Source organism: Peromyscus californicus, unplaced genomic scaffold (assembly GCF_007827085.1).
Source record: "Peromyscus californicus insignis strain IS unplaced genomic scaffold, ASM782708v3 Scaffold_17__1_contigs__length_78620276, whole genome shotgun sequence".
In the NCBI taxonomy this organism is placed as follows: Eukaryota; Metazoa; Chordata; class Mammalia; order Rodentia; family Cricetidae; genus Peromyscus; species Peromyscus californicus.
The window spans coordinates 52,940,983-53,204,608 of NW_026294469.1; the positions used below are offsets into that span (position 1 = coordinate 52,940,983).

At 44.3% G+C, this 263,626-nt stretch overlaps 3 protein-coding genes and 1 long non-coding RNA gene across 6 annotated transcripts; 1 reads left to right on the plus strand and 3 right to left on the minus strand.

The window, feature by feature from the left end:
- Nucleotides 1-41,954: 41,954 nt before the first annotated feature.
- Fech (ferrochelatase) lies at nucleotides 41,955-75,527 on the minus strand. Its single transcript, XM_052742317.1, has 11 exons — nucleotides 75,361-75,527; nucleotides 70,034-70,154; nucleotides 64,025-64,144; nucleotides 60,700-60,848; nucleotides 56,274-56,408; nucleotides 53,088-53,194; nucleotides 49,191-49,289; nucleotides 47,091-47,198; nucleotides 46,488-46,652; nucleotides 43,370-43,429; nucleotides 41,955-42,930 (listed from the first exon to the last, which is right to left on the minus strand). The coding sequence occupies exons 1-11, from the start codon at nucleotides 75,425-75,427 to the stop codon at nucleotides 42,796-42,798; spliced, it is 1,266 nt and encodes a 421-aa protein (XP_052598277.1). The 5' UTR covers nucleotides 75,428-75,527; the 3' UTR covers nucleotides 41,955-42,795.
- A 9,475-nt stretch (nucleotides 75,528-85,002) lies between these two features.
- Nars1 (asparaginyl-tRNA synthetase 1) lies at nucleotides 85,003-102,010 on the minus strand. 2 transcript variants are annotated; one of them, XM_052742319.1, is made up of 15 exons: nucleotides 101,877-102,010; nucleotides 100,776-100,858; nucleotides 97,654-97,719; nucleotides 97,452-97,544; nucleotides 97,275-97,364; nucleotides 95,917-95,995; nucleotides 94,853-94,923; nucleotides 93,570-93,656; nucleotides 91,378-91,599; nucleotides 91,078-91,277; nucleotides 90,535-90,670; nucleotides 89,524-89,637; nucleotides 87,492-87,623; nucleotides 87,031-87,162; nucleotides 85,003-86,080 (listed from the first exon to the last, which is right to left on the minus strand). In XM_052742319.1, exons 1-15 carry the CDS (start codon nucleotides 101,917-101,919, stop codon nucleotides 85,949-85,951), a joined length of 1,680 nt encoding a protein of 559 aa, XP_052598279.1. In that variant the 5' UTR covers nucleotides 101,920-102,010; the 3' UTR covers nucleotides 85,003-85,948. The 2 variants fall into 2 exon arrangements, with proteins under 2 accessions (XP_052598279.1, XP_052598280.1); XM_052742320.1 differs by having other exon boundaries at nucleotides 100,776-100,855; nucleotides 101,877-102,004.
- Nucleotides 102,011-102,118: 108 nt separating this feature from the next.
- LOC128112902 (uncharacterized) lies at nucleotides 102,119-111,467 on the plus strand. 2 transcript variants are annotated; one of them, XR_008219224.1, is made up of 4 exons: nucleotides 102,119-105,027; nucleotides 105,118-105,209; nucleotides 106,230-106,999; nucleotides 108,297-111,467. It is a non-coding gene; the product is annotated as an uncharacterized LOC128112902 (long non-coding RNA). The 2 variants fall into 2 exon arrangements; XR_008219223.1 differs by having other exon boundaries at nucleotides 102,119-105,209.
- On the minus strand, nucleotides 111,295-242,201 carry Atp8b1 (ATPase phospholipid transporting 8B1). Its single transcript, XM_052742318.1, has 28 exons — nucleotides 241,157-242,201; nucleotides 183,118-183,320; nucleotides 161,968-162,065; nucleotides 160,047-160,160; nucleotides 157,875-157,973; nucleotides 157,699-157,760; nucleotides 153,561-153,633; nucleotides 153,370-153,440; nucleotides 152,004-152,086; nucleotides 151,729-151,887; nucleotides 151,361-151,449; nucleotides 147,584-147,774; nucleotides 143,941-144,149; nucleotides 142,380-142,423; nucleotides 141,156-141,312; nucleotides 136,145-136,333; nucleotides 134,428-134,540; nucleotides 133,436-133,600; nucleotides 132,258-132,369; nucleotides 130,955-131,030; nucleotides 127,209-127,341; nucleotides 126,525-126,813; nucleotides 122,308-122,531; nucleotides 121,308-121,391; nucleotides 120,303-120,548; nucleotides 119,893-120,031; nucleotides 115,912-116,042; nucleotides 111,295-113,715 (listed from the first exon to the last, which is right to left on the minus strand). Exons 2-28 carry the CDS (start codon nucleotides 183,296-183,298, stop codon nucleotides 113,491-113,493), a joined length of 3,756 nt encoding a protein of 1,251 aa, XP_052598278.1. The 5' UTR covers nucleotides 183,299-183,320; nucleotides 241,157-242,201; the 3' UTR covers nucleotides 111,295-113,490.
- Between the last annotated feature and the right edge of the window lie 21,425 nt (nucleotides 242,202-263,626).

Sequence of the window (263,626 nt, forward strand, 5' to 3'; positions counted from 1 at the left end):
TTTTTTTCATTCTGTCTCTCCCCAGTCAGGTCCAAGTCCCTGCAGACATGCATGGATGCAGCACTGGAGTTTATCTTTTCAACTAATAAAACTGTCCTCTTGGAATAAATATTGGCTTTGCTTGACTTTTAAACCTTTTAGTTCCTTAATTGGTAGAGAAGACAATCCTGTTCCTAGACTGTATCACACACAATTAAACACAACTGTGCTCACTTTGACGAGATTGTCACTCTCTCCTCGTTCTGTGTGTGCCTTCGGCACAGAGGTCTCCATGTGAAGCCTTCACATGGGAAGGGACCATCCTTCTTCTTGCCCACCATTCAGACTATGTTTCCCCATGTTTTCAGGATCTTTAGCTTGAATTTTTCAGATCTTCACAGCACTGTAATTCTACCCTGAGAGGGAAAGCCTATTTTCAGTGAGCAGGAGATGCTCTGCTTCCTTCTGGCACCTAGGAGCTTGCAAGCTTGACCAAGGGAGCAAGACCCTTTGTCTTGGGGAAAAGTGACCTGGCTCTCTTACAACAGAGTCCGAATCCTTAAATCTGCTTTCATCCTCAAAGAGAAAAAAACATAGTTATCAGGTCAATATTGTTCATGTACGTACACACACACACACACACACACACACACACACACACACACACACACAAAGTGTGATCTAGAGCACGAGCTCAGCAAAACTCTCAAGCAGGAAAAGTTCATTACTAAAACCCTCTCGCTTGCCCCTTCAGACTGTCCCCTATGGTCCCCAGACCAACACTGAAGATGTCTTCTGTCCCTCCTGAGCATGGAAACAATCACAGCTAATTAGCAGCTGGGGTAGCCAACTGTGACCAAGACAGGAAGTGTAAATGTAGATGCCAGCCTCTCTCCAGAGGGAGAAAGAAGCTAGGGAGTGTATGTTAGTAACGGCAGTAATTGCTCATCATCTACTTACCTGTTATTTCCTGAGGACTTTGAAAGCTTCCTACCCCTCTGCCTTCACCCTATAGAAAAGGCAGCTATCATTGAACAGCGAAAAATTGATTCTGCCTCTAGGTGTTCGCACTTAGCCAGGGGATCCAGGGGCAGCATTAGATTTGCATTTCTATCGCTCCCTCTCCAGAGCTGATTACAGTACGCAGGACTTCCCAATTGCCCCATTAGTTTTCATAACCACCTCTGGCTTCTTGTGGTCCTAATCAAACTCCATTTTGGAAATGCTAGTCATTGCTTGTGACTTGTGAAAGTTTTTGCTTTCTCCCTGTGAGAAGTTTTAGAAAATGGTTTATTTTCCCCTCTAGGCTTATTTTACTTAGCTGAAGTCACTGGAGACAGCATAAACTTTGCATTTTCATCAGACCGCTTTCAAATGTGCTGGTACTGCAGTTGAATTTCAATGATTCGTTCGATGATTGCAGTAGAGAGTATCAAAACGCCCACTCCCAGAGCTATCCTGTTGGTAGAAGTCCAGACAGCGCGGCACTCACTACCTACTTATCTTCAAGACATGCACTGACTCCTTTTTTCTTTCACAATTACGAGGACTCTCATTTGGGTTCAGCATCTATGTCTGCAACCAAAATCAAACAAACTATTTCAGAGGGGCTAGGGCTAGGGCTAGGGCTCTGCAGGTAAAGTTTGAGTTGTGAATGGTCGTGAACATCTGAAGTCCCAGCACTAGGGATGGAGACAGGGGCTTGCTGGCCAGCCAGTCTAGCTGAAATGATGAGCTCCAGGTTCACAGGAAGACCATGTCTCACAAAAATAAGGTGGAAAAACAATTGAGGAAGACATATTGATATGAACCTCTGACTTCCACATGGGTAAGCACACCTGCCCACATGCATCCAACACACACACACACACACACACACACACACACACACACACACACACACACACACACACAAAGCACACAAAGCACACACGCACGCACGCATACATACACGCATGCATGCACACACACATGCACACACACATACAAATATTTAAGAGAAGAAGTTGATAATCCAACTGGGACTTGAGGAAAACATATATTGTGGTTAAGTAACACTACAAAATAATCATACCCAGCTATGATGCCTATGAAACACAACAATGACCAGCATAGCACCATAACTCTAAGGGTGTTGTGGTAGCATGCACACCTAGGCAGTAACCAACTGCTGTGGATATCGCTCTGTATGCTGTGAATGTGTTGCTCTGATTGGTTAATAAATAAAGTGCTGATTGGCCAGTAGCCAGGTAGGAAGTATAGGCGGGACAAAGAGAGGAGAATTCTGGGAAGTGGAAGGCTGAGTCAGGAGACGCTGCCAGCCACTGCCACCATGAGAAGCAAGATATAAGATACCAGTAAGCCACAAGCCATGCAGCCACTTATAGATTAATAGAAATGGGTTAATTTAAGATATAAGAACTAGATAACAAGAAGCCTGCCATGGCCATACAGTTTATAAGTAATATAAGTCTTTGTGTGTTTATTTGGGTCTGAGTGACTGCAGGCCCCCTGGCAGGACTAGAGAAAACTCCAGTTACAACCAACAGCTCTCTAATTGAAATTAAGACCCACTAGACAAGTGGGAAACCATGTTTGGTTCTAGAAACCTAGCTAGTAAAGTCATGGATTGTGGAGAACCAATAAGCATTACTTTCCTAAACTATCATAACCCCTAACTACATTTGAAATATTTATCCTTAGACCCACAGATAAGTACAGGTCTCACCCCTCATTCAAGACATACCTCCTTGTAACTGACAGAGATCACTACAGAAAAATACAATCAATCAAAATTCAGAGAACCAGTGAATGACCATGTGGTACCTAGCCCCAGTTGATATATCTACAAAATAACTCCTGTACCTAAAGCTCAAGGATCATAACAAAACATGGGGCAGAAAAATTATAAGAGTCAGAGGATCAGGGAGTTTGCTGTGAGATTTTGTTTCCTATCAATGTCAGAGAAGCTACATCCACAAAGGCTCATTAATATGGCTGCCTATTTGGATCTCAACAAGGACAACAACAGCAAACGTGCTAACATGAAAGGGGAAAATCTCATGGGTCCTCAACCCTAGACACAGAGCTACAGGCAACTAAGAAATGCTAAGAGTGGGAGAAATGGTCTCCCCAGGGAAAAGCCTTCAAACGGGTTATCCAATACCAAGTGGTCAGCTCTGAAATCATGCATATACAAGTAGCATTATGTGGACTGAGCAGGTTCTATTTATATAATTGGGAGATATACACAGTGTGTGTGTGTATGTGTGTGTGTGTGTGTGTGTGTGTGTGTGTAACAACAATTAAAAATTTAAAAAAAGAGGCTGTGAATTTGAGAGAGAACAGGAAGGAGGGTGCATGGGAAGGGTTGGAGGAAGGAAAGAGAAAGGAGAAAATGATGTAATTATATTTTCATTTTAAAAATATTTTTGAAGTAATGTAACTGTGTCTTAAGCAAACTCTCCAGGATTTCCATGTCCACTCCCAGCAATGTGGCTTGTGGATCTTCAGGACTAACTCCTGTGCTGGTCAACAGTCACAGAGGAAAGGAACCAACTTCTCCTTGGGTGCCCTAGTTTGGCTCTGTGGTGGATTTTAATTGTTGCAGTTTCCTGCTTTATAGCCCATCTTCTTCAGATTTGACTGGAAATTATCTCACACTGGAATCGAAATGCTTGTCTGTTCTTCGGGATGTTTTGCCTCTTTCTTCTGTTTTCCTTATTTGCCAGTCTCCGGCCATCTGGATTTCTACCCAGCCTAGAACAACGAGCTTACCTCCTTGTGACAGCGTTGCTAAGATCTCCAATCCCCCTGCTTCTGCTGCCTTCCATTCACACACCTCACACCCCCAGCCTGCAGCTCCTTGTAGCATGAATCCTAATTGGTCTTAATAATAGAAACCTGGAGCCAGATATCGGGGTAAATGCTGAAAGATCACAGAAGCAGAGCAGCCGTCCACTGGTTCTTACCTCTATGAAATCCTCAGCTAAAAGGGGTCTGAGCTCCTGTTTCCACACATCTTATATATTTCTCTCTCTGCCCAGCCATATCACTTCCTGTCTCCACCTCCCTAGTGCTGGGATCAAAGGTGTGTGCCACTGCTGCCTGGCTGCGTTTCTGTTTTAGACTGGATCAATCTTGTGTAGCCCAGGGTGGCCTTGAAATTCTGATCTTCCTGCCTCCTCCTCCCAAGTACTGGGATTAAAGGTGTGAGCCACCACTGCCTGGCCTCTATGGTTAACTAGTGGCCAGCTCCACCCTCTGATCCCCAGGCAAGATTTATTTGTTAAAGCACAAACAAAATATCACCACAGTTCCTCTCATTTTTGTCCTCTTCTGACGCACACAAGAGTCCTTGGGCTCAAGCGGAAAGCACACACGTCAGAGTAGTATGTACCAACACTGATTCAGGGGCTCCCAAATCAGCATTCTGCACAGGGGCACAGCGCATTGGTTATTAGCAACTAACTATGCACTCGTTGTGAAGACATACTCAACAGAAAACTTCTTAGAGGAGGAAGGTTTTATTTGTCTCCCAATGGGAGGTCAATCATGGCAGCGAGAGTGTGGTAATGGGTGGCTCTGCAGCATCTGGAACATGTGGTAGGAGTATGCTTTCCCGCTTTCATATTTCCACAGACCCGGATGGTTGCTACAGCCTGCCTCTTGGTGACTCACTTCCTCCAGATATACCATGCTTCCTAAAGGTCCCAAAGTCTCCCCAAATAGCTCCTCCAGCTGAGGACCAAGTGTTCCAAGACATAAGCCTTTGAGAGACATTTCACAGTCAAACCATAGCACAAGGCACGTCTCTTTGTTTGTTATCAGATCCACCTGCTCCCGGCTCCTCAAGCACGCTTGCTCTCCTTGCACCTTGCTTGCTACTCTTACCACATCTGCCCTCACTCTCCACTACACCCCATGCTGGGAGATCTCCCGCCCCACACCTTGTCAGGGTTTATCGTAACCCTTCCAAGATGGCCTCAAACTCACTATGATGTTGGACTTCCTGATCCCCCTGCCTCTCCCTCCCAAGTACCTAAATTACAGGCCCGCCCGACGATGCCCAGTTTATGGGATGCTGTAGGTTGAACCCAGGGCTTTGGGCTTGCTTAGTAAGAACTCTATCCAGCTCTGCTTCTTATTATACTCCACGAATCATCTAAACCAGGAGCTGTGTTTGCTAGTCCTTTCTCATTCGGTGCTGCCTCCATCTTTACAAGTCTGTGCTGTGGGATGTTCTGTATGTTAAATGTGTTGCTCTGATTGGTTAATAAATAAAACACTGATTGGCCAGTAGCCAGGCAGGAAGTATAGGCGGGACAGAGAGAGAGAGAGAGAGAGAGAGAGAGAGAGAGAAAGGAGAATTCTGGGAAGTGGAAGGCTGAGGCAGAGAGATGCTGCCAGCCACTGCCATGAAAAGATGTTAAGATACTGGTAAGCCACAAGCCACGTAGCAACTTATAGATTAATAGAAAGTGAGTTGATTTAAGGTATAAGAACAGTTAGCAAGGGGAGCTGGAGAGATGGCTCAGAGGTTAAGAGCACTGGCTGTTCTTCCAGAGGTCCTGAGTTCAATTCCCAGCAACCACATGGTGGCTCACAGCCATCTATAATGAGATCTGGTGCCCTCTTCTGGCATGCAAGCATACTTGGAGGCAGAATGTTGTATACATAATAAATAAATCTTTAAAAAAAAAAAAAAAAGAACAGTTAGCAAGAAGCCTGCCATGGCCATACAGTTTATAAGTAATATAAGTCTCTGTGTGTTTACTTGGTTGGGTTGGAGCAGCTGCCCAGGACTGGCGGGTGAGAGAGATTTGTACTGACCATGGGCCAGGCAGGAAAACTCTAGCTACAAGTCTGTTTCTATTCTCCTTGTCCTGGATCTCCCCCCTGGCATCAGTATAGCAGGATATGTGTTTTTCTCTGTGTATGAAGGTATTTGAAGCATCAGTTTACTCTTACATCATCACTGCCTGACCCCTCATTCCTCCGTTATCACACTGCATTCCATCAGGATCAGCATCCTCAGAACATCCCCGGAAAGAAGTCCGAATGCCTCTCCCTCCTAGAATAACTGAGCAGCTCTCTTCCATGATGATCATTGCTCGTTATGTGATCCTTGTCACACTACCCTTCCTTCCTCTCTTAAACACCATCCTTTCCCATGACACCTGCATCTCTGACCATGGTTACTCTGTCTTTCCCAGTGCTCATCTTCCTGGAAACAGCCAGAGGGGACCTCCAGTGCAGTCTCACCAAAGGATCATCCACATACTAATAACTCATCAATCTTCATATCTTCTGGGATTCATATAAATATATCTATTTGTCTGTGGATACCTAAGCCACACTTAAAACTCAACTTATCGCTTTCTCCAAAAGTGGCTCTAATTCCTCTTTATAATGAATAGCACTAGGACATAGTACCATCTAATACAAAACCACAAACTTGGAGTCACATGTTTTTCATTGCTTTGTTTCTTAGGATTCTTTATTTTGCTTTGTTTTTGTGAGGTGGTTTTCACCCAGGTCAGGCTGGTCCCAAACTCACCATGTATCCAATGATGGTTTTGAACTTCTGACCCTTCTGCCTCCAACTCCCAAATGATGGAAGCAGAAAAAGTGTATCACCACCCTCATCTGAGACTCATCTTTGACTTTTCTTTTATCTCATTACTAATTGATAACATTTCACTTATATAATGTATCTCAAATCTTCTTATTTTTTCCCATCACTTCTGACTTAGCTCAAGGCTCCATATCCATCATTTCATTATTGAAAATTTAAAACAAAGCCATTTCTTATTTATTTTTTACTTATGTGTGTGTATCTATATGTGCAAGTATGTCTGCTCATAGAGGCCAGAAGACACCAGATCTCCTGGAGTCACGGGTGTTTGTGAGCTGTCCAACATGGATTCTGGGGTTTGAATTCCAGTTCTCATGATAGGGCAGCAAGTGCTCTAACTGCTGAGCATCTCTCTAGATGCCTCACTACCAAATCTTTAAGAAAAAGGTCTCAACTGGGCTTTCTAGTACAACACAGGCGAGTTGACTTCTTAAAGTCCTAAAGAGATGGCTTGTGTAAGGAGGAGGCTACCAGCTTTCATTCAAGGCGAAACTGAAAGTTGACATTACTCACTGAGTGATGATTTGGTAGTAGCCTCCACAGTCGGAAGTTTTGAAGTGGATGGAGAGGAAAGGAAGAGTGTTGTGGAACAATCTTTTTGTACACTGTGAAGATGTGTTGCTCTTACTGGTTTAATAAAGAGCTAAATGGACAATAGTTATGTGGCAACATGTAGATTGATAAAAATAAGTTAAATTAAGGTGTAAGAGCTAGTTAGTAACAAGCCTAAGCTATCAGCTGAGCTTTAAAAGAAGTCTTCGTGTGGTTATTTGGGAGCTGGCTGGTGGGACAGACTATTCTGCCTACAGAAGGGCAGAGAGGTAAGGGGTCTAACTGATCTTACCTCTAAAACTGTCTAGAACTCTCCAGCCCATCACCTACATTGTAGCCAGTTCACTTCTTTTAAATCACTAGTCTATTTCTGTTACTTCTTTACTTAATGAGGTTTGTGGTTCTCCAGTGTTTTTAGGATAAAGTCCGAAGTCTATCATGTCTCTCAAGAAGGCTTTTCTTCATCAAGGATTTGTTTAACTCTCCAGTCTCGCTTCTCACCAGCCTCTCATTATGCAGCCAATCAGAATGGAAGAAGTCCTGCAGGCTCCATCGACGTTTTTGCCTATAGCTCTTCATACATAATCTTCTTTCTGGAATTTCTTGGTCTGAGAAATCCTTGATGACTCACTGGACTGGAAGTCTCTTACATGCCCATCCATGCTGTCCTCTGTTTCTACCTGCCTGAAATCTACTCACTGACTCCCTCCCTCTACCAGGAACTGCTTAGAAGCAAATATTGAATTGTACCCCTTTTTATGTCTCCAGACTCTAGCATGTTTTCTAATATATGGTTAGTTCTCAAAAGTATTTGTTGAATTAAATAAAAGATTAGATGATGCTGAAGACATTTAAAGGGGAATCACAGCCAGTACTTACGGAGAATTTACTACATGTCAGGCTCTACCCTAAACCCTTTAAATGGAGTATCTCATTGAATTATTACCAAAGACCTGCAAGAGAAGGACTATTGTTATCTCCCATCTTACAGATGGCACCCAGGCACTCTGCTAACCTGCCCGATGTCCCACTGGGCTGCAGTCATTAGAAAGATGATTCTGAGAGAGCCCCCAACACAGATTTGCTCCCTATGAAGAGAGCACCATTGTGGAATTATTGGTTACAGATGATGTCACGCTGCTTGCAGCCCCTGTCATCAAGTCCAAACAGCCCCTGAAGAGCACTGAAGGTGCCATCTGAAATTATTTTGCTGAATGACCTCTCTAAGGACCCAGATTTGAGAGAAGCAAAAGCCAGGAAAGCTGGGAATTCGATCAGGGTAATTCTTTCTAAGGTCAAGGGGAGTCGGCCCCAGTTCTAAGCCCCAGTTCATGACAACTAACTTTCCGATTGATTTTTGCTTTTTCCTATCTGAGCTTGGAAATTACTTCCATCACAGAACACTAAATTCACTTTTCTCAGGCTTCACTACCCAAGGGGAAAAAAAATTCTACTTCCAAATTAAAAAGAAGAAAAAAAAATCTTTGTCGCTATGACAGAAACCTCTATGCTCTCCCAAGAGAGTGGGGGTCCTTGCTCTCCCTGCACCCCCCCTCCATGGCTGCTTTGATATTTATAGCCCCAGAGCTTGAATGAGCTAATTTTTCTGTCTATTTGAGGTTCCAGGGTGATTTGATTACAGGTAATTCTGTAAGCTCTCCCTGTTGTTTTTGTGTAGGTATTAGGACTCAGCAGCCACCTCGAACTCACGTCTGATACTCAGTAAGAAATTTTCTGGAAGCCAGGAAGTAATCCTGTTCCCTCCTCTAAGACTTTTTCCTGCCTCTGCTCACTGACCCATTTCTTTCCCTTGCTTACCATCAAATACTAGGAAATACTCTCCCCACAAGTCTCACTCTTTACTCATCTTCTCTCCATTTCCCTAAGTCATCTCCATGTAGAGTCTTGAGGCTATGAACTATTCCTTGGAGCCCTTGACTGTGACCCTTTCCTGCTCTCCAGAGTTCTTGTATTTTGAACCTGGTGTTCAAGGCACGATCTCACCCAGATCCTCTCATGGTGGGTTTTGTTATTTTATGTGTTAATTTTAAATTCTTAATTTTTTTTATAATTTCAATGTATTATTTATTTTTATTATATATCTATATATTATATGGTTTATAATTTTTAAATTTTATTTATGATTATTATTGCACTGTGCATGTGTAGATGCATGTGCACATACGTGTGTGTGTGTGTGTGTGTGTGTGTGTGTGTGCAGTTTCACATGCTACAGTGTGCATGTGGAGGTCAGAGGATGACTTTGCGGAGTCAGTTCTCTTTGTGATACTCAGAGATCAAACTCAGCTCATCAGAATAGAGGGGCTAGCACTTTTGCCTCCCAGGCCATCTTGCCATGTTTTTGTTTTTTTAATGCTTCTGTCCTGCTGGGAAGTCAAACCCACAGCCTTGGGCATGCTAGGATAAATGCTGAGGTGAACGATACCCTCAGTCCTCCGAACCTCTCTATGTGCCTTCTCAATGCCATGTGTTTGCTCATTGCGCTCACTGCTTTGCCTGCCACTGTGATGAAACGCCTGGCGGAAGCAAACTAAGGGAGGAAGAGTTTGTCTGAGCTCACAGTTTCGGGGGCTTTGTCTATCACGGCCAGCTGCACTGTTTCTAGGCTCAGCTTGAGGCTGAACACCATGGCGATGGGAGAAGCAGGTGGAGGGGAGGAGGATACTCGTCTCATGGAGGAAGCAGACAGATGGGAAAGGAACAGGGGAGACAGACAGCCTCCCGTGACAGACCAACTTCTCCCGACGAGGCCCCACCTTCTGTAATTCCACTGTATCCCAGTAGCCTACTCAGATTTCAAATCTGTCAATGAATTAAACCATTCCTTAGGTCAGAACCCTTACGATCTAATTGCTTCTGTCTCCATGTGCCTTAGCAATTTCCTAGGCATCTCTTAGTCTAATTGGGTTGACAACCAAGATTGGTCACCACGGTCCCGATTTTGTCCACTGCCTGGAATACCCTTCAGAACTCATTTACTAAGTAAGGTCTACCAACAGAGGCAGAGCAAGCAGTTCAGATGAATCTTTCTTCAGGAAATGATTAGAAACATGGATGAAATGCAAAACCGGCGTATTAAAAGCATGTCAAAGCCCTGAAGACGTGGTGAGGAACAGCTACCTAAACAAGGCAGCGGGGAGCAGATTGCTTGCTATGGCTTCCGCCCTGCATCTTTTGCTGGTGTGGAAGAGACTGCTACATTGCTGGTCTGTGATTCTGGAAATCTTTCAAAAGCTGAAAGGACCAAAGACAGACAAGTGGGACCCCACTAGTCAATGACAAGCTGGGGACTACAGGACAGTCAGTCAGAGAGCCGATAGCAAACCAGTCCTCAAATGGTCATCTCTCTGTTCAGCCAAGGAAATGGGAAGCCCTGAATTTGCCTTAAGGTTGTTTACCCAGAATACAAGCATTTCCAAGGAGTAGAGCAGAAACCGGCAAACCAACATCCCAGGAAGAAGATAAAATCATGTGAGGTCAATATGTATTTATATAAGCGATTGTTCAAGTCCAACGATCTACATATAACCAAAGAGACAGACTCGCTTTTCAGGATCCAGGAGTCAGCCTTTGACTTTGATAACTCAAGAGTTCATGGTGGATATCAAGAGAAGCCTCTCGTGAATCGAAAAGTATGTAGACCCCCTAACAATAAGGTAGAAAAATGGGGTAATAGTAATCAACTCAAAAGTAGGCTTTAAGACAAATAATGGGAGTGAAGCAGAGGCACAAATTCAAGCTGTTTGCCTTTGAAAGAGATGCTTGGATGTCCCCTTAACAATTAATTTTCTCCCTGTGTGTGCTCATGTTTTATTAAGATTTCTACTGTAATGTGTGTATGCGCACACGCACGTGTGTGTGAACACATACTTGCACGCACCTGTTTGAAAGACTTGCAGATTGGCAAGAGCCTGATGTTGAGAAGTGGGCCCTGCACCTGCAGTTGGAGCTGTGGAGAACTGCTTACCACTGGAGCACACTTTTCTACACCCAAGGCAAAGCCTGATGTCAGTGGTAAGGCAAACCTAGGAGACAGTTTAGTCCCCTGGGATATCCATTTGGTTTGGGCTATGCACATACCCACCTCTTAATAATGCACTCCACAGCCTAGCTCCTTCACCAGTACATACTATGCACATACATCCCTCCCCAAACAATGCATCTAGCAACCTCAGAATCCCTCAAACTCCTGTGTGCACTGGACTACACGTACTCTCATCTCTGAGCAATCATGTGTTTCCCAACCCTTGGTGACATTAAAATTTAGATAGAGTCGGTTCAAGTGTGTTCCCAGTGTATCTAGGCATGAAGACTAGAAAGGCCAATCTAGTCTGAACTGGTTTAAGACTTGCAGGAAGGAAAAACTGTATCCTCTAGTAACCTTTGGAGGAGCATCTTATTCTTTTATGTCCATGTTTAACTGGGCATGTGAATGTTTAAAAACAAATGCACTGTAGGAAACGAAATGTACAGAGGGATAAATAAATGGATATGCAAAAAGAGAACATGGATTTGAGAAAGAGTAAGAGGGGGGTACGTGGAAGGGTTGGAGGGAGGGAAGAGAAGGGAAATGATATGTTATATTATCAAAAACCAAAATATTGTTTAAATTAAAAAGCAGAAGAAAAAAGAGCACACACATTTTGAGATGCAGATGTCAACTTGACTGGCTAGTAAAGGGTCATTTCTGGGTTCTTCTGTGAGGTTGTTTCTGGGAGAGACTGGCATTTGAGTCAGTGGACTCAATGGGGAAGAGCTACCCTCAGTGTGAATGGGAACTGTCTAATTATCTAGAGTCCTGGGAAGAACGAAAAGCCTAGAAAAAGGGGGGATTACTGTCTCTCCTGGAGCTGGGACATCCTTCTCCAGCCTTGAAACAGCACTGCTCCAAGGTCTCCAACCATTGGTCTCCCGGGCTCTTACCAATGCTCTGTTTATCCCTGGATGTACAAGAGCCAACTCTGATAAATCCTGTCTCAAAAAAAAAAAAAAAAGAGAATGTATGACCTAATCTATGAATCCAAGTAGAGTCACCCAAACTCTGCTCCATAGTAACCAGACCCTCCTTCCTTTAGGTCCCATAAAAAGAGCCCAGGCTATCCTCTGGGGCCTCTGAGTGCTCTCATTCATGAGGCCCGCTGCCACCCTTGGCAGTGTATGCTACTATCACGTTGTTCTAAATAACAGTATCTTGATACTTTCACCAATCTGTGTAGATAAGAAACTGGAAACACCATGGCCAGGTCCCAAGCCCCAGTAACATGGGGCATCAGTGACAAGAGCTTCACTTCTCATGGAAAAGCTCTGAGGAGCACCTAGACACTGGGTCCTCTATGGAACTATGCCTCTGAGATTAGAAAGACCACAAACCAAGCGGGGGGGAAAAATAGATTGACTGAGGCAGAGGCGTAGGACCAGAGGCACAAGCCCTGGGCAGTCTAGAGAGCCCTTGATTCCTTCCCCATTCCTAAGGAAATGCAGAGAGTTGCTGTGAGTTTCTCCATTAAGATTTTAAAAGTACCAGTGAAATTTTGCTTCCTCTTGGAGTCCATCTCTTTGACATATATATGTACACACACACACACACACACACACACACACACACACACACACACACACATACACACACACACACACCAGCTCTAACAAGAAGAGTCGCTCTTTCATATAAGCTCCTGTCTCTCTCCATACCATCCCCTGCGAATGTTGATACAATATTTATTAAGGCTTAAATAGCACTGTTAAGTGCACACGCTGATTTAGAATGATGGATTGTGTCATTCGAAGAACAGGAACTCAGCCGCAGGGAAGGGATCCCCAAAGGATAAGTAGATACATCATTAGCTAAAGACTCAAGCTAGCAGATGCCACCAGCAGAAAAGAACTATTTTTTAATTAGCCCTTTCTTTATAGCTATTGTTAACACCGAGTTTTCACAAATATATTTCCAAAAATTTAGATATAAAGTGATATACACAAAGCTAAGACATTCAAATTGTGTAGGCTGCTGTTAAAGGAGCTGTCTGTCCCCACCCAATTCCATATTTCAGAGAGTGTCCTCATAATCTTTTGATTTTAATTGTTCTGTGACGTAACCATCATAATTCTTTTGTTCAGATCAGGTCTGTAGCCCAGGCTGGCCTTGAACCTGAGACCCTCCTGCCTCAGATAACTAGTACACTTCACTATACTAAGCTACCACCATCATTTTGTATAACATGTTGAGATCCCAATTCCTTGACTCACTGACAATAGGTAATATCAAGAAACTTCCATTCTACTGACAGAATTCAGTTTACTTACAGTCACAACCACCTCTGCCTGTTCTTAGTTTTGGTAATTGTATCAACTGTGCTTAATATTTTGAGTAGTTGTCACTATCCTCTCAAGTAAAATACATACCTCTGTACTTTTAAATTATACATACACAACCCTTTGTCTTGATTCCACGGTTTTGTTTTTTTGTTTTGTTTTGTTTTGGTTTTGGTTTTTCAAGACAGGGTTTCTCTGTGTAGCTTTGCGCCTTTCCTGAATCTCGCTCTGTAGACCAAGCTGGCCTCGAACTCACAAAGATCCGCCTGCCTCTACCTCCTGAGTGCTGGGATTAAAGGCGTGCGCCACCACCGCCCGGCACTGATTCCACTGTTTTTACACCCTATCTCTTCTCTCATCTGAAAGTAAAAGGAAGGTTGGCAAGAAGGCTCAACACTCGAGGTGCCTGCTGCCAAGCCTGGAAACCTTCGTTCAGTTCCCTCCTGGGACCCATGGTAGAAGAAGAAAACTAACTCCTAAAACTAAAATGAAGAAAGTTATACCAGAGTTGTTGCCTTCCCCTGTTTCTGTTCACAACTTGCATTCTACCAGTTGGAGCATCTCTCTCTCTCTCTCTCTCTCTCTCTCTCTCTCTCACACACACACACACACACACACACACACACACACACACACACACAAACATATGTACACATATAAATGTAAAAAAAAAATTAAAAGTTAATCTCCATCATGAAGAATTAAAGTGCGTGATCAAGAAGGACCCTTAAAGGGGGATTGAAGGGTTTTTTGTTTGTTTGTTCATTTCACGTATGTGGGTGTTTTGCTGGCATGTATGTCTGTGCACCACATGGGTGCTTGGTGCCCATGAAGGTCAGAAGACGGGTGGAGGTCCCTGAACTGGAGTTACAGATGACTGTGAGCCACCATGTGGGTGCTGGGAATTAAACTCTGGTCCTCTGGAAGAGCAACCAGTGTTCTTAACCACTGAGCCATCTTTCCTGTCCCTTTCTAAGGTTTTTGGTCACCTTTCTGACTCTGGGGTGTGTCTGTTAAACAGAAGCTCACTCTGTCATGCTGTATGATGTCTTTCCTGCTGTGGAACTCTACTGAGAGACTGCACTTTTAAGAAAGTCTCATCACATGCAGCCCCTAGACATTGGACATCTCAGCCCTCAGAACTATGAAAAATAAACTTATCATCTTTTTAAGACACCCAGTCTGTGGCACTCAATTATAGCAACAGAAAATGGGCTTGCACTCTGATCCTACACAAGTACTTCCTGGAAATCGGGACTCAGAAAGGAGTGCTTGGCAGGTCATATCCACGTGTTCAGTCCCTAGGCTGCTCTTGTATTCCAGACTACCAAGGCCTCTGGGTCCATTCCTGGGTCTGAGTTCCCACCTGGCAAGAGAACACATGCCTGCATTGCACTAAAGCCCCAAAGTGCCCAGCATACTCCAGGCCCAAGCCATCTCCAAGGGGCCCTAGGGTCCAGCCGGAGAAGGAGAATGGCAGGAAGCCATAATATATTAAAACGGCGGATTAAAACAAACAAGAGCATTTTGGATCACATTACACATCACTTTCCTCGTGTGTGACAACAGGGGAAAAAAAATCAAAGGCGGCAAAAGACAATTGCTGACCATAATGGTCTAATAACTTGGTGATAAAAGTGCTTGTGGGAGCATCGTGGGAGGAGGCTGCTCCTGGCTCGGGAATCAAAGCTCTGTCCGATCCACAGCAGCGTGCTCAGAGGCATTACTGCTTAAGTGCTCGTTGAGGACTTCCTCAAAACACAGCATGACCGCTGGAGAGTCATAATTAGCCTCAATTGTGGGCCATATTCACACATTGCGCATCATCCTTAAAGATGACAGGGGAAAAAAAAATCACTCAGGGCTAGGGAATGGGTCTTAGCCCTTTCACCACTGGAAAAAAAAATTTTAAAAAGCCCACTTAATAATCTCCTGTCTGAAGACATAGCCTTCTGAATACCTAGTGATATGACTGTTTTGTTTCAAAACAGAAGAAACAAAGTCAGGACAATGGGAAGGCTGTGAACACAAGAAGCCAGGGATTTGCATTACCTCTGCAGACGTAGGGAGAGCCATGGGCAAAGAGAAACAAGGTGTTTTTCTATCCAGGTGAAGCAAAGTCCCAGGGAAGTGGCAGGTGAAGTTAGAGAGACAACACAGAGCTAGCAGACTGTCCAGCTGGGTGTCCACGGTGAGCCCTCTTTTCTGTCTCCCGGAAAGATCGCACGTTCATCGTTCTGTCTTCCCCTTCCCCTCATCTGGCCCTTGGTGGTTGCCCGCTGTGGTCCTTGGCTCACAGGCCTTCCTCCTGGGCACAGTCCTTACGTGAGCCACTGCCTCAGCAGAACCTCCCCAAGCCACAGTTCAGTCCATTCCGATGTTGCACAGCACTGTCTCTCGTCTGGAGACAACCCGTAAGCAGAGACCGAAACTTCTAGGTAAGGCCTCAATTTTTAATTCCTGTTCACTGTTTTTGTTACCATTTGCCTTATACATACACCCAGTCCTGGTAAAAGAAACCAGTTCCTTCCCCATGTTTAGAAGACTTGGGAGAGGTGGGGGAACAGCCTGTGATGTGTGTAGGAGCAGAGACACAGTTATGAAATAGGAAGGTAAACAGAAAGACTTGCGACGCTCCCATTAGTTCAGAACCAAGGTGATCAACCCCAACCGCATCCTCATTCATATTTTCTTAAAGAAAATGATTGTTGTATTTTAAAAACAGTGGTAAGGAGTCACACCATACAACAGGGCCCACATGGGAAGTTTACTGAGGGGAGGGGAGAGAAGGGGGCAGAGACTGGTCCCTGGGGACAAGAGCGAAGAAAGAGAAAGAGAGGGGGCAGAGGGAGAGAGGGGGGGAGTCCTTTCTTAAAGGGAACAGGAACATAGGATGACATCAGGACACTGAGTGGGCGGGGTATTATCTTCTTATTGGCCAGGATTCCAAGAAGTGGGTCTGAATGCCAACAATAATCACCTTGGTGTTCATTTTCTCTTTTCCTTCTCTTGTTAGCCACCAAAGCTCTTGTTGGGTGTTCCAGAGTTTGACACAGGTTCACATAGATATGAAGTCAATCACATTCTATTTTAGTGAGAATGCTAGGTAGTCAGCAAGAGGTGGTTATTCCTATCTTTCAGATTCTAAAGTAAGCACCAGTCATGAAGGAGGCTTCATCTGTCAGTGAGGAGGAGTCATTTGACTGTGCATCTTCTGGTGGTGGGAAATACCTAAGTCCTCATTTCATATCGTAAGACAAAATAAACTCCAAGCATATCGAAATCAGAATACCTTAAATGGGAGAAAATGATCAGAAAATGCAGCTAAATATTTATCTGACCCATGTGTTGAAAGCATAAAACAACACAGGAAGTCACAGAGCAGACTAGCAGATCATCCAAAGATTTTAAACATCTAGATGTAAAAGAATAAAAGCAAACAAAGACTGAAAAAAATATTAGCCACACACCTGACAGGCAAAAGGTTAATATTCTTACTATGTAAGGCCTCTCTACAAATCAATAAGTGACAGAAATAGAAAAAAAAATGGGTGAGGGCTATGAATGGATAATTTACAAAACAGGAAATATGCGTGTATGACCGAGCACATCTAAGAAGCTGTTTAGTCGCAAAAATAACCAAAGAAATGAATCATAAATTCACCAGGTACAGCTTCCTGCTTATCAAACCAGTAAAAAAGAAAAAGAGAAATATCGATAGCAGGAGAGAGCACCGAGGTGAATCGAGAGGGGAATGTGAACATGAGTCCTTCCCCGAGGCAGCCCAGCTGTACTGTACAGCCTGAGTCCTTCCCGGCACAGGCAGCCCGCCTGGCTGGACCGCACAACCTGGAAAAGCACTCACTGCCTGATCTGCTGATTCTTCGTTAAGGACTTTATCCTAGAAAACAATCAGAAATACAGTCTGAGATGTTTGTAAGAGATCTCAGAGAGCAGGTTAGATCAGCACAATATGGAGACAGGGTCAACCAAGAGAGTGGTGTAGACTGTGCTGGATTGCCAGCACCGACTATCAGAAAGACAGAGTAAAGTAATTTTAGTGGCAAGGAGAAACACCTGCTAGGACAGTGTTAAATAAAACCCGCTGGCTGCAAAATTGTGTATAGTATAAGATCTCAGGATCTCAAATGTATGAGCATATGCTTAGGAGAAAAACTGGTAAAGTTAGGTGGTCATCAATGAATAAAATAATAATATATTTTTATTTCTAATTTTGTACAAGAAGCACTGTTTTATAATAAGAAAGAATTTCAGGCAAATCTGTTTTTTTTAATATTAACATCACATTTATTTTAATTTTTAATTTCAAATGTTTAATTGATAAGCCTGGATAGATGGTTCAGCAGATGGAGGCCTTGTGGGCAGGCTTAATGGCTTAAATTTTTGTTTGTTTGTTTGTTTATTCTTTGTGTCTTCCACATCATGCATCTCCATCCCATACATTTCTCTGTCCCTTAGTATCTACCCTCTGCCCTTGCAACCTCCCCTCCAAAATAAGAGAAAATAAAATTTTAGAAAGAAGAAAAAAATCAATCTCGTCATGGAAGCTGCAGTGTGACACAGTGAGTCACACAGTGTACCCTTTTATCCATATATCTTTTCTTACAAGTGTTCACTGCAGAGAGTCATTGGTCTGGTTTGAGGCCTCTGGTTTCTGCTACACTATTGATGCAGGGCCCTCACTGGGACTCCTCTTGGTCATCCTGCTGTTGCCCAGTCTGATAGCTTAAATTTGATCCCAGATCCCACAAGGTGGCAGAAGAGAAAACGATTCTCAAGAGTGGACCTCCACAAACACGCTGGGGCAGGCAAATGCCCCTTCTCCCGCATACATGCGCACAGCAAATAAATAAACAAAAGCTTAAACATAGATTCAATTGACAGTAAAGATTAAACATATCGGATGTGTATAACGTGACATTTCTCTACACACTGCAAATGATTACCACAATCAAAGCAATTGACACAGTCCATCAGCACCGTGCTCGAATCCCAAGACTTACTCATTTCAGAGCTGGAAAGCATGAGCCCTTTCAAGCAGCATCTCCCCCTTCCCTTAGCCTACCCCAGCCCTGCTACCCCTGCTCTGCCTTCTCAGACGCTGCAGAAAAGTAGAAGCCCACAGTATTCGTCAGATTTCTTTCAGGGAGCATAATATCCTCCGGGCTCATCCATGGGGTCTCAAATAAACATTCATACTTTTAATGAAAAAAAAAAAAAAAACCTAGAAAAGTAAGTTACCATGGAATTCAACCTACAGTCCAGTGATTTTCTAACTGCTCCCCGCCCCCACCACCTTCATTACACTTTTTCCTCTCACAGGAGGAAAAACAAAAATAACCCAAACAATTACAAAGTCTGAAAGAATCTAAAATCACTTCTGAATTGGTCAATATATATAATTACGATTACAAGATTATTAGTTAAGAGCCCCAGTTAGTGCTTTGTTCTGCCTTTTCTGCTTAATGTATTTAATATTTAAATCCCCAGGTGTCACTATAACCGACACGCACATCATGTGAGTACTGTGTCAATCTATCCCTGCTGGACATTCTCCAGACTGTTCCCTCTTCATCTTAGACGGACAGTGAAACTCATTTCCCAGGCTCCTTTGCAGTCAGGTGTGACCAAGGACTAGCTTCTTGCTCTGACAATGTAGGTAGAAACACCCTTGCCTCCAGATTTGCGGTTCTGGTTCTGGAAAATGACCTTGCAATTTCCTGCTCTCCCTCTCCTTCCCCAGTCACTGTCAGACGCAGAAGGGAAATGATGGAGCCTCCCAGATGTAGAAACATGGATCCCCGAATGACAGGGGGGAAGAAAGAATCCCTTTCCCCAAGGTCTCACGTTGAACTGTGAAGTGGGCAAGGAATAAACTATCAAATGATGCAAAGCAAAGTCTGAGGCTGTTGAAGCAGTTCTGCTCCAATTGAGACCAAAGCCTTAAGCACCATCTCATCAGACCATACTCTGCTTAATAACAACTTTCCTGTCTCAGATAGTCTTGTTGTTTCTAAATAATTCCATAATCATCGCTGAGCTAGTTACATGTTTTCATTGGCTCCTCCGGCTTAGGCTCACAGAACACATTCCCCAAGGATAATTACCGGGAGGCGGGGGCGGGGAGGATTACCAAAGCATTATCTGGGGAGGATGGACTGTTTCATAGCTCTTGTTTCCCTATGGGCAGACTGCTCTCCAGGAACATGGGACCAATGAGTACAACCTCAGCAGTATCTGCAGGGCCTCCGTCCCCAGCAACAATGAGCTCACTTCTTTTTAGTTTGTTAATGCTATGGCACCCATTAGAAATGCTTTTAAGGAGATTTCACTGAGGGCATTCATACTGCAGTGCTTGGCGGGAGTTCCTCCACTACAAAGTGCATGGCAGATAGTATTTTGACCCCACCAACCCCTCCCTCCTTCACCCTTAGGCAGCTGCAGGGATATTCATACTTCCTGCTTTAAGGAAGTGATGACATCGCAAAATGCAATAAAAAGAATCAAGTTTTCCCTTCTACATTACAAAACAGGGTTCTGGAAGCCCAGCAGAGACAGGGTGTAAAGAGGAGGAGAAGGTCTCGTTGCTTCATAGCCTGGCATTTGAGCACAAGAAGCCTCAGGGCTGGAGGACTCAGGGCAAACAGCTTAGGCATTAATAATAGATTTGGAAGAATACTTGATCGGTCTGAGTCAGGCCACTCTGCCTCAGGCTAGATAAAGTTGCTCTGGACTGAGGCTGTGGAGAATCAGAGGAGGAAATAGCGCTCTAAAGCAGGGGATGCAATAGGAGATGAGAAGGGCGGACAGAAGCCGTGTTCCCTACGCTTTCACACAACCCTAAAGAGGGCTGTGCACGACTCATCTATCTTAAGATTCTAAGACTATGTGGTGAGCACTCTGGATACAGCAGTAACTAGAAAAGTCCTAGGCGGGGCTCCTGTGGAATAGCATGGTGTTGGGGAAACAGAATCAAACAGATAAATGTGCAGTCAGCTCCCTGAATCCCAGTGGGTGCTCTCTGGACTCGGATCCACACCTTCTCCCATGTTTGTCCCCTCACTGCATCCATCTTAAGGCCACTGGAATGCCCCACATCTGTGAAACTGACCACCTAACCAACTAATCAGGAATCAAAAACATTGTGTGTTGATGGACGGGGAGCTCATTTAGATTGAGTATGCGCAGAATTTTACTTACCATTATTACCTACGTACTATAGCCTCACAGGTATTTACAAAGCATTAACATTGTATTATTAGGTGCTAGATGTGACCTAGAAATGAGCTAAGCTGTATGGGAGGTTGTGCACAGATTGTGTGCACGTACAAGACTATTTTACGTGAGACTTGAGCATCTGGGGATTTGCATGTCTGTACAAGATCCTGGAATCACACTTAAATGTGTATATGTGTGGGTGTGTGTCTGTCTGTCTGTCTGTGTGTTTGTGTGTGTGTGCACATGCATGCATTCATACAGACATATATAACATCAGTGGTGGCAAGTGCTTAGAAGACAAATTAAACAGGACAAATGAGGGATGGCAGTGTTTCTTTAAATAATGTCAGGGAAGGCCTTTCTGGACACTGACAGGTGATGTGGGAAAGGAGCCAGGAGCATATTTCAGCAGAGAGCATTTCAGGAAGTGAGAGCAGCAAGCACAAAGGCCTGGAGGAAGCCAGGTGGCTTGGAATATAAGCTCGGTAAGGAGGCCAGTGTGATAGCACCTATGAAAAGGAGAGAAGAGAGCAGGGTACCAGGGAGCAGGCTGTCTGGGCAGAAAGGATGGAGGCAGCCATCACTAATACTGATCTTTCTTTAGGTTTTCATCGAAGTCCCACAGGACTCTGGAGAGCCAAGGAATGAGAGTAGGGTGTCCAGTCCGGGAGAGTGTCAGAGCTGACTTCATAGGAACCTAGCTGCTAGGTCTCCAGTTCTCTGTGGTTGTTAGCCAGCTCCCTTTTCTCTGCTGACCTCTGAGCACTAGCACACAGCCAGCAGTAGCCTTCTCTGGATCCTGTGGGGGTTGCCTACAGGATGCAAAGAAAATCTCAGAGGAGAAGCTGATCTTTGGACCCTTTTACTCCTTTTGGGCCAGGATAGTAGGATGTGGGGAAAGAAACAAGGCGTCAAGACTAACATATACAAGTAACCAATGCCAGAGGAAGAAAGGAACACCCCTTAGGCCCCCAATACAGGCTACATGTGACAAAACAGAGCATGTGCAAAAAGTCCTGTGATCTCCAAACACCAGAAAACAGTGCTGGGTAGGTGACTCGGATACTCGCCGGGCGGTGGTGGTGCACGCCTTTAATCCCAGCACTTGGGAGGCAGAGGCAGGTGGATCTCTGTGAGTTCGAGGCCAGCCTGGGCTGCCAAGTGAGTTCCAGGATAGGCGCAAAGCTACACAGAGAAACCCTGTCTCAAAAAACCAAAAAAAAAAAAAAAAAAAAAAAAAAAAAAAAAAAAAAAAAAAAACCAAAAGGTCATGATACTCTTGAGCTTTATACCTGCACCAGCTCTCTAGTCCAGTTCTATTCTTGGGAGTTCCTTTCTCCTTAATAAATTGTCTCTGTTTCTATCACTCCCCATGTGAAATCCCTGAGAATCCCAGTAGGTGCTCTCATTCACACCTATAATACCTTCTCCCATGTCTGTCCCCTCACTGCAACCTAAGACCACTGGATGGATATGAGCTGAGCTTAGCTAGCTCCCACCCCTTCCTGGAGCTCAAGAAGTGAGAGCAAAGGACCATTGTGCAAAATGACATCTACACTCATTTTAAAGGAACTCTCTGCAGATGTCAGTCGTGGACTAACCTCAACAAGTCTCTACCTGATGAATGGAGCAGAGATTTTCCTTTGTGGCAGCCTCTTACTTGCTTTTGCTCTCTGGCAGGTGAGCACACATACATCTCACTTCCACTCCCGACCCCCAAGAAACACAGGGATCAAGAATCTGGCACCAGCCATAGACAGATGGCTGTTCCAGTTCTAAATGAACTATGGCTTCCAGCCTCCTTTTCATCTCCAAGGCCGTTTGGCATAACCCCATTCATCTGCAGAGACTGTCAACTTCTTTCTCCTGGACTTCTCGTGTGACCTTCATTTTATTCTCTGCTCGTGCCCGAGTGTGGTGGCTGAACTGGATTGATTAAAGTTTTAGCCCTGTCTTGTTTTAATTCAAGAAAGAGTTAAACAGAGCATTTAAATGAACTCGTACCAGCACAGACTGTCAGGATTCTGGACTCTGGTCCCACATTCTTCCCTTAGAAATCTCACTCCCCATTACTGCTGCTGCTCTATCTCCAGACTGGCTTCTGGGTGAAGCTTACCGTTGGTTAAAAATGACATCATCGAGCCAGTGAGAGTAGATTAATGTTCACCTCCATCCATCCATCCATCACTGGAGATCCTGGGTTCATTACGTGTGTGCCAAGCACGATTTCCCTCCATGTCCCATAATTCATCTGTAGGTCTAATGAACCAGTATTGAGTTTGTCAATTTCCCCTAGTTTTTACTAGAAGGGACAGTTCTTTGTTACTCAGTCTTTTTACACTAGAGAGACAGTGTGAACGTGTAGAAAAGAGGAAAGAAAGTCCTGGCCTGGTGACAGAAATGTCAAAGCATTCCCATTCATCATTTCTATTTACAAACACTGTGAAGGGCTCTCACAAAAGCAGGGATGTGGAGCTCACACATTCTGTCTTGAGTCTTCAATCTGATTGCTATTTTTTAGGGAGTCATCTGGGTCTCCTTTCTATTGTTCTACTGTAACTGTTCATGGTTCTTTTATAACAGAGAAGGAGTGTGGGATGAGGCACAGGCATCCAACACCCAGAGTTGAGTCAAAGGCATAAGATCATACCTTTCCCCTACTAAATTCTCAAAGATCCATCCATCCGTCCATCCATCTATGCACACATTCAATCACCCACTTATCTCCTCCATCACTTATTTAATTTAGTAAATATTTATCACTTGCCTTGTATGTGGTAGGTTCTGTGTCAGGTGTTGGGGTTTTTGTTTGATTGTTTGTTGCTTCGGTTTGGTTTGGTTTTAAATAAACCTGGAATTTTGCTCACATTCAGGTAGAGTGTGGCCAAAAAATTAGGACATAACCACTGAAACGCTAGTCCAGGGGCTAAGAATGTGCCCCAGTTGTTAAGAAGAGTGCTTGCCTAACTTTCGTGCATGAGGCCCTGGGTTTGATTTCTAACACTGTAGACAGAAACTGAGTGTGATGTCACACATCTGTAATTCCAGCTCTCAAGAGGTAGAAGCTGGAGGATAAGATGAAGTTCAAGGTCATCCTTGGCTCTACAGCAAATCCAAGGTCAGCCTGACATACATGAGACCATGTCAAAACAGAAAAAAGAAGAGTGTGTGTGTGTGTGTGCTAGTTCATCGTTTATAGCTACCAAGAGAAGGAGCCACACTGAGCCACACCAGGGTGATTCTGGAGGTTGGAGAAGGAAGGGAAAAGCCAGAGCAGAAACCTTTGCTATGGGGACTCACAAGGAAAGATGTATGAGGCAGTGTTGTCGCTGAGCATGTTTGGGAATAGATAATTTGAAGAATTTTCGTGAACTCTGGCTTAAAGGAGTGATCTAGCTGCCCAGAAGCATCTTCTCTAGGTGATTTGGGGCTGGAGGATGTTATCAGAGCTACTTGAACTGGATGAAAGGGTGGTGGATGAGGGTGGAGATGGGCTAGTTTGCATATCAAAGGAGTTCTTGCAAATAAACTGCTTGGTATCTCAAGCATATGCTAAGCCTGGCAGCGACTATTCCTCCCAGGGTCCCAACATGTCAAAGCATCATAAAGTATAGAAAACAAGAGACTAGATTAATACGTAGTGTTTCAGAAAAATGATCATCTATATTTTTAAAGAGCTCACAGACCTCAAAACAAACAATTAGTAGGGTCTGATATCGTGATGACAGGAGGAATTATTCCAGTCACCTTTGGCAATGTCTGCCAAACACACAATCATCTCACTCTTGAGAAATATCCCGCAAATACAAAGGGCTAGGCTTTTCAATAGCCAGATTAGTCATTCATGCTTCTGCTACCCCAAAGGTGGACACCTGGTACTCAGTTCAGCCAGTCAGATGTCCCATTCAGTTAATTAGGGGCTGAGATTCAGAGACCACCCGAATCAAGTGACAGCCTGCCTTTACCATGCAGGCCTATGACCCCAAGTCTGCTCCACAGTCCAGCCATTGAGGAGTTTTTAAGTCAGGGTTCCAATTCAGGCACCTTTCATTAGAGTCTGCTGGTGACATAAGAGGTTTGCTAAGACTGCCTCAACGTTCTTACACCTCAAAACTGAATTGTTTTGGGCTGGTCCCATCTCCCCTCCCCTAACACAACCTCTGAACTGTCTTATTTTGATGTGTACAAGTGATGGTGATGAAATTATTATAGATGGTCTATACATTCACAGACGCATGGAACATGGCATTGTGGGGGTTGGGGGGACATTTTTAATCAATGTTCTCCAACTAAACTTCTAATAAAATGAATGTCCATCAAAAGAAGATGAGCAATGCACCCAAGAAGTCAATACATCGATTAAGCAAGAAATATTTTTAGTGAAGGAGATGAATGGGAGGATAGTGTTTCTAATTTAGCTGAGAGGGGGTTTGGATGTGGCTGTAGGTATATCTAAATATATAAATGTGTATGCACAGTGCGTGCTCTTTGGTTAAGAAGAAGAGGAAGTCTAGCAAGATATGCCAGATGAATGGCACTCTACAGGATCCAAAGAGAAGGCCCTTTTGAGCTAGATTGGTCCAGGAAGACTTTCTGGAGATGGCAAGATTAACCCCATCTTTCAAAGATAAATGAGTTCAAATGAGTGGAGAAAGGAGGCAGGCTATCACAGACCCTTGGATGGACAATCCAATTCTTTGGATTTATGAAGGAGAAGAGAATCTTTCATTGGCTGTGAACAGCTTCTCTTCTAGGAACTCTGCCTCTCCACCCCTATAAATGTTTTCCCTTCATTTCTCCCCCACAAGGCATTGGGATGCTGACAGCTTTCTCACGTGGAGAGACCCTGTCTTGGGGCTCACCCTCAGTTTTCCTCATGAAGATGAGAAAACAAAAGACCTAAATGACCACCAGCTCAAATCCAAACAAACACAAAAACTCAGGAAGGATCCCTGATCCGCTTAGGGACAAGACAGGAAGGTGATTAAGGACATTAGGAGGCTTTGGGCGCATCTCTGCCGCAATGTCACCGTTCCACAGGTACATCAACCCTCAGGCAACCCATATGCCACCTGCCGCCGCCGCGCCAACCCCCGCCCTTTAAAGTAGGCAACAACCTTTGCACATGTTCGCAGACCTTCTCGGGACCTAGTTCTGAATGCCGAGGACTTACACTGTATAAAACCCAGCGATCCTGAAGAACGAGTCCTTCCTTAGTTCTAGCCCTACACACGGGCTAACCTCTCCCTGGCTTGAGAAGTACCAGCTACCTTCCTCTGAGTCTGACTCCTTCACCTCCCCATCCCTTCTTCTATCCCTACCCAGACTCCCTTATTCTCCGGATGCCGTCGACCCTCAAGTGTTTTCTCTAGTAGACCCTGCTCAGGCCTTCAAGCCACAGCTTTGGGTCTAAGCTTCCAGTGACGAGGATCCGCTTTCCTTGGGGATGTTCCGATCTCTACCTATGGGCTTCACTTTTAGATGTGTCCTTTCCTGGAGCTGTGGAGAACGGCTCAGCTGCCAAGTCCACCTGCTCCTTATCCTTTCAGAAGACCTGAGCTTGATTCTCAGTGTTCGTGTCCATTGGCTTACAACCGCCTATAATTCCAGCTCCAGAGGACCCCATACCCTCTTCTGGCCTTCTGTAGGCACTGGCAAACATGTGGTACACACACACACACACACACACACACACACACACACACACACACACACACACACATGAAATACATATTTAAAAAAATATGCCTTTTCCTTCCACTTGAATCAGTTATGAGACTAGCATCTGGGGATAGATGTGTCCAAGTCACCCTACACGGGACTCTGTTTCCCTCTGTGCAATCCACAGTGGACTCTGATTTCTCTCCAAGGCTAGCCCTCCTCGACATTGGGTCCTGTTTATGGACTTAATTTTTTTTTTCCACGCCACAGTTTATCTGTAGCTGAAGGCTTTCAGCCTGGCTTGCCTTCTCTCGCTTCTGCTGCCACGGGCCATTTTCCATGCCACCAGGGAGAGCAATTGTCCTCACAATGCACTTTTGAAAGACCTTGGGAACCTCTGCATAAATCAGTGGAAGTTCATTTACGGTTTGGGAATATTCTGGATCGTTTCTTTGGTGTGAAGGATCCAAAGTCCGTGGCTTCACCGCTCTACCTCACTCAGTTCTTGCAAGGCTTGGCTGCATTTCCTCCACCCCGTTTGCTTGGCTTGGCCCTGTAGTGAGAACCAGGCACAGGAGACTTTTATCATTATTCAAAATAGATCTCTCCTTTCTAATGACATGCTCTTTGGAGGTTTGACTCACAGCCAGCACTTCTTCCCCTTAAAAAAAAAAAAAAAAGCACAAAAGCAGCAAATATAGAGCTCTCCCAAGCCACGGTGGCCGCGGCTCTCAGGTTTCAGCTTTGCTCTGTTGTCCTTCCTGTGAGCCTGAACCCTAAGGTGGCCACACACACAGACCCTCCTTGCAGCCTCTGCCGTCTTAGTGCTGCTCACTGCACCAGATAGGAAAATGAACCTGCTTACGGCGACACAGTAAAACGAGGCCTCACAGACTGTGGCTTTGCAGACTGAGCTTTGCTGGACATTTTTATCCAACATGGCCATACAAAGAAAGACGCAACCAACGTATTCAGCAATCCACCCAGGGTCTAGTCCCAGAGGCTCTTCTGCTTCCCTCTGTATAGAAATTGAGATGAAGATGTGCTAATTCTGGCTTCCTGGCCGCTTGAATTGCCTCTATGCTGCGTCACGTGACCAAGCCTTAAACTCCTGTCCTCTGAGGACCATCAGAATGACACCTTTAGTGTTTGCGCCTTGTTTTATAGCCTCCTGATCTTGTGCCCTTTGGAGTTCAAAGGTCACATCAGGCAGCAGGCCTGGAGGTTTTTGATGTAACCTCTGAACCCCAGCAAACAAAAGAACAGAGGCCCACAGAGACAATCCATCTCAAAATGATCCTATAAAGAATGCAACTCAATCAGCACACAGCATGCAAATCACCTAACATTTTTATGGTGCACCCGGCTAAATCCAAACCTATAGCCATGAGATGGAACACAAACCCCAGGAGCCCAATACATAAATCAAAGCTTGAGAAAAGCAGAGAAATTAGTTTGCAACTGGCTCCGAATGGAAGGGTTTGCAAGAAGTGATTTATAAGTTGTCTTTCCTCCCCTTCTTTGCCCCCTGTACACACTAGCACGTGTGTACACACTACTGATATCACACCACCACCAGGAAATGAGGCTTGTTGGAAGGTTTGCCTGGTAGCTAAGCTTTTTGTGGATAGGTACAGGAGGCTTTTGGATGACCACATGTTTTTTCCTTGGCCACCGGGGCCTTCAGTGATAGGCTGAAAAGCAGAGGCTCTAGGAAGCCATAAGAAAAAGGAGGATTTGGGGATGTAGCTCAGTTGGTGGGATGCTTACGCAGCAATCATGAAGCCTTGGATTTGACATTTCGGACTATATAGACCGGGTGTGTCAGAACATCCCTGTAATCTCAGCACGCTGGGGGTGGAGGCAGGAGGATCAGAACTTCAAGGTTATCTCAGCTACATAGAGTTTGAAGTCAGCCTTAGGTATGTGAGTCTCAAAAGAAAAGGAGGAGGAGGAGGAGGAGGAGGAGGAGGAGGAGGAGGAGGAGGAGGAGGAGGAGATCTTGCTATATATGTGGAAGGGAGGCTCCGAAAATCTCATTCTGCTGAACAGATGTCCCTTCCAGTACTACACAGATTATCCCTCAATTGTCCTTAATACCTAGCACACATGCTCCCAGGGCAAAGGTCAGCCTAACTTCTGAATTGATGAGCCATACTCTTCGAATAGCTGGAGAGCTGAACAGGGCAAACTCCTCTCTTTCACGACAATGCCAATCTGTTTTTGTTTCGTGTCTTAAAAGAAATACTTTAGAGTGTGTATCTAGATCCTTAGGGGAGATGCTGATGACAGGAAATGGGTCTTGAGAATTTTGTCCAATAGTCTGTGTAAGAAAAAGTTCTTCATGGAGACTGAGTATGCAAACAAAATACATGCTGTTGTCTATGACGAACCAGAAGAGTATGTCTGAGACCTAAACCCGAATTGAAGGTGTTACGTTGAGAAAAATTAGCAATTACAAGTACTGACTGCTCTTCCAGAGGACCTGGGTTCAATCCCAAGCACTCACATGGTGGCTCACAACCATCTGTAACTCCAGTTACAGAGGACCAGACACACTCTTCTGGCTTCTGTGGGGACCAGGTAAGCATGTGGTGAACAGACATAAATACAACAAAACACTCACATGCACAAAATAATATTTTTTTAAAAGGTACCATGATTAGTGGGGTACCAGAGTAGTATTAAAAATAGTAAAAATCTTAAAGACTCTTCAGCATCCAAAGCTTGGCTCTGAGTGACCTTAGAAAAAAAAGTCACTTTCTCTTTTGGAAATTTCCTGCCTTCATTCATGCATTCATTTGCACTTGGTTTGGGGGGCAGAGGCTCCTCTGTGCAGGTGCTGTCCAGGTTCCAGGACACACCACTTCCTGTAAGACTTGGTAATCTGTCATATCTGTGTTTCAGGAACACGACGTTTAGACACAAGAGAATGGGTTAAAGGGTTCCTCTCTACCCCTGTCTGTTCACTTGGAGACTCTATTCATCTGTCTCATTCTCAGAGATTGAAAGCCATCTCCTGGAAGAAGCATGTGTTTTTCAGTGATACCCAGGAAACACACCCAAGTTTTTGCAAGTCTTGAAGGTTTTTCTGTGCTGTTTTGGAAGCCTGGTCTCAGGAACACATACGAATTGTGCTACTGCTGATGCAAAGGAAGAGGCTCTGCCCGGTGAAGGCATAGGCCAGTGTGGCTGGAAGGCTGAGAAACTGTTCTGTTTCTTGAAGAAGAAACAAGAAATTGTTGCTTCTTCATATTACAGAAGGGCAGATGTTCAGAAGGGCAGAGGCCAGAGGTGGGGGTGGTAATTTGAATGTAATTGGCCCCCATAAGCTCATAGGGAGTGATACTGTTAGGAGGTGTGGCCTTGTTGAAGTAGGTGTGGCCTTGTTGAAGGAAGTGTGTCACTGTAGGAGGTAGGCTTAGAGGTCTCTTTTGCTTAGGCTTCTCTCAGTGTCACAGTCCACTTCCTGTTGCCTTCTGATCAAGATGTAGTCAGCACCATGTCTGCCTGCATGCCACCATGCTCCCCGCCATGATGATAATGGACTGAACCTCTGAAACTGTAAGCTGCCACCTCAATTAAATGTTTTCCTTTATAAGAGCTGCTGTGGTCATGGTGTCTCTTCACAGCAATTGAAACTCTAAGACAGAGGGGAAGAGAAGGTGAGGGAGTGATGGAGAGATGGCTCAGCCATTAAAGGCTAGGCTCACAATAAAACATATAGGAGAGGTGAGGGGAATGACTCTGGTTAGGACCAACCCATCAGGACCAAAGCCCAGGTTCCTCCTTCTCCAACTCAGGTACCTACATTAAATTCACTATACAACTCCTCTGGCCTTTCCCAGGATCATCCCCACACTTTTCTCAGGCTCTGGAAGGCTCCCATCCCTTGCCCAGGAGGAACCAAGGGATGTGTAGTGTGTGGAAATGGGTCTTGGAAGTAGGCTTAGCAGTAACCAGCACAGGCCTGCAGTACACAGAACCTAGAAACCAGGCTCAACTCCTCACAATTCAGCTGCAATTAGGACAAGTCAGCATAGCTTTCAGAGTTCCGACTCCCCGTCTCTGAACTACAGAGAATGGTATCTATCCACATCTTATAACTCAAAACCCAGGGATGAGACCTATCAGATTTCACAAAGGATTCTGCTACAAAGTCATACTGGATTGTGTAGGTGGGACCAAAATCCAGCAGCAAGTGTTCTTATGCAAAATTAACAGTCATAACACAAACCAGAGGTGGCCATGTAGAGATAAAAGGAGAAGCCAGAGTGATGTAGCTACAAGGTCAAGAACACCTGGAACTACCAGAGTTGTCAGAGGCAAGGAAGATGTGGCGGTTTGAATGGGAATGTCCCCCATAGGCTCAGATGTTTGAATACATGGTCCCCAGTTGGTGGCACTGTTTGGGTAGATTTAGGAGATATGGCCTTGATGGAGGAACTATGTCACTGGACACACTCTGGAGAGTTTAAAGCCACACATCATTTCTAGTTTGCTCTCTCTTCCTGCTTGAAATTCAAGATACAAGCCCTCAGCTACTGCTCCAGCCTGCTGCTTGCGGAAATGCTTTCCAACCATGACAGACTTTTATCTCTCTGGAACCATACATACAAATAAAAACCTCCTTTCTATAAGTTATCTTGGTCATGATGTTTTATCACAGCAACAAAACGTAATGAATACGGTATTTTTACCTAGAGCCTTGGAGAGGAACATGACCCCGCTGACCCCTTCATTTAGATTTTCAGCCCCCAAAACTGTGTGGAACAAACACATGCTGGTTTAAACCATGAACTTTATGGTTCTTTATCACAGCTGTGCTCGGGAACAAAGAGGTGGGAAGTGGGTCTGCCTTCAGAATGGTCAAGTGCATATTTAGGTGTGGGTCTAGATACAACTGATCCCATCTGCAGCTTCATCATAGCCATTCCTGTCAGGTCTGAGGAGTTAGTTTCCTTAACTTCTAGAACCACAAATCTTCCACCACTCCCAGTAAGAGGAACTGAAAGGCCACCTCATAAATTGGCACCAGCTCCAGCTGGAGCCCATATCTTCCATGTTCTTCACCATTAACAGAGCTTCTGGGAATAGAAGGGCCTTGCCTTGTGGAACCCACTTTCTTAAGATGAGTACCCCCAAAGCCTCTTGTACTGATGACTTGGCGTTATTGGAGGAAGTCCTGGAAATGAGAAGGTGAGGTCTACTCAGCCTCTTCCTGTCTCTCTCTTTTGACATCTGACTGCCATGAGGTAAACAACCTCCTCTTCACCATGGCGTTCTGCTTTGTCTCAAACTCATAGTGATGGAGCCAGCCCCCTCTGCAACTCTGAACTGAAATAATCTCTCCTCTTGTGAGCTGATTCTTTCAGGTCTTTGACACAGAAATGAAAAGTCAGACATATACAGCGAGTATGAGCTTGGCAATTATTCTATGACATTCTAGTTTGAGACTAAAATCTCAATGTACTTGGTAAGTGAAGAGCGTGTTGGAGAAAAGTTCTTTGTGTGTCTCTGTGTTTGTGCATGTTTGTGTAGGGGTGTGTGTGTGTGTGTGTGTGTGTGTGTGTGTGTGTGTGTGTGTACAAGCCTGAAATCAACCTTAGATGCCGTTCCTCGGTTTTGGAGACAAGGTCTCTCACTGGGATCTGGACCTAGAGTGGTGAGCCAACAAACTCCAGGAATCTACCTATTCCTGCTTCCCCAACACTGGGCTTACAAGCAAACACCACCACACCCAGCTTTTGACGTGGGTTCTTGGCATCACAGAGGTCCTTATGCTTACGTAGCAACTACTTTACTGAACGAACTATCTTCCCAGAGAAAGCCCAGCCCAAGGAAAGATTTGTTACTTTAGTAAAGTTTTCCTAAAAATCCCTCCTCCTCCCAAGCCTAAGTCCATGTAATAAGAGTGATAAAGCTTCTATTTCCATGGACATTTTTAGGAGCACACTTTGACACAGATGCATATTTGCTCCTGATGAGCCCTTAGACTACGAGACAAAAGTGAACTTCCCCAAAGAGACCCTGCTGGCTCCAAAAAAGAGCATCAACAGGCAGATGGGAGATAAGAATGTCTCTGCACTTCACACCGATGGACTAAACTAGGGTTCCCTGGTTCATTTGATACTGGAAGCCCAGCCTAGGAATGTGGATGGTGGTGTCTACCCATAGCTTCCCTGTACAGATGAGCCAAGATGACAGGTAATCAGGCAACACTCTGAAGAGAAGCACTTACTGCCTTGAGTGACATTGGCATCCACTCATTAGCTATGAACTGGGGGAAAAGATTGTTGTGGGATATTTTTTTTTTTTTTTGGTTTTTCGAGACAGGGTTTCTCTGTGTAGCTTTGCGCCTTTCCTGGAACTCACTTGGTAGCCCAGGCTGGCCTCGAACTCACAGAGATCCGCCTGGCTCTGCCTCCCGAGTGCTGGGATTATAGGCGTGCGCCACCACCGCCCGGCGTTTTTTTTTTTTTTTTTTTTTTTTGGTTTGTTGTGGGATATTTGATCACAGTGTGTGAAGATGTGTCTCTGTTTTTACCTCATCTACCTAAGGCACCTTCTGATTGGTTTAATAAAGAGCTGAACGGCCAATAGCTAGGCAGGGACTTCTGGGCAGAGATCGGAACTCTGGAAAGGAATCTGAGAGGCAGAGATTTGCCAGTGAGGTTCAGAGGAAATAGGACATATGGTATGGAGGAGAGGCTAACAAGCCATGAGACAGATCGTAGATTAATATAAACAGGTTAGTTTAAGTTTTAAGAGCTTGTTGAGAACAAGCCTAAGATAAGGCCAAGCTTTCATACTGATAAGAAGTCTCCATGTCATTATTCAGGAGCTGGCAGTCAAAAAAAGGACCTGATACTTGTTAATATCCTTTACCTGTTATCCCAGTATTCCCAAAATTTTCCAGGCTGAATGTGGGTTACATCCTACTTTGAGATGCTGTAGTTCTGAGTGGCCAGAGATGACCCAGCTTGGAGCTCAGGGGACATTATGCCATTCCTCACAGTCCCGAGGGCTGAAGGCAACCAAGAAGCTCTCAAGTTACTGGGAATTCTACTCAAGTGCAGAGTCAGAAGCTCTGCCTAATGTCATGGGCTTTTCTTCTATCTATTTGATACCTAGTAAGCCCCAAATTTTAAAAAACATAATGGACCTTTGAGCTGTGGAACGAAACCTGGAAAGACAGGAATTCATCAACTGCCTCCAATACTGACAAGAGACAATAGAGGTTTTTAAACATAAAAATGCACAGCCAGATGTGATGTATATCTGGAGTCTCAGTACTCATCAGGCTAAGGCAGGAGAATCACAAGTTTGAGGCTAGCCTTGGTTCTATAACAAAACCAAACACACACACACACACACACACACACACACACACACACACACACACAGAGAGAGAGAGAGAGAGAGAGAGAGAGAGAGAGAGAGAGAGAGAGAGAGAGAGACCAATAATAGAAACTTTGCTAAGAATTTTGATAAATGAAGTCATGATCGTATAAAATTCTCTGGCACACTGCTTCCTCCTATGAACATTACTCCTTGATTACTGAAAACTCCATTGGGATTTTAAAATAAATGCTACCATTTCTTCTACTTTGAGAATGAAGATATCTTTACTCTGCCCTCCATCACAACCCCACCACCTTCGGGTACACACACACACACACACACACACACACACACACAAGCACAATGAACCTGGGAAGGAAGGAAAGATCAGTAATGAGAGAGCCCACTAATGGATTGGCTTAAGCATAGAACAACAGCCCATCACGCTTCTAGAAAATAATCAATCAAGCACTTAATTTTAAACATAAAAGTAAGCTGCCAGGAGACCGTTAATAGATAACCAAATAAATTAACAGTTGTAGGTGGGATTGGAAACCAGGTCAGACTCTACACCCAGCTCTGAGCCCCATGCATATAAAGGGCCTCTTCAGCATGGCACTCGATCTCACACTGTTTCAAAGTGGGAAATCTCCTTTTAGCCAATATCCCTTCTCAGCGGGCTCGTCACTTCAGGGAATTGTCCTTTGTGCGTCTTCCATAAATTTTATAACACCACTGCTTTAAAATATTGATGGGCATCTTGGCCTTCGCCCAGGCCCGCTGTGGATTAGCATGGACATGAAAACCTTCAGGAGGGTAGAAACAGGAAGGAACATGTTCCCTGCTGACCTTCTGTAAGGGGACAATTGTGTTAATACAGTGGTTACCTGAGCCAAGGCATGCCTGGCTGTGATGGACGGCTCAGAGCCCCATGGGGGCAGAAGGGCATTAGGGACACACACAGGCAATGCTTGGGGACCTGCAGATCTGTAAAGGGTAAGTGAAATCAACGCGCAATTTCCCCAAATTTTCCAACCTGAATTTCCAATTTCTCCCAGCATTCAAAATCTTCACAAATTTACTGATGACTGAAGACTGCCAGCATTAGAGTCTTTTATTTCTGCCCACGACACAGCCAGGGCAAGTGAGCAAAGTAAGTGGCAATAAGGAACAGAAAGGGCAAGACAAAAGAATTGATCTCTAGGTTGCTGGAAGCTCTGCCTGTGCACGCAACTTACAGTGTCCTGATTCCAGGCTCCTCATGAATGTTCTTAAAAACCAAAGAAGTCCACCTTCTAGAATAGTCGTCTCTGGAAACTATAGCACTCCACTAGCCAAATTAATAAAAGAAGTCATTAGACTTGTTTTTTAATTGGTCTATTACCATGGACACACGAGCACACAAGTACAGAAGGATGCACACACAGAGACACACACAGACACACATTTCAAACACTGTACAGTTCATCCTTCTGCAAAAAAATCTGCAAGTATACCCTTTGATCCAGAAAACTCACCTTTAGGAATTTTCTTCTGGAAATCATTTGAGGATATACCTAAATTTTTTATTTTTTTTAAATAAAGATGTTTATTGAACCACTGCTTAGTAATAAGTGAAAATGAAAATAATAAGCAGTCTCAGTAACTGAGTCATATTCATGTAATATTGCTGTAGCCATTGAAAAGTGTATTGTAAATATAATGACAAGTGAATTATTATGTCTAGGAGGTATTAGTCAGTGAAATAGGCCTTTGAAGAACAAGAACAATATGAGCATTTTTATAAGTTTAAAGTGTGTATAAAATATATATAAACTCAGGTTTATATATTTTTAAATTATGACGGGAACATATTCAAATATTCATGGGTACAGTGTGTATAAAGTATGTAAAGCATGTACAAAGTATGTATAAAATTAGACTCATATTTTTACATTATGACCAGGAATGTGTTCAAATATTCATGGGTACAGAGAACTTGATAACAGCCCCATTGCACACACAAAGCCCATTCTAGTCTGAACTGTGGTTTTATACACATCGTCTCAGACGATTTTTCACATCAACCTTTTCAGGAGGTGGGCAGGACAGTTATTTTATAACTCTAAGAAATTTCAAACACACACAAAAAATTGAAGGGAATCGTACAAAGAATGCAGCTCCCCCCTCCCCAAACACACACACGAAGGCCCATAACAACCAGCACCCAGGCCTTTCTGAGGAGGGCTGCCCTGGGTCACCAGCTACAGAAAGGCTGCTCTAAGCTCTCTTGTCACAAGAAAGGATAGAGCTGAACGTTTCCAAAAGCAGCTTCCCTTACTCCTTCTCTAGCTCCCTACCACCCCCAGTAATCTATAGGTTCTCAAGGTTCTGCTCTGTTTAGGAAAGCCAGGCAGTGAAATGGTGGAACATTCAAGAACACATACAAAGAAGGGCCTCTGGTGAGGAACTGAGTCAGTGGGGTGAAGTTAGCTTGGGCTGGCTCATAAAGCCAATATGGCATCTCATCCCAACTCTGTCTGGTGACCTAGAGTAGCTCTAGTGGGGGTATTTACATGATGGAAATCAGTACACACTACAGATCAGGGTGGGTTTTTTTTCTCCCAGAAGGAGTGAGCCAGTTGTTTAACATTTGCTAGGATCCCACTGGAGATCTCAGAAAGGAAAGTCTACACACTGAAACAAAGGCCAACCTACCCAGACTCCTGAGGTACGCAGGAGAAAGCGGACTACGAACATGAGTTAAAATGTGACATCTTATTTAAAAAACTGGTACCTCTGCAGTCTTAGACTGTCAAGTACACCTAGGTTATATCCAAACTTGATGGCTCCAAGGCCACGGTCAAAGTGAGTTCTGGGTACCAGAGGCAGGTGCCTATGTCTGTGTCAGACCACCTCCAGCCTTGTGACCAGGTGAGGCTGCTCAAGTGTAGACCTTGGAGGCTTGTTTGCTCCCATCCTGAAGCTGCCCAGTCCTGGGAGCCCTCCCTCCTGGACAAACATCTCTAGATTTTTCTGGACTTGAGGATGACGTAGCTGGGAGTCCAACATGATGGAGAGACGGTTTGGTTCAGATGGTGTGAATGTGGCTGTGTGTGTGTCCTTAGTCTGGGTGGTGGAGGGAACCCACCGAAGTATTTCAAAAAGAGATTGTACCTCATGCTCCCCAGCTGCTACAAAATGTCTGATCAAGCTCCTGAAGAGACATTTGGCTCTCGGGCAGGTGATGCCAGGTTAACTTTTTCTGCTGGACACCATAATGGCTCAAGCTTGGTACTTGGCCTTGATGGACTATGGAAGAGATCAGGCATAAAACCCTGGAGATATTCCCTAGCTCCAGAGGATCAAGGGATTGCGGTGAAGGACAATGCTGGTTCATGAAACAAAAGAAAGCATCTCAGAAATGCAGGAGTTTCATCTCCTGCAGCAAAGCTGAGAAGTGTGAGGAGGCTGCAGAGTTCTCTAGTTTGGCCATGTTATGGGGGAGGTAAACAGGCTGCTGTCCGGTGCCCTCCACACACGGGCAGTTGAAGCCGGGGACTCATGCCTGAACACCCTGAGCCACACCTCAGCATGTGTGATAGATACAATTCTTTCTCTTCTGTCACGTCACAGGCACGAGGAAGATATAGTAAAATAAACAAGAAGTGATGGGATCTGAATGCTACCTTTTCTCTTACTATTGTTCAACTGGAGGTCATGGGAGAATGCGGCAGCCGGCTATAAGCCAGCGTGAGGGCGTCACTTTCACTCCTTACACCAATGCTTTCAAATAAAGAAAATGAAAAAAAAAATACTTGATATATATCATGAGTTCTCGGGGTGAAATCTATGAAAGCCTCTTCCTCTTGTTCATTTTCTTCAGTGTTGGGGATGGAGTCCAGGGCCTTCCTGGTACCCACCAGGCTCCACTCTACGGCTGAGTTACACTCCAGCCCTCTTGTCGTCACATGATGGGAAGGTGGACATTAGATCACAAGGGAGACTGGAGGGGACAGTCTGAACTGTATGTAGGGAGAAGCAGCCCACTGAGGGTGAATGTCTGGAAACAGGACATCAGAGTGGTAAGTCGCAAGACACAGAAATGGGACCTAAATCCCTGCCCATGGGCTTATAATAAAGGCTCAAACCAAGCTTTATTACAAAACTAACTCTCTCTGTCTCTGTCTCTCTCTCGTGCGTGTGTGTGTGTGTGTGTGTGTGTGTGTGTGTGTGTGTGTGAGTTACACACGTTGTGTCGAAGCACTCATCCATGTGGCCCTGAGGTTGACAACAAGATACCATCCACAACCCTCCACCCTTGGGATTCGTCTGTTTCTGTCCTGTGCCCAGTGTAGCCATATCAGCACACACAGCCATACCTGATTCTGCTATGGGAGTTGGGAATCTGAACCCAGGTTCTCGTGCTTGAGCAGCAAGTGCTGATCAACTGAGCCATCACCCCAGCTCCACCACACAGGTTTTTAATTCCAACATCCAGGGCTGGAGAAATGGCTCAGTGGCCAAAAGTATGTATTATTCTTCTAGAAGACCCAAGTTTGATTCCAAGAACCCATGTCAGGCTGCTTACTGTAACTACAGCTCCGAGCAATCAAACACCTTTGGCCTCTGTGGGAATGCACACACACACACACACACACACACACACACACACACACACACACGCACACACACACTTAAAAATTACAAAAATAAATTCTTAAAAAATAGTTCCAACATTCAATCATAATCGCCTACTATAGACTATGTACTAAAAATGGAGGCTAATAACTCAGCTAAAAACAACCACAAAGTACTATTAAAGAAAAGTGTACAAAACTGATTATCTCAGTATACAATCATTATCTTCAACTTTTCCCTGTGGAAAGGCTTCCACATCAAAGGGAAAAAAAGCATCCCTTCTTCTCCTGGGACCCCAAAATGTTACACCTGTGTTCTCAAGAGGCAAATGCCTCCCAGAATCTCTCTTCACAAGATGCACCACAAGTGGCAGCCACAGCAAGTTCTTATCAAGGGCGTCCAGTTCTCAGCCTAGTGCCATGTAACTTCCCAGTTTCCTAATTTCCCAAAGAAATGCATTTTGAGAAGAGGCACACAGGTGAGCAGCTGGAGGGAACCCCTCAAAGCATCAGAACTTGCCAGGTACCACGGTCTGAGCCAACTGCAGGCATGTTAAAGTAGGCACAAAAAGCTTCAACATAACTGGGGGACACCACTGCCATTTTACCTGGCAGTGATTTGCTTCTTGAGCCAAATCAACTTCTGTTTTAATCTGCTCGGCATACGTACTCAGAAACCTTGTGATCCTGGCCTCTATAAACGGAACTTGGCTATCACTGAAAACCTCCTGGCCTGGGAGGAGTTACAAAGATGAGCCGAGCTCCCAGGGAATCTCAGTGACACCTGGAAGGAGGGCCCTATGAATAACAGTCACAAAGCTATTCTAGGACAGACCCTTAGACAAGTGAAAGCAATGTTCGTGAGTGCCGTACTCTGAGAAATGTCTCCCCCTCTCTTCGTTCAACTGAAAAACAGAAGGACTGTGAGGAAAGACACCCCTACAGTGTCCGCTCTATCTTGTTAATGAACTTCTCCTGCCCTCCAGACTGGGCTGTGCCAGTCTGTGCTGTCTTCAGGATTTGGACAGAGACCTGACAACGAGGCCAGACATGTTTGCACCCATGCACACAGACGCACACTTGTGTTGGTTTCGTTGTGTTGCTATGACAAAATACCATGACAAAGGCAACTCTGTCGAGAAAAGGTTTTATTGGCTTTCAATTGCAGGTCACAGTGCATGATTGAGTGGAAGCCAAGGCAGGGATCACATCCATGGTCGAGAGCAAAGAGTGAATTCTCTCTCTCTCTCTCTCTCTCTCTCTCTCTCTCTCTCTCTCTCTCTCTCTCTCTCTCTCTAATGGCTGCCAGCTTCATAGTTGGCCCTCCAGATGAAGCAACCCAAGTTCAGTCCCTAGGACAGGGGAGCAAACAGTACAGCCTCGGACTGCAGGTGCCACCTGGCCACCCTCACCCTAGCAGGCTGGGGGTCTCTCTGATGGCCCTACTGGGCACTTGGCACAGGATGCCCCTTCGCCCCTCATGGTGTGACAACATAGTTTAGATAAATCTACTCACACCAAGCAAGCACGTACTTTAACTATGGCTTCTTGAATCATAGGCCAAAGTCTGAGAACAGGTTAAAGGGAGAAGCCAAATGCAGGGACTGTATTCTAGATGATCTACTCTACCACGTCAAGAAGAATGGGAAATGCATTTTCAAGATCAGCTGAAAATATAAAAGTTCTACTATTACCTTAGAGCTGTTGACAGGCTTAGCCTGGGCATCTTGGGATGGAAAAACTCACTTTTTCTTCATAAGTGATGGTTGCTGATTTCAGGCATAATGAAAATAGCAAGAGTCCCACGGAAACATTACACTCTGCTCATGGGGTGATGTGAGCAGGCATATGCACTTGGAGGAAGCATTGGGATCAAAAGGCATTGATTTCTACCATCAACACTAACTCAGCCCTGATGTGAGGTTGAAGTTAACAGTGAGTTCACTTCTGAGGCAGACTCCTTCACACAGGTCTGTGGGAGAGCATCCTCCTGGCTTCTAGCAATTCCACCATCGGACTGAACCTTCTCGGCACCCACCGATCTTCTGGATCAGTTGAGAGCCAGGTCTGTACAGATAGCAGCTCAAGACAGCGCCAGCCGTTCATCGCCAATTACCAGGGTGAACATTTGTACTCCAAAGCTGACAAACAGGATAAGAGCTCTCAAAGACTCATCAGTTCTAAAAAGATTTCCATTCTGCCAAACGCTGCCCTGGTATGTGACCCTCACCTATGTATGGTGAACAGTCAAAGGAAACACTTAGGGCTGAAGGTGCCACAGGCAGTGATCCCCAGAACTGCCTCTCAAAGGGCAGTCTGCTCCCAAGTCAGGGCCAGTGATACAATTCCAGACAACTCATTCAAAGTTGGCTTTGGAAACGAGGGGGGGGGGGGGGCGCTTCAGACACCCTAGCAGGGACTTCTGAACTGGTACTTCCAGCCATATCTCCATGCCAACGTGTTTTCATCTGAAAAACTGCTGAAGAGCCAAGACTGATGACAAGCAGGTTCCCTGAAGCGGGGATAATGGCTGTGAGCCTAAGTGCCTGCCTGCCAACAGGGGCCACTAACCCTGAGACGTCCGTCCGTCCATTCACTGCGGGACTCACAGTCGGCTCTAGACCTAATCCCAGGAAGGTGATGAAATGGACACGGGGACATTCCAAAGTACTTTGATCTTTCTCTATCAACTGCCTACTAATGAAGATAAAGCCAAATTAGAAACAAAAAGTAGACGTTACTCCAATTTGAAAGCCACAGTCAGTGTCAGAACAGTCTTAGAGCGAGCAGAAAGCGTGTTTCTTTGCTGGATTATGAAGTAAACCCCCATGTTTAGTCATTTTGAATCAGCTTTAGGAGAGAGCACAAATCAAACAGACTAAAGCCATAGTGTTTATTAATAGTAAATCCTCAGTATAGAATATCTATGTATCCTCCTAATTACTTCCACTTTATGGACTGTTTTTCTATTAAAAAAAAAAAAGCTCAAAGAAATATTCTTTTTGAAGAACAAAGTCTCCAAGAAAGTGATTCTTACAAATCTTTCAAGGATCCCAGCAACTTTGAAATCCATTAAAATCCAAATACAGACTATCAGATTCTGCTCTGACATAATTTTTACACTTTTAGAACAACTTTTCATTACCCATTCAGGCAGCAACAAATGAGGAGGGAAAGTAAGACGAGATGATGGACTATGTTGAAATTCTCAAAGAATCAATATATACAATATCCACAGGAAAAGGCTGGAATAAAATGATAATTATTACATTAGAGTGGTTATTTCTCTTCTCTGTGTTTTACAAATGACCTATTCTATGACTACATCATGTTGTAATAAAAACTTACTAATGAAGAAAATTCAAGGTTATTAGACATAGTCGACTTTATAAAACAATTTTCAAACAAGTGAGCAGAAAATAGGGCACTCAACCAAGGACAGCGCGATGCTACGAGGCTCCTTGGTCCCGTCGAGACCAAATCCATCAGCTGCATTTCCTGGTGGCATGGTCCTTGGAGACGGGAAGCAGACGGAGCCCCACCTTCCCTGAGGCACCATGAACTCAAACTAAGGCACGTACAGCAAAGACTGAATTTCCACACGTTTATTAGGCTTCGTGCCTGGGGAATCTCAGAGCACTTTGAAATGCACACTTGTTTCGGTTTCAGGGGAGGAAAGCGAGACTCTCCCACAGACACCACAGTGGCAATGACTGGCAGGTGCACCGGCAATAGAGGCCATGTTAGTGACCGCACCAACTCACCAGCATTCCGGTACTCGCGGACTTGGGGAAAGAGTAGGGAACATCGTATCTACATGCAGTGCAGGGGATCAAACTGGGAGCCCCATGCATGCTAGGCAGGCATGCAGTCACTAAGCTATGCGCCCTCAGCCCAATTCTTCAACAAATTCTGTTTCACACATTAACTATCTTCACTTCAGCTACATCCATGAGGCTGTAGACATCTCAGTCACCACGGGTAGCACATAGAGGGGACTCGCCATACTATTTTAGGAGGCTGTTTGGGGCAGTAAGTGCAGAATCTGTGTGAGTCTCATAAGATAAAAACTTATAGCTCATTCCTGGAATGTCACAGTAGACACTCCACTCGAGTCAACTGACCCCAGAAAGGGTTGTGAGTGTTCATGGTAAGTGTGTATGAAAACAGAAACCTCAGTAAGAACTTTAGAGTCTGTTCCCCAAGAAACACAACTTTGCCTGTCTGTGATCCTAGCTAGCATTCAGGGAATGAGAGCGGGAGGCCAGCGTGGACTACGTGGGGAAGCAAAAACTAAACTAAACTAAAACAAGGCAAGAAAGAAATCATGGTCTGTGCCCAAAGGCTGTGCACAGGCTGACGTGGCTTCCATCCCCACTGGAGGTGTCTGGAGGTTGTGCATCTGCAAATCCCACGGGTCCTCAGGCAGGGTCACAGCTGCTGGCTGCTGAAGAAGGACTTAGTCTCCCTGCAGACAGGATTTACACAGAGGGGACAGCTCAGAGTCAACTGCGTGGAGCACAGCTTGTTTGACCGGATGTGTGAGTGTACCAGGTCAGCCAAGGCCTGCAAGACACAGAGTAGAGCCATCTGAGGGGAGAAGTCTGCTGGCCCTGAGCGCAAGTCCTCCGCGCATCCCGGGAAAACTGCTCTGGTTGCGGTTTCTTTTCAACGGAGTGGACCAGAACTGGAAAACACAGTCCGTCCTGGAGCAACGTCAGCTCAGGCAGAGTCAAAATGGAGACTTTAGGAAATGGATCTTCCTACCCCACCCACCGCACCTCCTCACTGTAAAGCAGATTTAAAACCAGGCAGCTGTAGGTGGGCAAAATAAGGAGAGTTGGGGCTACCTAAAGGACAAAGGAGGAGAAGGAATTCGCTCTTAGTTTTGTAATTAATTGGAACTCCAAATGTACTAATATGTGAGAAAACCAATATTGCACAGGAGTTTCTCAGAGGACTACTCTGCGCTGTGTTCTACTAAAACGGTTGTAACACTGCGTACCTTAGAGAACAATGGATTTCCATTAAGAGACTCCGCTCTTCTGATGTTTTCCGCTCCACACTGAATCAAAGGAGAAGGGGAAGAAAACACAGACTCGTTTTAGTCTCCTTTCCTCTCCCTCTTCTTCTTCTTCTTCTTTTTTTAAGACACCGAGTGTTACAAAAGAATCAACACGCACACAGCTCATGTCTGACCTCGAGTGGTAGCAGACGGCTCGTGAAGGTCGGTCATGGGGTGGATGGGCAGGCTGACCAGGTTACCGGAAGCCACGCCTCTGTTCCTGTGTTACCCCCACCCCAGCAACCTCGCACAGGTGACAGACATGCTTCCGCACCATGCTTGCAGCCGTACTGGATGGAATTCTCACCGCTGATTCAAGTCCACTTACCACTCTTGCTCTTATTCTGCCTCTCTAAGGCAAGCCTTACAGACTCCATCTAGTCAATGTGGCTGTAATTAAGTAAATTTCCTACTTGCTTTGATCTCAAGTAAGTGCCAAAATGAAGGAAATTCATTTATGGACTCTAAGTCATATTGACTCTAAACTGAATCCAGTGCAGAACTGGGTTTTAAAATAAACTCTTAGAGAGAAAAATCTAAGAAAAAAATCTGGGTATTGTTCAGTACCATTCTTTTCCCATCTTAAATAACAAAACAAACAGCAAGAGATACAGCTACTTATTCTCAGATAATGGAGAACTATGTATGATTTATTCCATAGCCAGGATCTTCTCTTTCCCATCCATGCTGAGACATGGTCAGGATCTATCTTTCACATTGGCATTTAAAGGAGGCGCCCACATAGGAAGCACATTGGTGTTCAGCAAACACCTAGACCTCAACATGGAGGAGGTTCTACTTTAAAAAAAAAAAAATCACAAACCATCCATGGCAGCAGAATAAGCAGCATTAGTAATCAGCGGGGTGTGGGCTAGGAAGACGCAGCAACAATGAATCGTCCACAGAACATTATTGGAAAAGTGAAAGCATTTATAGTCACTTAGCATATGATAGTAAAAATTAAAAAAAAAAGACAACTCAAATGACTATTAATCAAGGATTTGCTAAAAATGGCTATAGGCATTTAATTATACTTACTCACTTATATCCAAAATACGTACTTAAGAAAAGAAAATGGGGATTTAAAAAATATGGATAGAATATCATTTCGCTAAATGCGGAAAAGCCTATTTTAGGGTCAGAGTATGAGCAAGCCCCATTCCTGACCCAGCACCTTCTCAGCACCATCTGAGAACTTTATTATTTTTATCAGCAAAAAGCAAAAAAGCCGTTTCTATTGTGGAAAACATTTTTAACCTTTAAAGTTAGTTGTTTTAAGCATGTTATATTTTCATATCAAAATAATGATAACTACGTGGTTTCTTTTATTTCCTACCGGGATTATTGATCACTAATAATCATCTTGGTTACTAGCTATTAACAGCCTCTGCTTGTAATACGATGAATAGAAACTATCACTCAACACAGATAAAAACTTATGTTCAAATACCCTGTCCTAGGTAAGGCTTATTTTGACCGAGGTCTTTCTAGAATGTATAGAGGTAGGCAAAGTCATGGTAGGGATACAGAGGCATCAATAAATGAAACCCACAGGCAACAATGAAGCCTCATCTTTGCCAATTACAACTTGCCCATAAATTACTAGTGATAAGAACACCGGCTTTCCTTAATTCACCCATGTTTGACTGATGGCCAGCATAGACACACAAATAACAGGAGTTGACAGTGGTCTCCAGTTCTGCCCCTACTCACCCTCCACTCTGCCCCTCACCACCACCCAGTCCCAGAAGGTGTGCAGTGTTCTGTGGAGTCAGATTTCCTTCAGTCACACATGGGGAGGCCATGAGTTCTCATCCAAGATTGGAGGGAGAAAAGGGCTTCCTGAGTCCCCACGTTTCCAACTTCCCACAGAAACACAGCAATAAGTCACTGAAGGGTTCGGGCTAGCCCTCAGAAGCTACAAGATAGGTAAGCAACAGTTTTTCTCCACCCTGCGGGACACGCCACATCCATCTTATGCCAACAGTGGTATTTGTTATTTCAATAGTCAAATTGATCGCAACTTGTTAGCAAACAGCTAATTAAGTGAGTGCATAGACGAGGTCAGTGACATCATAACACACCCCGCTGCTGTTTGCTCTCTGCTTCTCTCTGAAATGTCAGACTCATATGCCCCAAACCCAACCAGAAACAGTATAACAACCCAAGAACCACGGCTGTGGTAAGTGCAGGGAATGAATTATAGACTAATAAACATTTCCGCTCAGAATTGGTGAGATACTCAATTCCTTTTCTTCTAAGAGTTCACCTTCACACAGTACAGTAACTCACACCGAACCAAGTATTAGTTTCAGAGATACTGGGCAACATGACTTGATAAAGGTATAAATGTCCTCTTCTACTGCTAATGTGGAATTAATTTATGAAGTATTACTCAAAATGGTGAGGACTGAGTACATACAAACACACCAAAAGTATTCTTCCTTTCTTTCTCTATGTAGCCCTGGTTGGCTGGAACTCACTAAATACAATACTGGCCTTGAACTCAAAGAAACTGAGATCTGTTTGCCTCTGTCTTCCAGAGCTGGGACTAAAGGAGTGTGCTGTGGATATTGTTCTGTATAAATAAAACACTGATTGGCCAGTGGCCAGGCAGGAAGTATAGGTGGGACAAGGAGAGAGGAGAATTCTGGGAAGCGCAAGGCTGAGGGAGACACTGCCAGCCGCCGCCATGACAAACAGCATGTGAAGATGCCGGTAAGCCACGAGCCATGTGGCAAGGTATAGATTTATAGAAATGAATTAATTTAAGATATAAGAACAGTTAGCAAGAAGCCTGGTACTGCCATACAGTTTGTAAGCAATATAAGTCTCTGTGTTTACTTGGTCGGGTCTGAGCGGCTGTGGGACTGGCGGGTGAGAGAGATTTGTCCTGACTGTGGGCCAGGCAGGAAAACTCTAGCTACAGTAGTGTTCCAACATACCTAGTCCCATAAACAGTAATTTTTTTCAATAGTATAGTTTGATAATTGCAGAAAAAAAATTTCCTGTTAAAACAAGTCATGATGGGACTAAGAAGCCATATGGGCACACTTACCTTCTCCGCTAATACTTGGGAGTATTCAATATCCAGTTCATACAGTGTCTCAATGTGGTCACTGGTAAATGCTATTGGAACCAAAAGGATATTCTTCCGCCCCCTCGCACAAAGCCCTTTGATGGCCTCATCTGTTTGAGGACCCAGCCAGGGTACTGGGCCAACCTAGGAGAAAGGAAGACCAGCGCAGAGATGGAACATTTCTCCTGACAGGTCACTAACATTGCTATCGCCACGCCCCCGCCCCCAACACACATGCAGCACACACATCTGTCCATCCTGGTGAGAGCCCCCCTCACACCTCCTTGAATGGGTTTGAGGATTTTCACACGGAAGCTTGAGTCCTTCCGGAGGCTGGCCCAATAATACAAATAATAGTTTCTTCCATTAAAGCTAAAAGTCAGATAGTAACTGACGGAACTCCACCAGTTGCTCAATTTCCTCTTCTATCTACTGTTTTTGCAGAGTTCTTTCGGCCCACAGCGAGCAGCTGACTTACAGAATAACTTGCTGGCATGGAAGCACCCAAATTCCCATTTACAAATAAGCGATAAAGTAGATTTTCACGAGACGATGGCCTGAAAATGTATGAAAGGTACCTACCTTGGACTGCCAAACCAGTCGGTAGGGGTTGGGGTAACCTAGCTCTTCCATGACTTTGTGGACAGTGGCACCTACTTCTTGGGGATAGGGGTCCCCTCTGTTGACAACCTGCAGTAGTGACAAAGTGATACACAGTCACCAACACTGTGAAGGGTACCAAGAGCCATTGGCTATGCAGCGACAGGATGAACATGAGTCACACCCCTCCCTGGCTGTCCCCTGAACTAATGACATTCGGATCGGAGCGCTGTTAGGAAAGTCCCTTGGTTCCAGTCATTCACTGGCCAGGGACCACTGTATCAGTCAGCTACAAGATCCCAAGGAAGATGCTGTTGGTGGAAGATGGGCAAGGTCTACCCACAGAGATGGTTCTCTTTCCCTCCAGGATGGACAGAGTGCAGAATGGCTGAGCTGATGGTAAACACGGGGAAAAGGCAGAAGGATGCAGTTCCTGGTTCAGAGCACCAGCTCCTCCCACCCGAGGTGATCGATGCCTCCTCCTCCTTCTCTCTCCACCCTTCCCCAACAAGTGACAGCAGACAATTTGTGAACAGTAAGGCGCGTGCTCCCAACAAGAAAGCTAAATACGAACCTTTGAAGATATTCAGCCAACATTTTTATTTTAATTGTTTTCATCTTTTGTGGTGTATTGACTCCCTAACTCCATCACCCTCCATTATGGTGTTTATTACCTCCTGACCCACCGTGCTATTTTCCTTCATATTATGTTAACTGTCTTTTCCTGGTATTGTACAAGGACAAAGGTTTTTGTCTATTCACTTCATCCCCACATCTGATGTGTATAACAGGTGCCCAATAAATACTGTATTGATGAAATGAAATACTAAGAAAATATATTATAACATGACTAGTGACCAAATAATCATTAGAAACACAAATGTAGAAGGGATAAAAGAGATACAAAGTTGCCTTTGGCACTGTATAACAATAACTGCTACAGGCAGGACATCCACTGTAAGGCAGCTCCTTCGATGTTCCAGCATAAACATTCATCTGCCCTCTCTGGAGATTCACTCTGGCACCTTGGGTCTCATCACACCTAGAATGGATCCTTGGAAGGATTTGCACGACACTAGAAAGGAGATGTGATCTCACTGAAATGAAACAGACAGGCTTCCAACGGGAGAAATTCATCTCCAAAGCCATCTATTACTAATGTAGAGGCTGCATGTTCCAGGTGAGTGGCACCTTGACTCTGGTGACCATCAAGGAGCAACATGGTACCCTCCACCTGAGGCTGGTTGGCTCCATTAATCATGTGGTTCAGACTGATCACATGTAAGAAAATGTAATCTCCCACCTCTATGTCTTGGAAAACAGTGTTCATGGGACAGGATTTTAGTTCCGAGCAGATAAAACTGGTACTGAGTCCAAGATCTTTCAAATACCATACGGCACATTAGCATGGTATTGCCATGTTTCCCGAAGTGCAACAGCCATGGTATACGAGATGGCATTTCAGTGACCAACCCAATACAATATGATGAACCAAGGGTCATAAGCTGTATATTCTCTGGTCACACTGTGGTCCCTAGTTTTAGCAAATTTGAGTCCCAGAATGCACAGGTTCCCGCTAAGTCTTGAAGACAGAATTCGGCTTAGTGTGAACGGAGCTGGCTGCACAGCTCAGTATATGGGAACTGCACACTGCCCTCCTTCCATAGAGCAGGCAAAAGCACACTTCTTTTAGCTGATACACTTGTTGGAAATTCTTTTTTTTTTTTTTTCCGGAGCTGAGGATCAAACCCAGGGCCTTGCACTTGCTAGGCAAGCACTCTACCACTGAGCTAAATCCCCAACCCCACAACCCCATTGTTGGAAATTCTTATATCTGAATGAACCTTCCAGTTATCATTTTAAAGAAGGCCATTAATAAGATCTATTTGTAATATTGGGCATTGAATTAACTGCTGGGAGGTTTCAGAAAGTGAGTCTTTGAGCAAGCTAAGGCTGGGATTTTAGAATTCATTCTTGCACTACGCTGGGGACAGAATGGAGCCAGGTACATTTTACACATTTAGAAAGTGAAACAACCCAATCCTTTACCACTAGGTCACCGAACGAAATGTTCTTACTTACAGACATTGGCAGGGAGTGGGCAGAAAACAGAATGACCACCTCGCTTCTCTTCTCCCGTGGAAAATGATCCAGTTCTTTCAGAATGTGGTCTGCAAAGCACTGTGGGAACCCCAAGAATAGGGGAGAAGGTAGTGAGAAGAAAGCAAGAAGGGAAGGAAGGGTCTCAGAAATGAGAGCTATACCAAAAATTTCAGAGTAATCTTCCAAATCTGGAACTCTATCTCTTTTTTAAAAAATGCAAACAGTACAGTCTCTTTGATTTGGTACAGCTTCAGAATGGATGGCAATGGTTTCAGGGGCCTAGGGAATTTGATGGGAAACTTCTAAAGCTCACTAATGGCTCTCTGCAAATGAACGCTGAGGATCTGCTTCCCCTCGGGAAGAGCAGGGCACACTTCCAGATGGAAAGGAAACACAGATGGGAAGGAGAAGTTGTTTTAAGACTCACATTTGCGCTGTTAGCAGGAAAACAGCTTACAGGGTCTTTCTAAATCTCCCTTACTTTGGCTCTCAGGCACATCACATTAAAATACATTAGCCAGAAATAGGAGAGAAATAAGAAAATACTCGTCTATTTTTATGACATCTTTCTTAGGAGTCCAGGATCTGTAGCAAAGCAATCCTCCTCACAAGCTTCATGATGACAGATGACAGGCTGTACAACCCCCATTAAACACGCAGAGGGGGAAAAGATGTGGGGATGGGAGGACTGGCGAGCCATATGTGTGAATGTGGACTAGAATTCAGGTCCTGCTGCCTTCAAACCTCTGTCCACCAGACCAGCTCCTTCTCGGTTCTAGTTGGCACTTGCCGATTCTCGTGGGTAGGTGCTGAAACACCAGATCTAAAGAGACTTTCTTTCATCTTACACTTGAATCATTCCTGGCCATTTGGTTTATAAGGAAAATGTAGCAAAAGACAGAAGTCGGTCAACTGGTAAAGCTGGAATGTGACCGGAAATTAGACAGGACTGGAACATCGGGGTCAAAATAAACTGCTGTGGAATTTTTGCACTGTAGTTATCTTAACAGAACAGTCCTGATCTTAAGGGGTGTGTGTGTGTGTGTGTGTGTGTGTGTGTGTGTGTGTGTGTGCGCGCATGTGTACGTGTTTATCTGCTCTCAGGTAGTTCAGAAAAAAATATCTGCAGACATATACATACATACACATAGAGAGAACATGTAAATGACAGATCAAGTAAAACATGTTAACACGTGAATACAGGTAAAGCATAGACGGCAGTTCATTATGCCATTTTCTAAGATATTCATTTTATGTGTATGGGTGTTTCACCTGCATGTATGTCTATGCACCATGTGCATACTTGGTGCACACAGAAGCCAGAGGAGGCCGTCAGATCTCCTGGGACTGGAGGTACTAATGGTTGTGAGCTGCCACGTGGGTATTGAACTCAAACTGAGGGTCCTCTGGAAGAGCAGGCAGAGCTCTAAACCACTGAGCCATCTCTCCAGCCCTTATTTCTCTTTTAATTACATATATTTGTGTAAGGCGGGGGGCAATAGTGTACAAGTGGGTGAAGGTACCCACAGAATCCAGAAGAGAGAGTCAGGTCCCCTGGAGCTGGAGCTGCAGCCGTTGCGAGCCTGAGGTGGTTGCTGGGAACTGAACTGGGGTAGCGGTATACGCTCTTAGCCAATGAGCCTTCTCCCCAATCACATCATCCTTGTAACTATTTTTGCATGTCCAAATAAAAAATTTAAAGAACAACTTAACAGAAATCATACCAACTTGGAGTTGATGTCTTTGGATATACATCAGTGTTCAGTTATTATTGTAAGTTCCAAACTAGTCCCTAAGAACACTAAGATATTTATCATTCCAGAACTCACAAATTTTGGTAAGTAAATACCTTATTGAACAAAATGGTACCCAGAAAAGATACCTAGAATTTTGTTCGCCTCTCCTTCTTCTCCCTCTCATCTCCATATTGTAAGTGTGATAATATGTGATAAAAACAAAAGCTCTATTTTTATAGTGCTCATGATGTTTAGACAGCAAGACTTCTCAGAAAGGATTATTTGTAGAGAGCAGCCATTGTACATAAAGAAGCCAGTGCAAAGTTTATGTAGGAGCCCGGAACATACATTTACTGCAACTACTCCAACAGCTCGATAAATAGCAGTATTAGAGAATTGGTAATAAAAGGACTATTTTGAGTAACTAGTACTGATAACATGCAGAAATGCGGACTTAAGGCTATATTTTTGTTGAGTTTAGACTAGATTTTTAGGGTTTTGCCCCCCTTCCTTTCATTTCCTCAGCTTGTAAAATTGCAAGGAAGAACACAATTCCTTGGGGCTTGCAAGAGTCACTAAGCCATCTTCAAAACTCAAGCAGCCTGGGCAAATAAGAAGTGCTACTTAACTCACCTAAGCCCATCTGCAGGATTTTCTGTGCACAGACAGCCCCTGTGCAAAATGAAAGCAGCAAGGCCTCTCAGAGCCTTCAATCACACCATCCAGGAGGGCAGATAAATGCCTCTAAAATTCCCTTTCATTTTATGAACAGAGACTTCCTCGGCTAAGAGACCTTGCCATCTTTCTGCTTCCTCCTTTTCAAAGGGCTGAATTTTAATGCAAATCTAATTACTCCCTCGATCAGGGCAGGCAGATGCTGTGCAGACCCCTCTTCCTGTGCCACATGTCAGGGCAGACCTGCAACACCCCTCCTTCCCAGGCACAGCAGCAGCCGCGGCCTTAGGCACTCCAGCTACCCCGGACTGGACCCGGGAGAACAGTGACCGCTGGACACACACACACAGCCCACAGACACCCATCCCCTAGGGGACCTCTTTCCAGTTTTCACTCCAGCACAAGTGTTAACCCTTTCTCTACCCACCCACAGGAAACGGCTCTGGGGAAAGCCAGCCTGATTTTAATGCCGTCTAGCACCATCTAGTGGTCACAGGTTTTAAGTGCTGCCAATCTTTTCAGGTATTTTTGCCAGCGATCACAGAATGATCAAAGAATATAAAATAAATCGAACGATAGTCCGAATCACTTCATATTTCCCTACCTAAATAACTCAAAAGCAGAAACTTCTACAGACTCAAAAACCTATCTTAATGACTCAGGACTTTTTTTTTAAACACCTCCACTCTCATGGTTTTTTAAAAAAAGAATAAAAGCCGGGCAGTGGTGGCGCATGCCTTTAATCCCAGCACTCGGGAGGCAGAGCCAGGCGGATCTCTGTGAGTTCGAGGCCAGCCTGGGCTACCAAGTGAGTTCCAGGAAAGGCGCAAAGCTACACAGGGAAACCCTGTCTCGAAAAACCAAAAAAAAAAAAAAAAGAAGAAAATAATACCAACTCAAAGCTTTTGGTTTTAGAGTCGTAATTTTACCTGATTCTTCTAAATTAAAGTGTTTACTGACAGAATATTACAAAGATAAATGTACAGGAGAAAAGAGAATTTTCCTTTGAGCTATGAGACTTCCCCCATTGAAATGTTTACTTTCATGTGTCCTACTATGTATCTATACAATCTTTACTGTTTAATCCTTTGATATTTTAAAGGATTTAGAAAATGGAGGATGTAAGTTATTTGTTGGTCATCCAATCTAGGTATATAAGTTAAAGGAAATACTATGTATCCATATAATCTTTAATAGTCTTTTGGTCTCTGAAAAATACAAATACCAATGTAAATCTGTAGAAAGAAGAGCCTCACCATCCTACCCTGACGTTTACTGTCACTTTTCATGGTAAGTAAGACATCCAATGGTGTGACTTTCATTCCCAGCATGTAACGTGAGCAAGGACCAGCAAGCTCGGAAAGCATCTCAGACAGAGCAGGCTCACTCGTACCAGACCTGCGGGGACGGAGGCTGCTGGCCGGCGGGCAGGCGGGCGGACGGGCGGGTGGGCGGGCATACACACCTGGATGAGGAGGGGATGTGTGGGCCACCTGTCAATTGTGCTCCACTTCATGGTGGGCTTCCGTCCCACCTCGTTATAGTATCTGTAAATGGCATTTAAGCTGCTGCCTAAAATACAAGGGAGTCATTTAGTAGACACACTCGATTGTGGAGAAAATACAGCACAGACTGGTAAAGGGCAATAATTGTAAGTTCAGGGTAGGCAGCTGTTTCTATACAGAGACCGGGTCTAATTACGATCTTTTCAATACTCTAAAATGCATATAGATTTAACTACCCTGCAAATGAAGATCACTAAAGAGCAATCAATTTCAACAGACCTTCAAAGATTATTGAGGCCATTTCTCCTGAGAGACGTGAGGGCTGCGAGTTTATGAAATATAGGCTATTGTGAATTTGCAGGGACCAAGTCTTAAAATTGAGAGCATGTGAAGAAAAGCTCTCCCATTATGACCGGAATCAGCCCTATTACAGGCAGTGTAGGGGGTGAGAGAGAAAGCCAGAAGTGGGCTGTTATCCCAGCATGCTGATGCTGCTTTGTGTCCTTCTAACACTGCTGTTTTCTGGTATTTTCCTTTAGAGCGGCTTCATTTTCCAAGGTTTTCATGGTGGAATATGCATCATTCTATATCTAGAGCATTTTTGGACATTTTCAGTCAATATTACAAGTTAAATATTTCTCACATTCAAATGAAAGCTGTAAAGCCATCCTTTCTAAAGGTGCAATCAGAGGGTAAGCAGCCTGTCAAGGCGTCTAAAAGCCCTGCATTTAATCAATTCTTACAAAATGTGTCATTCCCCGGAATAAAGTAAACAAACGCTGCCCTCTGGCAGGTAACCTAACAAACGTTGTGTTTCCAAGTGAAAGGGGATTTGATGACAACCCGAAGTCCAGGAGAGGAGCAGCAGGAGGAAGCCAGGAAGCTGACACTGGGGTCAAATCCTGAAGCCCATAAAACCACCCCTAACGGGGCCTCTTACTCAGTCTCACACATAGCAAGTTCCAACATGTCTGTGTGCTACCTGTCACCAGTTTCCTGGGTTCCTTACCATAGGGATCATAGTTAAGTTGCCAGTTTAAAAAGCTTACTCAGGACAGAGCCACAGTTTAACTCATATTGTTTGCTCAGGCTAAGATTCATCTTGCATTAAAAAGAAAAATCAATGGACTCAATTCCAATGAGTAGAAACAGTGATGTAAGAGAATCTAAATTTGAGGGACAAAATAATCTCCATAGAAATCAAAGTATCACATCATATTCACACTGCAGGTCTCACTGCACATTTGGGCATCATTTTCTGGGAGTCACTTTAGCTCCCTTGTGTCACTGGACAACAGTCAATATACTACCGGAAGAAGTAATTAAGAAGGGGGTTATTATAAGTGAGAAAGATGCCACGAGAAATACAGACCACACGGTGTATGTTCAAAAGACACAGTAGCGAAAGGAGACCATTGGCCTCAAAGAATAAATGTGTTTCCTAAAACATTCATAGCTTAGAAGTACAGATGCTTGGTCCTTACACATGCGGTGCACTGGAGAAAAGCCACGTGTGCCCTGAGCCCTGCCCACACAGCTAGACCCATCTGGGAGGGAAGGAGTGCATCTTTTGTATGCCACACCAATAACAACTGTAACTAATCAACTATGGAGAGCAGACATCTGCAAGTCAAGGGACATTTTGCAAAGCAAGATAAAAATACGCCTTGACAATTCTAAGATCTGACTCATTCTCCAATAATATATTAGCAGATATTTTAAACTGTAGATTGCCAAAGTAAATCACAATTCAAACTTCTGGGTGTATGTGAAAGATTGGGCATTTTAACAGGTGCGCGCTCTCTCTCTCTCTCTCTCTCTCTCTCTCTCTCTCTCTCTCTCTCACACACACACACACACACACACACACACACACACACTTGTGTGCCTCAGTATTTAAGGCACACAACACTTGGAATGTTTCCTCCGTAGCCTTTAGTTCCTCCCTATAGGTATAATAACATTAATATTCAAAGGCAAACTGGGAATACAAATGCACTGGCCTAAATCCTTTAGAGAATGCAAATATATTTGTGGGTAATAATAAAGCTTTACCTATAATTAAGAATAGCTTTAATCCCAGCACTCGGGAGGCAGAGCCAGGCGGATCTCTGTGAGTTCAAGGCCAGCCTGGACTACCAAGTGAGTTCCAGTAAAGGCGCAAAGCTACACAGAGAAACCCTATCTCGAAAAAACAAAAAAAAAAACAAACAAACAAACAAACAAAAAAAAAAAGAATAGCAGGGCATGGCAGTACATGCCTTTGATCTCAGCACTCAGAAGGCAGAGGCAGGTGGATCTCTGTGAGTTCAAGGCCAGCCTGGTCTACAGAGTGGGACCTGGCTCAAAAAAAAAAAAAAAAAAGCAAAAAGCAAACAAACAAAAAAGAATATACAGTTTCCCAAGCTTACATTTCATCTTCAGTCAAATGTCCAGAGATCAGCAAGGAGTAACGCATTCCAAAACCCAAGAACACAGCAGTTTATAAAATGTTCATTTGAGTCCCCACGTTGGGTTTTTCTTGGTTTGTTTTGGTTTTGTTTTTTGTTTTGTTTTTTGAGATAGGCTCTTACCATATAACCTTGGCTGGCCTGGAACTCACTCTATGAATCAGGCTGGTCTCAAATACATAGAGAACAGGCCTGCCTCTGCCTGGGATGAGCGGTGTGAGCCACCACACCTGGACAGGATAGATTTTAAATTAACCAGTAACTAACCCATAACTGAAGACAGACACAAAAATGAAATAGCAGTATTTTCCGAATTTCCATATGAATACTTCTGCTTTCAAAATGGAAACAGTCATCCACTTATTCCTTTAATAAGAATTTCAGGGTAGACATAAAAATAAGGTTATGAAACAAACCTAGAAAATGATTAAGGTTCATCGCTGGCCTTTTAACCAACTGTATTAGAGTAGCAACCAAGCGCAGTCACCACCCTCCACAAACCGTTTATAACACTCAGCTGGCAGACCAATCATTCCAGAAGCACACGAAGCATGCGAGTTCAAAGCGACTGACCTGAGCTCTGAAGTGTCAAGAAGACACTTGACCAGATCTGCCATTCAAATTGCAAATTTCTTCAATGGTCAGATTCCTGGGCTAATTCTGCCAGGGCTCTAGCCACCTCAGAGATGTCCTTACCCGTGGTGGAGCAGCTATACTGTGGATACTGTGTGAAAGCAATGGCCCTTTCTAGGCCATCTCTCTCCATCTCTTCAATTGCTTCTTCTGTCAGAGGATGGACGTACCGAAATCCAATATAGTATTTGTGAGGTGCTATTAGGAAACACAAGTGGGAAGGAGAAGGTATTAATCTTTATATGGATTCCTCAGGGTCACCAAACGTAATGTAATGGCCAGAACAATGAACGACTAACCTAATTTTCTACAATGCTGATACGGTGAGCAAGTGAGGATATTCCTGGCATCTTGTCCATCTTTTGGCAGGCACAGGGGCACTTGGTTATTCTCAGAGATCAACAATCCTACCCGCCTACCTTTTATTAATATGATCATCTTTAAAATGCAAGCTTTTATTCTTAATTATCTGCTCTCATCAGACATAAGGAGACTGCAGAAAAGGGAGGGGAAAAAACAACTAGTATCTAGTTGGATGAGGTGGCACAGCCTTTAACCCCAGCCCTCAGGAGGCAGATCTCTGTGAGTCTGAGGCCAGCCTGGTCTATATAGCAAGTTCCAGGCCAGCCAGGGCTACATAGTGAGACCCTGTCTCAAATTTCTTTTTAAAATTTAGTACTCATTCATGACATGTACTGTCTTAATTGAGCAAAGTGGCATATGCATGTTATCCCCAACACTTGGGAAGCAAGAGCAGGAGGCCAAGTTAAGGACCGCTGGGGCTACACAGCAAGTTCAAGGCCAGCCTGAGTTACATAGCTAGACTGTGTCTCAAAACAAACACACAAACGAGGGCTGGAGGATAATTGTAGAACATGATCGTGATCACAGTACACAGGAGCCTTAGGCAGGAAAACTGAGTCAGCCTGATATACAGCACATTCAAGGCCAGTACAAAATATAAAGTGAGACCCTGACTCAGAAAAAAAGAAAGAGAAACAGCCAAGACTTCTGAGAATCACCTTCAGTTAGCCCCGTAGCCCGGAGGAAGCAGGGAAGCACAGAAATGCCTAGAAGGAACAGACAGAGACCAGCTGAGCTGCCTGGAAGAAGCTCAGGCCAGCTGGTGAAGATGTTCTCCAGCCGTTAAGATGTCTGCTATCTGTGCACTGAGCTCCCCAACTTTTGCGAGCTGTCACTCATGATATGGTGGGCTTTAGTGATGTAGCTGTCTTTGGGACATTTCTGTTCCTGTAAGTAACTCTTACCCATTCCTGTAAATAACCAGACTGAAATTCACTGGGTTACCACCTTGGACTTTGGTGATAGCCATACTTTGGTCTGCCATCAATTCCCTATCTGGGGTAAGTAGATGCTTGTTCCTGTCTCCCAAAGTGTCGTGTCACACAAGCGGGTAGTGATTTGTCAAAGGATCATGAGTATCAAGGCCCACTAAGGGCTGGGAACTCAAGTAGAGCTTCTGAGATCCAGAGAAACAAAAGGTAGCTCCCAAGAGAAGTGACTGATGCCTGAGTGACAGTCACACAAGTCAGCTCCAATGGGGGGGTATGTGCAGCTAGCCCATAGTCTTCCTGTATGTATCCATCACGTGCTCAGTGCACACACAGACCTGGAGGTTGGATGGATGAATGAAGGACACACAGGTATAGGAATCGATGGGTAAAAGTGTAGGTGAATATGCAGGCAAATGAACAGAGCAAACAGGAGAAAAGACAATTTTATGCCACATTGAGTGAATTAATGACTTGTTAGGCAAGCCACTGAGCTTAGACCCAAAGTTGTGATGAATGAGTACTGGATATTTTAAAAATAAATCTCCCAAGGACAGAATGCTTAATGCTTAACTAATTAAAAAATCACCTTCCCAACAACTTCAAGTATGAAGTCAGTGTCTGATGCTTTGACAGCTTACAAAAGCAGAGAATTAATATCAGAACCCGCCACGTGTAAATTCCTGTCTTTGCATTATATGGACATACAATAAAATGAAAAGACATTTGACAGTAGGTGGGAAAATGCTCTGGGACTCTGTCCAACCAATCTCAGAGACTGAAGCCATAGAAAGTCTGGGCATTCAATAGCCTTTCCATAGTGACCAGAGAAGGAGAAAGTGGAAAGATGGGAAGAATGCATTCCTATCTGTTTTTGTTATTGTTTGTTTGTTTGAGACAGGGTCTCTCTATGTAGTCCTGGAACTCACTATGTAGGCCAGGCTGGCCTCAAACTCACAGAGATCTGCTTGCCTCTGCTCCCAAGTGCTAGGATTAAAGCTGTGCACCGCCTCGAACTCACAAAGATCCGCCTGTCTCTGCCTCCCGAGTGCTGGGATTAAAGGCGTGCGCCACCACAGAGGCCAGCCCGGTCTCCAAAGCGAGATCCATGAAAGGTGCAAAGCTACACAGAGAAACCCTGTCTTGAAAAACCAAAAAAAAAAAAAAAAAAAAAAAAAAAAAAAGGTGTGCACCACTACTCCAGGCTTTCCTGTCGGTTTTCTTTCTCCAGTCTGACATCTGATCGGGCTCTTCATGGGGATGGATGCTATGCTTCATGAGGATAGATGCTACGCTAACATAAAAATCCAAAAGGCTGGCGCCCTTCTAATTCTTCTTTCCATTAAATAATTTGCACATTGGATTCATTACCATGACAAACTGACAACAATCAGAGCATTTATTCTCTACCAAGGAGGAGTGGGTAGAGACAGCTAAGTTGTTCTGCCATGTTTAAAGAGATGCATTGTGGCCTATATAGATGAACTGTACATGAAAAGCCCTGGAGCCACAGCCATGCACACCTGACCATCAGAAGTACAGCTGAACGATTTTCTAAGTGAGATGGTCTCATGAGGGAGTGGGCTCCTTTGTGCAGTGGGACTGGGAGATTCTGAGAACATTTCAAGCTGATGCTCAGCGATGTTTTCTCAGAGAGAACTCTTATGGTCCTGCCTAATAGGCTGTTCTCTTTGAGGGCCCCAGGATCACACTCTTGTCCTGAGTCTGAAGCCATAGAAAGCATTTACAATGAACATATTTTCATACATCCTAACTTGAACTTCTTCTAATTTTAACACTTCTCATTATGCTGGTTGATGTTGTCTCATTGACACAAACTAGAGTCACCTGGGAAGAGGGACCCTCATTTGAGGAACTGCTTGCATTAGACTGGTTTGTGGGAATGTCTGTGGGGCCTTTCCTTGACTGATGATTGATATGGGAGAGCCAAGCTGACGATTGGCGAGCCACCCCTGGGCAGGAGGTCCTGGATGGCATCCCAAAGCAGGTTGAGCAAGCCATGGAAATGAACAGGGCAGCAGCACTCCTCCATGGTCTCTGCTTCCGTGCCTGCCTGCAGGTTCCTGCCTGAGTTCTTGCCTTGGCTTCCCTCAGGGGTGGACTGTTACAGGGAAATATAAAATGAAATAAACCCTTCCCTCCCCAAGCTGCTTCTGGTCAGTACGGTGTCACAGGAATAGAAGGCAAACTGGGACTCTCATACTGGCCCATGCTTTAGTATTACCTGAAACTATGTGTCCTACAGTCACGTGCACCTTGGATGGGAATAAATGCAGCACCTGTAGCTCATTCCTGCATTTAGTGTCTCAGTCTATGCAGAGGTTCTCACAAGTTACCAGATGTGTGCTGTTGAGAGTCAGGCCAACGTGGCAACTCTCTGCCTCACAGTGGTGATGCTGTTGAGTTGAAAGCATGACTGAAGATTGCTCAAGTGACTTACACTCTGAGTTACAGCTAGCTACTCCTCTAAATGCTCATCTAACAGCTGCCCAGCTAGAAGGAACGGCCACGGCAACCGCCTAGCCCATCTTCTGTGGACGGACGGTGTATTGCCTCCTCTTTACAACCCAGCTCAAGGTAACTTTAAACTCCCTTTTGAAACACTGCCCAACTTTTCAGCGTATTTGTGACACTGGAAGTAATTTTAAAAGGGTCTACTACAGTCAGAGGAGAATGTCTGGAGAACTCAGTCAAGCGAGCAGGTATTATATATTATAGATACTCACAAATCAATAGTTGCTGGTACCTGGACCAGGGAAACAGATCAGTAGAAAAAGTGCTGGCAGCACACGCATGAAGACTAGTTCAGAGCCCTGGTATCCACATCAAAAGCTGGGCAAGTCAGGTGGCCAGTTGTAATCCCAGCACATAGGAGGCAGAGGTAAGAGATCCCGGGGCAAGCTGGCTAGCTTAGACTAACTGGATTGGTGAGCTCCGGGTTAAACTGAAAGACCTGCCTCAGTATATAAAGTGGAGAAAAATCGAGGAAGACACAAAACATGTTAACTTTGGGCCTCCACATGCACACGAGCGCACACGCGCACACACACATTACTCATGCAGAGAATCGTCCTGCCTCTGCCTCCTGCGTGCTGGGATTATAGGACTGCACCACCATGCCTGACTCTGACTATCTACTTTAGCAAACCTAGCACTGTAGTAAGAAGAATACACACCTGTGTCAGGTGACAGCTCATCCAGCAGCTTCACCATGCCTTCTCCCTGCTTGGAAGTCCACATCTTGATGGGGGATCCACCTCCGATCCTGCGATACTGCTCTTGAATTTTGGGGGTTCGGCGTTTGGCGATGAATGGCGCCAGCTTACTAAATCATTAAACGTATAAGTAAGAAGGATTTTATTCCACTTTTGTAATCTGAGATACACTTTCTACTAATAAAGAAGACATGAGTAAAAGTTAAGAAGAGCCTAACACGATCAGCTGTTAGGAATACTGCCATGACGTCCCTAACAAGTCAGCATGGACTTGAGAGTTCACCTCTGCACTCCACAGTGCTTGAGGAACACATCCTGAACACTCTGGATACCCGCCCCTGACCTGGATGCTGCTAGATACCAACCTACATGCTGCTTCTGCACCGAACAAGAACTAGGGGGGAAAGTACAGGGAGCATACATTGGTTTCCTGATGCTGGGGACTGAATCTGGGTCCTCATCCATTCAAGGCAAGGACTCTACCATTGAGCTGAAGCTCCAGGACCATCCTGATTTGTTTTTAATTTTGGGACAGACTCTCACCAAGCTACGTCGACCACCCTTGAACTCTCAATGTTGCAGAGCCTGGCCCGGGTACCTACTTCTCCTGCTTCGAGCATCACCAAGCCTCACACAGGGCCCTTTGAAAAGCAATTTTTGTTATGTTTACGATTTGGGGTGTGTGTGTGTATGTGTGTGTGTGTGCAAATGCACATGTGTGTACGCACACTGGCACAAATGTGAAGGTCAGAGGACAACTGGCAGGAGTTGAGTTGGTTCTCTCCTTCTATCATGTGGGTCCCTCCATGGCATGTACACACCCACACATACACTAAATAAACAAAATGTAAAAAGAAAAGTATTGTTTCACGTTATGAAAGGAGTTTCAGTGGAGAAACGTGAAGCTTAAGTTTCAAACAGTTTCTGACACATCTATCAAATATTGGGTACAATCTTAAGTACGTTCTTTAGAAAATAATACGTGGCTCTTACCATATTTTCTTTTCTAAAACAACTACAAATGCTATCATTTATTACAAAAACCATCTCTCAACAGTGACAGAACTGAAGAGATTAGAAAGCAGGGAATCAAACAGGTCTCAGGGATTAAACTCTAAAACTCTTGGGCATCAAAACCTCACTATTGGATGGGAAAGATGGCTTAGCAGTTATGACCATGTACTGTTCTAGCAGAGGACTCGAGTTCTGTTCCCAACACCCATGTTGGGCAGCTCACAACCCACTGTAACTTCCATTCCAAGGGATCTGACACCCTCTTCTGGATTCCTCAGGACTTGTTTCCACACATGCACAGACACACACTTACACACATAACTTAAAATCTTTTTTTTTTTTTTTTTTTTTTTTTGTCTGAGACAGGGTTTCTTCTGTGTAGCCCTGGCTGTCCTGGAACTCATTCTGTAGAGCAGGCTGGACCCAAACTCACAAAGATCTGCCTGACTTTGGTTCCTGAGTGCTGGGATTAAAGGCGTACACCACCACCATCCAGTTTGAAATAAAATCTTAGGGAAAAAAAAAGCCTCTCACTATTGCACAGAAAAATGTAGTTACATGAGTATCCGGTACATTCTGTGCCAAGGCTAAGATAAGTTTATGTATAACTGGACCCAAGACAGTGCCTTCCTACTCTCAAGTGCCCTCAGAACACTTTGTAACCTGCCATTTGCTCTATTTAACCCAAGCTGAGGTGACTGTGACGCTGTGGTTGGGATGGTTTGGAAGGACTCAGAAAAGGTACTCACTCCACACAGTCACCTTCCTAAGACACAAAACAGCTCACCAGCGTCAGCGGCCTTCTGGCACATCACCAAACAGTAAGAAAAAAATGGACAATATAGATTATTTGAAAATAAACGTTTCAATCGTTTCTCAGCTGGCAAGCGAGTTGATAATATTCTAAGACAACAGAGTTTGGGACAAAGGGAGGGAATTCCTGTGACCTGACTTAGCAAGCCAACCAACAAAATGAGTCCATGAATCGGAAGCTGAAATCACTCTTCGCATAATTTATTCTTTACCACAGCTACAATTGCAGTGTCAAACATTGTACTTAATACATATGTATGTATGTATGCCCTTAAGTGTGTGTGCTTGTGTTTGGGAGGCACATGTGTATTTAGGTGCAGATGTGCATGTGTGTGTGTGTGTGTGTGTGTGCATGCGCACACATGTGCTTGATGATGTGTGTATGTAGACCGCAGAATGACCTTGAGCATCGTTCCTCCGCCAACCACCTTTTTAAGTCAGGGACTCTCCCTGGTCTGGGACTCACTGAGCAAGTAGACTAGCTGGTCAGTTTGCCCCAGGGATCTGTGTGTTTCTACTCCCTCAGTGCTGGGGTTACAGCTGCCTTTTAAAACAAACAAACAAACAAACAAACAAACAAACAAACAAGACAGGGGTTCTAGGGATTGAACTCTGAGGCGTCTCCACAGTCCAGCTTGCTCTTAATGTAACAAAATGAAGGTTGATCCTATACGGCTGCATATGTGGGCAGTGAGGTACACAAAACAGAGTTTACTGCCGCACTGTAAACAGTGTCTACCAATGAAGTACAAATTAATATAATCATACAATGCAATTCTAAATGGTCACGAAGAAAATGAGGTAGATCTATATAATATGTTATGAAACAAAATACTTGAACAAAAATCACTAAGTGCCAAATAAGGTGCATTAGTCCGTTCACATCTGTATACTGAAGTGGGGAAGAACATGTACAGGTGCATACACACTCACATGCATGCATTGTTTCCAGCACTTACATCTGGCTAACTGATGCTGGAATTCAAGGTGGTGGGGACGTTTGCTTTTTGGTGTAAATACGTTATTTCCATTTTAGTCATATACATGTATTAATTTTTCATTGCAAAACGTCTTTTGAAAGAAGACTAGAGCAAAGGGGTAGGGAAATAAGAATGAAAGGAAGAGGCGAGAAGCCATAACCCACCCTCAAGGGCAAGGTAGTGACAGGCGTTGCTTCCCGAACGTTAATCAGCAGGTAAGCGCCGAGCACCAACACATCTTTAAAAATCTTGAAAACCTTAAAGTTACCTCAGCTGTGCTGAGACAGCTGTAATTGCCGGGGTTCTGGGAAGGAGAGGGCTCGAGGAGAGAGTTCGCTGACTGTCTCTCCTGCTGCAAGTCTTCCCATACCACTTCCTTCTCCTTTCCAACAGAAGACACGAGTGTTGTCATGACCGACCAGAGCCACACAGAGGACAAATGCACCATGCGTTCGTTCTATTTACACAGTATATCTTACTTTTGAATGGGAAGTGTCATGAGGTCTCGGTCCAAGAAGAGTCTTTGAAGGAAGTCTTGAACTTCTCCGAGGGTTTCGGGGCCCCCCATGTTTAACATTAATATGCCGGTTTTGGGCTTCCTACATAAGGAAAAACAGTTCGTTGGCCACACTTTCATTTGCTCCAGGGCAGATATTTCTTCAGCTGATAAGAACCCACAGGCCCTTTGGTGACATCACAGGGCTGGCTAGCTGCTTGGAGACACAGAGGGCCTCCACTTCTTCACTGACCTGCCTCGGACTCTGACCCTTGCCTCGAGGCTCCAGCCCTGATGTTGGCATTAACTGAACTCAAAACTTCCCTATTATCCTGTCAGTCTTGAACAAAGAGCCAATTCTTCAGGGACAGAGACACAGAAACCTAAAATGATTCAGAGGGCAAAGGATCTGCAAGTGCCGGTGCTTTATGAGTACACAAGGTCAGGCTTTCCACAGATTAAGGTTTCTTTGTATGCTAAAATTAAAGTCCAGTGTTCTTCCTTAAAACACTGTTTGGGGCACCCAGTGCATAAAGCATATACTCAACATAATCTACCACCAAGTAAATTCCGTCACCCGGAGAGTGTTCCCCTTTCAACACTCCAGTGAGTCTACCATTCACTCATCTGCACCCCGTCTCTTCAGTCACACAGGAAGCCATTCTTAACCTAAGCTAAATTATGTCTTAGTACTCTGCTTTCTTTCCCAGCATATGCCACCAGCCCATCTTCAGTGCCCTATCTTAGTGACCCTCCCCCCGACATCTCTTTCATACATGTATTTAATGTGCTTTACTCCCTCACACTCCCACTGAACCTCCTTTTTCTTCCTAAGAAGTCCTGACTTACCGTCATGGGGTTTTAGTTTGTTTGTGACCTACAGAATTCAATCTGGATTCTTTGCATGAGCATGGGTGGGCTATTCACTAGAGATTCAGCACCTCGCTCACCCCTGGCTACACTACTGAAGAAAATGACTCCCTCTGCCCTAGGAACCACTAACTTTAATGGCCAATTACTTTCAGGGAGGGGTGGGCCTCAGGAACCCCTTTACCAACTGTGCTAGAATATTGATGAGCGCAATTTTGAGCTGGTCAATTTGTGTGGATAGGCAATGTGGATGTGAGCTCATGAGTGGAATGGTCATGTCATGCCTGGACAGTCTCACAACATACTTCTCCCTCCTCTCTCATTAACATTATTTCCACCTCCTCCTTCCATTCACTCTTAATAATAATAATAATAAAAAGGCTGAGAAATAACCAGCCCGAAGTTCACCTCAAATACTACTAGGAATGCTTACACCCCCTGCATCAAACCATTTCTTACTAGAGTGACTGATGCTGTACTTGGAGCCCAAAGTAAAGATAAAGTAGGACCACTTTTCACTGTCTTAGGCCAGTGTTTCTCAGCCTCAGCACCACTGGCATTCTGGGTGGAATAATCCTTTACTATAGAGGACTCTCCTACACAATGTAGGGTGTTTGTTAATAGCCCTAGCCTCCACCTACTGGGTGCAGTATTACCTGTTCTGGTTAGGGGTTTTGTTGTTGTTGTTGTTGTTGTTGTTTTGTCAACTTGACCACAAACTAGAGTCACTTGGGAAGAGGGAACCTCACGAGGGAAATTGCCTCTATCACACTGGTCTGTGGGCATGTCTGTGAGACATTTTCTTGATTAATTATTGACGTGGAGTAGTGTGACCACAGGGCAGGTGGTCTCGGAGTATGTAAGTAAGGTAAGCAAACCATGGGGAGCAAGCCAGTAAGCAGCACTCCTCCACGGTCTCTGCTTCAGTTCCTGCCTTGAATTCCTGTCTTGGATTCCCTCGATGTCGGACTGCAACCTGCAAGCCAAATAAACCCTTTCCTCCCCAAGCTGTTTTTGGTCAATGCTTTGTCACAGCGACAGAAACCGAACCAGCATAATTCCTCACCTCAGCTGTGATGACCAAAGATGCCTCCACACCTTAGAGAAAGAAGGTCTAATCCATTTTTACTAAGAGGATTACATCAAGCAATTATACTTAAGATGTTGCAGAACTTTGTGTGTGGATATTCGGTACCTGTGTATGTACACATATGGGGGGTGCATAGACCCAGCAGTGCACGTGGAGAGGCCCGGAGGCTCATGTCTGGTGTCTTCCTCTATTGTTTTCTATTTTATTTTTTGAGACAAGGTCTCTCACTGACCTGGAGCTTATGAATTTAGCTAGACTGGCCGGATAGTGAGCCCTTAGGATTCTCCTGCCCCTGCCCCACCCCCAGCCTTGGGATTACAGACACACAGAGTTGTGTCCAGATTTTATGTGGGTGTAGGGACTTCAACTCATGATTGCTCAGCAGGCCCTTAGCCCAGAACCATCTCCCCAGCCCCTGCAAAACTTTTTCACATAAAAATGCTATAATGACACTAACAGGCCTGTTGACTTTTCGTGCTACCTAAACATGCCAGAGGCAGCACCTGGTGAAACTGCTGTCTCCCTTAATCTCCCTGCTGAGACCACCCATCTTCCCCCAAGTTCTTGTCTTTCGTCCTCAAAAATCTGTGACTCCTAATAAATTAAGTGCATTTTCCCGTGGATTGCTGCCAGTTAGCAGATTACTGGTTAACGAAGCCTAGGCTAAAAGACTTACCTAAGCCACAAAGGGTATCAGTGTGCAAACGGGATTTAGAACTATGCTTTCCATCTATAACACCTGAGCTCAGAACAAGAGTGGCTTTAAAGCGGATGTCACTCGGCCCTGCTCACGTTTTGCAGACCCGTGTTGATTTTATACATGAAAGAGTCGCATATGATTTGAAAATGCCCCAACACACGTTAACGCTTAATTCCAAACTGTGTTGTGCATGATGAGTGCTGCATTAGTCTGCCTCTGCTGTGTTCCCAGTACAAAGTGCGGAGCTTTAATCAAGGGTCTCTGTCTCTCTTCCCCTTCAGACAGACCACACCTGAGACCAAGGTCTCACTGGCCAAGCCTCTCTTTGTTTGAACATCAAAGTAGGCACAGCAACATGTATTTTAAAACCTACTTGGAAAAGTTTAAACACTTTGCATTTGTTATATTCTGGGACTTTTAAAGCACAAAGCTTTTCCTTTGAAATGTGCATAATAGGAACTAAAACTCATCAGTTAGCAAACAGTCACTTTATTCTGTGGCATCTAGACAGCGCTGATGAAAAGAAATAAAAATCTCAGTTCTTCATTAAACCTACAAGATATCAGTGACCCAAAGATCTATGCTACTTCTAGAACAAAAGACAGTAAAAAACAGAATCTGCACCAAATTTACACACACATACACACAAATACACAAACACACACACACACACACACACACACACACACACACACACACACACACACACACAACAGACACAGTCGGAACACAGCTCCACTCTTGGGTTTGTCTTATCTATGGCTGCCTTGACATTGCAGCAGCAAAGGTAAAGAGCAGCAAAGGAGATGTTGTGGCCTAAGAAAACTAAAACTAAAATAAACTAAGAAGCAAACTCCTGAAAAAAGCCTGTGGACTCCTAAGCTAGCCTAGCAGCTGGCCTAGCACTGTAGCCTAGCTCAAGCCAAGCACTACGCCACACCACGTCTTTCAAGACCTTGGCATCAGAATGGTCCCCCAGGATGCTCCTTACTTTAGCATCTCAAATATCCCAAACTAGACCTAACCGATGCCTGGAATGTAGGCTTAGATAAATAAATTGTGATTTACTAAACTACTCTTAAACTCTTTGAGATTGACTGTCAACTTGATAGTCCATAAAATCAGCCAGTAGGCAAACCTTTAGTACGCCTGTGAGGGGATTTTTGGGCTGAGTTAAGTGAGGTGCAAAGATCCACCTTAACTATGGGGGCACCATTCCACGCATCCCAGAGTGAATGAAAAGGAGAAAGTAAAGTGAGCATCAGCATTTATCTCTCTCTGCTTCCAGAGTGCAGATTAAAATGTGACCAGTCACCTCACACTCCTGCCACCATGATGGACTGTACCCTCAAACTATGTGCAAAAATAAAACCTTCTTTATGTTGATTTTATAAGGTATTTTGTCACAGCAACAAGAAAAACAACTAAAACAACATAGAAAATATTTATAAATACATGGTGACAGTAGAAAAATGTAAAATAATATGCATTGTACTGTTTACATGTCAGTAAGTACATACGAGTGGATAATAAAATACTAGATGCTACGATTACTATGACTTTTAAATCCTTCCACCTGAATGTTCTAGTGTTTTATATAAATATTATATAAAGTTACTTAATAGAACCTAAGACATACTTTTATTTAATTGTTAACAATTAATGTAATATTAAGGGCATTTATATTATTGACTTTTGTCACCGCAAAATATAGGAATTGTGGTGGTTTGAAAGAAAATGTCAGCTAAAGGGAGTGGCACTATTAGGAGGTGTGGTTTAGTTGGAGTAGGTGTGGTCTTGTTGAAGGAAGTGCATCACTGGAGGGGTGTCATATATGTTCAAGCCATGCCCAGTGTCTCAGACCACTTCCTGTTGCCTGCAAGCCAAGATGCAGGACACTCAGCTACTTCTCCAGCACCATGTCTGCCTGCACGCCACCTTGTTGCACCATGATGATAATGGACTAAACCACTGAAAATGTAAGCCACCTCAATTAGATGTTTTTCCTTTATAAGAGTTGCTGTGGTCATGGTGTCTTTTTATCACAATAGAGACCCTAAGACAGCAATGAAATATTTTTTCTTCCAGGTTCCTCAGTTCTTCCGCTCACATTAATACTTTTTCCAAGTCTTAAGGAACCACAGAGTACATAAGGTCCCATGTCCTACCTGACATGCCACCAGCTCGAGATGCCTGTGCTTCCTAGCCTAACCACTAACTACGTCTTCAAGGAAGACAGAGCTGAGAGGAAGGGATTTGGAACCCATCCTTAATGCCATATCCTAAATCAACCTCCGTTTCTTAGCCTTCAATCAATAAAATATCACAATCACAATGAAAAATATCAAACACAAAATGAAAACATATCATTTACATGGTGACTGTTCATGGTGGTTTGAGAATGCCCCCCATAATCTGGGGCATTTGAATACGTGGTCCCTAAGTGGTGGCACTGTTTGAATAGGTTTAGCAGGTGTGGCTTTGCTGGAGGAAGTGTGTCACTGGAGTTGGGCTTCAAGGTTCAAAGACTCACACCACTCCCAGTCTGTTCTCTCTACTTCCTGCTTGTAGTTTCAGGTGTGAGCTCTCTGATGCTGCTCCAGCTGCCATGCCTTTGCGACCCTCTGGAACTGTAAGCCCAAGCAAACTCATCTTTGTGTTGTGTTTTATCACAGCAATAGGAAAGTCACTAACACACTGTACAACTCTAGAATGCTGTCTTGTCTGGCAGGAAAGTCATGATGTCACTTAGTCACAGCTACTTTCCTGTATAAAACCTGTTCCTCTGTATGCCCTGAGGGAGTCTGTGGCTTCTGTTGCTGAAGAGAACACTCAGTTACACAATGGCTACCGCCTCTACCCATAAATACCAAGAGTGAAGTACACTCTGTTTCCTTAATAAAGTATAAACCATAGCACGTCATTGGTAATGGTGTTCTTTATGTTAAAAACTAAAAGTAATAATGGTAGAATCTCCCAGAGAAGTTCTTGGTAGGTTAACTACTTTTTATCCTATACAAGGTACACATTTTACAGGTGTAAATATGTCCAGTTCATACACAGATTTTTAGTATGCACACACTTGATTTCATATATGACATATACTAGGGCCACATCCCTTCACGACAGAAGACTATATTTAACTATATGTCCTTTGTTGGTCCTTAAAACCTATTATTTCATAGCTGTTAAAAGGAAATCAAGAAAATAACATCCCTTTGCTAATAAATACATTACATTTTTCCGGTCCCTCTCCCCCTAGGTTGCTTGAACCCACTTGTATTTATCACAACAGAAAACGAGAAGAAAGCCTTATTTGAGCCTAGAGTTACCTCCTTTCTGGTTGAGCTTGAGGTGTTGCAGTTTTGACTTGACGCGCTTTCTCTGTGGTGGCTGCCGCTGCACCCGACTGGCACCTCCATGGCTGACAGACCCTCGAGCCGCCATGCACCACTGTGACAAAATTAAAGTGCTGGCATGAAATCTAGCTGGAAAGTAATTTCTTTTCAAGAGGTCCTCAGGGCATAATTCCTGGCTTTAAATTTTAAAAAGGTGCAATGGCAGGGGTGATTTTCCCAGCATCTCTGCAGGCAGGTAGAAGCACCGAGCACTCCTTTCTCTAGTGGGCCGGGGTGCAGGTTCCCTCCTCCAGGGTAGCTTTATCTTTTCAGAAGCCACACACACCTTCTCACTCTGCCCTGGCTGCAAATTTTGCTCAGATCTCATCCCTAGAACCTCTGCACACTCAGAATATTTCCAACCATGGGGCAGTGCTCAGGAGAGGTGAGGGCATCATAGGGAAGGTGAAGAACTAATTTAGGGTCATTTAGAGTGGAAACTGAGCCAGTCCCCAACTGTGGATCTAATTTCTGGTCTGCAAGTCTTCTGGGTAAAGCATCAGTGACGGGAATCCCAGAATTGTCCTGTGCTCTGACAATGAGAAGGGGGCACACTCTCTTCTGCAGGAATGCACCCACGAGGTGTAGAGTCCCTCAGAGTCCAGTACTCCACATGACAGACCAGGTTCCCAGGGCCCAGAGCTCAAGAATTCCCTCTCCTGTAAGCTAATCCCAGAGTCTATATAGGCTCCTTCCCTGCATCTATCCTCTGGAGGGCAGATGTTGCCATCCATATAAGCAGTTCGTGACCTTCAGGGTGGTCAAGGGGTAGTAGGAAAGAGCTGGTGGGAAGAGAAGCAAGAAAGCTTACGGGTCAACATTCTCCAGGCCTCTTTCCTGCAGGGGTTTAAGAGTTCAAGACTCCATCCTTCCCACAGTAAAATTAAATTGAAACCACATGTTAGTACTGAGGAAGATAATAAGGAACAGTGGTAGCTCCTGTGTGGCCTCCTTCTCCTAATACCAGGTTAGAAACTCATCTGGGACCAATCCTCTTCTGCCTGTATTCTCTTCTAAGTGGCCGGACGAGGGCAAAGTTCAGGCTGGATCACCTACGTGGGACCGAGGGCAAAGTTCAGGCTGGATCACCTACGTCGGACCCATTTCAGCTCTCCACTTCTCACAGTGTGACCTGGGGACCTGGGGTCAGACTACAACCTCATAGAGCCTCAGTTCCCCTCTGTAATATGACGAGTCCTTGCTGGTCAACTCAGAGGGTTGAAACATCAAGAGAAGCCCTCTGCAGCATCTGCCATGTGACAGGGGCTAATATAATGTCAGTATAATAGTTTCATTTGTAAGTTTCTAGAGAAAGCAACTACATCTGCTCTAACTTTCTTTAAATCACCCAAATGGGAACAAAAGAAAAGAGAATGGCATCCCCAGGTCGCCTAGATTTCTTTCTATCCAGATTGTACACACTGGTGCATGTCTGTGACCACAGCACTCAGAGCTGAGGCAGGAGGATCTTTAGTTTGAGACCAGCTGGGGTTTGAGCCAGACCTCGCCTCAAAACCAATAAATAAAAGCAGACCTCGAACTTCCCCAGCAGAGCCCACTCCATGAGCTTACGCTGGGGAAGCCTTACTAAATCAAGGCAGAGTGGAAAGATTGATGTAATAAGTTCAATTTCACTCAAATGAAGTCTCAAAACAACACACACCCCCTTGTTTCACACAAGTTTAATTATGAGCTACATGATGAGATTTAACCAGGTATTCAATCATGTGCAATGTCTCCAAGTCCCTGTACGAATGAGATTCCACCAGATCCTATGGGATATGACTATAGAATTCTAGCTGATGGTCATAAATAAGATTCCTTTCTGTGAACCTAACAAAAGGAAGAAGGGGTAGGACCAGATCCCCCAGCTAGTACATTACGGTTTCCTAGTACAATTTCCAAGCTTCCTGGCTTTTGTCGTGCCCTGGCTTACAAAATTCTTGTCTCCTGTTGAACCAAATTTTGGTCCTGAAGAGGGATCCTTCCTACTGTGACTTAGGATTAACATACCCATCAAGGACATCTCTAAAACGTCCCTCTCTGGCTACTGGGCTATTAGAGATATGGAAGGGCAGGAGGGGCAGGTGGCCAGAGAAGATATCAGGGGAGGTGAGTATGCTCAAAGTGTGATACGCTTGTATGAACATGTCACAGAACAACCCACACAAACTGTACAAATGACATATACTAACTAGAATTAAATAGGTCCTGCACTACCTTAGACACAGGGACTGTGGGAATATGGGGACTTGCTTCCCAGATTTGGCCTGTTATTCTGATTTCTGTTGTTCCAAAAAATTCTAACAAGGAATAGGAAAAGGACTGACACCATCCATCATCCAACACTGTCCTGTAAGTCCACGTCAGGAGAACTTACAAAACCAATGTAATTTCTGAACCATTAAAAATGACAAGATATTGGGGCTGGAGAACTCAGGGTTTAAGAGCACTGGCTGCCCTTGCAGAGGACCCAAGTTCAGTTCCCAGCACCTACATCTGGTATCTTAAGAACACCCGTACCCCAGTTCCAGATTTCACGCCTGGGGTACCTGCATTCACATGCACATATTCCCATAGAGACTCACACAAACATACACACATTTTTTTTTTAATCTTAAAAAAAAATAGAAATTTTACTTTGAGGATATCATGAAAAAAATTTCCATGCATCAAATTAATGCAAGGCTGCTGTTACATATATTGCATAAGAGAAGCAGAAGACATTATGGATTTGTATCTGTATCTTAAACACACAGAAAAAAAATTAAAGATGGGGAGTTGGAGAGATGGCTCAGTGGTTGGCACACTTGCCGCTCTTGCACTCATTAGGTAGTTTGGTTCCTAGCACTTATTAGGTAGCTCATAAACAACTGTACTTCAGCTCCAAGGGGATCTGACCCCTCTGGACTCTGCAGGAATATGTAGTCATATTCACATACCCACACACAGACACATTATTAAAAATAAAAATAATTTTTTAAAAAGATGGAATAGAACAGAAAAGCACTGAATACATAACTATAATTCTACATATTGCAAAATATACAAGGCAAAATAAAAAGTGATTACATGAAAGATAAAAGTTTAACTTCTGCATAAAATCTTAAAAACACAAATTACAAAACCAAAAAAGAAAGTGTGCATAGACATAATAGAATTCTTGAATAAGAAAATACAGAACTGTGTGTGTGTGTGTGTGTGTGTGTGTGTGTGTGTGTGTGTGTGTTGCAGTATATGACATATTAGAGGAAGCATCTTACTACTTCTAAATGAGTAAAAAAAAAAAAAAATATAAAACAGCTTTTTCCAGTTTAATTTCCAGAATTCAACTGCAGAAAATACTCAGTTTTCTCTTAGCTAATAATATTAATCTTTCCCTGTCCACCCAAACGATAAAAGTACTATATAATACCACCTTAAAAACTGGAGTGTGAGAAACTCATCACTAGTCAAAGCGCCAAGACTGAAGTGCTCAGCCACAAACGGTCATATCACAGCCCCTGTCCACAAGAGGCTGAGGGAACACAGCCGAAGAGGAAGCAGGAAGACTGGAAGAGCCAGACACTGTGGAGGACCAGAGCGGAACATTGTATTCTGGACGTACAAGACTTGCACAAGATCAAGTCAGTCAATGTCCCCTCATGCCGTGGGGAGGGGCTCCTGAGCCCTCAGCCCTAGCTAAGGAGCTATTATCAATTGAGGGCTTCTGGAGAGGGAAGAGTTAGGTTCTTTTTAAAGGCATGGCCCCTGATAGGTTGACCATGCTCTAGGGCATTGGTCACAACCCCCTGGGGGGTCAAAAGGCCCTTACACGGGGGTCACTTAAGATCATTGGAAAACACAGATATTTACATTGCAATTCATAACAGTAGCAAAATTACAGTTATAAAGTAGCAATAAAAATAATTTTATGGTTGGGGGTCACCACCACAACATGAGGAACTGTATTAAAGGGTCTCAGCATTAGGAAGGTTGAGAACTACTACTCTAGTGGGTGACTCCATACCCATGGGTGTATGGGCAGCATAAATTAGATTTACCAGTTAAGAGAGAGAGAAGAGAGAAGAGAGAAGAGAGAAGAGAGAAGAGAGAAGAGAGAAGAAGAGAGAGAGAGAGAGAGAGAGAGAGAGAGAGACAGAGACAGAGAGACAGAGAGACAGAGAGAAGAGGAGCAGGAAGCTGAGAGGGGGTGAGTAGTGGGCATGAATCTGGAAGGAGTTAGGGAAAAGAGTTGAGGGTGAATATGATCAAAATACACTGTATGCATATATGAAATTCTCAAGGGATAAAAAAAGTACTTTTTCAAAGCATTGGAGCCTGTAACATAGTTGGAATTGAGATATATTGTGGCTTCTGAATCCTTTCACTTAGTTACTTCTGACTTACACAGAAAATAATTTCAGTTCTCATACTGTTTCATGACCTCCAATCTTGGGTCTGTTAGACTTTATTTGCCACTGGAAAGGATGGTGAAAGAAAAGATGAATAGGTACTTCCTTTACTGGCACTGTCCTTATCTTTAAAGATAACACCTTTTGTTTCCCAGTGTCTTTCGGGAGCTGATCTTCAGTGTACCGTATTTGTCTTGTAACAAAGGCACTCGCAATATCCACCCGAAGTAGGTGCCACACTGACAGATTAGGAAACTCCTTTGAAATAGGTCAGGTCTAGTCACCATTCAAATTCATGAGCGCCTCATTTGGGGTAGTCTACTACATCTGTAACTGAGAGGCTCTACGATGCCTACTTCACCTGCGTCCTAATCTTCACAGCAAATATTAGCGAGTTTGGTGAGGTTGGGACCCTGGCTCAAAGTGTCCTTGCTCAATTCGGTCCAACCAGGTGTGTCCTACCCAGGGCCCCAACAGCTCATCTAGCGGGCACACCCTACATTAATGAGGTGTATCAGCAACACTTGAGATCTCGTTCGTTCCCTAAATATCCCACGAAAACTCTAATCCGGGCCTCCCCAGGGTGGGTCCTTCTACCCAGAAGCCATGGCATTGGCCTGGGCGGAGCAGCAGTGGGCACCGTGATCGCCACCAGCAAGAGAGTAAACTGCAAGGCAGACAGATGCCAGCAGTGATGGTGACAACGACACCCGAGTCTCTAGGTGTCGGGTCCTTCAGAGACCTTCCCTCCCGTAATCACTAAGTCTAGCTACTGCTCGAGCCCCCCCCAGCTGGCCCCTTGAGACTCGAACCCGCGGCCTCCCGGCCGCTCCAAGCGCTCGAGATCGCAGACGCAACCCCACTTACGCGGCTCGCGGAGCAGCGCGCCCGCAGCCCGCAGGGCCGCAGCCATGTTGGCGCCGGCCGAGAGCATTTCCGGGACGGCCAGGGATCCTCTGCGGCGGCGCGACAGCCAGGCCGGGGAGCGCCCACGAGGCAGCGCTCCGCACCCGCGCCCCGCGCATTCCCCGGCCGGCGGGGGCGGGGCCGGCGGGAGGCCCGCCCTGGGGGTGTGGTCGGGGGCGGGGCCTGTAGGCCCGAGTGGCCAGATGCTGCTGGCTGGACCGGCCGAGATAAGGCCAGTGACTGGGAGATCGGCTCCTGCCACCACGGGTCAGCGCACCTGAGGCCCGCTAGGTCTGCGGCGCTGGAGGGCCCTCCGGTCGGATCTGACAACCTGGTCGAAACTGGAACGACAGCCCATGACTCAGCAAAAGACTTTCTGGACGTGTCCATACTGTCCTTAGATGTGCCCATGGTTCCCAGTTTGGTTGCTTTACGACAGTGCAGACCCTTTCCGACTTGTTCCAGAGCAAAAAGAGGGTGTGGGCGTGGGCGTGTGTGTAGCACCTCTTTGTAGCAGATGAAGACAAAGAAGCTATATGTAGCACGAATCTTAAAAGGTTTTATTAATAAAAACAAACCCAGGGCCAGGTATTGGGGTGAACGCTGAAAGATCAGAGAAGCAGAACAAGCCACAGCTACCTCGCCTTGCCAGTTCCTCAGCTGATTCTGTTTTCTCAAACTGGAAGCCTCTGAGTCCTCATCCAAATGGGTCTCAGCTGAACTGCTGCTCAAAAGCCTAAAAGCTTAACCAGCTCTAGTTCCCGGTCCTCACGCCTTATACACCTTTCTGCTTTCTGCCACCACTTCCTGGGATTAAAGGCATGAGTCACCATGCCTGGCTGTTTCCAGTGTGGCTTTGAACTCACAGAGATCCAGATGGATCTCTGCCTCACAAGTGATAGGATTAAAGGCGTGTGTGCCACCATTTTCTGGCCTCTATGTTTGTCTAGTGGCTGTTCTGTTCTCTGACCCCAGATAAGTTTATTAGGCTGTATAATATATTGGGGGACACAATATATCACCATAGCTATAGAGCAATATTGCTGGTGTGAGGGCATTAGGAAGGGGGGAGGTCAGGAAGGCAGATGCAGGTGTGAGGGCTTTAGGAACGGGGGAGGTCAGGAAGGCAGATGCAGACTGGATTAAGAAGGGGCTGAAAATAAGCAGAACAGAGCATTTTGAAAGACTCAGCGTGCACTAAGAAGAGAGAACGGTAGGGTAAGGCTGATGGAAGAAGTCCTCCTGGAGGCTTGGGGTCAGGATGGGAGGGAGGGAAGGAGGAAGGCAGGAGTCCAGATAAACCTGACTTCTAGTTTTCTGTGGCTAAAATCCGAGTTCTTGGCTTTATTAGTTTATTGTGTTTACGAGACAGATGTAAAATGTACATGTATAACAATTCATGTAACTGACAGGGACTTCAAACTCAAGCATGCTCCCTGAGAAAAGAATAGTAAAACTTGTTCTAAACCACCTCCCTGTCCATTCCCCACCCCCACCCGAACCCCCCCAACCCCCACCCCACGCTGAGGACTGAGGACTGAGCCCAGGGTCTCACACATGAGCATGTGGCCTGCCTCTTTTTACATCTCATTTTGAGGCAGGGCTTTATAAGTTGCCAGGGCAGGCCTTGAACTTGCCATCCTCCTGCCTCAGCCTCCCCAGTGGCTGAGATTGCGACACTGAGCCATCAGGCCAAGTCATCTGCCAATTCTTGACTTCGATCTTGACTTCGACGTCAACATGGTATTAGAAACTGCCCTGCAGAGAGACTGGGAGAAACTTAGGGGATAGAAGCAGATAAAGCAGAGACTGGTTTCTCGTGGGGGCTACCTCCTTTCTCGTGAGAAGGTGGAGGTGAGGGAAAATGCCTGAGCAGGGACAAACATCTGGACAAAATGATAACAGAGATGGGAGGACCCAGGACTCTTATAAAATGCCTGCATCGATCCTAACCCCAGACTACCCATTACAAGATGACTTTTATGGATAGCAGTGCTGCCCATCTAAAGCTGGAACTTCTCTAAAGTTCATTTAGAAAATGAACTACAGAGGCTCCACAACACACTTAGAAATGCTGTGCTAGATGATGTAGAGATGGGGTCACAGGTCTACAATGTCTTTTCTGTCACCTCTGGGAAGCCAGCCTGGGTGCTGAGCACTCCTGCTAAGTGGAGATAACAGGGGTTGCTTGGCCTCTCCCAGAAACATGGTGATGATTAGTGATGAGGCAAAATTCCGCCAATCCTCATCAAATCTGCAGCTGAGACAGGCTAAACATATGTGTGACCAGAAAGCAGAAAAGAACAAACAAAATGCTTTATTCTAGACAATGTCATTTCAAAAATTGAATGAGCATCATTCCTTTCATTTTGTTTACAAACTCTGAAAAAACTCACTCAAAATTCTCTGTGTATAAAGCTCCTTGATGCACATACTGTGGATTCATGGGTTTAAAAAAGAAGGCAAAACTTGGGCTGGTGAGAAGCTAGTTCAGCAGGTCCGGTGCTTCCTATGCAAGCCCAACCACCTCCAGTTTCTGGAATCCATGACAGAAGGGAAGCACCAATTCATGAAAGCTGTCCTCTGACCTCCACACATGTACCATAGCAGGAATGAGTGGGAACACACACACACACACACACACACACACACACACACACACACTAAAATTAGAAAACAAGCAACACTTTGTGGTTTTGAGTTGTTCTTCTAATTTGTGTCTAGGCAGGCCCTGAACTCTCGAACCTGTCACCTTCCTGCCTCAGCATCCCTGGTAGCTGGAATTATAGGACTGAGTCACCAGGCTAAGCCCTTTTGCTAATTCTTGACTCTGATAACAAACATATTATTTGAGGTTGCCCTTACATCAAATACAACAGCTTTCCAATGAGTGTTTATTATTATGAAATAAAAACAGATAAAATGTACTTCATGTGAACTCTATTTAAAATCGTGTGGTGGTGGCGCATGCCTTTAATCCCAGCACTGGAAAGGCAGAGGTAGGTGGACCTCTGAGTTCAAGGTCAGTCTGGTCCACAGAGCAATTTCCAGGACAGCTAGAGCTGATAGAAAAAAAAAAAAATAGGTGTATTTTGCTTTTTTATTATCTTGAGACTGTCTCCTGCAGCCCACAATGGCTCTGAGCTTACTATGTAGCTGAGATAATCCTGAATTCATTGATCCTCCTGCCTCCACCATTTAAGCACTGGCATATACCACCATACCTGGCTTCAAAAAGTTCCTCCTGAGCATCGTGCACATGCCTTTAATCCCAGCACTCAGAGACAGACAGATCTTTGTGAGTTTAAGGCCAGCCAGGTATACATAGTGATTCCAGGACAGCCAGGGCTATATAGAGAGATCCTGTCTCCAGAAACTAAAAACAAACAAAAAATATAGTTCTTAGATCAGAAGTTGTGAACTCTGAATTCAGGGTTAAAGAAAATTTAAAAAAGCACTCGAAAGGTTAAAGAAATAGGAGATTTACATATATTTGCATATATACATAAATGCTTCTCCTTTCCCATGAGATTTACATATATTTACCTGTTTTTGTGTGTGTGTGTGTGTGTGTGTGTGTGTGTGTGTGTGTGTGTATGCGTATATGCTTCCCCTCTCCCCCAGCTTGTTTTAAGCAAAATTCTATACCAATTCCATTAGCAAACAGAAGGCTGAAAGACACAGGCTTCGTGTTGACCGAGATAAGCAGCACTCGCCACAAGGGAGAAGATTTGTCTGAGCCCCTGCGACTTAATTAGTGGATAAAGCACTTGCCTGTCACAGACAACACTCTGGAGTTCAGCCTGTAGTTCTAAATAAAATGAATTTGTTGGTTTCAGCCCAGCGCTTCAGGGAAGGGGAGACTACCCTAATTCATTATTTGCAGTGATTGGCACCTCTGAGCTACACAAACTAAATTTAGATTACTCGACTTGGTCTCTTTAATCGGAAGAAGACTGGGGGAAGGGATTCCGTGCAAGAGAAACAGTGGTTCCCACGTGACAAATGGCAAGCTCAGCATCATCACTCAGGGAAATCTGAGCCGTTGTCCTCACAATTAAGACCGAAGCCACCGAACCCAGACCCAAACACAGCACGCTTTGACTAAACCGTCTTTACAAGACCACAAGGAGTCTGGAGCCCACTAGTGAGTGCTCACACTTGCTGAGTGTGTCCACAGTGAGAACAGTGCTGCCCCAGGTAATGTGGAGGGAGGATAAAAGTGTGAAAAAGTTCTAAAGGAACTTGTACTTGCATGTAGCTCAATTTATGAGACAAGCATGAAGGCAGGGCGAGAGTCAGACACCGTACATAATCGGTACCCATATGGAACGTTCTAGAAGGTCACTTGGGCAACTGTCTACAACAAAGACAAAGTTATACAACATGAAGCCAGGTGTGGCTAGGGGCCAGGGAGGAAAGCAGAGAAGGCAGAACGCAGAGGTGCTGGCACTGCTGCTTCCTGGAGCACAGGCAGACACGAATTCTGCGAAGGTGAAACTGGGGCAAGAAGAACTCTACAAGTGAAACCCGAGCAGGGGTCCCGGAGCTTGCACGAGCAAGGATGGGGACCCGTCTGAAGCCTCGATCCGTTTCCTTTGTCACTGTGACAAAGTCTCAAAATTTTGCTATTTTTTTTTTCCAACTCTGAAATTTAGAAACCTTTCACTAAGCTGTCAACAGGGCCGCATGCCCCCTGACCTATCTTGGTCTCTCCCCCTCTTCTGGTAGTGACTGGCAGGGCTCTGAATACCTGTTATACTGGAACCGACTACCTCCAAGTTCAATTGTGAGTACACAGGTAAAGACCCCATTTGCAAATAAATACACACATGCAGGACCTAGGAGTTAAGACATCACCTTCTTTTAGGGGGCACGAGGGACTGGTGAGGTCACATGACCTGAGCAGAGTGAGACTGGAGGCGAGGTGAAACCAAGGCTCCTTGATGTAAGAGGCCTTTGCAGGTGATGAAGGATCTCTAACACGGCCTTCTGAATGGTCTCCCCGTCACACTGCGATACACACTTGAGTTCCTAAACGTTCCTTTTCCCAGTAACACAGACAAAATGGGAGCACCTGGACCAAGCACTAAGACACATACCACAAGCCAGGTGGCGGCGGCGGCGGCGGCGGCGGCGGCGGCGGCGGCGGCGGCGGCGCACGCCTTTAATCCCAGCATCCGGAGGCAGAGACAGGCCAGTCTGTATGAGTTCGAGGCCAGCCTGGTCTACAGAGCTAGTTCCAGGACAGCAGCCAAGGCTGTTACACAGAGACCCTGTCTTGAAAACCAACCAAACAAACAAAAAGACACACATACATGACCAAACACATTATTTCCCCCCACGGCTTATAACTTCTTGTGAGCTCCTGTTTGTAAGAGTGCTTTTGCCCCAATTCTCATAGCAGTAAACGGGTGCCCACAGAACCTGTCTGGTTTCCTCGTGCCAGTACCCAGGGGTGTCCTGAGTCTTGGGCAAACTGACGCAAGATTTCTTGGCTTCAGTCTTGCTCTTTGAAGGTGTGTAAAGCTGCATCTCCTCTTCCCAGGGATTTTCATTCCCTCCCAGAAGTATGCACACCATGAGCTTCTTTTGCTATGGGCTAGAGAGCCCACTTTCTGGAAGTCTCTACACAAGAAAAAGGCGTCTCAGCCCCCTTTGCATGGGGCTCTAGCTCCACCCTCGTGCTTTTATGTGGGTATCCTGGAAGCTATGTTTGCCTGTGAACACGCAGAGCAGCACACTTGGGAAGGATGTGTGCACTGTTCTGTATGGATGCTTTGCTTACAGTAATAAGGCCCTATCTCAAAACACAAAGTACAGAAATGATTTTTTTCTTTTCTTCTTTTTTTTTTTTTGGAGCTGAGGATCAAACCCAGGGCCTTGCGCTTGCTAGGCAAGCGCTCTACCACTGAGCTAAATCCCCAACCCAGAAATGATTTTACAAGAGAAGCCTGGAACATGCTGAGCCCGAGGAGACGCTGGGGACAGGCAGGAAGCCCAGGGAAAAGACAGGCCCCGTCCTGTCTTTAACGATTCCTGATTCTTCTAGAAAACGCCTGTCCCCATGAGCACACTGCCCTTGGTAATCATCTAAAGACGGTCCAAAACTAACAGTCCGAGGTCCATTTACTCAATGCTCCACCCCACCCCCATTCTAATAGCTTGCCACCAAAGCAAACATAACAAAGATGGTCTCGAGATCTACCAGGTTTTAGGACCTCTGTGTGACTACACAAAATCCAACAGACCAACTATTTGGATTTTGCAACATCCTGATCTGACTACTGGGGAGACACAGCATTCTTCAGTCCCCAGCCACTTGTCACTTAGACTAGACCCCTTGCCTAAAGATAAAAGGAGCTTGAAAGGCACTGCCTAGAGGTGGTCCTTAGGACCCAAGCTCCTACTGTCTTGGATTTGCTGGCTTACCCAATGAGTCAATTTCCTTCCCAACAACCTGGCCTTGAATCACTAGGCTCTTCCTGAGCAAGTCAACAGACATGGGATGTTAATAGCAGTGGTAAGGAAAGTTAGCCTAGTTCGTGGCTCACACCCACATTAGCCACCAGAAAAAGGAATTACTGATTTTAAAAAAAGGGTTTTCACTGAGTGTCTAGACCCTGCCAATCATTAACTCCATTCACTAAAAACACTCTCTGAAAGGTGATCCTACCCTATCCACAGAGGAGGAAAACACATTTGCAGAGGCCTACTAAGTTGCCTGAGGGCACACAGCCAGGGGCAAGGCTAGTATTTGAACCCAGGTGCTCCATTCCCATGGTGGAGGTTGTTCCATTCTTTCAAAATACAACTCAAAAGATAAAACTCTAACAGGGGCAGGGGCCAGAGAGCACTGTGGAGTTCATGGTCAGTGTCATGAGTTTATCAGAGCTGCCGACCTCAGCTGAGAACCTATGAATGCAGACTCATGGCGGAGCTGGGATGCACCATGGAAATTCTATTCAAAAATCACAGTCCAAGGATAAAGCCTCTCGATTCCCAAGACCCACTCAAACACTACCTACAATCTTTAAGTTTCATACGTTCATTTATATTCATCTTCCTTCCTTGCCAACTTGTTTTTCCCAACAGCTAATGACTGCAGATGCCTCCCATTACTTACTTCATTCTGATTTGTGTGCTCAAATACAGAACTGTGACCTCTGGGTAAAGAGGGGGCTGAGACACACAGATTTAGCCTCTCTTTGGCCCAAACCCCACCAAAATCTCCACAGAGGTCTTAGAATGATGGGGATGGGGGAGGTGCTTTTTGTTTTCAAGCACAAATCAAAAATAAGAAGGAAAGAATACCACAGCAACAGAATTTTACAAGCCAGAGGGCAGATGAATCAATATTTCATGGTTCAGCCAGCCGAAGAAAAACTGAATTGTAAGCTGGCCATTCTAAAATAAGAACCATTCAGATTTAGACAACAGAATCCCCAGTGGCTGGGACTGGCGGCAGCAGGTGCCTTTGGAAGTGGAGATGAGAAAAACATGCTGTAATGAGATGGATTGAAAGTCTGTGAAAGCAGTTGTCAGATGCCCAGGTCCCCACTCTGCAGTGGGGCACAGCTTCCCCCATCACATGGTCAACTGAAGACGAAGACGGCATTCCTGGATGAGTTGCGAAAGTTCTAGGTAAAAGACAGCCCAGGGGACTTTTACAGGAAGATGTAACAAAGATTACCAAGTATGTCGGAATGTCTTTTGGGATTGAATCAATGGAATGAAACCTGATACTAATTGTAAGGAAAACGAAAAGGCACAGAAGGAAAAGCAGTTCCAGATCACTACATAGCCAACAGAAACGACAACTTAACGGAGCTGGAAAGATGGAGACATGAGGGGTGTGGATGGGAAAGTGCAGTTGTTTCCCAGAGAACAGATGACCTCCAAAGCAAAGCAATGAGGGTGTGGTCCAGCAACACGGAGGTCAATTTTAAGTTAAGCTCAACTTTGACAACTTCCATGTCTCGAAGCTGATACGCTACATCAGATGAACTTTCACTCTAGAACCCCATGTCCACACTCATTTAATTCTGATTGAGTCTGCCTAACACCCCCAAAATAAAACACTTCTGCATAAGAGTCACTACATTGAATGATTTCCAGATGTTACGAATTATGGGACCTGAACATCATGGAACCTTTGTTCCTAGGCGGCTTGAAAAACATGCACGTTGCTGACCGCTGAAACAACCCAGCCTTTCCCCAGTGTTCCCATTTCAACTAGAGATGAGCAGGGATCATTAAGGAGTTAGGTATTATAGTAAGAGAGCCTTAAGGTTCATTTTAGAAACCATCAGCATCACCCTAGGCCAGTCTTACTTGGGAAATTTTCAAAAAAAAATATCTTGGCGTCATCCAGAAATCCAGTTTCAGCTAGTGTAAAACCCAGGCACTATTACTTATAAAATCATCAGGTAATTATAATATGCATCCAAGGTTACTCATGAGAGAACTGAATTAATCTCTATATTTAAAAAGATACTTTTAGGAATTGCTACACACAACACGGTGGGAAGGAGATGAAGAGAATTTGAATCACTAAAAATGGTTGAAGGACATTTAAGGGAAACTGAGAAGTCAAGGTGCTTCTTGGCATATTCCACATAATCCTAGCATAAGCTGAAAATACCACAGGTAAAAAGTACACTTTCTACACTTTCTATAATATCAGTGTGTGGCCTAGCCTACTTTAAACATACTCAGAGCACTGAGCTAACAGCCAGGCAAAATCCTCTAACATATGGCATATTATAAAGTATTTAACACCTAAAATTTGTTGACTATTAAAGATGAAAAGCAGAATGCTTTCTAGGCTAATCTTTCATATGACTGCATAATGTCAAACATGGAACTATCCTAAATTGGGCATTATTTGTAATCCAAATTGCTACAGTATTAGCATCTCACTTCTCTGAGCAGGTCTATTACGGAAAGAAGCTTCTGATGTGAACATCAACAGGCTTCTGAAAGGAAGGTCACGAGATGGGAGCCTAGTGGGGAGAGCAGAGCTAGAACCAGAGTGTCTGCAAGCTGGTCCTTGAACAGGAGGAGGGATGGCATTTGTGATCCTTAGGACAGAGCAAGTTACACAATGAGAGAAATGAAGTACCCATAAACGGGGTTTGTGGTCATACTGTTCCTCGGTCCCAGGCCTCCATAACCTGCCGCCCTTACCTCACCTAACTCTGTTTTAGTATTTTAGCTATCAACCTATTTATACAATCAAAATTCAAGCTAACTGAGCCTAACCTCGTCCCCTAAATTTTCATCACCTGCTAAACTGAAGCTAAGTACAGCTTACTGACATTCTTCCAGGTTCTCGATCACAAATGCCTCATTTCCACCTGTCATTTTACTTCCTTGAAAAACAGGAGAAAATTTAATGGATTTAAAACTAACAACAAAAGAGAGCAAAACCAGTTGTAACTAGGACCCAAGCATCTAATTTTAAAAACTCATATTTTTACTATCATGTAACTCTACTAATACTAAATTCAGTATCTAATAATCATGGAAAATAGATTAAAAACCGCCTAAGGTATCAACTGTGAGAAGGAGATGTTCAGCTTTGAGAAAACAAGGCAGAGAAGCGGTTTGACAAGTGTTCGTTTATTGATTGGTGGGAACACAGCCCATCAGAACACATGGCATGCATTGGGAGAGGACCGAATCAACCGTGCACTGTGGCCATCCATAAACCTGCTGGGAGCCTGCCAGGCCGGGCAGATGGTGCCCACCCACGGATGTCACAGGCGTGACTTAGCTACCTAGGGCGGCTAAGATTCCAGGTGTAAATCCTTTTGGAGCGTATTACTTTTTATTACTCAGAATTACTTCAGAAGAGAGAAGCTTAGCCTGCACCCTACTCTTAAACTTAAGACTGAGGAGTTATCGGAATCATTTAAACAACCCATCATCCAAATCACGTTAATGCAAATTTTAACCCAAATCCCCTTTATAAATTTTTCTCTATCAATTCATACCCCTCAGAATCAGAAGCACTGTGTGGATTTAGAAAAGAATAGCAAATGTAAAGGACTATGTATTCAATTCCAGTATCTACAACTGTTGTACTATCCTAGATTTTTAAGTCATATGGCCAATTTCTCCTTTAGATGTTTGCTATAACATGTATATAATAAATTAAATAATTCCAGTGACATTTAAAAGGACAAAAATATAAAGTTGATGGAATATCAGACCATAATTAAAAACTATATAATCATATATGGTTTAATATAGTGATTGTACCCTACAGTACAATAAAATGTCTTCCCAACTAAAGAGTGACATGCCATGTATTTTCTCAAAATTTTGAAATGAGTATTTTTATTAAAGGGACATTGATGTCACTTGATGTTCAAGTCACACCTACTGCTTTTTATGATAATGGGAAGAAAAAACATGAAGACAGAAAAAAGCTACTACACCCAACAGGAAGTCAAGGGATGGTTTTGGATTTTTGTTCTTTTGCAGAGGCAGTCTTATCTTTTCATAAACATTTTCCCTTCCTTGGTGCTCCAGGGGCACTTGGTTATGGCCTGCAGCGCTGGACGAATCGAGGGTACAAGCACACATCTCGGATGTGATACCTGTTCAGAATCCAACTTAGGAATCTTTCCAAGCCCAAGCCATAGCCTCCATGAGGACATGTACCATATTTTCTCTGTTAAATAAATGAGAAGAAAGAGAAAGAATGTATGCTTACTTTAAAACTATAACCAATCATGCTTAAATTACTACAATGAGCTAACTTCCACAATGTAACGGTTAACTCACTGGAGTAATAATTCAAATCCACATGCCTTTATAAACCATGCAGAGAGGATAGCTCAGTACAAAAATACATCAGGGATGTAGAGCCACCCTAAAAGGAAGAGATGATTTCCACCTTTCAAACTAATTACCCTGATTTATCAGAGGAGAATGAAGAATAGTATTAGATATCGGTAGGACCTAATAATGTATTTGAAAACTGCAGCAGGGGCTAGCAAGGTAAGGTAGCTTAGCAGTTAAGAGTACTGGATGTTTTCCCAGAGGGCCTGGGTTCAAATTCCAGCACCCACATGGTAGCTCACTACTAACTGTAATGGCAGCTCCAGAAGAGCTGAAGTCTTCTCCTGGCCTCGGGGGCACTGCATGTGAAGCATACATGTGCACAAAACACCCACACACATCAAAAAAACAAAAACAACCTGCAGTGGATAAAGAACTTTAGTAATGAAACTGACTTATAACTTGGCTAAAGACAAAAACGGCATATCCTGCCGGGCAATGGTAGTGCACACCTTTGATCCCAGCACTCGGGAGGCAGAACCAAGTGGATCTCTCTGAGTTCAAGGCCAGTCTGGTCTACAGAGTGAGATGCAGGACAGGCACCAAAACTACACAGAGAAACCCTGTCTCGAAAAACCAAAAAAACCCAACCAACCAACCAACCAAAACAACAAAAAAGGGCAATATCCAAACGCTACAATGAAGCAAACACAGCTCGCCTGAATACTCATGGACTACCTGGGATTCTGGCCTCCAACGCAATACAATACAATACACTTCAATGTATGCCAAAAGTATCACAGTGAAAAGACTTGAAGAAGTTTAAACAATTGTTCTTACCTGATCTGTGTACCAGTAATAAGGAGCAGGGTCAATTCCTTCCCTTTTATAGCCTTCTAGAATTTCTTCACTATCCCAAGTACGCATGGAGCCACCCACAATCTCACCAACATTGGGCATCAACACATCCACCTTTAAATAGTAAGTCCAAAAGCAAATAAAAAACCATCACAATTACTGCCAGTCTATCAGACATGACTGCAAGGCTTTAAGGAAAACTACAATTAAGCTCCTAACTTGAAAGGAAGCCCCATGACTATGCAAAATTCAAGTATTACTCAAATTCTTTATCAGAAATGTCAACCCTGATCAGGGAAGTAAACTTTTTTTACTTTAATTACTGTTATTCTAGATTTATGAAATACTTGCCATGAGCTATATATATCTCATCCCAAATGACAGTTCCCACCCAGTCCCTTAAAAGAGCAAATTTTCTAATACTCATAGAATCATAAACTGACAGATTCAGTAAGTCGAGGATCCTCAGGACATCGCTGCATATAGAAGGACTTGATCTCCACAGGAAACCGACACAGCAGGATTGGTTCATTAATGGTGTCTGTCATCAGTCTCTCAGGAGCTTCGGGAATATCCTGAGGTTAAACCAGATTTCATTAACATTTAAAACTGCAAACAGAAAGCAGCTCTTCAGCCATCAGTCAGCCCTTGCTATGCTCCTACAGCACAGTAGAGAACGCATAGAGACCTAAAACCCTCAGACATGCATATAGGAACAATTTCTTTTCAAAAGGAATAAAACCTACCAAGGCTATCAAGTGAACTGTAGGAAGACCTGCTTCTTTTAACACAGCCCAGGAAAGGTACTGAGTGCTGCTAGCAAATGACCCCACTGCCCAGACATCTCTCAGCTGTGACAAGATACTGTTCAGTTGGGCTAGAGAGATGGCCCAGAGGTTAAGAGCACTGGAAAGGTCCAGAGTTCAATTCCCAGCAACACATGGTGGCTCCCAACCATCTATACTGAGATCTGGTGCCCTCTTCTGGCATGAAGGAATACATACAGGCATAACACCGTACACATAAATAAATAAATAAACAAACAAACAAGTAAGTAAGTAAGTAAGTAAAAAGGTACTGCTTGGTATCTTGGTCAGTGGCCAGATCCAAGCTGTCAAGTGAGTATGGCCCACTTAGTCGCCAGAGCAGAAGACCATCAGTGTATGCTCCAGGACACCACTGATCTGTAGAATACTGATGACACGCATCTTTAAACTGTTACCTGCACTCCTTTCCTGTCACAAAAATCACTCATTCAATGGTACAAACAGTCATAAAATAAACACCCGACATCAAGTTTCGGTGCTACCTACCATACCTGCAACAACAGTCAAGAAGTATTAGACGGTGACAACCCAAGTGAAGCAGTCCCTCTCCCAAACATCCTTCAGGAAACCACATTCAAACCAAGACGGAAAACTCCTGTCCCAGGAAAAACTGACTGAGAACTGGACAAGACTCATTGATTTAAGAGCTGAAACGGAACTGGGCTCTCACTGGCTCTGGTCCCTGAAGCCCTATGCCCTCATGTATGTGAGACAAGGGTGCATGGGGAACCACCTGATCTCTCAGCCTGCACCTGCCTCCCACACTGGGGGTTCTGTGTCAGGTGAATACACACCTGCAAACTAGTCCCTAGCTCTAGAGCCCTCATGCTGTGGGATGGCAGAAACACATGATATACACTGGCATGCACCAAGGGCTTCCTGTGCCACGGGCCCTTCCCACTTCATCTGGTAGAAGAGGATGTCACTTCAAGGTAGACATGAGGAACATCTGGGTCACTAGCCTTCAGTCACACAGCAGGCTGAGAGAGAAGCCCACCTGGGGGACTGGGACATCTGGGCTCTACAGCTGGTCACTGTTCCACTCAAACACACTAAGTACTAGGGAAAATAAAGTACTTCAAACTTGAGTTCAAAATTACTCTATACCTCATAAAATGAATTTACAAGACAGCAAGAGCAATGTGTGGAGCCCTGGTATGCTGTTTGTTCTCAATATAAATTCCTTCTTAATCCCAAGCCAAACTGCCAAGTAGTAGGTACACACATCTCACCTGTAAACACACACACACACACACACACACACACACACACACACACACACACACACACACACACACACACCAGTGTGCTAGGAATAGTGAAATACACAGGTCTGAATCAGTTATAACTACACTCCCAATGCATGCTCGGCTCCTAGCCAGGGAGGCTCGAGAATGAGTTGGCCAATGAAGGATCACATAAGAGGAAAAGGATGCTGTGTGAAAGAAGGAACGCTAATGTTTTAGAATTGCACAAAAAGGACAGTGTTCTAAAATTCACTTTATCATGAATCCAGATACTCTAAGAGGTAGTTTCTGCTATTACTGTTGACTTGAGGACCAGTCGAAGCACCCAACATCAAGGAACACCATCAACAACCTTATTAAGCACATAACACCCTCCAAAGCAACACGAAAGGGCTACATACGTCTCCAAATTCATAGAGCGTTCCATCTTCTTTCTTTACATCATGCTCCCTCAGCCACTCGATAGCATCTGAATAGTTCATCCGTCTGAAAGGCCGTTTAGGGGGTTTAAAGTTCTAGAGTAAAAAGGAGAAAAAAACTGTGTATAAAGGAAAGCACCCAGACTAAAATGTCTATTAAGAAACAAAAAGGGGGGCTGGAGAGATGGCTCCAGTGGTTAAAATATGGGCTGCTCTTCCAGAGGACCGGGTGTGATTCCTAGCACCCACAAGGCAGCTCACGACCACCTATGACTCTAGTTCCAGAAGTTCCAACATCCTCGTCTGGCTTCCAGATGCACTACATGCATGTGGTGCTCAGACATACAAGCAGGCAAAACACCCATGTACATAAAATAAAAGTGCAAGTAGGGAATAGGAGTCGACACTGGAGACAGCTCAGCAGGTAAAGCCTTTGCCAGGTAAGCTTGATAACTGGGGTCTGCCCCGAGGAACCAAGGAAAAGGTGGAAGCAGAGAACCAACTCCACAGAGCTGTTCCCTGCCTTCCACATCATGTCATGGTATGAGCCGGCCCCCACACACCATAAACATATACAGAATAATAAATTCTTTTAAAAAAAGAAAACAGAGCGAGGCGGTGGTGGAGCACGCCTTTAATCCCAGCACTCGGGAGGCAGAGGCAGTCAGATCTCTGTGAGTTCGAGGCCAGCCTGGTCTACAGAGTGAGATCCAGGACAGGCACCAAAACTACACAGAGAAACCCTGTCTCGATAAAACAAACAAACAAAAAACCCCCCAAAACCAGTCCTCCAGATCATTAATATGAAAGAGAGGAAGAAGTACTTACTGACCGTCTCTTCTATAAGCTAAAATACAGTTACTGGCAATTATTAAGTTTAGGTCTTCAAAACATTACCTATTATTTCAGCTCAGCAAACCTACACAAACTGAGAGTGACTCTGTCCTCTATCAAGACTGGAATCCTTGCACTTCGAGAACACACTGCACCTACCGGGTTGAGGTCATACACGATGCTTGCCACTGGTGACTTTAAGACTCTGTCCACCACGTCACACACGAGGTCCTCTAAGCGGTTCAGGAGGTCCTCAAAGGTCAGGAAGGGACACTCGGCTTCCACGTGAGTGAATCTGAAGAAGAGACACAGCTGAGCACAGCTCTTCTTTTAGACGACGTTCTCTCCAGCAAAGGTCTGGACCTGGGGGAGCTGTCCAGAAAGGAACCAATGCCCTGCTCTCACAACCCTCACTGACTGGTCAAGGAAAAATCAGAGAACGGACTTTGGCTGTGGCTTAAGGAGCCAGCTGCCTTTTCTTGCTTCTTAGGCAGGGTCTTATAGCCCAGGCTGGCCTTGAACTTGATTCTCTTGCCTCCACCTCCCAACTGGGATTACTGGCATGTAACCATGTAACCATGCCCACTACTTTTACGTGGTGCTGTGGACAGAACCCAGTGCCTTATATAGGCTAAGCATTCACTCTATCAGCTGAACTTCATCCCCAGCCCGAAGCGCTGCTTAGGTAGGACAATTTCATACTCAGCCAGGTGCCTCCGTGTTCTCGACTGTTCGGCCCTGTATGACTGGGCAATACAGAAAACATCCCCCAGGGCCGGAAGGCAGGTCTCCAGGTACAACTGGGAAGACTGGGTCAAAAAGGCTTCTTCCCCAAAATAGTCGAGCTTGAAGAGTGTGGCCCCCCCTTCCACCTGCGTCTGCACCAGTGTCGGCGTGGTAACCTGTGAGGGTGAGAAAGAGCAAACAGGTCTGCTGTGGCCGTCCCTCCTCCAAACAGCACAGGGAATCACTTGCAAAAGATGACCTGTAACAGGCACTTACTTCACAGTACCCCCTGTCGAAGAAGTGATCCCGAAAGCACCTGGTGATCATGGAGCGTGCTTTCAAGATTTTGGACATGTTCTCTCCTCGGATCATCATGTGCCGGTTGTTGAGCTGGACATCTACATCAGACTCCTCATTGATCAGGTTGTCAGCCCCTCCAGCTGGGGCCAGCCCCACCAGTTCCCAGAAGTCACAGCTCAGCTCATGGCCTCCTGGAGCCTGTGGTTTTAAAAAGCAGAGGGGAAAAGCAGAGGAAGTGAGGACAGACACTAAACTGACAGTACTGAAGATCTTCTGCCCAAATTTTCAGTAAGGTTATTTTAAGAACATCGTTAGTAGTTTCAGCCTCCAAAATTAGAGACCAAGTAATTCAATGTTAAAATTTTACATTTACTTCTTTCCATGTAAACACACAGACAGACAGACAGACAGACACACACACACACACACACACACACACACACACACACACACACACACACTTTATAAACAAGACACATACTAAGAATTAAATCACCTCTAAATCCAGAACCTGGAGTAATCACTTACAACTATTAGCATCATGGTTTATTTCCCTAGCATTTGCCCAAACAGTTAGTCAACACACTTATTCATATTCCAAAACTTCAATGTGGAGCTTAAGAGCTAGTTCAGCGGCTAAGAGTGCACACTGCCCTTCCAGAACTGAGTCCAGTTCCCAGCACCTATGGAGTGGCTCCCGACCACCCTTAACTCCAACTGCAGAGGGTCTGACACCTCTGGCTTCCGAGGGAGTCTGCACTCGTGTGCACACAGCACACACCAACACACACATATACATAACTGAAGTAATAAAAAATAAAGTCTTAAATTTAAATGGCAAAGTTTTACTAAAAGCCGCTTATCTATTTGTCTACTTGGAAAAAGATAATCAAAATTTCCCCTACTGACTCCACACAGTAATTCCTCCTAAAAGCCTCAGCTCACGGAACATGTAATTATCTTGTTGCCAGACACTGGACAGCAAGGAACACCATGACAACCACTCCATTTGCAATTACATCACTTCAAGGACAGCTCGGCGAACTTCACTCAGACACTCCTTTCTATGACAGGGCAGGCTTTTCCATGAACTCTGAGACCAGGAGTCTTTGCTCCCTCTTGTGGTTAATATGCTACATTTGTAGGTTTCTTTCCTAGGCAACAATTACGACAGTCGTTATTCGAATTGTAATTACTGACAGGTAACTGTTAGTAGAATGGGTTATCTGTCCTTAGTTAAAGCACAAATATATCCTTATGTTCATTTTTTTCTCTTTCTTTCTGCTTTCTTTTTTAAAACAAACTACCAATTCCTGTTCAAAGGGTTTCAGTTTAGACCAGTGTTTTCTGAAATTCTGAGTGCGCAAGCTTTTAGTTTTTATTCCTACCTCACTGAAGTTATCTCCATACCCACAGCAAAGTGGCTCCACAACTAACCCGGAGGATTAGGAAGGAATGAAGTTGAAAAGCTAAGTTCCTTTTTGTTTTTTTGAGGCAGGGTCTCACTATGTAGCTCTGGCTGTCCTGGAATTCACTATGTAGAGTACACTGACTTCAAATTCACAGAAATCGATCTGCCTCTGTGTGCTGGAATCAAAAAGGATGTGGGCCACGACATTATTTTGATTTGATTGTGAGTCCTGCTCCCTCTCAAAGTCACACTGACGTTTACTTGCTAGTGCAGCAGCAAGGGCAGGTGTTCAGGTCGGAGACCCTGTGAATGAGCTCCATCAGTACCTCAGAGGTGAGTAAACTGCTAGTGATCACGAGACCAGATTTGTCACACACACAAGCCAGTTCAGCCCCACCCCAATCTACTGAATGCATTCTTTAGCCTTGATGTATTCAGTAGTGGGATGTCACAGCAAGAAAGCTGTCACCAGAAGTAGCCCCTCTATCGTGGGACTCCCCAACCTCCAGAACTACAGGAAATTTTCCTTTTTTTTTTTTTTTTTTCATAAATTTCCCAGTCCATGAGACTCTGTTACAGCTACAAAAAGCAGACTAAGACGAAAATGTTAGCATACATATTTTACTGGAAAAGGACACTACAGTACTTCACACTTGTGTATTTATATGCCAAACACCAAAGGCACCAATAAAGACATTGGAAAACAAACTAGTAAATAAATACCCATTGCTTCACTCCCTGAGTTCGCCTCACTCACCTGCTTGCCCTTGGGAGTTAGGTTTAAGGTTCCGTACACTGCCACACTGCTCTCCGTGGACAACACCACTCCATTGTAACACTGGCACTGCAAAGATGTCAAAGGTCACACTAGGCTATATGCTGATACTCAATATTCTAATGCAGTTAAGGGAATTATTCACAAACAAGTTCTTTGGTCAAGTATTTATGAAGTCAGGATTAAGACAGAAAGAGAGAGAGAGAGAGAGAGAGAGAGAGAGAAAGAGAGAGAGAGAGAGAGAGAGAGAGAGAGAGAGAGAGAGCACACAAGCACTATTTTTGGAGGAGGCAGTAGTATCAATGTATCCATGCACCACATAATGTTTCTATTAGCAACGGAGCGGTACCTGTTCCCTACTAGGTAACTCATGTTACCTACCGATATCATAGCAAAATACACCCTGATAGTGCTCAATGAGATAGCTTACTGATGTATTTCTTAGACTGTGGTGCTATCATTCAGTAACAGATGGCTAGATAAAAACATATTTAAGTCCCTTTCCATGCCATGAATACATAAGCATAGAAGACACTGGTCCCATTTCACACCCACACAGTTCACCTGACTAACACGGACAGAGACCCTCTACACTATGATGACCAGCACATGCCGAAGTCATCAGGAGAAAAGTGATGGGCAATCTGACAACCGTGGGACAAGGCTGCTTACACCTAAAGCTACTAATCACAAAGACAAATGAGCATCATGTGCCTCTTGACATACCCAGAATAGAGCTCTGCACATGAAGTAGTCACGTGAGGGACAAAAACAAACAAACAAACAAAAATCGAACACCATCAGCCCCAACTTCCGTTACCAGACAGCGCAGCCGGAAGCACATTAGTGACACCATGGCAGGAATTAACCAAGCTCCTAATGGGAGACGCCCCAGAACTTCCGGGTTTTCCTCCCACAAATAAACTGGGAGCAGCAAGAAAGATAATGAGCCACAAGGGGTCCCTGTTAAGAATATGACATCCAGGGAAAAAGCCAGGACCCTCCATAAACTGGTGGTCACTCAGGCCAGGCCACAGACTCTCTACACTGTTCTGTTTTCTTATTTCAGAAATTTTTCATAGCAAAAAACCTTCTCTCTAGCTTTGCTAAAGTGTAATCAGAATTCTTTACATTTATGATACACGATGGTTTTGACATGGGTATCCATGTTAATACAGTAAAAATTTAAATTTAAAATTCTCTAACTTACAATAATGGACCCTATTCAACACAATCTTTCAGTCATATGTAAGATAAAAACTTACCAAGTCATCTGACAGGACACATTGAAGATAGCCCGTACCATCTCGCAACACCAGAAACATCAAATTCTTTCCTAGAAATGAGAGACAAAAATTCAGCCCTGGTACCTCATAATCCTCCCACGTAAAAGCAGCCCCAAGGTCAGTCATCGAAGTTCAGACCTCTCCAGGCCCTCTTCCTTTGACCTCCGCCCCCAAGCCTGGTCTCTGTGCACTTTATGTTCTAACCATACATGATCCGCAAGATCCACACTATTGTGGGACAGCAAGTCAGTCCAGAAAAAAGGTCAGGATGAAGTCAATTATAAAAATCAAAACTAAGATGCTGGGCTGAGGAGACAGTATGTGGTTAAAGTTCTTGCCTTTAAGTGTGAGGAGATTTCAGATCCCAGACCCCACGTAAATACCACGCCAGGTGGGTGTGGTACTTCTTCCCCCGTAATCTCAGTCTCCTTAGAAGAGACAGTGAGTCTCCGAGCAAGCTGGTTAGCTAGACCAGCTGTATAGGTGAGCTCTGGTTTGAGTGAGAGACCCTGCCTCAAACACACATGATGGAAGAGAGATCCTAGATAGTTTTAGATATCAATCTCAGGCCTCCACATACATGTCCAAACATATGTGTGCCACACACATTCAAACATGGATTCACACACAACGCACGGGAGGGGGTGGGAAACCAACTAGAATACTAACCTAAAAAATAAGATTAAAACAGACACACACACACTCACACATCTGTGATCACATTCCATTTCAGGCAGGGTCTGTCCTTATAACACAAACCTTGTTTCTCATTAAATAATTAAATTTCAATTTGAGGATGATGTACTTATTATACATCTCTGATCACTGTGATTACTAACAGTTCAAGTAATATCTAAATAATGTTCAAACTTTCATAGTCATATTACATGGGAACAAATCTAAGCTATAAATTACTACATCATTTAAAAGGACAGTATACCAAAAACCCAAACAAACCCGGAGAAATGTTTTTATGTCGTTCTTCATCTAAGACCAGGTTTATTTAAGATTGAAAAGAGGGAAAGAAAAACTACCCCACTCACCTTGCCTACGTAACCTGTGGACCCAGCCAAACACCTTCACTCTTTGGCCTCTATATCCTTCTAATGCACAAATCTTTACCTGTCGAATTTAAATGACAACTATCTGAATCATGTCATTTATGACATAGCAACATTTTCACTATTATTACATAGATACATAGATTGTAGTAAAGTGTTAAAAACAATCACTGCTGGGTGTGCTAGTAGATACATTTGATCCCAGCACTTACAAAGCAAAGCTAGGTGGATTTTTATGAATTCTAAGCCAGCAAGGGATATATAGGAAGACCTTTGTCAAAAAAGAAACAACAACAACAAAAAAACCCAAACCAACAAACCAATCAAACAAAAAACACCCCCACCACAACAATTAATAAAAAACCAAAACCAAAAAAAAAAAAAAAAAAAAAAAATCACAAATACAAAATTGTGGGCTGTCATTTTGCGTGTTCAGAATCAAATACCTTACTATGCTGGATTTAAAAAAAGAAGTCCTTTTCTTTTTTTTTGGTTTTTTCGAGACAGGGTTTCTCTGTGTAGTTTTGGTGCCTGTTTTGGAACTCGTTCTGTAGCCCAGGCTGGCCTTGAACGCACAGAGATCCGCCTATCTCTGCCTCCTGAGTGCTGGGATTAAAGGCGTGTGCCACCACCACCGCCCGGCAAGAAGTCCTTTTCTATTAGTGTAAAATTGACAATGAGAGATACCTAAAACTGTTTCAGAAACTATTGAAGAAAATCAGTTAATAAATGAATTCAGTTTGTCACAAGCGATGTGCCTGTCCCCCACAGCCTCTCAAGTCGCTCTGCACACTCACACACCAGGAAACTAAGACAGAGAGGAAAATGCAAAGAGGAACTGGGTGGTGCGTGGAAGTAGTAGAAGGTGACAGACACTTAGCCAGCGAGAACATTAATGGAGCCAAGCCAACTCACTTCTGGGTCAGCCATCTATGTGGGTTCCACAAAAAAAGCAGGGGCAACTTTCTTTCAAAGAATCATAAATGCTTCTTATGTATTTGTAAAACTTACAAAAATCACAGATTTCAACCTTTCCACTTTTGGGTGAGGAAACTGATACCACAGAAGGCAAAATCATTTGCCTCAAACTACCCAGCAAAGCCAGGTGGTACTCCACATCTGATGCCCATCAGTCAGAGCAGAATCTACTCATCACACAATTTCTAACTCCAGCAACAAAATGAACTTCTAAAAGCCAACCTCAGCACTCAGAACACTGTGTCTCTATTCCCCCCAAAAGAAAGACAAAACCATTAGAACAAAAGATGAGTATGCCTTGCAAACACAGAAGCATCTCGGATACAGCCACACCCACAGCACCAGAAATGACAGACACTTACACATGCCGGCTCCGGCAGGCTCGGGTCATTTTTAATGATAATTTTCTTTGCTTCCTCCAGGTTCTTTTCTCTTCGTAAGTTATCTTCTGCCTGATTTTAAAAACAATGCAATTAGTAAACATAGTTTTGGGTGTAGTTAACTATAAAAATGTGCACAGTGGCCAATTCATTAGTCACCTCTTTCTTCTCCCGAGAATCATTCTTCATCTGTTCCCTGTGCCACATCTTTTTAATGTTCTTCATCTGTGACTTAGAAATGACATCCCACCGCTAGAGAGGGACAGAGCATAAAGATATGTATCATCTTCAACACCTCTATGTGCACAGAAAAACTTATCATTCACAAAACATGATCCCAAAAGGTGTTGGCACACCCTACCTCGTTTTCCTTTTGTGAATCCACATAAATGGTGGGAAATGGCTCTTTTCCAACTGTCATCAAAGCCTTGGGGAGAGGGAGAGAGAGAAAAGATTTCGTTAATATTATACAAAGCTTAGTAACCAAAGCCACACCTGGATTATGAATCTGAGTATGACCAGGAGCCTAGAAAAGTATCAAGACCCAACAGGCAACAGGATGACTGGCTGAACCTTCTTCAGAAGGAGCTGACTCTAAGAACATCCAGGTCACACTACAGAAAACCCCAACCAGTTCATGCACACAGTAAGCGGCCTCCCGTGAAAGCAGGGTCAACCGGACACAGGGACAAACACAGCCATGCCAGCAAGAGGCAGCAGAGGGCAAAAAACCCCTTCGCAAACAATATCTGAAAGGCTAGTGACCTGTAAAATATCAAAGGAAGGACCTAAGACAGGCAGGTCTGAAACTCTTTCAACAGAATACCAGCCAAGTTACAAAGAAGGCTAAGCTCCATTTAATTTGAAAAATTCTTAGGAGGCTATATATTCTTTTCTCACCAATATTGGTATATTAGTCATTACTGTATTTCACTTGTGTTTTAAGTTAATATAAAAAATGAATTTAAAAAATGCTTGTTATGTTTTTACTAATTTAGTGTGTATGTATGTGTGTGTGGGGTGGTGGTGGTGGTGGTGGTGGTGGTGGTGGTCAGAAGACAATTAGGAGAATTCAGCTCCCTCTTTCCAACATGTGGGTCCCAGGGACTGAACTCAGGCTGTCAAGCCTGGCAGAGTCACCTTTACCCACTGAGTCATCTCAATGGCCCCCCAAAACTAATTTTGAACAGGGTCTCTAGCTCAGACCAGTCTTGACCTTGCTGAGTGCTGAGGGTGACCTTGAACTCCTGATCCTCCTACCTTTACTCTCCAAGTGCTGGAATTATAGGCTCAAGGTAAAGAGCCGTATCTTAGGAACCTCAAGCACTGTCCGAAAAATTTCCAGTGACTACATCAAAAAGGAAAAGAAATGTCTTCTCTCTGGAGATAAAATCTCAAGTTTATAAAACCTGACCTCGGGGATCCTACCAAGCGTCTAGTCTCTGCCTGTTTAGCCCCCATTAGGTCTATTGAGCTGTCCTGCTCCGGCTGCTCTTTGAGTCACATGTCCTCAACTGTCTGGTCCCATTCTTCAGCGAAAGGCTAGGGGCCATAAAGTTACAAAGGACAGTCACTGGGTGTATAAACAGCTAGGCCTGGGAGGAGACATTAACAACAGTTATTTAGGATTAGTTAAGACTCGCCCCCCCCCCCCCCCCCCCCCCCCCCCCCCCCCGTGCATACTAAATGACAACGTCCCCCACATACATAAAAAGAACAAAAGGAGGAATGCTCAAATGCCTGGAAAATCTCCACCCATTCCCAGAAGACACACTGAGCACTCCATAACTCCTTCATCCTCCTCCCCCACATTCTAAACCACCCAACCCCCAAGACCCGAGGAGCTAGCTTGCGAGTTTACCTCCCACTTCTACTATTTGTCACCTTTTTTTCCTTCACTGTTCCAAAACCAGGGGCAACAGAAACCTTAACCTTCTGGTGTGACTTAGTCCACCTCGCTGCCGGCTATACAGCAGCGAGGGATGTGCGAAGCTTCTAAAAACAGCAAGAGCTTCACAGTGAATTATCATAGGATTATAGTCTCGTACCACATCAATGATGGACTGCATGGTCAACCATGGCCCCATCAGAGCATAGTGGGAAGGATCACTGTGGCGGCCTACATTTTTTTGTAAGGACTCTCTACCTCTCATTAACACACAGTTGCATCTGCAGAGCCCTCGGAATTCGCTTCTTTCCTGACTGTGTGTACACTGATATTCACTTTTTTATGTCAGGATGAAAAGAGCCTATCATTCCATAACAGAAGGGCATACCCTGGAACTGCAACATTCCTCTTCGGAGGTCACCTAAAGTGTTCTTGGTTTTGGAAAGTCACAGGAGACGTCTCAATTGAAAAAGACTTCCCTCTTAAAAGTTAAAAAACAAGACCCTGGCATGACATATTAAAGTATGACCTGGCCTGACCTAAAGAGAAAACACTTCCAGGTTAAGAAGATTTGATGACTGATATTATCAGGCATCTATAAAAACAAGAGATGGCCAGATACAGATGCATAAAAAGAGGAGTGTCAGGGTCTTGCTCTTCCAAAGAGGAAACATCTAACCTCCCCACTTAGAGGGTAGCTAAATTCCAACATTCTGGCTCAACAGGTCTGTCAGTGAAAAATAGCGTGGTGGGGACACTTTGGACCACACCTTAACCTGATGGAGTTAGTTGTGAGCTGAAGAACTCCTGAGACAAGTGTAACAGTCCACTCAGAATGAGCTAACCTCACAGGATGCTCCTAGGCCCCGAAACAACAGTACATCGTGGCATTTTTGTCTTCAACTTTCAGGGTCACGAGTCTGCTTTGAGAAGTGGTCCATGGATAGGTTGCTGATATGTCAAGTCTTTTGAGTCTCAAGGTCAAGATGATCTCTGTACCATGATAAATAAATACATCAAGAGATCTCTCTTTAGACTCAACCAGGCATGAGTTCAGTGTGATTCAGAGGTAACTTTTACTGTTACAAGAGCTGAAAAACAGACAATCTGACGAATTAGAGAGAAAAAGTCCAGAGATGAAAACCTTGGAGAAAAGGAAAGTACCAGCTTTAAATGTTCAAAAAGAAGTTTGGGCTTTGATCTAACACTATTAAATCAACATGTTGTACACACCCTCTACTTTCCCTTTTGGGAGATTCTTTTCAAACGCTAGCATCTGAAATAAAACTATTGGGCTGGGGAGATGGCTCAGTGGTAAAGGTGACTGCCACTAGGCATGACGACCTGGGTTTGAGTTTGGTACCCAGCATTCACATGGGGGTGGGGGTGGGGGGGGGGGGGGTGGGACAGAACAAATGGCTCGGGTTATCTTGGGGTTCCATATCTATGCAGAGGCACACAAATACTGCGCTCCCCCACCCCATGAACAAAGGCAGTATTTTCTTTTTAAAGGATGAATGAAATGTAATTCTTGACAAGTCATTCATCACCAACAGCCATTACTAAACGTGGAGCGGTTGCCCTAATGAGGTTACCTTCAGGCCTGTTTTAAATGGTTTCTCCTTGGTTCCATCTCCCGTTGCATCATTTCCTTCTCGATCAGAGACATACAGCTCTGCTGTTTTTTAAAAGATGAAAAGTTACTCATCATTCACCACTAACTCTCAGTCACTTTACAATGCGGCTGCTTTATCCATTTTCTATCTTTGGAAACTGAAAAAGCATCTGATCCGTAAAAATTCCCATGGTCCAAAAGAAATCAAGGTATTATTTTTTCAAATCTCCCTTTTTAATACTATCCCACCTCCTAACACAATGAATTATAAATCTGACTTTTCTAAGTGAACTTTTTCATCGTTTTAATCTGTTAGCCCTTCTCTTTACTTGACCGTACAAACAATAAAGCCGGAGCTTTAAAATTCATCCTATCTTGATTAGATGCTGCACCTGAAAAGCCAGAGTGACCTGGGGAGAATTTATTTCACCTTCCTGTGCTTATTCTTTATCTATAAAACAAGGAAACCAACAGACATCTTACAGGGCTGTACGTACTGAGAATGAAAGAGAACAAGATGTGAATCAGGCAGCCCAGTAAACAGTGCACAGACAGCAAATGAAAACGTCGTTCCCTCTGCTTTCCAAAACAAACTCAAAACTCTGAGGTTAATCCGCAGAGGGCCTCACAACTGCTAAGTCTAGTTGTGACATCAACTCGGTGTCTAAAACCTCTATTTTTTACTGCTGCAAATCTCAGCAGAAAAAAAAAAAATGAGGCTGTGCCAAAAATAATTAAAAGTCTTAAATCTTTCCCAGAAGATCAGCTGGAGAAACTGCCTATTTGAAGGTTTCACCAGGTCGGAACGCCTTGCAGAGCCCCAGTCTCGGCGGAATCACGAGACTTTCGCAGCAGGGCAGGGCCAGAGAGGCGGTGGCCGAGGGACCCACAGGGCTGAATCAGAACCGGACCTGGGCCACCGAGTCCGGTGCCCAGGTGGCCCAGGTCTGAGGGTCTGGTGCGAAGGGCCAGAATCCCCCAAATATCTGGGAGTGCAGCCACGCTGCGCCAAGCACTAAAGGGAGTTCGGGAACTCAGCCGGAACATTTCCGTACCGGACCACAAGCCGGGCCTCACTCACCTAGTACCATCCCTGCGGTCGCCCTGATCACCTCCGAGGACATCGACTCTGCACCCCCACCGCCGCCTGGTCACCCCAGCGTGCACAGGCTTCCTTGACTGAGGCGTTGCATCATACCACCTAGAGCAGGCGTCGCGGATATGAGTCAGCGGAACGTCGGGCACCCATTGGCTACCGGAGGTGGGCAAGCGACTCAGAGGCCGCCATGTTTGGTCAGGGAACAGAACACTTCCGGTTCGGAGACGCTGGGCGGGGTGCGGCGTTCTCTGGGCTCCGGAGGCGGAACTGGGTCTCCCAGGGTTGGGTAGTACAGTTGAGGTCAAGCTCCCCGCGTTCCTGGCTTTGCGCCTAGCTGTACGCATTGCAGGTTCTGTTTCAACCACTATGGGAAAAGGATTTTGGTTGGGTTTGTTTTATTTTTTAGATTTTTTTTTATGTGTATGAGTGTTTTGTCGGCATGTATGTACGTGCACCAGGTGCGTCCCTTGTAAAAGAAAAGTCATCGCATCCCTTGGAACCGGAGTTATGGATGGTTGTTAGCTGAGAAGCGAACCCAGGTCCTTCGTAAGAGCAACGAGTGCGCTTAACCGCTGAGCCCCCTAAAATATACTTAAAAAAAAGAAGAAGAAGAAAATATGATGAGCGGGCCATCTACCTGCTTCCCCAATAGAACAACAGTTTATATAGCATTAATTGCGTTAGTTGATGTACTAATCCACAGATGATTTAAAATATGCAAGAGGATTTATGTAGTTTTATTGCAGACACTGTGCTATTCGATATAAGGCGTCCGCTAGTTCATTATTTGCAGGGGGCGTGTTAACAATCTCCTAGGTCACCAGTCGGTTTATGCGTATCGCGTCTGGCCAGGATCGGTTTAGCGCTGGAGTTCAGGAAGCGCTTGGTTAACTCTCCTAGACAGTCTCATTTAATCAGATCTTCCAGAAGCTGACGTTTCCTTGATGCATGGCTGAGAGTCACTTCCAGGAACAGGCTGGAATTTGCCAGCGCCCTTTATCGACGGAATTGTGTAATTAGTGGCATTGTTCAGGCTGTGGCCAGTTTAAGGGCGCTCTGTTCTTCTGGTCACCGTGTTCCCGCTCTGTTCTCCGGATTGTTCTGTTATCTCTACCGGGTCCATTTGGTTTGCCGTGCACGGTTAAAGGGTTTGTCTGTTTTTAACATTCACCATTGTCACCCGCTTAGGTTCAGGGCATACGAATCCGACGTCGCCATGTTGACTCCGGGCAGCTTCCGGGTTCCTCTCCTGGGTCCTGTCAAACCCACTGATGTCTTCCAGGAGAGTTCATGTGCATTCACTATTTTGCTCCACAAAACAAATTTTGAAGCGAGAAGAGGGACAAATCACTGTGAGTTCTTCTTACCCGGTCCCAGCCTGAGACGGGGTGTAGTGTATGGAAAATGTAAGTAATGTGTAAAATCTGTAACCGCAGATGACAGTGGAGATATCACTATGAGACTATTATTTAAGGAACTGAAGATTCAACTTCCCTCTCGAATTGGAGAGTGAAATTTAAGCAGAAGTTAGTTCGTTAGTTCCTGGAGACCTTTTTCTTCGGCAATCCCCAAGCTGCTTCAAGTTCGTGAGCTCCTTGTCTATGATCAGCCAGGAGCAATAAGAAATAAAATCATTTAAAAACTAATATCTCATTAAGGAGGACGAATTTGAGCCATTGGGACCCCGAAGCCAGATACACTTGAAAATAACACTACTCTTACAGTTTTCTGGTTCTGTGACCTTGATCCAGACCCCAACCTCCTGAATCTTGGATATTTCCCCTGTAAAATGATAAGAACACATGTCTCAAAAAGCAAAGATTAAGAGTGACCGAGTATATAAAAATGCCTACTATGTGTTTGACATCCACACTAATCTGAATTAGGAAGTGACATTTGGTACTCTTTCGTTCCCTGATCCTGAGTGAATTAAACCTTCAACCTAATTTCTGAGGGTTCTGGTGGACTCCTCACTCTCCTCACCATCCCTCAACATCCCCACCAAAAGCTACAGAGAAACCTTGTCTCAACAAACCAACCAACCAACCAACCAAATAAACAAACAAAAAACCAGTTTGTCAAAGAGGCTCCTGTTTTCTTCTTCCTGGGACCTTTGGTCATGATGGGGGACAGGGCTGACGGGAGTATTGTCACAGTCATGTGGGTATGAGGGAAAGCCCCACATTGTGTCCACACGGCCCAACCCTATCCTCAGGTCCAATAAAGACCAGTCATAATCTGCAAAGCGGCAGAGCATAGCATTTTGCACCCACCACAGTCATTTTTGCATCAGTAGTGTGTGTGTGTGTGTGTCTAGTTTCATGTGCCGGGCCATGTCGTTCAATCTCAAGAAAGAGTAGTCACACAGATGACACTGGAAGGGCCAGTGGCCTGCGTGCATGTGTGCATGTGTGCATGTAATAATGGCTGGGAAGCTGTCTGAGCATGTGGATTCCAGCTGCAGCTCTCCTGGTTGTAGTAGTTACCAGTCCTTCCTACTTGGTGGGTTCCGGGCCAGTGAGAGATCCTAACTTTAAAAAAGAAAAGGAAAAAAAAATAAAAAGCATCTGAGTAACAGCAACCCAGGCTCTCCTCTGGCCTCCACAAAGACACGCACCTCCCCACGTATGAACATGTACAAACACACATGAAAAGAAAAAAAAAGAAAGAAGAGGGCGTGAAGGAAGGTAAAGTGGTGGGGGGTGGGAGTGGAGGGGGATCTTTAATGTGAAGAGAAATAAATACCTCCTGATGAGTCATGGTGATGGATTTAAAAAAAAACACAGTGGGAAGTGGGGATATGAGCAACATGCAAAAACAAATATGTATAAAATGTCAAAGTGAAACCCATTATTTGTATACCAACTAAATTTAAAGATAACCTTTTAAAGATATGGGGGCAGGGAGGCTCAATGGTTAAGAGCACTGACTGTATTACAGAGGACCCGGGCTGGTGGCTCACAACAATCTGTAACTCCAGTTGCAGGGGATCAGACAGTTTTCTTCTAGCCTCCATGGACAACCTCACACACACAGATGATACATAGTTATACATGCAGGTAAAACACTTATATGCATAAAAATGAACAAATTTTCAAATAAAACAACCCAGGGACACTGTGCTAAACTCAAGGTAGGTTCCTTACTCCAGAAGATCAGCCTGTGGTCTCCTGTTGGGAAGGTGATTAATCTTCCTCAGGCTCCTGATACTTTCCAATCACAGGAATCATTATGGAACGTTGCTGTAAACCCTGGAAGGTCTGTTTGCTTCTTTTCATGAGGGGATTAAAGACACTGCATCCTTGTGCAGCTAAGGTGAGAGGAATCCATTGTGTAACATCAGGAATCAATTCTCCCAGGGGAGGAAAATCAACCTCTAGCTTAGAGGTCAATTTGCCCATCAAGAGTCATCTACAGTTTCATTACCAAACAGTGCTGCCCCGCCAAACTGCATAATGATAAACTGTCTATGAAAATAGGATGGAGGGCGGGTTCTGGGGATCCCCACTTATTTACAGCTTCTTTGTTTCAGTTTGTTTGACCAATGTAAACACTCTGTGCCCAGTGATATACTTTTTAATAACGTAAAGAACGGTTTATTTTTGGCTTTTCAAGGCAGGGTTTCTCTGTGTAGCCCTGGCTGTCCTGGAATTTGCTCTGTAGACTGGGCTGTCCTGGAACTCAGAGATCCTCCTTTCTCTGCCTCCTGAGTGCTGGGACTAAAGTCATGTGCCACCACCACCTGGCATACAAAGAACTATTTCTAAAATTAGAGTGTTAGTTTCCATTTCTGGAGAATTCACAACAAAATTTGAGTGCTGTGGGATAATGCTCTTGTACACTGTAAAGATTTGTCACTCGAATTGGTTTAATAAAATGCCGGTTGGTCAGTAGCCAGGCAGGAAGTGTAGGCAGGGAGAGCAGACCAGGAGAATGCTGGGAAGAGGAAGGGCAGAGTTAGGAGTTGCCAGCCAGACGAAAGGAAGCAAGATGAGAATGTTGAACTGAGAAAAGGTACCAAGCCACATGGCTAAACATAGACAAGAGTTATGGGTTAATTTAAGTGTAAGAGCTAGTCAGTGATAAGCCTGAGCTAATGGCCGAGCAGTTATAATTAATATAAGCTTCTGTATGGTGATTTGGGAAGCGGCAGCTGGGTATTTGGGAGTTGTTGGCAGAACAGAAACTTCTGCCAATATTTGAGTACTACAAACATTTAAAAAAAACATGCACCCGGAAGAACTCTTGAAATTTCACCACATTTTTCCAAGACTGGGCTATTTTTAGGGTGGTTTGTTTGTTTATTTGTTTGTTTGTTGTTTGTTTGGCTTGCAGAGAAAACGCTTTCACGGAACCAAGATGTTGGAATCAAGATACCCCCTGCACAGCTGCCCCTCAAGATACCCCCTGCACAGCTGCCACTCAAGATACCCCCTGCACAGCTGCCACTGAGAACAGTGGAGGCAGCAAAGAAGATATTGCATTTTGGTGTTGGTGAGCAAGAAAGAAGATGGTCTTTGCCCCCTTCCAACCCCAATAACTTAAACTACCAGAGCAGCCACTTCAAGATGCTTGTCTTGGTTAGTGGACCAGGAGATGAATACTTGAGTCAGATAGATGCTTTGGACCCGTGGGATAAACATAGGGCCCTCGACATCCTGAAGCTTCGGGACCAACCACTTACATAGCTATAAGCCCAAGTTTGAGCATCCCCTGCAACTCTCCAGTGGGTTGGAACTCATGCTCTTCCTGCCTTAGCATCCTGACTGCCTTTCGGATTACAGGCTTGTGCCGCCACACCCAGTTTACCCCAAAGAGCTGACCTATAACGAAGGATTTACTTTGGCTTATAGTTTCACTTAGACCTGTCACTTTGGGCCTGTGGTGACGCAATCATGATGGGACTATGTGGTGGAACAGAACCCGGGAAGAAAACATGAGAGGAATATGGGGTCCCCACATCTCCTTCGAGGCCATTTCCTTAGTGACCTAACTTCCTCCCAGTGTTTTCCACTTCGTAAAGATTGCACCACCTCAGAAGAGTGCCACAGGCTGGGGACCAAGCCTTTAACACATGGGTGTTAGAGACATTTCAGATCCCACCGGTAACACCTTCCAACTTCATTTTTCTTTCTTGCAAGTCTTTGCATTTCCAGATGAGATTTAGAATCAGCATGAACTTTTTAGGAAATCTATGGGATTTAGGTTGGGATTACATTGCTCCTGTCCATCAGCCCCACCCCACCTGCTTTCACTTGAAAGGAAGCCAGCTATCTATCTACCCACCCACCCACCCACCCACCCACCCATCCATCTATCTAGACAGGGGCTCATGTGGCCTAGGTTGGCCTTGACCTCACTATGTAGCTAAGGATAACCTTGAAGTTTTAGTCCTGCTACCTCTACCACAGTCATTTGCTACCACAATTGGATTTTTGTTTGGTTGTTGTTGGTTTTCGTTGTTATGTTTTTAAGACAAGGTCTCACTATGTAGCACCGGCTGGCCTAGAATTTGCTATGTAGATCAGGCTGACCCCAAACTCACAGAGATCTAGTTGCCTCTATTGAAATTAAAAGTATGTGCAATATGTGGAGTTTCTCTGTGTCTTGGCAGTTGCTCCCAAATAACCACACAGAAACTTCTTATCAATTATAAATGCTCAGCCAATAGTTTAGGCTTGTTACTAGCTAACTCTTACAACTTAAATTAACCCATTTATATTAATCTACATTTTGCCACATGGCGTTACCTCTCTTTCATCTTGCACGTCCTGTTTTCCTTTCCATGTCTAGCTAGTGACTCCTCTGACTCCGCCCTTCTTCTTCCCAGTGTCCTTAGTCTAGTTCTGGCACCCAACCTTATCCTGTCCAGCTATTGACCAGTCAATTTCTTTATTAAACCAATCACAGTGACATATATTCACACAGTATAAAGGAATATTCCACAGTGGGCCACCATGCCTGGCCATATACCAGGGTGTTTATTCCAGGGCTAGGAGCTCAGGGCTTCATGCAAGCGAGGCAAGCATTCTACCAACTTGAACTATAATCCCAGCCCCTATTTTCATTTAAATTCATTACAGGCAAAGTTTAATTCAAAAACATTTCATTATCCTCAAGAGCCTCCTGTAGCCATTTTGGTGGTTAATCGTATTCTATCTTTGCTAGGCTGTGGTGCCTGCTTGGTCAAACAAGTGTAGACATTGCTTTGAAGGTGTATACAGATATTTAGATCTTTCTATTGAGGTCCACCAAGAGTAAAGAATTATGCTTGCAGCTTTCAGATTGAGCATTGCAATGTCAAGCTCCTGCCAAAATTTCAGTATGCAGCCTGCTGGCACTAAGCACGTATAGGCCACCACTATTGTATAAGCTAATTCCTTAAAATTTGTTGCTTTCTAGGCTGTGACTATTGCACACATCAACTAACAGCAGCTGTGGTTAACTGTAGAAGACCAAGCCAATCAAAAGTTCAGCACGGATCGGGGAGGGTCCCCAAGCCCCTATCCCTGTTGGAGGAGCTACTGGAAGTTGATGGCTGCTGCAGGAAGGAGAGTCACTGTCCTTTGGGGACTTGGCTGTTGGTAGGATGCTCATGCCCCAGCGGATGGCTGTATTTCCATGCACTGTGTGGTATATGGGTAGCACTAATTAGACTCGGGGAGTTATTGATAACAATAATAATAAAAAGAAAGACATGAAGTTGGAAGGGAGATAGGGTCGAGGCACTAGAGGGGGTTGGAGGGCGATAGTGATGGACGGATATGATCAAAATACAGTGTATACATGTATGGATTTTTCAAAGAACAAAAATATCATTTGTAAAAAAGCTTTGTTGACCACCCCTCCCCCTTACATACACATGTGTTCTCTGCTCTCCCACTTCCACCCCTGCCTGACAGTGGCTTCCTCCATTTAAGGTGTATCAAAGTTCACCCTTGTTATAGCATGGATCAGTATGTCATTTCTTTTGTGGCCAAATTGTACATTACCATAGATAGATAGATAGGTAGATAGATAGATAGATAGATAGATAGATAGATAGATAGATATAGATAGATACATATATCTATACATATATCATATCATATCATATCTATTGATTCCTCCACTGCTGATGCAGTGTCTGATGCTGATGTTGTTTCTACCTCTGGGCTGCTAAGAACACTGGTTTGTGTTTGCTTGAGTGCCTGTTTCTAATACAGTCGAGGATGTATCTCAGAGCGGACTTGCTGAGTCAAAGTCAAACTGTCTTCCCCAGCAATTATACTACTTTCCATGTCCCCCAGAAGGATGGAGATTTCAGTTTCTCCATTTTCTCTTAGCATCATGACTATGCTACTGAGTGTGAGGTGGGATTTCATTTTGCTTATTCATCTATTCGAGGTAGGATTTCCCCATTTAATGTTGGCCTCAAATTCACCATGCTGCTGAGAGTGATCCTTCTGCTCATGCCTGCCTTCATATTGATTTTTATTTTTGAGTGGCTAAGCTATCTTTCCATATGCTTATCAACCATTTACACAGACACTCGAAGTAACTGCTCCAGAAAATAATTTTCCCTTTTTATCCGTATGGGTGTTTTCCCTGCAAGGATGTCTATATACCACTTCTATGCCTGGTGCCTTTGGAAGCCAGAAGAGGGCTTTGGATCCCCTGGAGCTGGAGCTACAGATGGCTGTGAGCTCTCATGTGGGTGCTGGGATTCAAACCCGGGTCCCCTGGAAGAGCAGCCAGTGCTCTTAACCACCGAGCCATAGCTCTAGCTCCCTAGAAAATTATTCTGCCGTGCTTTGTTTTGGGAATTCCAACTTCCACCTCCCCACCAGAGATTTACTTCAATGTCTCGACAGGCCTTTTTGTTTTACCACTGCATCAAAAATTTTATTGCACGCATAACTTGCTAGCAGATTCTGACAGGCATTTTAGAAGCCATTTTGTAGTGTTCTAAAGCTTCGTGCCCATCACAGGAAGGCAGTGCCTCTCGAAACATATTTAGATTCCATTAGGGTCCATTTTGTTATCACATTGCCAACTCTCAGGGGTCATTTTCTCTCCATCAAATGTCATTCCACAGCAGCTCTGCTATAGGATGTGACCAAGTAGTACCATTAGGTGGTGCTGTTGGGTTGAAAATATTCCAACCAACTCTATTGTGGCTTTGCTAGCCTTCAGTTTTGCAGGCTGCTCAGAAATCTTCTCTGAGGAAGCTAATGCCTGCCCCTCTCCTCTCACCCCACACACCCACAGCCTGACACCCTCTCATCACCCACTGCTAATCATGCCTCCCAAAGAAGTCCTCACCCAGGGAATCTCCTCCCTGATGACATAACCAAGCTTTGCTGGTTGAGACACATCATCTCTTCCTTTCATGTCCTACCCATTGCCCACTACCCAAGTCATCACACTTAATCCTTGCCCCAGCTCATACACAGCTCTCCCCCTTTAGCTTCCTCACTCATTCCCACTCGCTCATGTTTCTGCCAGCTATCTGGCATGAACTTCCAGAGTAGCAGCTCACTTCTCCTTTCTGTTATTCTCCTTCCAAGGAGTTGAGGGAAAGTGGTCCGGAAGAGCCTTTGTCTCACCATCAAAGCCATTTCCTCTTCCTTGAAAGTCTAATCACCTTCCTCAGCCACATCTTCTCTAGCATTTTGCACCATCTCTAACATTCCTCACTGTCAGCAAAGCCCTAAATTCTTTCAGGAACCACCACAGGACTAGATTCATCTGTCACGTACTCCACACTTAAAAGCGAAGCAAAACAAACCAAAACCAAAACCAAGAAATAGGAGCCAGGAATGTAATTCAACAGAGTGCTTTGCCAGCATGCACAAAGCCTCATGCCCAACAATGAACGAATGCAGACGTGGTGGCACATGCTGGTAGCATCAGCATTGAGAGGTGGTGACAGGAGGCTGGAAGTTCAAGGTCATCCTCGACTCTTCAAGGCATTCAAGTAGCCTGGGGTTTATGAAAGCCTATCTTACAAAGGCAATAAAACACAAAATGTAGGGGTTAAAGAGATAGCCATGAAGAACACTTGCTTTTCTTCCAGAGGATCTGCGTTAGGTTTCCAGCATCCACTGCAGGCAGCTCCAGCTCCAGGAGATCTGATACTTTTTTCTGGCCTCTACAGGCACCCGTACATATATGGCATACACATACCACCACCAACAACAACAACAACCCAACTTGGAAAAAACATTTTACAGCTGGAAAGTACAGCTCAGTAGAGAGTATTTGCTTAGCATACATGAGGCCCTGGGTTCAAACCCCAGCCCTGCAATTAAAAAAACACAAAATACATACATAAATATACATATATAAAATTACACTTTCCAAATATTTTACTAAAGCATTTATTTTTTTAAACAAAAATATACATTAAATCTCAGATTTACAGCATATAGAAATAATTTATGATTTGCATTTTAAAATTATTAATATTGCACCCAACAGTGTAAGTCTTTGACACATATGCATTGTCAACCTTTCCCACCATTCAAAAAAAAGTGAAACTTGAAACTGACAAAATTCACAAGCTAAATTTTCTGTAAAAAAAAAAAAAGAGAGAGAGAGAAACATACAATTCTTCTTATTTACAAGGTAAAGTTGTAAACTTTCAGAAATTTACCTCCATAGGATAGGCATACATTCTTTCATTATACCTAGACAATGCATTATAAAATTACAATTAAATTGTCCTGTCCTGTGTACAGAAGATGAACTATACACATGATTTCCTCTTGGGAGTTCACAGACTGATATAAACATTTGCAAGTTGAAAAAAATAACCTACTGCAACCCATCTATATCTTGACTAGAGTTGGAAAACTGTTTTGTGAGAAATAAAAACGAGAAGAGTCCATGAAAAAAAATTAAGTTACCTTTTCAAGGATATTTTCCTTAATTACCCAATTTTTTTCAAAATAAAAAATACTGTTCTTTTGTCTTAGACATAAGACAGATATGCCAGCCTGAGGCTCCTGAAAGACTCGCATACAATACTTTGTAGGAAGGGGCATACACAAACATTTTCTTTTTAACAGACGGCTCTGTAAAATAGTGCCAAACGTATCATCAGTGCCCTCTCTGGCCTTTTGGTTTGTTTGCTTAAACTTATCTGTTTTGAACAGGAGACCTCCCCTTCACTTCCAGGAAACACAGAGGAAAGTCCGCCCGCCACCCGCAAAGGCTTCCTACCGGGTACATCCAATCTCCAGACATTGTGACAGACAATTTGTACAAAGCTCTCACTAGAGAACCAAGCAATGGAATCATTCACGCGAATGCGTACACACAACCTCATAACGTTTTAAGGAAATTTACAATTTTTGTGTTGGGCCACACTCATAGTTCCCCTTAGCTGGGTACGGCCACAGGCAGCAGTCTGAATACATCTTTTTAGACTTTGTACAATGTCGCTCTTACCTCTTCTGTGTAGTAGTAGGACTTTCCCACCAGTTAACAGTCAAGCCCCGATGACAAAGTGTGTCTGCCCCCTAATGCATCCAGTGGCTCGTAAGAGCTAACGTGGTGTCTTCTAGAAGAATCCGCAACTAAATTTTCAGTAGGCAATTTCCTGTTCTTTTCCAAATAGTTAATTTTAATTGGTCCATAATTGTGCATATTTATGGGACACCATGTGATATTTCTTCCTTTTGGTACTGAGATGGGACCTGAGGCCCTGGCTCTACCACCAAGCCACAAGGCAGCCCGCCATGGGGTATGTGTATACCGCACAACGCTGACATCCGGGTTTGCCCCTTTCTTCAAACAGTATCACTTCTTTGTGTTGAAAACATTCCAATCCCTTTTATCTAGCGTCTCAGAAATATATATTCCATTATCATTATCCATTGTCCTCTACTGCGCAACAAAGGCCACAACTGATTTCTCTTATCTAAATGGAACTTACTTAATTCTAGTTGATACCGTCTTCGGCTTTTAAAAGTCAATTTTGGAAAATTAAAGTGGGGAGTCAAACCACTTGGTACTGCGGGGAAATGCTAAAACATGAAATAGTAAAATTATGTAATGCGTTACTCAACCCGGTAGTAAATCAGAGCCAGAACGAAACTTTGCACTTAAGCATTCAATCAAGGAAACTTGTTTCAAATTTTATAACTTGGTGTAAAGCAACATGAAGCCAATCACCAGCTCTGAAAATGTCACCAAACCACTTTGTGTCAGGTGATAAACACGACGAATCTTTTGTTACTACATTCATACATTAAAAACAGACTTTTTTTTTAACAAAGTGACAAGCCGCGGGAAGTGCATCAAAAAGAATCCATGTTTGAGGCCACAGATAGGACAGCGTCGTTGTAATTTTATAGTGCCGTAGTATCCTTGCAGCTGAAATGGAGACTTCTCTAAATTCTGTTGTCCTCGATTGAGCCTGAATTAAGACGTTCCCTTTGAACCTCAGCAGACATAGTCGGCTGAATAAAATAGGTGGTGGCATGGCTCAACCCTAGAAGTTTGTTATTAAGGTTATTGTCCTCTGTGACAAGTTCAGTTTGTTTGTTTGTTTTAAAAAAAGGTCCTGAGTCATTAAAAAAAAAAAAAAAAAAGACATTTCCCCCAGCGCTCAGCTCTCCACTGTGCGTCTGTACTCAGCGGTGCCTTCTGCGATGATGGCATCCAGGGGCGAGCGCTTCTTGCGGATGCTGCGGCCAGAGGAGATGAGGTCCGCGTAGCCCCTCTGGTGCGAGAAGGCATAGGCCGAGCGCCTGGAAGATGCTCCCCTCCGGAACACGTTCTGCGGCCGTTTCCACTGCTCTTCAGCCTTCAAGCGCTTCCGATGCTTCTGGATCTGGGTAAAGGAGACCATGAAAAGAAAGGTCTGAGATACAGAGGATGCCTGGCCAATAGGAACTGGACAGAAGCTAGTTCCGGCTGAGAGGCTGCACACCCCTATGCACGAACAAACGTCCGACTTCTTTCATCCCGCAGGTAGAAACTGGAAAACTATGGTCAGGCATGGTGGCCCATGAATTTAATTCTTGTATTCAAAAGGTAGAAGTGGCCGGTCAGCGGTGGCACATGCCTTTAATCCCAGTAGAGCCGTGAGTTCGAGGCCAGCCTGGTCTAGAGAGCGAGACCCAGGACAGGCACACCAAAAAGAAAGAAAGAAAGAGAGAGAGAGAGAGAGAGAGAGAGAGAGAGAGAGAGAGAGAGAGAGAGAGAGAGAGAGAGAGAGAGAGAGAAAGGAAGAAAGAAAGGAAGAAAGAAAGAAAGAAAGAAAAGAAAGAAAGAAAGAAAGAAAAAGAAAGAAAGAAAGAAAGAAAGAAAGGTATCTTGGAGGTCAGCCTGGTCTATATTGCAAGTTCCAGGAAAATCAAGTCCCTTACTTTCCCTAAAGTTAGTTTCTGTCAACTTGACACAATCTAGAGTCTTTTGAGAAGAAATGTTAATTAGGAAAATGTCTCTATCAGATTGGCCTGTAAGCAAATCCATGGGGCATTTTCTTGATTAATGGTTGATATGGGAGGGCCCGGCCCACTGAGAGTTCCACCTCTGAGCAAATGATCCTGGGTAGTGAAAGGAAGCAGGCTGAGCAAGCCATGGGGAACAAGGCAGTGAGCAGCACTGTTTCTGCTTTAGTTTCTGACTCCAGGTTCCTGCTTAAGCTCCTGCCCTGACTTCCCACAGTGATAGACTGTGACCTAGGTAGGAGCTGTCAGCTGAAATGAACCTGTTCTTCCCAAGTGGCTTTCAGTCCATGGTGTTTATCAGAACAACAGAAAACAATAGAATAGCACTCTTTGTGAGTCCCGGGGCAGACTGGTATGTGTTGAAGATAAACCCTCTACAGGTTTTTCCTGCATGTTAGGGCATATTCTCTCTCTCTCTCTCTCTCTCTCTCTCTCTCTCTCTCTCTCTCTCTCTCTCTCTCTCTCTCTCTCTCTCTCTCTCTCTGTGTGTGTGTGTGTGTGTGTGTGTATGTGCATACACATGGCTATGGAGGCTAGAGATGGATGTCTGGTGTCTTCCTCAATCACTTCCACCTTAATTTTTGAAGTAGGATTTCTCAAGGAACCAATCCTGGAGCTCATAGATTCAGCTACACTGGCTGGTCAGTAAGTGCCGGGAATCCTCCTGTCTCCACCTCCCTAGCTCCGGCATTACAGGTGCAGGGTGCCAAGGTGAAGTTGTTCATGTGTGTGCTGCAACCCGAACTCAAGTCCTCATGCTCGCTCGCCCTGTAAGCACTTTACCAACGGGCCCCAATCTCCTCTTATTTCCTGGTCCCTGTCAACTGTCAGTGTTCTCCTGGGCACTAAAGGGAGCTTGCCCAACACCCACGTCTCGCCTTTCTATAGGACAGTGATTTATACAGATAGGTACTCCTCCCCCTGTAGTAACATCCCTCATAAGACACGAAGCTTCTTTCCTGACTGGGTATTAGTTCAACAAAGCATGCAGCCTAATTCTGACAAATGAGACCTGAGAAAGGTGCGTGTGTTGAAGTTCCCAGGGTCCTGAAGGAAAGGATGGAAGCCTCCTCTTTCCCCCTGTTTATCAATGTGCCAGATGTGATGCCAGCAACGGCCGTGGCCATCTTCTAGCACAAGATGAAACTCATACTGAAGACATTCCCCTCAGGAGAACGATGGAAAAGCAACACTAAATAGCTCAACCAACCGGCCCTGAAGTCTGCTAGGCATTTTGCAAGGGGAGATGACATGTTGTTTTGGGGACATTGATTGTGTGATAGGAGAGAATACTTTGCTTTAAATAAGGGGGGAGGGGGGGACCCAACCCATTTGCATGGCAAAGGGTTAAGATAATTGTAAAAACGGAAAGGACAAAACATGCTACGCTGTATGGACAAATGCTGGAAAGTTCACTGTCCTTTAAGATGGAATTAAAGAGAAATGGTAAAACAATGGAATTCTGGTCAGACTTTGCACAAACTGAGAAACCTGCAGGAAAGGCAGTATTGGGAAATGCTTTGGTTCCCGGAAGGGACACTCAGGTAGGAGAGGAGGTCTGTATCTTTACATACCTTGTCACTTTCTGATGGCCAAATGGTCATTGACAAGAAACGGATGGCAACGACGGGCAATAAGCACACCGCCACGGTCAGGATGATGGTCAACCAAATATACGGCTGTCTCAGGGCATTGGAAGCCGTACCTGGAAAGAACATGGCGGTGATGTACAGAGGCACTCGTATCCTAAGGGCACAGTTCGCCTTCCATACAGTCGAGCAGACAACCTAGGCTTTATAACCAGACTTACTTCCACAAACTGCTCCAGAAATGGCCAGTTTTCTGTTTTCATTTTTGAGACAGGGTCTCCCCCTGGGGCCCTCAGAGGGCCAAGACAGCAGGTGTGATCCACCACACTGAATCATGAATTAAAGCCAAGACCCAGCAAAGCCAAATAAAAGGGTCAGTTGTTTACTACAAGAAGATACACAAGAACAAAATGGGGGAAGATGCTTTTAGTAATGCTGCACCAATAAACAATGGAAAATTGGAGCTGGGATGTAGCTCACAGGTAGATCATGTGCCGAGCAAGCACCAGGCTCTGGGATCATTCGGCAGTAGAGACTTCCAAAAAAAAAAAAAAACAAAACCCAAAAAACAAAAACAAAAAAACAGTTTCTAGCTTCTAGTTTTGTCTGGAAACTCCACACATTTGTCCCAAATATTGGCAGCCCACAGTGTTTTACATCGGCCATGCCATTTAGTCTACTCTGAGAGGTGGGAGCTGCCGTCCTTGCCACATCAGGAAACTGAGTTGAGAACTTAGCAAGTCTGCCCAAGAAAAACAGAGCTAGTCACGGCAGCCCCAAGATCAAAACCCATCTGTGACTGGAGCCATGCTTTCTCCAGAAAATTGCTGGTTTATTGTCTAGTCTCTTACCTCAGAAGTAGCAATTTGGTTTTATAAACAGGTGATCTTATACATTTCTCCAACAGCAACCACCTAGAGCCCAATTAATCACAATACTTTCTGTATCTATATGAGTTTACAAAATTAATTTTTTAAAATGTAAACTTTTATTTCTTAAAATTGGCACACAAGGTATTGGATATCACTATGGCATTTTTGACACAAAGTGTGCTTTAGTAGTCTCCCTCCCCCTTACCTCCCCACTGCCATTCTTAATCTCCCACCAGAACCTCTTCCCCCTCCCCCTGGTATCTTTGGCGCTTTCATATCCCATGTGTCCGTCTGTTCATCTTCCACCCTCTTTGTTATCTGTTTCTACCCTCTCATTCTCCTTCCCAGTTTTAAAAGTTTTACTCATATTTACACACATGTATACAAACAGTCTTCGTTTTTAAACTACTAAATATAAATCAGATTTAAAAATACTTCACATGGGAATATTCTAAGTAAGCATTAAAAGAGTAAGAAAAAACAAAACAAAATCATGAAAATTAGCCAGGTGGTGGCGGCGCAATTTTGATTATATTCAAACTCCACTCCTCTACCTCTTTCCAGATCAATCCCCCCAACAACAACAACTTCTTCTTCTTCTTCTTCTTCTCCTTCTCCTCCTCCTCCTCCTCCTCCTCCTCCTTCTTTTTAAATAACCCACTAAGTCCGCTTTGTGCTACCCATATACTCAAGAGTCGGGCATTTATTAGAGCATGACAGATCTACCAGGGGTGACATTGTTAAAGAAACCTACTCTCTCTTCCTCAGAAGCCATTAACTGTCGCCTGTTAAAGGCAGAGAGCTCATGAACCCCTTCCCTCTCCATGCTGAAATACGGACTGGCTTGATCTTGGGCAGGTAACCAGAGCTATGTGTAGTGAGTTCAAGTTCAAGCGTCCAGCAGTCCTGTTTGATCCAGAAGACACGGTTTTCCTCCCTGACCTCTGGCTCTTTTTAAAAATATATGTATAGTTATTTTTAAATCTGATGTATACGGGTGATTTGCCTGCCTGTGCACTATGGGCATGTCTGGTGCCTTTGGAAGTCAGAAGAGGGCATCAGGTTCCCTGGAATTAGAATTACAGATGGTTGTGAGTCACCATGTGGGTACTGGGACTCAAACTCAGGTCCTCTGGAAGAGCAACCAGTGCTCTTACCTGCTGCGCCATCTCCCCAGCCCCAACCTCCGGAGCTTAAGCTGTATGTTTTATATAGTTATAATCATTAGTCTTCTCACTTTTGTTTATCATTCATTGAACTGCTGTTCCGCATACATATTTCGAAAGATGGACCCAACTTTTGAGTTCTAGGTCTCCATGGTATTACTATTTTATCATTTGATTAGTTAATTTAATATTCTTTTTGACCTATTTCTAGCCCCCCCCATTTAAAAAATAAATTAAAACTGTCATAGTAATGCAGTTTTTGTACAAGGAATCTTAAAGTAGAAATAACTGGTCAAAATGCATGAAGAGTTTTATAATTCATTGTGCATTTTCAGATAGCATTTTGAAAAGATTAAATTACATTACAGTTCTTTCAGCAAGACATATGCACTCAAATTTTCATAGCTATCAATATTAGGTATTGTGGGGTGGAGGAAAGGCTTTACTTAGCTGCTGTTGCCTCCTCTTTTCACCTCTTCTTTTAAAGGCAGAGTCTTGCTATGTAGCGCAGCTGGTCCAAAGCTCACTATACAGGCCAGGCCAGCCTTGAACTTGGAGCGTTCTTCCTCTGTCCTCATGAGATGGGTTAAATGCATACGCCACCATTTCTAGCAATTTAATCTTTGATTTAATTTTTTTGTTATTTTTTTAAAAAATATGTCTTATTTATTATTTTTATTGGATATAATGTAAATTTCGTTTTACTTTTTTAATTGAAAATAGATTTTTTCATATAATATATTCTGATTAAGGTTTCCCCTCCCCCAACTCCTCCCAGCTCCTCCCTACCGCCCCACCCACTGAAATCCACACCATTTCTTTTCCCTCTCTCATTAGAATACAAACAGGCATCTAGAAATAAAATAAAATAAAAACAAGCAAACCAGAATAGGTCAAAACAAACAAGGGAAAAAGAAAGAGCCCCAGAAAAAAGCCCAAGAAACGCATGTTCATATATACAGAAATTTCATGAAAACACAAAACTACAAAAAGGATCTGTAAGGTTAAAAAGAAAAAAGCCCAGATAAAGCATTGTGATACAAAGAACCTCCAAAAATGCCATTGAATTCATTTAGTGTTGGTCACCTACTGCTGGGCATAAAATTATGTTTTAAAATTGTGTAATTTTGTGTGTTTGTGTGTGTGTGTGTGTGTGTGTGTGTGTGTGTGTGTGTGTGTGTGTTGCCTGAAGAGGCCAGAAGGGGACATGGATCCTCTGGAAATGGAGTTACAGCAATTAGGAGGCACCCAATGTGGGGTGTTAGGAACTAACTGATCTTGGGTTCTCTATAAGTATGTGCTCTTAACCGCTGAGCCATCTCTCCAGTCCTGCCTTTTCTTCTTTAAAGAAGCTTAGTTGATTTTTATGTTTATTTTGTGTGTGTGTGTGTGTGTGTGTATGTGAGTGTATGTATGAATGTGTGTGAGTGTGTGAGCATGTGTGTGTGTGACTGTGAGTGTATGGGTGTATGTGTGAGTGTGTGAGCGTGTGTGTATGTAGGAGTATGTGTAAATATGTAAGTGTGAGTGTATGTGTGAGTGTGTGAGCATGTGTATAAGTGTCAATGTGAACACAGTTTGCAGGTGGAGGTCAGAGGACCACTTGTTTCAGGAGTTAATTCTCTCCTTCCACCATGTGAGCCCCACAGATTGCGACAGGCTTGGTGGCAGGCACCGTTATTAACCTGCTGATTCATCTCGATGGCCCAAGCCTTTTAATCTTCCTGCTATCGATTTAACAGATACACGGTTATATCTTAATATGACTTTAGCTTGCTTAGACCCTTCCAAACAGCTACTTCCATCCATTCCTGTTAGAATATTAATTTTTACTAGCAAAAAATTTTTGTACTTACCCGGTAATTACGTCAGAACGTAAGCTGATGTCATTGATCTACACTTACTTTTGGAATCTGAGAAATACCAACCTGTGAACTGAAATGCGGACGGAAAGAGAACATGTATCCCCGCACTATGGAAATCAAACATGATGCCAAAGTACAGCGCAATGCTTCCAAAAATTGAAAAAGCATTCACAAAAGTCCAGTAAGAAGTATCCAAGCCAATCTGTCGGGAAACCAGAGAAAAACAGCACTCATTTGGGGAATGTAGCAGGAAAAGAAAGCATCTAAGAATTCTGAAAACGGAACTTGGCGATTTGGGTCTGATTTGGTTTGAACAGTAAACAACCCGAAACCAAACCATCCTTGGCTTTGCAAGCAAGAAAGAGGAACTATTCGAAGATGAGAGACAGGAAGAACAGTCTTATTTTTTAAAGGGACAGAGGCTAGGTACAGGTAACAACAGATATAGGATGTAGGCAAGGAAAGCTACATACCTGGAAATTGACCGTTATTACTAGAGCTGAGGCCACTGTGACGGCAAAGGACTGGTAGTCTGAAGGTGCCTCTCCATCCTGTCCAACTGTTTGCAGATAAGCGCCAAGTGGTATGAAGAAGAGGACCATGGATGTTAAGACCCCATGCAGCAAACTGACGAAGAATCTCTTATAGTTGAATAGCAGGTCCCTCTGTCCCACTACATACAACCCAGGGAATCGGAGACTCAGTTTGTCACTCACGTCCTTAAAGAGAAAACAAAATCAGAATGACGTGTTGTCTATGAGGTCCAAGACGTTGGTGTGTCACAGTTTGCATCTCGTATCTCACATACAGCTGACACTTGCCCTTGTGTTTTTGGAAGGCAAGCAGGGATCCAGATCAGCATTTCTGTGTGCGGAGGTCAACCGTGCAGCTTTAGCTTACCAGCATTTGATGTTTACAGAGAGTAGCAATGGGGACTCTGTCCCGGTACTAGCAAAGGCAATCAATTAATAATGTCAAAAAAATGTGTGGAGAATAGTTTTTAACCTCCTGAGATCATGTATTTGTATTATTACAAAATCTAAAGGAAGAAAATTCACATCGAAACTGGCAAATTAACCCTTAATTACCCCCATTTATTTATTATTAATTATCCATTTCCTAGGAATTGCTTGTCAGATAAAATGTGATTTAGGAATTAAATACATCAACTTTGGAAAGTGTTGAAATTTACTTTTTAAATCAATAAGTTGTCAATAAAAAAACAAAACAAAACAAAAACTCTGGATTCTCAGGTGTCTGAACAGCCAGATGTCTGAAAGAAACATATAAGCACTCTTGCCTACAACAAGTTACAGAAATTCTTTTCTTAGCAGAACATAAAGCAGTTATTGTTGCTTGACAGGTGTGCTAGGGTTTACTCAGGGTGAGTAAAGCTAGAAGAATGCATTGATGTATTTGCTGGAATCTCCCTGGCAGTGGATGGATCCATCCAGAGCACCCCAGCCCGTGGTTCCTACCTGGTCAAGCAGCCCCATGAGGAGCACAGGCAGACTGGAGTACAGCACATTGTAGAGGGTGATAAACCAGTCCTCATACGCCGTCTGCAAAGGGAGAAGAGAGGCTCTGTGTCATGCACAAAGACAGACTGCAGGTCTGCTTTCTCCAAGTGGGGACCCCATCCTGAAGAGAAAGCATCCCTCAGCCACCCCTGTACAAAACACGAGTTAGTCTATGCAGTGGGTAGCACCACAGACCTTTCCATGGCAACAATCCCCTCCCCTCCTCTCCTTAAATGTATGCATGAGAACACTACAAGAAGGTTTTGCTAAAAGACTCTATCCTGATGGGTAATGCTAAAAAAGTCAGTGTTCATTAAAAACAAGATTTTATATTTTGTGTTATGTGTGTGCATCTGTGTATGGGTATGTGTACATGAGTGTAAGTGCCACAAATGTCAGAAGAGGGCTTTGAGTCCTCTGGAATGAGAGCTACAGGTAGTGCGAACCACCTGACAATGGGTACTGGGAACCAAATTCTGGTCCTCTGTAGGAACAGTAAGTCCTCTTAACTTTGAGACATCTCTCCAGCCACGGTCATCAGTATTGAAATCCCTTGTGAGTGCATTAGAATTCTGAAACTCAGTTGGAATATTTAAAACTGTTTAATACTTAAAAAAGAATATGAGAACTAGTTCATAAGGGCTGGCAAGGTGGCTCAGCAGGCAAAGGGCCTGCCACAAAAGCCTGGTGACCTGAGTTTTGATCCCTGGTGCCCAGGTAAAGATGGAAGGAGAGAACTGACCCTACAAAGTTGTTTATCTGACCTCTACATAGGCACCGTGGTATGTGTGCACCTACACACACACACACACACACACACACACACACACACACACACACACACACACACAGATGCACATACAATCAACCAATTAGTAAAATGCCTAAAAGAACTAGCATTTTGTTCGTGCAAAAGTTCTACTGAACAAATAGTTTTAAAGGAATAATGTTCCATTACCTGTGCCGAGTAGCCATTGAAGAAGGAGTACCAGAAATGAACTAAAGTAAATGCAAAGTTCTTGTAAAAGAAGTATCGGAGGAACTTGCACATCCTTATGTAAGACCACCGGCCATGGACCAGCAGCAACCTCTGTAGATATCTGAACTGAGCAAAAGAATAGTCACTGGACATGACAGCTTGCATTCCTTCTTGTCCACTTATTCCAACACCAATGTGGGCAGCTATGGGGCAGAGGGAAAAGAAGGGCGGGGTCAGACACTGCTTCTAAATCCAAGCCTTGAGCAACTCAAGACTTTCCACAGCAAAACAAAAACAAAAGCTCTTGCCCACCCCGCCCACCCCATACTTGTCAGAGGGACAGGTATGCTAGACCAAGCACAGGCGGGACTCCATAAATACTTGTGACAGGATCTCAGGTGGGTGGTGAATTCCATTTGGATTATCTGCCCAATACATCAGCCATCTCTTCCACCTACAGGGTGAGCCCCAGGCACCCTCATGGGCCACAGATGAGTCAGCTGCACGTCACTTATGGTAGATATTGCAAAACTAGCCTTGTCAACCTCCATTCTCCCTTGGTTGTAAGTAGAGAAGGCAGGAGGACAACCTGGCATACTTTCCCAGACAACTGTAGTTGGTCTCGTTGGGGCCCACTGTTTAGATCCACTCATGACTAGGAAACTGAGGTGACCTGGAGTCTAGATTTTTTTCTCCCCTTTTTGATATTTCTGTAGCAGAGTTCATATCCACTTTCGGCTGCCCAGATACTGATAGGCAACCACGAAGGCTTGTCAATTGAGAAGCACTTCAGAGGGATCTAAAAGGTAGAAGCTCCTCTAGTGAGTGGTCCAGAGGCTACAGATTCAGCCTAGAAACTTCTTCAGTCCATTAAAAGCTTTTGAAGGCCCCTATAGCCCTTAACAAGCTAGCTGAGAGAAAACTTAGGTTTGGACCAGTCCATCTCTCCTTTTGGGATCCTGGAATTAGCAAGGAGGTGTGCTAGTGTCTAGAATTTTATCATGTAAATTATTAAGTGTGGAATGGATTTCTTTTTTTCTGAAGGTCTCTGAGAGCGTAAGAAAGACAGACAGGCAGGCAGACAGACAGACCAACAGGCATTGGGTTCCTCATGTAATTTTAGGTCCTGATTCCAATGTCTTTCTGAAGCCTGGCTTCTTAGCCACAGTGAGACATCTTTACATTTTTTTGTTTGCTTGTTTGTTTTAATTGATTTTATTTTGAGCTTTTGTGTCATGTAGCTCATATGCTGGTCTCTAACTCACTATGTAGCTGAGGATGGCTTTGAACTCCCAATCCACCTGCCTGGTGGAGTTCTGCTCTCCCATGTCTGGTTTATGTGGTGCTGTGGATGTCACCCATGGTTTTGGGCACAATAGGCAAGGACTCTGCAAACTGACCTACATTCTCAACCCCTTTATATATTTTTAAATTAATTTTTTTCTTAAGCCAGCTTTATCTTCTAACATTCCTAATTAAAATAATTTTAACTGAAATCAATTTTTAAAGGCCCACTGTAGCTTTAACACACACACACACACATACACACACACACACACACACACACACACACACATACACACACACACACACAGAGAGAGAGGCACCCATGCACACACACATGCACTGAGGAGGAAAAGATTTCCAGAACTTTGTTAATCCATCTAATAGTCATTAAATACATTTTCAAGTTAGATAATCTGGAATTTTGTCCAGGTCTTAAAAATTAACATAAACAATGACAGTGAGGTCTTTTAGAGAAAATGTGTTGGAGAACACAGCCATCACTCCGACCTCAAGAAGTGACTTCACACTCTACAGTTTCCAAATAGAAAGAAGCTTCAAAAATCCAGCCCCAATTTTGAGGCCAAAGTATGTAAAATTTAAAACATAACTATAGGAAGTTAGTTGTCCAGGCCTATGTTTTATTTATACTTTGTAGCTCTAACAGAGTGGAGTGGAGGAGAGGGAATGGAAGGGGAAGGGAGGGAAGGGGAGGGGAAGGGAGGAAGAATAAGTGATCCCATTTAGTGATTTACAACCCTTTTCAAAACACATAAATAGTGCTTACAAGCAGTTGTGGCTGCCAAACTGCTTTCCTACCAAACCACGGCCTCTTTCCTCTCTGAACTGGCAACAGAGAGAAATGTTGAGATTCCCAGTGGTCTGCCAAGACCTGTGGAAGAGGCACTCTGTCTTAGGCCCCGGTCTGCAGTCCTTTAACTTTTCCATGGAGCAGTGTGTGAAACCGAACACAGCTCACAGGGTAACTGAGGTCAAACAAACTCTAAGGCAATACTGTTTCCCCCTAAAATCTAAAACACAACCTAGTACTGTTGTTTTGCTAAAAGATGGTGCTTTCGAATTGCCTTCTAAATAATTGTGTTTATTCCCATAGATTGGTGCTGCTCTCAACCTTGGTCACACACACACACACACACACACACACACACACACACACACACACACTCATGCCCCCACACATACACATGCATACATGCCCACACACATACACATGCACATATGCGTGCACATACACGCACACACTAAATAAGTAAATGAAAATTTTAAAATAAAAGTTTAAAGTAACTTCAGAAAAATGGGCTCACATGAGGTTTACTTATGTTCCCTTGCTTTGCCCTCTCGAAGGCAGATGGCCAACCCAGGAAGGAAACTTTGGAAGGCTCCATCATTAATAAAACGACAAGTCTGTAAGGCCCCTAACCTTCCAGGACATCGAGAGGTCTACATCATAACTGAAAAAACTCACGTTTGAGTTATTCCTTTGACACAAGTGGTTACAGTCATGTCAGGGTACATGACGGGGAAAATAATCCAGAGCTGGCCACAGAGGAAGGAGCGATCTACTCAGAGCAGGCAGTGGCATCTGTGTGGTGGGCTGGGCACAGAGCAGACAGCGGAGGGGGATGAAACTGTCAGTGGGAACAGACAGGCGTGTTGATAAAAAGCAAGAAGACATACGTTGGAAGGCTCTTAGCACATACCAAGGAGGAAAAGAGAAGACTCTGAGGAAAGAAAGAGATGGTTTGTGAGTCATAAAACAGGCTGGATTAAAATCTGGCCGTATGTGATGTGCTGAAGTTCCCCAGCACAACAGGTCATGCATGTATGTGTATAGTCACGTCATAATTCACCTTAACCGCAACAAGGCGATATTGCAGAGTTAGAGGACAGAGAAGGTACTTTACTTGTTTCAGATGAGAAAATGGGTCTGAGATGAAGCCCCAGCTGACGCGGGAGTTTGGTAGTAAGAAGAGAAGCCTCAGGTCAAGACAGCTTGGGTGCTTTCATAACATTATAGAACTTGAAAATCCATAATTTGAAAATCTAAAGTGCTCCAGTGTGAGAAGACAGCTGAGCAGCATTCAAAAAGTGAAATCCATGCAATTTTTCCCCAAATGGAATATCTCCAAAACCTGGAACACTTTGGCTAGAAGATAATCCACCTATGTTACCTAATAGTACTATAGGCAGAAAAAAAAGGAACCAGGAATGGACGCACGGGTGAGGACCAGAGGTCTGGTCCGCATGCTCTAACTTCTGTGTAAACATGTCTCTGCATGACAGTCCTTCAGTGGTGAGTAGCTAGGATCCTCCAACTGGAGAAAAGATCATGGACTGTGCTAGGGAGAACAAGACCGTGAGATTGTGGTAGAATGTTTTCTTCAGGACTCAGGTAAGAAAGAATAATATCCACAAAAATGAATACCAGAGTTAGCAGTTCATGCTGAGTGCAGCAAAATCTCTTGCAAAATTTATTACATATCAAGGGTTTTTATTGCATTAAGAAAAAAAATCAATTTTAATTTCAGTGCTCCTTAGTTTTTAATCAGGATGGAAACAACAGTTAAAAATATTAAGTTTTTTGATAAGCCCTTAAAAATACAGGAAAGGAGCCATCCCGAGGGAAAAAAAAAAGCCACACTGCACATAAAAGAAACTATAATTTTCCCAGCTACAGCTCATCTCCTCCTATACGTTCAGCGAGTCCCATACCTGCTGGACATACTGCAGGCTTCCTGAGGGTAAGTCAAGGCAGGGCATGACTAAATGCCTTCAGGATTATGTGTCTTATGATGCCTCAGCCATGGGACCTGAAGACACAACCCCCCTCCTGTTCCTACCACGTCTGTCCAGCAAGGTGGGGTGCCACAGGCCACTCACACACAACTCACTTTTGATCATGTTCACGTCATTGGCCCCGTCTCCAATGGCCAGTGTGATGGCCTTCTTGTACCTCTTCACCAGATCGACCACCATGGCCTTCTGCTTGGGGGTCACGCGGCAGCAGATGACAGCGCTGCACTCACAGGCCAGGTCCACAAAGTTCTTCTGTCTCTGCTCCTTCTTCTCTTCCAGCCTTCTCTTACTCTGGGTCCGCATCCGCCTCTCTTCCTCTGTCCTGGGGAACTTCAGCTTTAGGATGTTACCTCTCTTGGTCTTTTTCTCTAGAAGGATCTCATTCTGTGACATCGGAGGGAGAGAACATCACCAATCACTTTAGATTTTACACCAAGAGGACCACTCCCAAGACTCAAGTCATGGGAGCTTTAACATTGATTATTTAGCTTTTGATTAAAAAAAAAAAAGACTTACAATAAGCATATAGAAAATATGCGTATCTCTAAGGGAAAAGTGGAAATGACCCACTTGTCAAAATACCTGAATAACCAATTTCACCATTTTGCTCTAATCCCTTCCAGATATCCTCTAACATTAAGACTCAAACTTAGAAAAATCACACTTGTTTTTATAGACTAAGACTTTTAGATTGATAGGCAGTTAGTATGCAAAGCCATCAAGAATGGTCCCAACGGACTTGTTTGAGTGACAGGTGAGGACTCACTACTGATACGCACCAACCAAGAGCCAGTGATGATTAAGGCACGGTTTTCTCCAGGTGGAAAAAAAGGTTCATACGCAGGGGGTACAAATTTCGAAGAGACGCCACCTCTGTTTCTCTGATTCTCCATCCTCGTGTGAAGAAGAGAACTATGGGAAAATAAATTGAAGTACATAAAACATACAACCATAAAAGGCACTAGATTGTAATTTATTTTATTTTATTTTTTGAGACAGGGTCTCACTATGTATCCCTGATAGGCCTGGAGCTCACTATGTAGACCAGCTGGCCTTGAACTCACCAATCCCCCTGCCTCTGCCTCCCAAATGCTGGGATTAAAGGCATGCACCACCACACCTGGCTCTAGACTTTAATTTTGACATCACTTTTTAAAAAATCATGTTACAAAAGTACCCAGCATGACATTTATCACATTGCTGAATGTGTAGCTCAGTAGTGTCCAAACTAGTCACATGTTGTAGAGCCAATCTGTCTTGGGAAGCTCACTTGTTTTGTGACTGGCTCAATGTCACTGATGTCTTCAAGGTCACCAGTACTAGACCCTATGCTATACTTTCTTTCCTTGTGAAAGGTGAGTGATATTCCATTGTATGGATATGTTGAGTTTTTGTTTATCCAATTCATACCTTAATGGACACATGGGTTGCTTCTGCCTCTTGGCTATTGAGAACAGCGCTCTATATACATGTGGTTGGGCATATATTTTTTTTTTCAAAATCCTGCTTTCCATTCTTCTGAGTAGGTACCCAGGGTAGGACTACTGAACAATATGAAAATTCTATTTTGAATGCTCTCAAGGAAGGCCCATACTGTGGCCAGGTGCTTTTCACTCCATCAACCCACACCAGTGTTCCGATCCCTCAGAGCCTCCCCAGAAGTTAACAGTCACATACATTTCATCCCACTGACGCACACAGAGTCTTGATCCTCTTAGCCTCACTGGCATTTGTTATTTTATTTTTTTTCTTTCTTTTCTGGTCATCCAGAAAGAAATCATATTCTGTGACTTTGATTTGCATGTTCCTGACAATTCATGATGCTGATCGCTTCAGTATGGCCCTTAGCCACAGTGCCTCCACTGTGAAGAAATGTCTAAGTGTTGGCTCCTCGACCGTAGGGGCACCATGTCCTTGGTACTTTACCATTTGTCAAAGACCCAAATAATGATGCGGGTAACATAAGCAAGAGAAGGGACGCAGTCTTGATGTGACTTTCCCCACTCTACTGTATGACAGAAAAGAAGCTGATTTCCACATACTCAAAATTATATCTGCTTTTCAAAATTCTCAGTGCTTGATTTTTTTTAAGATTTATTTTTATATTTAGTTATGAAAAGTATGTGTCTGTGTGAACGTTTGTCACATATATGTGGGTGCCTGAGCTGCCTGACATGGGTGCTGGGAGCCGAACTTGGGTCCTCGGCCAGAGCAGGATGTACTCTTAACTGCTGAGCCACTGCTCTAGCCTTCTTATTGCTTTAAACCAAAAAATTATTATAATGCTTCCATCTGATGGGAAAGTGAGTCATGGCGTTTTAGAGTGGAAGGGGCCAATCTCCTCGTGTTACAAATCAGAAAATGAAGGGAGAAGGAGACGATGTGATTTTACTTGCAGGGAGTCCATGGGAAATCTAGTATAAGGATTCAGGTCTCCACACCCAGCCTGTGGCTTTCTCCATTCAACACACACCACCATCATTCTTCATTTTCAGAAGCAGGTTTCTCGACCTTGGCACTATTGGGATCTTGAACCAGATAACTCTCCATCCTATGTGGCCACTTATTATAGAATATATAATTTCTATAAGGTTTAACGTATCCTTGGCTTCTGCCCACTAGAACCTGATAGGACCTTCTTCCCCTGTGACACTCATCAATGATATTTTCAGACACTACCACTGATGCCTGAAAGGTGAAAATCAATCCTAATTCGAACCACTGCTCCCAGGCCGGTGAGATGACTCAGTGGGCCAAGATGTTTGCTGTACAAGCCTGAAATTCTTCCCCTAGAACCCATGTAACAGTGGAAGGAGAGAACTGACTCTAAAAAGTTGTCCTCTGACCTCCACATATGTGCCATGGCATGCACAATAAAACAAACAAACAAACAAACAAATAAATAAATAAAACTTAGAAGCACTGTCAAGAGGATTGGGTATTTATTAACTTCCACATCATTTTAATTCTCACTTTCAAGCTCAAAAATAAGTGAGTACATAGGTCATTAAAAGATTGGAGCAGAACATGAAGTTGCCTATGCAAACCATTTGATAGGAACCATCATTTCAAAGAACCATCTAGAAAGATGGCTCATCTCTCTATAAATGGAAAGCTGGCTGAGAGAATGTTCATAAAATCTGATGTTTGTATAAACTTCTTGTTTAGTTTGGCTTAGGCCCAATCTGACACTTTCAAAAGAGAGATCGGAAAATTAAGTCCCCCCACCCCATGTATAAAAAGTAAATAAAACCATATGGTACTTAACCAAATTGCTTGCAATTAAAAACTACTTAAGTAAACACGCTTATTGGTATTTAAAAAAACTTGCCAATTCAAAGAGGCATGGTTTATGTGCTTTTATCGAGGCAGAAGTGATTTATATCACAAAGCTAGTAGCAGCAGATTGCCTAATGCACTGGAATGGCTTGCAGAGTTGACTGCATTCGGAAGGCCCATCAACTCCATCCTGTGCTAGGACACACAACAGATGTGTATTAACAGCTTAATTTGACTTTGGCCATTAGACAAGACTGTGATTAAAAAAAAAACAACTTGAGGAATAAATGGAACGATTAAGCTAGCAGTAAACGCATCACAGGAAGTGTATAGCTTGTAACAAGACTGCGCCTTTACATTACACGTTTCCAGGTCTGCTGCAACTGATTAGGGGCCAATGAATGGCCTAGCACAAGCCAAGGCTTGAAATACCAAGTGTGCTCTCTTTAGAGACTGCCAATAAATGACCTATCTACACGATATAACGCACTAACACTTTCATTCTGGGACAACTTTTATTTTTCTCTTTTAAGTCTGTTTCAAAAGATGAAGTCCCTAGAAAAGGGATATACACATAATTCATATTAATTTGCTGGCAATGGGGCTCAGGAGGTGGTTCAGTGAGCAGTGACTGCCATACGGGCTTGAAGACCTGAGTTTGGGTGCCCAGTACCCATGCCGAAGGCTGAGTATGGCTGTCTCACTTTTTTCCAATAGACAAATAAGGACATTTTCTAAAGAATAAAGAAAAATGGCTCCTTACAGTTCTTGGCTTCCTCTAAGGCTGAAATATGTATAAAATGAGCTGAACTATGGTAGCATGGGATTATCTATTTCATTTGAACATGAAAAAGAGACTCAAGTACATACCCTAGCTCCAATTTCTCCCTATTTTCTGCCTTCTGCATCTAGTCTTGACTTGGTTTTTTTAAAAAAATCAATCAACAAAAAAACTCAAGCTACTATATGCTCTCACACTGGAGGCTCAGTACTTACCTATTTCCTCCCATAGTGGTACTTACTCTACATCTTCCCATAGCGGGTACTTACTTTATGTCTGCCCACAGTGGGTACTCACTTTACATCCATCCATAGTGAGTACTTATTTTATATCCTTCCATAGTGAGTACTTACTTTACATCCTTCCATAGTGAGTACTTATTTTACATCCTTCCACAGTGAGTACTTATTTTACATCCTCCTATAGTGGGTACTTACTTTATGTGTGCCCACAGTGGGTACTTACTTTATATCCTCTCCATAGCAGATAGTAGTATCTTCTGTAAGAAGTTCACAGGCAAAACCTATGTTTTCTGCCGTTTCTACAACAGATTAAAATTAAGCCAACTGTTATTTCTACTTGTCTAAACCATGTTGAGTATCCCTTATCTGAAATGCTTGGGACCAGAAGTGTTTGAGATTTGGGACTTTGGAGTGTGCACACACATATACATGATATCTGGAGGATGGAATGTAAGTCTAAACATGAAGTCACTTGTATTCCAGATGAACCTTACACACAGCCTGAGGGCAACTTTATATAAATCACTTATACAACTTTATACAAATCACATGTGTTTTGACCATGACCTGTGTATCATAAGGTCAGGTGACATTGTATCAAGGCTCAAAGAATTTCAGATTTTAAGCATTTGAGGTATTCCTTGATGGCATTTTCAATTCATGATCCTAACCACATTCAACCAAATATGCTGTTTTTCTGTAGTAATATATAGAAACCACACAAAAAAGAAAAATTTTTCTCTGTAATGAAATAAGTTGGAGTCAAAGTCTAGTTTGAGATACTCTTAATAATCAAGTGTACTATGTTATCAACCCAGAAGTTGGTTGTATAATGAATCAATGTCCATTAAAATACTAAACATTCAGATCCTGTGGCTTAATCATGAGGCTAAGGGTTGGGCAAGGATGACTGATTCTGTGAACTCTCACATGGGGCTGCTACTAAAGACATCCTGTCGTTCTTTCCATTAGCATCCATTTGGTGTTTGTCAAAGGCCAGGGTTGTGCTTCTCTTGGGAGAGTGTTGGAGCAAGAGACAGTAATTTCCCAAGGAAGGCTTGGAGGACAAGGCACCAACACTGAACAATGACTCACCCAGTTCTAAGTTTAAATGCCAAACAATTTCCTAGCACATAAAATATTTGTCATAATTTTCAAGACATCAGATAGGCAGGGAAACCAAAGCTGCTGTGGCAACATTTTGCATTGTTTTAGTCTATGTTCAACAAATGGAAGAGTGCTGGAGAGAAAGCAGAGACAGGGGCATGGCCTTTCCAGGATAGGAGCTCACTTCTGGCTGGAGGGATAAGACAAAACTAGGCTTAAATCCCAAGAAGCAAGCTCTGCTGCTGAGAGAGATCAGGGAAGGAGATGGTCTGTGTGGGCTGGACCAGGAGGAGGGGTTTTAAAAGGAGGGAGCACCTCCATTCCCACAGGGTGGGAAGTCTACGAAGGTCATCTTAGGCAAAGGAATAGCAGCTATAAATCTTGTGACTTAACCGACACCCCCCTACATGATGGATTACCCTTTTTGTCTCCTGTAAGCACCCAGATCTTAATGTCAGCTTTTGCAAGTTTTGAAATGGTTTCTGGAACTCCATCCTGTAGCTTGTCTTCAATAGCTGTGGCTCCCAAGAGCTGGAATAGATATTAAAAAAATAGCATATCAAAAGTGTCTTTAGAGGCAGTTTGACTAGTCTAAAGAAGGAGCATAATCATGTAAAGAGGACTAGTGCTCTGATGGTGATGGCTGGTACCACTATCAAAGGCTTGCACAATTGATGCAAGCCAAAACATTCAAAAAATGTGCTTCTTCAGGGTTTAATTTACCAAGGCAGAAAGAGCAAGTACAGACGCTGGGCGTGGGGCCTCACCCTGAAAAATCTAGCACTAAAGAGGCAGAGGTAGAAGGCTGACTCATAAGTTAGAGGCTAGCCTGGGCTACATGCTGAGTTCTCTCTCAAAACAGAAAAGTGCAAGCACAAAAAGATGTTAAAGTCCCACTTTCATTGTGTTTGGGGCTGTGCAAATATAAGCCTCTTTCTCAAGCTAAAGGCGGTACTACCCTTTGGTTGATTATTTCCCATTAATATAAATTCAAGAAAACCATGTATGACTTTCAAAACATTTTAATTGTTTTGATTACCACAATTCAAATTAAATTGCCTTAGTAATTCTCCCAACGAAGTCACTAAATGCTAGGTGCTTTTGCCATTTTAATAGGAAATGAAATGTCTTTACTGCTATGACTTCAAGGTCAAGCTGAGCCACACAGTGAGTGCTAGCACAGCCAGGCCAGTGTAGCAAGAAGCCTGCACTACACCCCCACCCGAAAGAAACACAGACAGAAAGGAAGGAAGGAAGGAAGGAAGGAAGGAAGGAAGGAAGGAAGGAAAGAACGAAAGAAAGAAAGAAAGAAAGAAAGAAAGAAAAAGAAAGAAAGAAAAAGAAAGGAAGGAAGGAAGGAAGAAAGAAAGGAAAAAGAAAAGAAAAAGAAAAAAGGTGTTTTCTCTTTTGGTTTTTGTTCTGTGTTATCAAATTTTATTCTGTTTGCTGAACAAGAAAAATTCAAAATGATGTAGCTATTTGTACCAACTGTACCCATCAAAGAATTATCTCTAAACCATTATATCAATGGCGCAATAAAACACAAATTTTAATTTGTTCAGAATGTCAAAGAGAAAGTTATTAATGCTGAACTCACAATCAAGTCCTTCTCAATCTCTTCATACACTTTATCCAAAGCTTCATCCCGGTTGGTTGAGGCCACACTGGCAGCCATAAACTTTTTATTCCATTCTGCAAATTCTTTTTCTTCAATTTCCTTGTAGCACAGGCACAGGGTTCTGAGAGTTTCACTAGCAAAGACCTGTTTTATTTACAAGATAAAATCCACCCACGCAAAGAATAGTTACCTTCCAGAAGATTCATTTTTAAAATTACATTCATACTTACATTTATACTGTGTGTGTGTGTGGTGTGTGTGTGTGTGTATGTAGTATGTGTGTATATGTGGTGTGTGTGTGTTTGTGTGGTGTGTGTGTATGTGGTGTGTGTGTGTATGTGGAGAATGTGTGTGTTTGTGTGTGATGTGTGTATATGTGGTGTGTATGTGTGTGTGGTGTATGTGTTTATAGTGTGTGTGTGGTGTGTATGTGTGTGTGATGTATGTGTTTATAGTGTGTGTGTGTGTGTATGTGGTGTGTTTGTGTGTGTGTGTGTGTGTGTGTGTGTGTGTGTGTGGCAGCTACAGACTAAGTAGTCTACAACAAAGGCATCCGAGCTCAGTGACCCAACACTTCCCTCCGTTACCCTGACATATAGAAATGCTCTTTTTCCTTCACTCTATACCTAGAATTTGGTAAAACTCTTGGTGACCACAGAGATATTAAGCCTACACTTCAAGGTGCTGGCTGCTTGTTCAAGCTCCCTAGAAGCCATTAATAATGAGCCATGATTCCCTTGTATCGGCCCTGAAGACCTGGATGCTAAGGAAGGACTTCACCATCATCGTCTGGGACGTCGGCAGCAAGAGCAGGACTACCACCCATCATGTTCCGACTTGGGGGTTCCCAGCCCATGACAGTGAAGCAAGGGAGGGTTAACTACCAGCAAGCAGAGCTCTCATGTGGCTGGAGAGACAGTCCAGAAGGCAAGAGAGGAATCTCCAGCAGCAAGAGCCAAAGTGAGACTTACATCCAGGGCATCCTGTGTTTCCTGCTTCGTAGGATTCATCCGATGGAGCCTTTCATAAATCACAGTGTCAGCGCCCTTACAGTACAGCCTGATACTCCCTTCTGGGGTTCTCACTGGCAGCAAGGGGAGGAAAGGCAACATAAAGTGAGGTTGGTTTCTTAATATATATATTTAAAAAAACCTACATTTATCACGTGAATTGAAGTGTTGCCCTCAACAAAGTTGGCCAGCGGCTACCCGAATTGAATGCAGCATAGAAATACGAAAACATTCGTTCACAGTCAGCTCAGTTTTCTGTGTTGTTTTAACAAGTATTTGTAGGCTCCATACTACGTGCGATGTCTTCCATAGAATTTTCTTTGTCCACACTAACTGATAGCAATCTTCCTTACCATTTACTGCCTCTAACAAGGCTCCTGTGACCACTTTCTTAATATTGTTCAACCTGTACAGCAATATAAGCACAGGATATGCTCCATCGCTAACTACATTTTAAGTTCTCTGCGGTAGGTGCCAGGCTTGAGTACCAGTCCATATTGGTTGGGCACCCAGAAAGCACTGAGTAAACCGTAACTTCACTCGTTAAAAACTCAGCATTCCAGTGAGAAAGTTTATGGACACATCAAAGCCAAGCAACAGCTAACATCACCATCTGTGAGACGAAACATCAGGTGCCTTTGAAGGGTGGCCTTTTGAGAAGGGCACAGTGTCACTACGTAGGTTTGTCTTGCCAACAATGTGTGACCAGGATATAAACATTAGGGGTCAATAGACAAACCCAGAATAGGGACGTTCTATAGTAAAATTGGCCTTTGATTTTTGAAAATGCCAATATATGAAAGATCCAGAAAAGGATGAAGAATTGTTTTATTTTTAAATTCAGAATCATGATTATCTAATTCAATGTTTGATCTCTGAGCCCAAAACTCATACAAATGGAAGGAGGAAGATGGAGACAAAGAGGAGCAGACTAAATCATGAGAGAGAGTTCCTGGTAAGATCTGAAAATGTTTGCAGGTCAGTGCCATAGAGGGCAGGTGATAATGCTGTATCAGTGCAAGTTTCTAACTCTGATCACTCACATACATCTAAGGTTCTTGTTGGGAGGGAATAGCTCTAATGTGTATATGGGAAAGGAATATTGGACCTGTAATTTACTTTCAAGTAGTTCATGTATCTATCATGAAACTGTAGACAATGTTAAAAAAAAAAACAATGGATATTAGAGAAAACACAAAAGCACCCCAACCATCCTTGTAATTTTCCCATAGGTCGGAAATTGTTTCAAATGACTTAGAGAAAGAAATTTAACTCTCGAACGAGATCCTCATCTTCACCAGGTGGCCTGTTGAGAGCCTAGACTGGAGGTAAGGTTGGGACTCATGGACACAGGCAGCCTTTCCTGCTGAGGCCTCCCTTCCTGGCCTCAGGCAGAGAAGTGCTGGGAGGGGACCCAAAATTAAAGGAGACCAGGTCGGGGCAGCATTGTTGGGTGTGCTTCTGCCATGACAGACTACAGCTCAAGGCCTAACGGCTACAGAATGTCAAAAGTATTTACAGGATTCAGGAAGGTCACAGTGAATGTTGGCAGAGTGAAGAACAGAGAAAAACCAGTTTCAGTAAATCCAGACAGTGGTCCATCCGTCCTCATTTACTCAAGCATCACTAATAAGATGGAAAAAAGGCACATATCGTTGAAGGAGTCATAGAGACCCACCGATGATAGACATCCGCTTCCGGTCACTGTTGAAGTCCAAAATGGCGAGCACACTGTAGGTCCTTTCTGTGCCCAGTTCACTGACAGTGATAGTGTTCTGCGTCCTGGCGAGGAAGGCAAAGCCAAAGTTCCTGGCGGCGTTTACCAAGGCGCCTTCATCAGGAGAGGCCGCCTGGTAGTTGATCTGGCCTGAGGAGGGAAGCAAGAGAGAAATGCCAGAAGAGCTGTGGACTAGGCTTGAGAGTCATGCCTGAGCGCTGTACTGAGGGTCCTCTGCACAGCCAAGCACATCGTATAGAGAGCAAGTCATAACAAGATGTCATAAACTTTAAATTTCCTTCAAAATGGAAAGTGGTAATAGAAACTGCAAATAAAACTGCTCTAAAATGGGTGTGTGAGGAGAAGATTCTCAGAATTCCACCGTCTAGAGGAGAACACTGCTAACATTTCACTGTCCCCTCAGGACTCTGCAATGTGACTGCAGTTCTAATATACTGGGTGGATATTTATGACCTGATTTTTTTTTTAGTGTCATGTTTTGAGGCTGTTGGCATATCTTTAAAGATTCTTCACAAATATTATTTTACTGAGTATAAAACTGTTATTCTCTTCTCTCATGGGCATTTGGTTTCTTTCCAAAATTTCTGGCCCACAAAAATAAAATAGCTGCAGTCACTGAGTGTGCGTGTAAATAACATGTGCATGTTTTATAAACCTGGGTGTTCACTATAAGGACCCATTTACTGAGCTGTACAATGTGTATATGTCTGTCCTATGTTAGACTTAAAAGCATTTCCACAGCCAGATGAAGTTTTCAGAACAAGGCACTTAGTTTTCCAACCAGAATGCAGAGCACAGGTGTGCTGACAGCACCTCTCCCTTCAGTCACTGTGTTCCTCAGGCTGCTTCAGTTCACACCAGCCTGCCTCCTCAGCCTCCAGAGCAGCTGGAACTAGAGACACCACTGTGCCTGCTTATGCCAGTACTACTCACTTTCCAATTAGTAATTAAAGATGGCACTATCCAGAAAGCCTTGCACCGGAGTGCTTGGATATATCTATATCCAAGCACTCTATAAAGACCCAAATGCCAGGACTGGGTGCTATGTAAGCAGCCCTGAGAACAAAGCACCTCCCTTCAACATTTTAACTTAGCTGGAACATAAACATCTTCCATAATATTGACAGAGAAAGGAGACAAAATAATGAAAGGCAAAGTCTCCATGGTTTGGACAATCCTAACTTCAACCCAGACCTTGATGTTTTGATTGCCAAAGGAAAAGTGTTCCAGTTGTGGAATCACAGACTTGGCAACTAACGGAGAAGGGAAGAACACCTGAAGCTCGATCCAACCCTCCTTTTCCATCTGCAGGAAAAATTCGGAGGAACAAACACCCCTCTGAAGGAAACTTACTTTAACTGCACACCTGGAGAGATGGCTCCAGCTACTTCTTGTTCTTCCAGAGGACCTGAGTTCAGATCCCAGCACCCACATCAGGTGGCTCACAGCATCTTAACACCAGTTCTGGAGGATCCAATGCCCTCTTCTGACCTCTGTGGGCACTGTATTCTCTCTCTCTCTCTCTCTCTCTCTCTCTCCCTTCCTTCCCTACCTTTCTCAATTAAAAATTACACACACACACACACACACACACACACACACACACTCGAGTGCACACATCATCTCACATCTCTCATGGTCTCCATTTTCTAGCTGCTTCTGATTGACAACACTACCACAGACCTTCCAGTCACCAGCTTCAGAGAGGCCTCCCACCCTTTCACCACTTCAAATTCTTAAAGGGGATGCTTCCGGCATTCATGACTTTCTCGTTCTTTGTGAGCATCTCACAATAGTAGAACACCCCCATCCTGACCCCAGAGTTCCCGTAGTATCACATCTAGGGATGCTAACGTCTCCTGTGAACACTAGATTAAAGAGCACCAGGGGAGACAGGCTCCACGGCATTTTTGAACTCTGCCCTCCTGCAGCCTCTACGGGAACAGTCTCTATGACTTCAAGGTTCCCATCCCAGTGGCACCATTCACTCTTCTTCTAGTCATTCATTAAAAAGCACTAACCTGGGCATTGCTTTGAAGGGATGTTGTAGATTTAACAGTAGGTCCTGATCAACCGACTTTAAAAAAGAGATCGTTACCAGGGATGTAGCTCAGTGCTGGAGTACCTGCCTAACATTCGCTAGGCTCGCTCCTCCACACTGTAGCGAAAGAAGAAACAAACAACTCCCAACCGAAAACCAAACAAACAGAACACCCAGGTGTTCTGCAGTTAACTAGGTGATCTTAGAAAGGATGCAATTTGCTTGGGAAGAGAGAGCCTGGCTTTGAAAATGAACCAATTCACAAGAACCGAGAGCAAAGAGCAACCCCAGCTGTAAGCTCACAGAGAAATGGGGACATCGGACCTGTAACTACAAGGAACTGAATCTTGCTTGGCCCAATCCCATGAGCTTGGAAGAAGACACTGAGCGCCATGTGAGATCATGGCCCCATTGTGATCGTAGTGAGATGCTGAGCAGAGAAGCCAGTCATGTGACATAAAATGTCTGACCTCAAGAATTAGGAGATAGGAAGCAGATGTTTCAAGCTGCCTTTGCTGCAATAACTGGTTACAGAGAAAGAGAAAACTCATGGAAGTATCACCACCCAGCATGTCTTCTGAAGACGTCAAATGTCTAGGGCCATGCATATAAAAAGATTTCTTCCAGCCGGGCGGTGGTGGCGCACGCCTTTAATCCCAGCACTCGGGAGGCAGAGCCAGGCGGATCTCTGTGAGTTCGAGGCCAGCCTGGTCTCCAAAGCGAGTTCCAGGAAAGGCGCAAAGCTACACAGAGAAACCCTGTCTCGAAAAACCAAAAAAAAAAAAAAAAAAAAAAGATTTCTTCCTCTTCGTACAACGATAATTTTAAAAAGTCAGTTTCCATTATTCTGTGGTGCTAGGAATCAAACCCAAGGCCTTGCACATGTCAAGCAAGTAACTCTCTCACTGGGTTATATTCTTACCTTCCATTATCCTCATAAAAGAGAGACAGAAGAAGGTAGCCAAAGAGACAGCCATATGGTGAAAGACTACACTGAACTGACCCCTGCTGGATGACCTCAGGACGCTTTCTACATCTGAATCTGTTTATCACAAAATTTAGAGGTACGGTCCTTAAGATCCCTTCCAAAGAACCCTCGTATGGTTCTCTCGTGGATCAAAATCCAATTTCCTCTCTAATATCCTGCACCTCAAAATACTACTTGTCTTGGTTCTTAGTGGCTTTTATTTGTCATTTGCTGGACATAGACAACTGCTTGGGATGTTCAACCCTCCAACTCAGCTGACTGTGGAGCAAATAGCTGCAGGATTACGCTGGAGGGAACTTTGAAGATCCACCCTTCATCCAGCATGTTGAGGAAAATGGTGGCCGGATAGGGACTAAACCAGGACTGACTCACCTCTGGTACACACTCCAAAGGCTTTGCCTGCCAGTCCAGGGGGGGACAAGGAAACAGACTGTACAATTAGTGTACATTTGTCTAAGGCCCAGTTAACTCCTGAAGTATCACCACACATTCAAAGAGGAAGCCTACCAAAGAATCACGACCGAAGAGAACAAGGGTGCTTCAAAAGGTCCTACATTATTCTTGTTAGGAAAGTCAGATTTGCTTGGTTAATCAGACTCTGAACCCCGCTTTGGCAATTTTCTCCTTCTGCTATCCCTCACTCTGCCACAGACAACCCCTCCCCCAAACCCCTCCCGTCTGAACTGTGCTATTCTGCTTTCCTGAACTATTCATTTCAGCCTTGGAGAATGGATTTCTTTGAAACTTGCTGAGAGATATTTTTACACATATGCCTTCTCAGGCGTGTTTGATATCACGGCATGTGACACATCAATGCTGGGACTCCATCCGGAGGCACTTTCCTGTTCTGTAGGGACTGAAGTAAAAAGAGCATGGAATGAGGTGGATGAGTGACGTGCGGGCGGACGCTGCATTGGAGCCACAGCCAAAGCATTCCTCTCACACTTTCCACAGTCCATTTGTCTATCTAGAGAACTAGAGAGTTTATGTCCACACACGGTACAATAACTAGCTTTTGTTGACACTGGACAGATTTCCTCTGACAAAGCAGGCACAAGCTGCATTTAGAATTCTGCAAAAGAACCCAGACTCCTTGGGGCTCACTCGTGAATTCTCATTAATTTTGCTCCATCAAATGAGAAAGGCACCATAAGGAGGCCCAGGCTTTAGCTGACCTAACTCAAGTTCGAAAGATTTTAATCTAGAGAACAAAGGCAGACATATGAAAGAATTTTGTAGACCATAATGCTTAAGTTTAGCATCCATTCATGATGCAGATCTAAGGTCTGATTATACATTCCCAATGAACATTTGTTCAAGGAAAAGATTTAGGTTATTTTATTCAATAGCCAACCACTTAAAAACCATTTTTTTATTATTATTATTAATTATTATTATTACATTGTATGTGTTGTGTATGTATGTGTTGTGCATGATACAGTACACATATGGAGGACAGAGAACAACTTGTGGGAGTTTTCTCCTGCCATGTGGGTCCTGGGGATCAAATCCAGGTCATCAGGCTTGGCAGCACCTGCTGAGCCACTTCACCAGATCACCAACCACATCTTCTAACAGAACTTCACTTACAGAGTGATAACCCATTCCGAGCTATAATTAAATCAATTACTTTAAGAAGTAAGAAATTTCTCTGGAGCTGTGAGAAGCATTTGTCTAGCACACAAGCACTTTTCCAGCCCAGCCCCACACCAAAATGAAATGAAATAAAATAATTTAAAAAACAACAATAAGGTGTTTTATGCTTTGCTACTTTACACAATCTAGTGTCAGGGCTCACAAATGGCCATTGAGTGTGTGTGTGTGTGATGGACTTAGCATTTGTTACACTTGAGTCACAAGATGAGTCACCTGCCAACTCCAAGACTGGCCTCCAGTGTCTGAGACATCAGAGGAACACTCACCGTCAATTCTGTCCACCATGACAGTATGGCAGATAGAAAGCAGGAAGAAGAACTGCCGGACTTCTGGCTCCTTCCCTGACTGGATTTGCTCGATCAGATAATGGTCATAGAATGCAAGCTTTCCATCCGCAAATGTATTCCAGCTAAAATCCACTAGCTGAGAGAAATGGAGAGAGAAAAAAAAATGCAATTGGTGAAAAACATACATATTAGGGCCAGCAGGATGGCCCACGGGGTAAAAGCACTTGCTACCAACAAGCCCGACAACTTGAGTGTGATACGGAAACCTGGGATCCCCAGATTAGAAGGAAGGAATCAATTCCTCCTGCAAGCTGCTCTCTAGCCACCACACGTGCACTGTGGCAGCACACATGTGTACATGCATACACACACATACACGCAGAAGTGTTTTAAAAATCCGTATCAATCATTGATATTACCTCTGCTTTGTAGCTAAGTTTTTCATTACGTCAAAATCACCTTGAGATTTTAGCACATTCCTTTTTTACTTATATTTTTTTTTATTATTATCTTTGAGTGTTTTGCCTACATGTATGCATGTGGACCATATGCATGCCTGGTGCCCATAGAGGCCAGAAGAGGGTTTGAAGGCATCTGATCCTTTGGAACTGGAGTTGCCCATGGTTGTGAAGTGCTGTGTGGGTGCTGGAACTAAACCTGGGTCCTCTGAAAAGAGCATCAACTGCTCTTACCTGCTAAAACACCCACTTTCTTGTCCTAAGCCTTAGGAAGCTTTTGCTTAAAGCAAAAGTCACACTACAGGGGGCTGAATTGTGTCTCTGTCCCAGGTATGCTGACACCCCAACCTACAGTGACTGCCAGTTTCTTTATTTGGAAACGTGGTCTGCAAATGTAATCAAGTTAAGATGAAGTCACATGGTTTAGGATGGAAGGACAGGTGTCCTTGTAAGAGACAAATACAGAGAGAGCCAAACACATGAGGAGAAAGAACTCCACGTACAAGAGAAGCAGAGACTAGCCTGCTGCCTACAAGCCAGGATCACTGGAAACTACCGGAGGCTAGGGGAGAAACTATGAAGGAGCCTCCTCTAGAACTTTCGGAGGGACCAACGTCTGGATTCCACTCTCCAGAACTGTGGGGAGATAAGTTCTGCTGTTTCATGCCCCTGTCTGCGGTCACTCAACCCAGCAGCCCAAGGTAGCAAATATACGGCAGACGGCTGCCCTGTGTGGACCACTCACCTCTATTTTGCTATGACTGTGCTGAGAAGCATCCCGATGGTCTCCTAAGAAACAAACAGGACAGAACAAGTTGAGTCTGTGTGTGCACAGTCCTTCCTCCTACCTGGATCTGCAAACACAGTTGTAGTGTCTGATGTTGCCGTCATCCTTGGTTTTGGATGGTTCTGGGGTAAAGAATCATTTTTCAGAGTTGTAAAAAATGAAAAATAGAATAATAGGCCCTCAATGGCTTATACCTATAAGCCAAGTACTTGATAGGCTAAAATAGGAAAATCGCCATGAGTTAAGGCTAGCCTGGGCTATAGGGTGAAATATAAACTAACTAACTAAATACATAAATACATTCAATGAATGAAGAATATTTGGTAGAAACCATTATGTGGCCTGCAAAGGTTAAAATATTTACTATCTGGCTCTACATGGAAAAAGGTGCCCAAAATACGGGTGCCTGTTCCACTCTACTCCTTTGGGACCAGAATGGTGTCCTTTGACGTGCTTTAGTCTACCATCGCCATAGTGACAAATCCCTCAAGCCCATAGTGTCCCATCTTCCTCAATGCTGGGTAAACTTATAGACACTACACATTTTTTTTTTCTAAAGGGGGAAAATGTGCATGTGTGTATTTCTTGAAAAAAATTAAAAGTTTAAAAAAAAACCCTGTATTTTAAGGCAACATTAATTTCAATACTATTCATGTGTGTGGAGAATGTTTCAGAAAAATAGGCTGGAAGTCAACTATAAACTATTGTAATCATTTTTTGCTGTACAGCTTGGTGACAAGGTGCAGTTACGTTATGCAGCTATCACCGTTATCTACCTACCTCTAGACGTCTTAATCTTGCTTACTGAACGCTCTAGCATTACACACTAACTTAACAATACTCTCCTTTGTCCCAGTGACTTTGACTATTCTAAGTACAATCATACAGCACTTGCTTTTGTGAGCTTATATCACTTAAGCTAATGTCCTGAGGGCTCATTCATGTTGTAGCACATTTTGTTCATCTCTTCGTTCATTAATAGACAAGTGGGCTATTCCTACCCTTTGCCAAATGTGAATAAAGTTACCATGAACATGAGTAAACATGTATCTCCTTGGGTATCTCCTTTTCAAATCTTTTGAGCACAATACATTCCTAGACACAGAATTGCTAGACCATGTGGTAATTCAGCTTTTAATTGCTTGAAGGGTGTTTATTTCTAACTATTGATTTTGCTCTCTCTCTCTCTCTCTCTCTCTCTCTCTCTCTCTCTCTCTCTCTCTCTCTGTGTGTGTGTGTGTGTGTGTGTCTGTCTGTCTGTCTGTCCTCAATAGTGCCCATAATGTTTCTTTGGCAATCGGACTCCACACAGGGAGGACACAAACAACCATAGGAACGTAGACTCTGCTCCAGACATCACCCAGGGAATGCTGTTTCTACCCCTATTCAACAGCCAACCATGCCTATTATTTCAGGCCCAAAACCTAACTGATCCTAGTAAGTGAAAGAATGTCTCTGGAGTTGCTCTGCAGAAAAACGATGTGCTCCGACGTCCCGCCTCCGCCAGCCTCACACTCACCGTAGATTTGCCCGTTAATGCAGCACTTTTTGAAGGTCATGATATTTTGCGTGAGTGTCCCCGTCTTATCAGAGAAGATATAATGAATCTGCCCTAGCTGCTCATTCAGTGTGGTGGTCCTCGCTTTTGCAGGAGTGTCCTTCTCAGCATAGTACATCTGCAGGTCCCAGTTGATGAAATGACTCTGTCCCAAACGGATGACTTCCACGCTAGGAGGACAGAAGAAGGTTTCAACGGTGAGCAGAGAGGGGATTGGCTGGGGATAGAGTCTGACCTCCCTGTGCATGTGCGAGTGAGCTGCTTATCTGCCGCTTTGGTTTCTAAGTTAGCGTCCACTCCTGTGATGGCTAATCATTCCTTTAAAACAGACTTTATTTTTAAGTATGTGTGTGTGTGTGATTTGTGTGTGTCTGTGTGGTGTGGGGTGTGTGTGTGTCTTTGTATGGGTATGTGCATATGAAAGCAAGTGCTCTCAAGGACGGACACAGGTGTCCAGTCTTCCTGGAGCTGAAGTTACAGAAGACTGTGAGTCACCCAACTCAGGGGCTGGGAACCAAACTCAGAGCATTATGTTCTCTTAACTGCTAAGCCATCTCACCAGCCCCATGGTGGTTAATCTTGATTGACCATTTGACAGGATTTTATAATTCCCTAGGAGACACACCTCTTATTGTGTTCCTAAGACAGGTTTACCTGAGGTGGGACAGCCCCATATGATGGGCTGGGGTCTCCAGACTGAACAAAAAGGAGAAAGCGAACTGGATATCAGCATCCCTCTCTGTTTCCTGAGTGCGTATGTGACCCGCTGCCTCACACTCCTACCACCATGCTTTCCCCAGCATGACAGACCATGTACCCGCTAACCCGGAACCCAAAGAAATCCTTCCTTATTTAAGCTTCTTTTATCAGACACATTATTACACCAATGAGAATAGCAACTGTTATTACCCTCTTCCCCCACTGCCCTTAGAGTGAAACCTACTCTTCAACGCAATAGTACTAAGGTGGGGCTTTTCTGTGATGGTTCGGTCCTAATGGCGAAGGGCTCACAAATGGCGCTCACATCTGCCTTAAAGAAGCCTGAGGGAGCTCGTTTGCGCCCTTTTGCCATGAGATAACGTAAGAAGGGGCCACCTGTGACACAAGTACGGGTTCTCACCACTTAGCAAGGACTCTGCCCTTTCTCATCGACTCCCCAGCCTCCTGAACTATGAAGAATCAAGTTCTGGTCTGTTAAAGTCACCCAGCTTAAAAGCCACTCTGCGCTCCCCTGACCAAACCTATGACTCTCCAGCTTCAGGGTCAGTGGTGTCCCCTCACGAAACCTCATCAGTGTCATTTCCTACTCACTCTTGGGCACTTCAGCCACAGCTAAGGAACTCTGCACTCAGAACACACAGCCCAGTGGGAACAGTCACAGTAACACTATGGCCAGAACCAGGGATACAGTCAATACACTCACTTCCTCACTGCCCCTCATACCTAGGAACAATTGGGATGGCCAAGTTCACCTATACAAAGAGAATTAACATCCGCTAGGTGACATACCGTCATGTCTCCAATGAGTCAAGTCTTTTTGGCCATTAGCACTTTAGTTGCTTACCACACTGGGGAAAAGCATATCCGCTTTCTAAATTCTTAGAAATGACACAATGTCCAAAAGGAGATATCCTGAGAGGATCATGTTGATTTTAAAACTCAGATGTAAGGCTGTTTGCGCACCCGGCAACTGCACCATTGGTTAACTCATGGCTGTACAAGTCCTATAGGTGGGAATAAGTTCCTTAGAAGTGGCAGTCCTACTTGGTGCTGAACACTGAGAACAAAGCAGATGAACCCCCTGCCCTGAAGCAGACAAACTAAAATAATCCAGCAAATGTAAACCCTCAAGGGATGCGCATTCTATGTAGAAAAATCAAAGCAGGGAACAGGGGATAAAGACGAATAAGAAGGAGATGTGAGCATTTAGATCAGGTGAGGTAGAGGCCAGGGAGACAAGGTAATGCATGAGCCAAGGCCTGAAGGAAATGAAAGGGTGCAGGCAGAGTCAGGTGTGGTAGGACATGCATGTAGTCCCAGGACTTGGGTGGCAGAGGCAGAGGGTTGCCACAAGGTCAAGGCCAGCCTCCTCTGAACAATGAGCTCCAGGCCAGGAATACAAAGAAAGACCCAATCATAACAACACACAGCAATGGGGAGATCACTCCATCGGTAAAGTGTTTGCTATACAAACTTGAGCACCCAAGTCTGATTCCTCAGCTCCCACATAAAAGAAGAATATAGCAATTTAAGCCTACAGTCCATCACTGGGAGGAGGCAGGAGGATCTCCAGTGCTTCCCCATCAACCATTCTAGCCTAGCTGGTGAACTTCAGGTTCAGTGAGAGAGCCTGTCTTAAAAAGTACTGTGAAGAGCAATGTATGGTATGCTGGTGTGCTTGCTCGTGCATGTGCATCTGAAGGTCACAAGTCAACATCAAGGGTCTTTCTCTATGGCTCTCCACCTTATATTTTGAGATAGTGTCTCTCACTGAACCTGGAGCTCACCATTTTGGCAAGACTTGCTGGGCAGTGAGCCACAAGGATCTGCCTGTCTCCATGTACCCTACCACTACATCCCTCCCTGAAGCACTGGGGTTACAGGACACACACCAGCATGTCCAGCTCTCATGTGGGTGCTGAGGATCCAAACTCATCTTCTTGCTTTTGCCATGAGCACTTTACCCACTGAGGCATCCATCTCCTTAGCACTGCCATCTTGGTTCGCCATCTTGGTTTCTGTTAAAGTGGCCATTGAACAGATGGCAGCCCAAGGATTTACTTCCTACACAGAGAATACCAGTAACTACCATGTAATAAAATGAAAATAAAAACAAATGCACATGCAATAAAATTTAAATTAAGTAAAAACTTCCAATGACACGAGTGTGAGAGATCCCGGGTGCCTCCGGGTTCTTGGTCACTGGGGTAATAACTGACTGGTTGATTATTCTATGCATTACAAGGCACAGTCCCAAAAGTCCCAAATCCAACTGGTCAATAACCATGAACTTTGATATGAGAGGAAGAAGAAAGAGGAGAAGGAGGGATAATTACAGAGCAGACAGCTCTGACCTTGACCTTTATTGGGTTTGGCACTGCACAGAGAAACAGCGTTTTAGAGAGGCTGAGGGAAAGCAGGGGACACCTTTCCTACCAAGAGGAAGCAACAGGAAGCAGGAAGCCGACGGATGAGCAAAGCTGGAGCAATCGTAGTAAAGAAGGTTCTGTTGAGAGAACAGAGGCTCTGGAAAAGGAAGAACGTCCCACGGCATCCCGAATCTCCACTTTCTCCCAGACTCTTTGTGAACCCTGTGCTTTGGAACCCACTGGGAAGGGCTCACCAAGCAAATGACTGTCACCTTTGACTGTGGACCATCACTGGCCTTATCTGCACAGGGGACAAGATAAAGTGCCTGGCACAGAGGAGATACTCAAAGTTCACATGCCCTTCTCCTACCTCGCTCTCAGTTCCAAAATGAAACTTATTTTCTTCTTCCTTTTGACCTTTGAAACAGTTATTGCTAAACATGAAGGTGCTTCATTGGGAAAAACGTACTACACTCTTGCCTGGAAGCAGGAGGCCAAGGGGAGGCCAGGCTTACCTGACATAGAGAGAGATGGGCACCATGGTGTTCAGCACAATGATGTAGCCCCAGAAGTTCAGGAAACCCCGGTAGGAGGGTGTGGCATTTTCTCCGTCATAGAGGTACCAGGAATAATTGCCAACTTGGGCTTCCCAATAAGCGTGGCCAATGGCAAGGCCAGCAGAAACCAGGATGAGTACAATAAAGATCTAGAAGACAGACATGCATTGTGAAGCAGGATTTCCAACTCCATACCTTTCAAAGATTCTAATAACATTATTTAGCACTTTACATACATATGACCTTTTAATGAACTGTAAAAACATTACTCTTAAAAAAAACAAGACTGAGGGGTTGGGGATTTAGCTCAGTGGTAAAACACTTGTCTAGCAAGTGCAAGGCCCTGGGTTCGGTCCTCAGCTCCAGAAAAAATTAAAAAAAAAAAAAAAAAACAAGACTGTAAGGATGCTTTAAAAGTCCACAAGGAGCCGGACGGTGGGGGCGCATGCCTTTAATCCCAGCACTCGGGAGGCAGAGTCAGGCGGATCTCTGTGAGTTCGGGGCCAGCCTGGGCTACCACGTGAGTTCCAGGAAAGGCGCAAAGCTACACAGAGAAACCCTGTCTTGAAAAACCAAAAAAAAAAAAAAAAAAATCCATAAGGTTGTGACTGACTGCTTTATATTTACAAGGCTAGGTTTTCTTCACAAAATCATCTTTCAAAAGAGGAGCTAATGTCTTATCCTTAAAGTCATTTATATGACAGGGCAGCCTCATAACTATTACTACTTCAAACAGTGCATATCGTTTGGGAAGATACCCTAGCATGAAGCAACTTCAAAGAACACTGTGTCGAGAGAATCATAGAAAATACTGGATGGAAATTGTTTTGTTTCAATTTTTTGAAAAAGAGTCTCATATAGTTCATGTACCCCTTGACCTCTCTATATACTTGGGGATGACTATAGCCATTCTGACCTACCTGCCTCTACTTCTAGGAATAAAGGAATGTGCCATTATACTCTGTTTATGAGGTGGTAGGGATCCAACCCAGGGCTTCATTCATGCTAGGCAAATTCTCTACCAACTGAGCTATATTGCTTTCCCTGTTTTGTTTTCTGAGATAGGTCTTACTGTGTAACCCAGGCAGGCTCTGAACTCTCAAGCTTGTTTTAGTAGCCAAATGCTATGAATATAGGGATGGGCCACCATCTCCTTCTATTTTGTTTTTTGTTTTTTTTGTTTGTTTGTTTGCTTTTAAGAAAGGTGAGGAAATGTCCCCCATATTTGGGTATTCATACAGGTTCAATGCTATAGGAGCTGTGTGACATTGTAAATGCAATGATTTGAAGGATGAACTATCTCCTAGGCTCATGTATTTAAACACTTGGCCCCCAGTTGGAAGTACAGTTTGAGAAGGTTGTGAAAGCTTTAAGAGGTGGAGCCTTGATGGAGGAAAAATATCATTGAGGGGTGGGCCTTGAGGTTCTAGAGCTTGGTTCCACTTCCTGTTCCCTGTCTCTGGTTCCTGACTGTCGGGCCCACCTTACTCCTCTTTGGTTAAGTGATGTCTTCCCATGGGACAGACTTTATTTAGTGGGAACCAGAGCCAATAAAACCCCTTTTCCCTCTAAGTTGCTTTTGGTCATGGTATTTGTCATAGCAACAGAAAGGTAACTAATACAGCTCACAAGATTATCTGAGGTACAATAGGTGCCATGTGACGGAGTTGAGAAGCGTATGTTTTTGGAACAAAAAATTCAAGCCAGCCTCCCTGTCTCAATTTCTTTTTTCAATTTTCCTAGCAATATTTATATATTCGCAGGAGTAATAAAATTTCCAGGGAAAACGTGAAGTTCTGAACACAGACTCTCAAAGTACCTCCTTGAAACGAATGGTCCCAGAAGAGAGAGAACAATCTGTGAGTGCTCTCATTGTGATGGTTACAATGGCACTGGATATAAATATTCCAAATCCAACTAATGTTTTTATGAAATTGGGGGTGGGAGGGTTGGTCTTCGGATTGTTTTATTACTTCTTGTGGCTGTAAGTATGTACACACTTGAACAAACTGTAACTACACATTCTGAAGCGTTTATGCATTCAGGTTGAGCTAAATATTGGAAATGCAATTCTCAGTGTGTGTAGAATAGAGTTAACAGTGCAGGCCTAAGCCCACTCTCCTTGGGAGGTGGCTTCCAAGATCGGCCTCTGGCTGGCATATGGAAACTAAGGTTTGGGGAGGATTTCCCAGCTCCTTATGTCTGATTCTGCTATAATAGTGGTTCTCAACCTTCCGAATGCTGTGACCTTTTAATACAGTTCCTCGTGTTTTGGTGACCCCCAACCATACAATTATTCTCTTTGCTACTTCATAACTGTAACTTTGCTATGGTTATGAATCATATCATAAATATCTGATATGCAACCCCTGTGAAATGATCATATGACCTCCCCAAAGGGGTCTTGACCCCATAGGTTGAGAACCACTGCCCTATAAGAACAGATCAGTGTGCCTGTTTGTGCAGACAACACCATTTATGCTGACTACCTGTATTCCTACAGGAAATCTGGAATCTGAAGCATGGTGGGCAAGTGGAGCCTACACACCTAGCCCCCAGTTAAAAGAGTCTCTAAGAAACTTCAATGGAGACAACAGGGCACGCACACAGTCACACACTGTTGCTGAGGGAACTGAGTGCCTATCTGGTGTGATTCCATGTGAGGTCTAGACAAATTTCCTCTAGATTTCGTCTCATGAGCCTTCTGTTCATCTTGTTTTGTAACCTTGGGCTGCGGCAAGACACAGGTGTGAGCACCCATATATCCAAACCCCATGGATCCGCCTAATCTTGAGCCTGGGTACGGCTTTGAAGACCCTCAACAAGCCTTATTTTTAGCCTTGCCTTAGGTTGGTGGGTGTGCAAGCTCACATGTATATGAGAGCGCATGAGTGCATGTGCACACACACACAGACACATCTGCATTTATGATAACTACTACTATGGAAACTAACAACAATAGAATCCACTTTACAGTTCCTAGAATTTTAACACTCCTGGCTAATAGAGGGGAGATATTTTAAAGAGAAATGTCTGTGCCCACCCCTTTGGCTATCAGTCTATTGAGACAATGGTCTGCAAGTAATTGGAATTTTCCCAGGAATCTAATGCTGGGCAAAGGAAAAGGCTAAAGCCTGACCAGCCAGAGGATTGGAACTGGAGTTCAAACAATGATGGGTCAGTGTTGGGTGGGACCCCAACCTAACCAAGGCTGCTTCCTTTTGGACACTTCCTTCCCTCTAGTTGAGATTAAACCTCATGCCATGACCCTGACAACAGGCTTGGAATTCTTGTCCCAGTGTGGCCACGCCGAGGAAATTTCCTTTCTCTGTTTCTGACTAGTACTTGCCTGTTTCATTGACCTAATGAGGTTGGATGGCCAAGCCCAGCTTGTTGGGGATGCCAGGACCTGGGTTCTGACCCTAACAACTCAGTAAGGGCCCCATGGTAGTGTCCCTGGTTCTTAAGTAGTCAATAACCAATCATGAAAACACCTGGGGACAGCCTCTGAATTTTTTCTCCTCGATGGGGCTGTCCTGCTTGAAGTATGAAATTTCTCAGAAAAGGCATGGGACTCCCTTTACATCCATCCTACTAGGCTTGGTGTATCCAGGCCTCTTTGCATTCCATATAAAGTTGTAAGATTGCCTTGCGTTAGAAAAACATACATCAAAATTATTGTAAAAGACAGCAGTCTCATCTAATCTCTCATCTACTAGAATGAAAAATAAATACCGTGTACACCATGTAGTTCATCAAGTAATCAATTTTCGTTCTTTTAAATCTGGTTTTCCCACTATTCTTCATTATCTTAGTGTCAGCACCTAAAAATAGAAAATTCAACGTGATGAATAGTTAAAAAATTCGACTGATAAGCATGTCAATAAAATTACTTTCTGTGATTTTTGATAGAAAAAGAACAGAAAAGCACTTCCTACCCCTCATTCTCTACAAACATGTCTGAGTCATGGTTTAGCTATACAGTCCTAGTTAGCTGGAATATCAGTCCTCCTGCATCAGCCTCCTGAGGGCTGGGATGTCAAGCCTGGACAGCTCAGCTCTTTCTTGAAATCATAAGAACAAAAAGCACATTTGGGAAGTACCTGCAAAGATGACCAAGCCATGGCAGACATCGGTGTTCCTGATCACACAGCCACGTAACAGGATTTTATCAGCATCCAAAGGAAAGCTCCGTTTCCTCCAAAATAGCGTTCCCGTGAACTTGTCTAGCCGGTTGTTGGGTTCTTCACATTCGATGAAACCTTTTTCAAAAGGCGTGATTCACATAGTCAGTCAAATACAAAAGACCCAGGCTTACCCAATGGACGCCAAATAAAACAACTAGAATTTAAAACAAGTGAGGTAGTTCTGTACAAACCGTCAAATGCTGCCAAGTTCTCTTCTCTTTGGAGATACTGGTCTGTGATTTCGAGGGCCATTTTGAACTTCAAATTGGTTTCTCTACAGGGAAGGGGAGGCAGGCAGAATTAAAGGAACACAATTTGGAGCTCAAAAGAACAAAAAAGAAAATTCCATAAAGTAACATCAGGCCTGTCTGGGAGTGACTGAAGCTTAACTGTTAACACGTTCTTTTTTCAAACTCTAATTGTAAGTTTAGATGGGGCAATCTGATGCTAGAGCAAGATTATAAACCTAAAGTGTGCCACTGTGCCACTTAAGACGAAGTACCCACAGCCTTCTCTTCAAATGAACTCTCACCCCCAACCTGGTCTACAATGTGCTGCCACACTACAATGGTATGCAAAACAGACCCAGTGCAGACACCCTGCTCAGCACCTCCTGTCCACGTACTTTCTGGAGCAGGCAATTGGAAGTGTTTCTGGAAGGCAGCACTATCTAGGAAAGGAGGTGGCGGGAATACATAGGCTGCCCAGACCACAAGGCTGCTCCAAGCACAGCACAAAGGAAGACAAGTGTTAGCGCTCCATGGGGGGCAGGCAGGCACATCCCCTTAGGAGAGCCAGGCTGTGAGTCACACAAGAGTCTCCACTCATTAGGAAGCTGACTGGTGAGCCCAGCTCCACCATTCGGTTATGACAAGGCACGACGGGACTTTCTGTCTCTGGAAAACTTCAGAATTTCCCAGCATTTGGAATACGAGCGATGTCACTGCAGAGAATGGACAATCGACTGGCTGATCTACAGAGCCAGGGAAGGCTAGATGTCCATCCCTGTGACTCTAGACCCCCATAAAGCAGTGGGTCCATATCTGGGTTATGAGAAACAAGGGCCACAAGGAACAGAGCTCTGATTGTCCCTTACTGTGTGACCTTAGCCAGGCTACTTCACCTCCCTGGGCCTCAGCTTCCTCACGGAGTAATAATTAGATAGTTGCTCAAAAGATTAAATATCTGCATGCAATTAAGAACTCAATAAATCTACCAAAAATGGCTCAAAAAACAGCACTTTATTCTAAAACTGATAAGCGAGTTAAAAATTGTCTATTGACAAAGAATCTAGTCTCATTTCTGAAGATATAACAGAGTCCATGGTCATCTGTGAGTCTGATCACTGCTCAGCTGTGATCTTGATGGGAGGCAGAGAACAGCCTTTATAGTGAGCACTCCATTTTATAGAAAAAAGGATTCGGTTCACTCTGGACAGTCAGATTGCCAACAAGTGGCTGAGGCAAAGGTCAAGTCTCGGGGTTTCCTACCCAGAATATGCAATGCACGTTTCCTTCCAGGCCACCTTTGACGTAGGTCCACCTAAGACACACTCACCCATCGAGCTCAGCCGTTTCTACATAGCAGAGGCTGTTGGGCTCTGAGCTGGACAGCAGCAGAATGTCAGCCTGCCCAAAACAAAAGACACCTATCACGCAGGGTCCCCAAAGTGGAAGGAACATGGGTGGGGTGGGGGATGGGGTGGGTACGCATGAGGAGAATAAGAGAAGCAGAAGTTGTTCGCTTACGGGAATAAAATCATTCTTCTTCAAACGAAGGACGTCTCCGACTTGGATGTCTTTCCACTTGATGATTTTGAACCTAAGCATCAAAAATAACAACAATTTGGGTTTTTAAGTTTCCGGCCAAGAAATTATCATTCTTCCTGGGTGTAAAGGTTCTGGAAAAAAATGTGCAGATTACAGGAAAGTGTTTGCTACAAGTTCTCCCTTTCACAAGAGTTCTTGATGTCACAAGAGTCACCGTACCCTGCTTGGGAGGCAATGGCAGAGGGACTTTGCTGTGTTCTTTCTCCCCTACCCAACAGAAGGAAGAACCCACCAGGTGGCACTTCCACATAGTGGGGACAGTGGCCACCCCTCTCTTTATGCTCAGGGCTTGCTGTCCCTCCCTGGGTTGGTTTTTTGGTTTTGTTTTTTTTTTTCTTCCCCTGTGTCACTCATCACTTGCTTAGTGCTAGTACAAGGACAGGAATGCATGATTCCCCCACAGGCCACCAAGAATCCCCAATGGCCTTAAAGCTGGGCTCCTCTCATTCTTTAAATTCCACAGGCTTTTCTCCTTTCTAAGGAATCCATGTTCACAAAGCATCAAACTATAACACTCAGGCCCAAAGGCTTGCGCACGCACACAAAAGGTGTACTACTAAGTCATGGCTTCGGAAACCCCGGCTTACTATTTCATCTGAGGTCCCGTAACCATGGGGGTTGGCAAATGTTTGGCAACAGTAACAGATTTATGAACACACAACAACTCAAAAACCAAAATCAAATGTTTAATGAGCCTGAAGTGTTTCTGGGAGTGCTTATCCAAGCTGTATCACAGGACTTCACTGCAGCCATGGTTCTGTATAAACACTGGCCGGGATGCCTTGGCCCAGGTTTGAGAACAGTACCTGTCACAGAGTGTGGTGTTTACACTGTACACACAGTGCTTTCTGTTCTTATGGAGACATAACTTTTTTTTTTTTTTTTTTTTGAGACAGGGTTTCTCTGTGTAGCCCTGGCTATCCTGGAACTCAATCTGTAGACCAGGCTGGCCTTGAACTCACAGGGATCTGCCTGTCTCTGCCTCCCAAGTGCTGGGATTAAAGGTGTGTACCACCATGCCTGGCTGAGACATAACTCTTTAACTGTGGGAAACAAAGATTTTAATATTTCCTGTCATATTCCTCAGAAAGATAGTACATCTTTGTATTACATTAGGATGCTTGATTTTAATAATTGCTGGAAGGGAATTGTTGAGAGCAAAATATGACAGATATGATGAAAATGCCATAATGAAGTTCATTACTTTATATGATATCCTAAAAAATAAATAAAAAATTTGCTGGTTTTGAGTTGCTTACTTTAATTTTGTTTAAAAAAAAAAGTAAATTCTGGGCCGGGCGGTGGTGGCGCACGCCTTTAATCCCAGCACTCAGGAGGCAGAGCCAGGTGGATCTCTGTGAGTTCGAGGCCAGCCTGGGCTACCAAGCGAGTCCCAGGAAAGGCGCAAAGCTACACAGAGAAACCCTGTCTCGAAAAACGGAAAAAAAAAAACAAACAAACAAACAAAAAAAAAAAAAGTAAATTCTGGCTTGGGGTTGGAATACAATTTGCAACAATTTCTTCAGTGGCTATAAATTCACTCTGCCATTTGTACTGTGTATTTGTATGGAGCAGAGGTGCCAGTAACAACAATTTACAGAAAATGTTGACTAGCTCTGAAAAGTCCCAAAGCTGTTCTAGGTCCTGCAATGTCAAATGTTCAGCCAAGACTTAATTCTTTATAAAAAATACACAAGCACATTCACCCCATTAGTATGAAAATGTACTTTCATCCTTAATAAAAGGCAAAGAATTATATTGACACCAAAGAACTGATCTAAAATGATTTTTATGATTTATTATCAGACAATCATAGATTTATATCTATTTTTTTGTTGTTGTTGTTTTTTGAGACAGGGTTTCTCTGTGTAGTTTTGCGCCTTTCCTGGAACTCACTTTGGAGACCAGGCTGGCCTCGAACTCACAGAGATCCGCCTGCCTCTGCCTCCCAAGTGCTGGGATTAAAGGCATGTGCCACCACCGCCTGGCTATATCTATATTTTATATACCCACATACCTGAGGCTTCATAAAAATTTCTCAGGCAAAAAAGGAGTCATGAGCAGCAAAAGTGTCAGATGTGTTTTGTTATTGGCTGTGACAACCTTACAGGATTCAGCAAGCCAATTTCTGACACAGACATTTAATTACTATGTTGTCCTCTCATGTGCTCACAAACGACAGAAAACTTGAAATTTAAAATACATTTTAAGTATTTGCTAATATCAAGTTTCTCCAGTTCGTAAGAATTTAAATCCCCAATGCCAGAACTTTTACGAATAATCTTAGCTTATCATTCAGTAACTGCAGCTTGGTGATAGAGTGCCGGTTTAGGTTTGTATAAGGTCCTGAGTTCAAGCTCCAGCACCAAAAACAATAATAAAAGTAAAACATAAACAAAAAACAAAACATAAAGTGAAGAGAAATTTATACTTAATTTATATTTCAATATTTCTTACATCATGATTTAGGAATGTATGTGTTAATCCCAAATTACAAAGGGACTTAGCAACTTTATGTCCCAACTCTGGGAACAGCAGAGGCCATTCTGGTGGGCTCTCTGAGTGATGTGACAGTTTTCCTGGAGGTGGCTTCTAGGTCCTACCTCACTGATGGCCCTCATTCTTACAGGTTCCACTGTACAAGCTGCCAGGGCCATGGAGCTGCTGGAGATGCTCCTCAGCCCAAGTTCAAGGCAAAGCCTGTGTGCGTGCGTGCGTGCGTGCGTGCGTGCGTGCATGCATGCATGCGTGTGTATTTCTCAGGATGGTACTCAGAGCCTCAGGCATAGTAGACAAGTGCTCTACTCTGAACTCCCTCCCTAGCCTCAGGGCTACTCATTACCAACATCACGGATGCACACTAAACTGTCAGGTGGGATGGCAAAGAATCTTACCCTCTCTTCACAATATTGACTCTAGGGGATTTCAGAGGTGACTTCCAGCCCAGAATCCATTTATTTACAGGAAAAAAAAAAAAACCTGTGTCAACATTTACAACTTGGTGGCACCTATTTTGAACTAAGCACAGTAGATGTGTGGCTGTAAATTGGGTTCCTTTCCTAATTGTGGACACATTAAACAGTCTCTTGAGTTGGGCCTTCATTCCCATTTTTAGCACTTGACTTTGGACTCATTCCTTGAGGACCTTGCTCATAAAACAACTCATTACTGCTCCCTCAGTTGGTTGACTTGGCCAGAGTTGACTGCATTCTGTGTTTCTTCAACAAGAGTCTATTGAATACTTTCTGCATATGAGATGCAGGACATAGTCTGGACCAGGAGATGGGACACCTACCCAAATAATTCTAATACAATTTATGTCATAAAAGAAATGAGCACTAAATGTTCTGAAAATGGAGATGGGGGAGAAATCACTTTAGGTGGCAAACTAGGGAAGGTATGGGGACATCCTGTATGAGGAAATCCCTGAAGGGGACACATTTGGGAATGGTCGAAGTAGAAGCAGCACATTGGAGGCAGCAGGCTCGTGGAAGTGCTAGGTAGTCTGGGAGCACAAGCCCAATCAGCAACTACATATAATCCAATTTGGGTATAGCTACACCGCCCTGAAGGGGAGGTAACATCTCTCTTTATCAGAGATGACTCACTATTAAAATACAAATGTACTGGGCTGAAGAGATGCCTCAGTCAGTACAGTGCTTGCAATGAAGTCTTTGAGGACCTGAGTTCGATCCCCAGAGCCAGGAATGACAGTACGTGCTTGTAATCGTAGTGCTAGGGGGGTGGAGCTAGGCAGACCCCGGGCTTGCTTGCCAGCCCGTCTAACTGAATTGGTGAGCCCCAGAACCTTGAGAGACATGATTTCAAAAAGGGAGGCAGAAGCATCTGTGGGAAGATGCCCAACATTGACTTCTGGCACCCTGTGCACATGCACTCATGTCCACACACACACACACACACACACACACACAAAAAAAAAAAAAAAAAAAAAAAGCTAATGTGCCATAGACTTCTAGGCTCTAATAGAATTATCTTTCAGTACGCCTCTAGACATATTTATGCATGAAATCTTTGTAGCTAAATTAAAAATGGATACCTGCCATCCTTAATGACTTCACATGTCCTATTGTTGATTTCCTTGTCCATTTTGTGGCGAGCCTTGGGAAGGAAGATGAGGAAGTATTATTTGAATCATCTCAAAATATAAAGCACCAATGATGAATGTTAGTAAGGTCAGAACAATAAGAAGAAGGTGGCTTGAGAAGTCCTTACCACATCATCTACCAGGTCTTTGACTGCTGTGATGCCCAGCACCAGAAGTAGGGGTACCAGTGTGGTATACCATGCCAGGGTAGAGATTTGAGGAATTGCCTAAAAGAAAAGGAAAAGCTTGCATACACATGTTCCCATGAAAACATACCTAACTTACAGGTAGTGGAGACCTGATTTTAAGTTTGCTAATCCTAATGTCTATCATTGAACAAGTCTACATACTGGAGCATGTCAAGGAAAGGACATTTAAGAACCAATCTGCTGGCTCTCTCTGGCTTCTGAACAGTCTGGCAGACAGTGGCCCCAGAAATTATCTCATTGTGGCTTTAACTAGGCATCAAAGGGAGACATCTAAACCGTTGTGTAAAAATTCAAAGTAGGGCTGGATGGTGGTGGTTGGACACCTTTTATTCCAGCACTCAGGAGGCTGAGGCAGGTAAATCTCTGTGAGTTTGAGGCCAGCCTGGTCTACAAAGTGAGTTTCAGAACAGCCAGGACTGTTACACAGAGAAATCCTGTGTGGAAAAAGAAAAAATCAAAGCAGGTGGCATGGGGAGAGAGCAGCCCCTAACTCTGAGCTGCAATGTGTCCAGCCAGTTACTGTGGGTCTTTCAATGCAACAAAAGATGGCAATAGATATGACTGCTTCTGAAGGCAACTGATCGGGCAAAGCTCCCATCATGGTCCTTGCTGCTGGCTCAGGCAACAAAGCAATCTCCTTTGTTGGATCAAGATACTATCTCAGGTGCAAGGGATATGTCTTTAATAAAGATCTGTCAGAAACTTGCTGATCTTTGGACCACATCTGGTTCTTTGATGTTAAGCTCCCAGGTTCAGCCCTGTTCAGCTCTACACATTCAGGCTTTCAGATTTTGGGCAAGTTACTTTACTACACTAAGCCTCAGCTCTTTTCTGCAAGATGGAGTATGTGCTGGTGTTTACCTCACAGAGAGCAAGTAAGCGGGCAAACAGCCTGTCTGTTGCTGTCACCTTAATGCAGATTGCTGTGTCTTAAGAGAAAGTAAATGTGCCGCAGCTTTATAACGAGCATGTAAATCTGCCTTCTTCCTTCTAGAAGTCGATGAAGGGAAAGTAGTCCACTGACCACAGAGAAACCTAACATGATTTGAAGTGTACACCTGGACACTTGCCCGGTGACACACCCTTTCCGATCAAGTTATCAGGCTTTTTGTCTGCCAACATCTGTTGAGTAGCCACTTCTTCCTCGTGTGTTTGCTCTGTCTATACTTTCTGCTCCGCATACCCTACATCCCTCTCAGATGCACATCCGCTACATGTTAGAGCTTCATTCGTAAATCGCAGTTGTGTTTTCCCATCCAACCCTTGTGATAAAGGATCTGATAAAGCCAACTGCCTAAGTTATCTTTATAACCCACATATCAGGTACTAAAGGTCGATTCTGAGCACTAACTAAAACGTGGAGAGACCCTTGATTATAGTAACCGTTTCTATACAGATAAAAGTCTAACGCTCCAGATAAGGACTCCTTGGCTTAAAAAAAAAGCATTTTCTTTCTAATGTAAAACCAATTCACCAAAATAACTTACAAGCTTTATGAACAAATTATCAATAAAAAGTCAATAGTATCCTTATGGAAAAACAGATGACTAAGTAAAAAGAAGATAAATATAAAACAAGCAACAAAAATCCAATTAATTTTAAGGTACAAATACTTTTATAAATATTTTAGTTTTATTTACTTTAGGGATACAGTTTATCACTCACATCAGTACAAAATCAGTTTTCTGAAAACAGAGTTAGACCATGTCTGTTGGTTCAGGACTGTTATCCTAGATACTTAGGATGCTGAGGCAGGAAGATTACAAGTTCAAGGCCTGCCTGGGTGAGTAGATGAGATTCTGCCTCAAACTGAAAAAGTGGAAAAGAGGGCTGGGGATGTAGCCCAGGGGTAGAACAGGTATGAGGCTCAAAGTTCAACCCCCATATCTGAAACAAAAATGCAAAACAGAATCAGAATAATATCTGCCTCATTTATTTTCTTAACTCACTGAGCTGGTTCTGCACATGAGGCACAGATCCCTTATGTAGAAAGCCCTGATATAAATATAAAACACGTTAGAGATTGTCTGCTTGCTGCACACCTACAGCGTACATCACTGACCACAGAGTCAAGGCATCAAAGGGCATTACCTGCAAGATAAGAAGGATCAGGAAATAGAAATTGGCTGCTCGCTTAAATTGTTCAAACAAATTCATGGGTAGAAAGGTAAGTCCGTTGTACTTGTATGTTTTAATTGCATTATTCTGTTGGGGGAAAAAAAAGAATTATTCTAAATGGTACCATACAACAAGTACACCCACCTGCCCAAATGACTATTTCCCACAGCCTGTCAAAGCCCAGGGCCAAAATTTCCAGAAGAATGCCGAGATTTTCTTAAAGTATTTCATTCTAGCCAGGCTTGGGATGACTTTAAGAGTCTAGATCACAAGACACAGGCACCAGACTGTGACTTTATGGATCCTGCTAACACACTTCTTGAGCCACAGGACCTCTTAGAACTTGGGGCAAAGATTGATGTCAACATGAACAGAGCAAGAAAGTACCTTTTATTAAGGGAAGATGAAGGCCACTGTGTCCAAAAGAGCAAAAGCCATTTTGCAGGTTGATTGTGTCCTCCAAAATGTATACTAACCCCTCACTCTAATGCCTTTTAACAAGATCTTACTTGTCTATGGGGTCCTGGCAGGTGAAATCCAGATGACTTCACAGTGGATCAGGGTGAGTGCTAAGCTAAGAACTGGAGCCTTTATAGGAAGGTGGGGGGAAGTGGATACAGAGACACAGGGAGAAGATAGAAGCAAGGATTGGAATGATATATTTACAAGCCAAAGAATGGTAAGACTTGTGGGCAAGCACCAGATGTTGGGCCAGCCATGGATCTGGTCCTGAGATTCTCCATAAGGAACCTATCTTGTCAGCCTCTTGACTCTGAACTTCCAACTTCCCAAACTATTAGAAAATAAAGTTCTGCTTCCTAAGCCACAAGCTGTGGTACTCTAACGGTCCGCAGGAGAAAAGAGAGTCTAAGAATAAGCACCTACACCCTTCTCTTTGGCTATCAAACTATTGAAACAGTGGTCCCCAAGAAACTGAAAATGTCTCAACACTCTCATGTTGGGAGAAAAAAAAAAGCCAGAGGAGGAATTTCTTTCCTGGAAAGAGATTTCACATAGTTATGACAATTTGTCAGATCACCTTGTAGATCTGACTAGACCATCGCGATGATGGTGGACAGCTTAGTTATGCACACTTCTCATGCTCCAGTTATCTTTAACCTCGCAGAAGGGTCTGGAAGATGGAATTGGGAAGTCACTGATGGCTTTAATTGTTACTCTTTTCAATGTGGCCACAAGGAATAAATGCGTTTCTCTGTGCTTTTAACTAATACTTGTCTGTATTAGTTAATACAGACAAGTTAATAACCCTGTCTTATAGGGTTATTGATTTTTATTTATGTGTATGAATGTTTTGACTGTGTGTATATGTACCACATGCATGCCTGGTCCTTGCAGAGGCCAGAAGAGGGTGCCATACTCCTAGGAATTAGAGTTATAGAGGGTTGTGAGCTGCCATGTGGGTCCTGGGAACCAAACCTGGGTCCTCTGCAAAAGCAAGTGCTCTTAACCACTGAGCCATCTCTCCGGCTCTACTGATCTATATGCTTTATCATGTTTTAAAGAAATAAGCAATTTTTTAGGTGAAAATCTCTCTGATATCTCTAAATCCATTCGAGGCAGAATCAACTTGTTACTTTCAAAGAAAGGCTTTCAGGGATGGTGTTTTATAATTTTCATAAAATATTTTAGCAAGAACTTCACCACTACACAGGGGACGTTTCCATTAATATAATTCTATTTTGTTTCAAGTCACACCTAACAACCTTCAGGGTAGTTAAATGTTAATAAAAGTGACATTCTGTAGAATAGGGGAGGGTTATCAATAGCCCCAGGCTAGTAATTACCTAGGTGGAAGATACTGTTTGAAGCTGAGAAGCATGACTTGACTAGGCAAACTTGGGCTAGTATAAAAACAATTCTGTCATTAACTTACCGCATATTTGCTCTCCTTAATACAAAAGAACTTGGTGTTCATAAAATGAGGTTGTTCATGGAACTTCCGGTCATTTGCTTTGACTTGCCAGGTGCAATCTTTAAAAGAGAAAGAGAGAAAAATTGTAAGTAGAGGGTCACTGGGAAGGAATCAAATTGAAGGGAGGTCTGTAGAGTGGGTCCTAATCCACTGTGTGTGTGATGGCCTCGTCACAGAGGCCATTGGGATACTAGCAAGGAAGGAGAATGGTGGGAAGTCATCTGTGGAAGATGGAAATCTACCATCATAGAGCTTTGAGGGGGACCTGTGATGGCCAATCTTCATTGTCAATTTGGGTTGACAATGGGGTCCAGAATCACACAGGAGATAGAGCTCATGGTGAGCCTGTGTGTGGAATTATCTTGATTACATTAACTGAAGTAGCAGATCCACCTTAACTGTGAACACACCAGATGGGCTCAGGTCCTAACCTGAATAAGGAGGAGAAAGGGAGCCAAACACAGGTGTTCATCTCCACCTGCCTCCTAATGAGTGTGGCTGTATCTTGAATGGCTGCCTCAACCTCCTAGTGCCAGGACTTCTCTGCGTGATGGATTGTACCCTTGAACTCTGAGCCAAAATAAACTCCCTTTTCATTAAGTTCCCTTTGTTTAGGTATTTTATCACAATAGGAAAAGTAAATAAGACAGATTCCAACCTCACAATCCTTAGAAAGAATCAAGCCTGCCAACAGCTTCATTTAGACTAGGGGCCAATGAGAGTACATGTCAGATGTTTAAATGACCACTTGTAGTCCTATCAAGTTGTGTTTTGAGTGGTTGCTCATGTTCTAAAAGAGCAATCTATCTCTAAACATGACTAAAACAAAAACACCAAAGATCTAGAAGTTCACAGATATATTAAATTTTCAATTTCATTGACTTGGTTTCTAATATTTACATTTTTAAAAACATTTAGTGAATGAGTAAGTCACAAGAAGGGTATCACCTCACCCCACACTTCAGAGTCATGGTCATGGATTGGCGTTGTGCATGCCTTTCCCTGGTGACTAACGCCTGTCACCTTCCCAAGTTCATTTCATGTGGTTGCTATGTCTGAACTCCAGGAAATTTTAGAAAGTCCATAGTATCTCTGATGCTGAGGAGGGAGAACATTCTTTTCCAACAGCTGTCTCTCTAAACACCTCTTTATTCCCACTATACCATAATGCTAACTAGATTTTCCCTAGGGTGGATCCCTTTGGTCACTGACAGAGTGACTCCATGGTTTCCAACTCTGCTGAAACCTGTACAGATAGATATATCTTTGGGCACTAATCTCTCCAACTGAAGTGGTCAATTTTAATTGCCAGCTTGACACACTCTAGAATTACCTGTGAAGAGAGTTTCAACAAGGACTGGATAGATCAGTTTGGTCTGTGGGTATATTTATGCGGGGGGTGTCTTTATTAGACTAATGTCCACTGTAGGTGGCAACATTCCCTGAATCTGAGTCTTGGACTGTATAAGAATGGAGAAAGGTATCTGAGTAAGGAGCACACATGCATCCATTTCTCTGTGCTCTTGGCTGTGGATGTGATCTGACCAGCTGTTTTAAGTTCCTGTCACCTTGAGTTCCCTGCTATGATGGACTGTAACCTGGAATTGTGAGCAAATACAAGTCACATATTTGCTCTCCTTAATATGAAATAACTTCATGTTGATAAAATGAGGTTGGTTGTGGGACCTTCAATCATTTGCTTTTACTTGCCATGTGCAATCCTTAAAAGGGAAAGACAAAAAAACAGTATGTAGAAACCCAGGTCATTGTTTTGTGTCAGGGCATCTTGATCACATCACAGAAGGGAGACAAGCCACCGTTCTTCCCACCCTGTGGCCAATGTCACTCCTAAGCCTACTAGAGGCTCTTGGTGCCAAGTACATCCCGATCTCCCCAAAGTCCTGTAGCTGTAGGACTCCACACCTTTGCTACAAATACAGGCATGTCCATGGGTGAGCACAGCTGGAACAGCCTAAATTCTGATGAGGTTCTTCATGGTAGCCTCATGAGATGCATGTATCTTCCCCTGTAGCCCACGATACCTTTTCCACCTGCTTGGAGGGACGCACAGCTTCACAGGAAGCTAATGAGTGGCAAGCTTCTTGGATAGTTAATGTTTCTCATAGTCATAGCCAGAGTCAAGACAGGGAAGACTGGGTCACTCTGAAGTTGTTGGAGACTTGTGGCTGCCTCCTCCAGTGGCTTATTCATGCTCAGCATAGCCAATGGCTGGTTGGGCCAACAGCATGACTTCCAGCAATAGACTTGAGGACCATATTTTCCTTGTGGCCTCAGTTGTACACTGGCCATGCCTACTCTTGTGCCAGTATGGACAGAATTGCTCAGACACTGATGGCTGTGTGATTATAGCCATCCCTCCAGAAGAGTGTCCCCTCTGGACATGGGGAACAAGCCAGTGCACTGCTCATTGACAGCTGTCATTTGGCTACTCTGTCTTTGAATATTGAAAATCACAATCCTTAGGTAGAAGGTGTGAATGTAACTAGCCATCACATTCTAGGCAGAGTTACCCCAATCGAATCCCCATTTATATGGCAGCTTTTAACCTTTCAAACCCTCAGTGACATGTCCTTTATCAGTGCCACTCCCAAAGAACACAGTTGATTCCATCTTCTGTCTGCTGCCCCTTTGGCCAGAGCCACTCCATGGGTCTTCAAGTGATGGAGCTGACCCTGACCCTAGAGCAGAGGTAAGAAAGACACTTTGAGACATACGAATGAACATATTCTCATGAGGCTAGACAGAAGTTAGACCTCCCTCCTTCACACTCATCCTACATTGTAGCCAAGCCAGTCAGAGGGACAGCAGTGACCATTGCTATTCTATCTATACTTTACTGTGGGTACTGTGTCCTCCTCCCTGCCCAGACTGGTTTCCAGGGGAGCCTGGAACATGCCAAGCTTGTCCTTGAATTCTTCGCAGGTCCTCCATGTGTTCCAAACACATTAGCACCAAAAGTATCTTCAGAATGAATTGGAAATGCTAAATTCATAGTTCAGCTTGCTCCCTGTCTATATCAATTGGCGCCCTATTGCTGAAGCCCAGCACTCAGTGAAAATTTAGGCTCAAGGGACCTTCCAACACAGAGGTGACTTCAGTTGGCCATGAGACTGCATCTCCTGTGTTTTGTCTTGCTCCTCCACACTGGGCTCCTACTGCCCTCTATTACATCAGCTTTATAGATACCATGTTCCATTCTCTGTGTGTGTTGGGCATGGTGCTTAGGGGTTAACATCTATATTTCATAGCTCAGGACATTGAGGCATTGGTAGGATCAGCAAGAGGACCAGTGGCATAAGACTCAGAATCTAGCTGATCTCTCTGAGCTTCCAGTATAGCCTGCCCCCCACCTTGCTTTGCTGGCTAGGCCCTTCTTTTGGAACACAATCTCTATACCGCTCTGCCAGCAAGAGCCAACTTGGGAAGATCATTTATGAGACCACGGTCACCTTTCCTCTATTACCACAGCACACAGACCTGCTTGGTCTCCTAATATGAAGGCGCAAATGTGTTGCTGCCATGAAAGCTCAAAACATGGATGTCATCAGTTAGGAGTTAGGCCAAAGGCGGCATCCCCCAGCCTTGGATTCTTCATCAACCTGAAGGGAGATGACCTTTCTTTGAGCGGCACACAAGTGGGTGGGTCCAATTTTGATAAAAATAACAATGAGTGTGACATGCCATTTTTAGAAGGGGAAATAGAGACAAGAAAATCTATGAGTAAGGGATCATAAAACGCTCAACCATGCAGCAATTGCAAAAATCAAAGTCGTACTTAAGAAAACACTTCGTCTTTTTCAGTGACTCACTTTTCATCGTCCTACTCCTTGGGAAACACAGATACTAGTATAAGAGATCAAGTGCAGGCTGCCAGAGGATGCAAATAATGAACTTGATTACATTTTTGAAAATCACAATACCATTACTGAGCGTTTCCCTGTGTGGTTTGCCTGCCACTCATCAGGTAATCATAAGTGTGGTGTTATGACAAGTGGAAATGTTCCTGGCATCTCCCAAGCTCAAGAGCAATTTCATCAAAAGGGAAAATGGAAGTGGAAGTACAAAACAATCCATGAGCACTGTGATAAGATCTGCAATCAGAACACTTCTTCCCCACTCAAGGGAAAGTAGCAAAAAAAAAAAAAGGGGGGGGCATGTTTCTTAGGATAATCTTGAATCCATTCCATTTGTAGCAATTTGCAGATGTACCTGCTTATTTTATTATTTTTTAAAGGGATTTATTCATTTTTATTGTATGTGTATTAATGTTTGTCTGCATGTATGTATATGCACCACATGCATGCCTGGTGCCCACTGAAGCTAGAAGAGACATTGGGCTTCTCCCTGGAATTGGAGTTACAGACAGTTGTAAACTGCCATGTGGATACTGGAGATTCAACCTGGGTCCTCTGCAAGAAGCAGAGTGCTCTTAACTGCTAAGCCAACTCTCCGGCGCCTACTGCTTTATTCTCTTTTTTTGTTTTGTTTGATTTTTTTGAGACAGAGTTTCTTTGTATAGTTTCGGTGCCTGTCCTGGAACTCGCTCTGTAGACCAGGCTGGCCTCGAACTCACAGAGATCCGCCTGCCTCTGCCTCCTGAGTGCTGGGATTAAAGGCGTGCGCCACCACCGTCCAGCTTTACTGTTTTATTCTTTAAGACAGGGTCTTACGACGTGGCCCAAGCTGGCCAGGAGCTCATTATCATCCTGCCTCAGCCTTCTGAGAGCTGGGGTACAGTTGTGTGTACCACACCTGGTGACACATGCTTTAAAGGTTTTGTTTGAGCTTACTGAAGACCTGACACATTCCAGGCACCGGTATTCCACGGCACTGCTGAGAACGATCGCCCTACACTTATTCCAGGACGGGAAGAGAAGCTGACAGGGATCCCACAGAAGAAAGAAAAGGTCAGTGTGAAGGACTGAACCCCAGTCTCAGAAACACCCAGGAGGGGTGTGTAAGAGGGGTGCACACCTTCAGTTGCAGCAGTTACCGGGGATGCTGGGACAGGAAGACCAAAAGGTACAAGCCCAGGGCTGGAGAGATGGCTCAGTTCAGAGCACAGTAACTCATGCAGAAGACCTGAACTCAGTTCCCAGCGCTCAGATAATGGTTCACAATCATCCATAACTCTAATTTCAGGGAATTCAAAGCAACCTTCTGATCTCTGTGGGCACCAGGGACACATGTGGTGTGCATACACACATGCAGGCAGAACACCCATACGCATAAAATAAAATAAATAAATCTTTAAAAATAAAAAAAAGTTACACAGGCCAGCCTGGGCTATACAGAGATACCCTGTTAAAAAAGACAAAACAAAACAAAACAAAAACCAAAAATGAGCCAACCAACTAAACAACCACAAGGCAAACCAGCAAAAGAGCCTAGAAAGAAAGAATAAGGCATTCTGAGAATGAGCTGCACAGAATGAGATTTCCCGCCTTCCCCTGGTGTGTTGGGTCCAGCCCCACCCCACCCAAGAAAGCAGCTTCCTTATCCCCTCCCCTAGCCTGTTTTCATGTGTAAGCTGTAAACCAAGGACAATTTCCAACTCCCCATAGAAGCAGTTAGGGTTGCCAGAGATTACCGTAGTCTCTTATTTTATGTGTGTGATCAATATGTTGAGGGGCCTGGAGAAAATGCCTCGTGTGTTTGTATCTGAAGTTTAGCTACAAGAGCTCCTCAACGCTCCTTCAGAAACCTGCCTGTAGTCAAGGCTCTTGGTTGGCCTGTATGGATAAACATATTGGCGTCTCTTTATCTTTGGAGATTTGAGCAGTATTACAACCAAAGACCATAAAAAGATCTGAAGATGGTGGTCTATGGTCAGATTTCAAATACTTACAGAAAACACTTGAAATACCTCTCTTCCAACACCCTTAATAAATAAATATTTATTTATGCTAGCTTTTGCAAAAATTAATGTGGCCATGAGCATTTAGAAACATAGTCAGAGAAATGCTCAGAGATTGAGAGTGCTTCTTGTTCTTGCAGAGGACCTGGGTTCAGTCCACAGCACCCATAGATGGCTGACAATCATCTCTAACTCCAGTTCTAGGTGATCTGGCGACCTCTTCTGACTTTGTAGGCATTGCACAAACACGGTGCACACACGTACATGCAAGTTCATATACTCATACACATAAAACTAAAAAATCAGAGAACACTTACGAATGTGGTTTGAAATGCTGTGCTAATGTGCATGCCTTTAGGAAGGCTAGCAAAGCAATACTTGGAGGTGTTTGCCTTTGGGATACATTTTACTATACACTTACACCACAATAGTAAGTTTCAGTCAAAGAAAGCCCCTTGTCCCACTTGCCAGAATAGGAATAATGACAAAGTAAAGAGGAGAAAGTATAAACTTATCAGCAACTACATCAAAATACATCTATGTATGCTAGAAAAATACTCAACCAGAGTTGCAGCAACAAACCAACCAGGCACATGTCTGGGATGCATGTAACATCAGCCACATGTGGATCAGTATCACGCCACGCTCCGCTAAAGGCTTGTGTCACTGATACATCTGAGCACAGCTACGTGATGTCCAGAGTGTTCCCACAGATGCCAAGTGCTTTGATGAGTGCCATCTGGCAGAGGGACTGAGCATCCTCTTTGCTGTTTTGAATTCTCATTTACAAAACCACCAACAACCAAAAAGCCTGGATCAGTTGCTGCAAGCTGTGACAGACGCAGGAGACTAGGAACATCAAAATCTTAGAATTGTAATATGAAGAGATGGTTTATCTACCATCCCAGAGAAACAGGGTACAGGACACAGGCAGGCATGTCACATAAAAATAAAATGCAGACAGTTCTTTCACAGGAGAAAAGACCCTGGAGCTAATCAAAGAGAAATGCAGTCCACAGAGGTACCATTCTTTATCTTCTAATTTTGGCAAGGAATAAAGAATCTAATGACACGGAGTTAAAAAGAGTAAAGAATTGGTCCTGTGGATAGATAGCCTCTGTGGAGGGCAGTTTGACCACGTCTCAAAATCTGGTACGCAGTGCACTGTAGCATGCTCCAACTTCTAGAAGTCACCCTCTGTGCATGAACTACTTTGCAGGGGAAAGATGGAATGGTGCAGAGCTTCTGAATACAGCCAAATTTTCCAAGGATTAGGAAGAAGCCAAACCCTTTCTAGGAGCAGTTGGTTAAACATCCACATAATAAAAGCCTAAGTTAAGAGTAAAAACAAAATGAAACAAATGAGGTGACTTCATATGGATGATAGGGAAATTCTCCACATCACATGGTCAACTGACAAAGGCAGAGGGCATCTGTTATATTATGCTATGAGATACACAGAAGCAATGCATGGTATGACCATACGCACACACATATCCCTGGGTACATAGAGCAACAGGTGTGTAAGTGTTTGTGCATATACATGTGTGCACTATGTACTTCTGGAAGGATCTATGAGAAACTTGGAAGAGCAAGTTTCTTTCCCAAAAAGGAAAATTCATGGCTAAGGAAGAGCCAAAGATGTGGGATTTATTTTCACTCTCTACCCATGCAAATGTGGATTCAATTTACATATATTACCATTAAAATATGCATGTGATTCTATTACTTCTCTCAATTTATGTAAAAGCAATATACAGGTTGTTTAATTTTTTTTTTTTTTTTTTTTTTGGTTTTTTCAAAACAGGATTTCTCTTTGTAGCTTTGGAGCCTGTCCTGGATCTCACTCTGTAGACCAGGCTGGCTTTGAACTCACAGAGATCCATCTGCCTCTGCCTCCTGAGTGCTGGGATTAAAGGTGTGTGCCACCACCGCCCAGCAGGTTGTTTAATGTTTATAGTCATTATGCTGCTCTTGTATACTATTGTATACAATAGTATACTAATGTATACTATTACATATGCCATTTGTATATATAAATTCTAAAGGCAATGGGGTTATGGGTAAGGACAAATATGAAGTGGAGTACATGGGGCCAGAGTTACAGTTCAGTGGTAGAGTGCTTACCTAGCATGTGTGAGTCCCTAACATTGGGGGTGGGAGGGGGAAATACTAGAAAAGATGAAAATTGGGCATAGCCATGGAAGTAAGTATAAATACATCTTTATGTTTTTGAATAAGAATACATATTGTATAGATCCATATAGATAAACAGAAAGTTTAAAAGCACGTGGAACTAAACGACAGTATTTAAAGACGTGGATTCAGAGAGCAAAACAGGAAAGAGGAAGGGACTCGTGGCTGTGAAAATAGGGTTGAGGCCAGCAAGATGTCTCCGAGGACAAAGATGCCTGCTGCCAAGCATGACCACCTGAGTTGAGCCCTAGGCCCACACAGTGGAAGACAGGAATTGACTCCTACAAGTTGTCCTTTGACTGTCACATGTAGGCCTCGGCACACATGTGCTCTCACACACATACACACACCCTCCTCTCGCACACACAATCAATCAATCAATCAATCCATAAATGTGATAAAAAAATTTTAAAGGAAAGGATGGAGTTTCCCTCTGAGCAGGGAGGAAGGGAAGAAATGTAAGCTCTCCCGGTGGTCAGCCATACGCTCATGCTTGACATGGGGACGGTGCCACATGTTCACGGAATAACTGTTTAGCCAGGTACTTGTGTTCTCTGTGGTTTTTCAGAACTGGAAAACATACAAAAAGAAAGACACCAAAGTCAGATGTGCACCAGATGTGTTTGCTTGCGCGATCCCAGCGCTCGAGAGGCAGAGGCGGAAGGATGGTGGCAGGGTTAAGTCCTGCCTGGTCTATCTATTTAGCAAGTTCAGGGTTAGCCAGGGCTACATAGTCACACCTTGTCTCGAAACAAAAACAAACAAACAAAGACCAAAACAAAAAACTCAAAAACAGAAAACAAAACCGAACCTGAAAAGGAAGAAAGGCAGGCAGGCAGATAAACAGAAAGGAAAAGCAGAGACAGAAGGAAAGTGGCCTCAGCTCTGACGGCCAGAAGAAACGGGCACAGGTGACGGAACTTCCCTAATGTCAACTTAACAGTGCCACCAAGCCACATTCTTCTGAAGGGCTCTGACTGTGTGCCTAGGAGGGAGGAAAAGTGACCCAGGGTGGGAGATGGGGGCGTTAAGAGAAGACAGCCCTGTCCTCTCTATGCAGGAAGGGCTCCAGCCTCGCTCAGGTCTCTGAGCCCAACTATGGTCCTTCTGCTCCAGTGTGGGCCTGGCAAAGCAGCTGTTCTGCCAACAGGCCGCAAGGGGTGGAAGAGGAGATGCCCCTCAGGTCACAGAATGATCCTCACCCAGGAAGGTGTGGAACTTGTCTCCTCATTTTCCTAAACCAGGTTCACCTCTATCGACAACCACAGTCTCTGAAGTTGTGGATGGATGAAGATCAGATTGGCTAGAGTAGTGACCACAGCTGTAATTCTGGGAGCGAGGGTCCCAGACCACCAGCAGCCACACATGGTACTTGTTAGAAATGTCAGCTCTTAGGCCCCACCCCAGAGCCATGGCAGTGGAAACTGTAGACGGAGCTTAGTGGTGTTTCTCACAAGTTATATATGTGAATCTTCTGGACATACAAATTCAGAAAGCAGGGATATTGTGTGAGTCAGATCCAAAGAGAAACATCTGTGGATCAAGCTTGATCTCAACCTCCAAAAGCCTGACTGTTTCAGCCAAAGTAGGGAACACAGAGATACCTAAATACCCAGACAATAAGATGAACACGTACTAAACGTAATGATGGATACTTGGTGGTGGTGGGAAGTCTAGCCCAGCCAGGGTGTGGTAGGAACACATTTCGGAACAGATGTTCCTTGTATTGACTATTCTGTGTCTGGTTTGGCTTTGGTCTTTTGAGGTGGGGTCTTTCCACGTTGGCTCAGCTAACTCTGAATTTATCACCCTTCCTTTTTAACCTCTGGACTACGTGAGCCACCACCCAGGCTCATGATCCTTAGAAGCTCATAATTATGCCAGTAAAGGAAGAGGAAAAAGGTCCAAGGGTATTTGAGGGAAACAGGATGTTATTAGCAAGAACCGACAGCTGGAAAAGCCTGGCCTCAGCCCACATATGAACATCTGGGCACTGCAGGACCACAGAGTGACTCAGGGAGGGACCAGCTAGGACCCAGCAGATGGTGGGGCCTGGAACTCCGTGGCAAGACCACAGACATCTATCAGAGGGCTTCAGAGGGGAAACTGACAGGGTCCAGTTGAACTTGACATCAGTCACACAAGCACTAAGATGTACTTGAAGGGAACAAGACTAAAGTCAGAAGACCAGGGCCATCATTAAAGGTAGCACGAACAAGGCCCCCCCAGAGCTATGGTCTTAGAAATAGAGGAAATAGCTTCAAGAGCTACCTTGCTCTTTCTGCAGTAGAGCCAGAAAGAATAAAAAATAAGGACAAACTAGACTCAGAGGTCTGAGCAGCACACAGCCTTGGAAAGGCAGGAAAGTCACCCAACACAAAACCCTACACTTAAACACTTAAGCATTATGCAGTTCAGTGTGTGTGTTTATGTGTGTGTGTGTGTGTGTGTGTGTGTGTGTGTGTGTGTGTGTGTGTGTGTGTGATTTAAAAAAAACCAACTAGACTGTGCAGTTCTGGAGCATGAACTTTTGTGACAATGTTGTCTGTGGCCACACTGCCCTGATCACCACCAGATCCTCTATGATTTCAGAAGCTAAGCAGGGTCCGGCATGGTTAGTACTTGAATGGGAGATGACAGTGTTATACCTGGGGCCAGGGAGATGTCTCAGCAGGTAAAGGTCCTTGCCACCAAGCCTGATGGCATGAGTTTTATCCCAGGGCTCACAGATGGAAGGAGAAAACCAGTTCCCACAAGCCGTCCTCTGACAGTGTGTGCGCCCCCGCCCCACACGTTCACACACATTAATAAACACAGACACACAAATAGACAAAATTATTTTAAAGAAAACAACATGGCTGATAGAGTGTGGGGAGATGGGTCTAGCTGAGGGCTTGTGCCTCTCATGTTGGTTTACCCCATGATCAGAGAAGGAAAGTCAAGTAGGTAGTATGAAATTCTCACACGTGAATATGTAAAGAATAAAAAAAAATACATCTAATTTGGTGGAGTTTCCTCAGATCTTCAGGTTTCCATGGGCCAGCTTTATCTGTATTTGGGATCCAAGTAAAAATTAATTAAGGTCCCTTATACTCCTGCATCTTTAGTTACAGATCCCTCATGCAGGTGTTCCTGTCAGCAGCTATCCAGCTGTGCCAGTTTCATGAACATTACATCCATTCTAAATTTCTGCCAAGAGCAGAGATATATCTTCCCTGTGAGCTTATGTTCTTGACTAGCAAGCATTCCACCTTAAATATTGCTCATCTATTGACTATTAAATATTCCACCTTAAATATCGTCCATCCAGTGATTAAACATTTCGCCACAAATACTGTCTGCTAAATGGCCATTTTGGACTAGAACAGAATTCTGAACAAAGTTACAAGTCAGAAGAAAGTTTTAATGAAATACAGTTTATGGCTATTATTTTTTCAGACAGGTCTCATTATTGATGCCTGGCTGGTCTGGAATTCACCATATAGACTCGGCTGGCTGTGAAGTTACGGAGATCCTCCTGCCTCTGTCTACCAAGTGCTGAGATAAAGGTGTGAGCCACCACCATGCCTGGCCTATAACTGTATACTTTTGAATACAGAAGAGCAAACCGACCAGACAGAGCGGCTGGCTGCAATATGATGAAAGGGGCTGCCAGCTGTGGGTAAGACCAATCCACACCAAGTGCCAGGACGAGGGCTCGTGGGGAGTCCATGTGTAGTACAGTACTTCTCCATGATAAGAGCGGCAGGGAGAAGAAGGGGTACGACCACAGACCACAGAGAGGCAGCCACAGAAGGGAGCCTCTGCTTATCTTGCCCTATTATTTTCAGCCTGAGAAGCTCCCAAGGCCTTCAAGGGTGGCATGTACACTAGCCAAACATGGCTGCCTGACCCCATTCTCCATCACTCAGGCTCCAAGGATTCTGTTCAGTGCCTGGAACCCTAGCTCCTCTGAAGCCTTCATTCTTTAGGAATCACTGCTGCCTTGTTCTGGAGCATGCTGGAGCCAGTCACCTGCCTCATTCTGGAGCATGCTGGAGCCAGTCACCTGCCTCATTCTGGAGCATGCAGGGCGCCAGTCACCTGCCTCATTCTGGAGCATGCAGGGCGCCAGTCACCTGCCTCATTCTGGAGCATGCAGGGCGCCAGTCACCTGCCTCATCCTGGAGCATGCTGGAGCCAGTCACCTGCCTCATTCTGGAGCATGCTGAAGCCAGTCACCTGTCTCATTCTGGAGCATGCTGGAGCCAGTCACCTGCCTCATTCTGGAGCATGCTGGAGCCAGTCACCTGCCTAATTCTAGAGCATGCTGGGAGCCAGTCACCTGTCTCATTCGGAGCATGCTGGAGCCAGTCACCTGTCTCATTCTAGAGCATGCTGGGAGGCAGTCACCTGCCTCATTCTGGAGCATGCTGGAGCCAGTCACCTGCCTAATTCTGGAGCATGCTGGAGCCAGTCACCTGCCTAATTCTGGAGCATGCTGGGAGCCAGTCACCTGCCTCATTCTGGAGCATGCTGGAGCCAGTCACCTGCCTCATTCTGGAGCATGCAGGGAGCCAGTCACCTGTCTCATTCAGGTGAGCTGATCTCCAGGAAGCCTTTGGTACACAGAGATTTCTCTGGTAGAGCTCAGCTTGACCCCTATGCTGATCCATACTGATGCACTCACAAACTCCCCTTTTCACATGCCAGCATAGGGCGGGGGGCTAGAACTAGGTCAGACTAGAAAGATGGGACCCCAGGCCACAACAGCATCCCTGATTGGCTAGCAGATATCTACTATCTCCAACCATTCATCTCAGTTTGTGAATTTTCCCAGGATAGGTGCTGAATAGGAGAGGAGGCGAGTGTGTAGTTTTCCTGTGGCACCACAGGCTGGATTTCAGTTCCTCCATGCACCACCATCATGACTTCCCTTCCTGCCATACCCCCTGCATGTGATCTCCATGTGAGCACTTCTCCTCTGACCAACTCCTCATCTTTCAGATGACATGTGGGTATCATGGGGGAAGCAAGCCCCCAGGATCCATCAGGGACAGATTCCCTGCTACAGGTCAATCCATCAAAAGACAAGTCACTACCTAAACAACACTTTTGAGGGCTTTGGTGTTAGGCCTGTCATTGTGTGCGTGTGTGTGTGTGTGTGTGTGTGTGTGTGTGTGTGTGTGTGTGTGTGTGTTGGTGGCCTTCTCATGGGAGTCTATGTGAAAGCAAAAGCTTCAGAGTAGAAGAGGCGGAGAAGACCCCAAATAACAAAACACTCCCTATATGAGGAAGTGGTCCCCAGGAAAGCAGCGTGTGTGGGGAGGGAGGGTGTTAGTCTTAAGTGACCCTGTAGCTTTAGTCTGGGAAACCAGGAGAAGTCAAACACCCTGAAGGAAAGAGGAAGGGTCAAGATGAAGATCTGATAATAGAAAACTTGAGCTGAGGGTGAGGGGGAAGGCAGTTTGGATTTAAAGAGAGAGAAAGAAAGGTGACAGTGACTTCCAGGAGGTGACAATGGCTGATATTTATTGGGCACTTACGCCTAAAGTCCTTCACATTTATTTCTGATTTAATTCTCACAATCACCATAGAGAACTGGTCCTGACATCTAACCTATTTTACAGATAAGGGCCCTAAAGCACACGGAGGCAAAGTCCTTTCCTTGAGGCCAGACAATTAGAAAAGAGTGAAGTCAACACTTAGGGCTACACAGCTTGAGTCTGGGGTCTTCCCTCTCGACCACGCGCTTGGCCTTCTCGGGGACACGCACTGGGGCCTATTACATAAGCATCTTTTATTTGTGTTTTAAAAATCACTTTATCTATTTGTGTGTGTGTGTGTGTGTGTGTGTGTGTGTGTGTGTGTGTGTGTATGTGTGTGTGTGTGTGTATTCATGTGCCACAGCATGTCAGAGGACAAGTGAGGGGGTCTGTTTACTCTTGCCACAAGTGGGTTTTGGCAAATACCTTAACCTGCTGAACTGACCCTATGATGTGGGTGGAAAGGCTTAGTTTGTCACAGGCATTTACAGTCATGGACAGCAACATGCAAAGAATGGAAAGGGAGAGGGGCAGAAGGAGGAAGATGAGGATTTTCTGAGGGGCGGGGGGGGGGGGAGGTGTTAGAAAGCTCTGGAGGTGGGAAGATGATGGTTGGGACCAAGCTCAGTGGGCCTGGTGACCTTTAAGAAAGCATTATCTGTAGCGGCAGGGAGCCCACAGAGGGGAAGAACCCAGTGGGATGGGAGGGTGTGATAGATGATAGTGGTTTCTAGAAACTTGGCCGTGAGAACTGGAGCCTGGAGCGTCCCATGCAGAAGGTGGAGTTTAGTTGGAATGTGGCCTGAGGCATAGATGCTGTGTAGCTGGGGCAGCTGTCAGAGCTGGAAGGCAAGACAGCTTTTACTAGATAAGTAAGTCAGCTATAAAGGAGGCAGGAGGCGGTGTTCACACCCTATTCCTAGACTCAGAAAGCCTAAATTTGCATCAACCCAGAAATTCTCTCCAGAGCATCTTCTTTCCCGAGGCTCTCTCTGAGGCACTTCCAGAAGGGAAAGAATTATTACCCAAAGAGTTGGTCTGGGGACATCAGGACTACTAAGCTGGTCGGCTAAAACCCAGCATCCTGCAGCCAAGGAATGGTAGAAATCTCTGGCTCCACAAAGTTAAATTGTTTTCCGCTTTTGCTAACGAAGAAGCCGAAACCTCAGAAGGAATAAGAGTTCCCATCTTTCCAGTATCAGAGGCGACCAAGGCCTGGCTGGGGTCCTGACACTCTGTCCCCCAGAATCTGGTGTCCTCATGCATTCATCAGCAAGCATCCACTGGCTGCTGTCTACGCTTGCCCAAAGTGAACAAGAATGAACCTCAGTGAGCAATGCGAGCTTATCTCCCCTCCTGGCACATTCTAGCAGCCGTTAGCACTCGTTCCCCATTTCTGCAGCGCACAAGAACGGCTCTTCAAAGAAAAGGAGCTTTCAATGGGTCTCTTAAAACCCTTGTTTAACATGAGTTTAACACGAAGGCTTGGGCAGCTGCGGCATTCTCTTGATTCCAAACAAGAAAGCAGACTGTGTGACCATGATGTCATTAAAGAAATAACCTTGGCTCATGCACACTGAGGTGCTGGTCCACTGGAGTCGGGCTGTGGTGCCACTCGGCTCCCTGGAGGGTCACAGTTTACTCATGTGTCCTTAAGAACTGAATTGTTTGTGGTAAATAACCCATGAGGTACAATGTCAAGGAAGACAGATGGGAGTTTAAAAACAAAACCACAACAGAAAAGGAAGGTCAGAGTTACATTAATGTGATTGAGAAAATGCCCTAGAAAGAACTGAAAAAAAAGGGGGAGGAGCAGAGATGAGGAAGGGAAGAGGGGGAGCTGGCCAGTTGTAGGGGTGCAGGGCAGCCATGAAATGGCCACAGAGAGGTCTGGCATCTACTGAAGGTCCCTTTGTGCTTACAAAGGGCAGACAGGTTTTACAATTCACAGGTAAAGTCATCTGAAAGAAGTTTTGAAAAATGAGAACCAATAAAAATCCCCCTAGAAATACAAACCAGACTATGAAAAACCAAGAACCAGAGAGATGGCTCGGTAGGTAGAGGCAACTGAGTGAGTCTGGCCATCTGAGCTCAACCCCTGGACCCATGTGGGAGAACGAGAGAACTGAGTACCAGAAGTAATTCTCTGACCTCCCCACGTATGCTGTAGGATGAATGTGCATCATATCACATCATATCACACACACACACACACACACACACACCACACACACACACACACACACACCACACACACACACACACACACACACACACCACATGCACACAAATACACATACCCCACGTACACACACCACACACACACAAACACACACACCATGTGGACACACATGTACACATACCCACACGAACACACACCACACCAATACACACACACACACACACACACCACATGCACACAAATACACATACCCCCCCCCCCACACCAATATACACACACCACACACACACACACACACACACACACACACACCATGTGGACACACATGTACACATACCCCATGCACACACACCACACCAATACACACACACACACACACACACACACACACACACACACCACATGCACACAAATACACATACCCCACGCACACACACCACACCAATATACACACACACCACACACACACACACACACAAACACACACCATGTGGACACACATGTACACATACCCCACACACACACACCACACCAATACACACACACACACACACACACACACACACACACACACACACACCACATGCACACAAATACACATACCCCCCCACACACCACACCAATATACACACACACCACACACACACACACACACACACACACACAAACACACACACCATGTGGACACACATGTACACATACCCCATGCACACACACCACACCAATGCACACACACACACACACACACACACACACACACACACACCACATGCACACAAATACACATACCCCACGCACACACACCACACCAATATACACACACACCACACACACACACACACACAAACACACACCATGTGGACACACATGTACACATACCCCACGCACACACACCACACCAATACACACACACACACACACACACCACATGCACACAAATACACATACCCCCCCACACACACCACACCAATACACACACACATACCACACACACACACACATACCACACACACACATACATGCATACATACATACACACATACCACACACATACACTAAATGTTAAAACAATTTTTATTTCTAGAAGACCAAGCTCCATCAATGCCCATAGAACAAGGAAAGGAGTCTATGGAAAAGATTATCCGTCATCAAATGATCAGTAAAGGGTTCTAACCACCACAAAGGACAGGCTGAGTTGGAAAAAACCAGAGGAGATGTTTGCAGCCCTGATGTGCTTTCCCAACATTTCTGTGGGCATCCGACCCCAGTCCCTTCACTGGACCATTTATCTGATTGTGTGGCCCCAGGCACAAACTGCAAGCATTTGCCCTTCACCCTACAGATACCAAACTCCTGCCAACTCCCAAGATATCTATCTACACACCACAGACTCCGAGACTCGGATACCAGGCTAGGCAGCAGGGGAAGGAATGAGGAAGAAGCATGTTTTTATTCACACGGGGCAATCAGCTAGAACTCCCTGTGAACTTGTCCGGCTACTTCAGCTTTGTCCCCCGTTCCGCCAGTACCAGTTTGGACCTGTTGAAACGAGAGGCCACCTTCCTGTTCGGGTCAGTGTGATTTCATCTTAATTTCGATCAAGATTCCGAGTTTCAGACTTTCTGCTTGGGGCAGCAAGTCCATTGTGCATGAGTGTAAAATGATGGGGAGATCCCACAGATCCAACCCATTTAAGTGATGGGAAAGCGGGAGAGCTGGTAACCCACAGGAGCAGATGGCCTCCCTGGGTCTCAGAGGCTGTGGTGGGAGAGGCCTCTTTCAATCCCTTTGTACACAGACGTGGACACACACACACACACACACACACACACACACACACACACACACACATCCCTGAGACGGCACTCCACCACAGTTGGTGAGTAGGGGATGGGGAGTGACCCAGTCTCACTAGAATTAGGAAGAAATACCATTATAGAAGTGGGATCACAGGCTCACCCCTTTATTTTCTTTGATTGGACACAGGATCTTGCTCGGTATGTAGCCCAGGCTGACCTGGGACTGACTGGCTTTGGGTTTGTGATTCTCCTACCTCAGCCTCTTGAGTTCTGGGATTATAGATATGTGCTGCTACCCCCAGCATCTGTTACTTTCTACAGGTGAGAACTGCTGGGGGTGGGGCTGGGGAGGCTTAAATAGGTACAGACCACAAAAAAGGAAAGTCGGGGCCAGAGAGTGGCAGAGGAGAAAACAAGGGCTTGTGGGAAACCTGGAGGGTGAAGTGGGCAAGACTTCAGGGGAAGCAGAGGTTCTTGTGCTGAGCTGGGAGACCATCTGGAAGGCCGGAAGTCACAGCGAGGCACACTCAGCCATGAAAAACTGTTCCTCCTCCTATCATCTGGGCAGCCAGAGAGGGAAAGAAAATTAATCTGAATCCCAGAGAAGCCTGGGTTCCAAAGACCCAGTTTTTTTCAGGAGCAGACAAGCCACAAAAGAAGATCACATTTGCTTATCAGGGTGGGGCAAGCAGCAGAAATCAATAAAGCCACAGGACAAAGTATAAGGATGAAAGTAAGCCACATTCTGCAGCCCCAAGTGACCACTGTCCACAGCCACTTTACAGACAGAGTAGAGCAGTTGCCACAAGGACTGTGTGGCCTGCAAAGCCTGAAATGTTTCCTGTCTGTCCTTCCATGTGAAAAGCTCCCCATCTGCATGCCTGTGTCTGAAGCTGGCCTGGTTCAGGCAAGAGGCATAGGCTGCTGCAGATTGGCCCCTCGTGGCAAGTAGAGACCCATTAAAAAATTCCTCACAATACCAACACACATTGCCTACAGGTCATGGAGAAATCAGGTTGGGACTGAACAGGAAGCTTCCTCCCTGCTGGCTAGCTCTCTTAATACTAGAAGGTGCTCTGAAGGCTGCTGGGTAGGGAAAGCCTTCCATAGTCTTACTCAGCTGTGAACTCTGAACTGCAATAATGGCCAGCGTGGCAAGATGGGACCAAGAGCGTAATAGTGGTGTGAATGTTGTGCTGGTAACCAACCACTTTCTGCTCGAATTTAAGGCCCAACTCCACAGATGGAAATGTGTGTCTAGAACTCCACAGATGGAAATGTGTGTCTAGAACTGCAAATCGAACCAAGAACCATTGGTTGAAGCGTTTACAGCCTACAGGGGTGAACTTATTATTATTATTATTTTCCCGAATGGACACAGTGATGAAACTGTTTTCTAAATCTGTATCTCTTTACCCATTGTTTAGTGCAGCTCCCTCAGCTCATTAGAGATGTTTCAGGCAATGGATGGCAGTTAGTGCAGAAATTTACCACTGGTCCAAATGCAGTTGTAGAGGGTAGCTGTTCCAGCTTTGACCTTGAAGCACTGCCCCTAGTGAGGCAGCAGGTAACTGCCACACCTGCCTATGACCTGGCCCTGGGGTGTGGCCAAGACCGGAGCCCTCAAGACCTGAGATGCATATATGCCAGCTCTCTTGGCTCCTTGTGATTCTGGATGCTGGATTGCAGACCAAGTCAGAGTTCTCCAGAGACCCATGCTGGACTGCACCTCACCTCTCCCAGATCCTGTAACCAACTCCTTTATTGGTTGTAAGTTACCCTGAAATAAACCTCTTTTAACTACCAGATAAACTATATGGAATTGCCTCATTAATTGCTGCTAAATGCAGTGAATAGTGTTCATCCACAAATGTGACATCCATATCACATTCCTCCCCAAAGCTCAGGGATCACCAAGGAAGAGATGGCAGAAAGATTGGAAAAGTCAGAGGTTGGAAAGGACCAGAGCAAAAAGAATCTTCTAGATTTGACAGGACCAAGGTGCTCATTAACGCCCAGCAGCTATGGCTGCTGGCGCAGGGTCAAGCCAGTCCAAATTCAAGCAAGGAATGGGAATGGATTTAGAAGCTCCTGCCCTTAACTGAGGAGCTGCAAACAGCTGATGACTTCTGAGGAATAGAGAGTCAGTTTTCTTTAAGGGTGATTCCTGGTAGATCGACCAACCATGCATGCGCCAGTGGATGGCACCATGCCCAGTGGTATGTGGATAGCACAAGTTGGAGTGACAGGGTTATTAAATTGAAGAAAAAGAAGATATAAAACTGAGGGAGTAGGGAACTGGGGGTAGAACTGGGAGGAACTGAAAGAAGGAACTGGGGGTAAATATAGTTAAAATGCATTGTATAAAATTCTCAAAGAATTAATAAAACAAACATGCAAACATAATCAACATAAATTCTTTCTGGAGGGCCAAAGTAACTGAAGAAAAGGTATAGGGACTTCAAGGTCCCCTAAAAGTGACAGGAAGCAATAGAAAGAACAAGTTGATGAGGACTAGAAGAGGCTCAGAGTTATGTCCTGATCCCCCCAAATGTACAGCTGATGAGATATTCCAACACCACTCCTCCAAAAGGTCCTTGACTCTGAGAGCTCTTTGGGAAGCTGCCCTCACTGTGTGATCCCCTTGACCTCTGATGAGCAGAGGAAAAAAAAATAATTTAAAAGAGTGGTACCCACAGGCTGAAGATTCACCAAAGCACATTTATTTCAGCACAGTGTAAAAACAGCACGTGGATATTGCTCTTGTGAATCTATTTGTGGGCCGTGAGCCAACACACATTGACACATAAGTGTATGGTGTATGATCAATGGGTGTGCGTGGGCAGGTGTGCAGAGGCCAGGGGAAGACATCAGGTGTCTTACTCAGTCACTCTCTGCCTTACTTCCTTGAGACAAAGTCTCTTACTGAACCTGGAGCTAGGCTAGCAGCCAGCAAGCCCCCAGCTCCTCTGCCCAATATTGAACTAGGGTTACAGGCATGCGAGTGGCCATACTCTGCTTTTTATGAGGGTGCTGTGGATTTGAACTCAAGTCCTAATGTTTATGCAGCAAAGTGAGCCATCTCCCCAGCCTCAGGTATAAATTCTTAATGGATCCACATCAGTTCCTACACACATGTGTATCACATATCCATCCACTGGTTATTACTGACTTTATGCTGACAATTTAGCAAGGCAAATCTTTTAAATAAAAAACGTGTTTATTATTATGATTGGCATGTATACTTTTTAGATTCCTGAAGCAAGCCGATTCTTCCTACACACAGTTCCATTTTAAAATATATGCACTAGCCAAACCTTCTAATTTCGTGACAGAACTTGTCAAATATGTTCTCCCAGCCTTACCACATGGGGAATGATGGGTCTTGCTCAGTCCCATCCTAGGAGGGCGTCAAAGAAGGAAGATACCCTCCTGGACCACACAAAATGGACCAGTCAACTTTGGTACATTTCCCATGGCCCATAAAGCATCCACACAGATACAGCACCAGCAGGCCCTTCACCCAGTCACCTTTCCGGAATGTTTCCCTCTTGTCCTCTACTTCTCTGTTCATACGGTTCTGTTCGGGTTCAAGTGCAGGCCCCTGATCATCGAGTTCATCTTCAGTTTCATCATCACTATAGGGAACCACTTCATCGTTGGGCTGGGAGTCCTCATCAAACGTTGTTTCTGAGTCTCTTTCTGAGGTCATTCTGCCGGCAGATTGGAACTACCTGGAGAGAAAGGGAAGAGGCAAGAGTGAATGGGGACTTTCCTAGGTTGGGCTATATATCTTGCTGCACCCTGTCCTAAGACCCCTTTTCCAGAACACCTCCTCACCGACATGCCAATTATCCACAAATAATGATCTGAAAGTTTAACTAGATATGCAATGAGAACAAACACATTATCAGCAAAGTGCTGGACAAGGACTAGGGAACAAAGGAGACGAGGGACATGACTCAGTTTATAAAGGCAAGAGCATGGAGACCTAAGGAGGACAACCACTGCCACTTCTGGTCCCCTCGTATGTACATGTACCTGCACCTACACATGTACCCACATATAATACACACAAAGAAAAAAAATGTAACCATAAGACTCAATCTCTCTCAATCCTACTTTCTTTCTGGAAGGCCACACAAATCTTAAAGTAATATTTCAAATTGTTCAACTCTACCCAGCATAATAAATTTAGGGGGGTCATAATGTTAAAATAAAAATGAAATAGACTAAACAGTAATGAAGAATGATTCACGTAGCAAGAGTAAGTGCTCTCTGGTTAAAAAAAAGGCTTTATAGTACCAAGAATCACATGTTTATTTGCATTATATTAATATGTATTCATGGAATTTTATGTCTTACTTTAGATTGTTGGAAGGGCTGGAACACCACTGCCTCAAGAGGACTATTTCCTGAATGCTGATACTTTGAGCCTTTAATCAGTGGCACACTTTAAATATAACCTTAGACCAAGTTTTCAGGGAGCAAACACTCCTTCGATCTCCTACCCCCTACCACCACCACTTTCTCTACCTAGAATCTGTGAGTATGTCATTACATAAAGTGAGTACACCAGGAACAAGGACACCCTGGGCTATATTTACATTGGGAAAATATTGACACAAATTCCTCAGGTTACTTGAAGACAGTCATATAACCTGACATTTACCTATGTGTCACTCTGTCATGTGCTTAGCATTGTGAGAAGCAGCCCACATTCACTTAGTATTAATTGTACACCTGACCCTGGACTAAGGGTTCTAGAAACACTGCTCCTTTGAAAGTTTCATAGCACCTTGATGAAAGTGTTATTGCTAGTTCTCTATGGAGAAGAAACCAAAATCCTGAACATTAAAAACATTGGGATTAAAACAATTGCTTTCCAAGAACTAGCTCTTAGACTCTACCTCTGTGGTATAGCTTATTATGTACTTTTTTCCCCCTGTTTTTCTGAGACAGAGTTTCTCTGTGTATCCCTAGCTGTCCTGGAACTCACTCTGTAGACCAGGCTGGCCTCGAACTCAGAGAGATCTGCCTACCTTTGTCTCCCAACTGATGGGATTAAAGGCATGGCCACCATCAGCCAGCTGCTTATTATGTACTTTAATTGGGTACAAATTATTTGCAGAGGAACTCTTTATATGAGTGCATGTTTTACACAAAGCCCAGCATCTTAGATACCTAGACTAGTATTTACACCAACAGGTATAAAAAAATTTCAAATTTTATGTGGAGATTTTTGTCTAGTGTGGCTTAAAACAATAAAAACCAGAAGCAAGCCAGTGTCTATCTAAAGAGTGTCAATTATACAAATAAATCAGGGTCCTGCTTCTGTGGAATAGTGGATATCAATATAGACCGTGACGAGCAGAGAAAGTATTGAGTGATGCCACAATGCACTGTGGGGGAAAGATGAGCTACAAGTCCATATATGCAGAATAGTTATTCACACAAATGTCAACACCTGGCATGCACCATTTTAAGTATGAAGGTTGGGGCTGGAGAAAAGGCTCAGTGGTTAAGGGCCCTGTCTTCCCTTCCAGAAGATCCAAGTTTGGTTCCTAGACTCTACATCGGGTAACTCACAGCTTCCTGTTACTCCAGCTCCAGGGAATCAGATGCCCTCTTCTGGCCTCCAAGGGAACCCTCAAGCATGTCTTCATATACACATAAATAGCTAAAAATAAATCTGTAAGTGGATGATGCATGCCAAGTATTCAAGTTGGCAGAACACTTATAGCAACAACTTCGTAAACATTAGCTGGTACTGCTGTTAGCGATTATTTTCATCACTAGATAAGTGTTATTTACAACAGCAAATAGAAGGGCCCATCTAGACTTCAAGCACTTCCTAGCCCCAAATTATCTCTAAAATGTACCCATCTCTCATTGGGAAGTAAAACTTGGAGACTACCATTTCCCTTAAAAACGGAGTCTGCTTGGTATGGTCAAGCATGGGCATGACCCTTTCCTCTCTGGGTCCACTCAGCATGCTTTCTTCCTTCTTTGGTACACATGTCAATGGCCAGTGGACACACCAGCTCTTGGTTTGGGTTGGTTTGATGTTCACTGTGGAGTTCGTGTTTCTTCGTTTTAGATTTCTGTAGGTTTATCAATGCCTAGGATGTTACTTGTACTTATTTGGTTTTACACTACAGTAACATCTATGCTTTAGTTAGTACAGAAGCATAATATGCTCTCTCTTCTGGGTGAGCTACCCACTCCTGTATCATTACTAATCAACTTGTACATGGCAATGGTTGAAGTGGAAACATTTGTTATATCTCACCACCTAAAAATGTTTCTAGATGGTGGTTTCCCACTTTTTAGTATTTTACACACTCCCTGAAGGAGAGTTTGGTCCTGACTGACACTCAGCAGCTAAACTTCAGTCCCCTCCTCTGTAAGATGGGATAACAATATCCACATCACAGGGCTGCTCAGTTTCTTAACCAAACACACCTTCGCTGCCTCAGTGCCTTTGATCATGTTCTTCCTGCTGCTGAAATGCTCTCCCCTTGGTCTAAGCATGAGCAGTTCTCACTCTTTAGACTATAACATCAAAGTCCCCATCTGCTGATGACACAAAACAGGAGGGTACCTGTCCACCTCTGCTGCTACCATTATCATTTGTTTCTGCCTTGCATTTTCACAGTTATGAACACACAGGAACCTGACTAGACCACAGTCTACAGGAACCCAGAGCCACGTATCTGACATTCGAAGATCTGGAGACAAAGAGTGCTTTGAGAAGTTCCTGCTATCAACATCCTTGGCTATCACCCCCTCCCCCTAGTTCATTCCTACTACCTGGTATCAGATTCCAACAATACTGGATGAAGGCTCAAAGTTTGAAGCTCAGTAAAGAGGAAAACAAATCAACAAAACAGCCAAGTTCACGAGCCCAGCAAGATGGAGCTCTTTCAGAGACTGGTTCCTTCAAGACCTTAGCATGCATAGTAAATACAGCAGGGTGTCTAGTAAGGTTCTGAAGACACTGCATGGAAGGACCAACCTTTCGTGCTCATCACAATATCCCAGGCCAGGTTCACTGTGTGCCACAGAGGATGCAATTTGGCTCTGTCCTTATAGGGCTAGTAGTCTAGACAGCAGTTGGTAAATTATAGCCCAGGGGCTCGGGTTGGCACCTTGCCTGTTTTCTTCAAGTCCTATTAAAACATCTTTGCTCATTCATCTAGATATTATTGTGTACGGCTACATCAGTACTATAGGAGACGTGCAAACTACAGTATTCACTATGGAGATGATGAGGACTTGAATCCTAAAGTATTTATTCTCTGGCCCTTTATAGAATAAGTCTGCTGACCCTGAAACTGTAATGAAAGCAAATAAGGTCAATAAAACAACTGGTCAACATTGAATGTCCAAAGCCAAATAAAATTCACAATGAACTGGGTAAATAGCACACACTTTGGGAATGTGAAATAAACTACCAGGTGAAGTGGTGGGAAAGGTCCTTTAATAACAAGAGTTGCCATTTTGATTTGGGGGGTATTATTTCCCTCACTATTTCACAGGTGTGTAAACCAGAAAAGATGTACAACAGACAGCTAACAGGATGGCACACTAGCATCTCCCCTTGAAGTGAGGATGCTGTGGTTGTGAACCTTCCTGCATACCCATGACCAAATAAGACGGCAAGGCGGTATTTTTATTAACAAGCATTGGTCTTGGACTCACATATAGAAGTCAGAGGACAACTTCAGGAGTCAGTTCTCTCCTTCTATCACGTGACTTCTAGGGATAGAACTCAGCTTGTCAGCTTTGAAGGCAAGCATTCTTAACCAATGAGCTCATCTGGTTAGCTCTCAAGATGGCATTTCCCCCCCTTAATCTGTATATTACAATCATAGACTAAAAGGAAAAACCGAGCTTGGTGTGGTGACACACACCTGTCACCTCAGCATCTGTGAGGTAGAGACAGAGGCTCAAGAGTTCAAGGCCAAGGAGCTGACTTAGTTGACACAGGACTTGCCAAGCAAGTTCAAGGACTTGAGTGCAGATCCTCGGTATACATGTTAAAATCTAGTCCAATACAAGAGTGAGCTCCTAGATTCCCAGTGCTGGAGAGGCAGACACAAGCAGATACCTGGGGCTCACTGGTTAAGCCAGTCTAGCCAAATTAATTAGTTCTAGGTTCACCGAGAGGCCCTGTCCCACAAAAGAAGATGGAGAGCAAATGAACACACACAGGAACATGTGCACACAGAAAGAGTTCAAGGCCAGTTTGGGCTGCTACATAGTGCTTGAGGCTAATCTACACTATGTGGAACTTAGTTTAAAAAGCAAACAAAAAGGCTAAAGATGTATAGATAGAGTGCTTGCCTAACAAGCAAGACCACATAAATGGGTGTGATGGCATACAACTCTAATCCAAGCACTGAGGAGGCGAGGGCAAGGGGATCAATAATTCAGGGGCAGCTTCAGCTAGAGCAGTGAGGGCCAGCCTGTGCCTTATGGGACCCTGTCTCAAATACACACACACACACACACACACACACACACACACACACACACACACACAAGGGAAGAATGGAAACAACAAATAACATAATTTATATTTTGTTTTTTAACTCATCAATAAGCTGTAGCATTCAAAGGATTTTCTGGACACCTATCCTTAGAAACTACCCTCAGCTTAGCTGTAAGGAGCCATTAAATCATTTACAGTCTTTTGGGCAGGCTTCATATTGCTACGTCAATACATCACTGTTTAAAATGCACACTATATGCACCTTAAAAGGGAAGATTGTGGGCTGTAGAGATGGCTCAGCTGTTAAAGGCTAGGCTCACAACCAAAAATACAAGGGAAGGTTGGTTGATTTCAGCATTGTAATAAATAGTATGATTTTATAAAATCAATGTTACTGCACATTGGAAAAAATTAATCTTCCTGACTAGTAATACACACTGACTTAATTAAGATCAAATCTACCTAAATCCTCCTCCTGCTCCTTGGAATTCTTATTCCAGATACCAACAGGACAGGCAGAGATGTGGCAAAAAGTCACCATCTCAAGGGACTGAATGGTTAGAACAGTGGTAGAGTGTTTAAATCCTGATGCACTGGTTCCCACAGAATGAAGGATACCCAACTGGCATGACAGGAAGTATATGGCATGTCCACTTTCAAAAGGCAAGGCTCAGTGTGAGATGTCCTGGATCTCCAATAGGCCATCTGGAAATAGCTGAGTGTCGGGGAATGGAGACAGATGCTGTGGACCACACCACAGTAAATATATTCCTGGGCCGAGTACTGATCTTCAGGTTTATGCCATAGCCCTCCCTCCCCACCACCATCCTCCACCCCATGCCAGAATGGGGGCTAGGCTCAGTGGTACATGGCTGTAATCCCAGCACTTAAGGCTAAGGCTAACACAGATTTGAGCCTAGCCTGGGCTAAACTGTGAGGGCTTTTTCAAGAAAAAAAAAAAGGAAGACCAGAAGGGAGGGGAGAAGACAGAGTGTCAGGGAGGGAAGGAAGGAGCATGGGCCTGGATTCAGACTTCAGCTCCAGTATTCACCAGCTTGTAACTCAGTGCATAATTTAACATTTTGGAAGGTCACATTTCCCATAGAAAAGGGGAGCGGACAATGTTGTCTTTCAAATGCTGTAAGAGTTAATGTAGATAACTAATGCTTGTGAAACCCCAGGGAGTATGAATGCTAAATTCCATTCCCTGCTTTTCCTTGTTCTTGAAGGATAAAGACTTCCAAGACAAAGCCCAAATCTACCACAAAAGGCTCAGTCTCTTAGCACCATGCGGCTTCCTGAGAGAGGGACCTTAGTATGTCTGGTGGTGCAGGCCTACCAGATGCTGTGGTTTAGATAGGGTTTTCATTTCCCCAAGGACGCATGTGTGGGAGAGCCTGGGACCATTAAGAGTCTGGGTCTAGCAGGAGCACTGGGTCCTCATATAGGACTAAAGTTAGCTCTCTGAAGAGGATTGTTGGGAAGGCCTGAGTCTGGGCCACCCAGCCTCTCTCTGGCTTCCTACTTGAGATACAAACATTGACATCACATGAGTCATCAACAGTGTGATCCACCATGAACTCATGTGATCACTGGGGAGCCTCCAGCAGAACCTGCACCTTGCCATTTGGACTTTAAACCTGTCTACCTTATAAGTTAGCCTGACTCAGAGTATTACATCATTGTAATAGAAAGTTGACTGTGAACAGGTTTCTGTGTACCCTTAATGCTCAGGACTTTCTTTGGGAGTTTCTGTCTCCCTTATCTTCTTCATGTGGGAAGTACCCCCAAGATGAACTTGCCTTCCTCAGGGACAGACTTCTTCCTCTCACCTGGAATGGCCCTTGCTGGTTACTTGACTCTGTACTTGCCTGCAGACCTGCTGTGGTAGTTTGATTGAGAATGGCCCCATAGGCTCATACGTTTTAATATGTGGTCCCCAGTTGGTGGAACTGTTTGGCTCGAATTAAGAGGTGTGACCTGGTTGGAGGAGGTATGTCACTGGAAGCACATCACTGGGGGTGGATGCCATTCCCTGTGTCTTTCTCCTTCTCTCTACCTCCTAGGTCTGAGCTCTCAGCTCTTCCTGCCACCATGCCTTTGTTCTACCGTCAAGGACTCTGACCTTCTAAAACCATACGCCCAAATGAAACACTTTCTTCTATAAGTCGTCATGGTGTCTCATCACAGCAATAGAAAAGTAACTAAGACACCTGCAGAAAACAAAAAGAGAGGCAGGGGTCGGGGGCTGGGGGGAGTGGGGAGGTCGGGAGCTGGGAGAGTGGGGGTTTGGGGCTGGGGGAGTAGGAGGGTGGGGACTGAGAGCTACACTGATACCAGGACTTGTTTTCCAGATTTTCCACGTGTCTCTGTGAATTATCCAGCCATTGAGGTCACAAAGCCCAGAAGGCAGGAGGGCTAAACAACAGGATTTCTATAGTCACCCCTCTAACAGCCCAGCACTCAAGCACTTGACTACGACACCTGTGGTGTGAATAAATGGATAAAATCACTACTGTTTACAGGGGAGGAGGGGCTGAAGGGCAGAAAAGGAAACCGAGACAGGAGAAATTAGTATTGTGCCTTCATGATGAAAATCCCCTGGAGTTGACTTAATAAAAACAGGAATTTCTGATGCTATCATGGGCATCTAGATTTAAATAGGGGAAAAACAGGCACAAACCAAAATCAAGTTTCACCAGCACTAGACAAAATGGGCTGTGCGCATTCATAGTAGTGATGGGAACCTAGATGCAGGGAAGGTCCATGGCCCCACTCGATTACATTGTTGTTGTAGAACTTGGTTCGTGTCCAGGGAGACCCAAGCTCAGACAGGAAGACTCAGAACATTCATTTTTTTTTTACTTACTCACAGTTGTCTTTCTCATGGATTAAAAAATAAAGCTTTCAGAAAGAAAAGGTCTCCTTTTTTCTTGTTTTAAAACAGGGGGAATAGTTGCGACAGTCCTACTCCACAGCCCTAGCTGGCCTGAAGCTCACTGTGTAGCCCAGGGTTGGCTTCACTTGGTTACCAAAGATAGTAGTGCTGATTGCTTAACATAACATTCATCACGATATATAAGTACACACTTTGTATTTTTGTGTCCTACGCCACGTGTTCTTTGTCATGTGTTCTTTTCTAAAGAGGATGGATTTTATCTCAAAACGCACAGCCTAAGATGGTCTCCAAAGACCCTACTTGCTGGTGCCCACACCTGTATAATCCCTTCTCTCTGACTGGGAGATGGACATGATGCCTTGCCTCCAAACAATAGGATATAGCAACAGGTGATGGAAAGTCATTGTTATTATCGGGTTAGGAAACCAGTGCCCTCCTTCTTGCCCAGTAACTTTTTACCCTTCCTGGCTTTGATGGAGCAGCCACCCTATGGAGATGCTCAGGAGCAAGAAATGAAGTAGGCATCACCAACAGCCAGCAAGTACTGGAATCCCCAAGGAAATGCAGTAGGCCAACAGCCATGTGAACTTGTAGCCACGCCCTTCCGTAGTCTTGCCTTCAAGTGAGACCCTAGGTCAAGATGGTACCTTCACTGCAGTCTTGTGAGACACCTTGAGTCAGAGGATTCAGCTAAGCTCTACCAGACACCTGTCCATAACCTGGGAGATGGTTGACCTGTGTTTGCTTAAATGGCCACATTTGGGAGTAAAGTGTCACGCAGCCATGAAAACACAGGCTATTAAATCTTGACAGTCACAGCTCCCCAATAGGGTGCCTAGTTGGTCAATATTATTCCTGAGTCATTCCCAAGAAGAGTCTTGGGTTAGTCTCACATCTGTCATGGTGATAAAACACTCTGACCAAATGCGGCTTCAGCAGAAGAAGGGATTCATTTGGCTCACGGTTCCATGTCACGGTCCATTATTTCAGGGAAGTCAAGAAAGGAACTTAAAATATCATATCACATGCAGAACAGGGAGAAGAAACATCTGGATCTTTGCCTACTTGCTTTCATTTAGTATTCTCCTGTCCTATAGAGCTCAAGGCCACATTCATACAGAAAGGCATTACTCACATCAATTAACAACCAAGATAGCCCCCGTAGACATGTGCACAGGCTGACTTGATCTAGACAATTCAAATGAACCTCTCTTCTCACGTGATTCTAGGCTGTGGCAAGTTGCCATTTAAAACTAACCATCAGCCAAGCATGGTGGTGCATGACTTTAATCTCAGAACCCAAGAGGAAGGCAGATCTCTGAGCTTGAGGCTCTTCTGGTCTAGAGAGAGAGAGTTCCAAGACAGCCAATGCCACACAGAGAAGCCCTGTCTTGAAAAACCAAAGAAAATTAATTAATTAGTTAATGAAACAGCATCACAAGCCTTCATCAACAGGGAAGTAGAAACCTCTTTTTATCCCGGTGAGCCAGGACACATATTATACTCTGTTTGGAATATGTCTAACATTCTTGAAAGTAGACGCTGACAAGCCTATTGACAGACATAATTAGACAAGGAATCACATGAGGCAACGGTAATAAAATAGATCTAAGATAGAGATTAAAATTAAACTTTATGCTATTAGGAAAACAATCTGACTACAGTTACCAGCACACACAGGATTGCATTTATTTTCTTTCCAAGCCAAAGCCCAGGAACCTAGAAGCCAAAAGGGCTAACATAAAACAAAGACACCATGACATCACCACTGTGGAGACAATTCAGCCACAATCCTCACTCACGATAAAAAGGCTTCTCTGTGCTGGAGCTGCATCTCATTGCTCAGAAGCCCACCCCTGATCTGGTTCAATTTCCTACTCTCACCCTGAGTCACAGCTGTGGAAAAAATGGGTGTGGAAATCCTGCACACTCAGGCCTTTCACAGAAGACAGGTTGTCTTCACCCCCTGGGTGCAGTGGGAGGAGTCTTTGCCCAGGTCTGTCATTGGTTCCCCTCCATACCCTTATACTGACGATTCTTCTTGGGTAGCCTCTGACAGTTCGCCAAGTGTCATCCCACTTGCATTGACTCCTGTAGCTGTGTTGGAAATATTCTGAGGCACGTTGCTAGGCGTTAGCACGGTTATTCTACTGATGAGATAAGGGCAGTGCCAAGTAACTTGCCAAAGGTGACTGAGCTCCTAGTGGTAGGGCCCTCCGGACTTCCGTCCTCTCCCCACAGACCCGAGTTGTGCAGTACAGGGTGACACAGTGAGCAGAGAGGGGTGGCTGCAATGCAAGCTCTGCCCAGGAAGTACTGGAGCTTCTCAACCACACAAGGACTCCAAGCCTCAACGGTTAGTCAGCTTTCTGTTACTATGACGAAATGCCTGAGAGAATTAACTGAGGAAGAAGAAAGGTTTGCTTCCACCCACAGTGATCAGCTTGCTTCTTTTGGACCCGGGGTGAGCAGAACGTTGTGGTGGCGATACAGGGTAGAGGAGGTTCATTTACCTCATGGCAGCCAGGAAGTGAAAGAGACAGACAGGAAGAAAATGTGGTCCCGCCAGGAGGTGGTGGTGCACGCCTTTGATCCCAGCACCAGGGAGGCAGAGCCAGGCGGATCTCTGTGAGTTCGAGGCCAGCCTGGTCTACAGAGTGAGATCCAGAACAGACACCAAAACTACATGGAGAAACCCTGTCTCGAAAGAGAGAGAGAGAGAGAGAGAGAGAGAGAGAGAGAGAGAGAGAGAGAGAGAGAGAGAGAGAGAGAGAGAGAGAATGTGGTCCCAATATCCCTTTCAGGACACAGTCACAAAGGCCTAACTTCCTTCTACAGGGCTCCACCTTCTAAAGTTTCAACCATTTCCCAATACTGCCACAGGCTGGGGAACCAAGCCTTCCGCATACCAGCTTTTGAGAGAAATTCAAGAGCCAAACTACAGCCCTACACAGAGCATCATGAGACACAAGGAAGGCCGAGGCAAAAGAAATGAAGGACATAACAAAAACGCACCAGACTTTCCAACCTGCAGCAGGCATGTCCCCTGCCATCGAGCTAGAAGAGCTAAAATGCTTTCCCTTTTACATGCTGTATGCTGATGGCTACTTCCTCGGTATTTGAGCTGGACAACATGGGAGTCACAGAAGTGCTGAGGAACTCGGTAGGAAGGAGGAGCAGGAGGATTTTTTAGGAATGAGGATGAACCAGCACAGAAAGGCAGAGGCAGGAAAGTACAGTGGAAAGGCCAGGTATCCGCCTCGGGCGAGAGCCAGAGGAGGTTCAGAGGTTGGCTGGAATCACCTCCCATGTGGCCTTGATGATGCCTCACTTCGGGGATGGGCTGCCAAGGGCGGGAATTGGATCCTCCTCCCATCACCCATCTGCTAGGGCTGGCTGAGGGTGGGGAAGGCAGGCCGGCAGGGCACGTGTTCAAATCACAGGACGCTGAACAGCCCCTGGTCCCAGATTTTTCGTCTGTAACAGTTAATAATTATTACTAATGACCTGATCAGCCGAAACATTCAGTGTGGGAAGCTGACTCTGTAACAAAAGGGAACAAGGCCCAAGCTAGGGTGGTGGCAGCTAGAAAAAAAAAATGTGTTTAAAAATCAAGACAGGGTGGGGCCGCCATTCCTTTGTCTGGGAAACTAAGGAGGAAAAGTATACAAAAGACTAGACCTGCTTCCCAGAAGGCAATGGTGTTAAACTTCTCCCAAATGTTTATTTTGGAGACTCAGCCTCAATCCAGGACGCACTTTTATGACAAATGATAAAAGTTATCTGGAGAAAAGCACTTTGGCTTTGTCCTTCTGACTAGGCACGACGGTTTCATTTTTTAAATGTGTTACTAAGTGCCACTGAAATTAGGTTCTAAAATCATATTCCTGTTTCAATAATAGAAAGTCCAAGGGAGGTTCTAATTGGCAGCCATAGGGAAGAAAGACCTCCGGGGGCGAACGGAGCCGTGGAGTTTGCTAAACTGTGATGTTGGAAGTCACTGAGCCGCGAGTACACTAGAAAGATGTAATCATTGGCATGGATTTCCAAGCATAAGCTGTAACACTTTCCATCTGCACAGAGAGCGTTTACACTCCCCATCCAGGTTCAACAGGAACAGCTTGTTTCAATAAAAGGGCAGACGTGGTATGTAAACAGGAATAACAAACAGACAAGGAAAAGATTCTTCTCGCTAGTAATGACAGGAAGGCAAGCTAATGACCACAAGGGACACCGTTTTATGCTGAATATTGAACAATGCTGTCCAGTGCTGGCTTAGGTAAAGATGAAAACTCTCTCTCTCTCTCAGGTAAAGATGAAAACTCTCTCTCTCTGTCTCTCTCTCTCTGTCTCTCTCTCTCTGTCTCTCTCTCTCTCTCTGTCTCTCTCTCTCTTCTCTGTCTCTGTCTCTGTCTCTCTGTCTCTCTCTCTCTCTCACACCGGGCTATTCACAATGAAATCTGCACCTCCCTTATGTAAAACAATACAATGCTCTTTTATCAAGAACCCTAAAGATATATTTGCACCAAGAATGTCATTCAGAGACACTTCTAACAGTTCGACAAAAGAACTCAACTCGTGTGAAGTATTTTTTGTTGGTGGAAAAGCAGGAGAAGAAGCAAGCCACTTGGAAGTTGCATAGGTTATGAGCCCAGATGCCCATGGACGCTAGAGGCGTTGGATCCCTCTGCAGATGGAGTTACAGTCTTTTGTGAGCTGCCTAGCATGGGTGCTGGGAACAAAACTCAGGTCCTCTCCAATATCAGTACACACTCAACTCCTACTCCCAGTAGTTTTCTTTTTCATTAGTATATATTAATTATACATAATAATGAGTTCACTATGACATTTTTCGTGTTTGTGTATAATATCCTTGGGTCATATTGACCTCCCATTACCCTCTCTTGTCTCCTTCCTCTTCCCAGCCAGCCTCTCTTCTATTGTCATACATTTATGTGTGTGACTCAGTTTACCTGGAGTTGCTTACATGGGCATAGGTGATAGGTTATTCATAGGGGCGCTGCCAACTGACCAGTGGCTAAACCACTGAAGAGAATCTCTCTCCCTCTCCCTGAAAACATTAATTACCAATAGCTCCTTGGGAAAGGACAGGTGTTTAGACACTTATTATTTTTAAATAGTCATTAACAATTACAGCAGTCGAAATACAGGAAATGCTTACTAGTATTAAATTTGGGGTCGGGGGGAGGTAAAGCCCAAAGTTGTGTTGCATGACTGTATCTTTTTGAATAATACATGTGTGGTGAGAAACTGGGTGACTTCTCCAGGGTCACATAGTGAGATTTCAAATAGGTCTGTTTGTCCCCTAAACCCTCATAGTCCACCATAGGGTTTGTGGCAGTTTGAATATAATTGGTCCTCATAAACTCATAGGGAATGGCATTATTAGAAGGTGAGACTCTGTTGGGAGTAGGTGTGGCCTTGTTGGAAGAAGTGTGTCACTGGGAGAGGGTAGCTTAGCTCAAGTGAAGCTTCACTCAAGCTTCACTCAGCATGACACTGAAACCACTTCCTATCGCCTGTGGGTCAAGACGTAGGACTCTCACCTCCTTCTCCAGCACCACGTCTGCCTGCATGCCACCATGTCCCACCATAATGATAATGGACTAAACCTCTGAAAATGTAAGGGAACCACCTCAATTAAATGGTTTTCCTTTGTAAGAATGGCCGTGGTCACGGTGTCTCCTCACAGCAATAGAAACCCTAACTAAGCCAGTGCTTTTCTTGGCAAGAGCAAAGTCCTCCCAGAGTATTAGGATCATATGCTCACCCAGACTCTCTTAGCATCATCCTCTTTGCAAACAAATACTGAAGTAGAAACCGTAGTAGAGGAGGTTAACAACAGCATCTAGAGATGGCCTCTGTGTTCAGATCGTGGCTGGCTTGCAGGTCGGCGAGGGAGAAAAGAGACTTTGTGTTCTGTACTGCACCTTCCTGGTGCATTCGGGAGCATCGGAGTCTCCCTCCAAGGATCACAAGCTATAGAAACCCAATCTGTACCAGCTCTTCCTCCCCGAGACCTTGCTGGTCCAATGAGGAACCTAAACCATTGACCTCCACTCAATGACTGTGCTGTGTTCGACCCCCCGAGCTGGGGGGAGGGGTGCTCATCAGCCAGCCAGCCTAGTTGACTCGGTAAGTAACAAGAGCAAGTAAGAATCTCTGTTGCAAAAATTGGGAGTGGGGAATGATGGATGGCTCAGTGGGTCAAGGTACTAGCCTTCAGCTCGGATAGTCTAAGTTCCATTCCCAGGACCTCCATGGTAGAGAGAAAGACACCTACAGATTGTCCTCTAATCTCCACACACACATAATGGTACTTGCGTAACCTCTACACACACACACACACACACACACACACACACACACACACACACACACACAAATAAATAAATAAATGTAATACAATTATTTTTACAAGGTAGATGGAGCCTGAGGGATAACATCTGAGGATGTTCACTGCCCGCCTTCTTTCTCTCTCACATACACAGAGTTACCATTTTTTTTCCTTAGTGATCCCACCCAACTTTCTTTAGTGTCTCACATCCAAACTGTGGCTTAAAACTGAAAACACAGATACACATAGAACGTAAATGACCACTGACCATCAACACGGCAAGCACAATCGTGTAGGTCCTTGAGGCCTCTCTGAGATGCTCATGGGGCCTTGTCTGTGGACCTCATTTCTCTCTTCGATCAAAAGTTAGCACCTTCAGAAATTCCAGATCCTGGACGTCTAAGGGATGAGGGCCACATCTGATAGGCATTGCCACCTCGTCTGCTGTACCTGACTCCGTTTCGATTACAGTTGCATCTCCAACAGCAGGATCCACACCTTAGCTTCCACACCTGATCCCACTGCAAACGCAGAGTTGGCTTTGTGTGTCTCTTAGAAATACTTTGATTTGAAAGAGCTACCGAGTCTCCTACCCATCCTAACCAGGCTTTTAGGTTTGGAGCAACTAACAGGAATGTTTCTAAGTGTCTCCTGTGCATTTGACAGACTGAAGGGGTTTGGTAATGCTTCCAAGAGAGAGCTTCCCAAGCTCTCGATATTCTCCTGTGATGGAGTATTGAGCATTGTCACAGGGTTGACTGCATAGTCTATGCATCAGGCTCTGCACTGTGCTTGACATGAATTATCTTATTTAGTTTAGAAGGGATCAGAATTAGTGTCTCCATTTTACAGATAAGAAACTAACATTACAAGAGGGCCAAGTCTTTGCTCAAGGACATACAGTTGATCATGGTATGCAGTTCCTTGTCAGAGCCTATGATTTTAATCACTACATTTGCCGCTTTAATTGTACCTAATGATACCACTTTGGAGTAAGCTATATAAAATATGATTAATCCATTTTATAGCTTGGAAGACAAGCAACCCAGAGACACACAGTTGTATCTGTGTTAGGGGTAGAAATGCTTCCCAGTGACCCTGACACTTCCCCATTTCTCCCCTCAAGGGTTTACCTGTTCAGAACTGAGGAAGAGGTGAGACTATAAAGGGGTTGTCAGGTGTTTCATGGGCACGTGCGCAACTCCCTGGAGAAGTCTCTCCACTAGGCTTAGTCACAGCTTGGGTTCAACCACGTGTAAGGTTCTTCAAATGAGAAAATTGCTAAAGTGAACACCAGAGTCCGTCGCCTGAGCACACAAGACCCTGCCACAAAAACTAAAACAGACCAAGAAAGAAGAAAAAGAAATAAGGTTGAAACGGATGTAATCAGGTAAAGATGAGGTCATTATGATGGGATGTGATCCAGGATGGCAGGACTGGATAGACAGACACAGAGTAAACTTGTGAAGACTGGAATGATGCAGCACAAGCCAACCAAATCATCGGGGTGTACCAATGCCCCAGCCTTGAGAACCGACACAGTACGTTTTCATTGCTGAGGCCGCTCAGTTGCCTGCTTCTCGGAGGCCTCAAAAATACACACACAGCTCCAGTGTGTCACTTCCAATTTCAAGACGCTTTAAAAATGTCTCAATTCCAGCTAGCGGAGGATGTGACAGCTACAGGTTTGTCTGTCAGTCTGGGTCCCTGGATTGGGAGTCCACTTTCCCCCACGGCTGTGTACCCAGATGGAAACGCTCCCAGCTCGTCTAATGCTACAACAAGGTCTAAACAACGATGCTTTCTTCTCTCTCTTTTAACGAACTGATGCCGAAACATGTTTCCCCCCTTAGACGTGTTATTGTAGGAAATAGTGGAAAAAGTAATATTTAGTGTGAATAATGACTGGTTACTCAAATCCAGATGACAAATGCAGGAATTGCACAGGCACGAATTCTGATTTGCATTTTCAGAGAAAATATGTACCCATAAAACTAGCCGATATTTGTTAAAATGGCTTCCAAATATTTGGAGATCTCAAAGACTTGCCAATTCAATCAGTTTCTATCCCACTTCTTAAAAAAAAACACACACACACACACAAAATACAAAACATGGTCATAGCAAAAAAAAAATGCAAGTTTATTCTAGAATTTTCTTCTACTGTGGTAGTTCTTCCTGTCAATCAGTATCTACTTCCCCTTTAAATTTCTGTGTGCTGCTTTGGGGAGGCAATTATATGGAGTGATGAGGGCTTGCCTTTGATGTAGCAGTGCCAAACCTCAACTCAGAAGTATAGGGAGAATATATAGTTTTTTAAACTCTGAAGGAATCTGTAATCATGTATAATATGTTTGACTTTGGTTTTTATTCTTTCATACTCCCCTGTCTCCACAGACAGACCCAGCACTCAGCTGGGTTAAAAATGAATATGACTTTCTTGAAGGTAACTAAAACAACAAAGAAGAGTCATTGGTGGGGGAGCAGATTTGAGACAGGGTTTCTCTGTGTCATTCTGATGAACCTGGAACTTGCTCTGCAGAGCAGGCTGGCCTCGAACTCAGATTCTCCTGCCTCTGCCTCCAGAGTGCTGGAATTAAAGGCCACCACTGCCTAGCTGAAAAGTTATTTCTTTAACCCTCTTGTTATCCTAAAATGATTCAGAACGCTGATCCTACTATTACTAATGCCATTACATAAGTCTTTATAATATTGTAGAATGTGAAACTGACTTAAAATACTGCTTCCCCACCACCCAATGAATTTGATTCTGGTGAAGGCATGCAATAGAATTCTAAACTGAGTCAGAAAACTCGGCCTTTCTTTTATTTAGGAGACATGGCTCATTATCATTGTCTGTAGATAGGGAGGAGTCAGGCCCTGGCAGGATTGTCTGGAGGTCTGTGTTCTCCTGCCAACACAAGGACTATCCACCTGTGGTGGGTAGCCATCCCAGCTCTGACCTCGAAGTCCTGCCCCTAGTGTGGCAACAAGTAACTGCCACACCTGCCTACGACCTGCCCCTGAGGCGTGGCCGAGAGGAGACCTCTTAAGATCTGAGATACATACGTGCTTGCTCTCTAGACACCTTGTGATCCTGGATGCTGGATTTCAGAGTTCTCCAGAGACCCATGCTGGACTGCACCTCCTCCTCCCCCCATCCTGTAACCGACCCCTTATTGGCTGTAAGCTACCCCTGAAATAAACCTCTTTTAATTACCAGATGAACTATGTGGAATTGTCTCGTTAATTGCTGTTATATCCACCTACCTCCACTCTGATATGTAAATCCCCAGCCATCCATTAAAAAAAAAAAAATCAGTGCCAGGGAGCTGGACAGATGGGCTCAGAGATTAAGAGCACTTGTTCTTGCAAAGGACATGGGTATGATGCCCAGCACCCATGTGGCAGTTCACAACTGTCCATAATTCCAGTTCCAGAGAATCTAAGGTGGTCTTCTGACCTCCAAGAAAACCAGGCAGCATATGGTACACAGACATGCATGTGAGCAAAACATTCATACACATGAAATAAATAAATCTTTTGAAAAATATTTTTAAAAAGTCAGTACCAGGAATATATGCTTAACAAGGAGGAACTCCAATTAGTCTGAACTTGATATTTCTATATATTAATCCCTTTGATTGCACAGAGTCCTTTTTTGAAAGCAAGTTAGAAAATGGAATTAGTATAAGAACAGAAAGAAAAGAATTGGTTGTGTGGTGCACACCTACAGCTCATGTACTCCAGAAGTGAATGCAGGAGGATCAAGAATTCCAAGCCAGCCTTGGCTATATACAGAAAGTTTAAAGCCATTCTATATGACTAGCTACATGAGACCTGGACTCAAAAAATAAAAAAGATAAACAGAAGAATCTCAAAAAGGGTTTAAGTATTCCATGTAGCAGGACACAGGAGCCAGAAATAAATCCAAGGTGACTGCATACTATGTAAATCAAGGAAACAGCTGAAAAAGCCCTCCAATGTCTCATGGATTTGAACTTCATATATACATATTTAATTAAAATATTTTCAAAGCATGTTTTAAAAGCATACAAATAAATTGTGGCCTAAACTTGTGATGGCATGCCTTCAAATACTGTAGTTGTTACTCCTACTTTCTGGGTATATTCATCAGTGAACAGCTGATCTACTCAAGACCCAAAGCTGGTGTTTGGGATACAAAGAAGGCCACCTCATAGTTCTCCTCCACTAGAATCTGTGTAGTAAGACCATCTTGGCTGACACCTCACCCCATGCACAGAACCTTTCTTTATGCATCTTGAAGAGCTGTCCATAATGACTTTCTAGCTTAGTTTTATAGACTATATCATACCTGAAGACAACAAAGGTGTAGTGGATTCATGCAGCTCACTGGGCACATATGTACATGTATCTCTGTATCATGTGAGGATCTAAATATTCTGAAGGCTACCGACAAGTTTGAAAGTTACTTATACTAGCATAAGAATCATTCAGAATGGTTTAAATTTTGCTATCTAGCTCAAATACAATTATTCTGAAGTCAGAATCAAAGAGTCTCAGGAAATGGCTATTGTTGGTCAAGTGGGAATCTGTGGAACTTGGGTATTGTCTAAAAGCTACAGATTGCCCATTTCTGTTATGCACCATTATGGAAACTTCCATAATAGCTTCACATTTGCTTAAAAAACTTGGAGAGACAATATCTGCTCAGCCCTGCCTACTGAAGGCTATACCCTGGCTTCTGCTACCCTCTGACCACCCACCAGCACTCTCAAAGGGCAACAAGGCTCTTCAATTCATTTTCTGGATCCTCAGATTTCCATGTAATGACTTGTCATTTGCATGCCAACAGCTCTCTGCCTGATCAATTCTTTGCTTTCTTTCTTTCTTTTTCTTTTTTTAATTATAAATGCTCAGTCAGTAGCTCAGGCTTATTACTAACTAGCTGTTATAACTTAAATTAACCCATTTATATTAATCTACATTCTGCCATGTGGCATTACCTCTTTTATCTTGCACCTCCTGTTTCCTTTCTGTGTCTCTCTGGCAACTCCTCTTGCCCTGCCCAATTTTACTATGTTAAAGTTAAAAACTTTCCTTTTTATTTAGACAAGAAGGGGGAAATGCTGTGAAATAATCCTTCTGTACATTGTTTAAATTATGCTGTGATTGGTTTAATAAAGAAGCTGACTGGTCAATAGCTGGACAGAATAAGGTTAGGTGGGAAAATTCTTTTCTTTCTTGTACTGTGGTTGTCACAGCCTGAGACTAAGAGCTGTGTGTATCCCACTATTCTTCCCAATAGAGCATCTAGACATGGGCAGATTATTTGGAGACAGGTGAAGAGCTAGGCAGGAGCTAAAAATCTCTGCTCATCTGCTTAATCACCTGCAGGACTTAGGACAAAATGTCCTTATTAAATCTCCAGCTGCTCATTTATGAGACATGGTGCTTGCTCTGTGGGGTCCTTAGGAAACTCAATCTTGACCCCATGGAAAATTAACAAAATAAATAGAACCTGATACTCGGATATCTGCTGTGGGAGGAATCAAGTGATGAATACAATCAAAGAAGACGTAAGACATGATACCAGAGAGTTCATAACATTTTCTCTTTCAGTAGACCTTAGTTTATTGTGAACTATTTATTGTAAGCTTAGATTACTTGGTAGTTTTCAAGCAAAATGGGGTCAGAAAATCGAATAGTAGCCTTTATATTATACTTCCCTCCTATCAAAACCCTTGATCTAGTTGACGTCACTGAAAAGCAATGGTTTGATTGACATTTGATTCTCTGCAATGTCTCTACTCTGTTGAGCCAAAGACATCAATAAAGAACTTTTGAGTTTAGAATTCAGTGGTGTATCCTGTTCTTGGAGCTCTTGACATACAGAGAAAACCAAACAACCAGGTCTTGAGCTCTACCCAAACCCTGTCATCATGCTATGAGCCCGCTGTGAGAGCTTTCTGAAAATCGTGGCCATCTAAGTCTCCCTATACATGTCCTATACAAATCAGCCTCCAGGCTACAAAAGAGTAAAGCACCCAGAAGACTCTAGTTAAAACAGATCGAACAGGGTCACTCTTGCATCATTGAGGGGAAAGTTGCAGCTAGTGACCCAGTTACTGAAGCTGGATTTTTGCTTTCCTCAAAGTCTGCTTAGCAAGCGACCTTTCATAGTTACATCAAGGACCGAAAAAGTGAAACACGTCGAATTTCAAAACCAGATTAAACAGAAAGAGGCATTGACTCTGTTTGCTTTGGGGGAGGGGAGAAAGTGGGTAGAGGCACAATATGGATGAACAGAGTTTGGCCATGGCCATGGCTAAGGGAGGGCAGATACTGCTGTTTTTAATTTTCTCCATGTCTGAAGTCTTCCTGCATTTAAGCACTGAAACACACCATTTTCAGCATACATGACCCTATCAATATTAGATCACCATACATGGCACATGTGTATTTCTCATGACACAAGCTTAGAAAGTGCCACATGCTTTGTGTAGCCACAGACTTACCTTGAGAAACTGGGTATTAAATAATAGAGCTGTTCATAAAGAACTAAAAAAAGGTTCTCTCCTTTTTTTTTTTTTTTAAAGTAAGCCACATCCGAACATTTCACAAAGTGTAAACATCACAGGAAGCAGCAGTGTTTGCAAACCAGGGTTACTTGAGCCATGTGGTTCCCAGGAAGCACATTCGCACTTTGAGCCAGCTGGAACCTTCTGCGTGGCCTTGATGTTGTATGCGGTTCATTTTCTGTTGACCATTCACTTCAACTCACACACTGTTCCCACTTTTTATCACATGAAACTCCACCCCAAAACGTGACATATAAATGATCACTGGACCAGACTGAGGCTGAGAAGGGGCTCTGTGGATGTCTCAAGGTCACACGGTGGCCTGTGTTATGAGTCTGAATCTGGAACCAAGTCCAAGCTCTTTCATTTCCCAGGGTCAGCATGATAGCCCCCGAGCAAAGAAATACAGGCCCCAGAAAGCTGTGTGGTCCCAAGAGAACTGGCATTGCTATCCTCCATTTCCATCTCCAAAATGAGCAAATGATAATGTCCTCCCTCACCCCGGACCCCTCTCTCTCTATCCTTTTTGACAGGCTCACTCATTAGCCCAGGCTGGGCTGTTATCCTGGATGCCTCTGCCTCTGCTTCTTGAGCACTAGAATTACATGTGTTCACCATCAGACTCAGCACAATACACCTGCCTCTTGCTGTTGAAAGGGAGAAATGAGAGGGAATGATCTGATGCACGTGAAGCTCATGAGATAGAGATGCATTCAAAGAGAGGTGCAGTTAATATCAGCTCTTGCTGTTCTTACACGGGAGGAGTGGACACCAGGAGAGACAAACCAAATGCCAATCGACACCTTAGAATGGCTAAGTTACTCCAGCCCGCACTGGGCTCAAATGGCCCTGCGCCTGTTGAATCATTAATAGCCAAGGGAATGCCTCACTGGTAACCTGTGTGCTCTAGCTGCAGGAAAGTGTCACCCTAGTAGTGAGAGAGACATTAAATATTTCAGGTGAGCAGCTGCTCAGAACAAAGCTGCCTTTGGCAGATCCATTACTACCTCCTTTAGATCTCTGCAATGTGTCAGAAAACCTAGACTCAAGAACTTAACGTGTAACACCAGCAATGCATCTTAAGAGTATCTTCGCACAATAAACTCATTTTCAGAAAGACAAAGTATTATTTTTTAGCACTAGAAACTGGCTTTACATGTGACACCTCTGCCATGATATACTGTATGGACCTTGCCAGTGTGAGACACACTACACCGGCCAGATAAAAATAGTCCTTGGTTGTTTATCAACAAAGTGTAATTGTAAATAGGAGAACGCAGTGCTGAATGTGTTTATATATTCATGCAGCACATTCCTATAAGGACTGCCTTACAGAGCTGTCTTTGGCCAGCATCCATTTATAGATTAAAATTCATATATTATATAATCACGTTCACATTTGGGGTGTAAAGATTTTTATAAAGAAACTGGACTGTCCAGTTTTTTTATCCAGCTGAGAAAAAAAAGTCTTTGATATCATATCCCATGATTTGGCAACTTCACATCCATGACTTAATCGAGCTCATTTTTGATTATCTGCATGTTTAATGATTGATTAATTCATTATCTGCTGCTCTCAAGCCAGGGACCCTCCCTGGTCAGGTGTTCGCCTCACCTGTTTACACAGGCCAGCTCCCAAAGGGAAGTTGAACTCCTAGCTCCTTAGAAGGCTGACAGAGGTAAACATCTAACCCCTTGCACACCATAGTGAATCCTGCATTTTCCCGGATCTCTGGAGTCACAACAGCACTGTTTGAATCTTACCTATCTCCAGCTATGATAGAACAGAAGGCACTTCCAGGTACAGACAACTACATGGGACTCACAGGTGCCCAGATGCTGTCTCTGCCTCACACAGGGGCCTTGCACTCGAGTGTGCGTGTATACGGGCGTGAACACACACACACACACACACACACACACACACACACACACACACACACACATCACCTGGCAGGTGAACAAAACCTGCAGCTGCATACCGTAATCTCACCAAAGTGTTTCTTATCTAAGTTTTAACTTCAGTTAAAAATCTTGTCAAAGAGAGCAGGACATGTCTGTATAAATATGACTAAAATAACATCATAGACATGTATGACATTGACAACAAAGAAAAAACTTATTTTCAAAAGTAACATGGCATGGGAGTAGGGCGCTGAGGCTGGAGAGATGGCACAGAGGTTAAGAACACTTGCTGCTCTTCCAGGGCACCTGGGTTAGATTCTCAGCATCTACATGGTAGCTCACAACCATCTGTAACTCCATTTCCAGGATATCTAATGCCCTTTTTTGGGTCTACACAAATGTGTACAGACATGCATGCAAGCAAAGCACCCATACAGATAAAATACAATATTTGGAAATATAAAATAGGGGGTGGAGCAAGCTGGCTTGGTGTGTAAAAATAATCACTGCCAAGCCTGATGACCTTATTCAATTCCCAGGACCCTCGTCATGAAAGGAGAAAACCAACTCCCTCAGCTTGTCCTCTGATTTCCACATACCCAAACTGCACACAAAAACATGCATAATCAATCAATGTAATTTTAGAAGCCTTATAAAAATAAATAATATGGGAACTTAATTACCATCAAGTAATGTTGTTTTGAAATATACACATATATGGACGCATCAGTCATATTTCAGAAATGATATGAATTCCATAGAAATATAGCCATCCTAATGCCATCAGTCCCAAAACACAGTCTGCTCAGTTTGAAAACGAGAATCCAGATGTCAAAATATTCTTAAATTGGGAACTTCGGCATCACTCACTCATGGCAGCCATCCCTGGAAGCTAAGGCAGGGCTGTACTGGAGAGACCACGAGCTTCTGCAGCCAGCCTGAATTTTCCTCAGTCCTGTCAGGGATCTAAATTTAGGAAGCCCAGACAAGCACCATTACTGTTCTCAACTGAAAGTCAAAGAACCAGGCATCTAGGGAGTGAAAAACAATGTCTTGATGTCATACAACCAGTAGGTAGCAGCTAGAATTGCAGTTGAGCTCTGTTTTGCCCCCAAATTGGTGGTGTTGGTGCCCACACTTTGTGGCTTATTTGTCCTCTACTAGTAAGAGAACACACACACACACACACACACACACACACACACACACACACACACACTGGTAATTTTCAAAGTCTATCTGCAAGAGAGAAGGTGCCTTCTAGATCACTGTAGTGAACACAGGGTATGTGGAGTTAGCATGTGGGTAATAACTACAAATAGCCACAAGTTCTTGCAAAGGTAAGAGAACAGGAAGAACTATGTAACCAGACCATTTCCACATTAGAAGTTCTGAGAGGAAAAAAAAAGGATCATTCTCTTAGATTCACCTGCTGTTAATATTTTCTTATTTGTTTTATACTTATATGCATGTGTAATATATGCATATACACATACATATTACACACACACACACACACACACACACACACACACACACACACACACAAACAAACACACAGAAATACAGGCCCCATTCTGGCTGCCCTGTCCTGTGTGATCTGTCCAGCACACACATTTGCATATTCCTCCCCTGGACCACCTGGGGTTTAGGTTAAGTCAAGTCACACCCTTCTATGCCTAAATACTTCCAGGTAGTCTCTTCCATTCTTTTATATAAGCATGGTATAATTACCAACTTTAGCCAATTCAACATGGTATGATAACATTAATAAGACCTCTACTTTGTCCTGTACCCAATAATGCCATCTGTATTGCTAATTTCCTTTAGTACAAGATCCATTCTATAATTGGGTATTTCTTCAATTGGCTACACTGTTTCATCTTTACCTTTTTTTACAACTTACACAAATATTTAATTTTATATTCACTTCAATATAGTAGCTTTACTGTTTCATCTTTAATTTTTTTTTACAGCTTCCACAAATATTTAATTTTACATTCACTCGAATACAGTAGCTTCATCCTCTTTTTCTTTTTTTTTTTTTTTTGGTTTTTCGAGACAGGGTTTCTCTGTGTAGCTTTGTGCCTTTCCTGGAACTCGCTTTGGAGACCAGGCTGGCCTCGAACTCACAGAGATCCGCCTGGCTCTGCCTCCTGAGTGCTGGAATTAGAGGCATGCGCCACCACCGCCCGGCCATCCTCTTTTTCTTTTCTTCAATGTACTGGGGATCAAACCCAGGGTGTTCATTATACTAGACAATAAATACACCGCCACTGAGCCACACCCAAGCCCTTTCTTCATTTTTTAATTTTTAAATTATATTTACTTATTTTTATTTATGTATGCACATGGAGGTCAGAGGAAAACTTGCAGAAGTCAGTTTTCTCCTCCCACCATGTGGGTTCCAGGGATCAGGCTCAGGTCCTCAGGCCTGGTGGCAAGCACCTTTACCCACTGAGCCATCCATCCGGCCCCACATTCTTCCTTATTTTTTTAAAAAATCATTTTTATTTATGTGTATGTATGTGTATGTGCCCATATGTGCAGGAGCCCATAGAAGCCAGAAGGGGGCACTAGGGGGCATTGGGACCCCTGGAGCTAGAATCACAGGTGGTTGTGAGTCACCTGACATGGGTGCTGAACTCTTGTCCTCTCAAGAGCAGTACATGCTCTTAACAACTGAGCCCTCTCTCTGCCTCCAGAATTGCCTATTACATGTGGCATCCATCGGTGGCTCTCTCCTGAGCCAATCTTTATTACCAAGGCTACAGAGGATGACTACCCAACCCAAACACCCTTCCACATTCATCAGCTTGGACCACACACTGGAAGCACAATCCCCTTCTTCCCATGTATTTATTCAGCTCTTGTCCATCACTATGAATGTACATGTTTCCACTTTTTCTTATGGTTTATAATCCCTTATGGCCCATGGGTGTTCCAACCAACCCAGGTTTGGTCAGTAAGAGTTCCTTTAAGGTGCGCCCTATAACAGATTGTCATCATTCTTTGAGAATTTCTGTACTTTGGGACACTAACAAGATTTTCCAGCCTCCAGTTATACCCCCAGCCCTGTGTTCTGTTCTTGATCTAGGTGTGCCTTGTTCTTTAAAAAGGAAAACGATAATAGAAGACAGGATCTCAGTGAGAGATGTACCTACTGTTAGTGGCAGTCTGTTTAGTTAGGGTCTCTACTGCTGTGATGAAACACCATGACCAAAAAGCAAGTTGGCTTACGCTTTCACATTTCTGTTCATCACTGAAGGAAGTCAGGACAAGAGCTGATGCAGAGGCCATGGAGGGGTGCTGCTTACCGGCTTGCTTCCCATGCTCAGCCTGCTTTCTTATAGAACCCGGGACCACCAGCCCAGGGATGGCACCACCTACCATGGGCTGGGCCCTCCCCAATGGATCACTAATTGGTAAATGCTTTACAGCTGGATCTCATGGAGGCATTCCCTCAGCTGAGGCTCCTTCCTCTCTGATGACTCTAGCTTGTGTCAAGTTGACACACAAAACCAGCTAGTACAAAGCACATTCCTTCTTCACCCTGTGGTGAGCAGAGTTAAGTACTATATGCAGATATACAGATGTGCTGTGTATGAACATATATTTGGAACGCTTTTATACATACATATTTACAGAAATGAGTTCACAACTGTACTTAAATTCCAACTGATCTCTACAACATCCTCTTACCCCTCTCCTACTTTGTGTCTTATTCAATGAGATCCTTGGCTCCCCCAAACCAACCTCATCTGGTCAGTACTAAAATGGATTTAATTTTTTTTTTCAAATTGCTTTACCAATATTACTATGTAACATCCTAAAACAGTTGGTATTTCTTTGCAATTCTCCCTTGTCACTTGGACTAGCTATTTTTCTCACCACTGTGACTCAACACTCATCCTGGCTAGTTTTTATGTCAACTCATATAAGCTAGGGTCACCTGGGAAGAGGAAATCTCAACTGAGAAAATGTCTCAACAGACTGGCCTGTTGGAAGCCTGTGGGAAAATTTTCGTGACTGATGTTCGATGTGGATGTGGCAGAGGCCAGCTGACTGTGGGTGGTCCTACCCCTGGGTTCTATAAGAAAGCAGGCTGAGCAAGCCATGAGGAAGAGCCAGTAGGCAGCATGTCTATGTGGCCTCTGCTTCAGGTCCTGCCTGCAGGCTCCTGCTTGAGTTAATCACCACGATTTCTCTTCCTGATGGACTGTAGGCTGTAAGATGAAATAAACTCTCTGCTTCCTTCCCAGATTGCTTTAGGTCATGGCAGTTATCACAGCAATAGAAACCTAACTAGACCACCACCCAACAGAAGCAAACTGAAGGGGAAAGGCTTACTCAGGCCCATGGGTTAGTGAATAGGCTCCATCATGGCTAGGAATACATGGCGCCTGGAGTGACTAGAGATGCATGGCAGTAGGAATCACGTATAGCGTGTCACATCTTCATGGATCGGGCAGAACTTGGGTCCAAACAGGATCAGGTTCCAACAACCAAGGCCAGTCCCTAGCAGCCTCCAGCAGTCAGCTAGGACCTATGTCTCCACAGGTCCCATGACTTCCCCCAAACAGTGCCACTGACTGTACAAATAGGTTCATTTACTTCCCTTTGCTTTTAGCTTTGGGGTCTCCCCTTTCTATTCTCATTGATTTAGGCCATCTTTTGTTGTTGTTGTTGTTGTTTGTTGTTTGTTTGTTTGTTTGTTTTTTTGGGACAGGGTTTTTTTGTGTAGTTTTGGTGCCTGTCCTGGATTTCGCTCTATAGACAAGGCTGGCCTCGAACTCACAGAGATCCACCTGGCTCTGCCTCCCAGTGCTGTGATTAAAGGTGTGAGCCACCACCGCCCGGCAGATTTAGGCCATCTTTTAAATGTGGAACAATAATGCTCCCCATGAAACCAAAGATGTGCAAAGAAAAGGACCTAGAAAAGCGGTCCTTCTCATCCTACCTCTGGATCCCACCCGTTCTGTGTGGAGACTGACGGCCCTGTTCATCCTTCCTGTGTTTTATATGAAGGCCAGCAGAGAAGTGGGTTTTTTTCTTATGTCTGCTTCACAAATACAGATCATACACACTCTCTACACTTCCCTTTTCTCAGTTAACTTCCGGAAATCACTAGATGCCATTGTTTGAAGAACTGTTTATGAGAAGAAAGTGTCTATGTCTATAGATATCATTTTCTTTATACACAGTCTTGCTTTGAATCTCTGCCTAGCTTGAGACACTCAATCCTCCTGCCTTGCCCTCCAGAGTGCTCAGATTAGAAGCATGCACCACCATGCCATTTTAGAAATACTTTTTAAAGAAATCTATAAATCCCACCATATTTTGCTCCCACCCCTTCTCTGTTCTCCAAGAAATAAGTCCTCACCTACACTTCCATATGATTCAAGTCTAGCTTTCCTTCAAGGGTTCAAGTTAGCCAAGACTGATATTATATTACTAAGAATTTACTAACCAGGGCCCTTCCCCAGGAAACATTTCTATCAGAGGTGGAGAACGTTTTATGATATGATACGCAATAACAACAGCTAAGTAAATATTCACATGCAGGGAATAGAGTAAAAGGATCATTCAGTGAACCTTTACCCCCTGACAGATAATTGGCAAGCCATATCAAGTGGTCATAAAAGGAACCAGGCAGGGAAAAAGCCAACTGGATGTCTCAGCTCAGAATCATCGACCTGTCCTGCTGGTAACTCGCTCCCAGCCCTGCCCTGCCCTGCCCTTTACAATCCAGCCACAGTTCAGGGCCGTTTGCTCCCATTCTTCCACACTTCCCCACACAGAGGAGAGTTGTCTGGAGGGCCTCTCAATTTGTCACCAGCACCCAACCAAGTTCAAAGGTGCCAGCAAAGGGCAAACATTCTAAACCCCTTAACGCCAACAAGAAGGGGGAAGATGCTGTGATACTAGGTTTTTCTTAATCTCTCCCATACACGAAATTCCCAGGGAAATAAACAGCTAAAATTTATCTACCCAGACCATTGAGTGATATATATATATATATATATATATATATATATATATATATATATATATATATATATATATAATGAGATTGGGTCTCCTTGTATAGCCCACGGTAGCTTCAAAGTTGTCATCCTCCTGCCTCTACTCCTCGAGTGCAGGGATTACAGATGTGTACCACCACCCCATGTGGTTCCAGAGTGGTTTTAATCAGCCCCAGGCACAGTGGGAGAAAGCTGAGTGATGAATTCAGGAATAATGATACCATAATTAACCAAGTCTTTTCATAAACATCATCACCCCGGAGTAACACAGAGACAGAGGCGAGGCCAGAGTGGCTTCTGTCTCCATGACTGTTGGTTAAGTTTGCATCTAAAACACCCCCAAAGGCATGTGGTAAAGGTTCTGCCGTCGGCTGGTGGGCATTTGGGGAATGATCGGCTCACGAGGACTCCGATGCGTTCATAACCTGATGGCATCTTTTTGAAGGTGGTGGCTTACTTCTTTGCTCCTCTCCTCTCTTCCCTCCTCCCTTTTCTCTCTTCCCTCCTCCCTCGCCCCCTCTCTCATCCTCCCTCTCTCCTTCCATTTCTTCTTCCTTTCCTCTTCCTCCATCCACCATGACATCAGCAGCCATAGATGACCTGTTTTGTTCCCTGTGATCTGTGGCCTTGTCTCAGGCCCAAATTAATGGAGGCAAGTGAGCAGAAGTAAATTGTTCCTTCTTTAATATTTTTTCCCGCTCGAGTGATTTGTTACTTTACTATTTTTTTTTCCCCTCTTGAGTGTTTTGTTACCTGAGCGATAGAAAACTGACCGACACATTTTCGGAGGACAGGCAGAGGAAAAGTCCTGATCCCAGGTCCTTGCCTAGCAACAGGGGCTGTCAGCTCCAGCAATGTCTGAGGAGACTCCTCCCATGAACAGTCTATCACCACCCTTCCCTTCCCTTTAGACTTCCCTAAACGGAACACTGGTCTCCATTGAGGGGAAGCCAGTGGCTTCCACAAAAGCCAGCCCGGAGGCATGCCCATCTGGACTTTGCTCCCATGCAGCTCACTGTGCCGCAGCGTGTGACAGGAAAATACAGCTACCCGATCCCCTCCTCTTTGTTCACCAAGGGGAACAAACCGGTGAAATCCAAACTTGGAAGGTCCAAAAACTGTGTCTAGAAAAGGAACATAGGCCCCACAGAAACAGAAATAAGCCACATTCTCCAAGTCAGTACTTGGATTCAAACTCTAAAAAGAACAGTTAAAAGGGCCACTTTGAAATGACACCCTAGGAACACCATTACTGAACATCTTTGCTAAAAGTACACCGAGTCACAGAATATTGTCCCCTCCACTGGCAGGCGATACTCCAAAGAGGATTTCTCAAAGTAAGAGGGACAAAGGACTAGGACCTGGGCATGGCGGCATACCTGCCATGGAGTTTGAGGCCACCAGGTCCACACAGGGAGACCTTGGAGAGAGGGGTACAGAGAGGGAGGGAGGGAAGGGCGGGAGGCGTATCCCTGAAGGAACAGCAGTAGTCTAGCATTCCTCCTGAACCAGGCCACACTCCTGGCTGTGCTCCGGTTATCACAGTCTCTGAGGGCTCTTGACCTGACCGCTGGTTCTAAAGGGTGACCACACAAGGTCACAGTGGACTGCGGAGCCTGGGCCTCCCTGCACATGGCCTGGGCAGGGCGCTTCTGTTTCCATGTGTCTCCTAAGGACGACTGAGGCCCCTTCCGGCACCCAATTTCAATTCTACGAGGCTCCCTCCCTCCCTCCATTTCTTCTCTCTCCCTCCCTCCCTCCCTCCCTCCCTCCCTATTTTCTTTCTTTTTCTATCCTTTAAAAGTCAATAGGCCAGGGTTTTGTTGGTTAGTTTGCTTGTTTTTTGTAGTTTCAGTTTACAAAAAAATCTTAAGAAGTACAGAGGATTCCCCTATGTCTTAACTAGGGTTTCTATTGCTATGATGAAACACGACAACCAAAAGCAAGTTGGGGAAGACAGGGTTTGTTTGGCTTTACACTTCCACATTGTAGTACATCACCGAAGGAAGTCAAGACAGGAACCCAAACAGGGCCGGAACCTGGAGGCAGGAGCTGATGCAGAGGCCATGGAGGAGTGCTGCTTACAGGCTTGCTCAACCTGCTTTCTTATAGAACCCAGGACCACCAGCCCAGGGATAGCATCACCCACAATGGACTGGGCCCTCCCCATCACTCACAAATTAAGAAAACGTCCTACAGATAGATTTTATGGGAACATTTTCTCAATTGAGATTCCCTCCTTTCAGGTAACTCTAGCTTCGATCAAGTTGACATAAATGTAGCCACCACCTCCTGTGGCCTGTGGCCCCTCCCTTAGTATTCCCTATCAATGGCAGCCCGAGTTACTATAATTACTACAACTGATGGGTCGATTATTAACTAAAGCCCGTGGTTGACAGTGGGTTTTGCCAGTGATGTTATACATTCTGCAGTTTGACAAATCTGTAGTGACTGTGTATTTTCCCACTAAAGAACACGGTGCACAGAGGGGTGGGGTATCCGGAAAGACAGTAGGAGTGAGGAGAAGGCTATTTATGCCAACTGATCCTAAAGTGAGCATAAGCCAGAACTGCTCACATTGAGCAACAGTAAGATGGCCAAATATCAAAGACAGGAAAACATGCTTTTTTCCCCCTATTCTGATTTTCCCTATGAACACATAAATACGCTTTCTCTGTTGTTTAAACTTCCAAACTCGTAACTGTTCCCTGATGATGTAATGTTCTTCCAGAACACAATGAGTCACAGATTCTGTGGCTTTGTAGCCTCATGTAGTACTTTTTTTTTTTTTGTAGTATAGTTTAAAAGATGGAAGCCAGATGTCGACAGAGATTACAACTCATTATCTTGAGAAAATGAACACCTCAGGTTCCATTAAAATCAGAGATTAATGAAATGAGACGAACTGAGAAAAAGGCAGCTTCCTGAACATACATGTCTGCAGCTTCCTAGCTATTTCCACGGCCTACATTCCCAAAATGGGATCATTATCCAAAACTCTCTCGAGATAGAGCTCCACGTCTACAAGTAATATCAGAGCTAGTGGCAACATTTGAACATTCACGTTTTTACATGCATTTTATACACATTTCAATTTTGTTAGAATCAAATGAAATCAACAAAATAAATACCACTGGCTTTGTTTCTTTCAGTATGATGGAGTACTGTGTAATAGGTACTCACTCTACAGGTTTTCAGTAAACCAAGAAATGTTTTGAAGAGGATTTGGAGACCTTTACCTTCCTGTGACATTACCCTTGAATGAAACTTTCTCCTCCAAGTGTCTAGTTGTCAAAAAATGGAAGCTACATGCTGGTGAAGATGTGGCAAAAGTTGGAGCCCTTGCTCACTGCTGATGGGAATCTGAAACAGTATGGACATTATGGAAAACCGGTGAGAGTTCCAGGGAAAAATTAAGCATAGACTTGTCACATCATCTCTCAGCCCCACTTAGAGGGAGGCACTCACCCTCAAACCTGGAGCAGTGAGCAGAGCAGATACTCGTTCACCCATGTTTTGAGCAGCATTGTTCACAATCACCAAACAACAGAGACAACCAAAGGTCTACCGGATGACTCGATAGGAAAGTGTAGGGTATATGCAACGACATACTGTTCCGTCTCCAAAAAGGAATCTCCTAAGCAAGCTATAACACAGGTAATCAAAGACACTATAGAAAACCAAACAAGCAAGCCACCAAAGGGCAGATACGGCAGAGTCCACCTCCACGAGGATCCAGAGACAGAAAGTCGAATGACCACTGTTGAGGACTAAGGATGGGACAGAGAAGCTGCTCCCGGGATACGGAGTTTCAAATTAGAGAAAACAAAAAAATGTTCTGTGATGGTGACAGTCGTACAACAGTGAGAACACACTTCATACCACTGAACCACACACTTCGAGTTATTTAAATGGGGGCCAGAGAGAAGGCTGAGCACCGAAGAGCACTGGCTCCCCTTCTAGAGGACCCGGGTTCAATCCTCAGCACCAACATGGCAGCCCACAGCCATCTGTTCCAGGGGATCCAACACTTCTGGTCTCTTTGGGCACTGGACACATGTGGTACACAGACATGCATGCCAGCAAAACATCCTACACAGAAAATAAAAAATTTAAATGAATTGATTTTATATTATGCATTTATTACCACACGATGATTTTAGTTATTTGTTTGCAGGTATCGGTACAATTTTATTTAGTTAGTTTTTGAGACAGAGTCTCACTATGTGTCCCTGGTTGGCCTGGAACTTGCTATGTGGACCTGGCTGGCATTTGTTTTTACGGCACGGTTTCACTGTGGATCCCAGGCTATCCTAGAACTTATTATTTCCAGGTTCAGCCAAGGTTGCAGGCCTCTATCACCACACTGGCTCAATAATATATAAGCATTTTTAAAGTTAGTTGTTTTTGCCATTTCTAGAGAAAAGAGATGAGATTAACATTGATTTTAGCATTTTAAAAAAATATCCAGATCAGAGAGGCTGCTTAAAAAGTAACAGATTTTCTGCCTACATGTGTTCCTGAGCATCTGTTCCCCGAGTCCAGGCTGCATGTGACTGGCTAGGGATAGGGCAGCAGACAGGAGTCATAACCCCCACCTTCATGGCTTAGGGGCAGGCAAGGTCAATGGTTCTCAAACATTTATGTACCTCAGAACCCACTGGGAGGCTTTTAAATGTAAATTACTGGACCCTTTCCCTTAGCAGTTTGGATTCAGAAGTTCAGGGATGAGCCTGGGAATGCCCACGTCTGACAAGTCCTTGTGTAATGCAGATGTTACTGCCCCCAAACCACCCTTTGGGACGTTCCTGTGGACTGGAAGGATGGCTCAGCTGGTACAGGCTAGGCTCACAGTGAAAACTATAAGAGAAGTTCTGATGTAGCGGGAAATGTGAGTAAAGGAAGAAGTAGCCATGACGGGGATTCATTTGGAGATGTATCCCAGCCCAGAACCCATCTGTCCCCAGCAGAGGTGTCATGGGGACCGAGATCTGAACTGAGATAAGCATGCGGGAGGGAGCCTGGCAGAGGAAAAGACAGGCATTTCAGACATCGGGCACAGTGCTTGCAAAGGTCTAGAAAGGAGACCACATAGCCCTTGTTCTGGGAGCTGAGTCTTTCCAAGTCAGGGGAGCTTGAGGGTGACGGGGAACGCTATGACTGAGGTAAGAGACAGGTGAAGCAGGTCATGAAGGGCTTTAAGGAGATTAGGCTTTACCCAAGGACAAAGGGGAGCCAGGTTCCGTCAGCCTCTAATGTGGTGGCGCACGCCTTTAATCCCAGCACTCGGGAGGCAGAGCCAGGCGGATCTCTGTGAGTTCAAGGCCAGCCTGGTCTCCAAAGCGAGTTCCAGGAAAGGCGCAAAGCTACACAGAGAAACCCTGTCTCGAAAAACCAAAAAAAAAAAAAAAAAAAAAAACACCGAAGGACTAGAGCTAGGCTATCCCTGGGAAAGCCCAGGGCCTGAGGAGCTTAGGAAGGTGACATGCTCGCCTGATTCTAGAATCAGGTAAATGTAAGTTCTGGGTTTCCATAAACTCCCCTGTGGCTCGAGCTGTGCACTCTTCTAGGCAAGGCCTGTGGTACTGTCCAGCGCAGTAGCCACTAGCCACGCGGGGCTGTGTTAACATAATTAGCAGAGACTCAGTTAAAAGCCAGTTTCTCAGCTGCATTGGCACATTTCAAGGGCTTAGCAGCCATGTGTGGCTAGCGGCTACACACAGGACACTTTACCACCTAAGCCCTACTGGATAGTTCTGGTTCAGGGAGTGGCGGTTACAGGGTTGGAGCCAAGGCTCCTCCGGCATTTTGGGTTTAGTATATGAAAGCTGAAAGCAATAGGTTTTCACATATACATAGACACAATACAACACGTACTCCTATACTTATAAGAAAAAAGTCTAAAGCTAATTATCAATTCCTCATTCTCTCTCTCTCTCTCTCTCTCTCTCTCTCTCTCTCTCTCTCTCTCCAAATATCTTCATCCATCTTTTATAAGGAAAGACACTCTTTCAAGCCACTAAGAAAAATCCTAGAATCTTACTTTTTCTGCAAAGCTATCCCCAAATCCTAAAAATAGCTGCCCACATGAATTGAGAGAGGAAAAACATATCTCAGATTAAACTTCTAAAAGGCCGTGTTTATTGCCCATGTGCTAGCTAAGCTTTTAAAGCTTTCTCTTGTGCATTTAACTTGCCCGAGTTAGTGTGCAGGGCTGACATTACATTAGCCAATCCTCACTCCCAAGTTCTAAATATAAAGGGCAAGAAATGGTAGCATGCCAAGCCGGGAACAAGCCCTGCGCCAAGGACACAAGTGGACATTGATGCAAGGAGGAAATGAGTTATGTGGAACACACACCCAAGAGGAAAGTTTCACCGTGGGCTTACCACAAGCAGCTATCATTCTGACCAGTTCCAAAGCCCAAGAAGCAAAAGTGGGTGACGGTTCCTACAGACAACTACTCAGACATGGGTTTGCCATCCCAGTCCCCCAGGAAGGGAAGGAAGGGAGGGTCCTAATAGAGAGAGCCTGCTCTTCACCCTTCCTGAAGAATCCAGTGGGTAGACTCCCAGAAAGTAGCATGGGCTGTCCTCCACAGGCTGTGTGCTCCGGTCCTGATGGTGAAGGACAGGTGGCTTTGGGAGGTATAGACAGAGGCAGGCCGGAAACAGCTTCCTAATTCAAAAGACTCTAGACTAGGCAGGTTAAGGGGAAGGAAAGTTCAACAAGAAAGAAGATCCAGTGTCTGCATTGGTCAACCCCAACCCCCATCCCCACGACCAATGAGCAGGGCCCGACCACGCCATCCCCCCTTCCCCACAGCCTTGTGTCCTGCCTGCTTCTAGACTCTTCACTCCTCAGTGCCTGTCTCCTCCTGAGTCCGCCCTGCCAGGACCTCAGCATCTAATCAGTTCTCCCCATCACGACTGTGTACAAGCTACCCAACAAGCAGAACACGAAAAGACAACTGGCAGGAGCAACTTAGCATCTTGCCATCACTAGAGATGTGGACTTCAACTTCTTAGCAGAAGGAGGGAGGGGCCGAGTGACGGCTGCAGCCGACAAGACAATTAACGCGGGAAATCTTGGATCACAGCAAAACAGAGCTGTTTCTGGTGGAGACAAAAATAAATGAATAAAGCTATTTCTGGTGGGGATGAAACGCCTACTTTACAAGTTAGGGCAGCCTTCCCTCCCTCATTCAGGGGGTTTTATTAAGCTCCATACTGGCTAGCTGGCACTCAGGAATGGTGCAGCATATTATTACCACCCAATCCCCCTCCTTCTGCCTCTTTTTAATTCTCAAATGACAGGACCTGACCAAATTTCCCTTAGGCAAGCTTCCAAAAGACAGGCAGAAGAGCTGTTTTTAGACAAGTGTAATTCAAAAGCCAATTGCCATTTCCTGGCTGAAAAGTGATGAGTTTCCTCAGGGCTGAGATACATTCAGTCCATATAAGGAGATAGTATGCTCCTGGGAGAGCCTCGGGTCCAAATCTTACTGTGACCCCGATCTACCAAACTGATGAGCTGCTCCGAATGCACTCAATTTTCAAAGAAAAGAATAGTAACAAAAATAGCAGAGTCAGTGGCACCCACTTTTAGTCCCAGCACTCAGGAGGCAGAAGCAGGTGGATCTCTGTAAGTTTAAGGTCAGTCTGGTCTATATAGTGAGTTCCAGGACAGGCAAGTCTCATGAGCAAAACAGTAACAACAAAAGAATATTAACAAACAAGATAAACGAGCTCCAGTAAGTTCATGGGCATGCTTAGCAGTGTGGTTGGAACAAGGAGGAAACAAATAAACAATACCCATATTCCTAATGTCAGGCATCACAGCTTGAAGCAAAGAACCTCAGGAGAAACTTCTAGAAAGAAACCAGAGTTCTATCCCAGCACAGAGGCACAGCAGTCTGACCTTACAGTCAGTTCTCACTGCAAAGGTCATGGCAGCTAGTAATAGGAGCTATTATCCCAGCATATGAGGAACTGAGGCAGGAGGATCACAAGTTAGAGGTCAGCCTGGGCTACAGCGGGGGAAGCCCTATCTCAAAAGACAAATAAACAAACAAAAAGTCCAGTCTTCAGCACCACAGGACATTTGGCAAGCACATGGTGTGACATCGATTTACTTGAACCTACCTACTGGGTACTTAAGCTCCTCTAAAGTGATGCAAAATCCAAAAGCAAACCCCAAACCAAAGCCTTCTCAAGCCTAGCTTAAAGTCCTTACATCAGTGCTTGACAAGAGAACTCTTATAAAGCCTCTCAGAGGCAAACGTCCAGCGTTCCTCTACTACCCCCCCAAATCAATGTGATAGGCAAGTGGTCATCATGTGAGAAGTTTACAGAGACACAGAAAGGATGAAGACTATACAGTCTATAAATAATAGGTAAGTATATAAAGTGTCTAGAGATAACTATATAGAGATAAATCTATAAAGGATAAGCTATAAGTAGTATAAATATATAAAGATACATATATGAAAGGTAAATTATATAAAGTATGTCTAAAGTAAAGATAAATATATAAAAGATATAAATTATACATTGAAAGTACCCGTATTTAAAAATTTTAAAGTCTCTATAGCTAAATATGTAAAGACAAATGGAATGTGAGCCAAATCCTCATGCACCCGGAGTCTATATGCGAAGAGTGGCCAATACGCACCATGTCTAGAAAGAATGTAGAAGAGAGTCTGGGCAGACACACCCTAGGAGCACAAGGTGGACAACATGGGCTTGCTCCCAGAGTGGCTGAAGTGTAATTAATTGTGGGTAAAAATGATGATAGTGAGAAGAGGGGCCTGGAAAGTGAGCCAGCCAAGGCTCGGAACGTGCTAAGGGCTAGAAGCACTCGTAACTTGGGTGTTGAAGCAATTGGGAGCCATGAGAGTCTTCCCCTGATTGAGACTAACACTTCTTGCCTATTAGATAGGTTATCAGCTGCTAGTGAGCAACACAGCCTTGGCCTTTATGGGTCTTAAATCCTTAACACTAAGGGAAGACCTGTACCTAGCTCAAGTATATTTATTTTATTTTTTATTGTGTGTATATGTATGTGTGCATGAACGAGGGCATGGGTGCTTGCGTGTATGTGTGTGTGTGTGTGTGTGTACATGCATTTGTGTGTATGTGTACATGTGCCCTCAGAGGAAGATGTTGGATAGCCCCTGAACTGGAGTTACAGACAGTTGTAAACCTTCCAATGTAGGTTCTAGGAGACCAAAAATGGACTCCGGTCCTCTGCAAGAGCGGGATGCACTCTTAACCCCTAAGCCATCTCTCAAACCCCAAGGAAATATTTATTTACGCTGTGATTAAGAAGTAACAGGAAAATGAGGACCCAAAGCACGAGGAAAGAATCTTAGAAGATTCCCTGGGACAAGCAAGTCACATGTGGATGTCTGAAGCCTTTTAGAGGTGAGAGAGGCAGGGGCATGAGGATGACTAGGAATTCTCTGTGCAAAGAGCCTGAGGCCGTCCAAACTGGCACTGTCCTAATCAGACACGCATTTTGAAAATGATCACCCTGACCAGCCACTCCAGACGAGGAGTGTTAATCTGTGGCTAAAACAAGACTGAAAGTTCCCCTTGCCCTCTGCAGGTAGGATGCAGCAAGAGAGCAACAGGGCATGGCAGGCAGACACCTTTCCCAGATCATTCCATGGGGCTAGAATAGGGCATAAAGATCCCTGTTTCTAGAGTTAAGGGAGCATTCTCCAGCTGAACGTTGTGAGTTCTGAGACTTCCTCCTCTCCCTGAGTGAGCCTTTGGTGTCCCCATTCTGTATACACAGGGCATTTTATTAGAGGAGGGTGGTTCCTGCTGTGCCCACATTCCCAAAGGAAGATCATTTTAAAACTACTTCCTCCATTCAGTAGGAGGCAACACTATCCTTCCACGTGCTCCAGACAAACATTCAGAGCTGTGTGCACTTCCTTCTACCCTTCTCCTGCCCACTAGCTCTGCCTTCCGATGGTTCCAGAATTTAAGCCTAACTCTGTCTTGCTCCTCACCTGGGTAAAGCTCAGGTATCTCATATGGCATCAAGATAGCTTTTACTCTCTTCCCTCTGTCCTCATCATCTGTAGTCCAACTTCAGCACGGAAGGCACGGGACTCTTCCAGGATGGAAAGTGGATGGGATATGCCCCTGCCCAAAGCCCTGCCATAGTTGCATTTCTCTCTAGGACAGCCTAGAGTCTACCCGCTCTTCCCCACTCATCCCCTTCACCCACACTCCCGCTGATCCCACCACAAGTTCCTCCTGCTTGGTTTGAGAAGCCTCTGGCTTGTTGGTTTCTTGGGGCTCTGTAACATCAGTCCCTGAACCCACTTTCCCAAGTGACCACAGGGTGCTCAACGTCTCCCAATCCCATAACCTTACTACAAACAACACTTTTAAGGAACCCTATCTTGATTATCCCTTCTGTACATTAATCTCTATTTATTTGTTTGTTTGTATGTTTGTTTATGGTTTTTTGAGACAGGGTTTCTCTGTGTAGCTTTGGAGCTTGTCCTGGAACTCACTCTGTAGACCAGGTTGGCCTCGAACTCACAGAGATCCGCCTGCCTTTGCCTCCCGAGTACTGGGATTAAAGGCGTGCACCACCACCTCCCAGCTATTCATCTCTTTTTTTTTCTTTTGTTTTTTAAAGTTATTCTCTCCCGCCTCCATCCCCATGTATGTTTTAGGGGAATGGATGTGTGGATATAGAGGCCAGAGGTCAACAAGTGGCTTAATTGCTTTCCAACTTATTTTTGGAGGCAAGGTTTCTCATTGAGCCTAGGGCTGACTCAGCTAGGCTGATTGGCCAGCAGGTCCCAGGGACCCTCCTGTTTCCACCGCCATAGCACTGGGATTATAGGGATGTGATGCCATGGCTTCTGGGGACCTAACGCAGGCGCTCCTGCTTACATAGCAAGCGTGTTACTACAGCATTACTTCCCACCCTCTACCAAACTTAAAATGCCTTGATGATCTGTCTCTCCCCCTGCAGGATGCACACTTTTGGAGGTTAAGACTTTGCTTCTGTTTACCCTTCAGATGCATACCCAGGCCAAGAAGAGACCCCAAACACAGCAAACATCAGAATATTTGCCCACTGGCTGAAAGGTCACCTTATTAAGGCCTCCCCTAGCAACCAGAATCAATTCACCAGTCCTGGCCTCTTTTCTATCTCTTACATTATTCCTCTCACAGCATCTATCATTAATAGTTGGGTAATTTACCTTCTATGGTATTGGGATTGAACCCAGGGCCTTGTGTATCCTGGGCAAGTGCTCTACCACTGAGCTACACCTACTATGGTGTGTTTCTGCTATCTGTCCACATGAAACTGAACATTAGCTGTTGTATTCAGAATGTCTAGGGATGACTAAAGGGTAGGAACTCAAATAGTTGGAAAGGGAGAGGAAGTGGTGGGGGGAAGGAGTACAGGGGGGAAGGAAAAAAGGGAGGGAGTAGAGAGGAGGGGGAGTAGAAAGAGGAGGAAGGAAAGAAGGGGAGAGGAAGGGAAGGGAGAGAAAAATTCTTACTCTGTATTAACAGGATTATAAATGAGTGTCCCCAAAATAGAAACGAATACACATGATTATCTGGTTCTATAATAAGAGTCTGTCAGGCATGGAGCAAATTAAGCAATCACTTCAGACATGTCCACTCCTATGTTGCTGCAGCCGAATCAGAGCAGTAGACAGGCCCTGGAATGCCATCAAAGGAAGCGTGAGTCACTGAAAAACAGCGGTTGTTATTATTTGCAGGCTGCTTTCTTCTAGAGTTTTCTGAACAATAAGGAAAAGGGATTGGTTGAGCTTACTTCGTTATATCAAACCAGGTGAGTATACTCGAAGGTTCAATTCGACTGAGAAATGATACTGAACACTGGGAAACAAAACTGCCATTTGTAATCACCAAGGGCCACCCAGGTACGCCTTCCCTCCAGCGTGGCTGGGGCGGCACACCACCTACAATTATAAAGGTAATGATTTCCATAAAGATACCACCTCAGTTCTTCTGTTACTTTCTCCTTGGGCATTTATTAGTTTTCATACACCACATGGCGAAGCTCTGCCATTCTTGAGTCATTTTAATAATCAGGCTTAATTATCTTCCCTTTGTAGAAAGTAAAGCAAGCCAGAAGAGAGTAGAAGGTGCGGCGTGAGTCTCTGGGCCAGTCAGAGAGAGGCCAAGTCCTGATTTGGCAGCCCAGGGTATGCCAACATGGTTGACACCAGAAGACCTACGTTCCCTCTTTATCTTCTCATTCTCCGCTAACCGGAGTCACTTTAGGTCTTTACAGGTGACCAGAAGATAGTCACAAGAAAACCAATACAATGGGGTGCTTGGGTTGTGGTTCAGAACTCAAATCCTTGCCTAGCATGAGCAAGGCCCTAGCACACCACCCCCTGTAATACAAAAGTAAGCAATTTTTCATTAATACCGAGGGCTCTCTGCCTTTTGTTTTTCGAGGTAGGGTCTCTCACATAGACCAGGTTGGCCTCAAACTCTCTATAGAGCTAAGGATGGCCTTGAACTCCTGATCTTTTTACAGAAGTTGCTCAAAAGCAGGGCCCAAACCAGCGAGGAACAGCTAGCTTCCTTTTTTGACTCCACTCCAGCCCTGGGAGGCTACATGTTACCTGCTTTTCTGTGGATGGTCTTCCAGTTGTTTCCTCTATGTATCTCCTTATGTAGTAATCTGAGAGCAGAATCCAATATGAGAAACTACCCAGACTTCAGTCTGTTCCGTAGCTGCCAGACTCCAGAAAAGGGCAAAAGTGACTATCATGGTCCACTCTCATTTCCTTGGGGAGCATCTAGACAGATTTAGAGATGTAAAGACTGCCTTTAGAAGTTTAGCCCACAGACGTGGGATGGCTGCAGACCTTGGGCAAAGGAGGTGGGTAGGCAGGGTGAGAAGGATGATAAAGAGACATTATTTCATTTCCCACTTCCAGCCTCTGAAGGGTGTACCATTCCATGTATTGCTTATACTAAACATTAGGCTAGATGACGTGCCATGCACCTATAATTCTAGCACTCAGAAGGCTGAAGCAGGAAGATAAATTGAGGCTAACCTTGGCTGGACAGCAAGACATAGACAGACAGGTGATAGATAAAACTTATGCAAACAAAAACAAATAACACGAGATTAAAAACTGAAGGTCAGAAACTGTTTTTGTTGGAACCCTTTATCAGGAAATAATAAGGGGCCACAGTGTTGCATCTTAGCTGAGAGTGATAATTGGCATCTGAAGAGCTTGTAGCCAGTCCGGGAACTCTCCAAAGGTGGGGGACCCTTCAGTTTTCCTGTTAATCTTTGACCTGAAATTAGTTATCGATGGCTGACTAACAAAATTTCCCTAAATGAGAAATTCATATGTCAGTTTCAGGAACGGACACAGAAAGCTGGGCGTAGCCCAGGGTACAGTCAAGGTACTGTCTGGGTGGCAGTCACGTGAAGGTTCAATCAGGGAGGCTCCAATTACAAGCTTACCCTCTGGGCTGTCGTCAGGATTCAGTTCCTCATGGACACCTGGCTGGAGGCCACTCCAGTCTTTGCCACATCATCCCTCCCATATGGCAGATCCAATATGGCAGCTGGCTTCTCTCAGACAAAGAGTGCCAGGGGAATTGAGAAAGAGAAATGGCTTCCTTTCTATAGCCTATCTTCAGAGGAATTGCTAACGCATAAGAGAGACATTTCAGGGGCAAACTCCTATATCAATGTCCCTTCCCTTATATTTGGCTAAAAGGCTGTTGTACAGGCTGAGCATGCCCTCATCACATATCTGTATACATGTGCTCCATGACTTTTAACTAAATGTGCTCTCTATTGCATTCCTTAACTGGGCATCTTGGGGAAGGGCCAACCCCTACATGAACATGTGTGGGGTCCCTGAGTGAAATCCCTCACTTCCTCTATTGAGAGAGAGCATTGCTTTGGAAATACCCCTGTGTTCTCTTGCCTATTGAAGGCAATAGATATTTCTCTTCTCTTTGATGCCACAGCTGTGCTTGTTGTGACTTTGTATTCATCCAGCTATAAATCGATTGTTTTAGATTATAATGTGACCCCTCCACTCTGGCCACAGTCTCTTCATGAGACTGGCTCACTAGGTCTAACCTCCGCTCATTTCAAGATTACCCAGAAACACAAGAAACCACAGAAGCATGAGCCAGTAGACTCTTTATCAGAATCCAAATTTGGTCAAGGAGGCTTCAAAGAACAAGCCTGAGAGGTCTGGGAGTAAAACAAAAGCCAGAGAAATTACATAAGGATCGTCAGATGCTTTAGTGGGGCCCAAATATGGTCAAAAGGAGTCCGAGAAGACTTTTCTGGAACAACTCTAAGAAGTCTAGCAGAGAAAAGAAAACCACAGAGAAATCACGTCACCCAAACTGGTTTCCGGAGGTGCAGAAACTCACGGACTGGGAGGTTGCTGAGAGGCAAAGTTAAATCTAAGCTCGATTGTGAAATTTGGAATCAGCAGTAGCTAGGGCCTCGTGTTCACTTTTTAAATCTCGGCAATGTTGGACATGGCGTTACTATTTCCTGTTGTGGCAATGAGTAATAAACCTCAATTTGTATAATAAAAGGAAATATTTGAGAGTAATGTTAAACTTTTTCTGCTGAATCTACTATAAATATTGGCATCAGAAGCCAGATAAAGCAGCAACTAACTAAAACCCTTGCTTATGGTTCTCATAACATAATGATCACTATAAATCTTAAATTTCACAAGGGCTGGAGAAGATGGTTCTCAGTGGGTTAAAAGCACTTTCCAATAAGCCCAATAAACCTGAGTTCCATCCCTGGGACCCACACAAAAGGAGAAAACATAATCCTAGTTGTCCAGCTTCCACACGCATATATATTTGCTTATACTTCCTTTGCCCCCCATACACACAGGCCAAATAGGTAAACACAGTTAAAGATTTCACAAGTTTGTCTGTAAATGTAAATTTGTTTTGGTAGATGTCAATAAGCATAGAGAAAATTTTTTAAAGCTGAAGTTGGAAAGGCCAGACTAAAGATAATTTTTAAATCTATTACACACTAGTATAAGTCCTTGAAAATGCTAAAATAGATTTAACATGTGAAAGTTCTTACTGCAAATGCAGCCAAAGGTTTTATAGGACGGGCTGGATTTGACAAAGACGCAGTGTGTCTGGCTCCCGGCTCCCTCTGCACAGCTGTGAAGAATATCCTGTTGTATGTTTACATATATTCATGCTTCGGGAATTTAACAATTAAAGCTGTGATGGGCTGGCTTCCGCTGCAGAGCCGGTGGGAGAAGAAAAAAAATCAGCAGCTTCTGGGAAGATGTAGGGAGGGGAAATCACAATGACTTGGCAAAGGGGGATTCTGGAGTTTGCCAGTTCTACTCAAAGCCAGAGGGATTTTGTATCAACTCCAAGAAATATGATTGCTTGATCTTTTACTGTTCACAGCTCTCAGAATCTCTTAATTGGCTTTAGCCAGAAGGGATTATCTGGTAGAAATAATATTGTACATAATATGGGGAAATTTGTGTTTATCTTATGGATGGATTCATCCAAACAGAGGGAAGAAGTGGGTCCAGATTTCTTCCTCGAGTTCATTTCCCAGCCTACCCAGGCTCCTTTGCACCCTAAGTGATTATGAAATGACTTCCAAGTGGTCAAGAGTCCAATCTCAACAGCCACACCCCTGATTTTACGTGATTCATACTGATGACTACTTCCTTCTCTCGGCGATGTCTCTGACCTGTCGCACTATGGCCTGGGAGATGCTGACGGCCCAAAGGATGATTTGGGGTCAGCCAGCTATTTACAGGCCATAAAAACAGGCTTGAAGACACAACCACAGCTGGTTAGATAGGAATAATCTCTGAGAACATCAGAAGGCAGGCCTCTGAGTACAGCCACCTGCTTGAAGTCACCTGGGAAACCTCAGGAAGAGAAGAACTTCTCTTCTGGGAACTTCTGCTTCTATCTATCTGTCTGTCTATCTATCTATCTATCTATCTATCTATCTATCATCATCATCCATCCATCTACCTACCTACCTACCTACCTACCTACCTACCAGTTTGTTTTTTGGTTTTCTGAGACAAAATTTTTCATATAGCCCAAGCTGGCTTCAAACTCACTATGTGGCCAAAGTTGGTTTTGAATTCCTGGTCCTCCTGCCTCCCTCTGCCTCCCAAGTACTCAGATTATACACATGAGACATGACTATGCCCAGTGACTTCAATTTTATTTTACTTATTTTAAAATGTATTTATTTATTTATTTACTGTGTGCATGTGTGTCTCTCTATGTGTATGCGTGTGGGTGTACCTGTGACAATGGACACATGGGGACAACTTGAGGAAATTGGTTCTTTCCTTCTACCGTGTACATCCTGGGGATCGAACCCAGGTCTTCAGCAAGCGCTTTTAGCCACTGAGTCATCTCACTCGCCCAATTTCTTCCATTTTAAAAGCTCCTAAGGTGACTTCAAAGGACAGTGGACAGCACTGGACTCCTGGCTTGCTTAGTTGAGGTATCATGTGAAGTTCTGGTCTTGCCAACAAGTGGTAACTCTGTGTTTATTCATGAGACTGGATTGTGTCCACCTGGAGAGTTGCGGTCCATTTGGTCTATACTACCACATAGTTAAAACCATCCAGCAGCAGTAGAGCAGAAGAGGGACGAGCACAGTGTGGGAGGGGACTCCTTTCACTGAAGTGCCCTGTGAGGAGTATAAGGAAACCATGCTTGGGCCAGAAGCCTGTGAGAAGGAGCCATGCTGAGGAAGCTGGGGGATAAAACAACCATGTGAAAGTCCTGGTACAGGAAACGATTTGTCATGCTCCAAATACTGAAGCTGCAGAGGATAAAGACGCAACTAGGAAGAAGGGAGGGATAGGAGTAAGCTGGGTAAGCACAGCAGAGGAGGTGGCTATCCTCATCCTGCAATACTAAAAGGTTTTCCTCTAGGTGTAGAAAAGTCCCGGGATCTGAGTGGTTCACTTGGAGGGAGTGGGGTGAAATGTGTGCATCAGTCAGGATGCTATTGCAGCAATCCCAAGGAGGAAGGAGGCCGGCTTGAATGGAGCAGGTACCAGTGGACATAGAGGTAGCCGATTGGCGTCAAAACCATTTGGACATAGAAGCTGCAAAGGGCATTGGGTTGCAAAGAGAGTTACGGATAATTTAGAATAATTCAAGTCCGGGTTTCTGGCTTAAGCATCAGCTAGAGAGTCATTATCTTCCAAAATTGTCAGAGTTCAATTCTCCATAGGCTAGGCTTGGGATGCCAGGGGGTGTGATGGATCAGTGACAGTATTACCTTGATGAGATTAAGAAACACCATGGAAACACACCTCTGGGCATGAATACTGTGGTGTTTCCAGATTTCACTGGGAAAGGAAGATCCACCCTGAACATGGGATGTACCATTTCATGGGCCGGGGTCCAAGTGTAAAAGCAAGTGAATACCGGTGTTTCTCTAGCTCTCTCTGCTTCCTGGCTGTAGATACAATGTTATAGCTACCTCACAGTCCTGCACCATGCCTTCCTGGGCATGATGGTAAAATTAGAAGCAAAACACCACCTTCCTCCTTAAGGTGCCTCTTGACAGGTCCAAAGGGGCCAGGGATAGGAGCAAGAGGTATCTGGGACTGCACCCTAGGGACCCCAATACTAGAAGAGAATTCCTATCTGTGTGTCAGAATAAGAGTTCTCAACCCAGGGCTGTGGAGAGATGGCTCAGCCTTTAAAGGCTAGGCTCACAACCAAAAATATAAGAGTTCTCAACCCAACACCACTGCAATTTTGAGTAGGGTGCTTCAGTGTTGGGGGTGTGGCATGGGGAGTCCATACACTATAGAATGTTTATCAGTATCTCTGGCCTCTACTAATAGAGTCTACTCACATTCCCTGAGTTGTGATGGCCTGACATATTCCTTGAGGGCAAAATTTACTCATATGAGGTTGGGGACATGATACCAGTAATCCTTGATAAACCTCAATCTAAAAGGATTTACAGCAAAATAAAGATAATTTATATAAATTACTCCAATGTTCTTATGGACAAGCACGTAAAATTGATTGACTGAAGTCAGATCAAGCACTGAGCTTCACTTTGTCCCATCCCATTACAGTTAGACTGGCTCCAAGATAACTGTATGACCTTACAACTCTTTGTCCTTTGTCTTCTGACAGTAAGACGCTCGCAACGGGGAGGGATAGAGCTGTCTTCATCCCTGCTTGCAAATGTTCCATAGTTCAGAATTAGACCGATCTAAGAATTTCCAAATACTACTTGTCAAGAGATCCATAACCCAGACCAGGATGTCAAAAGAATCCAATTTCCCAGAATGGGAACGAACTTTTGGAAAGAGAGAAAGGAAGGGAGGCAGTGCCAAGTTGTGGCATTTGCAAAGCGCAGCCATTGGAGTGACAAGCGGTCCTGGGCCAACCCACGTAGGTGCCAGAAACTGAACTCGGGTCCTCTGAAGAGCTGCACGCTAACCACTGAGCTACGTTCCCCTCCCCTACGAAAGACATTTTCATAAGCCAATATTTTGCTGCTTCAATGTCAACTCTGCCACAAGGACTGGCCTGAAGATTTTGGATGAGTAGGCCTCTGGGGTCACATCCAGACACAGCAAGGACACCTTTGTTAAAATCCTTTACTTCTGTCACATTGAGCAGCTGAGTAGCAGGAAAGATGTGGCTGTAATTGTGTGTCAATGGGAGCAGCCCAATACCTTTAAAGTATTCACTCCAAGTCTTAACTTACAGAAATGTTATGGGGTTTTGCCAGTGCTGTTTGGCTGGGTTGTTTTATTATTTTATTTTGTTTTTGTTGTTGTTGTTGAGACAAGGTCTCACTACGTAGCCCCAGCTGATCTGGTACTTATTAAGTACAGTCAGGCAGCCTCAAACTCATAGCGATTGCCCTGTCTCAAGCTCTAGAGTGCTGGGACCATAAGTATGCACCACAGCCAGTTTTATGCTCTGTATCTTGCCACAATTTACAAAAAGAGACAGAGAACAGGCCCAAGAGGGTCTCCTGGAGGAGGCTGTCCTTGAAGGAGGAGAAGGCCACAGTCAGGGTAAAGAATGTTGCAGTCAACCAGGACAGTATGTGCCAAGACCCTGCTGGGGAGGAACTTAGGGCTATGTTCTGGGATCTGTGAATAGTGAGAGTAGAATTGGGATAAAGGGGCACAGGTCTGGGAAACGTGGATAGAGCAGGCCAAACCAAGATGTAAAGGACCTGATAGAAGCCATTATCAGATTTTTAAGTAGAGGTACATGACTTGATTTCTGTCTTCAGCTGATAAGCCAGACCACGGCGCTGAGAATGGGCAGGGATGGAAACAAGACTGGAAGGGGGGAGGCCAGTTAGGATGCTACCACAGGGTCAGAGCTCCTGGAGGCTTGAACCAGGAAAGCAGGGTGGGGTGAGAAGTGGAGGGTAAGAGCTGTCTCTTCTCAATAGACTCTTGGTCTTAGTGACAGGTTAGATCTGAGGACCTAAAAGATGTTCCTGATGACTGACTTCTGACTCAAATGGTTCATGACAGTGTTACTTAGGCAGACAAGTGGGTTTAAAAGATAGAGAATCTTACTTTGGGCCTGTTCAGTTTGCTCTCCTGGGACACAAGAACATGGCCAAGGTCACACTTTGATGGAGCCACAAGCCGAGGCTGGAGATACATTTTTGGAGAACATCAAATTTGGTTTGAGTGCTCCAAGGATACACCAAGAAAACCCATGAAAGCACTTCTTGACACTGTGATGCTCCTTGACACTGTGATGCTCCCTGACACTGTGATGCTCTTTGACACTGTGGTACCCCCTGACACTGTGGTGCCCCCTGACACTGTGGTGACCCCTGACATTGTGGTGCTCCTTGACATTGCAGCAATCCTTGACATTGTGGCAATCCTTGACACTGCCATCAGCCTTGGACACTGGACTGATACTTGTGAAATATGCATATAATTTTTGAGCAACAAAGTGTGCAAAGTGAAGCAAAAATGCACAAGTCTTGTCTTATGGACAGAGATGAGGATAAGTGAAGGCTGGGTTCCCAGACATGTCTCAAAATAGTTCTCATCTGCAAGACTCTTCCTTCTACACAAATTCCTTTCTCCTGAGGCAAATAATCTACTGTTACTACAGATTATAACTACAATATCAACCTGTTTCATACCTCCTTTGTACAAAAATTTGTTTTGAAATAAGGCCTCACTCTGAGAGGCAGACTAACCTCCAACTTGGGGCAATTCTCCTGCCTCTGCCTCTAGAGTGCTCGGATTACAGGTGGGCATCATCTCAGTATTTTGTTTATATTTACTCTTCTTTCCCAATCCCAGTGGCTCCACAGCCAAGGAACACCATGCTTGCCTTGTTCATGAGCTGACACAAGGTTTGGCGTACGGGGTAGAGGTGGGTCAGGGGTGGATGGCTGGAAGGAATGGCTCTTCTTGTAGCATTGGTGTTCTTGGATGACTTGTGGATCAACTTCTGCCAATGTTTCCTGTGCTCCATCCCCTTTTCTGAACACACTCCTTTCTCACCAACCTGGGAACACACACTGGTGGTAAACACAGGTCCTCTGAACAAGGCCAGATGGACATATTTCTGAGGAGTTGACTTTAGACTCTAACCAGCCATCTCAGCACAGCTCATTAAGTATGTGGTGCTTAGAAACTCACACTTCTTCTGCAGCTCAGGCTTAGCACAGACGTTATCTTTGACCCCTCCTCTTCTGCTACACACTTACCTACCTACACACACACACACACACACACACACACACACACACACACACACACACACGCAGGCAATGCATGCATGCACACACACTGATCTGCCCAGAAATCCTATCCTATTGCCTTTCAATCTATCAAGATAAAACTTACATCTGCATCCATATAGCTACACCTCATTAATCCCATTCTCTCTCTCTCTCTCTCTCTCTCTCTCTCTCTCTCTCTCTCTCTCTCTCTCTCTCTCACTCTCACTCTCACTCTCACTCTCACTCTCACTCTCACTCTCACTCTCACTCTCTCTCTCACATCTAATCATTATGGCTTCTATCACACCTTGCAGATATAGCCCTACTGCCTGGTTTCTTGGCTTAGGACCTTCCATCCTGGTCTGGTCTATAAACAGCAACCTGACTGACCCAGGTCAGATCACACCCCTTCAGTGAGTGACATGCTGCACTGATCCTCTATCTCATACAAGCCAAAGCCAAAGTCCTTACAAAGCCTGGCAGGCCCTGCAAAGTCTTCCTCTAGCCCTTGACTGTCACCTTCACATTGCTAGTTTGTTTTCTCATTTTTGCTTATTTCGATAGGCTTCTGCTTATAGTGCAGACCCGCTTAAAAGTCATAGCCTCTCGCCTCCGTCAAATGCAGGCACACAGGCGAGTGAGGCGTTACAGGTGGACGTAGCTCCATCTGGCTCATCACTTTCTCTCTCCCTCTCTACTCACTCATTCACTCCCACAGTACCATTTTTTTTTTATCAGACCAGCCAGGCACTCCTTCTTCAAGACCTCTGCCCTGCACTATATGACCCCTGCCCCCTGCCTCAGACACTCCATAGGTCCTCCTCTCCCTTCTCCCCTCAAGTCTTTGCTCACGGGTCACCTTCTCGGTAAGGGCACTCCACTTTCAATGGTAACTCATGTCCCTGCCAGCCTTTTCTCCTGTTATCACAAAGCAGGTATCTTGGTGTGCAATATATAATCACCCTATTTGTTATATATACTTAACAACTACCATCTGTCACCTCTTGAATTCAAGTTCCCGAAGGACACGTTCCTCTGATAATTCACTGACACATGGCCAAGGCTTGGCACACATGGCCAAGGCTTGGCACACATGGCCAAGGCTTGGCACACAGACCTGTGGGGTGTTGGACTCACCCACTGATTCTGTGGGGTCTCTAAACTTTGTACACATCCAAGAGGCTTCTCTGGGAGATGACGCAGGAGACAGAAAGCTCCAATCACAGAACTTCAGTTACTGAAGTCAAAACGCAAGAAACAGGACTAATTTGTCCCTAAAGCTTAGCCAAACTCGTCCTGTCTCAATGCCCTGGTCTCGATGATCTTAAAGACCTATGACATGTTAGATGCACATAGCTCCCTGTAAAGTGGTTTGACAGTCTCATACTAGAATTTTCACATTTCCCTCTTTCTAAGTGTTCATTTATTCGGTTTTCTTGAGACAGGCTCCCATGTAGCCTGGGATAGGTAGCTGAAGCTAGCCTTGAACTTGATCTTCTTGCCTCCCCCCTCAATACTAGGATTACAGGCACACACAACACAGAGATAAATTCACTCACTAACCCCACTCTCACGTTTATGCTAAGGACTGAACCCAAGGCCTTGTATGTGCTAGGCAAGTGCTCTTCCACTGAGCAACATACACATACCCCCTTATCCCCCCCCCCTTTTTTAGGAAAGACTCTTGCTATATAGCTCAGGTTGGTCTAAAACTTGTGATTCTCCTCCTCCCTCAGCCTCCTTGAATGCTGGGATTATAGGCACTCAGGACCATGCCTGACCCATCTGAACATCTTCTTAGGGTCAGTAGATGAGCAGTTGGTGACTTGTCATACTTTACAATACAAATGACCCTCTGCCTTAGAGCTTTTACTGAAGGCTGCCCATTCCACCCAAAGGTAGAAAACAATCTGACACTTGAATATTCAATTAAAAGATTTTTTTTTTTAAATCGAGTGATTTTTTAAAAAATCTTGTTTCAATTGGTGAAGGAAGCTAGGATTCTTTTCTCCACCCAGAATGTCATGTCTAACAGACAATTTCGGTCATGGTGCCGCAGATCCTGAGCTTGGATACCCAGGATGGCATAGAGTGCAGTCAACCACAGCGCCCCAGCAGGCCAGCTGGGAGACAATAGCAAATAACCTTTGTTTAGAAAGGGCAGCTGTAGATTTCAGGGAGAAGGGGGTGGCTGTTACCTTGCATCTTTGATATCACTCCCTGCACCCTAGGATATCCCCACAGTGATTCTGGAGGGAAGCATGGCACTCATGTGCCATGTCCTCAGCCTTACTTAGGAAGAAAGATTTTTACCAAGCAAGCACTCCAAAGCCTACATGAATAAACAAGAACATAAACAAGCCCACAGCAACATTATTCACAAGTCAGAGGTGGAGACAATCCAAATACGATGGATTTATCAAATGGCTTAGGTGGGTAAACACACTGTGGAGACGGATAATGGAGTATTAGTCCCCCTAACAGCAGAAAACAGCCATACTGTGGATGAACCCAGAAGCCACGATGCTTAAAAAAAATAAGCCAGCCACAGAAGGATAAGTATGATTATACTCGACATCAGATGCCATAGACTAGTCAGGTTCAAGGTGACAGGAAGTGGAATAGAGACAGGGGCTCTGGGATAGGGAGACATGGAAAGAGTTGTGTGAGACACTGAACAACTTTATGGACTGATGTTGGTGTTTGCTACACCATAATAAGGATGTATTTAGTGCCACTGATCCACACTCTGAAGGTGGCTAACATGGCCACATTGGATGTTTTGTACATTTAACCATTTTCTAAAATGTCCATGAAATCAGTTTTTGCACTATGAAGGAGATCACAAAGGTCCCTTTTTCTCCCAAAGTCATCCTGCTACCAAAAGCAGGAGTTCATCTAATCCTGTCTCTGCAGCCTACCCCGCTGCCCCGTTACGCATGATTTCCATGTGGAGTCACAAGTTCTAGAAGTTTGTTGTCAGCCGCTCATTCAAGCCTTCGAAGACCCATGCGCTCAGTTTCCAATGCAAAGACAAGGCCAGTGTTTCCCAACAGGAAGTGGACAGCACCCATGCCATCTCACTGGGGAGTGACTATTTAAAGCACATGAGCGGTCTCAATATCCACTTTCTCATGGAGAATGGAGATGGAGCACAGAGGTCTCAGCTCACTGGGTCCCAAGAGGGCAAAGTAAGAGTACGTGTACATCACAGCACATTTGATCAAATTAATCACGTATCCAACTCATGGGCACATGTCCTCAGGAGCAAGGTAGACTGCCAGGGGGTATGTGGGGATAACATCTGGTGTCAGAGAATCTCTGTTTGGGATTTTCTAGCTCAACTCAGTGTGGGTGAAGATTAGAAAACTGATTTCAAACACAGCCTACCCTAAATCAAACAGACCTCAACTCTGGTGGAACAAAAGCCACTCAGTAAAGAAACAAAGCCATAAAACAACAGTCCTGCAAATAGAGAGCCAGGCTACCAGGCAAAGGTCAGGCACTATACATACACAGTGCAGAAGCTAACTCCTCAGCCGTGTTAGTAGGGAGGGAATAGCCTTCACCATTGACAGTATTTAGGGCAGTCTTCCCCCAGGAGTCCAGTCCTTGGCCCAGCATGACACCTCCGCTATCATGGCCAGGCCCAGCTCTCACACTTGAAAGGCTAGACTTGGAGATTGATGATAAACCATGCCCACAGAGCTGGAAGAGTCCCCACACAGCCATCCAGACCTCAAACCTAAGACCACCCTCTTCCCATGTAGGGACAGTGTCCAGAGCAGGAGAGAGAACCTGGTCGACTCTCCCCCCCCCCCCCCGGCACCAGATTTATCTATCTGTCTGTCTATCTATCTATCTATCTATCTATCTATCTATCTATCTATCTGTTTGGTTTGTTTTTTGAGACAGGGTTTCACTGTGTAGAACCTGGTCAACTCTTTTTTTTCAGATTTATTTATTTATTTGGTTGGTTGGTTGGTTGGTTGGTCAGTTGGTTAGTTGACTGGTTTTTCAAGACAGGGTTTCACTGTGTAGACCCAGCTGTCCTGGAACTCATTATTTTTATTTTGTGTATGTGTGTTTTTGCCTGTTTGTGCACCACATGCATGCAGTACCCTTGGTGGCCAGAAAAGAGCATCGGATCACCTGAGTGAAGTTACAGAGGCTTGTGAACTGCCATGCCCATGCTCTGAACCAAACTTGGGCCCTCTGCAAGTACAGCAAGCGCTCTTAGCTGTCCATCTCTCCACTCCTGACCAGATCTCTTATCACAAAAGAAAACTAACTCAGACTCTTAATAAACCTGACAGTCTTCCCTAAAACAGGGAGGTAATCCATTGGCACAATTGAACGTGAATGAATGAATGAGGGTGCATGAAGTTTTCCCTAGCAATACATACCCTGGCTCCACAAACCACGAGGTTCACACACTACTCAGTATTAAACTGGGAGTAAAAAGGAGGAAGGAGATGAGTGATAAGCAAAACCCAGGGGTACAGAAGGCATTCTAGTGTGCTGAGTGTCCCAAGAGCCTCTGCTGGGCAGGAGGAGGGAAGCACCCAGTTGAGTGCATCTGGAGTCCCTGTGGCTGTCACTGACTGAACTCATCCTCCTGAAAGGTTAGAGGTCAAATGAGCTCCCTAGTCATGAAAGCACTCCAGAACAATGACAAGGATTTGAAGCCTTAGAAACTTTCTTTCCATGTCCAGGTGCAGATGGGCACCTGTGTTTGCTAAACAAATGCTAACATGTAAAATGAATCCTGTGTCCCTCCCCCTCCCCTCCACAGCCCAGGAGAAAGGTGATGGATGGAAGAACACCACACCCAGAGCACCAGCAACCGCACAGCTATGCCAATGACCGACCACCCTTTCTTAAGCGCTCTGCTTTCCCAAATGCGTCATTTGAAACTCATTACATCACACCGTTTACAGGCGAAGAGGCCCGGCTGCCATAAGTTTCCTGGGTTATGCAGCTGGGGAGCAATGGAGTAGTATAGACACCAACCTGGGTCCGAGGCAGTAGAAGTCAGCATCTCTGCTTTACAACTGCTTCCGGACTCTTTCCTGGGACCAGTTATCAAAATAGTCCCCACTATTTTGGGCAGGTTGGGTGATAATTTATTTAAAAGTGCAGTTCACTCAGAAGTGTCAGGAGGCTTACTAATCTGTGCCTAAGTGTGAGCTGATAAGTCCCCTCGTTTCTAGGAATAAAAATGAGAAAGAAGGCATATATACCACAATCATGTATATACACATAGGCATCTTTTCTATAATCATCCTTCATAAAACTAGGGCCTTATTGACATGGAGAGCTACAAAAGGTCTTAGATTTGGCATTGCTTTTAGGTGGGCCCTGGGATGGGATTCAGGAATAGAACAGGTGATAGGCTGAAAAAGATAAACTGTTTGTGTATGTGTCTTAATTCAACCTCTTTGGGAAGCAAGTTAATTGTTACATTAAAAAAAAACTATTAACAAACACTGGATCTAATAGAATGACATAAAAATCACACACACACACACACACACACACACACACACACACACACACAAAGTCTCTCAAGATATCCAAAGGACCCCCCCCCCAACACACACACACAAAGAAAACTTCCTAGGAGATAAATCTAGAAGCAGATATAGAGGCAAATTCTAAAAGCAAGTTCTTAAACCTTAAAGGTCTTCTTGGTAGGAGCCCAGGTCAGGAATGGACCCAGCAAAACTTGTACTTGCCCCTAGAGAGCCAGTTCCTCTGTATCCGAAGGTCCAAAGGTTTCTCTAACCAACTGAAAATGAAAGAGCAAAGCCCACAGGAGAATTAAAAGCTCTCTGGAGTTATAAAGATCGATCGCCTGTGGGCCATGAGTATTGCTTCAGAAAAGCTAACACATAATTTAAACTAGTAAGACGATAAAATGTTAATATACCTAATGTGCCTCTTTACATGTTCAGACTCCAGTATCAAGTGATTATAATGTGTAAATACCAAATACTAGCGCCCCTGGTGCTGGCTTTCTAAAGCCTTGCCAAAGGCCGGGAGAAAAACTCGGTGGTAAGTACTTGGTTAGCTTATCCCCAGCTCTGCAAAAATGAAGAATTACATAATAAAATAAGCCAGGTGTGGGGGTACACTCATTTCAGCACTTGGGAAGCCAAGGAGGGGGTGGGGATCAGGAATTCAAGGTCACTGTCAGCTACTAGCAAGCTTGAGGACAATATAAACAAAGGAGACCCTGCCTGAAGATAACCATGATAATAAAGACAGATAATGAAAAATAAAAACAGCATTCTTCTAATAAAGAAAATAAAACAACACTCGAATGTCGACTTTTTGTAAAGGACACACATGTCCTCTCCCTTCTTGCCAACCTTCCCCCACCCCCCCAAAAAAAAAGTTAGTCTCTTTCCCCCTTAACAGATAGATGAGCAAACTGGCAATGCAATTAGTGATATGCCTGAAATCGGCTGGACTCTAAAAACCATGTATTTCCTACTACCCTTCGCTTTAAAGCAGGGGAGAAGAGGGACAGGAAGGTGAGATTGAGGCCGGCCACTCAGGCTGCTCAGGTGTTGCTTTCCCTCAGCTCCAAGATCCCAACACCTGAAGTGAGTGAGGCTGACCATGGAGCTAGCCCTGATCTTGACTTATATCCAAAGATTTACCATCTTCAACAGAAAAGGAAAATCCCCCCAAGTTCCCTCACTAGGAAGAGATAACAAGTAATCTTGGGTATGAATTGTCCTTAAAATAAAAATCAGAAAGAGAGTTTGAAGGTGGCGGGCACGGAGCTGGCATGGATGTCAGATGTGTTGGTTGGTATTAAGTAAGCCACCCGAGTGTTTTGGCCCCTCTTGGGGCCCTACCCAAAGAACCAGTGAAAATTATCCAAGTACAGCTATTAGAAGATGAGAAAAAGAACACGGCGTTACGGATTCTCACTCAAAAGAACAAGGAAGTCTCTACATAAAGAAAACCATTAGCAGCTTCAGAGGAGTAATTGTAGGCAGATGTGACTGCTCCCCAGAAATTAATCAGCTAATAACCACTCATCATCCTTTGCACAGTCTATGCATTTGTAATAGGGTTTAATAAGGTCTTAACAAAAGACAGAGTAATGAATGGCACTTTAGACCTAACACGAGGGTACTGCTTAGACGGTGAAAACCAGAGAGCTTTGACCTCATGCTTTGTGTGGTTTTCCTCTTTTGATACGGACCTCTATTTACTATCCATGGAGGCCTTGAAACATCATACATCCTTTAATAGGCTTTCTTCCTCGAGGCAGTGAGCCTTCCCCCGTGACCAAGGAGTGCATGGTGTCTTCCCATACTTCACTGGTGTTATCTGGTTTAATTTTCTAGGTGGTTAAGGGGAAGAATTTCGAAGGCAACACGACTAGAAAGATGGGAGGGAATCTTTTCTTCACTCCAACAGAGCGCGCCATTTGCGGAGCGTGGGGGACTCCACAGAGCTAGCCACCAGAGAAGGGCTAGAAGAAGAGGAATGGCCTAAAGCACCGAGTGCAGGCCTAGGGGTCCAGTGAGGTTGCTGGGACTCAAATGGAGCCTTTGCTTTCCTGTGCTGCATCCTCCTGGAACCCTGGTGCTCTTCCCAGAGCAGTCTAGAGATCTACGTTCTAAGCCTCTAGGGGCAGAGACATACACGCCTACAACTCCCTCGGAGGAGCTGGCCAGACATTTCTTTCACTTTGGGCTGAGAGAGTTAGCCAAGAGATGATTTAAAGTACCAGCCCCGTTCCATGCCACATCTTCCGCCTCCTGCCGCGTTTTCCTTCAACAAGCGCCCAGAAGTGACAGCTCCAGGCGTCAAACTGGGGATTAAGGACAGCCAGCCAGCCGGCGGCAGTGCGTCGGAGCTAGTGAGCACGACCCCACAGTCACCCGGAAAACTGTTTCCCCCCACTCCTCCTTCACCGATGCCCACAGAAAGAGCTTTGGAGGCAATGGGCCTCACCCCCTCCATCCTTCCCAGCAGGTGCGCCGCGGCCAGAAACATTCCTCCCTAAGGTCATTTTCGGGCGCACTGGATCGCCTTTGCCCTAAACCTGTCAGTGGAAGATTCCCAGAAGGGCGGTGGTCCTCGCGTGACAGCCAGCGACACTCTTCAAAGATCCCCAATCCGTTCTTGGTTTAACTCTGGGATCTTAACTCCAGACATGTGTGTCGCAAACCAATGAAAAATATGACAAAATACCCAAACAGCTCCCGGGAGATTCCCCACCTCCCTACCCCCAACAGGTGAAAACCTTAAAGAACTGGGAATCATCGCTCAGCTTGTCAACCGTGGACCGTGGCGGGGGCAGAGGCTTCCTGTACCGGCCCCCCTCCCCTGCCCCCCAAATACCACTTGTCCAGGCTCAGGGGCCCGAAGGCTCAGACAGCTGCTGCCACCGCATCGCGGATGCGTGGATTCCACTAGCCCGTGGACCACCAAAGGAGCCAGGGGACCCTGCCGGGCTGGTTGGATCCGGGAGGTCGGGGAACACCAGCGCCTCGCCCCTCTTACCTAGTGCTCACTGGGCCCCGGCTGGGGCATCCGCGGGGTGCGCGCCGCTCCAAGGCTTGTGCGCACCTGGCCGCCTCCCGCCCGGCCCCAGCGCTGCGGCTGCGCTAGCGCTGCATGGCAGGCACACAGGGGCTGGCCGGGGGCCCCGGGAAGCCTGTCCAGTTGGCCGCGACTCCTCCGGCTCTCGTGGCTCGCCAAGGGCTCCCCGCCTTCCCCCGTCCCGCGTCAGTGCGCCCTTCCTCGGCGGCCGTCCTTTTCCCTCCGCTCTGCCCGACCGGACAAACTGGTTTCTCTGCTCCAGGGAGGAGCCTCTCGCCTCCCCCTGGCAGCGGCCGTGGCCGCGCGCGGCTTGGGGACCAAGCTGGAGCTGGGGCCGGGGGCGGGCCCCGCCGTCTGCCCTCCCTCGATCCCTCCCCCGGGTGGAGAGGGGCTGGGCAGCCCGGCCTGGGGTTGGCTTACGCAGCCCTGCTCTAGTGCGACGTCCTAGGGCCCCAGAGGCAGGTGGCCACCCCTGACCGTGACCGATCTTAGTCTATCCTGTGACCCTACCTTTTCAGCCGCAGTTGGCTCCCCGGGTCACTCTTGCTCCCTGCTTCACAGTCGCGCACCCCACGAGCCTCGCGTCACTTTCCCGCCCACTGTGGGCTTGGCTGCAGGCCGGGGTCGGTGACCCGGCCAGCCTGGAAAGCTGGCGGGGTTAGTGAGAGCCGGGGACCTGAACTCCTTCGGTAAGAAGAGCCGCTCTCGCTCGGGGCCAAGTCACGTTTCGGGATCAGTCACCAAAGGCGGCGGAACAGATGGCGCTAAGACTTGTAAGACTTCGAGAAACTAATTGCAGCAAGCACACGTTCTGCTGAGTCGCACACGTTTAGGACCTTGGGACCAGAAGGAGCGATGGTGTAACTGGCCAACCGTGTTATGGTTGCAAGATTCAGACCTGCGTGCAGCATTGCTGGCGGCTGTTTGGAGTGTGAATGGCACCTATGTGAGGTGCTGTTCCTTTAGGCTCTCAGAGCTTACCTAACTACCGAGTCGATTCGCTGGGGTCACAAGGGGGGCAAGCAAAGGTCTACAGGAGCATTTATTTAAAAGGTAGCTGGGGTAGGGCGCTTGCCTGCGTTTAACTGTTAACTCTCAGCACTCCCCTCCCATCCCTAAATCTAAACAACGCACCTCATAAAACCACCTTACAATTTCCTTTGCAAAATAATTCTGTAACGTAAGAACAATAAACTAGCTTGTGTTTTTATTTAATTTAAAAACTTTAATCTTTCAATCTCATTGTAAATTACATCCTTTGGGCAATGTAACAAACAAAACAAAAAACCCAACCATAGAATCACGTATATAGAGCATAGGGAAGACAACCGTGGAGGTCTCTGTTCTCCTCTTTTCCTTCCTCCTCTCGAGCGCTTAAATATGAAGCACGAACTACCTCTTACCTCTGCTTAAAAAGCTCACTAACCTTGTTGGATTCATGGCTTTCATAGTCAAGGACCCAACTTTACCTAAGTGAGGGTCCCTAAAGGGGAACTCTTCAAGTTGCTGATGGCAGTGTGGAGTTTCTCTGCTGCCACTGACAATCATGATAAGCTTTATGGGAAAAAAAAAAAAAAAAAAACAACTGAAAAGGACTTGCAGGAAAGCTGGCTTTCAACCTAGATGAGACACTGGATGAAAGTCTGTTTTGTCTGGAAACCATCAGGTGAGGGGAGAACATGTTCAGAGTGCTGGTCCTCCTGCAAGCCCTTATACCTTGGGGAGGAGGGTCTCGGGGAGCCGATGTTGCTGATGAAGGAGTCCTCACCTTGAAATCCTGGCTTTCATCCTCTCTGACAGAACCATTTCAATGCATTTGGTCAACCACTGCAAGTGTCTCGTGCATGTAACAAGGATCAATTTTGAAATCTGCCTAGCTCCACTCCATTGCCCACAACAGCCTAAAGGGTTCCCTTAATCTCTTAGAGACTTGGACTTAGAAGAAAGTACACCCTTGCCTTCAACACAGAAACTAATTTCAGGCTGAGCCAACATGAAGTGGTCAGGTTTTATTAAAAATGGAAAGAGGTTCTGGGTGGCGGTGGTGCACGCCTTTAATCCCAGCACTCGGGAGGCAGAGCCAAGCAGATCTCTGTTAAGTTCGAGGCCAGCCTGGTCTGCAGAGCAAGATCCAGGACAGGCACCAAAACTACATGGAGAAACCCTGTCTCAACAAACCAAATAAAATAAAATAAAAATGGAAAGAGGGGCTGGAGAGATGGCAGTGTTTAAGAGCACTGACTGCTTTCCAGAGAACCCTGGTTAGATTCCCAGCACCCAAATGGTGGCTCACAACTCCGGTTCCAAGGAATCTGATGCCCTCTTCTGGCCTCATGGGCACTGTACATACTTAGTGCACAGACATGCAGGCAGGCAAGATACCCATACATGTAAAATAAAGGTTAACAAATTTTTAATGGGAAAAAAAAAAAAACACTGAGGAAAGTGATAAAACACACCTGAGCATGGCTATGTGCTTCCCAATAAGCTGCAGTTAATTAAGGATATTTTAACGGTGACCTTAAACATGGAAGCTTTAAAAAGAGAGCAAGAGAGATGTCCAGAGAACAATAAGACATAACCCCCAAGTGTGTGTATGGGCTTCTCAATGAGAGTTACAATTAAGTTACAGCAGTGCCTATATATGCCCTTTTGGTGGCTCTCCAGATAAATCTCAAAGGATTGATATGAATACCCGATATGCACACTTTTTCTTCTCTTTTTAGTAAGTGAGGCTGTCTCAGGTGATGCCTTGGATGGGATTATTATCTGATGAAGAAAACATAGGAGCCACTAGGGTTGAACAAGGATTTAGAGGATGTTCTCTTTTATCAAAAAGGGCGTGTGTGTGTGTGTGTGTGTGTGTGTGTGTGTGTGTGTGTGTGTGTGTGTGTTTGATTCCTAGAAACTTGTAAGTTCATAGCAGGAAAGGGAGAAAGGCTTAAACAGTATAGTTGCTGGAATCCTAGCTTTTCAGCTGGCCAGAGGCTCTTCAGCTAGATGCTGGGGTGAGGGTCCTTTCCTTTCCATCTTCCTCATAATTTCCCCCTGTCTTCCCATCTTTCCTCAGGCTCTGGTAGCATTGAACAAGTATGCTGTGTTGTTTAGAACTCTCACCCCGCAACCAGGGCCTGCACTGAGCACACTGAAGGTGGTGGGGGGCAGGGTGATGAAAACAGACCGGTAAGGCTTTCCAGTTCTTGCCTTGGTAAATCACACTTCTTCCTACCCTTTGTACATCACCGTGTACCCGCAAGGGGACAGTGGCAGGAGAACCAGCTCGATTTGACCGAAAAATCCTTTTCTAGAATAGTTCTTTTTTCTACAAGGTAAAAATTTAGGGGTGAAATATCATCTTAAAAGGAGATGAAACCACCTGAATTCACTCTACTAGCTCCAGGAGGCATTTAAGTTCATGTATTCTCAACAACAGACAGGTACAGAGGCCACACTGAGCACAATCAAGATGAACTCAGCTGGAAGGTGACTTCTATACAACCATGCTCCAGAATTTTATTTTTGGAGGGAGGGTATCGGCAGGGTGAAGGAACCTGTACCCAGCATGTTAAGACAACATGCTTTAAGCATAGATACCTTCGTGTAAACTTATCTTTGCAATGCCTAGTGGCAGAAACGTCAAACACCTGCCTATTTCCTTTAAATGGTATTTTGAACAGCAGATACACATGACACATTCTTTTTTTTTCTTTTTATACATATGTATTTGTTGTGAGGGATGAGGCAGAGGACCACACACAGCAAGCTTGCATGTGGAGGCCAGAGGACAGCTTGCCAGAATCGGTTCTCTCTTTCCACCATGTGGGTCCCAGGGACTGAAGTCGGGTTGTCAGGATTGGCAGCGAGTGCTTTCAACCAGCTGAGACATCTCGCCAGCCCTAGATGATATGTTCTGTTGTCTTCTCTGGCACAAATAAAGTTCTATTACTTCCTGAGTTATAAAACTTCCTGCTTCCTTTCGAATTTCTTGGCCCCTCCCCATCTCCTCGTTCTTCTCAACAGAAAACTAGAAATTAGCTAACTAAATGTGTCTCAGTTATTTTGGTGATTGTAGGGAGGCACAGAATGCATGAGATGAGAATATTAGGTCCGGGTGTATAGCAGGAATCTTAGAAGGTCTTATTAATAAAACCAAACCTGAGGCCAGTTATTGGGGTGAATGCAGAGAAGCAGAACAAGCCACAGCTACCTCACCTTGCCAGTTCCTCAGCTGATCCTGTTTCCTCAAACTGGAAGCTTCTGAGTCCTCATCCAAAATGAATCTCAGCTGAACTGCTGCTCGAAAGCCTGAAAGCTTAACCAGGCCAAATGCTTCTAGTTTCTGGGCTTCACGCCTTATATACCTTTCCTTTCTACCATCACTCCCTGGGATTAAAGGCTCGCTCTCTGGGATTAAAGGCATGAGTCACCATGCTTGGCTGTATCCTTGAACAGATGGATTTCTGCCTCTAGAATGCTAGGATTAAAGGCATGTGCTACCACTGCCTATCCTCTATGTTTAATATTGTGGCTGTCCTGTTCTCTGACCCCAGATAAGTTTATTAGCATGCACAATATTTTGGGGAACACAATACCACCACATGGGTGTGTTATTCAAATCTCCTTCTGAAAAGCTTCCCATGGTCTGGCTTTCACAGAACCAGAAGGTGCTATGCAAGCAGCCAATGGAGGGGCACAACCAATAGTTCCATTCAGCTGTGATGCCTGCGAACCACAACACTAACCAGCAAGAGATCTCAAGGTGAAACCGTGGTACTCATTATCTTGGTGGCAACCCAACAGTTGTCTAATTGGACTTAAGGCCTGCTCAACAGGAAGAAGACTATGCCTGTTTCTAGAAACCCAGTCAGCTACCTGGGCCTAAGGAGGTCATGGATCTTAGAGGAGAACTTCCTAAGTGACACTTTATTAGACCAGCGTAATGCTTGACTACATTCTAAATACTTATCCTTATACCACAGGTAAGTGTGGCTCTTACCTTTCATCCAAGGAGCCTCTCTTTGCAGTAGATGGAGACCATCACAGAAAACCACAACTGGCCATGAGGCAGAGAGAAGTGGTCATAACACAGGGATCAACAGATCATGGGGAACTCAGTCCCAATGAATTACGACACAACTCTTACACCTAAATCTCAGGAAACATTGCACAAGGCGGGGAGGAACGAGTGTAAGAGCCAGGGGCCCAGGAAGTCTGCCGGGTATGTGATATTTAATCTGTGCACCCCCAATAAAGTTTATCTGAAAATCAGAGGAAAAAGCCAGCCACTGTAGTAAACATAGAGGTCAGGCAGTGGTAGCACATGCCTTTAATCCTATCACTCGGGAGGCAGAGATCCGTCTGGAGATCTGTGAGTTCAAGGCTACACTGGGAACAGAGCCAGGCGTGGTGGTGCATACCTTTAATCCCAGCACTAACCATAAAGGTCTGGAGGTCTGGACAGACAGACAGGAAATGACAGAGCTAGGCAGAAAGAGGAAGTGATGTAGCTGGGTGGGGAGAGGAAATGAGAGGGCAGAACAAATAGACATACAGGTGAGGTTATACAGGAAGTATATAGGTCTCTTTGGAAGCTGCGGAGTTGGTGAGGTGAGATTAGCGGTGACTTTTCATATTCCTCTGATCTCTCAGGTTTTAACCCCTATATCTGGATCTGGGTTTTTTATTAATAAGACCATTTAGCACTTTGTCTTACAGCTGGGAGAACATGTCTCCTAGAAAGACAGAGATGCTACATCCAAGATACCTAAAAAATATGGCTGCCCAAACAAGACATAAACAATGACCAAACAGACGTGCTCATAGAGAGTGGAGAAATCTCTCGGGACCCACCTGTAGACAAAGAACTACAAACAACTAATGACTGCTAAGAGAGAGAGAATTGGTCTCTTGCAGGGATGAGCCCCCTAATGAGTTGTCCAATGCTCCAGGGGTGAGCCCCTTAATTGACTACCTAAAGCAAAATGGTCACCCCTGAAATAATATACACACAACACTAAACAGACTCAGCAGCTTATATTTATCTATTTATGCATGTAAACATGCATATGCATATATAACAACAATAATAAAAAAAAGAGGCCATCTGTTTGAGAGGAGAGGAAACGCTAGGGGAAGACATGGGTGGGGATGGAGGCAGGAAAGGCAAAGAGGGAGGTGATGTAATTATATTTAAATTAAAAATTAAAGATAAAAAACCAATTAGTATTTAAAAATCGGCCTCCTTTCCTTTCATGTTCGTGATTGTGTGTGTAGTATTCATCTATATTTCTTTCCTATAAGGAAGAGATTTTAAAAAATTGTGAGTGCCTATTTATATAGACACTTGATGAACGTTACGCTGACCTAGTGTTGATAACATAACACTAGTTAAACTTAATTGGTATAATTAATTTACATAGCCAAGTAGCCGTTTTTCAGGGCTGGAGGTGTGGCTCGGTGATAGAGCCCTTGCCTAATACATGTCATGCTCTGAGATCCACCTACCCCAAAGCAAAGCAAAAAACTCCAGGTTGTCTTATGATCATTGTTATTACATGTTGCCATGTTCTCTCACATTTATCTGTTTATCTATGTGATGGTGATGGTGGTGGTAGTGGTGGTGGCAGGCTGTGTGTGTGTGTGTGTGTGTGTGTGTGTGTGTGTGTGTGTGTGTGTGTGTGTATTTAGGCCATGGCATGCATGAGGAAGCCAGAAGAAAAGAGTTTCTTCTTTCCTTCTACTGTGTAGGTCCCAGGGATTGAACTCAGGTCCTCAGACTTCATGGCAAGCACTTTTACCTGATGAACCATCTTGCCTGCCCTGTTACAATGCTCTCATACAGTTTTAAGAAATCTGTCATCTTAGGGTCCATTTTCATCACTTCCCACTGATGAGTGAAAACACCTTTGTAAGTGGACGTTTTCCTGTCCCAACCACCTGGTTCCAAATAACCGACTTAGAGGCTAACTATGACTTATAAATGCTTAGACGATGCCTCTGACTTTTTACTAGCTAGCTCTTACACTTAAATTAACCAGTATTTCTTATTTACCCTTTGCCACATGGCTCATGACTTGTTACCTCATTTTCTACATGGCCTGTTCCCTCCGCGGCTGGCGGCTGGCTGGAATCTCCCCTGACTCCTCCTTTCTTCCTCCCAGAGTTCTCTGGGTCTAGCTGTCCCACCTGTACTTCCTGCCTGGCTACCAGCATGTACGGTGATATTTTATTTGTGCTGAAATGTGATTTTATTTGTATGTTAATAAATAAAGTTGCCTGGGGGTCAGAGCTAATAGCAAGCCATTTAGCAGAAGTCTGGCAGTGGTAGCACACGCCCTTAATACGATCACATGGCAGGCAGAGTCTGTGTGTTCAAGGACATAACCAGCTTGGAGAAACACGCCTTTAATCTTAATACCAACCATAGAGACATGGAGGTCTGTATAGACAAGCAGTGACGAGGAGGTCATGTGGTTGAGTTTACAACCAATGACAAGGCAGAACAAGTCAATAAAAAATACAGACACACGGGAAGTAGGTCTCTTTCTCAGGGGAAGGATGGCAGCGGGTGGTAAGAAGGTGGTCTCAGCTCTTGGCTATTGCTCTCTGATCTCTGGGCTTTTAACTCTGCATTTGGCTCTGTGTTTCTTATTTAATAAGACCGTTTAGAATTACATCTACATGCCTGTCAGCTTTTTATTAACCAGTGAGAGTAAGTAATACATATTCACAGCACACCTTGATCTTTCCAACTTCATCTTTTATTATTGTTAGAATTCCCAGCCATTCCCCCGGCTACATGACCTTTCATGAGCTGTCCAGTAGCCAGGCAAGATGCTTAGTAATCTTAGGGCCTTACATCCTACCTAATCCATGCACTGCGTGGTCATGTAATCTATGCACAAAAGTATGTAAGCCCATATGTGCATGTGCGGAGCAATGGGGAGGGGAGACCTATAAAAGCAGGTTCCACCCATTCTTTCCCTCTCTTCTTGAATGGTCATTCCACAGGCCTATGCACACCCCGTCTATTCCCTTAATAAACTCTTATAGTGGGTTTTGTTTACCTCATGGCTTTTCTCGCACAATAAACAGCGCTGCTTAAATAACATTGCACCGCTTAACATTGCACCACTTAATAAATAACAATTATGCCTAGCCTAAAATTGAAGTCCTCCTCATGATAAATGGCTGGATTCTGAATAATACTTGCTATATTCCCCTCTGCTGGGAAGGGCATCCCACCATCCTTCACATCCCAGGTCTGAGATGGCTTCCTCTAGTGTCCCCTAGAGGGAAGTTCCAAAGGCACTTCACACATCCTCCAGGGAAAGCCTCCCTTCCCATCCTGCACTGCACTGTGGGCCCCTTGAGATCCATGACAGGTCTTCCTCTTGTCTAGAGCGTCAGTGTGGTATTCTGTGTGGTCAGAGAGTTATTAATTCTCCTAGGATGAAGGAATGGTTGCTGTTGTTGAGTAATATTTTTATCTTGCTAATGGTTTCTTTAATCATCTGCTGGTTTGGGCTATTTTTTCATTTACCAGATTGGCCTCTGGAATCAATTACCACCCACCACTATGTGAAGGCATTTTAGAGGTCCTATCTCATTCCAGTTCCTGTTAGTTCACTGGTGATTTGCCCCCCTTCGCTTCGTTCTAGATAGAACTGACGTTCCCAGTTTGGCTTTGTGTGACTAGAACTGGAACACAAGGAAGACTTGCTGCCATCATTGGAACAGTTCAGAAAAAGGCATCCAGGAGCTTCTGAAAGAAGTGTGTGCATGAGAACACCGCCTTTTCTATTTTCCTAAACGCACAGTCTGATGACTGATTGGCTTTCCTATCTACAGAAAGGCAAATTAAGGGGAAAGTAAAACAGTAGGGTCTGGAGAGATGTCTCAGCAATTAAGAGTCCTTACTGCTCCTCTTGATGAGGACCCCAATTCAGTTCCCAGCACCCACAAGTTGCCTCACAACTGCCTGTAATTTCAGTTCCAGGCAATACCTCACCTTCTTCTGACTTCTGTGGGCACCAGGTACTCATTTGATGGACACACATAGATGCAGGCAAGACACACATACACATAAAAAGAAATAACTCTTTAGAAAGAACAGGAAGCCATTTTTTCACTTGTCCACATTGGCAACATTTGGGATTTTTTGTTTGTTTGATTGATTGATTGGTTTGGTTTTTAAGTTTAGTATTATTCTAAAGATAGCGAAAGAAATCAGGTTCAGTGGGACACACCTGCAAGCCCAGAACTCAGGAGTCAAAGGCAGAAAGGTCATGGCTAGTTCAAGGTCAGCCTTGTCTGTGCAGGAGGTTCTCGGCCAGTCAGAGCTATGTGGTGAGACCCTATCTCAATAAAGTAAAATTTAAATACATAAATATATAATAACAAATAAGTAAAAATAAAAATAGCAAAGGAAAAATTAATGCAAACTTAAATTCAGTTTCTCCTCTTGTACTTTTAGCACAGATCAGACTTAACACCAACTGTGTGGGTCTCACCCCCCAATATCAAATAAGCTATCAGTTCTGTAGCGGATATCAGTCAGATGTCCCCTAATCCAGTTCAGTTCTGACAGTGTATGGGAGCTCGGTCCCTGAGATACCTCCACATACTCTTAGTTTTACCCGTGCTTCTGACCAGGCCCTAGTAAATCAGGGGGCTCACAACTCATTCTTCGAGTTCCATTGAGTTCACTTAAACAGATTTCAGAGGTAACTCAAATTGACTGGTTTATTATAGAGGATATTATTAATAGAAATGATACAAAGAAAGAGATACATAGGGCAAGGTGAGCGGGGAGGGTCTTAGGGCACTCTCCAGGAGCCTCCATGGGTTCTGCTATCTAGCAAATCTATGAGCCCTGTCCTTTTGGGATCTTATGGAGACCTCTGAATAAGCAGAACTGGACAACTGTGTAGAAAGGTGACTGGATAAAAGGGTGCATGCTGATGCTAATGCAGACGGAGAAGCCCAGCCAGACCTGTCCGTCCACAGTCTTCTTGGCATCTCTGTGATGTACGCCTTCCTCCCAGCCATGGCCCTGGGTTCCTGTTTGCATCAAGGAGTGGAAGGGTCTCATGTCTACGGTCGCCCCAGGCCAGTCTGTAGAGCCAGCTGTAAGACAGAAATGTAGGGGGAGGTTAGTTTCTATGACCCAAGTTGGCAGAGCAAAATTGTAATTTTAATGGTTTGCTTTGGGCGAAAAGTTAAGAGCCAGAAACCATGGATGACAACAGAACACATACTCGTAAATCATATATATGTAATATAGATATGCATACATACATATATATAATTGCTACATGTTTGTGATATATGTCATAGTATACCACACATTGCCCATGTGTGTGAGAGAGCAAGCATTTGTATAGTATTGACAGCCATCTTAGTTTGCTTTCTATTGCTGAGATTAAACACTGACAAAAACCAACTTTGGAGGGAAAGTTTTATTTGGCTCATACAGCCTGATTAAATTCCATCATTGAGGCAAGTCAAGGCGGGAACCCAAGCAGGAGAAGAGGCAGGAACTATGGGGAAAATACTTATTGCTTGTCTTCAGGCACACATTCACTGTGTGCCTTCTACTTCCCAGGTCAACCTGGTTGTGTGATGCTGTTCATGGGAAGACAAGAGCAAATATCTCCTCATCCCAGAGAGAGAGCCAATGACATTCCAACAGGAGCAGAAATGACTCAAGACAGATGCATCACCAAAGCCCACACCAGCATTGGTGACGGCTCACAAAAGCTGGGAAAACTGGACCATACTGCACAACCTGCAGGTAACTCTACAGGTTGGAGAGCATCATTTCCAGGTGGCTCAATTGGACCGAGCCTATTCCAGACAGCTCAGCTTGTTTAAGAGTCTTCTAGGCAGCTTGTGTTGTCTCTAAGTAATACTTACTTCCTATATATGCTTGGGGATAGAGGAGGCCTAGTGAGCCTCCTCAGTTTTAGGGACTTCCTGAGCGATTTTGAGGGTTTAGTTCATGGGTTTAATGAGCAAGATGGAATATTTCACTTCCCCTTAGAACAGTGGTTCTCAACCTGTGGTTCAGGACTACTTTGGGGTTGAATGACCCTTTCACAGGGTTTGCATATCAGATATTCAAATTATGATTCACAACAGTAGCAAAATCACAGTAACAAAGTATCAACAAAAATAATTTTGTGGTTGGGCATCACCACCACATGAGGAACTGTATTAAAGGGTCACAGCAGTAGGAAGGTTGAGAACCACTGCCTTGGAAATCTTGTTGTTTCACAAACATTCTTTGTCTTAACAAGCTTCTCTCCAAAAAGGAAGGCTTTAATCTAAGAGGAAACTGCCACACAGCATACCTTCCCAGAGGTGGGACCACCGCTGGGCTCTCCACATCAATTAGTTCAGAAAACGCCCCCACAGACACGTGCACAGGCCAGTCAGAGAGAGAGAATTCCTCGACTGAGGTTCCTTCTTCCCAGAAATGTCTAGGTTTATGTCAAGCAGACGAAAACTAATCATTGTAACAGGTACATAAATCATGTAACTTATTTGGAAGAAAGGTAAGAAACAAATATCAAAAGTTCAACATGTCCCAAAAGTTAATCCCAAGAATCAGTTGAACATGTATGCATAAGTGAATGGACACATATGTTCACTGTGTCATGTTGGTTTTTCATTGTCAGAGACCTCAATGCCCATTTTATAGGGGTTCCATCTACATAATGATATGCCAATTCAGCATTTTGTATACTAGGAAGATCTAGTGATACTGATGTTTGTTCCATCTCCAAGATATATTGTTATATGATAATGCCAAGTACAGAAAGTATGTGTTTAAATAAAAATATTTGTTAAGTGTTTATTGTTTCTGCTTATATAAAATAAATATGTGCATTATGTAATATACATTAAAGCATCAACTGTGAGGCTGGAGAGTGACTCAGTGGGGAAGAGCACTTATAGTTCTAGCAAATGACCTGGATTGTAGAATATTATTTTAAGATGTGTTACATTTGTTTTTGCTGTGGAACATTTGTTTCATGATACAAAGATGTGTTGCATTCTTTTATGTTGCATTTGTTTAACTCTGTGAAGCTGTGTTACTGTGCCTGTCTAAAACACCTGATTGGTCTAATAAAGAGCTAAATGGCCAATAGTAAGGCAGGAGAAAGGATAGGCAGGGCTGGCAGGCAGAGAGAATAAATAGGAGGATAAGAGCAAGAGAAGAAGGAGGAGGATTCCAGGAGCCAGCCTCCCAATTACACAGCAAGCCACAGAATAAGGACAGAAAAGATACACAGAAATAGAGAAAGGTAAAAGCCAGAGGCAAAAGGTAGACAGGATAATTTAAGTTAAGAAAACCTGGCTAGAAACAAGTCAAGCTAAGGCTAGGCATTCATAAGAAAGAATAAGCCTCCGTGTGTGTGTGTGTGTGTGTGTGTGTGTGTGTGTGTGTGTGTGTGTGTGTGTGATTTATTTGCATGAGCTGGGTGGTGGGCCCTCAAAGAGTAAAAGAGCTAAGAGTCAAAAACAACCAACTATAGACCTGGCTTGATTCCCAGGACCCACATAGTGGCTCCAGTTCTGGGGGGATCCAGCTCCCTCTACAGGCATCAGGCACACATGTGGTACATGCCCTCCCCCAGGCAAAATACTCATATACAGAAAATAATAAAATAAATCTTAAGTTGTTTAAAATAAAAACCAAAACATCCTATGTAATGTTATATATGTATTATGGAGAGAGAGACTGAAAGAATAAATAAGAAATTGATAGCAGTACTCATCTTTATGAAGGAAACTAATTTTTCATCTATATATTTGTTCAGTTAAAACTTTTTCTCACCATGCTGCCTTAAAACCTTTTAAATATTAATTTTGGCAATGTAATATGTATATACTCACACAGCATTACAGAGTTTCTGATGGGAAACAGTCCACCACCAAGCCTTGTGGTCAAATGGTATTGAGGAAATCATTTTTTCAGCTCTGTTGGTTCTTACATTTATTTTCACATATGAATAATGTGCTTATATATGTCTTTAGACATCATGGATTTCCAATCATAGAACTGAGTGACGTATCCCACTCATGACGACTGATAAGCACACATTCTTCCTCTCTCTCCTGTGGGTAGTGGAAGAAGTCCTGAAAGAGTGAAATCCTGAGTGAATGTGTGCTGTTGATATGGGCACACCTATTCTAAGGACCCCAATGCCTTAGACCCATGGGAAATGGCAAAGCCTTTCTCATAGTCAGTGTGTGGATGCTGAGAGGATGTTCAGAAAGTGTCCACCATAACTTTCTCTCCACCCTGCACCCAACATGTTTACAGCCTCAAGACCTTTTCACAGAGTTCTTCATTAGCTAAACCATTCCTGGATTTACCTGTATACCACAAACCCCGACCCCTTGCCTATCTGTGTGCAATAACCTGCTTCCTGTTCAGCTATATGCACTTGTCTACCCGTGCAACTGTGTGTAATAAACACTGAGATTCCTGGGTGCTGTGACTTATTTTGAGAGCTCAGGTCACCTGATCCCAGCTTTTCTATGTCTATGTGTCTGTCCTTTCTTCTTTCCCTTATCACCCCTAGTCAGGGTTCCAGGATGCAAGGCATGCAAAGATGCTGCACTCTCCGTTTTCCAACAATTAGAGTGATATATACAATTAGATCAGTATTCGTGATCACTTTCGTTAGGAGTATGAAAATACTAATCCATGGCTAATCCGTGGAGTGTATTATAATTGCATTTTCTTTCTCATAAAGGTTTGCACTTTACCTTGAGTAAAAATTGCCCCCTTTTTTTTATTTATTTTACCTTTTAGGATTTTGTCATTAATTAGTCACAAAATTCCTCATCTAATCATACATTTTTTTCTTAGTATATCAAACATGGAATTTATCACTTTACATTTGGTTCTCTTGAGACTGACTTTCAGTTATGGCCTCCTGTCTTCCTGCTGTACATAGAGTGCTATACAGGATCCTTCGCCTTCCTCTGGCAATTCCTACCTCTCTCCTTCTCACCCTTGCTGTGTTTATTAATTCTGATGGGGGTGCACTTGAAAGAGGGAACTTGAGGCAACATTTCTGAGGCCTGCTATGTTGCTTATGATATCTTTTACTGGAGACAACAGTGTTCTCAAGTGCTTATGAGATCACTATTGTTAGCAACATTTCATTAGTGTTTTAAAATTTTGCATTTATTCATTTTGTGTGTGTGTGTGTCTCTGTGTATGGGTATGGGCATGAATGTGAAGGTCCCAGAACAACTTGGCTGAATTAGTTCTCTTTCTCCACCATGTGGAGTTCTGGGGATCAAATTCAGGTCATTATCCACCAAGCCATCTTGCCGGCCCAAATATTATTTTTTATTAGTATTTCTATTATTATTACTATTGTCTCATCTCCAACTCTGAGTTCTAGTCCTGGTTAGTGGCTCCAGGATGTGATCAGGTCCCGGGAACTTATCATTCCTTTTCTCTACTTTTGTGATGATGACAGGAGTGGCATCTAGTGTGGAAGGCTGGGAGACAGAGGATACAACCTTTTCAGCATCTATTAGGGAACTGATCTCTGTCAACATGGAAGAAAAAGCTGGGAGCATGGCAGCCTAGATAGCGCTTGTCATGCATTGTGCATATTTGGAAATGTCTTAGTTCTATCTTTAAATTTTGACTGGAAATAGAATTCTAGACCAGAAAGAATTTTGTCCTCAGAATTCTGAAGGCTAAATTCCACTGTATGATAGATAGATTCTGATGTTGCAGCAGATGAGTGATGATACTCTGATTCTCAACCCTTTGCATGTGGCTGTTGTAGTTAACAGTGACTGTCAACTTGACAGGCTCTAGAATCACCTAGTGTCTTGGTTATACTAAATGTTACTTAGTTATACTTACTTATACCTAGTGTCTTATACTTCCAACATACAATGGCACAGGATATACATTACCATTCCAAAACATAGGGAAGGGAGCATTTTGAGGAAATACTGGACCAAAGAAAGACTGAAAAGCACCTGGGTAAACTCCATACTCTGCATCTCCACATCTGGTGTCAAAACGCTCTTCAGATCTCCAACTCCTCTCAACTTTGTTGACTGCAACACACTTCTTTCTCTTGGGCTGGTTCTGCTCTCTATTAGCAGCTCTCCTTGGCAGATATCCTACCGTTCTGGCATATCCAACATTTTGGGGTCTCCAAGGCAATCCAGACTTTGACTTCACAGCTTCCTGAAATGGCACCCTGACACATGCCTGCCTCAGTGGTTTTCTTTAGGTACAGAGGCAAATTCCATAACCTCTTTTTTCTATCCTTAACTCTAAAGCCAGAATCACATGGCCGAAGCTGCCAAGTTCTGCTGCTTGCTGGAGCTGGAACATGCCCCTCCTTGTTCAATTACATCTTTACCAGCTTTCTATCTTCCCTAGTTTCCTTCACTGCCTAAGCTTGGCTGTCCTGAAACTGGATATGTAGACCAGGCTGGTTTCAAACTAAAAGATCCCCCAGCCTCTGCCTTCCAAGTGCTGGGATTAAAGATGTGCACTACCATACCCAGCTCTAAATTTTTCTTTAATTCCTTTTCACAAGTTGGAAATTTAGCTGGGTGAGATCTTCCCCTGAGGTTACCACTCCCTTTATCCAATTTCTTAATTTGTTTATTTCCTTGAATATAGGACTTAGCTCCATTCCATTTCCTGGTGCTCCTTTTCTCCTCAAATATTTTCCCTGTTCAGCTTGCTCCTTTTCACTATTTATTCTCATTAGAGTCAACACTAGTAACCACACAACAGAGTCTATACTAGGCTGTTTTGAAATTTCCTCTGACAAGGGAATTAATCCAAAACTCTTCACTTTAGCTTCCGGCACTTTTCAGACAAGGGCAAAAAGCAGTCACATTCTTCACCAAAATATAACAAAAAAATTTTGTTTCTAGGCAGCATACTGAAATTCTTCCCTGAAACCTTTTGAGCCATCAATGAGTTCAAATCATTATCAGCACCACTGTCTTCCATGTTCCTATGAGTATGGCCCATTAAGCAGTGCTTAAAGCATTCCACTGCTTTCCTAACCCAAAGTACCAAAGTCCAAATTCCTGCAAACTTAAACATGGTCTGGCCTATCATGGCAATACTGCAGTCCCTGGTATCAATTTCTGTCTTAGTTAAGGTTTCTGTTGCTATGAAGAGACGCCACGACCATGACAACTCTTATAAAGGAAAAACATTTCATTGCAGTAGCTTACATTTTCAGAGGTTTAGTCCATTATCATCATGGTGCAACATGGTAGCATGCAGGTAGACATGATGCAGGAGAAGTAGCTGAGAGTCCTGCATCTTGACTCACAGGTAGTGGTCTGTCTCACTGGGAGTGGTTTGAGCACATATGAGATCTCAAGGCCTACCTCTACAGTGACACACTTCCTTGAAGAAGACCACACCTCCTAAAAGTGCCACTCCCTGTGGGGGCCATTCAAACCACCATACCCAGGAAACAAAATCTTGAAAGTAAGCAATACCATTCCCTGGGGTGGGGCTCCAGATTGAACAGAAAAGAGATAACAAGTTTATCAGAGTCTCTCTCTCTCTCTCTCTCTCTCTCTCTCTCTCTCTCTCTCTCTCTCTCTCTCTCTCTCTCTGCTTCCTGACAGCAGAGGAAATATGGCCAGTTACCCCATACTCCCAGAACCATGCCTTCTACATCACAACAGACTGTCTCTCCTCAGACTGTGAGCCACATCACACCCTTCCTCCCCTAGATGCTTCTGCTCTGGTTTTGGGTCACAGCAATTAAAAAGCAATTCATACAGTGACTACCTTCCTACTGCCTGGAAGCTTTTCCTCTGACTCTAAAATTTTACTGAAATGGGGCCTCAGGATGGGTATGTATTAAAATTTCAAAGCAAAATTATTTTTACACTGAATATTTTAAGAACACCAAAAAGGTTAGTGTTTCTCAGTTCCGTTTACTTCTGTCCAACTGCAGTGAGCCCAAGACGACCTTGAGAGCAGAGACACACCTCTCAGGCTGTCTCCCTTTGGAATTATCTATGTTTTCTGGAGTTTTAGACTTAGCAGCTACCACCAGGTACCTGGCCCTAACTTCTCTCCCTCTCATTTTCAGAGTTAAACTCATCAGAAAACATTGCTTACCTCTGAAGGCAAGCAGCTAGTCTGATGAATTAGTTCACAGCAGGTGGTGACAACTCACAACACCTCAGGAGCTTTCCTTAACCACACATATGGACATTTGCTCACATTTTCCAAGGCAGGAATTACAAAGGAGTAAGGGATGATCCATCCATCGTTCTGAATTTTTTAGCAGTCAGCTCTCCTTGCCTAGTCCAATTATGACCCCTCTTGTCAGTTCCGGTTAGAGTTGGTTGAAACACTTCCCATAGCTTTATCCAAAGCTACTGGGGAAAGGAGTCATACAAAACTCACCTTCTTTTTCTTAGTTGTGGAACAATTCCCAGGAGCTAATTTGATGTATGTTTAACATATCTTAGTACTATGATGAACTGTTTGTGCTTGAAATGCAGCTTGACAGTCCCCAGTCCCCAGATGACCAGGAATTGCTTCTTAAAGAGCACTTGGTTCTGTTCTTTCTCTTGACGGCACATGACTGTCATGTTTTTAGAGATGCTTCCTTTTTCTTTATTGTAAAAAGTGTCTTCCATACATATATACAACAGAGTGTGACCGTAGCCACCCCACTCCCCCATTCAGCTCTTCTCTTCAGCCCCCAATGCAGCCTCCTCCCCCCAACCTCATTTGCATCTTTGTTTTATCTTCTTCTAACCCAGTCCAGTTGGCGCTGCCCATATGTACTTCCATGCCGAGTCTCCACGGGAGCATGGGAACTCCACCCGTGGCCACACCCTCAAATGTTCCTTTATCTTTTCCCTGGGGAATAGGACTTAACTAGTACTGCAGACTTGAGTCTCCAGCAAGGTACAACCATCTCTCCTGTGCTTCTCTGGCCTGGCTCCTCAGCTCAGAGCACAGAGTGTGGTGATATTGTGTCCCCCAATATATTGTGCACCCTAATAAACATATCTGGGGTCAGATAACAGAACAGCCACTAGACAGACATAGAGGCCAAAAAATGGTGGCACACATACACCTTTAATCCTGTCACTTGGAAGGCAGAGATCCATCCGGATCTCTACGAGTTCAAGGCCACACTGGAAACAGCCAGGCGTGGTGGCACACATCTTTAATACCAGGCAGTGATGGCAGGAATCAGAAAAGATATATAAGCCGTGAGGACCAGGAACTAGAGGCTTTTAAGCTTTTAGGCTTTTAGCAGCAGTTCAGCTGAGATCCATTAGGATGAGGACCCAGAGGCTTCCAGTTTGAGGAAAGAGGATGGGCTGAGAAGTTGGTGAGGTGAGGTTAGCTGTGGCTTCTTCTGCTTCTCTGATCTTTCAGAATTCACCCCAATACCTGGCCCTGGGTTTGTTTTTATTAATAAGACCTTTTAAGATTCATCTACAACAGAGTGCCCCAAAGTCCACCCCAAGGAAGCCAGACAATCCCTCGAAACCACCTCGTGAGCACACACAGGTCTAGTACACACTAGGAGCCTGTTTCTTCTTCCAGCAACCAAATGTGGCTCTTTCTACCAGCTTCCACACTCTTGGACCAGACACTGCTGTCCCAGCTCTGTGGGCCTTCAAAGTAGAGAAATCTGTCCTTTTGTCTGCAAGGATCAAGAACAGGTTATTTTGGGAGAAATGCCTTGAAGTCTTCTACTTCATACTCTGCCAAGAGGGTCCAGAGCCTGGGCATGTGGGCTCTATATCTTACCTAGGGCCTTGGGAATTGACTGTTGTTCTTTAAGAACACCTGGCACTGAGCCATTTATAAAGAACCAAAGGTTATTTGGGCCCATGCTTCTTGTGGAGGCTGGAGAGTTTGGGTTGGGCTACTGCACCTGGTGAGGGCCTCATGCTTCTTCAGCTCTTGGCTGGAGGCACCACCAAGCAGTCCTAAGGGAAAGAGGAGAGAACAATGGGAGACAGGTTTGTTATAATGATCGTTCTGAAGCTAGCGAAGCCATCTTGAGTGAACCACAATAGCCTTCCAGAGGGTAGAGCACTAATGCCTTCCTGAGGGTAGAGCACCGCAACCCATCCAAACACTCTCGAAGGCCCCACCGTCTCTTTATAGCAGCACACTGCCAAATTTCAGTACAAAGCTGCACATAGTGGTACAGAGCTTAATCCCAGGAGAGCAAGAGGGCCTCAAACTCAAGCTCCCTCCCAAAATCAATAGGAATCGTGGCAGAGACAAATCACATCCTAATCTCGGGACAGAGCATTTAGAAATCAAGAACAGTACATGTCCAAAGGTATCTAACAAATAAGACCTTTATTGACTGTATCTAGAAGAAATTTAACTTCTGGCTTATTAAGAATTTGCTCAGACATCAAAATCACTGCTTTAATTCTTCCTCTAGGATGAAGACATTTTAAATATTTTCACATGTCAAGAATTCTTTCCAAGGCTTCTATATGTTAATGGAATGAAATTTCAATTCCATCTTTTAAAATACATATATGCATGCTCAAGCGTAACTCAGGGAGCAGCACTTGCATGAGGCCCTCCCTGTGTTTGATCCCTAGCACCACGGCATGTTCTCTTCCTGCTTCCCCCTCCCCACTCTCTAAAGTCTGCTTCATTCTAAATCCACTGAAAATCCACTTGTATTCAAGTCTAAACGATCTATGACACTTGCCTATGAAACATGTGACCAAGAAGTGCTCCAATTCCATCTGTGAGTCTCAGCTTACTATGCTTCCCGGAGCCCAGCACTTACGTCCTAGGCAAGCATATTCTCTATGACTCACTTGAAGTCAATTCATTTCAAACACTGTGGTTGATTGAATGCTGGCAGATAACAATCACTTGGGAGCGGTGGCTTGCATGCTTTCTTTTTACCTTTCTTTCTTCTTACGTCCTTCCTTCCTTCCTTCCTTCCTTCCTTCCTTCCTTCCTTCCTTCCTTCCTTCCTTTCCTTCCTTCCTTCCTTTTTCTTTTCATAGGGTCACACTACTTAGTCCAGGCTGATTTAGAATTTGAGATCCCCCTGTCTCCAGAGTGCTGGTATTATAGGTGTGTGTCATTGAGCCTGGCAGCAACAGTGGTTTTTAAAACACTTTTATATTCAATCTTTGGTTGGTGATTTAAAATCTTCAATGCCTAAAAACAGAAGAAACGTGTGAAATAGTCATTGGAGAAATGAGTGTGTTTGCAGCCATGAGCGTCCCCAGGGGTGAGTTTTTCATAAACACAATGACACTTAAATGTTAAGACCCTTCTAAGGCCTGGGCCTGTTTTTATGTTCTTCTGTTTTGTTTTTTGAGACAGGTTTCTCTGTGTAGCCCTGGCTGTACTTGCTTTGTAGACCAGGCTGGCCTCAAACTCAGGGATCTGCCTGACTCTAGTTCTATGTTCTTAAGTTTGTAAATTCTTTTTCTTTCCTGGCAGAACTCCCTCTTCCCCATTTCTGTAATCCTTGGTCTCGGTGAAAGTTGGTTTCATACTTGCTGCAGAGTCCCACCCCCTATTGCCCTTCTCTCCTCCCCTCCCCACCCCTCTCCTCCCCTCCCCCTCCTCTCTTCTTTTCTCTTCTCTCAGGCACCCTTGACCTCATAGGATGAACATGGAAACAATCTGCAGGTTGGCACGATTCTGAAAATAGGCCCCGATACAGGTCTGAGGCACGGGCCTGCTTCCAGCTGCTGCCATGCTGGAACCATTATCCACCTCACACCGAGGTCTCTGTCCAAACCAATTGATGTTCCTATACCCCTCCCCTCACCCCAAACAAGGGCCCACCCTACACTTTCACAACAGTTTACAATCCTGGGCTTGTCCCTTCTCTCCAGAAACCTTCTGGCATCCCACAACTTCCCAGGCCCTGCTGGAGTTCTGGTTCTCACAGAGGACCTCAGGGGCCTCCTGTGGCCCATGCCTATGCTTCCCCGGTCTCCTCTCACATTAGACAAAAGCAATGGCAGGTTGTAGCCCTGTGTGGTATCATTTCTTCAGTGGCTTTGTTTTAAACAGAAACTACTGTTCTGCCTGATGGTGGAGCTCTTAAGTGACTCTCCAGGTAGCAGGGTCAAGTATGCAGAGCAGAGGTCCCTGCCAGGTCCTGAAGCTGGAGTTCTTTCAGAGTTCCTTGAGGTACCAGCAGCCACTGTCTATTGTTCTGAGGCGAGAGACACCCTGCCCCCAGCCCCCAGGCCTAGCATCATGGGCACAAGGGAAAATTTGACTCACTTGGAATGTCATCTGTACTACACAGCTGTCCAATGGGAATCGTGGCAGTGGTGGAACTGTCCTTGCCTGCCATGACATCTGTTCCACACTCCTTCTCTGGTCACAACCCCAGTGTTATTAGAAACAAGACTGTGCTTAGCTAAAGAATCACACATCCGTATCTCTGGCTAGTTGAATATGATCGCATGGCCAAGTTCTGACCAATGAGATAGGTGTAAGCAGAATGTTCCAGAAGATTTCAAGAGTACTCTAAAAGTAAGAAATACATCCTTTTCCTTCCTCTCTCATGTCAGCAATGTGAGCATGGCACCTGCTGAGCTGGCAGCCATCTTGGATCTGAGGGGACTTTAAACATCAAGCCAGTGCTATGGAGACAGTACCAGAGATAAACAGGTGCACCTAGTGACATCATGGTCCCCTCCATCAGCCCAGACTACCTCCTGCTATGCTTACTTTCTGTGGAAGAAAAAATTCATATGTTTAAGCCACTGCGGCCTCAGGACAGCTGCCTTACTTTTAAAACACCAGGGAGTGTGGCTGGTCCCAGGTCAGGGTAAATGCTTCTTAGCAACTGAGGACACCAAACAACCTGTAACAGATGGTGAGCATTAAGAACACTTGGAGCTTAAGGGAAACCAGATGAGGCCAGAAAGCACCCTGATTTCCAGATAGAATGATGTGTGCATTTTACACACACACACACACACACACACACACACACACACACACACACACACACACACGCTGGTGCGCTAATGTGTGCACTATAATTATATACTTAATAAGGACCTACCCAAGACAGCATTCATGCAAGCCCTGCTTCCCAGAGAGGCAGACAATGCACAGTGCCCTTCCCACCCACTGCTTCACTGTCCATGGTCAGATGTCCTCCATCAATAGCAGTCGAAAATATTCTCATAGTACAATAAGGAATTATATTTGGAGAGCAAGAGAGACAGAGACCACATTTACATAACTTTTATTATAGACATTATTAACATGATTATTATTATTAGTTATTAACATAATTCTGTTTTATTATTACCTATTGCTGTTAGTCTCTTACAGTGCCTAATTTATGTATTAAGCATTACCAAAAACATGCAGAGAAATACCAGTGTATACATAGTTTA

Excerpts from the sequence above, each read along its gene's own strand:
- Fech (XM_052742317.1), bottom strand. The coding sequence starts at position 75,427 with ATGCTCTCGGCCGGCGCCAACATGGCTGCGGCCCTGCGGGCTGCGGGC. Across the intron at positions 46,653-47,090 it reads GACTGGTTTGGCAGTCCAAG|GTTGGCCCAGTACCCTGGCT; the intron begins GTAGGTACCTTT and ends CCTTTCTCCTAG. Across the intron at positions 43,430-46,487 it reads CCCAAGTATTAGCGGAGAAG|TGTGGAGCGGAAAACATCAG; the intron begins GTAAGTGTGCCC and ends CCTTTGATTCAG.
- Nars1 (XM_052742319.1), bottom strand. The coding sequence starts at position 101,919 with ATGTCCTCGGAGGTGATCAGGGCGACCGCAGGGATGGTACTAG. Across the intron at positions 91,600-93,569 it reads TAACTCCCAAGGGCAAGCAG|GCTCCAGGAGGCCATGAGCT; the intron begins GTGAGTGAGGCG and ends TTAAAACCACAG. Across the intron at positions 87,624-89,523 it reads CGCTCTATGAATTTGGAGAC|GATATTCCCGAAGCTCCTGA; the intron begins GTATGTAGCCCT and ends GTTTAACCTCAG.
- Atp8b1 (XM_052742318.1), bottom strand. The coding sequence starts at position 183,298 with ATGACCTCAGAAAGAGACTCAGAAACAACGTTTGATGAGGACTCCCAG. Across the intron at positions 134,541-136,144 it reads GAAGCGGATGTCTATCATCG|TGAGAACCCCAGAAGGGAGT; the intron begins GTGGGTCTCTAT and ends CCTTGCTGCCAG. Across the intron at positions 113,716-115,911 it reads GGCCATCAGAAAGTGACAAG|ATCCAGAAGCATCGGAAGCG; the intron begins GTATGTAAAGAT and ends TCCTTTACCCAG.